We start from the raw sequence: 288358 nt of genomic DNA on the forward strand, positions 1-288358 counted from the left end.
ACAGAAAGGAATTCTACATACTCCACTAAATAAACAGGCCTGGAAACAAAAAAATGGGGAAACTTGTTGGAATTTCTGTCCAGTTAAAACGATGCCGCAATATTAAACAAATATCAGATCCTCAAATACTGTTGGAACATTGTGAGAAGTGGCGCTGAGCCAATCTGATACCTTCTTGCTTATAAACAGTAATTTGGCTGATGTGATTTTAACATTCTCTTACCTAGTCTATATGCACATTGTGTACTTGTGGGTTTACTTCCCAGATATACTGTCAGATTAACAGATTTAAGGAATTTGCCTTAGATGGTCTTCCAGTTTGTTGTTGTAACACTGCAATAGCTAAGGGAAAGGTTATGTTGTGGATAAACAGTCTCTACAGTGCCTGAAGCTTATTGTAGAACAAAAGGATCAGGCATGTTACAATCTACTTGCCTGATCCTTCTCTCACCTGACATCTGCTAGGGTAGAGTAGGGTGAAGGTCACCATATACATGGTCAGCGGCCCCACTTTGTTTGGCTGACACTGTGATGTGTATGGCCAACTTAAAAGGGGTACTCCCACCCTAGACATCTTATCCCCTATCCTTTGGGGACCCCCGCATTATTGCATGCGGCACCCACCTGTGTTCTCACCGGAACCGCTGGAGTGTCTGAGTCACGACAGTCCGTTACATCAGGACTCCGCCCCGTGTAATGTCATGCCCGTCCCCTCAATGCATGTCTATGGGAGGGGGCGGTTCCGGTGAGAACACAGGTGGGTGCCGCATGCAATAATGCGGGGGTCCCCAGCGGCGGGACCTTCGCGATCAGACATCTTATCCCCTATCCTTTGGATAGGGGATAAGATGTCTAGGGAGGGAGTACCCCTTTAAGGCTGCTAGAATACCACAGTTGACCTATACTTAGTGACGAGAGATCTTAAAAGAAGGGCAAATATATGGCACCTATTTGGAATCATGTCCAGTGTTTAATTTAACAATAATACAGTAAGCATGCAAATCTACTCAGGTCTTCACAGTGTTGCACCATGGCACTGAGAAGATGATTTTTTTTTTTCCAGTTTTATAAGTAGAGCACACACGATGACAGAGACGCATAAATAGCTTAATTTAACGGAACATTAGAACTATCATTGGATCCACATATATACGCACAGATATTATTTATGTAGACGTTTTCTCATATAACAACATATTCGCAAAAATGTGCAAGACTGAGCATTAATTCACTCTGGGAATTCTTGAGTATTAAATTGCAATGAAAATGATCTCTGTAGTAGTTTCAGAAATTTTTCCTGTAGGTGAAAAAAATCTCATTCAAGTTTTACATGCAATTTTTTTTTATCCTATTTGCTAAATTGCCAGGCCTTCAATGACCAGCTTAAAAGCTTAAAGGGGTACTCCACTGCTCAGCGTTTGGAACAAACTGTTCCGAACGTTGGAGCTGGGAGCTCGTGACTTCATAGCCCCGCCCCCTCATGATGACACGCCCCTCCCCCTCAATGCAAGTCTATGGGAGGGGCGTGACAGCTGTCACGCCCCCTCTCAGACTTGTATTGAGGGGGAGGGGCGTGACATCATGAGGGGGGCTATGACATCACAAGCTCCCGCCTCCAGCGTTCGGAACAGTTTGTTCCAAACGCTAAGCAATGGAGTACCCCTTTTAACTAAACAAAAACCCATAAATAAAGCACTTTGATCTTCATGCGCTAGTAATCATATTCTAAGAAAATTTGTACAATACACCAAATCAGCCATAACATTAAAACCACTGCTAGCTAAATATAGTAACATTTGATTTATTATTTTGTTATAATGGCTCTTGTCAAGGGCTGGAACATAAGAGGCAGCAGGTGAGAAGCTGGTTCCAGTAGTTGATCTTGTCTAGTGTTGAAAACAGAAACAATAGTCACGTGTAATGATTTGAGTGAGCTTGACAAGGGCCAAATTGTTATTTATGGTGTTTACAGTACAAAGTGGTTAATACCTACCAAAGAGAGTTCTATGGAAGGATAACTGGTAAACAGGCAACAAAATGGTGGGTGCCCAAGACTCACTGTACACAAGGAATGAAGCCTAGCACATGTCTTTTAATACAAATGGTGCACCTTGAACAGCTCTAAACATCTACACTAGCCACATGCGTGTCAGAATAAAAGCAATAAAAGAAGGTGGCCTTGTCTGATAAATAATATTTTCCTTTGCATAATGCGTACGGATGGCATCAGGATGAGAAGAAGTGAAGCTGGCAAAGGCTGTGTGATGCTCCAGGGCATGTTCTGCTTAGAAACCATGGGTCCTGGTATTCGTGTTAGTTTGACAGGTACCACCTACATTTCTGAAGACCAAGTACACCTCTAAATGGCAATGGTATTTCCTAATGGCAGTGAACTCTTCTGCCACATAGCAAAAATTGTTCAGATGTTAACATACCCTCCACATTTTCTAGATGTCAATCCTATTGAACATCTGTGGGACGGGTATGGAAAAAAATCTAATCCTCAGAGGCTCGAATTTGAAAAATGTAGGACTTAAGGACTTTTAGGTGCACACGTACGCAGATTCGATGCGCAGGTTTTGATGCACAGGATTTTCTGCTGCAGATTTCCATGTAAACTAAATGACTGAGCTTCTAATCTGCAGTTACAAATCCTGCGCATCAAATCTGCGCAGGATCCTGTATGTGTGAATGTACCCTTGTGGAGGTCTTGTGGAGTTTTTACCTTTAGACAGGTCAGAGCTGTTTGACGGTGAAATAGGGTAGTGTTAATGTTATAGCGGATTGATGTATATCCTAAAATCAAATTCCTTGTACTCTGTACAGTATAGTGTCAGCTATGACCTGGAAATGCCTGAAGTGTTTTTTTTTAGAAGTTAAAAAAATAGCAGCTCTCATAATCACTCAATATATATGCACCAGTGAATGCTCAATTCCAGGTTATGCATAAATTGGAATCTTTGCTATGAGTAGAAGGCAGTTATGGATGAAATAACCACATATTATAAGAGAAATCACATTGGGTGGAGAAGACTTATCAAATACAAGAGATAAATGTCTTCTGATGCTGAACAGAGATCAATAAGACAACAATGCATTCAAGAACATTACAAAGGAAGATAAATGCCTCACCCTAATTCCATCAAGACAGGCCAGCCCTAGAACTAGAGCACATTTAACTCATTCTTGGAATTCATTATGCAGCTGGCTTAAACATGTACAGTAGATTATATGATCTTTCCAATAAAGGAAAATGTAAAACATACATTAAATGTGGGTAAGGGGTATATATGGTCAGGCGCAGATTCCTTTTAACTCAATCAGCATCGGCAAACATTAAAAGGGAACTATTTTTTTCTGGTTAACCATCTTGGTCCACTTTTACAATGGGCAAGAAATTACCCATAGTTGGATAATAAAACTCATCTGCCATGCCGGTATTTCTATAACACAGCAATAAGGTGCAAACCTTAAATTTCACCGATATAAATCTAGAGGAACACTACTTTTAGTAATATTCCTACAAATAGTATCTAGAAAGTATTCTACAGTACAGAAGTGCATACAAATTATTATTTGAAGCCAACACAGGCTGATCAGATAAATAGCATGTTCAGTTCCTGGTTAATCATTGTACGCACAATAAAATTAAATATGCACATAAATAATGTGGCCAATCTAGCAGATGTCCACTAATGTAGTTTCATTTTATTAAAATACAGTCATCCCTCAAGTTATAATGGCATCAACATACAAGGTTGCTCCGGGACCATTGCAACTTGAAACCCCATTCAACATACAATGCAACAGACAGACTAGACCCACAAGGAACCAATCAAACCAGGCCTGGGCCCCTCTCTCCAATGGCCCCATAGCCACTGCATTGTCTGACTATGGGAATTCAGTAATAAAGAAGAGTCCATCAATTATCAGGAGCATAAGTCTGATGCTGGTAATTACAGATCTCTTTTTATAATTTGTGCAACATATTGTCCCTGATATATAACTTATCATTTAATACAGGAAACATACTCTCTGTATAAGTAAATAATTGTATTCCATAGATAAATCTTACTATTTTCTGTGATGTTCTTCTTATAAATTCTAGAAAATGTATGAAAAAATTGACAACTGGGTGTTACCTTTCCCTTTGTCAAAGGGGTGTTTCTCTACAGTCTGGGACATTTCAATCAGGACCATCAGTGTCACATTGTGGAGAAATATGCCCCCATTCGTAACACCCAGTTGTCAATTTAGTTATACATTTCCTGGAGAAACAGCTACAACACATAGGGATTTGGTCTTAAAGGGGTTATCCAGAAATCGAAAAGCAGAGACAATTTCTTTCAAAGACTGCACCCTGTCTGTCTCCAGGTTGGATGTGGTTCTGCTCAGCTCAGTTCCGTTGAAGTGAATATAACCACGTTGTAATACCACACCCAACCTGGAGACAGACAGGGAGCGGTCTTTGTAAGAAATTAGGTTTGTTTTTTGATTCCTGGATAATCCCTTTAAGTTCAACAATACCAGAATAACTTACACCAAATGTATTAAGAGGTGCAGGCAACTATTGTCTGCGATTATTTGCTTAAAATGAAGAATGCCCAAAATGTGCAACTTTTGTATAATAGAAATCTAGCGTACAAGCCTTATAATTTCTCCATAGAGTTTAAAAATAAAGATGACATTTTTTTATATTACAGGATGTTTTATATAAACAAGACATGTCTGGAGTGCCTACTGGAGTGGTCCTCTATAAAACAAAAAAAATAACGGAAGTTTGAAAACTTTTTATATAATAAAGCCCCCATATAAACTGTACATAAACTTCATTGTTCAAATGTAGCTGACAAACTTCTGACACACTGGTCATTATGAGAGAGAAAAAACAAGCAAACAAATCTAATCAAGCTCTAAAATCACACAGACTATTTCCGACTCTGCTCAACAAAAGAATAGAGCAGTTGAAATCCAAATCTAAATGTTGGAGGAAAGTTGGAACACCCCCACTCATATTAGATAGTCTGCAAGGTCTTCGGAGATTGACAATATACACGTCTCGGCACTCACTAGTGGTATGCAATGGATAGGTTTATTTATCCATTGCATTGCATTTATCTATTCCACATCATTACCGGTTAAAAAGGTACAGGACACGTTTCGACCTTCTAATATCAGATAGCCGAGGGTGGCATTTTTTTGCAAAATGGATCCTGTATCTTTACCTGTCAAGATGTGGCACTAAATAAACCTATCCATCGCATACCACTGGTGAGTGCCGAGACCTGTATAATGTCATTTAACAGATTTGCTCCTACCTATGTGCACCCCCTTTCACAGTGTTGACTACTAAAGTCACACGGAAACTGGTCAACTAATTTTTAATGTGTATGGGGGTCTTTTACCAGTCCCTTAGCACAGCCTGTTCATAATACAGCCATAAAAGGATGCCAGCAATTCCAGAATAGGCCAGCATATTTAAAACAACTTAAACTTTGCATTCTAGAAAATTTGTTTCTTTAAAATGGGGCCTATGAAAAACCTTTTTTTTTTTTTTTTTTTTTAAATAAACTGGTGCCAGAAAGTTACACAGATCTGTAAATTACTTCTTTAAAAAAAATCTTAACCCTTCGAGTACTTATCAGCTGCTGTATGCTCCAGAGGAAGTTGAGTTGTTCTTTTCTGTCTGACCACAGTGCTCTCTGCGGACACCTCTGTCCATGTCAGGAACTGATATGGGGATTTATGGGGATTTGCTTCTACTCTGGACAGTTCCTAACATGGACAAAGGTGGCAGCAGAGAGCATTATGGTCAGACAGAAAAAAAAACTCAACTTCCTCTGTATCATACAGCAGCTGATAAGTACTGGAAGAATAAAGTTTTTTAAAATAGAAGTCCATTTACAAATCTGTTTAACTTTCAGGAGCCAGTTAATATGAAAAAAAATGTTTTCCACTGGAATGCCCCTTTAAGGAAATTTAGTCACATAGTGGATGAACATTTTAACGTGAATAAAATGAATAGAGCGCTACCGGTATTGATGAAATGCTGCTTACTGTAATCTGTCAGATGAATTTAATTTATCTGGAGCCAAAGATATGTTTAGTGCAATATAAATCTAATGTGATTATGTAGCCCTGTCTAGGCTGGAAGCTAAACTTGGCTGCAGTGGTACTGTCGCGAATCGGTGAGCTTGATGGCACATTTCTTATGTCCTCTGAATGACTCGGATTTATCAGCTTGTACGTGAACATTAAATGGCTCTCTTTCTATACTGTGAATAGATGAGGATAGAAATTCACCAACCACAATCTTCAAACCTGATTTAGCATGCAGCATAAATAAACTCCTTAGGCACAAACAATAGGAGGATTGACTGAAAGTTCTTACATAATGCCGTTTGTTGGTGTTAAGGACTCGAACAACTGTTCTAAATATACAGGTTACAGGGGGGAAAATGCAAAACATCAGAACACTAAACACTACTAATACAGATACGATTCTTCTTTAGATATCATTTATAATCTATACACGTTTCACTAGGGACCATTAACTTAAACTGATGGCACATTATAATGGTCCTTAGTGTCATTTGTAACTAAAAATGTCAGAAGTTCTTTCCAATGACAAAAAACACCCTAGGTAGCATTTAATGGAGCCAGATAGTTGCAAAGTAGCAATTGTTCTGCAGTGCTTGTGTGCTACATCATCTGCTTCACATAAAACAGTTCCATCTGTACGCTAAAGAAAATAATAGATGTTAAAAAGAAAGACTTCATTTACATAGAGTTGTTAATTGTGATCCCTGGGGGCAGAATGATGGGTATGGTAGTCACATCCCCTTCCTCCATTTAAATGCATGCACATTTGGATTTAAGGAATGTAAGTACAAATGATCTTTGACTGAAAGACAGAGGATCTGGTTATACATTTTTTTGTCAGCTTTATCATTTGGTTCTGCATATTTTACGGACTGTCCAATGACTGGCCTGCATGTTTTGGATGAAGTGTAGGAAATTACACTCATCTCCCTAGGTTCTATGGTGCCGCTCATTCTGCAAGCCATAACAGATTTGCAGCACCGGTTGTGTGCAGCTAATGGAAACCTGGAGATGGAGAATCCATTTTATCATCTGGAACAATGCTATTGACAACTGGTATGCAAACTAGTTCTCCAGAAGAAAGAAAACAGTCTTTCTAAAAGCTACCTATAGGCAGCTATGTTGTATGTCAATGCCTGACCCGCTAAAGACAACAACTTAACAACGCATTTAACAACTTATCCCCTATACACAGGATAGGGCATAAGTGTCTGACCAAAGGGGTTCCAGCTCTGAGACCCCTGACATCTCTAGAACAGGACCCAGAATCTTCCAGCTGCATGGAGTGCAGGGTCATTGCATGCTCCGTGCATTCTCTATGGGGTGCTGAAGATACCGCAGTACAGGGCTCTTGTATGTCAGAATTGCTGTAAATACCCCCAAAATAGTATCAGTAAAACTCACTCTGCAACATAATAAGCTCTCAAATAGTTCAGCTTATGCAAAATTAAAATAGGACTACTTTTTAAGTAGTAAAACATAAACTATATGAACCTTCAGAATAAAGTTAGGAATGTAAAGTTTTTACCACAGAGTAAATACTGTAAAAATTAAACTTCGCCCAAAATCATGGAATGTAAAGTACTTATTATTTGGTAAAATTTGGTAATGTGTTGCCATACTTTTACTTTTTGTTTATATGAGCTGTATGACTTTTATTCAAGATCCGGGTTGAACAGTTTGACTTATAGGGTAGCTATCTTTAAGAGGCTTAAAAGTCTGTTTTCTTGCTTCTGGATGAGAGATCATTTTAATCCATTGCAGCATGCAACATGGACATCAGCCAGTAAATGCTGTTGGGTAGTCACCCTTTTTGTTTCTGCAAAAACTTTACAAACTGTGAACAGTGAACTCTTAAAGGGGTACTCCACCCCTAGACATCTTATCCCCTATCCAAAGGATAGGGGATAAGATGTCTGATCGTGTGGGTCCCGCCGCTGGGGACCCCCGCAAAATAGCATGGAGCACTGGAGTGTCTGGGTCCCGACCACCGGATCGGAAGTCCGTGACGTCACGACTCCGCCCCCGTGTGACGTCACGCCCCGTCCCCTCAATGCAAGTCTATGGGAGGGGGCGTGACATCACGCCCGCTCCCATAGACTTGCATTGAGGGGACGGGGCGTGACGTCACACGGGGGCGGAGTCGGCGGTCGGGACCCAGACCCTCCAGCGCTTCCGGAGCAGAAACAGGCGGGTGCCGCATGCTATTTTGAGGGGATCCCCAGTGGCGGGACCCACGCGATCAGACATCTTATCCCCTTTCCTTTGGATAGGGGATAAGATGTCTAGGGGTGGTGTACCCATTTAAAGTGTACCTGTCATTTGCAAAATCTTTTTTTTTTATATATAATTTAGATAATGACAATATATGAATATTTGTAATATACAATGGTTACAAAATATGTATATTTGTGGGTGATAAAATATTGGCTTGTCTCTGCTGCTTTTGCCTGTGTGTCTCTGTGCAGATACAAAATACAGGAAGTGTGGGCGGGACAAGCAGGACCCTGTGAATGCCTGTGGCATGTCAATCAGCCTGCTGTGTGAGCCAGAGATGTGTCACAGAGTCCTGCTTGTCCGCTCTCACTTCCTGTATTTTGTATTTGCACAGACACATAGGCAATAGCTGCTTGGACAAGCCAGGATTTTTTCACCCCAAAACATTTTTTTAACCAATGTTTATTACAAATGTACATATAATATCATTATCTACATTATATAAAACAATATAGCAAATTACATTCTTCATTTAGAGCTCCTCATGGATAGATCTATATTTTATATTTTAAACCCTAGCCAAAGGTCCCCTATTTTTAGCTGGTTAATGAACCTATGGAAACCTTGCTGGTATATCACACAGAAACAAATGATGAATAATAGCAATCTAACAGCATACTATGAATTCCGATTTATAACTGAAGGTAAACTTATTGGAGAGGTCTAGATCTGGAACTTCTGTGCAAATAAGCACTTTTTACTGACAGTACTTTAATCTTGACGACTACATGACAACATAATAAAAACAGGTTTCGGGTCTTCAGAGGACAACACAAGAAATCATATGACAGTAGCAGCATTTACATATGCTCTGAGGTCCCAAATGCACAACTAAGGGGATTGTGCTGCCTTATTTCAGTAGTGACATTTCTACATATGTTATTTATCCCAACATATTAACAGTACAAATTAAACATTCCCTGCACTTGAAGTTGCTTCCTTCATGTCAGTTTATTGCCATGTATTAATGGGATGACGTACACCGAGATGTCATCTCCTGACCCCAGCCTGTCATTGGATATTCTCCAACCTCTGTCTTTCAGGACACCTCTAGCACGCATCACCAGGTCCTGAGCAGCCAGCGTGTACCTGCCAAAAGAAAGGAACACAAAATTACATAACACTTACTTCCTTGGACATAAATACTACTTGTGTGACTTTCTAGGGACTTTGTCTTGTATTGATCATATAAGCACTTTGATGGATTAAAGGCAAGATTATTTATTGTTAAATAGTGTTTCTACAGTATGGTGGTGGATAACAAAATGGACTGTCTTCTGCTGACAGCACTCTCTGCCAATCCCCCATACATAGTCATTTAGACTTCTCTGGCTTCAGCTTATCTCCCTAAAAACAAAAGGACTGGGCAGATAAAATTGCCCGATCCTTCACTCCCCCAATATTTACTGTTTGAGAGTCTTGAGACTGCCGTAAACATTAGATGGTTGACCAGTATGGTTGAAATCAGCTGGTTCGGCTAACATGTCTAGGGTGTACGGGGGGCCTTACTAAACAAGACAAGAAATGGTCATTCAATGTTAGGCTTGTTGTAATATGTAGGTATGGGGGGGGGGGGGGGGGGGGGGGGGTGCAGCTTGCTTAATCTAAATATAACCGAGGTTACTAAGATAAACTCCCACACCCCAGGAGTATATAGACAAAGTGAGAAAACAAAAAGATATATATGAGTGAAATTTGTGGAGAAAAATAAGTGTAAAAATAAAAATATAAAAAAATAAATATGTGATATTAGGTAATGGTATATAGTAAGTAAATTGGATGTTATTCTATTTAAATAAGTAACATAAATGGATACAATATAAATACATTTATTAAGATATTGGTGAACTAGGCGTGTGTACTACTGCCAAGCTCTATACCTGCCTCCTGAAATAAAGACAATGAAAAATGGCTGTGTATCATAACTGCAGGGCCCAATAACAGCAGTAAATGAGCCCCAAAAAATGTAACTAATAAATAAAGTGCATTTAAAGAAGGTATTAATATAGAACCTACTATAATGACCTAGAATAAATTACTGTGTAAATAAAGTTATAGGGGTATTCTAGTGTCCTAAAAACTTGATCTAATGCTAGGGCTGTAGAAAAAAAAAATGTTCTCGCTAAAAAAAAAAAAAAGACCATCTAATGTAAATTTAATTTTTGAAAAAGAAAAAGTGGTTCATTATGATACATGTTTATAAATATGAAATCCATTGTTCTGCATTATAAATGGAAATTATACAGCAGAGCATCTAATTCACACCTGTGAGGGTCATCAGGATCACAGCATGCTAGGAAATTTGTAAGAGCTTCAGACACTTCTTCATTTAGTAAGACATCCCAAAGGCCATCTGTTGCCAAGACCAGCACATCATCTGCACCGTGTTCATATTGCAAAAGGTCATAAACTCGTACCTGAAAAAAAAATCCATTAATGTAATCTTGTGCGTTTCATACCCTACCTTCATGCTAGTGATATACCATAATGCCTTTAAAACGGCACTGGACAAACATTGCATAGATCAATAGTACAAGTGAATATAAGAAACTTTGTAATATATCTTGTTAGAAAAAATAATAAACTTATTAGCCAAACCAGAAACTCCCCCAGATAAGGAAGTTACATCTGTAAACAGCTGTTTTGAGGTTAAAGGTGTGTGGAGATGTAAAGGACATTCATGCTCCACTGAGAATTTTGGAAAGCTTTCTCTTATGCCACCTTTAGCTTTCCCTTCAGGTCAAAGTTTGATTTAAGTAACCTTAGAACATGACTAGGGATTTAATAAGCAGAGCCATACACCCCAAAAGGGTAAGCATTCTTTCTTTGGCAACATTACATTTGGTAATATACACTGCTCAAAAAAATAAAGGGAACACTTAAACAACACAATGTAACTCCAAGTCAATCACACTTCTGTGAAATCACACTGTCCACTCAGGAAGCAACACTGATTGACAATCAATTTCACATGCTGTTGTGCAAATGGAACAGACAACAGGTGGAAATTATAGGCAATTAGCAAGACACCCCAATAAAAGAGTGGTTCTTCAGGTGGTGACCACAGACCACTTCTCAGTTCCTATGCTTCCTGGCTGATGTTTTGGTCACTTTTGAATGCTGGTAGTGCTTTCACTCTAGTGGTAGCATGAGAAGGAGTCTACAAACCACACAAGTGGCTCAGGTAGTGAAGCTCATCCAGGATGGCACTAGGGATGTAAGAAAAAAATCGATTCCCGCGATTATCGCGATTTTTCACTTGCCGATACTGAAAATAAAAAATATTTTTTAATCGATTCTTTTAGGGATGTGGAATTTGTATCTCCTGATGCCCGGAACAGCATGTCCCGGGCATCAGGAGATACAAGTTCCACATTTTGTCAGCCGGATCTGACGCGGCGGCGCTCTGGGTGTACGGAGCGGGCTCCGACTCGTGCCCGCTCCATACTCTGTGGCCCCCGGCTGATTTCAGTATCCGGGGGCCACTGATGCATCACCGCCGCTAATATCCAGCATGCGGTGCTCTGCAGTGTGTATGGAGCGGGCTCCCGACTCGTAGCCGGGGGCCGCCGCTAATAGCCAGCATGCGGCAATCGCCGCGGCTGGCTATTAACCCTTTAGATCGCCGCTGTCAAAGCTGACAGCGGCGTCTAAAGGGACATGTGTATGCTCCCTAGTGGGCTAGATCACCTCCCAGAGCACCGCCATTCGGGGGCGGGCGATCCATTGTGGAGGTAGCTGGAGGGCTTACCTCTGCTTCCCTGCTCTCCGTGGCTCTGTCATTGATAGAGCCTGGCTGGACCAGGCTCTATCAATGGATCGCAGATAAATGGAGTTCAATAGAACTCTATTCATCTGTCTGAGGAATCTAATGATTCCTAAAAGACTAATAAAGTGTATAAAAAAATAAAATAAAAATAAAGTTTTAATAAAAGTGTAAGACATAGTTTTTTAGACAGAATCGGGATATATCGCGATGTATCGTCACCTAGACGGTATCGCGAAATATCGGGATATATCGAATCGCCACACTGGTATGGCGATTCGAATCGAATCGCCAAATTCTTGTCGATTCACACCCCTAGATGGCACATCAATGCGAGATGTGTCAAGAAGGTTTACTGTGTCTGTCAGCGTAGTGTCCATATCATGGAGGCGCTACTAGGAGACAGGTCAGTACATCAGGAGATGTGGAGGAGGCCGTAGGAGGGCAACAACACAGCAGCAGGACTGCTACCACCGCCTTTGTGCAAGGAGAAGCACTTCCAGAGCCCTGCAAAAATGACCTTCAGCAGGCCACAAATGTGCATGTGTCCACTCAAACGGTATGAAACAGACTGCATGAGGATGGTATGAGGGCCCGACGTCCACAGGTGGGGGTTGTGCTTACAGCCCAACACCGTGCAGGATGTTTGGCATTTGCCAGATCAAGATTGGCAAATTCGCCACTGGTGTCCTGTGCTCTTCACAGATGAAAGCAGGTTCACATTGTGCACGTGACAGAAGTGAGCACGTGAGTCTGGAGACAACGTGGAGAACGTTCTGCTGCCTGCAACATCCTCCAGCATGACCGGTTTGGCGGTGGGTCAGTAATGGTGTGGGGTGGCATTTCTTTGGGGGGCCACACAACCCTCCATGTGCTTGCCAGAGGTAGCCTGACTGCCATTAGGTACCGAGATGAGATCCTCAGACCCCTTGTGAGAGCACATGCTGGTGCAGTTGGCCCTGGGTTTCTCCTAATGCAAGACAATGCTAAACCTCATGTGGCTGGAGTGTGTCAGCAGTTCCTGCAAGAGGAAGGCATTGATGCTATGGACTGGCCCACCCGTTCCCCAGACCTGAATCAGACTGAGCACATCATGTCTTATGATGGGACATCATGTCTCGCTCCATCCACCAACGCCACGTTGCACCACAGACTGTCCAGGAGTTGGCAGATACTTTAGTCTAGGAGGACATCCCTCAGGAAACCATCTGCCACCTTATCAGGAGCATGCCCAGGCATTGTAGGGAGGTCATATGGGCACGTGGAGGCCACACACACTACTGAGCCTCATTTTGATTTGTTTTAAGGACATTACATCAAAGTCGGATCAGCCTGTAGTGTGGTTTTCCACTTTGATTTTGATTGTGACTCCATATCTAGACATCCATGGGTTGATAAATTTGATTTCCATTGATTATTTTTGTGTGATTTTGTTGTCAGCACATTCAACTATGTAAAGACGAAAAGTATTTAATACGATTAGTTCATTCAGATCTAGGATGTGTTATCTTAGTATTCCCTTTATTTTTTTTATCAGTGTATACATCTGGGCAGGAACCAATGCTGGTTGAAGGACATTTCTCAGGCATGAAATCCAAATACCTTTATACCATTTAGGATGGCGGTCAGTGAAGGTATGAAGCCATGATAGTATCTAAAAGGATGGTTCTGTCCTCATTGTTATTGTTACATTGTAGGTCTGTTTGCACATTTCATGCTTTTTTTTTTTTGGAAAGTGTACTAGAATTAGACAAAGAGCAAGCATGGTATGCTTTTAGTATAAAGAACTGACTAGTGGACTTTACACAATCCAGAGCTAGTCTCTGGCCTGTACTGTGGATCAAGCAACATTTCTAAATGAATCTTTTGTTGAACCACTGAGTATCCTCTAGGCTGGCATTCCAGCTGTCACTGCACACTACTTGAATTCCCTGCTAAACCTTACAGCCATCAGACAGTGCTTGCCGAGCACTTTAATTAACCTAAGGAACGGCAGTAATTTAAAAGAAGCATGACGGCTTTAGCAAAGGCAGCCAAGGGAAAATTATATTCAGTATTACAATTTGGAAATGGTACGCCTGGTCAGACATGCTGGGTAATCCTTTCAGTTAAGCAATACATCTGTGGTCCACAGACTGGTCTAAACATGTACTGGATTTTGCATAAGCGCATGGCTGGGATGTTTTAATATACTCTCCGCATTCTTCACTCTCTGTAAAAAGGAAATGATTATAAAACAAACCATGCTTTTTTTCTTGCAATTTTTAAATATTTGCCTGAAAAGCAGAATTCCTGGAATTATGGTATTTGCTTTTGGTTTAATGACATAATTTCACATGTAAGGAATATCGTAAAAGGCTTTCCCAGGGGCGTCACTTGAAGGCGCGCAAACATAGCAAAGGGGCCGTGGAACAAATTTTGCACTGGGGTCCAGGAGCATAAAATTATACCTCTGGACTTTCCACAATGTTTTCTACACTACTTAAACATGTCTGTGCCACTGTTAACATGCAGTTTGCAGATATATCATTGCTCGTCTGCAGAGGTTTGTAGAAAAACACCAGCCTTCTTCCCCTATAACTGCAATCCCTTAACTTTCTTGCTCCCGCAGCTTTTCAGGTCTCTGTGTGTCACTAACTGAAGCATCACTTGCTGATAGGACTGGTTGGCCTATCTCCGCCTCTGCAGGCATTAGTGTTCTATCTGCTCTACTATTGCTACCTGGATCCCTGATCCCGGCCTGTTCTCTGACTTCTTCCCTTGGATTATGTATATGGATTGACAGTACCAGCTTGTTTTTTGGTACAGTTTTGGATTCTGACTTGTTTCTGATGCAGATCTCTAGCCCTTGGCTTGTTTCTCTCTAAACTTTTTTCTTAGAAATTCTAGTGTATGGACTGTTGCCCAGTTGGGGGCCACCAGTTAGGGTGGACAATCCAAATAGGTAGGAACAGTGGTTTGGGTTCTCAGTACACAATCATGTGCCTGACCAAAGTTTTTTCTGATTACATTTGTTCCAAAAAAGCATGCTTTGGTGGATCAGATGCAAGAGTTAACCCAGCTAGTCTAGAATGTGGTGTAACAAGTGCAACATTAGGATACCTCACAGTCTCCGATGCCAGCGACTCTTCCCTCTAGAGCCCCATATTACACTCCCTGACTGCTTTTTGGGGGATAGAAAGGCCTTTATAATCTTTACAGAATCATTATTTTTGCCTCTGTCTGGGATAATGATGTGTCTAATTTAAGGAGATCCCCACCAGTCTCTCAAACTGACTTTGTTAGATGGTTTTTCTGCCTTAGGGTTAATATATGACAAACCTGACAAAGTTGATCACTTCCCTCTCTGTAATCTCTCTAGGGCTAGTTTCATATGGCAGTATTTGCCATGTATTTGGCAGTATTTAACATGGCTCTGTATTCTACATCAATATTTGCAGGCCAAACTCAGGAGTGGATATAAATAACGGAACAGGTACAAAACTTGGTGACATTTGCCCTGATTTATCAATTTGTTAGTGACAAATATATTTCAGATTTTTTTTCTTTTTATAAAACAAATATCAGCTTTGCTGTCACTTCTGTAGGTGTTCTTGTAAAACCTGTCCGCTATTGAGAGATGTCCCTTATTGGGAAAAAAGGCTCAAAAATCTTTTGAAATGACTGAATAGTCCAGAGTATAATTACCTATAAAACACAATAAAAAGCGATATTACAGTAGAATCTCTCAGTGCTGTTTAATCGCCCCTAATCACTCCCTGTACCATTTATTCCTCTTCTTATTCCCACTTCATTCCTACCCCCTTGAACCCCCTGTGGCACTTTATTCACCATGTGCCACTTCATTTGCTCTTAATCCTCCCAGTGTCATTTTATTCCCCCTTTATTATCCTCTGTGCAAATTCATTACCCCCTCTTTACCACCCTCTGTGCCATTTCATTCCCCCCCTTTATCCTCCTCTGTGCTATTTCAATCCCCCTTTTTCCCTTGTGCCAGATCATCCCTCCTCTTCCCTCCATCCCCTGTTGTTGTTCTTACCTGGCCAGCAGGCTCAGGTGCAGGGGCTCTCAGCAGGTTTGAAATTCTCCCGACATCCTCTGCACTGCATTTACTGAGAGAAGCAGCGGCTGTGAGAACTGACGAGCGACGCCAAGAGCGTCACTTGTCATTGTTGGCAGCTGGCGCTGCTTACAGCCTATCAGTGAGTGCAGAGCAGAGGACACCAGGAGAACGTCGGATCCGCTTAGAGCCCCTGCACCTGCTGGCCAGGTAACAACAACAACAGAGGAGGAGGATGTGGCACAAGAGGTAAGGTAGGGTGATTTAACACAGGGCACAGAGGGAATAAAGTGGCACACAGGGATAAAAGTAAAGAGGGGGTGATGAATTTTCACAGAGGGTAATAAAAGGGGAATAAAATGTCACAGGGGGGGGGGGGATCAAGCAGAAATGATATGTCCCCTATTCGGAGAGTGCAAATACATTAAGTCTTATGGGACTCTGCCGGAGAATAAAAAACTGTCCGCTATTGGGAGGTGTCCGCTAAGGGATATTTTACTGTACTAGAATGTTGATAATGAATAGGCCCACTCAGAGGGGTCTGGTGGGTTACGATGCTCTGTAAGCTTTAATTAGTGATGACTTTCAGAAAAGGAAAAATCTATTTACGTCATTTAAAGATAATGTAGGGTTACATTTCCAGCTATAGAAGGGGAAGGAGTTGCTGAAATCAATTAATAAGAGTAAATTGTTCTTCTTGTAGTTAGTCCCCCTGATGGAACAAATGGCCCCTGAACAGAAAGTTTATGATTATGTCACTGAAATTTAATACCATCCCCCAACCACTTCCTTTCCCCCACTTTCTCTCATTTTAGTCATTCTTCTCTACCTTCTCCTTCTCGTCTATTTTTTCTCATCAGGCCTCTGCCTATTTTTGTGCTCTTTTCTTTTACCCAATTTCCACAATCTTATTTAATTCTTTCACAGCAATGTGTTTCTCCTATGCCTTCCGGCACTACACCAATTTATTTGGTTTTCCCTCAATCACACATATTTCCTTCATCACATTAACCCTCTCCACAAACCACCATGCATACATCACATCTGTCCAGGGCCTACAGAAATAGCCAGTGTACAATTTGGCTTTCAGACACTGTCGGTTTCAGTTTACCCTTGATCTTAATCTACTTCCTCTTCTTTCTCTATTACCCATTGTGAATATCCTTCCTAAGTACCTGCTTCCACACCTGCTATAGAAAACCCTCCCCTGCCTCAAACCCCTTTCTCATCAACTTCCCATCCTCTTCTAGATTTTCTGGAGGCACAACCAAATCTTATAACCCTGTTGGGGGCAGATGATAGGGATATGCCTGATTATCGGGAAGTCTCAGAGAGAATACTGAAATGGGCACTGTCATTTGCAAAAATATTTTATACAAAGTGAATAATAACATTATATGTCTATTTATAATATATATTGGCTACAAAAGTGTATATTCTTGGGTGTAAAAAATACTGTCTTGTCTCTGCATTTATTGCCTGTGTCTCTCAGCTTGGTCCAAATACAGGAAGTGTGGGCGGGACAAGCAGGGCTCTGTGCAGGCTCCCAGCTTGTCAATCAGCCTGTTGTGTGAGCCGGGGGAATGTCACCCTTAGTGCACAGAGCCCTGCTAATCTCGCCCTCACATCCTTTATTTTGTTCCAGCCAAGACACAAAGGCAAAAGCTACAGGAACAAGACAGCATTTTTTCAACCAATAAAAAAGAAGTTTTTAACCAATGTACATTACAAATATACATTTTATGTTATTATCTACATTATATAAAAGTTTTTTGCAAATGACAGTGCCTATTTAACAACAGACCACCAACAATGTTGTTATTTTGTTAAAGGGGTACTCCGATACAGAACCTCTTATCCTCTAACCTCAGAATAGGGGATAAGTGTCTGATTGCAGGAAGTTCAACCGCTGAGACCCCCCAAAATCTACTGCCCGACACCCTCCACTCTATAGAAGGATTACTGTTTACCACAGCGATCGACACATATATTGTATTCTCTTCAAACTATATTGAATGAAAATACAGTAATGTTGTAAAACTTTGGCCTAGAGACAATTGGGTCTACATTAGTTTAGGCTTCTTGGAAAATTGTAGTCTTTCAATTGCTCTACGTTACAGCAATGTTGTAAAACTTTTGGCCTAGGGATAATTTGGTCTACATTGGTATAGGCTTCTTGGAAAATATTCTTGTTTCAATTGTCTACACTACACCACTTTTGTAAAACTTTTGACCTAGAGACCCTTTGGTGTTCATTAGTTATGAATTCTTGATCCTTTTAAATTTTCTATGATACATCAATGTTGTAAAACATTCGGCCTAGACACTTGTGTGGACATTAGTATAGGCTTCTCGGAAAATATCTTTGTATCTCGTTTACACCACTGTTGTAAAACCTTTTGCCTTCAGACGCTCGAGTCTACAAAACTATAGTCTTCATCTAAAACTTTTTGGCTATAAAATTTTATAAAAGTGCATATTTAACCTTTTTTGGCTTGATGCGTGGATATGTGTATTTAAAAAATATTTGTTAGCCAATGTATTTCTTAAAATTTTTTTTTTATAAAAATGTATTTGTACATAGATATACAATTTGTAAACTATAATAACATTTACATTTTAAATAAATGTTTTTAAATGAAAAGTTGTGGTGCATAATACTTTCTAATGTCAAAAGGCGATTTTACATAAATACATACCGTAGTTTGTAAGGCTGAAAAAAGGACTTACATCCATCTAGTTTAGCCTGTTACCATGTGGCGTTTAGCATATTACCCTAAAGTGTTTAAAGTATACAAAATGGCACTATGAACCAGCCTTATATGCATTTGTCCTGACTATGAATGTCTAAGCGATTTTTAATTATACCAATGCTTGTTTGGCTGATATGTACCTTGAGGGTCTATATGAGAGAACCCAGGATAAAACACATAACAGTGCAACTTTGCAGGAGATCTATGGTATATTAAGGGGCTCATATTTATACTCAAACATTTGAAGGCTATGCCCACCTTCACAACCAACATTTTCCAATGCCCCAAGGCAGCCTGCAAGAACATGTCACTGTTAAGTCATACTATACAGAGTTTTTTCACTGTCCATTACCAATGAGATGCATTGGTCTGCATAGGACCTGCAGATATAAACTGATTAGAATTTTCTAAATAAATATCTATTGAAAAGTTGCTTCAGTTTTCACCTTAGAGGCATCGAGACAATAAAAAATTGGTTGTGCAGGCACAATGGAAAAACTAACAAGATGTATTAGGGGGGCAGGGTCTTCAGCATGACCCACTTTCTTGAAGCACAGGCTCTTTATTTGTTACATAAAAATGATAGATACATCCAATGACCAAGCTAAATCACTTCTGGTGTTCCATACATATTAAAGTCCTGTATATTAAATTTTTTCTAGAAGCTACTAACTAAGAAGGGGTTGTGTGTTCCAGTCTATTAATATAGCTAGTCATACATAATAACTTATACATGTCATGGTAATATTTCCTATGTGTTCAATCATAGAGCATCAGCCAATATTCATCTACAGGGGGATCAGATTTACTGAACAAATAAAAAGCTCCAGGAATAACTACTTTGCGTGCATTTTGCTATCCAGTCCATGTGAATGGGCTCGCTGTTTAGCATAAGGATCAAATACCTTATTTCAAGCTTCATTTGCGCTCTGTACACTGTGGGGGAACAGAGAGGAGATCCGAGAATATACTGCAGCTGTACATGCGGCACATAAGTCCAGACCTATTCAAGTTACTTTTACAGTATACTACTTTAGTGTAATAGCTTTTAAAATAAATACCACAATATACTGCAGTAGGTTTTATATGGACAACAACTTAATGTAAGGGATTTAAGTAAGGGAGTTAAGATCATTTTTAGGTAACTGATGAAAAGCTTACAACAGGTAACCATGATCATATTGCTGAAGCGTTACACACACTAAAAACATACTTTCAGACAAAAACTTAAAGAAGATGTCCCGTGCTAAGCAATTTATTTAATAGAAATGTCTGTACAGGGCCCCCGGCTTGGCCCCCAGCTCTGTGCTGTTAGAGCACGTACCCAGCAGGTCAGCTGGTAAAAACACACCCCCTTTATTCATCTTCGTCGCGCCCCCTCCCATAGACTTACAAAGGGGATGGCGTGATGTCATGAGGGGGCAGGGCTATGATGTCACAAGCTCCCGGCACCGGTGCCAGCGTTCTGAAGTTTGTTCCAAATGCTGAGTGGCGGAGTACCCCTTTAACTTGTACCTGTCACTACAAAACATTTTGATCGGTGGAGGTCTGAGTGTTTAGACCACCACCAAATCAGGATAATGTGTCAGTTTGTTCTCCTGTTCGGAGGAGGTCTGGTCCCAGCTCTGCGCTGCTAGAGCACGTACCCAGCAGGTCAGCTGGTACAAACACACCCCCTTTATTCATCTCTATGGGAAGACACAGAGTTACCCATAAGGGAGGTCCTGCAGATAGGGGAAAAACTGCTTGGACATCTTCTTTAAAGGAGTACTCTGCTGCTCAGTGTTTGGAACAAACTGTTCAGAAAGCTGGAGCCGGCACCAGGAGCTCGTGACGTCATAGCCCCACCCCATCACAACGTCAAACCCTGCCGCCTCAATGCAAGTCTATGGGAGGAGGCGTGACATCCGTCACGCCCCTCCCATAGACTTACATTGAGGGGGTGGGGCATGACATGAGGGGGCGGGGCTAAGATGTCACGAGCTCCCGACATCGGCACCAGCATTCTGAAGTTTGTTCCAAATGCTGAGCAGCAGAGTACTCCTTTAACTTGTACCTGTCACTACAAAACATTTTGATCGGTGGAGGTCTGAATGTTTAGACCACCACCACTCAGGATAATGTGTTGGGAGATTGACATAGTGCTCAGTGAACGCGCCTAGTTCTCCTGATCGGAGGAGGTCTAAACACTCAGAAACCACTACCAATCAAATCTTTTGACAAGTTTTTCTAAGTGGCAATGCCCATTTAAGGTTAATCTAACATTTTGGCATGGTCCTGGACCTTATGTTCTTTTTGCAATTTAACCCTTATATAGTCAACAATTTGAAAGTTACAGAAACATCTCTTTAGCCATGTGTATATGCTTTATAGCCATATCCTTTGCATAAGATAACATTATTCGTATAGAAGACCGTTCACTCTTTCACTCTGGACTCATGCCTTAGTAATATCCTGGCTTGCTCTAAAGCAATGTTTTTAACCAGTGTGCCTCGAGCTGTTGCAAAACTAGAACTCCCAGCATTCCAGCAAGTTAGTAACACTGATTCAATCATTTGTAAAATAAGGTAATATACACAAAACAATATCCCCCCCCCCGGAAAAAAAATCTATTATTTCCATAAGAAAATATACATTGTGGGAAATATGTTGCATGTAGCTAAACTGCTAGTAGCTAGTGGATAATCACTTTACTGTATCTATGGACAGCCACCGACAACTCTTTCTTGCCAATGTCAATTTCTTTTCTGTGTTTTGTGCATTTCTACAGAAGGCTTTATTCTCATGCGTACCTATAAATGTAAAGAAAAGTGAACCTATTTTCTTGAAGTTACTCTGAGGTTTTACGTCTCGGGCTCTGACAGCAGAGTTCCCATAGGGAACAATTATAGTTGGATATAAACATTGTAATACTGGCTCGCTCGATGCAGCAGTTTACCTGGATTGAAGAATGTTCATGCAATTTGTAGAAGAATTAAGGAACGTGAGAACACTTAAGGCTACATTTCAGGCCCATTTAAGTGATAGGTTGTCCACAAAACAGATACAGGAACTTAGGAAAAGTGATTTGATTGCAAGCAGATCCCCTTTTCTTTTATTCTCCGCTCTAAGGTCTCCTGCCTTTCAATACCTTTTGTCTTTCAATTCCCATGCCATGTCTGCGCTCCATCTGTGCAGTGAATGCTGCTTTCAGTATTTTTCCAGGTGGGATCAACCATCTCCAACTTCAAACACAAACATCCTAAAGCGTATTCTGAGAATGTTAATCTTACATGTAAATAATAAGTACCTCATGTTATTATATCCCTGATGATAGTAGTTCATTTTTTCCAAAGAGATTTCAGAATGGAACAAAATGTGTTTGTTTTTTCCCCATTACTGATGGGACAGTTTTAATTGCTTTGAAATAGGATTATTTTAGCCGATTTCCTAGAATAGAATTGTTCAGTTTTATTATCACTAAGTCACTGTCCACCTATCTTTACTTTACCTGGATGAATTTCAGCAACAATACTTCACAGGCAGGGCCATATTTCCCCCTATATAATAAAGGCCAAATGCCTAGGGCGGCACTAAATTGGGGGTGGTGGAGGTGAATAAACATATGGTACTATTTTCCCTTCAAAGGTCAAAAAAGGCTGCAGAAGAAAGCATGGGCTGCAACCGTACTAGACAGTGGAGACATGGCAGGTGAGAGTCAATGCATGGTTTAGGAGGTGCACTTAAAGGGGTACTCCGGTGCTTAGACATCTTATCCCCTATCCAAAGGATAGGGGATAAGATGAGTGATCGCGGGAGACCCGCCACTGGGGACCCCCGTGATCTTGCACGCGGCACCCCGTTTGTAATCAGTCCCCGGCGACGGCGTGTGACGTCACGCCTCCGCCCCGTGTGACGTCACGCTCCACCCCTCAATGCAAGCCTACGGGAGGGGGCGTGACAGCTCCGGGGACTGATTACAAACGGGGTGCCGCGTGCAAGATCCTGGGGGTCCCCAGCGGCAGGACCCCCGCGGTCAGGCATCTTATCCCCTATCCTTTGGATAGGGGATAAGATGTGTAAGCAGGGCCGGATTAATGTAGGGGCTGATGGAGCGGCCCCCCTCCCTGCCACTACACTATGCTACATGCTGCAGCAACAGGCAGGGACCTCGGGTGCGGCCCGGGCCCACCGCTGCCAGCACTATTACCTGCAAACGGCGCGGGCTATTTAAAAATCATTTCCGGGTTGGATTGACGTAGACGTGCACCGCGTAGGCATGCACGTGTGTGCCAAGCCTCTGTATGAAGTGTCACAGCCTCTGACCCCTGCAACGCGAGACTGACAAGAGCAGCAGCCTTCCCCGCATCCTCACACTGCAGCAGCGCCGATCTCCAGGAAGGTAAGGAGACCGAGGATCGGGTGCTGGGGTGATGTAATATTAATGAGCAGAAGATTGAGGACAGGGAACGGGGGGGGGGATTGCATTGATAATGAGGTGGAGGGGTGTGCTGGGGGGGTTGCAATGATGAAGAGACTGAGGATGGGGCTGGGGGGCGGTTGCAATGATGAGGAGACTGAGGATGGGGTGGGGGGGAATGCGATGAGGAGGAGGAGGGGATGCTGTGGGGTGCAATGATGAGGAGGAGGGTGGAATGATGAGGAGGAGAAGGAGGGTGGAATGATGAGGAGACTGAGGATGGGGTTTTGGGGGGGATGGAATGATAATGAGGAGGAGGGGAAGCTGGGGGGCGTGCAATGATGAGGAGACTGAGGATGGGGTGTGTGGGGGGTGCAATGATGATGATGAGGAGGAGGGTGGAATGATGAGGAGACTGAGAATGGGGTGTGGGGGGGGGTGCAATGATGATGATGAGGGTGGAATGATGAGGAGACTGAGGATGGGGTGGGGGGGGTTCAATGATGATGATGAGGAGTCTGAGGATGAGGTGCGGGGGGGGGGGGGGGGTTTGCAATGATGAGACTGAGGACGGGGGGGGGGGGGGTTTGCAATGATGAGACTGAGGATGGGGGGGAATAATATGGAGTGCGGGAGTGAAGAGCCAAGGATGGGTGGGGTGTATGGAGTGATGAGAATAGCGAGGATGTGGCGGAGGGGAGGGGGCATTGGGGTGATAAGCTAACCAAGCATGGGGTGGGGGTGTTGATAAGACAGAGGATGGGATGAAGGGTATGCAGTGTATGGCAGTATTATATTCGAGGGGTAAAGTGTGTGGCAGTATTATATTCGGGGGTACAGTGTGTGGAAATAATATATTTAGAGGGTACAGTGTATGGCAGTATTATATTCAGGGGGTACAGTGTGTAGCAATAATATATTTAGAGGGTAGAGTGCGTGGCAGTATTATATTCAGGTGGTACAGTATTTGGCAGAATTATAATGTGTTATTATGAATATTGTCTTTATATAGAGGATGAGGATCTGCTGACAATGTGAGGAGCCTATGATGTCCGGGCATCAGACTCTGCAGAGAAGATGGAGCTGGAAGAATTCCTGGCGTCTGGACCAGATAAAGAAGGAAAGGAAAGACAACAGAGAAGACATCACTCAGGTCACTGAAATAATTGTGTGTTCTCCTGACTGTCCCATCAGCTCTGGAGTCACTTGCAAGTTCCTTAGTGATGGGTGACAATTTACCCCATTCTGTGGCTCTGCAGCTGTTTCAAAACGGCAACTTCCTTAATTCCTGAGTCTCTTCAGACATGATGGGAGTTGCAGCTTAGCAACAGCTGGAGAGCCACTTGAACCGAGGGGATTGGTGGGGGTCCCAGCAGCCTGACCCCCACCATAAAAATGGGCTGCTTATTTTAAAATGCCCGGGCCTATTTTTGGTCCCAGTCCAGCCCTGCCTGTCAGTCACTTAAATCACTGTGTATTCTCCTGACTGTCCCATCAGTGCTGTAGTCACTGATATCTTTGTGCGGCCGAGTAATAAAATTGCTTTGCGTTTTCATTTTATATATTACGTAAATATTTTCATAAAAAGGCCCAGAAAAATTCTCAGCACCAGGCCCATGATGCTCTTAATCCGGCCCTGTGTGTAAGCACCGGAGTACCCCTTTAAATACTATAGATTTGGAAGACATCATTATGCTATCTGTGCAGAGCAGAGAAGACAGGGAAAGCACATAACTACTATTAGCGAATACAAAATCAGTTCCCAGATTACATTATTGCCCATTCTACTTATGACTGCTCCTGCTCAAAGCTGTATGATCTGCAGTATCTGGCCTTTATATAGTCACAGTATGTGGCATTATTCAGTCGCTAAATGGCTGTAAGATTCAGTCATTATATAGTAGTATTTTTGAGACACACTATATATGCATAATTCAGTCACTTGATTGTAGTATCAATCACTCTGTGGTGGAAATATTTGATCGTGGTGGAGTTACTTAGTACTTGTATAGTAGTATTATTACGTCACTGTATCACTGTATTATTCTATACAGTCTATGAGTTTATACATTAGTGAGTGTGATGGGACTTATTTTTGGGATTGGACAAATGTAGGCATAACATCTATAAATGTATTCCCCAACACATTTTGAGGGAAACAGTCCACACTTGCTGAAAACCAAAATTTTACATCTTTTTTTAAAAATAAGGCTAAATATTTTTACTGAAATTTAAAACATTGTTTGCGTTGAAAAAAAAATGGCAGCAGATCCTTATATCAGCTTGGTGGCTAGAGCTTAAATAAACCTTAAAAGGGTACTCCGGTGGAAAACAATTTATTTTAAATCAACGCGTACCAGAAAGTTAAACAGATTTGTAAATTTCTTCTATTAAAAAAATCTTAATCCTTCTTGTACTTCTACAGCTGCTGTATGCTACAAAGGAAATTATTTTCTTTTTAAATTTCTTTTGTCTGTCTGTCCATGGTGCTCTCTGCTGACACCTCTGTCCATGTCAGGAACTGTCCAGAGCAGGAGCAAATCCCCATAGCAAACCTATCCTGTTCTGGACAGTTTCTGACATGGACAGAGGTGTCAGCAGAGAGCACCGTGGTCAGACAGAAAAGAAATTCAAAAAGAAAATAACTTTCTCTGTAGCATACAGCAGCAAGTACAGGAAGGATTAAGATTTTTTTATAGAAATAATTTACAAATCTGTTTAACTTTCTGGCACCAGTTGATTAAAAATAAATTGTTTTCCACTGCAGTACCCCTTTAATGAAGTAATAGGAAAAGGAATACAATACCTCTCTAAAATATATATATTGAGGAAAATTAAACCCACAGGCAACATAAAATCCTGGCAGCCTGTTTTATTACTAGCAACTAAATTATGCTATGACATGCTGCAGCCTTACAAAAAAGAACTTAGTTTAAAGCGCAGCTGTGACACCGGGAAGTGTCTAGGAGGTGGTCTCTCCAGATTTGTCCCAGCCTGTCTCTCTCAGCTTTTATTCAAGCAGAACCAGTTAGAGAGAAGCTAGGAAGACTGTCTCCCAGAAACTTCCCCAAGTCCACAGCTCGGTTTCAAGCCGCAGTGCTTTACAGTATAACTTGTTGTTGGTAATGAGGGAACCTGTGGGGATTTAATGCTGCCGGTGGTTTGGGTAGCCTAAATCTACAGATAGACTTTCTTTAATAATAAAAGTTCTTGCCTTTTAAGAAAGGGAGACTGAAGTTAAGCACTCTTCAGGCAGCAGTGAGGTCTTACTATTTTGAGCTCTGTGAGACTTCCTGCTTCCAAGTTGGGAAGGTCCACTCTGACTCAGGATAATGTGAATGTACAGTATATAACATAGGGAAGATAATGATTTTTTTTTTCTAAACAAATGTTTTATTTAACAGGTCTTTTGTATATAAAATAAATACAAAGGTTACCCAACAGGGAGAATAAACCCCCTCAACCATACAATCAGTACATAATTCATCAAAAGCGCAAAGATGACATGTACCTCCAGGTGCTGCTAGCTTACATCATTGTGTACGTTATTATAGTAGCAGTAATACTAAAAGACGTTTAGTATATAAGGGAGCTGCAGAAGTGGAAGCTAGAAGCAACCTTAACAGAAGTAAGGCTTATTACGGCTTTCTCCTCTGTGTGGTGTGCGGTGACTGCTGCTGGCTATGTATTTGTAGTGAGAAACTCTGAGTAACCCTATAACTGCAGCCATATCTGCCTCTAGCAGACTGAAGGGGTCTTCTGAAAAAAAAAAAATATATATAAATAATAATAATTATGTTGCTGGGGTATGGACTGGATGTTATCCAGTCCTCCGCAGCTCCGGATACTTCGTATTTCCAAGAAAAGCTCTACAGTAACAGCCCGCTCAGCCAGTCACTGACTGCAACAGCATCCTGCTAACGATGGGTAATGGAATAGTATCATAGCGGTCCCAGGAAGGGGGGCGGGACGTGGTAAATATATGTGTTCCTTTTAGGCCTCCTGTAGCAATATTTTTTGCACTTTTGTCAAACAATTCAGAAACATTCCAAATGTAATATTTTTTCCCTTCTCTCTTTCCTTTACACTTCCACCACCCCCTAATTTTTGTTCAATGCTCCCCAATTGCATCTGTGGCTAATACTGCCCCCCTGGATCATTCCAGCAATGCTGCCGACTTTGGGAGTCAATGGTATATAGTCTCCTGCCCTATAAAAACAGCTATAAGGAAAATAAACTTGAGATGAGGGTGAAAACACCATTTTTTACAATACCACTTTATTATAAATTTGCATTAGATCATTTAAGCTTCCATCAATGTCAATAATTTAATATTTGTTCTGGTATAAAAAAAAAACTGTGATCTGATGTTATAAAAACACTGAAAGTTTGTTACAACACTTTTTATGCATGAGGCCCTGCAGGTATCATAAATAAGCAGAGTTAGTATGGTTGTTTTCCAATTTACCTTTCCATTAACTTTTATGAATCTCCTCCAGCAAACATTATAGTATTATAGAGTATGGTTCACATCCGAAAAGCATTTTTTAGATTTTTAGATGAGCAGTTAAGACATTTAAAAGAGAAAAGGTGTTTTTATGCACATTGTCGAGTAAAAAACTGCTGTATTATTCAATAGTAATTCCAAGTATAAAGGATGTACTGCTGCTAATTCTAATCTTGCTTACTCCAAGACTTAAAGGGGTACTCCCATGGAAAACTTTTTTTTTGAATCAACTGGTGCCAGAAAGTTAAACAGATTTGTAAATCACTTCTATTAAAAAATCTTAATCCTTCCAGAACTTTTTAGGGGCTGTATCCAAAAAAGAAATGCATTTCCTGTGAGGTCCTGACCACAGTGCTTTCTGCTGACCTCTGCTGTCCATTTTGGGAACTGTCCAGAGAAGCATATGTTTGCTATGGGGATTTTCTCCTGCTCTGGACAGTTCCTAAAATGGACAGCAGAGGTCAGCAGAGAGCACTGTGGTCAGGACATCACAGAAAATGCATTTCTTTTTTGGATTTCTCTTTAGTATACAGCCCCTAAAAAGTACTGGAAGGGTTAAGATTTTTTAATAGAAGTAATTTACAAATCTGTTGAACTTTCTGGCACCAGTTGATTTAAAAAAAAAAAAAAAAAAAAAAAAAAAAAAAAGTTTTCCACGGGAGTACCCCTTTAACCCCTTAAGGACGCAGGACGTAAATGTACGTCCTGGTGAGGTGGTACTTAACGCACCAGGACGTACATTTACGTCCTAAGCATAACCGCGGGCATCGGAGCGATGCCCGTGTCATGCGCGGCTGATCCCGGCTGCTGATCGCAGCCAGGGACCCGCCGGCAATGGCCGACGCCCGCGATCTCGCGGGCGTCCGCCATTAACCCCTCAGGTGCCGGGATCAATACAGATCCCGGCATCTGCGGGAGTTCGCGATTAAAATGAACGATCGGATCGCCCGCAGCGCTGCTGCGGGGATCCGATCATTCATAACGCCGCACGGAGGTCCCCTCTCCTTCCTCCATGCGGCTCCCGGCGTCTCCTGCTCTGGTCTGTGATCGAGCAGACCAGAGCAGAAGATGACCGAAAACACTGATCTGTTCTATGTCCTATACATAGAACAGATCAGTATTAGCAATCATGGTATTGCTATGAATAGTCCCCTATGGGGACTATTCAAGTGTAAAAAAAAATGTAAAAGTAAAAAAAAAGTGAAAAATCCCCTCCCCCAATAAAAAAGTAAAACGTCCGTTTTTTCCTATTTTACCCCCAAAAAGCGTAAAAAACATTTTTTATAGACATATTTGGTATCGCCGCGTGCGTAAATGTCCGAACTATTAAAATAAAATGTTAATGATCCCGTACGGTGAACAGCGTGAACGAAAAAAAATTTTAAAAGTCCAAAATTCCTACTTTTTTAATACATTTTATTTAAAAAAAAATTATAAAAAATGTATTAAAAGTTTTTTATATGCAAATGTGGTATAAAAAAAAAGTACAGATCATGGCGCAAAAAATGAGCCCCCATACCGCCGCTTATACGGAAAAATAAAAAAGTTATAGGTCATCAAAATAAAGGGATTATAAACGTACTAATTTGGTTAAAAAGTTTGTGATTTTTTTTAAGCGCAACAATAATATAAAAGTATATAATAATGGGTATCATTTTAATCGTATTGACCCTCAGAATAAAGAACACACGTCATTTTTACCATAAATTGTACGGCGTGAAAACGAAACCTTCCAAAATTAGCAAAATTGCGTTTTTCGTTTTAATTTCCCCACAGAAATAGTGTTTTTTGGTTGCGCCATACATTTTATGATATAATGAGTGATGTCATTACAAAGGACAACTGGTCGCGCAAAAAACAAGCCCTCATACTAGTTTGTGGATGAAAATATAAAAGAGTTATGATTTTTAGAAGGCGAGGAGGAAAAAATGAAAACGTAAAAATTAAATTGTCTGAGTCCTTAAGGCCAAAATGGGCTGAGTCCTTAAGGGGTTAAGGGAGTGCCCCACCATTATGACTTATCCCCTACCCTGTTTACTGGATAGAAGTGTAATATTGTACGATCGTGGCAGGATCTGATGGCCGACACCCCAGAATTTTTAAGAATGGGAAGTCTCCCATCTAAATAGCATGGCACAATTCTATTCACTGTCTATGGCAGTTGCCATAAAGAGTACAGTACTCTTATCTATGGCAGCTTCTACAGACAATGAAAGGAGCAGTGGTGCACATGTGTGTCTATTATTCTGTTTGAAGGGGAGACTTAGGACCCCATTTTCAAGATCTCAAGGAGTTTTAGCAGTCAGACCCTCTGTTATAATACACTATTTTATGGTTAGGAGATAAAGGGCGTTTCAATGGTGGGAGCAAAGATCAAACTGCCTTTTAGAAAAATTCACAAAGTGACATTCCGTAGTAGAGAAGCTATAGGAATATTCTGGATTGAAGATTAATATTTAGAATTTTATTGTCTTAGACCAAAATACATAAAAATAACATTCCTTACCTCAGGAACTGAAGACAGAAATGGTTTAATATAAATATTCGAATCATGGACTTTCAAATCATGATCACCAAGTCCTCTGGTTACACCAATTGTTGCCATCACACGGGCCTACATCCAAAGTAAAGTTATATTGTATTAAAAAAGGAACTTTAAAATCAGCAAATTTGTTGTAAAATTATATGTAAAAAAAAAAAATCATATAACAATGTACAGTGCATGTAATCTACAGTGTTTTCAGGGTGTAATATTGTTCAGCAATGTTTAAATCAACAAAAAACATTTTGAGCAAATGTGCAACTTTTTATTTATTTATTTATTACATTTTTCATTTACATTGAGCCATTTAAGTTATTTTCCCCATTCCTGTTTACAGCTGCTTTTGAAACCATGGTGTCAGAACCCATGGGGTTAAACGATTCGGACAGCTCTCTCTGTTTTGTTTTGGGCTACACCCAGTGACTTATTGTGTGTATATTTAGTTATATTTATGTTAGTCTGAGTGATAACATTCTGTGCCCCGACCTCCGTCTGCATTATAGTTTTTTTATTTTGACTGGACTGCCCTCAATTATAAGTAGGGACCATCACCGTGGTTACGGACCCTCTACCTAGGGCGGGTACGCAAGTAAGCATGGATAGGGGGAGTGGGCAGGACTTGTGTGCACTCCTCCTCTGCCCAGACGATATTATAGCAGGCCCACATACCTACATTTGCCTCGTTCCTGCATAATGGAAGCTATGTCTGCTTTGGTGGAGCAAATGCAGGGCTTAACTAAGCTGGCCCATGATTTAGAAATATGAGTCTTGTCAGTCTCAGTCGGTATTAGTCCAGACCTTGACTTTGCAAGATCAGGAGCAGTTAGTTTAGAGCTTGCTAGCCAGAATTCAAGAGCTGGAGTCTGTCCAAACTCAGGTGTCATCTGTTCCTGCTTCTGTGGAGCCACAAGTTAGTCTCCCTGACTGATATTCTGGTAACCGCAAAAATGTTCAAAACCTTTTGTGAGAGCTGCAAATTTTACTTCAGGTTAAGGACTTACACATCTGGTACTGAGGCCCAAAGAGTGGGTATTATTATGTCTCTTTTGCAAGGTGGTCCCAGGAATGGATATTTTTTCTTGGTCCTGATGCTCTGGAGTTGTCCTCAGTAGACACTGCATTTGCGGGATTGGGTCTCTTGTACGCTGAACCGGACAGTGCTGCGTACGCTGAGAGTCAACTGGGAACATTAAAGCAAGTTCGCAGACCAGTAGAGAAGTACTGTGCGGATTTATAAAAAGTGGTGTGTGGCCACCAACTGGAATACTCCAGCCTTGATTTGTCAGTTCAGACTAGGGTTATCTGTCACCTTAAAAGGGCATGCTTGTAACTTAACCCTCTCCTGACACACAGCTAAAGTCATGGCTTGGTCAAGGGTGTTTGGATAGATGTTTGCGAGAACGCAAACAGAAGTGTTCTTCACCCTCTGTCTCACTTGCCCTGCTTGATTCTTCTTCCATCTTTAAATCTGTGCCAGAGGATGAACCTATGCAGATAGGGTCCATTCGTACCCCTGAAGAACGCAGGAAGTTTTATCAACCCTATGGCCTGTGTTTTTACTGTGGAGAAGACAGTCATTTCATTGGATCGTGTACCAAGCATCCGCGTCCAAGTGGTAATCGGGGAGGCCACTTGGGTGCACAGGTATGTCATGTCCCTCAGAGAACTACGCCTGGCAAAATTCTTCTGGGGGGCATGGTTTCATCTTCAGTGCAAACTGATGTTATACCTGAGACTGTCTTAGAACCAGTTTTACAGCAGCCTCTGACTAAATCTGTGTGTTGTGATATCTTAAGCAATAAATGTTTGGAAAATAATCATGTGGATTTGGAGTCTGAAAAAAATGAAGATGATTGTGAGGACCCCAATAAGTGGTGTGACAATGAGGATGAGGGCACTGATGTAGAAATTGATTATTCATCCGTACCTCTTTACCCTCAGGTTGTGAAGGGTCCAGTGGCCCCTCCTAAAAGGGCGGTACTGTGAGAACCCATGGGGTTAAAAGGTTCTGACAGCTCTCTTTTTTTTGTTTTGGGCTACGCCCAGCCGTCTGGACTGGTCAGCAGACCTTGATGTGAGCACCTAGTCTGGGCCTACATAAGCTGGAAGTCTACTCCCAATCCTTGCCTGCTATCGAGCTTTGTAAACTCCTAGCTTGCATTTATATTGTATCTGTTATTTTTGGCATTTTGCAACTTTGGCTCTGCTCTCTGACTCTTTTACTGGCTTTGCGAATTGGCTTATCTGTAACCTCTTGGCATCGACTTGGACTGTGGACAGCGACTTATTTTGTGTATGAACTGATTCACCATAAAGAACGATACCTGGAGCACTCAACTCGGACACCAATAGATGCAAACAAAATCTTCTTTATTGTCAGGGGCCTGACGAAGCGCAAGGCACGCGATACGGACAGTTGCCCACCGACTGAACGCACCCATCCTCGTGTCAACTATCCACCTCCCTGCTATGTTGCTTTACCTGCATTGCCAATAAAGAAGATTTTGTTTGCATCTATTGGTGTCTGAGGTGAGTGCTCCAGGTCTCGTTCTTTATGGTGAATCAGTTCATGCTATGACTTCGCTGTGAGCACCGTAGTCAGACCAGTTGCTCGGATACTACACCGGACAGAAGTATCCTAGGCTATTATAATCTAGACTGTGCCCGGCTATGCATCTCTGTTGGTGAAATACTTATTGTGTGTCTGTTTAGTAATTTTTCTGTTAGTCTGGGTGATTCCATTCTGCGTCCCAACCTCCGTCTGCATTATAGTTTATTATTTTGACTGGACTGCCCTCAATTATTGTAAGTAGGGACAGTTACTGTGGTTACGGACCTGCTACCTAGGGTGGGTACGCAAGTAGGCAGGAATATCTTAGCTTTGGCCCTGTCTCTTATGAGAGCTTCTATTATAAAATATGCAGACAGGTTTAAACTTTTCAACAGAAAAGTAAACATCATGTAAACTAAATTGTATTTTGCAGCATTTGCCAAGTTATGCCACATATAACACAATATAATCCTAAATCCATCCACATAACAAAAGCCAGAACTGGCTCAACTATAATAAGACTTCTGTCAGGAGACCAATTTGACTTTCATTTCAGTTTTACATTTGTTTCAAGATATTCAGAATGATTTTGAGCAATGTATATAACAAATGTATTGTACAATTGATATCCTGAACTATAAAAGTTAGTCGTTTCAGAGTTCTGTGTATTTGGTTCTTTAGATCATGGTTACATTACGCTATAAGGGTGGAGTTAAAGAAAAAAAAACAAAAAGCACACGAAAAACTGCATACACTTTTTTTTGCCACAATCTTACTAAACGTTGCTTTGGGAAAAAACGGCTCCTTTCACACTATGAGTATTCATCTGGTATCAAACATCCATTTTCTGTGCACAAACGGATGTATAATGACGGATAAAATAACGGGTGCGAAAGGCTGAATAACGTCCGTCAAAATAACGAGCATATTCATGCGTTAAGACCCGTTATAACATCCCTCATGTACGGCCGTTTTAACACCTCTGCCTACAGACTCCCACTGCCGGGACTACTACTACCATAATGGAACAGACTCTGTTCCATGATGGGGGTTGTAGTACAGGGGCTGAGGGATTGATCGCATCGGGTCTCACTTGAGACTCTATGCGATTAGAAGTTATTAAACAGGGGAGCGGGCAGCATGCTCCACTCCCCTGCGATGTACGGTGCATTTTACCTTCACTTTTAAATTCCCCGCTGGGAGCCCTGAATGGCCGGTATGGAGGGGCCATTCAAGGCTCCCGGCAAGGTTTTTAATCTTCAGTGCGTCCCCTTATTCCCTCTATGTGTATATGTATGATTACCCCCCTGTATATAGATGCACTGCGGGGGTTAGACATATATCCATATGTCTGGCCCCCACAGCGCTTCTATAATCATATGCATTCACAGCGCTATGAATGAAAAGTATTCTATCAGCAGCGCATTGGGCCGGCCAGATGCGCTGCTTTTAGAATATTTTTCATTCATAGCACTGTGGAGGCATATGATTATAGAAGGGGGCCAGATACATAGTGTTATTTGGCCCCCACAGTGCTTCTATGTACATATGCCACCACAGCGCTATGAAAGACAAATAGCCCGAAGAGCTGCTAATAGAATACTTTTCATTCATAGCGCTGTCGGGGGCTTATGATAGCGCTGCAAGGGGAAAATATATATCTATGCATTTCGCTGCGGGGGGGAAATATATATACATGCGCTGTGGGGGATAATACCTATATAAATGCGCAGCAGGGGGCAAGATATATAGAAGCGCTGCAGGGGCTAGACATATACACCCCCCCCCCCCCAGCAATTCTATATATCTTTCCCCGCCGCAGCGCTTCTATTTGAAAAACCTGCCAGGAGCCCTGAATGGCTCATCAGTACTGGCCATTCAGGGCTTCCAGCAGGGAATTTAAAAATGAAAGTAAGATACATTGTACATCGCAGGGGAGTGGAGCATGTTGCCCGCTCCCCTGTTTAATAACTTCTGATAAGTGAGACCCGCTGCGATCAATCCCTCAGCTCCTGTAATACAACCCCCATCATGGAACAGAGTCTGTTTCATGATGGGGGGTAGCAGTACAAACAATAATATAGCTTCCCAAGCCACTGGCAGACTCCCGCAGTCGGGGAATTATTACTCCCATCATGGAAACAAGTCTGTTCCATGATGGGAGTAGTAGTAGTCCCTCAGCATTGCAGGAGTCTCCTGATGTCACTGTAGTGAATATAGGCTGAGGATCATTTTTAGGAAAACTATGGTGGATAATCTCTGTCTCCTTACTGTCTGGGACCCTGTTTGAAATGTATATATCCTCTTGAACTTTGATTATTTTCCTTTGGTTGTATACACCCTGTTCTGTTTTATCTTATCCCCCTCCATATGTTGTCACTTCTGTATTCTTTTATCTCCCTGTTGGTGTTGTTGATTACTTTACATATCCCTTGGCCCCTAGCTGTGGGGAGCCTCAAGACAGCTAGTTTGCTGATAGGATATGCACAGTTAACCCAGCCAGTTTGGTGCCAACTCGAACAAAAGGTTTACCTTTTAAACAGTGAAAAATGTCCCAGTTGTAGAAATATGTTTTCCAGGGCTCCCCTTAGTAGCCATAGTTATATATCCCCCAGAATCATATATCCCCCAGAATCCCCGAATATTAGGCTTTATTTAGACCCCAAACATGACCCCATTGTACCCATAGATTAAGCTGTAGGTATCCCTAAGCTGTATGTATCCTATACCTATGTATAACCCTTTCATGTATCCTATCAAAATGTGCGTTATAATGTCACCATATCAATAAGTGTACTGCCATCTATGTCACATCTGTTGTGTACAATGGGAGTTATGATTTATGGACTATCAATCTGGGTTTGAGAGGAGGTTGGGACATTTGGGAGGTGGGATGATGTGGGCTAAGAAGAAACTGGAGACCTCCCTTCTAACCCAACCCTCCATAACCAACCCATAAAAGTGGTGGTCCAACACAAGCTATTTGTTACAAGTTTGGGGCCCATTCTGAATGGACTTGTGCCACTATTTTCTTCCTTGGCCCCAGGACGGATTAGGACTTTACTCAACGACGTTAAGTATGGAACTCTTCTGATTTTTATTCCCCTTTTATTTTGTATAACTGTTTTGCACATTTTGTATGTCTTTTTTTAAACTCCTTTTTGTAATTAAGTACTGTACCCTTTATGTACATTAAAGCCATAACTAATGCGTAGCCTTGTATGCTCTAACGAACCTATAGCCCTATAGCTTATATAGTTGTATTAGTGTATAAGTGTGGCTCGTGCCGTTACCATAGTTTTGGTGTCAAAGTGCAGAGTGCAAGAATCTGTGTATGAACGGAGGCGTTCTATCGGCCTACTGATAGATGGTGGCAGCGCATTGGTGTGTGGGCATGTGGACTGGTTTTGGGGTGTGTGTAGCTCATTTTTAGGGCCTATTGTGGCAAGTGTGTGTGAAAGTGAGCGTGGAAGCAGAGTACCCCTATACCTTCCCAGCCGAGGTCACATGTGCAGGAAAGACACGGGGACCTACAAACAGTGTGTATTTAAGTTGTGTCACTGGCTCATAAGGGAGCAGAGCGTGCACAAGGGAGCCGAGAGTGAACGTGCCACGGTGGCAGCTTAGAGTTAGAATATTAGAGTAAATATTCTGCTGGTTTTGTGGTTCTTTTGTCCGCTCACTCTTCTCTGAGAGGCGTGGACGTGTCCGTACGCCAGGTCGTGAGGGCTATACGTGACAGTCACCTCTTCTGAGCATGCTCAGAAGTAATAACGGATATTATAAACCAGGTGCAAACGGATGACATAAAGGCTCATCCGTTTGCCATAGACTTCTAGGTTAAAAATAACGGCCGTTAATTTACCCGTTTATGTGACAGGAAAAAAAATTTGTGCATGTGCAGTTTTTTATTCAGTCACAAATAATGTCTGTTATTCATGACGGGCTATAACGGGTCATAACGGATAATCAAAAATCCCATGGGATTTTGTAACTGCCGTTTAAAATAAGTTCTTAAGGCTTTTCTAACAGAGGTTTATAACGGGTCTTAACGGAGCAACTTTATAGTGTGAAAGGGGCCTAAGAAAGCTGATGTAAGGCAGATGCTGTGTATCTGTCAATAGCTTTATCGGATGCCGTACCTGCTGCTCTCTACCTTGTATCGCTATCTAGAGATAGGGAGCAGGGAGGGACAGTGCAGCTATGAGGCCCATAAACAGCTACTGTATACAAGTGCAGTATAGTAATGGCAGTTTAGAATTCTGTTACATGGGCACAGTCAATACAAAAACTTTTTAGATGTTTTACATCTTGGCAAAACATTAATCTTTACAATATACTTCATAAGAAAATCTTATTTCCTTTTTATTCAAATCATGGCTTATAAAATCATGGCTTTGTCCAAGCTGAAGCACAGGCATGGACAAAGTCCAGTAAGGGAGGGTGGGCTAGCAACTCCCCTGAGCTCTCTTCTCTCTGATAGGACTCATCTGTGCTCTCTTCTCTCTAATAGGACTACTCTCTGCTCTCTCCTGTCTTATAGCACTCTGTGCTTTTTCCTGTCTGATAGGATTCCCCTGTGCTCTCTCCTGTCTGATAGCAACATTCCACTGTGCCCTTTATTGTCTGCTAGCACTCCTCTGTGCTCTCTCCTGTCTGCTAGCACTCCTCTGTGCTCTCTCCTGTCAGAAGAAAACAGAGGAGTGCTATCAGAAAGGAGAGAGCACAGAGGAGTGCTATCAGACAGGAAAGAGCACAGAGGAGTGGTGCTATTAGACAGGAGAGAGCACAGAGAAGTACTATCAGACAGGAGAGAGCACAGAGGAGTACTATCAGACAGGAGAGAGCACAGAGGAGTACTATCAGACAGGAGAGAGCACAGAGGAGTACTATCAGACAGGAGAGAGCACAGAGGAGTACTATCAGACAGGAGAGAGCACAGAGGAGTACTATCAGACAGGAGAGAGCACAGAGGACTGCTATTAGACTGGGGAGAGCACAGAGGAGTGCTATCAGACTGGGGAGAGCACAGAGGAGTGCTATCAGACTGGGGAGAGCACAGAGGAGTGCTATCAGACAGGAGAGAGCACATAGGAGTGCTATCAGACAGGAGAGAGCACATAGGAGTGCTATCAGACCGGAGAGAGCACAGAGGGGTGCTATCAGACAGGAGAGAGCACAGAGGAGTGCTATCAGACAGGAGAGAGCACAAAGGAGTGCTGACAGGAGAGAGCACAGAGGAGTGCTATCAGACAGGAGAGAGCACAGAGGAGTGCTATCAGACAGGAGAGAGCACAGAGGAGTGCTAGCACAGAGGAGTGCTATCAGACAGGAGAGAGCACAGAGGAGTGCTATCAGACAGGAGAGAGCACAGAGGAGTGCTATCAGACAGAAGAGAGCACAGGAGTGCTATCAGACAGGAGAGAGCACAGAGGAGTGCTATCAGACAGGAGAGAGCACAGAGGAGTGCTATCAGACAGGAGAGAGTACAAAGGAGTGCTATCAGACAGGAGAGAGCACAGAGGAGTGCTATCAGACAGGAGAGAGCACAGAGGAGTGCTTTCAGACAGGAGAGAGCACAGAGGAGTGCTATCAGACAGGAGAGAGCACAGAGGAGTGCTAGCACAGAGGAGTGCTATCAGACAGGAGAGAGCACAGAGGAGTGCTATCAGACAGGAGAGAGCACAGAGGAGTGCTATCAGACAGGAGAGAGCACAGAGGAGTGCTATCAGACAGGAGAGAGCACAGAGGAGTGCTATCAGACAGGAGAGAGCACAGAGGAGTGCTATCAGACAGGAGAGAGCACAGAGGAGTCCTATCAGACAGAGGAATGCTAGCCCACCCTCACTTACTGGACTTTGTCATTGCCTGTGCTTCAGCTTGGACAAAGCCACAATTTTATAAGCCATGATTTCTCTAAAAAGGAAATAACATTTTCTTATGAAGTATATTGGAAAGATTAAAGGTTTTGTCAAGATGTACAACATATAAAAAGTTTTTGAATCTGACAGTGCTCATTTAAGCTACAGTTTTATAATAGAGAGGAACAGAATAGGTTAATCTTGCCTTTCCAGTATATTCCACAGACTCTAAATCAGGCTGACGTGGTGGATTTGAAGGCTAAATTAAAGGAAGTCTGACAGGATAATATTCTATTTAAACCACAAGCAGCATGAAATCCCAACAGGAACCTTTGTCAGTAACAATTACGTTTTAGTGTTTAATTGAAAAGTCTGCCCCTATGTGTTTATGGGGAGAGACCTGTAAATCAGGCTGGGCCAGGCAGGGAGAAGACAGGAGACCACCTCCCAGACAAATCACTTGGCATCACATCTCAATTTAAAATTGTCCCTGTCATTTGAAAAAAAAAACTTTTGACATGTCACAGAGATATGTCAAAAGTTTTGATCAGTCGGGGTCTCTGCTAGAAAGGAGAAGCTTGCAGCTGAACGCTCTTGTCCTGGTTTGCTGCTCTCATTCTCATTCCACCCGGTTACAAGGATACTCAATATATGTAGGTTTTATTTTATTTTACTACTTTAAAAAAATTATAACTACATGCACTCAATTAGTAAATTCAATCTTCTGACCCCTATAACTTTTTTATTTTTCCTGATAATGGGGCTATATTAGGGCAAATTTTTTTCTCCGTGGTCTGTAGTTTTTATTGGTATAATTTTTGTTGGAAAGGACTTTCTGTTTGCTATTTATTTTTTTTATGGTATACGAAGTCACCAAAAATGCACAGTTTTGGACTTTGGTATTTAATTTTTTATTTTTTTTACATTTATGCCATCGACCATTCGGTTTAACTAACCTCATTTTAATAGTTAGGACATTTACGCACACAGCGGTACCACAACTGATTATGTTTATTTTTTAATACATTATTTAATTTTAAAAAAATGGGAAAAGGGGTTTGATTTAGACTTTTATTAGAGAAGGGGTTAATTCACTTATTAACTTTTTTTTTATTAAACATTTTACTTTTTTTTTTGTCCCCATGGGATGCTATACCATGCAATCTTTTGATTGCATACACTGTTCAATGCTATGCAATAGCATCGTATTGATCAGTGTTATCGGCGCTCTGCTGCTCCAGCTTGCCATAGCTGGCCAGTGCCTCAGAGCACCGATCGAACGGTGATGAGGCAGGTAAGGGCCCTCCCGCCGTCCACTCAGCTGATCAGGACCCGTGAGCAAGCTTCAAACCCCAGTATTGGGACCAGGCAATTATGCTCTGCGCTCTTAAGTACAAGGATGCAAGGGCATACCTGTACACCCTTCGTCCTTGAGGGGTTAAAATTTGCGTTACAATTTTTGGGGGTCTTTTTTTTTTTCCCTTTCACTTCTTGCAAAAATAAATAAAAGTATGGGGCAACACCAGCATGTTAGTGTAAAAATTTTAATTTTTTTTTACACTAACAGGTTGGTGTACATGCCAACTTTTCCTTTTCATAAGGGGTAAAAGGAGAAAAAGCCCCCCAAAATTTTTAGTGCAATTGCTCCCGAGTACGGAAATACCCCATATGTGGCCCTAAACTGTTTCCTTGAAATACGACAGGGCTCCGAAGTGAGAGAGAGTGCCATGCGCATTTAAGGACTAAATTAGGGATTGCATATGGGTGGACATAGGGGTATTCCATGACAGTGATTCCCAAACAGGATGCTTCCAGATGTTGCTAAACTCCCAGAATGCCTGGACAGTCAGTGGCTGTCCGGAAATGCTGTGAGTTGTTGCTGGAGGCTCAGTTTTGGAAACACTGCCGTATGATACGTTTTCATTTTTATTGGGAGGGGACAGTGTAAGGGTATGTATATGTAGTATTTTACCCTTAGGGTACATTCACCCGGGCAGGTTTATGTTGAGTTTCCCGCTGCGGCAGAAAATTTGCTGCAGCTCAAACTTGAAGCAGGAAACTCACTGTAAAGCCGCCTGTGTGAATGTACGGGCAAATCTCCAGCTGTTGCAAAACTACAACTCCCAGCATGCACTGACAGACCGTGCATGCTGGGAGCTGTACTTTTGCAACAACTGGAGGCACACTGGTTGGAAAACCTTCAGTTAAGGTCTGTTACCTAACTCAGTGATTTCCAACCAGTGGGCCTCCAGCTGTTGCAAAACTACAGCTCCCAACAGCTACTTAACAGCTGGAGGTACGCAACTACAACTCCCAGCATGCAGTAACAGCTGTTTGGGCATGCTGGGAGCTGTAGTTTTGCAAGATCTGAAGGGCCACAGTTTAGAGACCAATGCACAGTGATCTCCAAACTGTGGCCCTCCAGATGTTGACAAAAATACAAATCCCAGCATGCCCAGACAGCAAACTGCTGTGTGGGCATGCTGGGAGTTGTAATTTTGCAAGATCTAGAGGGCCACCTTTTAGAGACCACTGTATAGTGGTCTCAAACTGTAGCCCTCCAGATGTTGCTAGGCAAATCACCAGCTTCCATAGTCTGCACCAGGGAGCCAGCCGCATGTCATCGCTGTCGGTTGCGGCCGCCGATGGTAAGTGACCTCCGAAGCCGGTCACCAACGGTTCCCCTGCTCTTCCCGGACTACAGTGGGTGGGCAGAGCAGGGGAACCGAACTTTAACCCCCCCCCCCTCCCCTATTGGTCGGTCGCCCGGAAATTCCCACGGGCGTACAGGTACGCCCTTGGTCCTTAAGTACCAGCGAGCAGGGGCGTACACATATGCCCATGGTCCCTAAGGGGTTAATAATATTTGTAATCAAGAAAAGCAGATTGGAGGTGAACTGTCAGAAGCAACAGAAAGGCTATGTTCACACATTGTAAAATGAATAGCAAAATAAGTCCATATAATATGTCCGTATTTTAATCTAATGAGGTGCACAATGAAAGTCTTTGGAAAAGTGGCTTCATGTGCACACACTATTAAAAAGCGGAAACATTCCAGTGTTGGAATTGCTTTTTTAAAACTATGTGCAGCCACTTTTTATTGTAAACTGTCTGTGCAGCCACTATTTTTGGTAAACTGTGTGTGCAGCCACAATTTTTGGTAAACTGTGTGCAGCCACTATTTTTGGTCAACTGTGTGTGCAGCCAATTTTTATTGTAAACTGTGTGTGCAGCCACTATTTTTGGTAAACTGTGTGTGCAGCCACTATTTTTGGTACTGTGTGTGCAGCCACTATTTTTGGTAAACTGTGTGTGCAGACACTATTTTTGGTAAACTGTGTGTGCAGTCACTATTTTGTAGACTTTCATAGGGCACATCTTTAGATTGAAAATGCGGATATATTTAATTCCTATTTTACGGACGCATTTTATGATGTGTGAACAGCCTTAGGTGTATGTTCTGAAGAAATTTTCACTGTATCTGTAATATTTCAATAATAAATGAATTCTAAGAACCCTTGAGACATCGCTAATAAGTGGAAAATAACTCATGGATTCAGAAGAAGTGGTGACTCAGAAGACGGACAGAGCCTGAATCATGTCAGATCCAGCAAGAAGGTTCATCACAGCTGATGCTTGCAGCAGACAATCTGCACCACTAACCCCAGTTAAACAACACTTAAACAGGGACTATTGCATGTGAAGGTGACCAATACTATTACACTACCAAGTGAACAGATAATGTCGCTGGTATTAAGCAGTGGTCACCAAACTGTGATCATCCAGATATTGCAAAACTACAACTCCCAGCATGCCTTAACAGCCAACAGCAAAAAAATAGGGGATTGATGCATTTTTTTTAAGCATGTAGATGGCAGATTTAGCTTCTGGATCTACTACATAAATGATAAAACAATTACCTTTTTTCCTTCTCCATATATTAAAGGAAACTTTAAATCTTCCTCTTGAATGGTCTTGTAAGCCCTAAGAAAAAAAAGAATTAAATATTAAGAAAAGAAACAGCTCACTTGAAATTTTCCTCTTGAAGTTTGTTGATGGCAAGAAATTAACAATGTCGTGACATCATAGCCCCGCCCTGCCATAGAATAGCATTGTTCAGTGTTATCTGTGCTCGACTGCTCCAGCCTGGCATGCCTGACTGGAGCATTGAGGGACAGATCGGACTGAGAGGGGGCAGGTAAGGGCCCTCCCGCCATCCTCTCAGCTGTTCGGGACGCCGCGATTTCACTGTGGCGGTCCCAAACAGCCTGCTGAGCTAGCCGGGATGACTTTTCTCCCGTTTTAGTCGCTGCAATCAACTTCGATCGCAGAGTCTAAAGGGTAAATACCGGACATCAGCCCGATGGGTGATGTCCAATATTAGCCGCGGGTTCTGGTTGCTGAAAGCAACCAGGACCCACTGGGTGTGACACTCGCTCAGCTCCTGAGCGCGCTTCATATAACTGGAGCAGGCAATGGATGTAAATATACGGTCATTGTCCTTAAGGGGTTAAAGTTCAGAAATGTACTATAAAACTAAATTTCTTGCAAGAAGCCCTGGGCATCCAGCGCAAGCTCAGTCTCCTGTTCAGTGACCAGATCTCAGGTCACCACTTCTTTCAACTGCATCTGTGTCCTGCTGGATGCAGATGTAGTGGTCTCTGAGATCACTCAGCTCTAGGCTCCTGACAATCAGTGTAAGACTATGTTCACATGGTGCGGACTTTCCACTGACAGTGGAGCACCAGCAGAATATGCAGGCGCTAGGACCACTCAGATATGTACATGTTCAATGTTTTTGCGGATGTCGGAATCAGGATTTCCGCAGCAGATGTTGCTCCCTCAGAAATTCTGCCGTGTGAACAGAGCAGGCCAGGGGGCGGGGTGAGGCAGGGCTAGGGGGTGGCAACAGCTGGAGGCACATTATGGGTTGGGTCAGTGGTGGATCTCCAGTGTACATTACGTTGCCGATCCGTTACGTTTGATCCTACCCTTAAGGTGTTTAAATAAAAAGATATTTCTGGCTTCCATGTTGACATTTTCCTTTTTCAAGGCCCAACAGGTAATACCATAGCAAGCTTGGCTGGTCATAAGTAACTAATCTAATATTTAAATGATCATCTATTTACTGAACATAAATACTTGTAATTCAATCAATAAGTGTTAGTGAGCGAAAAAAAAAGAATCAGCGAATGTCCTATGTGAGAAATATATGGTAATGCAAGATGCAGAAAGTATAATGATGGAAAATATTTTAACAGCAAAATATTGTGACTAAAAAGGCAAAAATCACTCCACTGACATCTGAAGAACATGACTGCTTTCTCCAAGAAACTGTTACACTGTTACCCCCAGGCAATGTTGGTACTGCCCCAACTGAAGTAAATCACGCGGACCAGCAATATCCAACACAACCTATGCATAGGAGCTGTGCTTTTTCTGAAAGAAAGCAACTATTTTCAGTATGGGGGAGATTTATCAATACCTGTGCAGAGGAAAAATTGCCTAGTTGCCCATAGCAACCAATCAGATTGTTTCTTTCATCTTGCAGAGGCCCTGTTAAACATTAAAGAAGAAATCTGATTGGTTGCCATTGGCAACTTTTCCTCTGCACAGGTTTTGATAAATCTTCCCCAATATTCCTAACGTCATACAACTTAGGGGACACATCATTATATCTACAGTATCTCACATAAGGAAGTACACCCCTCATATTTTTATTATTATATCTTTGTATGCAACAACACTGAAGAAATTACAAGCTGCAGCAATGTAAGTGCACAGCCTAAATAACAGTGTTTAATATTGTTGCCCTCTCAAAAAAACTCACCACATGGCCACTAACGTCTAAATCTTGGCAACAAAAGTCACCTGTACACCCGTAAGTGAAAATATTGGGCCCAAGTGTCAATATTTTGCGTCCACTATTATTTTACAGAACTGCCATAAGCCACTTTGGCAGGGAGTTCACCAGAGCTTCACAGGTTGCCACTAGAGTCCTCTTCCACTCCTCAATGATGACATCATGGAGATGGTGGATGTAAGAGACCTTACACTCCCCCACCTTAATATGGTTTAAGACTGTAAACATGCTTGGCCAGTCCATCACCTTTACCCTCAGTTTCTTTAGTAAGGCAGTGGTCATCTTGGAGATGTGTTTGGGGTCATTATCCTGTTGGAATACTGCCTTGTGGTCCAGTTTCAGAAGGGAGACGATCATGCTCTGCTTCAATATGTCACAGTACATGTTAATATTCAAGGTTCACTAATGAACTGTAGCTTCCCAGTATCAGCAGCACTCATGCAGCTCAAGACCATGACACTCCCATCACCATGCTTGACTGTAGACAAGACACACTTGTCTTTGTACACCTCAATTGCTTGCAGCCACACTTGCTTCACACCAAATAAACCGAATGAATTTATTTTGGTCTCACCAGGCCACAGGACATGGTTCCAGTAATCCATGTCCTTAATCTGCTTGTTTTTTAGTAAACTTCTTGTGGGCTTTCTTCTGCATCATCTTTAGAGTCTTCCTTCTGAGACAACAGACATGCAGAACAGTTTGATGCAGTGTGCAGTCTGAGCACTGATAGGCTGACCACTCCATCCCTTCAACCTCTGCAGCAATGCTGGCAGTACTCATACCTCTATTTACCAAACCTCTGGATATGACAATCAGCACGTGCACTCAACTTTGATGACGAGGACTGTTCTGAGTGGAACCAGTCCTGTGAAACCGCTGTATGGTCTTGCCCACTGTGCTGCAGATCAGTTTCAGTCTTGGCAATCTTCTTATAGCCTAGGCCATCTTTATGTAGAGCAACAATTCTATATTCTAACATAGTTCCCAGTAAAATTACTGTACATGAATTTTAACAATCAGGCTAAACAGTTAACCTCGGGATCTTTGCTCACTGAAATATCTGAGCAGCTTTTCAAGTGACAGCTAACAAATGCTGAGGAGCAAACATTAAAAAGCTCATAAATTACATAACCTTGAGCTGACTTTTAAGCATTGCCGTCTCCATTGAAGGTTACCAGTTTGCTCTGTTTGTCCTTGAGTAAAATTCATTCTGCCTCAATCAAAAATTCTTTGTTCTACAAAGCATTAAAGAGAAGTGAAGAGTAAAACAGGTAGATAGGAACGTTTAACTAAGCTCTAGGGATTTTTTTTTTTTTTTTTAAATATCTGAACAAAATTTCAAGAGAAAGTACAGAACTGCCACAGCATAGAGAAACAATGATAAATCCTGGTTGCTGGAACATGTATGTTAAATATCCCATAAGGCTACAACTTAATTTATTATTATTCATCCAATTAATATTATAATTTACATTAGCACGATAGTACACAAAATGAGTGATAATATAATCATCAATAATATAATCAGCAATAACAAGTTAAAGGGGTTATCAGGTGGAGTGGAGGATTACTGTGGTATGATCATGTTTGGGAGTGTGCTTTTTTTATTTATTTATTTTTTTACATGTAATCTGTACTTACCTAATGCCTACTGATTTTAGCACTTTATTTCTGTTCCTTTTTTGGAATTTATCGTGGCCAGGATGTTAATATAACTTCTTCTTATGTATATTGTTTGGTGGCTCAGTTTCTTTCTCTTGTTTTGCATACTATTAGTTATGTATAATGGAAAAGATTACTTTATTGTGACCGTGAAGTGTCAAAGACACTTGTGCCCTTGGGCTGAAACACCTCTCTGCTTTGAAGCCCCACCAGCATTCGGTCTGGGATGGACTTCACTTACCACACATGCACTAATTTTAGCAGGGCTCAGTGCAGGAAGCTGAACGCTACTTGTCTATTGACCAAACCTCTGAAACTTCAGGGCAACAATAAAGTTATTTTTTGCAAATTAAAGTGTAAATGTACATAACTGAAGGTATGACCAGTATTATTTATGTAAGCGCTGTGTCACTGTTTGTAAGTGATGGAATCACATGTTTTACCATTTCCACTAACTAAAAATGTATTAATGGATTTATGAATAAATTTGACTAAAATTACCCTGACAGTTCTCATGCTATATAGGACTCGTGCTGTAATCACTCAGAATCCAATTTTCAATCTTATAAAGGTCAACTTTATATGAATTATGTAGGTAAGTCTTGGAGTGTGGGAGGAAAGAGTCTCAAGCAGAAGAGACCTGGCCTTTCCCCGACTTCAAAGCAAAATTTAGCATTTGTAAGTTTTTCTAACCTTTTGGTTTATGTAGTAATTATTGGGGAAAAAAAATCCTATACATATTACGAATAAACTTGAATAGAGCAGTATGTTTTAAGAGGAGACCTATACATAAGATAGCTGCAGCAAAAGGCTTATTTGTCAAACCACCATTTCTCCTTATCCTCCATACAAAATTTTTGGCTTAGCCGTGTATTCATGTGTTCAAAATGTCGGGGGCGGAAGAGGGATAAGTCACTGTCATACTCCTCTGGTGGCTTGGGTCCCCAAGAATAAAAGGATCAGGCAGTGTAAATCTAACATGCCCAATCCTTCTCTTAACCAACATCAAGGATTTCAGTGGGACCAGTCAACCATGTATCATGTATTCATGTTAGAAGGCTGACCAATCCCACCTAAATCCTTGGGTTAAGCTGACATATGTTTAAATGTATATGGGAGCCTTGATGCTGTCAGATAACACTGATAAATCTCATTAACCCCTTTCAGTTCGTGATTTCTACTAATGATACTTATTGAATCCAGCCACCAGCATTACATAGGCAGAAATGGATACCAGTCCCAGAACTCGAACTGGAATACATTTTTTTAACAGCTTCTTAGCACAGAAACATCTCCACTCTATAATTCACCATTAAATGCAGAGGGACAACCATCTACTTTTGTTCCTAAGTAACTGATGCAGGAGACGTGCCGGCCTGAGGTGACTGCCTCCAAGGGGAACCAGAGAAGGAGGTCACTAGCCACAAAGGCTTGAATGGCTTTGGTAAAGGACGATGTGTACGATGACGAAGCACCCACCAAACTTTAGAGGCTTCCTCTTCGAGGTTGGAGCACAAGCCATCGGCTGTCCGGGCTTGCTGGGAGTTGTAGTTTTGAAACATCTGGAGGTCCGCAGGTTGAAGACCACTGCAGCCTTTGACATCATCCAGCCCCCCTCCCACCCTCTCCGCTCGGTGGGACGTTAGGGTGCGCTGGTCCGGGCAATCTGTGCTGTCCATCTTCACCGGGGGGGGGCCTCTTCTCCGCGCTTCGGGCCCGGCCCCGGAATAGTCACGTTCATGAGCAACGTCCCTGTGCGTCGTTGTCAAGGCAATGTCTCTATTCCGGGCCCGAAGCGCGGAGAAGAGGCCCCCCGGTGAAGATGGACAGCACAGGTGGCCCGGACCAGCACACCCTAACGTCCCACCGAGTGGAGGGGGTGAGAGGGTGGGGGGGGCTGGATGATGTCGAAGGCCGCAGTGTTCTGCAACTTGCGGACCTCCAGATGTTTCAGAACTACAACTCCCAGCAAGCCCGGACAGCCGATGGCTGCCAAGGCTTGCTGGGAGTTGTAGTTTTGAAACATCTGGAGGTCCGCAGGTTGAAAACCACTGTTAAATCAGACATTGACAAGCGGTGATGATGAAGGGGGGGGGGGGGGGATAATGACAAGGGGATGATGAAGGGGGGCTGTGTGGGATGATGACAGGCGGTGATGATGAAGGGGGGGGTGTGGGATGATGACAGGCAGTGATGATGGGGGGGTGGGATGATGACAGGCGGTGATGATGAAGGGGGGATGATGAAGGGGGGGATTATGACAGGCGGTGATGAAGGGGGGATGATGACAGGGTGATGATGAGGGTGTTAATGACGGGGGTCTGGATGATGACACGGTAATGATGACGGAGGTGTTAATGACGGGGGTCTAAATGATGACAGGGGGGATGATGTATTTCCCACCCTAGGCTTATAGTCGAGTCAATAACTTTTCCTGAGTCTTTGGGGTAAAATTAGGGGCCTCGGCTTATATTCGGGTCGGCTTATACTCGAGTATATACGGTATATGGGAAAACTCCTCCCTACACAAAGTATAACCTTTATTTTACAAAACCATAAAACCCCTTTAAAGAAGTTGAAGGAACATTTTTGGAAGTTACGTTATTCACGTATCCTATTAATTTGGATCAATTACTTGCGGACGAAGTGGGTCAATACAGAATGCAGTGCAATTCCTCTTTTTCATCTCAACTTTTCAGACTCTTTTATTAAAACATTAAAAGCATAATAAATCCTCAGTGAGACCGCCACCCTTCTCGCTTCATTACATATGATTTGGAAGTCACAAGTGAAATCCAGCTAATCATTTTTTGTCTCCTTGTTTTCTAATTCTGGCAGAGATTAATAAGCACTTTTTGTTTCTGTAAAGAAAAACCAGAGACTCTCACAAAGAAAAGGTCACTGCGAGGCATCTGAAATGCATTGAAAGTGAAGTTTCTTTTAATCAGATCCTTGGAGAGTGAAAGACCTTCTTAGCTGGAAGAGGGAAATAAAGCAATTCCCTAATGCTTATGCACTTGGCAGAACTCCAAAACTCAACAAAGCGCCAATGAAAGAAAAATATATTCTTGCATACTAATACATTTAATTAAATGCAATCAAATCAAACATGCTTCGAGGTATATCATCCTGACACATCTCTTCAGGGAAGGAAGTTAAGAGGAGCATTTTCACCCTATCGATAAAAGCTATTTATGAATATTCATTTCATATTTGAAATATTTAACAGCTTTGTATTAAAATGAGACTAAAATAATACAAACTAGTCAATCAAGTGGAACGAATACACAACATAACCATTACCTTAACAAATATCCAAATGATAACATTTTAAAAGGTATGTTAGAGAACAAATGCATCATTAACATAGTTATGCATTCTATAGGCAAACGTTTCTCCTATTGCACGCAATAAAAAGAAGCAATTTGGAGAAAACTTTTGTCCCTCCCGGCATAAGCATGGTAAAGGTTAATGGCTGCCAGCTATTTTTCTGCCAGTCTGCTATACTCCAAAGTAACTAGGTAATTCACGCCCTGCTTGCTGTGTGTGCCAGAAGTCACCTTCTACAAGTAGCTCCAATAAACTCACATTGAGCGTCTCATAAAGGAACATAAAGATTGCAACTTCCTTTGTGAATAGGCTAGTCACTTAGGGCTGAAACCGGCATCGTAATGGGGACGGAAGGAAGACATTTTTTTTTTTAATTTGCTGATTTTTCGTCTTCAGAAGCTGGGACCCCTACTGATCACAAGAATAGAGGTAAAATGTTCCCTGTAATGAATGCACCCATTCACTTTCTCTGAGAGCTTCCAAACACTGCCCAGCACTAAGCTTGGCCATGCTTAGAAGCCCCTTAGAGAATATATGGAGCACTAGTCGTGAATGCACAGTGCACTCTATTCATTTTAAAGCTGAATTTTCTCCCCCATTCTGGTGATCTGTAGGGGGCCCAGTGGTCGGAGGCATATTGAATTACAGTACAGAATGGGTCAACATCATTCTCTTGGTGCCATATTAAAGATTAGTGTTGCTCGCGAATATTCGCAATGCGAATTTTATTCGCGAATATCGCATATTCGCGAATATTCGCAAATGTATCACTATATATTCGTAATTACGAATATTCTTTTATATATATATATTTTTTTTCACAGTACACATCACAGTGATCATCCCTCTCTGCTTCCAGCTTGTGTGGTGTAAAGAAGGCTCTAATACTACTGTGTGAGACTGGTGTGCAAATTTTCGCATATGCTAATTTTCGTATATGCGAATTTTCGCTTATGCTAATTTTGTATATGCTAATTTTCGCATATGCAAATTTTCGCATATGCGAAAATAAAACGAGAATATTACGAATATGCGAATATTTGCGAATATATGACGAATATTCGTCCATATATTCGCGAATTCGAATATGGCCTATGCCGCTCAACACTATTAAAGATCCACACCACCTGGATGTAAGAATATGCACTTGGGCTAAAGCCAAAAACTGTATGTGCTAAATAGTGGGTAAAACACTGGGTTAGACTACTACTGAAAAGGACTTGGGGATAGTGCCAGGCAGCAGCTGCAAAAGCAAAAAGAGTGATGGGATTCATCAGACAAGGCATAGAGGCTTGTGACATCAACATAGTATTGCCTCTGTATAAAAACACTAGTAAGACCCCTGTTCGGATATTGTACTCAATTCTGGGCACATGCCTGAACTGGAGAGGGTGAAGAAGGGTGACAAAGATAATTGATGGTATGGGAGGATTAAAGGACCAAGACAGGTTATCAAGTTTGGGACTTTTTAGTATGGAGAAAAGACATCTTGGGGGGGGGGGGGGGGGGATTTAATCATACTGTACTATATGAATGGACAGTACAGAGATTTATCTATACCTCGGCCGATTATTATGACAAGGGGGCATCCTCTACATCTAGAGAAAAGGTTTCACCATCATCACAAACAGGGATTCTTTACTGTAAGAGCAGAGAGACTATGGAACTGCCACATGATCAGCCCCATGCAACTACATTTCCTGCAAAATACCTGACAGCGCTTCTTGCCAATCCAAATAGCCTTCATTTTGCAATAAACTAATCTCCTTTATTAAAAAAAAAAAAAGTCACAACATATGTCAATAAATTAGCATTGCTTTTGACAATAACTAAAATGATAAAGACATTTTAAAGTGTACTTGTCATTTCAAAAGGTTTTGAAAATCTAGGAATCCACAACTTCCTGCTGTTTGCTCTTTCTTAAAAGTGTACAATATAATATAAATATTATACAGTGATCCCTCAACTTACAATGGCCTCAACATACAATAGTTTCAACATACAATGGTCTTTTCTGGACCATTGTAACTTGAAACCAGACTCAACATACAATGTACAGACAGTCCAGATCTGGAGGAACTGACCAATTAGAATGGGCATTCACTGGTAAATCACCTTTATTACTGAAGTGCATGCACTGACTGGTGTCTGGTAGCGCCCCCTACAGTACAGGGAGGAACTACAAGTTCTGTACTACTCCTTACCTGTGGCAGGGTTAGCTGCTCGTTTTGGACACCAAGTAAGGGCGGCTCCATTTGGGACACTGGGTGTACTGTATAGGACCCTGAAGAAGCTCCTGTCCTCTATATAAACCATTGTTACCCAACCAGGGTGCCTCCAGCTGTTGCAAAACTACAACTCTCAGCATGCCCGGACAGCCAACGGCTGTCCGGGCATGCTGGGAGTTTAGTTTTGCAACAGCTGGATGCACCCTGGTTGGGAAACACTGACATAGACAGTGATTTACAGCTCCCAGCAGATCTTTCTTACTTTTATATGTAAGGATTTGCTTTATCTGTATTAGTTATCTACTTATTGTTCTTTAATCCTCACTTTTTTTTTTCCCTATTTTTGGATGATATTTTGGGGCTTCAGAACAAATTACCAGGTTTCCATAGAGTTATGGTCTCAACATACAATGGATTCAACATACAATGGTCGTCCTGGAACCAATTAATATTGTAACTTGAGGGACCACTGTATATATATATATATATATATATATATATATATATATATATCTATCTATCTATATCTATCTATCTATATCTATCTATCTATATCTATCTATCTATATCTATCTATCTACCGTATATACTCGAGTATAAGCCGAGGCCCCTAATTTTACCCCAAAAACCCAGGAAAAGTTATCGACTCGACTATAAGCCTAGGGTGGGAAATACATCATCACCCCATGTCATCATCCAGACCCCCATCATCATCCCCCCCCCTCATCATCACCCCCTGTCAATCCCTTCATCAGTGGTCTTCAACCTGCGGACCTCCAGATGTTGCAAAACTATAACTCCCAGCATGCCCGGTTGAAGACCACTGCGGCCTTCGTCATGATCCAGACCCCGTCATAATCCCCCCCTTCATTATCATCGCCTGTCAATCCCTTCATCGGTGGTCTTCAACCTGCGGACCTCCAGATGTTGCAAATCTACAACTCCCAGCATGCCCGGACAGCCGATGGCTGTCCGGGCATGCTGGGAGTTGTAGTTTTGCAACATCTGGAGGTCCGCAGGTTGAAGACCACTGAGAAGGGATCGACAGGCGGAGTTCACTCGAGTATAAGCCGAGGGGGGCGTTTTCAGCATGAAAAATCGTGCTGAAAAACTCTGCTTATACTCGAGTATATACGATTATATATATATATATATATATATATATATATATATATATATATATATACATACATACACACACACACACACACACATATATACACGTACTTATGAACAACATAGAAGTTTTTCTCTGTCCTAGCCAAATTATTAATTTATCCATCAACTTTGTACAATGTGACTTAGAGTTGAAATATAAAATATCTCACCAGCCAGTCATATTAAAATCCCTGTAAAGCATCATCTTGCCCAGTTCCTTACGTTGCACTCTTCTTGGAAATTCTAAGTGCGTGAACTCATTTCCGAGTAGATGTGGCTGCAGAAAAGCCTAAAACATAGCAAAAAAGAAGAAGAAGAGGGATCTTCACAGACTGAATTCCATGTAATGTACATTATAAAGATTAGTGAGACATTCGGTTCTGCATACCCAGCCGAGCATGAATAGCTTATATAATCAATCGTATGTGTTATTTTAGCTCCTGGAAATGATAGCAGGAAATCAGGACTTCGATATGAATCTTGACATAAACAGCAACATAGTAGATCCTGGATTGATTCACTGCATTCCCGATAGAGAAATGTGTTTACTAAATGTATTTAGTGTTTAACACAGTAATACACATATAAAACAGTAGAAAACTGTTCTGCCTCCTGGTGTGCAAAAAAGTAAAAAGAATAAAAATTAAAAAAAGCTACTATCAAACATGTCTCTATTTAGTAAAGAGGAACAGATCGTAGACTAATTCTGTATAAAAACGTTCCAACCGCATGTGCAACTCACATCACTTTCCCACTATGTATGTCAATGGCGTGCCCATGTGCCCATCCAGGATCATTTATACCACAGGGTAAGATTTAAGGAACCTCTCCACTTCTCTATAATAATGTCATAATGAAAAATATTTTTTATAACTTTTTAAAATGTGATTCCTTTACAATACGCTGTACAGAAAGTTCTTGTCTTAATTTCACTGGCGGGCAGACAAGGAAATGTTCATCATTCTTAGGGCTGAAACAATAACTGTCCCCGCCTTGTCTATCTTAGGGACCCTTTAGATGGGCAGACCCGTGCTTGATACGAGCACCAATCTAGTGGATTAGCACTTAATAAAAGAAGCCTTTTAAATGGCCCAATTATTGCATTTGTAGGACTGCATGAACTGGATCATTCATGTGGCCATTTACCTACATCACTGTCGGGCGGACATCTCCTGTTAACACAGGGACATCTGTGGCCAGCTTACAATGATTTTTAGGGCTGCGCCATCCCAGCGATCAGCCAATGAACAAGGGTTTTCTTGCTTGTCATCTTACAAAAATTGGTCTGTTTTACCAATAATTGCTTAGGCTGGGTTCACACCACGATTTTGACACACTGTTTTCAATCAGTTTTTCTAAATAAAACTGTATGGAAAAAACAAACAAAAAAAAAAACGGGTGAAACTGTATAGGAAAAAGTTAACAGTATATACATGTGCATTTCCAATTGACGTCCATGTTATAAAAAAACATGCGGTTGCAGTACGGTTTTCAAACGGGAGACAAAACCGTGGTCAACCACGGTTTTGACTCCGGTTTAAAAACTGTACTGCAACCGCACACTTTTTTTTTTTTTTTTTAACATGGACGTCAATGGGAAACGCACATGTATACGATTCCATACAGGAAAACGTATACGGTTTTTACTTTGCATCCTAAAGTTCCCACCCAACACCCCTCCTATTAAAAATGGACAACATTTTCAAAAACTTATGTTTAGTTTTTTCAAAATAAAAACGGACGGAACCGTATGCACGTTTAAAAACAGTATATGGTTTAAAAACGCATACTGTTTACTTTTTCCCCATACTGTTCCATCCATTTTTTTTTTCTTTTTGCCATACTTTTCTTTAGAAAAACTGATTGAAAACAGTATGGCAAAAATGTGGTGTGAACCCAGCCTTAGTGTAAGGCGGTCTTCACACATAAATGATATAGGTTTCTTTTTTATTGGGAAAATCGTGCTGCGTGTGACAGACAACTCAGTGAAACCTAAGAAACCCCATTATAACTTAAAAAAGGCCTGTTATCAACAAGGCGTGCACCAGATCCGACATTGCTAAGTTATTTGTTATTGAGTGTATGTGTAAGAAAGGTGCAGATGCGTACTGTCCGGCATGGCAAAGGTGTAACTCACTAGCCACAAATATAGCATGTTGCACCGAATATAGCGGAGACAACACATACTGCTGGGGTCCGGTGGTGCAAAGTGGAAGGGCACAAAATGCTTAGCATAAATCCATACAAAGAAAGCACCGCACTCACCGGGAAATCTATGCAGATTTTCTTTATTCCATATAAAAGAGAAAGTGGGTGAACACGGCCATACCAAGCAGGCGGCTGAGACGCCTCCGGCGTCTCAGCCGCCTGCTCGGTATGGCCGTGTTCACCCACCCTCTCTTTGTATGGAATAAAGAAAGTCTGCATGGATTTCCCGGTGAGTGCGGTGCTTTCTTTGTATGGATTGCTTCTTATTGAGACTTATGGATTTTATAATTTTTTTTTGCTCCTCTTCCCCTGAGCTCATTACACCATAACACGATTTACTGGAGGGAATGCAAATACAGTTAGCAGTTCCCTGTCAATATAAAGAGCAAACAAGAGAAAGACGAGATGAAAAAATGACAAATATGCAAATATCTCAGTGGGAGGTAAATTCCTACTTTCCAGGAGGTATTTCATATCGCCGGATGCAGCGTTTTTAATTCAAGCTCATACATGCACTAGGGGGGAAAAGCCCATTTATAACTTCTTTGTTGGCCATATGACATGTCGAAGCGTGTACAAGACCGAAATGTGTACAAGTCAGAAATGTGTCTGTACAGAAGGCATATTACAATGTAGAACATTAAGAAGAATATGCAGCATATGCTGATGGCAAAGGAATGATCCAAGGACATAGAAAGTGGCCCTTTGCTAATGCATGACATTTGCTGGCATTGTAAGATTACGTTTTGTGTTTTCTGTGCCTCAGGTGGCAGAATGAAATGAAAAGCTGTGTAATACTGCATTCAGCCCACATCTTTCCCAGAAAGTCATGCCCTACATACAGCTTTTTTAGAATTGGATTTAAAATGGTTAGGTTTCAATTATTCACAGATGCATCCTAGGAATCTATACAATGTCCCTTCAAAGACTTGAGATCTTCAAACTTTAACCCTTAACTGCCAGCATTATCAACCCAATTCCCCTGAGATACATTGATAATGGTTTTCTGTGATTGTAGTCTTCCGTGTTGTATTATGTATCCAGTAATAAATCAGAACCTTCTGCCACAAAGTAAAACTTGTGCAAATAAATCCTTATGTGCAAATAATGCATGGACAATATCTCTTGTAAAAGTGAATGGTTTGTGTGCCAGGATTCAGCCTCATTGGATGGGTTTAAATGTAGCATTTTAAGACAAAACCGGGAGTATTTCCAAAATACAGAAAATGTGCAAATCTTTGCATTATAGCTCTGTGTTGGTTCAACTCCTGGTTTTGGCTCAAAATAATAACCAAACTTAGCCTAAAAAGAAGAATAAGAAGAAGAAGCTATTTCCTGTCAGACAGAATAGTCCCCAGACCTGTCATCCATTGAGTAACATAGCCTACCCTACAACTTAACTTCCTTTGTCCATTACGTCCAAGATACACATCTACTGAATAGGTGCTCTATACTGTCTAGTGGTTAGCATTTAGCATCTTGTCTACCACAAGATCCATCATCAAGAATGTGTAGTGTGATGATAATAACCTTAATACCCACACTGTTCAGCCTAATAACTGTTGCATTTTTAACAAGATCCACAAGTTATAAAGGGGTGTAGTAGACTCATATACTTACATAATTTTTCATATAGGGCCGATTCTGAATGTGTAAGAATTAAAGGGGTTTTCCAATCTAAAAAAGTTATACCCTAGCCACAGGATCAAACCCCATCCCATGAACTTGAAAACAAGAAACCCAGTCTCCCGTAAGAAATGAGTGGAAAACTGCACATGTGCACCGCTGCTCATTTCTTTCTTTATGGGACCTGCCTGTAAAAATGTACTTGGGAGACTATTATAATAAGAGATGCATATCTGGCTAATCATAGGTCAGCACTTCTCTCGGTTATGCTTATGAAAGTACACTGCACTTAATGGGCTGGTGCTATGCTAGTATACGTCTAATAGATCACAAAGTACACAAACTGCAACAGTACAGCTTGAAAGGGGGTACAATAAACACTGAATTGCTGCTGAAGATAATTATAATGAGGAAAATGACAAATCTGCAGACTAAAGGTAGAGCGAAGGGAAAAATTACATTCAATTCAGGAGGCTGCACTGTGAACATACAGTAACAAAAGCCCTAATGTTTACATATAACTATAGGTTGTGACTTGTGAGAGATAAGTGGAAGCCAGACTGCAGCTACCCAACCTAGGCTCTCTTTCTCTCCTGTGCAAAGTACTGGCTCTGCACCATCCCCAGTACCTGGGTTAAGTCTTAAATAAAAGAACAAGAGGCGCTTCCTTGTGCAATATCCTCCAAAAGCTAATAGCAAATTGAAAAGGTGAGCCAAGAACGGACTCACCTCGGGTGGTTGTGCTAATGCCGGCACAACATGTACAAGGGCATTAATACAAGGCTGCAGCAGTACGTTTTTATAATCCTTTTCAAATAAATACTATTATTCAAGAAGTCGTGGGCAGCGCTCCATTATCCTCCTTGGTGGAACGATTGTGGATTTGGATTTTATGGGTTACGTCTTAGGTTAGGTTCACACTATGGAATTTCCAACCGGAATTCTGCTTAGGAATTTTGGTCAGATATTTCGGTGCAGCAGAGTTCCATTGCTGGCAATGGGTTTCCTCTGAACAGTGCACACTTTGCAATTTGAGCGTCCGCCGCTGAAATTCCACCACCAAAAGAATAAACTTGTTCATTCTTCAGACGGATTCCTCTCTGCAGGCATTGTTGTCAGTAACAGCAGGTTGTTGGGAAGCAAGACCTATTTACCTACACGTTAGTTTTTCTTTTCTGGGGTTAGGAGTCAAAAAATTGTGTTACAAATATGGTAAAAAACACAGAGGGAAGTAGTTTGAAACAATAGAGCTCATTTAAAGCTAGACAACCAACAACTGACACCACTTAACTGTGCTGACAAATTGCTGAAACAACCATGTAAGAATCCCTTCTATGGTTAGTAGAAAGTATAGTTACAATGCAAGGCTTGCTGGCTTTTTCATTATTTTGGATAAATATGCATTTTAAAACTAGATGATAGTCTCATATTCCTCAAAACTCTTCTTTTACCTTGAAAAACAATACTACAGTAGTTCATAGTAACATTTTGTCTGACTTACTAGGTACTGAAGTCTCTGACGCTCCGATTCTGGTGTAAACTCTGAAGACATAGGAATGATTTCTCCATTTCGGATAATTATGGCCCTTAACAAATAAACAAAAAAAAGATTTATTTGACAAAAAGTTTAATCTATATATATATATATATATATATATATATATATATATATATATATATATATATAAAACTTAATGTGTGTATGTATGTTTGCATGTTCCAGCATCACGTCCAAACAGCTAAAGATATTAACATGAAACTTGGCACACATGTTACTTATATGTCAACAACAAACATAGGATAGGTGATTTAACCCTTACTTACCCCCAATTGCCAGGGTCGGGGTTTTTGTTTAAAGTCCCATTCAAATCTATGGGAATTAAATGTTACTGCATAACTTCCAAACAGCTGGAGATATTTCGATAATACTTGGGTCACATGTTACTTATATGTCCATTTAAAATATAGGATAGTTAATTTAACCCTTAACTACCCCATTTGTGAGGGTCGAGATATGAGGATGGGATAGGAGGTCTGGATGTGGGGTTGGGATATGACAACAATATATGACGACAGGATATGAAGTCCAAAGCTTCCTCCTTTGTTTATTTTCCTCTCCAACAAGGATTAGGAAGGAAAAACCGGGCAACGTCGGGTACTCAGCTAGTATTACATAAACATCACTAAGTCATTAAGGTGAAAATCCAGCTTTAAAGAGACAATTGTACCTATGACAGATAAACCTGGCTCTTTTTACTGGGTACAATTTAGAAGCTCTGCAAACCATAACAGGACAGATAATATAATATCCTAAAGGAATTATTTCATTCATGCTCCACTATCTTCTCCATTTACCTATACTGTGTGTAGTCTACTTATTGTAGCAAAGATGCACAAAGTATGGCAAAATGCTCTAAAACACATTTGACCAATAAACTGAAAATCTGTTTAAGGAGTTATCCTGTAATTAAAAAGTATCCTATATCACGAGGATAGAGGATATTGAGCAGATCTCCAGGAAAGGACATGATTCTCCCTGCTAAAAACTCCTACCCCCACCTTCTGAGATGTACTCCTCTCAGAAATTATGGCCCATGGAGGCAGGACAAATAATTGGATAGGCCATCTCTTTCAGGACAAGTACGTCTCAGAAGAAGGGGCCGGAGCATTGAGATTTGAACTCTGTTCCTGAGATTGTAGGTGGTTCCAGAGGTCAGATAGGGGATTTGTTTTTAATAGCTGGATAACCCCTTTAGGGTCTATTCACACGTACAGTATCCTGCGCATATTTGATGCACAGGATATGAAGCCACTGATTTCAATGTAAACGAAATAACTGAACACTGCTTAAAATTATGTGGATTAAATATACTCCGGATACTGTACGTGTGAATACACCCTTAGGGTCTATTCACACATACAGTATTCTGCACAGATTTGATGCGCAGAATTTCAAGCGGTGTTCAGTTCACATTAAAATCTGCAGCAGAAAATCCTGCACGTCAAATCTGCGCATCAAATCTGTGCAGAATACTGTACGTGTGAATAGACCATTAAAGGGTAAACTATACAAAAACTTGTTTATTTAACAAGAAAATGCTTTCCATTATATTTCCACACCAATAAATGACTGATTATTTACAATAAAATATTTAAAAACCTATACAATCTTGGAGGAAGGACAACAATTGTTTTAAAAGGGGTATTTCAGAAGATCTATTTAACATTTATAAGTGTTCAGGGAGCTGTTCTAACTCATAGTCACCTGGCGCTAATCCCCTGCTGGTGCCATTCCAGTGATACCATTCTCTGATATCAGTTTCCTCTTGTGTGTCAGTGGGAACAGCACTGGAGGATCAGCAGCAGGTGACTACAAGCGTTTATGTTCCCAACAATACCCTGAGAACTTTTAAATGTAAAAATTTCTCTTGTAGAATACATGCGAAAAAAAGATGTAATATTTCACAAGCTAAAACTTTTATTAAAGGGGTACTCTGGCGCTAAGACATCTTATCCCCTATCCATAGGATAGGGGATAAGATGCCTGATCGCGGGGGTCCCGCCGCTGGGGACCCCCGTGATCTTCCACGCTCCACCCCGTTAGAATAAGCCCCCGGAGCGTGCTTGCTCCGGGTCTGATTACTGGCGATCACAGGGATGGAGCATAGTGACGTCACGGCTCCACCCCCGTGTGATGTCACGCTCCGCCCCTCAATGCAAGCCTATGGAGGGAGCGTAACAGCTGTCACGCGGGGCGGAGCTGTGACATCACTATGCTCCGTCCCCGTGATCGCCAGTAATCAGACCCGGAGTGAGCACGCTCCGGGGGCTGATACTAACGGGGTGCGGCGTGGAAGATCACGGGGGTCCCCAGCGGCGGGACCCCCGCGATCAGGCATCTTATCCCCTATCCAAAGATGTCTTAGCGCCGGAATACCCCTTTAAGGCTTATTATTTAATTAACACAACTTTATGTTTATAAATGAATGTGTACCTATTATTTAAAAAGAATAGTCAGGTATTTTGATTAGTCGGGGTCTCATGGCATCTTTAGAACGAGTAGGGAAAAGCACACAGCTGTGCAATTCACCTCCCTGCAGTCCAGTTTCACTAGAAGAGCTCTATAGAATTACGATGGAGCCCATCAAGTGAAACTGGACAGAGATCACAGCAACAGGGGAGTGAAGTGTACAGCCAGAGGAACATCTTCATGCCCACCACCAGTAATGGCAGTGAGGAAACAGGGCTTCACATCACACGACAAACCATTGGCCTTGTGAGTAGGATTAGAACAGATATCTTCACAATACAATTTCTACGTAACTCTTGCTACGGTTTGATGCTTACAACAAAGGATTTTGCCCTTGACAACATTATTTGTGGACCGATTTTTAGAATTTATATTTTTTTAGGAAAACAATCATGAAGTTGTAAAGGTCCTAAACAAAGCTATAAATGAAATGATCTTGAGATTTTCTAATTTTCTCCCAAAACAATATCTTAAGCTGCCTGTTTAGACAGCAGCAATCTTATGCTTTCCTCCTACACAGCATCTGTGTCTGCCTCATACCATATGTCTAAATTAATACTCAGAACATATATTTTTCAACATTAAAACTGCAACCTCAAGGAGGAAAAGCCATAAAGGGGTTGCTAATATCTGCAAACTATCAAATTTTCCAGAATCTGTTGCATGTGGGAGGGGCCTAAATGGTACAAAGGCCAGATTGAAAGCAAATTTTGCATTATGAATTGAACCCCTTGCTGCTATGATTTGGGGGGACCCGGACATCACTGGCATTGCCCTTCATGACAGAGAATGTAAGATTTGTCTGTTTGCAGGCAATGTTCTGCTTACCCTCTCTCGTCCTTTGCTTTCTCTTCCTTGCCTCTATAGGGTTCTCTATGATTATGGGGTGGTTTCTGGGTATAAGGTTAACCTGTCTAAAACTGAAGCTCTCCCACTTAACCTCCCCTTGCACCTTTGTACTCTCTTACGCGCTAATAATTCTTTTAAATGGTCTCATACTGCAATTAAATACCTGGGTGTTCTTCTTTCCCCTTCCTATTCCTCCCTTTATTCTACTAACTTCCTTCCTCGGTCGCAATATATTTAGTTTTTTGGGGGGGAATTGTGGAGGTCAAAATGACAATCCTCCCTAAATTGCTTTATTATTTTGAGATGCTGTTGGACCGTGTACCCCTCTATGCTCTTTCTAATCGGCTATCTTCCATTCCCCATTGCCTCTCGATGTCTGTAATGATGGGCTAGTCGGTCCCTGGGTAGTTTGACTGTTCCTGATGTTGCGAAATATTATTGGGCGGCCCACCTTAGACACCTGGCAACATGGTCTACGTATCATGCATATAGTCACTGGATGGAAGTGGAAAATGATGGTTGGCACCAATTCATCAAAATACTCTCCTCTGGTGTATTCCTCCCCCTGACCTGTCCTCTCCTTCTTTGTTGGGTCCTATGTCTTTCTCTATATATGTGTGGGGTTACTGCTGCAGGAAATTTGGTCTGTTCTTCCCCTTGTCACCTATGCGGTCTTTTCTGTACCACCCGGATTTCTCCTCTGGTCTGTCCTCGGGTATAGTGAGAAAGTGGGGTTCCCTGGGTCTTTTTTGTTTGGCTGATGTAGTGGATCCCCTCTCCTGATCTCTCTTGTCCTTGGATCAACTGGTTGCCTGCAGGGAGCTCCCCCTATCTGAACGGTTCCATTATTTGCAATTGAGGCATTATATATCTTCCTCACTTAACTCTGTGGTTGTTTCTCAGCCAACGGGTTTTGAATGGCTATGTCATAATGGACCTCAGGCACGGGGACTTCTCTCCGATATTTACTCACTCCTTCTTCATCCTTTGGATGGTGACTCTCCCTCCCATCGCTATATGAGTCGGTGGGAGGATGTTTTGAACACTACCATTTCTATCCAGCAGTGGCGGACTATTTGGGACCAGGCTTCTAAGGCCTCTATATGCATGTTCTACTGTATAAGGAAACTCAATATAAAATGTTAACGGGGTGGTATCACACCCCAGAACTCCTAAATAGACTGAATCCTACTATTCCCCCTGAGTGCTGGCGCTGTGGTGTTCGATTAAGGACGGTGTTTCATATCTTCTGGTCTTGCCACCACATATTGGGTTATTGGCACTTGGTACAATGATTGATTACTGATGTCTTGGGTGTTTCAATTCTCTTAGACCCCCTTCATTACCTTCTGCACCTGTCTTTCTGGGCTTTACCCAAGAAGTCATTTAAGCTTTTCATGCATATAGTGTTAGCTTCCAAGACCCTCATAGCTAAATGTTGTAAGCGAACCTTGCCTCCTTCTGAGCTTGACTTGCTGGCCCACATACGTGAGATCTCACTAGAATCTCTTACAGCCTCTTTGAATAACTCTACACCTGCATTTCTATCAGCATGGGAACCCTGGGACTGCTTTCACTTCAGTGAACTTGACAGCTTTGTTTCTTCCCTTCTCTTTTCTTTCTTCTTCTCTTTTTCCATACACCCCCCCGCCCTCTTTTCCTATTATTCCTTTTGGGTCTTGTGCTATGTTTTTTGTGTTGGTCTTGTGGTCCTCTGTATTCCCCTCCCCCCCTCCTTCCTGTGTTTGTGGGCAGTTGGCAGCTCTGTATGTATTGCATAGTGATTGGTTTCCTTATATGTGCCACCCTATGGGGGGCTCGATTGCCTATACTTGCTTCTTGCATATTGATTGGCTATTTTAGCTGGTTAAATCCTACATATATTGATATGTTGATGTCCTGTTCATATTCTTTGCCCATCATTTATATCTATCCAGGTCTACGGACCTTGTATGCTGTATTTGAGAACTGTTTTTGTTTGTTTTGTCTCTTATATGAACAGAGTAGTGCAGAACATGTAGTACCACCCTGTACTGTAGGGAGGCACTACTAGACAGCCAGTCAGTGCATGCACTTCAGTAATACAAGTGTTTTACTAGTAAAATGCCCATTGCGATTGGTCGGTTCCTCCAGCCATTGACCTGTTTCGCAGATCTGCACTGTCCGTAGCATTGTATGTAGTCAGGTTTCAAGTTACATTGGTCCAGAAAAGACCATTGTATGTTGAAACTATTGTATGTTGAGATGTAATGTAAGTTGAGGGACCACTGTAATTACATTATGCCTTCAGTTCATCTACCTGGCAGTTTGCACCAACTAAGAGGGGCAGAATCCTTGAAATGAGACTTTTGTTTATCACTCCAGCAGATCCCCACACTTGTAGGCTGAGATGTCAGTACTAGTCAATATTGTGTTTTATATGGTTGGGAGACCAACAATGGACTGGAATGACAGCAAGAGGTAAACCTCTGCAAGTATGAATGACGAGTAGTGAGCCATTCTGTACTGAGAGTAAAATTGGACATCACATTCCAAGTCTGGGGTGTCAAACCTACACAAACCATCAGAAGGCACTTGCATGACATTGGGCTATGAGGCAGATGTCCAGCTACTACAGGTGTTCCAGGTTTTAATTATTTATAGATGTAAAAAATAATCCCTGAATTGTTAATTATGGCTCCACACGTCAAGTGTGGAATGTGGGTTTAAGACCAGTTATTGACAGTTAACCCTTAATGGTAATGATGCTAATTGCTTATACAATAGCACCCCCTTGTGTATGGGTAGTTGACATTACACTGACAGGAAAGGCATTATGAATGATATGCTCAATGCATTCTGGGTATTATAGTGATGTCATTACATATTTACACAGGCAGCCTACATTCATTGGGGAATTCCAATTTAGGAGGGTGTGTCTAATTAAAAAGTCTGGTAAACCAGATGTTAGGGACTGTACTGGACTGTGCTCTAGAGAACACACAAAGACACAGGAAAGAGGCCCAACCAGGTGGAAAAGCCATGTGAGATTCCAGCAAGCGGACTGATCACATGGTACCAGACCAATGGCTATCCATGACGATGCGATGGACCGTTCAATTTTCCTAGGACCAGAAGTAAGGTTCTTACATAGACTTGGTAAGAGATACAAAAATGATATTCCATTTAATTAAGACCAATCTGGATAATGTGGATGGACTTATACCATTTAGATTGGCGAATAAATTAATTAAATAAAATAATTAATTATCTTCATATTTAGATTATAGTTTTAGGATATTGTGAGACTTCATTCTACCTGCAGAAGAATCAAGACTCAATCTATCAAAGCATGTTTTGAAAACCCAATAAAAAGATTGTAAAACTAAAATCTATCAAAGCATTAAATAATTGCTTAGACATATTGATAGAATTCCTACTCGTCAAACTAAGTGTTATAAGTATATTTACCACACAGGAAACTTGCTTCAAGTTCTTCATTCTAAAATATAGTCTAGCGAGATCATAAAACTCTGCTATTTGTCTTAATAATGTTACCAAAGTCATGTATAGAAAAATAGTCCAGAACAGGGTGGAAGTATTCTTCCATGTTTATATCCTTAGATGATTTGCCCATTCATGGATTCATGTGATTTGTAGTTGGTTAGAAGTGGGCGGGGATTGTATTTAGCATTCCATATTGATATGTCTATGAATAGATATTGCCCATTTTAATATCATGATGTAACCTTTTTCTTATATGATATTCCTAACCTAGTAGCTTTTGTTTCACTGTACCAAGTTACTTACTACTCACATGTATTATTCTACTATATGTAGTCAATTAACAAGCTTGCAATGTTTAATTAACCTTATAACCAATAAATTTGCATACTTTTATAATACCTGTGTATCATTGTATATTGCAAAACTACATCCATAAGCGTTAATATCATCCCACCATAAAAAGTACTTGTTGATTTCTGAGGAAATAGTCGGACTCAGATGTGAATTGCATTGATTCATAATATTTTTATGACCACAATTCATAATTGAGTTATTACCGCACAACACACAGCTCTCAAATGCTATCAAGGTGTAAAGCAAGATAGCAATGGAGGCTAGAATGGAGGTCTATCCTCTTCAGAGATTAGATTTATGGTGTGGGGTTGCATAATATATGGTAGCCGTACCCCTCTAAACTTCATTGTAGCTACATTGTAGCTTGGGGTCATGTTGATTTGATCAGGGAGCAGCTATTTCTTAGTGTCCCAGATGGCATGTGGTTCATGTTACTGGGACCTTGTTAGGGTGTAAGCTGTGTGAGACTTTTGTTGCATGCTGTAACATTGATACAGATGTAGTTTGGAACTCTGCTCGTAACAAAGAATACAAAATAACGCACTCTATAAATTGCTGTACTTAGGGGGGCAATTTATTTTGCCTACTGCCCTTGTAGCAATCTATATAGGGCAGACATCCAGAGAACTGAAGAGGAGAAGAGTTTGGGAGCACATTATTGGGATTATGGCAGTGACAAATGTAGAGGAATATCTTCAGAGACTAAAAACCATACCCCAGAATTTCAAATGGTTTCACAACTGTAATGCAAAACTGTTGAAGGTAAGAGGGATTGATAAAGTGTTGGTGAGCCCAAGGGGAGGCAACTGGGGTAAACTGGAGAGGCATGGTGGATTTACCAATTAAATGCAAATGTACTCCATGGGCTTAATGAGGAAAGAAGAGATTTCCAGCGCAGGATAAATGCAACAGGTTCTTTATTACGGATCACATGGAATGCACAGGTAACACCTCCGCTATACAGGATACTGCTTTAAGGATCGATAATATACATGGAAGTTACAACACAGATGTCGGGGTCTACGGAGGCACCAGGCGATGGGGTCGCTCAACCGCTTCACGATTTGGATCGAATCGACAAGGCACGGTTAGTGTTCAAAAAACTATCTGCCGCGTTCCCCCACAAGAATTAATCACACTTAGGTGTTACCGGTGCCTTCCATGTGATCCGTAATAAAGAACCTGTTGCATTTATCCTGCGCTGGAAATCTCTTCTTTCTGCATTGCTTGAACCGGGAACACTGCCGGCTAATCCAGGCGCAGGTGTAAGCATTCAGCCGAGGAGAGCCGTCATTTTGCTTTGCTTTGCCATGGGCTTAATGAGAACAATAGCTATGCTCCTTTATTATTTTCCCACTTTCTCTGTATTTGCCTTGTGACGATAGTATAGTTGTATACTTATTTGGTTCTTTTAATAGTAGTTATGACTTTGTTATGGTTTAGAGTTTTTATTATTTGTCATTATTTGTTCTTTATTGCTAACTTACTGTTATGTTTTTAATTTGGGACTGATCTATTATTAGGATGTTAATGTTATGATTTCTCATAATGTATTATAGTAAGAATTATCCAGGCGTCCTTTTTCTCTTGTCTATGGCTAACACTTCTAATTTGAATACTTACCTGACAGATCCTAAGGAATTTGCATCTTCTGCAATGTCAATCTAAATACTTACATTGGAAATTCAGCGTAACTTGGATTTTGGCACTTTTTTTTACTTCACATGCCGTATCATAGTGGTCATGTGACCTGGACATGCCACGTCATCCAGCGCATGTGAATCACAACGCTCACATTACACACAAACTATATAAATATAGTTAGGGTGTATTCAGAAGAAAAATCTGTTTCTTATTCCTCAACAGAAACCTGAAGTAGAACTACAATTCACAGAATGCAATAGTTCAATTAGCTTTTTATTACAGTCCTCACTCCCACAGCACTCCTGCCAGTTATTCACCCAGAGTTGCTGCAGAACCGAGCAGCCTCCCTCTCTACACAGATGAGATTGAAAAGTTGCACAGTTGCCCATAGCAACCAATCAGATCCCTTCTTTTAATAAAGCGATCGGATTGGTTGCAATGGGCAATTTGTCTGCATAAGTTTGATAAATCTCCCCAGCTAAGTCTGCAAAAACGGTAGTGTTTATTGTTTGAAGTCTGTAATGGCTGGTAGGAGGTAATTACGTTACCAGGGGGTGGGGTTTCGGAGGAGCTGAAGACAACACCACACCGACAATGAAAGGACTACACAACTTCCTGTCAGGAGAAAATGACGCAAAAGCATGCTGAAGTCACTCTTTTATATATCTTGTGGTCAGTTTTATTTGTATAAAATATTATGATACAAGATTACCCCTTTAAATTTGCATCAAGAAGTGATTTTCACTTTCTTGTCCTGCCATACAGATTTTAAATGCACATTGGAAAACACCACACTACAGTGCAGGTTCCATTTGAAAGTAATGGGAAGTGGATTTCAAGTGGATTTCCTGCAGATGAATGGAAAACTTTTCCCATATGAACATAGCTTTAGAGTGGGCCTGTCTGTCATCCCCTACAAAGTCTGTGCTACATGTCACATGCAGAAATCTTCTTAAATGGTATTCCAGTGTTTGATAAAATACAATATGCTGCTGGGGTATGGAAAAAATAGAAAAGGCATACTTGCCTTGCCCTTGTCCGCCTCTGTCTGGTCCATTTAGCTTCTCTCCTCTTCCTGTTTCCGAGACAAGCGCTTAGTGTAGGACCTGCCCACTCAGCCAATCACTAGACACAGAGGTGTCCCATCTCAGCCAGTGATTGGTAGGGTAGGTCTTTTGTCTTGAAATAAAGAAAAAAATCAGGGGACCGGACAGAGGCATATGGAGGCTGTGGGGGACAAGTGGGGAACAGGGGCTACATAAGTATGCCTTTTTGTTATGTTTCTTTTTTTTCCCCAGCAGCATATTGGAACACCCCTTTAAATCACCAACTCCAATGATGGCTCTGGCTGCAGGATATATGCTATAAGAACTTCTAAAGCGCAGGCAGAAGAAAAACTAGCTCAGTCAGTGAAAAAAGGGGATAAGACATTCTTCAGATATATAAATGAAAAAAGGAAATTAAAACAAGGAATAACTAAATTAAAGACAAAGGAAGGAAGGTATGTAGAAGAGAATAAGGGGCTAGCCGACTGCCTTAATGAATACTTCTGTTCAGTTTTTACAGAAGAAAAAGAAGGAAAAGGACCATTAGAGAGGAAAACTAAGGAGTCGTTTGATGCATGTGTCTTCACAGAGGAAGAGGTTCTACGTTTGCTGTCTAAAGTGAAGACAAATAAATCACAGGGGCCTGATGGGATACACCCGAAATTATTAAAAGAGCTTAGTGGTGAGCTAGCAAAACAGTTAACAGATTTATTTAACCAATCAATGGTAACAGGAGTCGTCCCGGAAGATTGGAAATTAGGAAATGTAGTGCCCATTCAGAAGAAAGGTAGTAGGGAGGAATCAATCAACTATAGGCCAGTAAGTCTGACATCAATAGTGGGGAAATTAATGGAAACCCTACTAAAGGATAGGATTGTGGAACATCTAAAATCCCATGGGATTGCAAGATGAAAAACAACATGGGTTTACTTCAGGGAGATCATGTCAAACAAATCTTATAGAATTTTTTGACTGGGTGACTAAAACAATAGATGGCGGAGGGGCAGTAGACATCGCATATCTAGATTTTAGTAAGGCTTTTGACACTGTCCCACATAGAAGACTTATCAATAAACTACAGTCATTGAGTTTGGACTCCCATATTGTTGAGTGGATTAGGCAGTGGCTGAGTAACAGACAACCGAGGGTTGTAGTCAATGTAGAATATTCAGAGCAAGGTCTTGTCACCAGTGGGGTACCTCAGGGATCTGTACTGGGACCAATTTTATTTAATATCTTCATTAGTGATATCTCAAAAGGTCTCGATGGTAAGGTATGTCTTTTTGCTGATGACACAAATATATGTAACAGGGTTGATGTTCCTGGAGGGATATGCCAAATGGAAAAGGATTTAGGAAAACTAGAAGAATGGCCAGAACTCTGGCAACTGAAATTTAATTTGGATAAGTGCAAGATAATGCACCTGGGGCGTAAAAACCCTCAGGCAGAATACAGTAACCCCCCGACATGCGATGGCCCCGACATATGATCAAATCGACATACGATGGCCTCTCAGAGGCCATCGCATGTCGATGTCAGCATCGATATACGATGCTTTTATATGTCGGGGCCATCGCATTAACTGCTATCCGACAGCGCAAAATGCTTAAGCTGCTGTCGGACAGCAGTTTAAGCATCCCGGACAGGTTCACTTACCTATCCACGCTGCTCCTGGTCCACTTCGGGATCCTCCTTCTGTATCTTCTCCAGGGTCCGGCGTCGTTATCACACCACTACGCACGCCGTGCCGGCACAGCAGTGTAATAACGTCACCAGAAAGCAAGGCCCGGACCCTGGAGAAGATGCGGAAGAAGCCGGAGGATCACGAAGAAGACGCCGGAGCAGCGGGACAGCATCGGGAGCCCCTGGGACAGCATCGGGAGCAGTGAGAACACGGTCCGGAGCGGCGGGGACAGGTGAGTAATAAATGCACTTTTTACATTGCACGAATAACTCAACATACGATGGATTCGACAAACAATGGGTCGTTTGGAACGAATTACCATCGTATGTTGAGGGACCACTGTATAGAATATTTGACACAGTCCTGACCTCAATATCTGAGGAAAGGGATTTAGGAGTAATTATTTCAGAAGACTAAAAGGTAGGAAGACAATGTAATAGAGCAGCAGGAAACGCTAGCAGAATGCTTGGGTGTATAGGGAGAGGTATAAGCAGTAGAAAGAGAGAAGTGCTCATGCCGCTGTACAGAACACTGGTGAGACCTCACTTGGAGTATTGTGCGCAGTACTGGAGGCCGTATCTATAGAAGGATATAGATACTCCAGAGAGAGTTCAGAGAAGAGCTACTAAACTAGTACATGGATTGCAGGACAAAACTTACCAAGAAAGGTTAAAAGGACCTTAACATGCATAGATTGGAAGAAAGAAGAGACAGAGGGGATATGATAGAGACTTTTGAATACATAAAGGGAATCAACATGGTAAAGGAGGAGAGCATATTTAAAAGAAGAAAAACTACCACAAGAGGACATAGTTTTAAATTAGAGGGGCAAAGGTTTATGCAGTAATATCAGGAAGTAATACTTTACTGAGAGAGTAGTGGATGCATGGAATAGCCTTCCTGCAGAAGTGGTCGCTGCAAATACAGTGAAGGAGTTTAAACATGCATGGGATAGGCATAAGGCTATCCTTCATATAAGATAGGGCCAGGGACTATTCATAGTATTCAGATTATTGGGCAGACTAGATGGGCCAAATGGTTCTTATCTGCCGACACATTCTATGTTTCTATTTATTCTTACTAAAGCAATGCATTTATTCTCATATAGGTCATTCAGAGTAACCTACCTTGCATTCATACTGCATAATATAGTTATAAATGTACTTCTCAGTAGATTGATGCTGCTGTGCACACAGCTAAGGTTTGAAAATGCTTTCGGAATCTATCCATCTATAATGCAATTGTTTAGGTGCACAGAATACAGACTGCAGAGGATGTCCTTGACACATAAAAGGACAGTAAACTAGCTCCTAACACCCCTTTTGTTGTTGGAAGGTCAATAAGGGCATACGATATCCTATGTATTATGAACACTTCTTGTGTTAACCAATGTGTAACTCCAAAATAAGAATATCGTAGATTATAATGCAAGAGTGGTTACGGAGTTAAGATAGTGGTGGATATAACAACAGAGCTTTCCTCATTGGAATGCAAGGAATAGGCAGCAGCAGATGTAAGACTAAATTAGTAGTCATCCAACACATTCATTTACATGACACACAGCCAAGATAGTTGTCAGCTTTACAGATATTTAGTTGCTACATCTTTCACAGTTTGTAAAGCTACCACGCTCAGCTTACAATTAAAAGACAAGGAATAAGTGACCTTCCTGGTGCATCATGGGAAATGACAATGTATAATTAAAAAAATATATTATGGAACTATAATGCTTCAATATCTTGTCCTTGTACAGCATGCAGAAATCTCTGCAGTTATACTTCATTGCTTTCGTTCTTAAGAATGGTGGCGAAAGTCTATTGGATTCTTTTCTTAGGATATTACAGTATAGATATAAAAATGTGTATATCTATGTAAATGTGTATATACACACCACACAAACACTTACAGTACATAGACAAATAAACACTATATAGGTCACCCAAAAGAAACCTCTATTATATGTGTGCTGAACACTGCACTTCAAAACCAAAAGTTAAAGTAGAACTACGGGATTGAAAAATGTATCCCCTATCCTAAGGATAGGGGATAAGTTTCAGATCGCGGGGGGTCCGACCGCTGGGGCCCCCCGCGATCTCCCGTAAGGGGCCCCGGCTCTCTGGGCATAGAGTGCGTGTTGACCACCGCACGAAGCAGCGGCCGACACGCCCCCTCCATACACTGCTATGGGAGAGCCGGAAATTGCCGAAGGCAGCGCTTCGGCTCTCCCATAGCAGTAAATGGAGGGTGCGTGTCAGCCGCCGCCTCGTGCGGTGGTCGACACACGCTCTCTATGCAGAGAGCCGCGGCCCCATACGGGAGATCGTGGGGGGGCCCAGCGGTCGGACCCCCCGCGATCTGAAACTTATCCCCTATCCTTAGGAAAGGGGGTTAAAATGTTCAATCCCGTAGTTCTCCTTTAAGAAAATAACCCCTGCCCATACGACCTATTAGGGCATATGGCTGTGGTAAATGAACTGCTCCTGCTTAGGACCCCCTTATATTAATGCAAATAGTGTGCCCTTCTGTTAGAGCAGCCCACAGATGGGCAGATTTTGAATGGACACCATGGAATACTACATTTTGCCTGCAGCGGCTGTTGCCAGGAATAGGTCTGGCTGGCTACAGCTTTTCCTGGGAAAATAACCCTTTATGAAAAGTCTACAGTGAGCTAAATTTCCTTATAGCTTCTCTAATAACAGGCTTTTCTAAAAAATCACTAATACAATTTGAGTGCCAAAAGTATATTATAAGGGAACTGCTGATAAGTTATGCGTTTACTTTAAAGTAGCCCTGTACATGTCCCACTATATCTATCAATACAGAAGGCATCTTCTTTAGACAAGCTTTGTTTCTTCTGCACATTGTTCTTCATCTCTACCATCCTTCTCCATTACGGATTTGCATTAGCATGCAGAACTACACAAGAATGTAAAACTACAGAATTCCACTCTATATTGAAGCACCAACTGCACAATGAAAACCAAGTTCTCACTGAAGACCTTAAAAACCCTTCACTCCGACCTTTTCCTAGTACCACTTTGTGACCTGGAGTAGGGTAGACTTTTCAACACAATGGTCCCAGGATTACAGAAAAGGGTCAGCTTAGTTGGCTAGTTTATTTGAATCATATCTTTTTGCCGATACTTTTCATGCAAGGATTGCGATAACCACTCTCCATCCAAGTAACTAAACAATATGATCTTAATTAAAATTTAACAAAATATAAAAAAAATATATATATATAAAAATAGATGACTGCTCCAAGAACTGGTCTGTATTGCCTGTAGCTCTAGATCAGTGTTTCCCAAACGTGGTCCTTAACCCCTTAAGGACGCAGGACGTAAATGTACGTCCTGGTGCGGTGGTACTTAACGCACCAGGACGTACATTTACGTCCTAAGCATAACCGCGGGCATCGGAGCGATGCCCGTGTCATGCGCGGCTGATCCCGGCTGCTGATCGCAGCCAGGGACCCGCCGGCAATGGCCGACGCCCGCGATCTCGCGGGCGTCCGCCATTAACCCCTCAGGTCCCGGGATCAATACAGATCCCGGCATCTGCGGCAGTGCGCGATTTGAATGAATGATCGGATCGCCCGCAGCGCTGCTGCGGGGATCCGATCATTCATAACGCCACACGGAGGTCCCCTCTCCTTCCTCCGTGCGGCTCCCGGCATCTCCTGCTCTGGTCTGTGATCGAGCAGACCAGAGCAGGAGATGACCGATAATACTGATCTGTTCTATGTCCTATACATAGAACAGATCAGTATTAGCAATCATGGTATTGCTATGAATAGTCCCCTATGGGGACTATTCAAGTGTAAAAAAAAATGTAAAAAAAATGTAAAAGTAAAAGTAAAAAATAAGTGAAAAATCCCCTCCCCCAATAAAAAAGTAAAACGTACGTTTTTTCCTATTTTACCCCCAAAAAGCTTAAATTTTTTTTTATAGACATATTTGGTATCGCCGCGTGCGTAAATGTCCGAACTATTAAAATAAAATGTTAATGATCCCGTACGGTTAACGGCGCGAACAAAAAAAAAAAAAAAAGTCCAAAATTCCTACTTTTTTAATACATTTTATTAAAAAAAAAATTATAAAAAATGTATTAAAAGTTTTTTATATGCAAATGTGGTATCAAAAAAAAGAACAGATCATGGCGCAAAAAATGAGCCCCCATACCGCCACTTATACGGAAAAATAAAAAAGTTATAGGTCATCAAAATAAAGGGATTATAAACGTACTAATTTGGTTAAAAAGTTTGTGATTTTTTTTAAGCGCAACAATAATATAAAAGTATGTAATAATGGGTATCATTTTAATCGTATTGACCCTCAGAATAAAGAACACACGTCATTTTTACCAGAAATTGTACGGCATGAAAACAAAACCTTCCAAAATTAGCAAAATTGCGTTTTTTGTTTTAATTTCCCCACAAAAATAGTGTTTTTTGGTTGCGCCATACATTTTATGATATAATGAGTTATGTCATTACAAAGGACAACTGGTCGCGCAAAAAACAAGCCCTCATACTAGTCTGTGGATGAAAATATAAAAGAGTTATGATTTTTAGAAGGCGAGGAGGAAAAAATGAAAACGTAAAAATTAAATTGTCTGAGTCCTTAAGGCCAAAATGGGCTGAGTCCTTAAGGGGTTAAGCATCCCCAACAGGTCATGTTTTCTGGATTTCCTTAGTCTTTCACAGGTGATATAACTGTGGTGATACCTGATTCCCTGACCATAATTATATAACCTGTGAAAGACTAAGGAAATCCCGAAAATAGATCTGTTGGGGGTACTTGAGGACCGCGTTTGGGAAAAACTGCTCTAGATCAATCAAAAGAGATCAACGATGAAGAAAACAAAAAAAAGGGGGTGATTAAATAGTACTAAATAGTACTAAATATAGCTGATGACTATTAAAACAGATGGTCTCAGCAGTAATTCTAACAAGGTAAAATAAAAAATAAAACAAAAAACACAACCCTCACAAACCCTTCAATTACACACATTTATATAACAAGTCCACCCACGACCAAGCACTCTAAATAGATACAGCTGCTAATGAAAATCTAGTTACCATTAGCCGTGACTATTAAAAAAAAAAAATGGTTATTTTACAATAATTGACAAACTGGCAGACTGACAACATGGTGGCGGGTGGGTGTGTACTTATTACTAAATGTAAATAGCTCAATAAATGTGAGATACTATTACCTGCTGTCCCCAGCATTGGCGACATAAATTTTCCCCAGTAAGTATACAACAATAAGTGCCGTGCAGCCTCCAGATATATTGTAAGTGCTCTTTTCTCGCTCAATTTGCAGATCCTAAGGATAGAATTAAAGTTAAAGTATAAGACAGTAATAATTATAAATATACACAGAGACAGGTTTAAAAAAAAATTATAAAAAAAACTTTAAATGTTTTCCCCATTATATAAGGCTTATAGCATATAAATTAGATATGTGTTACAGAATGGAATGGCCAACAGTAATGTCATCTCATACTTTGTGAAAGCCTTGACAGAGCTTGGGATGATGTTATACGGACATTGGCAATTCCACCCTGTAACCTGCATGAAGTAAAATAAATTATTAGATTAAAATAGTGGCGAGTGCTGTGTATTTCTAGCACTATGGACATAGTATGGAATGCTTAAAGGGGTACTCCACTGTAAAAAATGTTTTAACCTGTTGGGGACGAAGGGCGTACCTGTACGCTCTCCGCCCACTCCCTTTCTATAACACGGGGCTACGCCATGGCCCCGCGTCATAGCGGGTCGGGCCCGGACGTTGTTAGAACCGTGGCTAATAGTGTGCGGCACTGATCGCGGTGCCGCGCGCTATTAACCCTTTAGACGCGGCGTTTAAAGTTGAACACCGCGTCTAAAGTGAAAGTAAACTAATGCCAGTTAGCTCAGGGGGCTGCTGGGGATCGCCGCGGCGAAATCGTGGCATCCCGAATAGCTGCAGGACAGGGTCCCCTACCTTCCTCCTTGCTGTCCGATTGCCGAATGACTGCTCAGCGCCTGAGATCCAGGCATGAGCAGTCAAGCGGCAGAATCATTGATCAATGGTTTCCTATGAGAAACCAGTGATCAATGTAAAAGATCAGTGTATGCAGTGTTATAGCCCCCTATGGGAGCTATAACATTGCAAAAAAAAGTGGAAAAAAAAAGTGAATAAAGATCATTTAACCTCTTCCCTAATAAAAGTTTGAATCACCCCCCTTTTCCCATTTAAAAAAAAAAACTAAACTGTGTAAATAAAAATAAACATATGTGATATCGCCGTGTGCAGAAATGACCGAATTATAAAAAATATATCGTTAATTAAACCGCACGGTCAATTAAGTAAACGAAAATGCCAGAACTGTGTTTTTTTTTTTTTTTTTGTTACCTCCCACAAAACATGAAATAAAAAAGTAAATCAGAAAGTCCCATCTATATCAAAATAGAACAATAAAAAGTACAGCTTGCCATACAAAAGTCAGACATACAGAGAAAAATATAACATACTGTATTAGGCTACTTTCACACTATGGTTCATAAATCCGTTATAAAACATACGTTATATTCAATTCTATACTGATTTAACGTACGTTATATAATGGATGAATAAAACTATTATAACGGATGAATAGATTTCTAACGTCCGTTAATTAAATGGATAAATGTTTATCCGTTATTATCCGTTAATACCTTATTATTAACGTCCGTTATATTCATCTTTGTTTAACCTCTCCCTATTTGCACACCTTGCAACAGCTGAAGCTCCTCCTCCTACCTGAAGGGGAGGGTATAAAAGGATGCCACAATGATCCTGCCGCTTTGCTTGGGGGGGGGGGGGAGGGGGGTGCACTACTCTGCCTCCTGGAGAGGGGGTGCACTACTCTGCCTCCTGGAGGGGGGGGGGGGGTGCAGGAGGGTGCACTACTCTGCCTCCTGGAGGGGGGGGGGTGCAGGAGGGTGCACTACTCTGCCTCCTGGAGGGGGGGGGGTGCAGTACTCTGCCTCCTGGAGGGGGCCGGTGCAGGAGGGTGCACTACTCTGCCTCCTGGAAGGGGGGGGGGGTGTGCAGGTGGGTGCACTACTCTGCCTCCTGGAGGGGGGGGGGGGTGCAGGAGGGTGCACTACTCTGCCTCCTGGAGGGGGGGGGGGGTGCAGGAGGGTGCACTACTCTGCCTCCTGGAGGGGGGGGGGGGTGCACTACTCTGCCTCCTGGAGGGGGGGGGGGGGGTGCAGGAGGGTGCACTACTCTGCCTCCTGGAGGGGGGGTGCAGGAGGGTGCACTACTCTGCCTCCTGGAGGGGGGGGGGGTGCAGGAGGGTGCACTACTCTGCCTCCTGGAGGGGGGGGGGGGTGCAGGAGGGTGCACTACTCATCATCCCCTTGTCATCATCCCCACCCCCCTTCATCATCCCCTTGTCATCATCCCCACCCCCCTTCATCATCCCCTTGTAATCATCCCAAACCCCCCCCTTCATCATCCCCACCCCCCTTCATCATCCCACACCCCCCCTTCATCATCCTCTTGTCATCATCCACCCTCAGTGGTCTTCAACCTGCGGACCTCCAGAGGTTTCAAAACTACAACTCCCAGAAAGCCCGGGCAGCCATCGGCTGTCCGGGCTTGCTGGGAGTTGTAGTTTTGAAACCTCCGGAGGTCCGCAGGTTGAAGACCACTGCGGCCTTCGACATCATCCAGCCCCCTCTCACCCCCTTTAGTTCTGTACAGTACTCACCTCCGCTCGGCGCTGGTCTGGTGCTGCAGGACTGTCCGGTGCTGCAGGGCTGTCCGGTGAGGAGGTGGTCCGGTGGGATAGTGGTTCCGGGCTGCTATCTTCACTGGGGGCGCCTCTTCTCCGTGCTGCGGGCCCGGAATAGAGGCGTTGCCTGGACGATGACGCAGAAGTACGTTGGCAATGAACGTACCTCTACGTCGTTGTCAAGGCAACGTGACTATTCTGGGGCCGGGCCCGAAGCGCTTAGAAGAGGCCTCCCCGGTGAAGATAGCAGCCCGGAAACACTATCCTACCGGACCACCTCCTCTCCGGACAGTCCTGCAGCCCTGGACCAGCGCCGAGCGGAGGCGAGTACTGTACAGAACTAAAGGGGGTGAGAGGGGGCTGGATGATGTCGAAGGCCGCAGTGGTCTTCAACCTGCAGACCTCCGGAGGTTTCAAAACTACAACTCCCAACAGCCGATGGCTGCCCGGGCTTGCTGGGAGTTGTAGTTTTGAAACCTCTGGAGGTCCGCAGGTTGAAGACCACTGCGGGTGGAGAGTTCACTCGAGTATAAGCCGAGGGGGGTGTTTTCAGCACGAAAAATCGTGCTGAAAAACTCGGCTTATACTCGAGTATATACGGTATTTAAAAACCTTAATCCTTCCAGTACTTATCAGCTGCTGTATAATACAAAGAAAGTTCTTTTTTTTTTTTTATTTATTTTCTGTCTGCCCACAGTGCTCTCTGCTGACACCTCTGTTCATGTCAGGAACTGTCCAGAGCAGGATAGGTTTGCTATGGAGAATTGCTTCTGCTCTGGACAGTTCCTGAAATGGACAGAGGTGTCAGCAGAGAGCACTGTGGTCAGACTGAAAAGAAATTAAAAAAGAAAAGAACTTTCTTTGTTGTATACAGCAGCTGATAAGTACTGGAAGGATTAAGATTTTTAAATAGAAGTAATTTACAAATCTGTTTAACTTTCTGGCACCAGTTAATAAAAAAATTAATAAAAATAAATTCCACCGGAGTACCCCTTTAACTCTGCATGCAATCCAAAATGGGATACAATGGGTGAACACTACCAAAAACAAAAAAACTGTATAGTAAATGTCCAAAAAAAAAGAAGGTACACATCAGAGGTCATCACCCTCAGCCCTCAAAGGGGAACTCTGGTAGAATTTTTTTTTTAATTATGCCCATTGTGCGAGATCTAAAAAACAAATAAAACATCTACTTTTCTCCAGCGCTCCCGCAGTGCCTCCAGTGTCCGGCTCCAATCAGCCGCAGTGAGCACCTGGGTCCATTGTGTCCTACTGCAGTTCATCGAATCGCTGACCGAGACAGGACATTGATGTGGCCAGGGATTCAATGAGCTGAAGAATGACACACTGGGCCCAGATGCTTCCTCAGAAGACAGTAACGCTGCGGGGTACTGAAGCAGGAGTGCTAAAGGTAAGTAGATATTTACCGTAAATACTCGAGTATAAGCAGAGTTTTTCAGCATGATTTTTCGTGCTGAAAACACCCCCCTCGGCTTATACTCGAGTCAACTCTCCCCCTGTCAATCCCTTCATCAGTGGTCTTCAACCTGCGGACCTCCAGAGGTTGCAAAACTACAACTCCCAGCATGCCCGGACAGCCATCGGCTGTCCGGGCATGCTGGGTGTTGTAGTTTTGAAACCTCTGGAGGTCCGCAGGTTGAAGACCACTGATGAAGGGATTGACAGGGGGTGATGATGAAGGGGGGGGGGGGGATGATGACGAAGGCCGCAGTGGCCTTCATCCTGCGGACCTCCAGAGGTTTCAAAACTACAACTTCCAGCATTCCTGGACAGCCGATGGCTGTCCGGGCATGCTGGGAGTTGTAGTTTTGCAATTTCTGGAGGTCCGCAGGTAGAAGACCACTGATGAAGGGATTTATAGGCGGTGATGATAACAGGTGTCTGGATGATGACATGGGGGGATGATGTATTTCCCACCCTAGGCTTATAGTCGAGTCAATAACTTTTCCTGGGTTTTTAGGGTGAAATTAGGGGCCTCGGCTTATATTCGGGTCGGCTTATACTCGAAAAAAAAAAAAAAAAAAAAAATTATATATTATATATATATATATATATATATATATATATATATATATATATATATATATATTTAAAAAGAAAACATAAAAAAAACTTAAGTTCTCCTTTAGAGGGAACCTGTCTGCTATATAACAGTGACAGTCAAGCTAATTTCAGCAGTTTAGAAAATCACAGTGCGATACCAGTACTTTAAGGCAGGAGTACTATGTAATCACAAAATGCATACTTCCCCAAAAATGATTGTCAGCTTTTGCCTTAATAATGTGCATAGAAAAAAAAGCTTTCAAAAGGAAGAGCCTGCACCCCAGAATTATTTCAGACTTCTGCCTCAAAGTGCTGGTTTCCCGTGACTCCCGCATACTCACACCTCTGAAATCAGCGTGTCTGTCAATACCTTATGTGGCACTCTCAAAGGGCAGCATGAAGGGATTAACAGGTTCCCAGAGCTGGTACGCAGTGTCCCCTGCAGGCAAGGGTGCAGCTAGAAATCATAGGGTCCTCATTACTTAGTGACTGCAGACCAAAACAGCAGGATTGATAGTGATAATTAAAGGATTACATCATACACCATAAATCAGACCGACAAGCCACATAGTAAACCAAACCTCACTTACTTGTTATTTGCCTGAGTGGGCACCTAAACATCCAAGGTAATGGGACTTGCTATGGCTAAAGTACCACCCACGTCTGCAGGTCCACACTAGAGAATCCTAGATCGGATGTTCCAAACTATGAAGCTCCATAAGGTGCCATATTTCAAAATATTCTATATTCTTTAGTAGAAGCATTTAAAGGGGTATTCCGCGAAGAAAACTTTTTTTTTTTTTTCATATCAACTGGCTCCAGAAAGTTAAAACAGATTTGTAAATTACTTCTATTAAAACATCTTAATCCTTCCAGTACTTATCATCTGCTGAAGTTGAGTTGTTCTTTTCTGTCTGACAACAGTGCTCTCTGCTGACACCTCTGTCTGGCTCATGAACTGTCCAGAGAAGGAGCAAATCCCCATAGCAAACCTCTTATGCTCTTAACAGTTCCTGAGACAGACCGAGATGTCAGCAGAGAGCACTGTTGTCAGACAGAAAATAACTCAACTTCAGCAGCTGATAAGTACTGGTAGTATTTAGATTTTTTAATAGAAGTAATTTACAAATCTGTTTAATTTTCTGGAGCCAGTTGATATTAAATGCCCCTTTAACTCCTTAAGGACCCGGGGTTTTTCCGTTTTTTCCTTCTTACCGTTAAAAAATCAGAACTCTCAATTTTTCACCTAAAAATCCATATGGTGGCTTATTTTTTGCGCCACCAATTCTACTTTGTAATGACGTCAGTCATTTTACCCAAAAATCTACGGCGAAACAGAAAAAAAAAATCATTGTGCGACAAAATTGAAAAAAAAAAAACGCTTCCGTTTCTACACAGTACATTTTTCGGTAAAAATGACACATTGGGGGACATTTACTAATCTAGTCTATTCTGGGTATGCTTATAGACCAGCGTATGTGGTAGTCTCCTGTCTATTGTGCTCCTAATTTATCAAAGGTCTCACAGCCCTTGATAAATTCTGTGCTCAGACTTCAGGGTCTACAGCTTAAACTGCATTTAGACCTGCTCCAACATGGTCTGACATTTCAGCGTATTTTGGGCAGATGCGACTTGTCGCACAAAAGTCGCACTTGATAAATTCAGCACCAATGCATTTTCCAATGCATTTCCATCTAAAATAGACTAGAATGCATCATGTCCTAAAAATCCTCTATAGCAAAAGTCGCAGAAAAGTCGCACATATTTAGACTGCGACTTTCTGCGAGACAAATTTAGACAGGAAAAACCAGTCTAAATCCTTTGATAAATCTCCCCCATTGTCTTTATTCTGTAGATCCATACGATTAAAATGATACCCTACTTATATAGGTTTGATTTTGTCGTACTTCTGGAAAAAATCATATCTACATGCAGGAAAATGTATACGTTTAAAATTGTCATCTTCTGACCCCTATAACTTTTTTATTTTTCCGCGTATGGGGCGGTATGAGGGCTCATTTTTTGCGCCGTGATTTGAAGTTTTTAGCGGTACCATTTTTGCATTGATAGGACTTATTGATCATATTGATTCATTTTTTCAAGATATAAAAAGTGACCAAAAATGAACTATTTTGGACTTTGGAATTTTTTGCGCGCACGCCTTTGACCGTGCGGTTTAATTAATGATATATTTTTATAATTCGGATTTCCGCACGCGGTGATACCACATATGTTTATTTTTATTTACACTTTTTTTTTATGGGAAAAGGGGGGTGATTCAAACTTTTATTAGGGAAGGGGTTAAACTATCTTTATTAATTTTTTCCCACTTTTTTTGCAGTGTTATAGCTCCCATAGGGACCTATAACACTGCACACACTGATCTATTACATTGTTCAATGGTTTCTCATAAGAAACCAGTGATCGATGATTCTGCTGCTTGACTGCTCATGCCTGGATCTCAGGCACTGAGCAGTCATTCGGCAATAGGACAGCGAGGAGGCAGGTAGGGATCCTCCGGCTGTCCTGTAAGCTGTTCGGGATGCCGCGATTTTGCCGCGGCTATCCCGAACAGCTCCCTGAGCTAACCGGCATGTTTTCACTTTCATTTTAGACGCGGTGTTCAACTTTGAATGCCGCGTCTAAAGGGTTAATAGAGTGCGGCACCGCGATCAATGCCGCGTGCTATTAGCCACGCCATGGCCCCGCGTTATAGATCGGGAGCGGACTCAGGACGTACAGGTAGGCCCTGGGTCCTTAACAGGTTAAAGAGTACCTGTCACCAAACTAAACTTGTAATATATTGTTCCTTATGTTATTATACTTTGCCATTTACTTTCTGTTCAAATGCTCAACCTTTATATGTTTTTAATGTGATTGAAAAAAAAACAGCCACTAGGTGGCTCTGTTCTGTTCCCGAACAGTTAATTTGGTCTCCGCCCTCACTTGCAGAAGTCCAAACTTATGAAGTGTGTGCCAGGCATGGAGAGTCACAGCTCTTTCTCCTGCCAGGAGCTCACACAATGTGAGCAAGGGGAAAAGTATGATACAGAGATTTTTTTATGGTTGGAATTTTTTCTTTAGGGCAGTTAGGAGTAGTTAGTGAATATAATCTGAGTTAGATGACAGGTAGTCTTTAAATGTTGCTATAACATAGTCCATAAGTCATTTCCAGGATCTTACTATTGATATTCAGTAAGTTTCAGAATATGTGTAAAGCATCTAAGGATAGTCTAAGGATATTGCCTAAAATTACCTATAATACTGTTTATCAAGGCAGATTCCCTATGCGTCCCTTCTGTTTCACACACTGATTCAGCTATCTGCAGAACAGTACGGCCTTTACAATGTATCGAGTCATTGAAAACATGCCTTTGGAATATATTTAAATAGTCTTTAGAAACATGGTACCATCGTAAATGAACTTGATTCATATAAATTGTTTTTTTTATGGAACATTTTCCAGCCCTATTGGAAATTTCATACCACTTCTGTTTAATGGAGGTTTAATTGCACGCAATAAATTACCTTTATGATGGTTTTCATACTTTCACTGTTTATGCTTTCATTAAGCCCAGGATTACTTTTCCTTTATGTGCTTTGATTAAAAGTAAAAGATCAAACAAGGAAACAAAGAAAACAGCAGCGAACAAACAGAACTAATGGAGGCATTTGGGGAAACTTCGTAAAGAAAAAAATATATATTGTCCATTGCAACCAGATACTGCACCGGAAAACGTGGTTCTCAAGAGCAGCAGTTTTAAATGTTATACATTCTTTGCAGAGACATGGTATAACACAGCCAATTGTTTCAGCCTGTCAATTGATTTATTGACAATTGTTTAGTCTACCATTAATAACAATAATATATTGACTAAAGCAAAAGCTGTCACCTCTAATCTTACGCAACTCTTAAGTGCAATAAAAGTATAGTAAAATGGAATACAAAATCAGCTCGCAGGTGCCACCTAGTGTCCATTAATGGACAAATTAACAATAGGTACCAAACGTAGAGTAAGCACTAAACGATAAAAGGGTAATTTACTGTAAATAGGTAGAAAAAAAAGTTGCTATTTCTACATATATTACGCGTTTTATAACACTTATAATAACAGGGAATTTACATTTTTCCCTGTTATGGCTATATTATAGATTTTGAAACCTGGCTGTGGGGGATTTACACCTTTTCAGTCATAAGACCACTTGAGGAGATGTATGCTGTAGTATTAGGATTTCTTCTCACTGAAACTGAGAGGTTAAGCCCTAAACACTAAATGTACCTCTCTTATCATACACCCCATGCTACACTGACAACGAAATGTTATTTAAAAGGAGTACTCTTTTTTTTTTTTTTTTATGAACTGATGCAAGAAAGTTAAAGAGATTTGTAAATTACTTCTATTAAAAAATCTTTATTCTTCCAGTACTTATTAGCAGCTGTATGCTACAGAGGAAATTCTTTGCTTTTTGAATTTATTTTTTGTCTTGTCCACAGTGCTCTCTGCTGACACCCGATGCCCGTATCAGGAACTGTCCAGAGCAGCATAGGTTTGCTATGGGGATTTTCTCCTGCTCTGGACAGTTCCTGATTCGGACATCAGGTGTCACCAGAGGGCACTCTGGACAAGACAAAAAAAAAAAGAAATTCAAAAAGCAAAGAATTTCCTCTGTAGAATACTAGAAGGATAAAGTATTAGAAGGATAAAGTTTTTTAATAAAAGTAATTTACAAATCTGTTTAACTTTCTGGCACCAATTTGTTATGGGCAGGATTATACAGTCATTGGTTATACATGATTTACATTAAGGGGGCCTGTATGCCTAATACATACTTCCTGACTGTATAATCCTGCCCATCACATGATATTCATACCAATTACTGAAATTAAGTTCACGCCCATCTGACAGATTTCCGAATTGTCAGACAAACTTTAAACCCACACATCTCAGGAACAGAAGAGCATATCAAGAAACTGTAAAAAGGTGTGTGACCAGGGCATCCTACCATATTTAATAATAATGCAATCTAATGTTTGAGGGGTTGGCCATAAGTCCTCTTTAAATCACCCAGTATATTTCTGGGTTAAGGTGCCCATTGACATTAGGAAAAGGGTTAAAGGAGTACTCCACTGCCCCAGCGCTCGGAACATTTTGTTCCAAACACTGGGTGCGGGGGTTGTGATGTCACCGCCACGCCCCTCATGATGTCACTCCATTCCCTCTCAATGCAAGTCTCTGAGAGGGGGCATGGCGGCAACTACGCCACCTCCCATAGACTTGCATTGAGGGGGCGTGATGGGACGTCACAATCCCCGCAGCCCGCACCCAGCGTGCTGTACAAAATTCTCCAAATGCTGGGGCAGTTGAGTACCCCTTTAACACATTGCTTTTGACCAACCATTCTTGGCATCCTTGAGTAGTCCAAGTGCAGCACAGGATGCCATGCAAGGAAAATTAAAAATTAAAAAGCTCCATCCAAAACTAAAATGGTACAAATAAAAACTACGCATCACACTGCAAGAAAATATCCGGTCAAACAGAATAAAGATACTGGGCCTCATTTACTAAGGCTTTTCCGAGTCGATTTTCTGGGGTTTCTGTGGCGCACATGTCCTGTGCCAGATTTGGCAACAAAAAAATCAAAAAAACCCTACTAAAAGGAGCGTAACCACTGGGAAAAGGGTCGTGTCTCTGAAAAATCTACAAATTAACTTCTTGTTCCCACATAAAATTTGATGGATTTTAACTCTGGAAAAACCAACAGCTCAGAGCATGTGTTAAAAAAGCACATTCGTAAATACACAGAAAAATACCTGTCAGGGAAAAACCCCACAAAGAAAACTAAACTCCACTCTTAGTTAGTGTCATTTTATTGTAAAAGTGCAATGCTTGAAACAAACCCTCCCAAAAGTGGCAAAATTGTGTTTCCGCCCCCCCTTCTTGATGCCTTAAATTATTATTTTGGTTTTGCTGTACATTTTAAGGTAAAATGAAAGGAGTCTTTACAAAGTATAGTAAAAAACAAGGGTCTCTGGATGGAAAAATAAGAGTTGTGTCTCTTACAATGTGAAGAGTGAAAGATTTGCCTCATTCTCGCGCTGTGTTCTCAAGGGGTTAAATATATGGGCATCTTTAGATCTATAATGTTCACAATACCAATCTAGGACAGGTAGTCATTCATGTAATAAAAAACTAGACACCTGCTTTGTTTCTATTTCTTGCTCAGATAAAAGTCATCTTATCTTCTTAGATCTTAGCCACCTGAATTCCTGGCACAATAGTCAGACTTTAAGAACATTCTTTGTTGAAAGAGAGGTATAAAGGCAATAAACCGGCTGCTGACGGAAATCTGATGGGATCAGTCTCAATGGCTTTTCTCTGGAAGATGATTGCATGATTATTGGACAAAAAAAAAAAAAAATATCCCAAAAAACCAACGTAATGTCATTAACTGATAAAAGCCGATTTCCTCAATAAAAGGGAACGGCAAGATTAAAAGGTAGAAAGTGATATCAATTATATGGGGAGCACTCGAGATTTCTTTAAAAAAAAAAAATAAAATATGACATCTGGGAAAAAACAGGAATGAAAACAGTAACTAAAGTCCATGCAACGTTTTAGGGCCAGGGCTTTATTTTTTATAAACTGGCAACACCATTAAAGGGGTACTCCGGTGAAAAACTTTTTTCTTTTAAATCAACTGGTGGCAGAAAGTTAAACATATTTGTAAATTACTTCTATTAAAAAATCTTAATCCTTCCTGTACTTATTAGCTGCTGAATACTACAGAGGAAATTCTTTTCTTTTTGGAATGCTCTCTGATGACATCACGAGCACAGTGCTCTCTGCTGACGTTATCATACAGCTGTTATGCATGGTTGCTAAAATGGACAGAGATGTCAGCAGAGAGCACTGTGCTCGTGATGTCATCAGTGTTCCAAAAAGAAAGGAATTTCCTCTGTAGCATCCAGCAGCTAATAAGTACTGGAAGGATTAAGATTTTTTAATAGAAGTAATTTACAAATATGTTCAACTTTCTGCCACCAGTATATTTAAAAGAAAAAATGTTTTCACCGGAGTACGCCTTTAAAGAGTACCTATAAACTGTCTCTAATTCTTCCCCTCCCCCATGTGTCCCTGACTCTTCCTAACGCTAATTCATTTATTTATTTTTTTAAACAAAAAACCCTTTTCCTACCTTAATCTTTCGCTGTATAGCTGCTCATCTCTGTGAAGTCTGTGAGAGAGGAAGGGGGAGTGGCCCGGCAGGCTTGTAGTCAGCTGAAGCCTGCCCGGGCTGCTTCCGCCCTTCTATCCCTAAAGCACCTCTATCTATCTCTTTGCACTTACTTTGTTTAAGGAAGACCTCTATCAGGCTAGGGGAAAGGCAGACCCGATCCTTCTGTATAGCAGAGCTGTGCTACACTGACATCTGGCCAGCGCACGCCAGCTCTCCATCTCAGGGGGCAGAGCCTGATTACGCGGCCGGCCAGTAAGGAGCTGCTCTCTGCTGTGCAGCAGGCACAGCGCTTGCTCCCGCCTGTCTGATTGACAGGCAGGGAGCTGCGCTTGTCAGTGTCCCCGGTACTGAGATTTCGGGCTCGTGCCAGGCCAGCATGAGTCCGAAATCTGGGAGACGTGCATGTAGGGAGACCCCTAGTGGTCATATTTTAGATAAAAAAAAAAATAAAAAATTCTAATTACATGCGTTTTGAAAGTTGTTAAAGGAGAACTACGGGATTGAAAATTTTCAGATCCGACCGTACGGGGCCCCGGCTCTCTGCATAGAGAGCGCGTGTCGACCACCGCACGAGGCGGCGGCTGACACGCACCCTCCATTTACTGCTATGGGAGAGTCGAAGCGCTGCCTTCGGCAATTTCCGGCTCTCCCATAGCAGTGTATGGAGGGGGCGTGTCGGCCGCTGCTTCGTGCGGTGGTCGACACGCGCTCTCTAACCAGAGAGCCGGGGCCCCGTACGGGAGATCGCGGGGGGCCCCAGCGGTCAGACCCCCCGCGATCTGAAACTTATCCCCTATCCTTAGGATATGGGATACATTTTTCAATACCGTAGTTCTCCTTTAAAGGAGACATTCCTGAAGAACATATCAAAAAGATTTTTTGATGACAGGTACTCTTTAAACTAGGGCTAAAGAAATTATTAATTCTTCCTCTATATGATGGTTATCTATAGATATTATATGGTTGTAGACTTGTATGTATGGGTGAACTATTAAACGTGTGTGCAGGAACTTTTGTAGTTTGGTATGTAGTGCATCTGGTAAACTTCTATTTAAATTATCCATTGATGATAAAACTGAGTACATCTTATGGTACGAGAAGTAAGGAAGAGAGATGGAGTAATCGAGGAAGAAAGACAGAAGGAAAAGATTGTCCCCTCTATTACTATAAAAAGATGTACCCTTATAACTATGCCGAATCCTAGCACACAACCTGACATTTTAGAACAGAACCATGAAGGTACAAGGTAATATGATTTCCTGCACAACACTGCCACCTGCTGTCCACCAAGCAAATGATAAAAGCAACACACTTTTATTTTTAGGACTTTTTACAGAAGGCTCCATTCCAGGCTTTTCCAAACTGGGTGCTGTGACACACTAGTGCAACAGTTTCCAACCTGGGGTACAAGTACCCCAAGGGGTACTTAGCAGCTCACCTGGAGAATACTCATAAAAAAATCTATAATGGCGATTGCCTGCTGGTACTAGCTGATTTTGCTGCCCTGAGGAGCGTAGCAGGAGGACAGCAGAGAAGATGCGTTGGCACCAGGCTGCTGTGGACGGTCACTACAGTGTCCGCTTTGGTGCTCCACTGCTCCTTCAGACCGGAAACCTATTGCTATAGGCCATAGAAGTAGGTCCCCAGACCAGAGGTGCGTGGAGCACTGAAGCAGTATACAACTGTATGGGGCCCTACAAATATATGGCAGCACAGAGGATGCCTACAATAGTGTGGGGGCCTACAACTATATGGGGGCACAGAGGGGGCTTACAACAATATAGGGGCAGAGGGGCCTACTTCAGTATGGAAGCAGGATGGAATGCCGTCTGCTACTACATGGGTGCACAGAGGGGGAATTATTACTGTATGGGGCAATGTGTGGGGAGTTTATAAAGAGTTGGACATTGTACTGGGTAAAGGATCCTTATAATGTTTGTCTGGCAGGTTCTGGGGAGACAAGTAATGGGGGTCTAGGCTTAATAGCGAAGAAAAGGAAAAGTTAATAATGACTCTGATCAGAAAAGAAATCCCCTGTGAGTCAGGAGGCCTAGAGAGATAGAGCGACGCAGAGCCCCTGCACCTGAGCCTGCTGGAGCGCACCAGGGGACACAGGCAAGGTGAGAAATGCACAGCAGGGGATCAGAGGAGGGGGGGGGGTGCGTTTTTATGACACAGGGGGGGAAAAATGGCACAGGGGGTGATAAAGGGGAATACTGAAATGGCACAGGAGGGGATGAAGTTGGGTAATGATGTGGCACTGGGGTGATAAAGGGGGGGGGAACTGAAATGGCACAGGGGGTAAAATGGCACAGTGGATGATAAAGGGGGGAACTGAAATGGCACAGGGGAGATAAAGGGGGAAGTGGCTTGGTACAGGAGGTGATGAGGGTGGTTAAAATGGCACATGGGGGATCAAGGTGGGTAATGTGGCACAGGGGGTGATAAAGGGGAGTAATGATGTGGCACAGGGGTAATAAATGGGGGAAATTAAAATGGCACAGGGGGGATAAAGGGGGAATGGCACAAGGGGAATGGGGGGGTGATGTGGTACAGGAGGTGATAAGGGGGGTTAAAATGGCACAAGGGAATCAAGGGGGGTAATGTAGGACAGAAGGTGAAAAAGGGGGTAATAATATGGCACAAGGGTGGTCAAGAAAGGGGGATGACATAGCACAGGGGAGGAGCAAGGGAGGAAAGATGTGGCACAGGGAGTGATGAACGAGGGAGTGAAATTGCACGGGAGGGGATAGAGGGGGAAATGATGTGGTATAGGGGGGGCTCAAGGGGGTAGGAATTAAGTAATATTGGGGGGAATCAAGAGCGGTAAAGTAGTAGCACAAGGGGGGGTGATGGGTGGTTTGAAATGGCACATGAGGGTGGTGAAGGGGGAATTAAATGGCACAGGGGAGTAGCAGCCACAGTTCTGATGCTGATACTGGTATTATGTTTGTGCATCATGGGAAGTGCAATGTGAAAGGTGCAACTGGCGGCGCGGCAAGGATTTTTATTACCCAACTATGCACATCTAAAAAGGTTGTCATCTATAAGAAAAGTTTTGAAAGTTTTGCTTTATTCATACTACTGCTATATGTATGGAGGTATATGTCGGGTGTATTCCCAGACATACACCTCTGAGGTTTACCTCCTACTTCTACAAATGCATAGCCATACTGTGTTATATCTTATCTATTGATTAAGGTTATCATTAGGATCGGTTGGAAATATGAATGAGCAATTGATCCTAAAGAAATAAATATACCCTGGTGTTAGTATACAAATCAAAGTTACCTGACATGTAATAACACAAGACAAAACATACAGAATAGAGCCTCCACATAATAACAAAGTACATCCAGATGGCAAAACTGTAGTTCCAAGGATAATACAATGTACACAATACATAGGTATGGTAAATAGCAGTAAAAATAAAATATACTATACAGAACACAAAAAGTTACTGAGAACTCTGTATCTGTCCTTGCTGCTGAAAGGGAGTTTTCTCACTTAATAACTCTATATATCTGGGTAAAGTATATTTATTTTTCCTGCTATTTGACATACCTACATGTGTCTCTGTTACATTTACTTGTTTCATTGCATGCTGCATCCTGGGGATTGAGTAGACTATTTGCTTATGGATCTAGCGCTGACATTCCCTAATCTGTATATAATACTACCCATGATATCCCTTATCTATGACCCATGACTGATGTTGCATTATCCTTAGGACTACAGTTTTGTCCTACTGCTTTAGTTATCTGAATGTACATGTTAATTATATGGAGGCTCTGTCCTGTATTTTTTATCTTATGTGTTAATATAGGTCAGGAAACCTTGTTTTGTATATTAATAGTCTTGTATACCCAAATGTCCTGATGATAACATGTGTTAATAAAAACTTTAGTCCAGATTTATTAATCTGTCAGAGACAAAATCTGAAGACATTTTCCCATAGAAACCAATTACAGCTCAAAACTTTCAGGATTGGCCAGAAGATTGCAGTTTAAAGGGGTACTCCACCCCTAGACATCTTATCCCCTATACAAAGGATAGGGGATAAGATGTCAGATCGCCGGGGTCCCGTCGCTGGGGACCTCCGTAATATAGCAGGCAGCACCCTGATGCCCCCTTCCATACACTTGCATTGAGGGGTCAGGGCGTGACGTCACACGGGGGCGGAGTCGTAACATCACGAACTTCCTTCCCCGTGGTCGGGAGGAATTAGCCTGAGAGCCTCCAGCGTTTCCGGAAGCAGTTACAGGTGGGTGCTGCTTGCTATATTGCGGGGGTCCCCGGCGATCTGACATCTTATCCCATATCCTTTGGATAGGGGATAAGATGTCTAGGGGCGGAGTACCCCTTTAACTGGGTAGGCGTGACCACCTTAGTTGATGCTAGAAGGCGGTCATTCCCCAGGGAAACAGGGTAAAGCAAAGCAGGCACAGGCAACAGGGCAAAGCAAAGTAGGCATATGTGGGAGGAAGAGGTATATATTGCTTGTAAGTTAGAAATAAGTTTCATTTCATACAATGCATTAGACTGATATTAATAGGAAACCCCAAGTTTCATGATCATTTCGTACAATAGGATACACCAAAGTTTGGATAAAGTAATTACCAGAAAAGTTCAGTTTACTAGTATGTTTGTGCATTTCCCTTACCATTTCCTTAAATGCATTTTCAAGAGCTCCAATGACAAGACACTCGTGTGGAACTTTTTTCTCTGTAAAGAATCGGGTCTGGGGTGTGCTTGGCGAGCCTGGTGCCCCTGCAGCGCCACGTAATGATGCAGCCCTAGTCAGAGTCCTACTATTGGTGGATGTTGTTTCGGGATCCTCTCCCAGACAGGTGGGAGGTAAAACTGCTGAGTTCTTCAAGATATCTATAATGTCCTGTAGTTGTTCTACAATGTGGTGATGAAGAAGCTTAGATGCTACAACAGCAGCTCCAGCTCCTGCATGTCCATCAAACAGTGCCCAGTACTGAAATGTGATTCCATCAGCTTCCTAAGAACAAAAGAAATAGTCGGTTATAAACAATCATATTATAAAGCAACAATAAATGGGTCGGACAACTGAATATGCTATCCTACAAGTCCATACTGTGACATCTGCCATTTGGCTAATAGGAGCTTCGAAAAAGCTCTCGGTTATGTGTCTGGTGTATTCAGTAAGGAAGCTCTCCTACTTTCCATTTCGCCCCTCACGGCAGTGACAGACAAGCTGCTGAGGGTCTATTCACACGGCAGAATTTCCGACTTAAATTAAAGCCCATAGACTTCAATGGAAATCCACACTCCCATTCACATTTCTGAATTTCCCCTTGCGGAATTCCGCAAGCGGAAATTCAGAAGTGTGAATGGGAGTGTGGATTCACATAGAAGTCTATGGGCCTTAATTTAAGGCGGAATTCCGCAAGTGGAAATTCGGCCACGTGAAAAGACCCTGAGGGGTAGGTAAAAGCAGAAAGAGCGCTCACAATTACAGCAGATCCATAACTATAAGGCTACTTTCACACAGCCGTTGTGCCCCGTCCGAAAACGACCGTTACTCTCTTTTTTTAAATTTTTTTTTGGCCTTTAACGTCTGTTATTGGGATGGGGCACAACGGGCAACAACGGGTCCCGATGGATTTCATTGACTATAATGGGGTTCGTGGGGCACTGTTTTTGTAGCAGGAGTAAAACACGTTGCAAGCACTCATTTTTCTCCCGTTATTCTCCTCTCCTTTCTTGACGTCCGTTGCCTGCCGGGGTCACAACGGCAGTGTGAAAGGGGGCTCAGTCAAAGCTCGTGTTAGGCTGGGTTCACACCACGTTTTTAGCCATACAGGACCGCATACGGCTGGGGGGAACTAAAACCGGGCGCTCCCGTATCCCTGCCATATGCTGCCCGTATGTAATTCATTTCAATGAGCCGACCGGTGTGAAATGCTGACTCCGGTCGGCTCATTTTTGCCCTGTATGCGGTTTTCCCACCGGACCTAAAACCGTAGTGTGCCTTTTTGTGCCTATGTGGCTACTTGAAGTATGCTGTAATAGGCTTAAATGGTCTAACATTTCAAACAAATACTATTTGTGTGGGGTAATTAAAAAGAAAACCGCAATTTAGCAAATTTTGGAAGGTTTCGGTTTCACACCACACAATTTACGGTAAAAATTACGTGTTCTTTATTCTGTGGGTCAATACGATTAAAATGATACCCATGATTACGTACTTTTCTGCGCAAAAAAAAACCCAAAAAAACAAAAACTTTTTAACCAAATTAGTACGTTTAAAATCCCTCTATTTTGACGACCTATAAACTTTTTCCGTATAAGCGGCGTTATGAGGGCTAATTTTTTGTGCCGTGATCTGTTCTTTTTATTGATACTACATTTGTGTATATAAAATGTATACATTTTTTTATCAATGTATTTTTAAATAAAAAGTGATAAAAAAAAGCAGCAATTTTGGATTTTTTTTTTTACATTCATGCCGATCACCATACGGGACCATTAATATTATATTTTAATAGTTCGGACATTTACGCACGCGGCGATAGCAAATATTTTTTATTTATTTTTTACACTTTTTGGCGGTAAAATGGGAAAAAGGGACATTTTACATTTTTATTGGGGGAGGGGATTTTTCACATAGGGGACTATTTATAGCAAACAGCTGATTGCAAATACTGTTCAGTGTTATGCATAGATCAGTTTTATTGGCTATCTTCTGCTCTGGTCTGCTCGATCTCAGACCAGAGCAGGAGAAGCCAGGAAGGCGTCGGAGGCAGGTGAGGGGACCTCCATCCGCCATGTTAGCTGATCTGATCCCTGCGGCCGATCAGATCAACATAAAATGTAGCCGCTCTTCCGCAGATGCCATCATCTGTATTGATCTGAGGAGTTAATGGCTGACATCCGCGCGATCGCGGATGTCGGCCATTACCAGCGGGTCCCTGGCTGCAATCAGAAGCCGGGACCTGCCTCACATGACCCGATCATCGCTCCGATGCTCGCGGTCATGTATAGGACGTAAATGTACATCCTGGTGTGTGAAGTACCGCCGCACCAGGATGTACATTTATGTCCGTGGTCTTTAAGGGGTTAAAGTCTTGGCCACTAGGTATCTGAACTCTCTACAATCGGATGTTTACTAACAGTTAAAGGGAATCTGTCAGCTCTGTACCAGGTATGGAGTCACAGATCCCAGCAGATAGGTAGGTACCAGTGGGATAAAATTAACTGTGCTTTTAATTTTTCTAATCGCTGTTTGTAAGCTGCTGTGCTTTTGTTAGCAGTTTAAAAGGGGTAAACCAGCCCAAAGACATCTTATCCCTATCCACTGGGGACCCCCGCAATCTTTCATGCCTCACCCCGCTATCATCAGCCTCCGGAGCGAACACTGCTCTGGGTCTGATGAGTCACGATCACAGGGCCGGAGCTGTGACGCTCCCTCCCATAGGCTTGCATTGAGGGGGCGGAGCCGTGACGTCACTATACTCCAGCCCCGTGATCGTGATTCATCAGACACGGAGCGATGTTCTCTCCGGAGGCTGATGATAGGGGGGTGCTGCATGAAAATTGCGGGGGTCCCCAGAGGCGGAACCCTGCGATCAGGCATCTTATCCCCTATCCTTTGGATAGGGGATAAGATGTCTTAGGGCCGGAGTACCCCTTTAAGAGTCAAACTTGTGGTGCTGAGAAAAAGCAGCAAGCCTCCTCCCTCCCTCATGCATCGACTAATTGACATACAGGGTTCAAACAATCACAGATAAGCTTTCATTTTTTAAATGGTTCTGGATATATGAAAGCTGAGCACTGATTAGTTGCTATAGGAAAGAAAGACTGTTCTTCTTTTAGACCATTTTGTCCTGAAAAAAATAACTTACTTTTGATGGAAAAATAAGTGAATTTTGGAATATGGCAAAGAGGGAAAAAATAGCTTGGTCATTATGGCTCCACGTGTGGTCTCTATTTTTGTGTCTACTCAGTGTGGTCTGAATCTATGTGAATATTTTCTTCCATCTGTCCCCAACATATTTCTGGATATATGGAAGACAGTAAAGCAGAGTCCGTATGTAGTATTTTGGTCTGTACCAAGAGTTGAACAGACCGAGAAAACCTTTTCCTGTTTTTTTTGGGGCAAAAAATACTGATCTGACAAAAATACTGCTGACCAAAGTACTATGCTTGAACCCAGCCTTAGAGTTAAAGGGGTATTCCGGCCTAACTAACTTATAACTATCCTGCCAATTATGAAGAATTATGCTAGTTCTACATGTACTTGCTATACCGCTCTGCCGTGGATCGTCTTCTTCTTTTATGGTCCCCTCAGGTCTAGTGTTTCCGTTTAGGTATGGATGACGTTAGTCTCAAAATCCTTTGCGGCTCCAGGTGGCAGCTGGTATTAGGGGGCTTGGCTATTTCTTGTATTTCTTCTTGTATTTCCTCATAGTTAACCCCTTAAGGATCAGGGTTTTTTTTCCGCTTTTGCACTTTCATTTTTTTCCTCCTCACCTTTACAAAATCATAACCGCTTTCAATTTTGCACCTAAAAATCCATATTATGGCTTATTTTTTGTGCCCCCAATTCTACTTTGAAATTACATCAGTCATTTTACCCAAAAATGTACAGCGAAACGAAAAAAAAAAAATCATTGTGAGACAAAATTTAAGAAAAAAAACGCCATTTCGTAACTTTTGGTGGCTTCTGTTTCTACACCTTCTCTTTATTCTCTAGGTCCATACAATTAAAATAATACCTTACTTATATAGGTTTGATTTTGTCGTACTTCTGAAAAAAATCATAACTACATGCAGGAAAATGTATACGTTTAAAATTGTCATCTTCTGACCCCTATAGCTTTTTTATTTTTTCGTATATGGGGCGGTATGAGGGCTCATTTTTTGCGCCGTGGTCTGAAGTTTTTAGCGGTACCATTTTTGTATTGATCGGACTTGTTGATCGCTTTTTATTCATTTTTTCATGACATAAAAAGTGACCAAAAAGACACTATTTTGGACTTTGGAATTTTTTTGCGCGTACGCCATTGACTGTGCGGTAATTATATATTTTTATAATTCGGACATCTCCGCACGCGGCGATACCACATATGTTTATTTTTATTTACACTGGTTTTTTTTTTTTTTTTATGGGAAAATGGGGGTGATTCAAACTTTTATTAGGGAAGGGATTAAATGATCTTTATTCACTTTTTTTTTTTTTGCAGTGTTATAGCTCCCATAGGGACCTATAACACTGCACACACTGATCTTCTACATTGATCATTGGTTTCTCATAGGAAACCAGTGATCAATGATTCTGCCGCTTGACTGCTCATGCCTGGATCTCAGGCACTGAGCAGTCATTCGGCGATCGGACAGCGAGGAGGCAGGTAGGAGACCCTCCTCGTGTCCCACAGCTGTTCGGGATGCCACGATTTCGCCGCGGCGATCCCGAACAGCTCCCTGAGCTAGCTGGCAGTGATTTACTTTCACTTTAGATGCGGCGTTCAACTTTGAACGCCGCATCTAAAAGGTTAATAGGGCGCGGCAATGATGCTATTAGCCACGGGTCACGGCCGTTGTTAGAGGCCGGGCCCGACCCGCTACGCCGTGGCCCCGCATTATAGCAAGGGAAAGGACTCAGGACGTACCGGTACATCCTTGGTCCTTAAGAGGTTAAGCCCAGAATACCCCTTCAAGTTGAATGAGCGCAGAAATGCCAGGTTTCCATTATAACAAGGCTTAAAATATATAGCAATTGAACAGATAAAAATATTCAGCCCAATGTGACTACCGTGTTTTCCTTCAGTTGTAGGCCTTCTCCATTTGGTAGAGATGATCTTCGCTTGTTTGAGGATTTGTTGGGAGTGGACTGTACTCCAGTTTTCTTCTTCACAAACATAATTTCACAGCTTGCCTGATCTTCATTGTGTGTACTCTTGCCCGCATTTATCACCCTGTAGACCACAGATATAAGAAAAAAAAAAAAAGAGAAGAAAAATGATTTTATTAAAGAAATGCCATGTGTCTAAAAGACATTGATTCACAACAAATATGTATGACCTATTTATAGAATGTCTAAATTCTTGGGGCTCCAGTGATCACTAAAACAGTGAGGTGGTCACTGCATGGTCATAGTGAGGTGAAGTTTAGTGGCGGTCACGCATGTGCATTACAGCTATATTCACCTACATGGGACTGATGGAGACAGCTAGGTACAGCCATCAGCTGCACCCGTCAGCTCCACAGACACTAAATAGCATGGTAGCAGGTATGGTTAACTACTACTTTCCTCAAGCTTCTTTTCATTGCAGTCATGCAGTAAGGAGGAATGGGGTTAGGGACTGCCATTTTAGTGATTAGTGGGGGTCCCAGTGGTAAGGACCCAGCAGTCAGACACTTATGACCAATGTTTACAGTAAGACCAGACTAAAATAAAGTCACAGGTCACCGATGATGTTAAACTGTAAGCTCATGATGTAAGCTCATGCATACCGAACATTTCTAAGATACAAAAATATACATTAAATAATAATACCTGTCAACAAACTAAACTTTGAATATATTGTTCCTTATGTAATTATAAGAAACTTTTCTATTTACTTGCTATTAAAATTCTCAACCTTTATATGTTTTTAATGTGATTGACCAAACGCCCACTAGGTGGCTCTGTTCCCTGCAGCAAGTCAAACAGTTAGTTTGGTCTTCTCCTGGCCTGGCAGGAGACCAAACTCAGGAAGTGCGTGCGGGGCATGGTGAGGAACAGCTCTCACAGGCTTCAGTGATGTTGCATCTGCTTGGAAACGCCCACTTTCTCCTTCCGGGAGCTCAGACAATGTGAGCAAGGGGAAAGGTAGGATACAGAGCTTTTTAAAGCTCAGAATTTTTTTTTAAGGGCAGGAGGGGTGTTGGGAGTAGTTAGGGAATATAATCTGAGTCAGTTTAGAAAATATGGTTTGATGACAGGTACTCTTTAATAGCATACATGATAGTTATCTGCACACAATGATCGGCTTCTGTAGTCAGAACACTGTCTACTTCTCAGGGTGCTAATGGAGGATAGAGGTAGCCCCCTTCCTATTAACCTCTATTATGTGTCGCCACTTGTTATATAGGATAAAAAAAAAACTTTGGTGACAGGTTCTTTTTAAAGGATCTAACATCTTGGCGCCAGTGGTCTTGTTGAGTCTATGCCTCGAATGGTTGGAGCAGTTATGGCAGCACAATAGAAAACTATCATATTTGGCTTGGATTAATGGTATGGCTTATCAGTGTATGTACTATATAAAACATTTTTTTTTATAACTTTACATGCTGTATGAACTGTTTGTAATATGATGTTAGCTGACAACCCAAGTCTGTTAGAACTGTTATTGACCATAGAATAAATAGAGAGGCAGAAAAACAGATATTGAACAACTGAAAAGATAGAAATGTGGTCGTAAAGTCAGTAGTTGAGGATTTATAATTTTGGGTTCAAGACATGAAGACCAAGGTACAAACATACAATGTTAAGAACAAATATTACATAGTTAGGGTCCCTAGGGTCACAGATGAGGGATACCGACAGGGATCAGCACAGGTGAAGTAGGAGTAGAAGCCCTTTCCTTTCTCCAAGGCTCTGTTGACATCTTAATTCCATTAATGTTTATTTGTGGTACTTTTGATGGTAAGAATAGCTAAATCTGCAATGCTGTACCCGCCCTAAAAAAATATGAGAATGTCTATGCATCCCCCCCCCCACATGAATTCCAATGGGTTCATCAGGGGATCTATATTGAAAAAGCTCCATCTCAGCACAATGAATTCTGCTATATATAGAACAAATTATTCTAGTATGAACAGAGGCCAAGCCTGGAACTGCACAGTCGTATTTTTAACCAGATTATTGAGCAGTATACTTTCACATTTTAACTATGTGCAGTCAAGACATCATTTTTTTTTTTTTAAGGACAGTCCAGCACGAAAACATTTAACATGACACTGGTGTTACTATAGTACAAAGTAAGTACTAGTGGTGTGTAACTTGTCCATGTTACAGGCTACCAGGACATATAGAACTAGTGCGGTCGCTTCTAGTGGTGGGTCTGGTTGCTAGGTAACCACCAGACCAGTTTCATGCACGGCATTGTAAGCTGTCCTGGCAGAGATTGTTCATCAGGGAGTATGAAGGATTTGTGAAAACAGTATTGAACAAGATATAGCAATACCGCAAAACATACAAACAGTAGCCTGAAACAAAAATAGTGGAACGTGAGAATGACACACAGTACAGCCTTTTGGAGAAGCATTCATATACAAAAAGATAACATGAAGCCATTCTGTTATGCCATAAGGCAGGCCGAGCTGGTGGGAAAAGGTTGGCAAACATCACTCAAATGAGTCACACTGAGTTTTAACATATACCGTACACTTACAAGGATATGTAGGTAACGTGTCTGAAAATAGTATTATCACACAAAGGATTTTATGAGAATCTACTCATAAGGGCATCCATTACCAGTACAGTAAATAAATAATACAGATATCCCTGACCTACGCTACTATACAGCCATATGGTGGCATAGGTCACGAGTAGAAGCCCAATTTAGTAATAAAATAATGAAATCAGAAAGTCAGGAAGCAATATTAAAGTTTAACTTTTTCATTCAAGCTGGGTTCACATTACGATTTGACAGTATGTGGTAAGTATACATTAACATCAAGTCAATACGGGATGGGTGCCCCAACGTGCTTATACTGGCATAGGCCCCTTGGCTTCAATGGCCCAGAGTGTTGTCAACTATTAACTATGTTCAAGTCATTTCCTGAACTTACACATCGATCAGAGTTAAAAGGGCAGTGTGCTAGACTCCTGGAAAATACACGTATTCACTCAGAAAATGATCCCAACATGGTCACTAGTTGACTACATTCTGGGCCATTAGAGCCTATGGGGCCCATGCAAGTACAAGCACATATACATCAGCATCCCATTTTGACACGTTGCTGATGTCTAAGTGTGACATACTGTAAAACTGTAATGTTAACCCAGCCTCATACAGAGGTACCCACTAATAGTCATTTTTAGTTTCTAGTGATAGCTTTTTATCAACCTAGTGTTTTATGCCAGCCAGTATGTAAAGAACATATAGACCCAACATCAGGTTCATCTGCACTGGACAAAGGGGAAAAAAATACATGAGAACTTTCTAAAAACTGATAGTATATATTGTATTTATACTTTATTTTTATTATTAATTTTATTTACACAAAAGCGTAATGGAAAGAGTCAAACGGAGACAAATAGGCAGTGTGAACCGAGCCTTACAATCCTTGTAGGAAATCTTTCTCACTTTGAACTGCAGTTTTTCATTCAGTTTTTCTTTTTTTCGCCAAAGCCAAAATCGGATTTAAAAGGAATGGGAAATATAAAGGAAGGACTTCTATTTCTCCTTGCCACTGGATCTAGAGATGAGTGAAGTTACAGTGATTCGATTCGTCATGAACTTCGCGGCTCGGCAGTTGCTGACTTTGGCCTGCATAAATTAGTTCAGCTTTCAGGTGCTCCGGTGGGCTGGAAAAGGTGGATACAGTCCTAGGAGAGTTTCCAAGTCTGTATCCACCTTTTCCAGCCCACCGGCGCACCTGAACGCTGAACTTATTTATGCAGGGTAAGTCATCAACTGCCAAACCGCGAGGTTCGTGACAAATCGGATTACTGTAACTTCACTCATCTCTATCTGGATCCACTTCTGACTTTGGTTTGTTCACAATGACTGTACTTCAGGGGCTGTTAAGTTAATATAGTTCATAATATAGTGTCTGTACCTGTGTTTCATTGTTCTGTGATTTTTGCCCTGATGTTTATTTTTAGCAGCATACAAAATGGCTTTTGTCTCAGGTTTTCCCAGGTTGCAGTGCGGACCAAAACATTACAGCACTAGTCAGGTGTTTAGAAGGAGTCTGCCTTTGTTTCAATAGGTGGAGCAACCTGTGGGAGGGATCATTCTGCAAAAATGTTTGTTTTGCAACAGCTGGAGGCACCCTGGTTTAAAACATTGGTCTATTGCATGGAAAGGATCACAGGTGTGTTTCAATGGGTGGTGTGGCTGATGTGTAGGAGATGTGTGGGACTTGTAGTTTTTGCCGGTTTTCTGCGTATTTGAAAGGGTGTGGGCTCTACTCTGCTATCCGCAGCAGATTTTCCACAGAGGAATTTACGCTGTGGAAAATCCGCCGCAAGCCCCATTGAAGTCAGTAGGGACTGCGGCGGATTTTCCACAGCGTAAATTCCGCCACGGACAATCTGCTATGGACAGCCAAGAAGAGCCTGCCCCTTTCAAATACGCAGCGGAAAACCCACAAAAACAAAGAGCGTGTAAGGGCACAAACGCCAACAGGAAACAGTCAGTTCCCAGTCAGTTGCTTATTTAACGGGGTACTCCGGTGGAAAACTTTTTTTTTTTTTTTTTTTTTTTTAAATCAACTGGTGCAAGAAAGTTAAACAGATTTGTAAATTACTTCTATTAAAAAATCTTAATCCTTCCAGTACCTATTAGAGACTGTCCTTTGGATAGGGTATAAGATGTCTAGGGGTGGAGTACCCCTTTAACCCCTTAAAGACTGGGGGGGGTTTCTGTTTTTTGCACTTTCGTTTTTTGCTCCTTGCCTTTAAAAAATCATAACTCTTTCAATTTTGCACCTAAAAATCCATATGATTGCTTATTTTTTGCGCCACCAATTCTACTTTGTAATGACGTCAGCCATTTTGCCCAAAAATCTACGGTGAAACGGAAAAAAAATCATTGTGAGACAAAATTGGAAAAAAAAAAACCTGCCGTTGTGTAACTTTTGGGGGCTTCCGTTTCTACGTAGTAAATTTTTCGGTAAAAATGACACCTGATATTTATTCTGTAGGTCCATACGGTTAAAATGATACCCTACTTATATAGGTTTGATTTTGTCGTACTTCTGGAAAAAAGCATAACTTCATGCAGGAAAATTAATACGTTTAAAATTGTCATCTTCTGACCCCTATAACTTTTATTTTTCCGTGTATGGGGCGGTATGAGGGCTCATTTTTTTGTGCCGTGATCTGAAGTTTTTAACGGTACTATTTTTGCATTGATAGGACTTCTTGATTGCTTTTTATAGATTTTTTCATGATATAAAAAGTGACCAAAAATGCACTATTTTGGACTTTGGAATTTTATTGCGCGTACGCCATTGACCGTGCGGTTTAATTAATTATATATTTTTATAATTCGGACATTTCTGCACGCGGCGATACCATATGTGTTTATTTTTATTTTCATTGTGTTTTTTTTTTTATGGGAAAAGGGGGGCGATTCAAACTTTTAATAGGGGAGGGGTTAAATGATCTTTATTCCCTTTTTTCCCCCTTTTTTTTGCAGTGTTATAGCTCCCATAGGGACCTATAACACTGCACACACTGATCTTTATCATTGATCACTGGTTTCTCATAGGAAACCAGTGATCGATGATTCTGCCGCTTGACTGCTCATGCCTGGATCTCAGGCACTGAGCAGTCATTCGGCGATTGGACAGCGAGGAGGCAGGTAGGGACCCTCCGGCTGTCCTGTAAGCTGTTCGGGATGCCAGGATTTTTCGCCGCGGCTATCCCGAACAGCCCACTGAGCTAACCGGCACTTTTTACTTTCACTTTTAGCTGCATGGCTTAGCTTTGAGGCTAAAGGGTTAATAGCGCGCGGCACCGCGATCAGTGCCGCGCGCTATTAGCGGTGGGTCCCAACTTCACTATGACGCCAGGCCCGCCGTGATATGATGCAGGGTCACCGTGGGACCCCGCGTTATATCACGGGAGCGGGACCAAGGACGTACTCATACGTCCTTGGTCCTTGAGGGGTTAAACAAAATTTTCACCCTTTTTGTCTTTTCTTAGTGCATCCACAGAGTATTATAGGCTGCGGGAAATCTGCGGATTCTGCAATGAGCAGACACACAAGGCTACCCGACGGGATATGTCATAGTCACAGCCTCCAAACCTTAGTTGTCCTACCATTTACAATTATCTACAAGATAGGATCATAGGCATATGATCGCAATGGGTGCCCTCCATAATCATACACTGATCACAATCTTGGGATCATATGATTTCCTGAGTATCCAGTTGGGATGGAGGAGGAGGCTGTGATGTCAGCCGATCCCTGCAACTTAGATATGACATCAACAGGAAGTTCTTTAACCTCCTGAGCGGTAATCCCGAGCGTGACTCGGGGTTAAATTTTCCCTGCCAGGTAACCCCGAGTCACGCTCGGGGTAGAATTGCAAAGTTCCCGGCCGGGCTGCACGATATATCGCGAAAGCAATGCGATATAGCGATGCGGCCCCCCCGGGAAAACATGCGATTACCTGCTCTGGTCGGCTCCCGTTGCTGGGACCGGACAGAGCAGGTAAAGAAAAATACTAAAAGTCAGTGTTTCCCTACCAGGGGGCCTCCAGCTGTTGCAAAACTACAACGCTCAGCATGCCCGAACAGCCAAAGGCTGTCCGGGCATGCTGGGAGTAGTAGTTTCACAACAGCTGGAGGCACCCTGTTAGAAAAACACTGAGCTAAGCGTAAAAGGAAAAAGGAGTAAAATAAAAAAAAACTTTTGCTCACCTAATCCCGGTCCCTGCAGATGTCGTTCCCCTCCGTGCACTCTGGTCCCTGCTCTATTCATCTTACAGGACCTTTCACTTTTCAGCCAATCACAGGCCGCAGTGGTGTAAAGCCTGTGATTGGCTGAAGGGGAAAGGGCTTGTTCTGCAGCAAATACACTAGGTATGAAATCTGCCCGGCAAACCCAGTGTATTCTGCTGCAGGACAAGACAAGGTGAGAAGGGGGGATGAATGTGACAGAGGGGGGGGAATGTGACAGGGGGGGGGGGGGGGGGGAGGAATGTGACAGGGGGGGGGGGAGAATGTGACAGGGGGGGAATGGGGGGGGGGGGAGAATGTGACGGGGGGAATGTGACAGGGGGGGAATGTGACAGGGGAGGGGATGTGACAGAGGGGGGAATGTGACAGAGGGGGGGAATGTGACAGAGGGGGGGAATGTGACAAGGAGAGGGGAGAATGTGACAAGGAGGGGGGAGAATGTGCCGGGGGGGGGGGGGGGGGTGGGAGGAATGTGACAAGGGAGGGGGAATGTGATGGAGGAGATGTGGAATTCAGTGCAAAAAATTGTACCGCTTTTGGTACAAATTTCCAGACAGAATCATACCGCCAGGGAGGTTAAGTAAATAAACAAGCACACATCAGGAAAGCAGCAACAGAGGATGACCAGGGGCATGGAGGCAAAACAAGGGTGAAGGAAACAACTAAAGGAAAGAGTAGAATTACAAATGATGGTCTATTTCAATAAGAACAAAGGGTCGGACAACAGGGGTACTCTGGTGGAAAAACATTTTTTTTTTCTTTTTTAAATCAACTGGTGCCAGAAAGTTAAACATATTTGTAAATTACTTCTATTAAAAAATCTTAATCCTTCCAGTACTTATTAGCTGCTGAATGCTACAGAGGAAATTCCTTTCTTTTTGGAACACTGATGACATCACGAGCACATTGCTCTCTGCTGACATCTCTGTCCATTTTAGCAACCATGCATAGCAGATGTATGCTAAGGGCAGCATGGTGGCTTAGTGGTTAGCACTGCTGCCTTGCAGTGCTGGGGCCTTGGGTTCAAATCCCACTAAGGACAACAATAAATAAAGGAGAAAAAAAAATCACTGTAGCACGCTAATCATAGAAAATGCTAAGATATGAATACACTGACTATATGGAATATGTTAAACTGCATTATTGTTATATTTATAATACATTTAAAAACTAGGCTCTTGGCGCAGATTTTCATCTAATTGTGTCTCCCGACCGCCACTGCGAGGAGGCCTTGTATAAGATGGGACCTAACACTAAGACGTTGGGCCTTAGGCCTAATATTCTATATATCCAGTCCGCATATATCTTAGTGTTTGCTGAGTGATGCGGTCATTTTGTGAAAACATTTCCCTAGCAAATGAAGATGCTCTCTCATGACAGATCTTGTTTCATTTCCTCAGGATCGGGATATACAAATTTACTTCCCTGTCCACTCGCATAGTCGGAACATTGTCTCCTAACTCTAAGAATACAGAAAATAGAAACTGAACGCTGAATGTTTCAACAAAACAAACACTTGTCAGAGCACTTCATGGGTTTAAGATACAAGGACCTTCACAACAGCTTACAAAAGCTTCCCCCAGGCAAGCCATTATCTTATATACTTACAGACAACTATGGGGGAGATTTATCAAAACCTGTACAGTGGTCCCTCAAGTTACAATATTAAAGGGGTATTCCAGGCAAAAACTTTTTTTTATATATCAACTGGCTCCGGAAAGTTAAACAGATTTGTAAATTACTTCTATTAAAAAATCTTAATCCTTCCAATAGTTATTAGCTTCTGAAGATTTCTGTCTAACTGCTCAATGATGATGTCACGTCCCGGGAGCTATGCATGATGGGAAAATATCCCCATAGGAGCTGCACAGCTCCTGGGACGCGAGTCATCAGAAAGCAGTTAGACAGAAAACGGCAACTCAACTTCAGAAGCTAATAACTATTGGAAGGATTAAGATTTTTTTAATAGAAGTAATTTACAAATCTGTTTAACTTTCCGGAGCCAGTTGATATATATAAAAAAAGTTTTGGCCTGGAATACCCCTTTAATTGGTGCTGGGACGACCATTGTATGTTGAAACCATAGTAAATAAGTAGATAACTAGTAAAAAAAAAAAAAGTAGATAACTATTACAGATAAAGCAAATCCTTACATATAAAAGTAAGTAATATCTGCTGGGAGCTGTAAATCACTGTCTATTCAGTCTATTTCACTCTATTTCTGTCTATTTCAGTGTTTCCTAACCAGGGTGCCTACAGCTGTTGCAAAACTACAACACCCAGCATGCCCGGACAGCCAAAGGCTGTCCGGGCATGCTGGGAGTTGTAGTTTTGCAACAGCTGGAGGCACCCTCGTTGGGAAACACTAGTCTATGTAGAGGACAGGAGCTTCTTCAGGGTCCTGTACAGTACACAATGGGGGAGATTTATCAAAACCTGTCTAGAGTAAAAGTTGCCCAGTTGCCCATAGCAACCAATCAAATCGCTTCTTTCATTTTTAACAAGGCCTCTGCAAAATGAAAGACGCGATCTGATTGGTTGCTATGGGCAACTGGGCAACTTTTCCTCTGTACAGGTTTTGATAAATCTCCCCCAATGTCCTAAAAAGTCAAATGGAGCCGCCCCTTACTTGGTGTCCAAAGGAGCAGCTAACCCTGGCACAGATTAAAAGTAGTACAGAACATGTAGTACCTCCCTGTACTGTAGGGGGCACTACTAGACAGCCAGTCAGTGCATGCACTTCAGTAATACACGGTTTTTCAAGTAAAATGTCCATTCTAATTGGTCAGTTTTTCCGGCCATTGACACTGACATTGATCTGGACTGTCCATACATTGTATGTAGTCAGGTTTCAAGTTACAATTGTCCAGAAAAGACCATTGTATGTTGAAACTATGGTATGTTGAGGCTATTGTAAGTTGAAGGATCACTGTACAAAGGGAAAGTTAGGCTGGGTTCACACTACGTTTTGTAACTACGGTTCCCGTATACAGTTGGGGGGAGCTTAATCGAGGCGCCCGCACTCAGCCGTATACGGGAACCGTATTTAATGCATGTCTATGAGCCGACCGGAGTGAACCGCAGCCTCCGGTCGGCTGCTTTTTCGGCCGTATGCGGTTTCCCGACCATAGGCAAAAACGCGGTCGACCCCCCCCCCCTCCCAACCGTATGCGGGAACCATAGTTACCAAAAGTAGTGTGAACCCAGCCTTACCCAGTTGCTCATAGCAACCAATCAGATCACTTCTTTCATTTTGCACAGGCCTTGTTAAAAATGAAAGAAGTGATCTGATTGATTGCTATGGGCAACTGGGCAACTTTTCTTCTGGACAGGTTTTGATAAATCTCCCCCTATATGTTTTAAATTCTTTCAAGCTGCCATGCTTTAGTTTTAGGACACAGCCCTCTTAAGAGGCATAACTCTCAAATCACAAAGTCATATGAGGGCTTGTTTTTAGTGCAACCAACTGTACATTGTAATCACACCTTTTACCTTAAAATGTATGGCGCAACCCACAAAAAATTATTTAGTGGAGAAATTGAAATAAAATAAAAAATAAATCAAACACAATTTTCCAATCTTTCTGATTTTATATTTTTTTTTTCCCTTTTTTATTTGTAAAATAGGAAAAGGGGTGGTTTATTTTTGATTGGGGAAGGGACTTATTTACATTTATTAAACTTTTCTTTTTTATTACTTAAATCTCCACAGGAGGCCATTTATAGTAATGTATTGATTGCTATTAATGTTCAGTGCAATAGGCATAGCACTGATCAGTGATATCAGCGATTACCTTGTATAGTCTACCAAAAGGGCGGCCGTAGCTGTGGAGCAGGCAAGCAGAGCTCTGGCCGCCATCTTGACTCATTGGAACCCCACGATCGTGCTCCGGGTGGTCTGATGAGTTTCTGTAAGCCCCCTAATGCCTCAGATTCTGTAATCAGTAGTGACCATGGCATCTATGTATGTCATGGTGTGCCAAGTACCTGGTAGCAAGGGCGTACATGTATTTCCTCTGTCCTCTAGGGGTTAAGAACATCTAGTATCCCTTTTTTTAATCTGTCCATTTAAATCATTGTAAATAATAATATCTCCCTACTATTTTCTCACGAATTATAAAAAGAGACAATTCAAGCAGTTCTGCATGAATCTAAAATATTTCAAGCCAAATTTGTTTACAATTATAATTTAAACCCCTCCAATGTTTAAACTATCTAAAATGTAGATCAGTAAACCTCATATTGAAGATTAAAATAGCAAACTAATTTCTGGAACTGAAAATGTGTTATTAAATTGCACGCAGAGAAAAGACCTTCACGGTAGACAGAACCCTCACTGCTGTATAATTTCTTGTGAGGTAGGGTCACTCCGCATGAGCATGAATCTAACTGAGCTGACAGCTACACGGCCCAGACTATCCCAAGTTCTAGATTCCGTGGCCTTTCAGGACACGCAGATGCAATTATGCAAAAGAATTAAAATGACAAACAAACAAAATAATAGGCGCACCACCAAAATACAGTGGAAGGCTGTATGCATTCTTCCTTCAGGAACAGATGTGATTTCGCTATTGTGTTCCTAACACTATTTATGCACAATAGACTATGAGCCATTTGTTCTGATTTTCTGTATATGAAATGCCTTCATGAAATGTAGATATTTTTAAGAAATGTAAACAACTAGAGGGAGATTTGTAAAAAAAAAAAAAAAAAAAAAAAAAAAGGGAAAAGTGGAGTCGTTGCTCATAAAAAGATTAAGTTGCTGCTTTCAATTCAAAATGGCCTTTGCAAAGGAGAGCTGGAATCCCACACACAAGCAAGCAAAAACTAAACAGGGCGGCTATCATGTCACAGCCACTCCCTGATCTCTGGCCACCATCTGACAGCAGCTTTGCCTGCTTGCAACAGAGCCGAAACACTCAGATTTTTTTGCCCATATCATGCACACTCACAAACACTAGTCCTGCAATACTATTTGTTTCATTCCAGCACAGCTGTCCCAGTTTTCAATATCACAGAGGATCCCCGTGGTCAGACCCCCGCAATGTGACATTTATGCCTTATCTTGTGCTAGTCAGACATCGATAAATAGCATGTGTTCCAAAATCAGTGCACACCTGGGGATTAGGGCATCTGCTCCATTCAACGACTATAGGGTTTATGGAGACAGTAGAATACAGTTCTTGCCCCACAGATTTAGATTTATTTCCCGCCACACAAGTTGCCATTGCTTCGACTTGTTATGGGCAACTTTTCCTGGCATTTAGCACCTCTTGGTATAAAATTGTGCATATTACTTTTTCACTCTTTATTGATATCTTTTACTACAACATGAACATGAAAATCTCTATATCATTATATTTAAATGAAACGTAACACAATCCTATGGGCTGTGACTGCAGCACGTTCAGCTGTTCTACTGACACAGTACAATGTGTAGCCCCAGCCATGGTAAGGAAGGTTACCAACAGAACACTCTTCCCAGCACTGAAAAACCACAACAGAAATGACTGAATTATTCATAACAAGCAAGAAGTCAGAGACTTTAAATATGATGCAAATTGGAAAGCTGTAAAACTGATAAGAAAGACAGCTAATTATATACAGCAATAACAAAGAAACTAAAGAATTATCAATACAATACAGGAAAACCCCACAATTTATCTAAATAGAAAATTTAAGTTTGTCTCGTAATAAAATAGTTCAATTAGTTTTGGTGTAACACATACAACCCTCTAATATTGACAATGAGGAGATAATGGGTAACGGCCAAACTAGATTAAGGGAGAGATGTTAACTACCCATGGTTCTGCTTGAACTGCAAAAGGGGAGAAAGTTGATCAACCCAAGTATACAGAATGCAGTTTTAAATTGTGTTAGCAAAAATTAAGAAAGTCGAGAAAATCATGTGTTAAAAGGAAAACTGTCAGTCTGTTCACCAACACTGAACCCAATACACTGGGTTATAGTGTGGGTGAACAGGAGCCCAACGAGGGGTCACTTACTTAAAAGAAAACTGTCAGAATAGTCACCCGCACAAACCAGTGGTACTGCCTGGTAGTGCAAGTGACGCTGAGAAAAACAATGCTTACAATGCCTGGATTCATTGCTTCATAGAAGGTATCTCCTTCTATCTGAATATGCAAATTAGCAGTAAGTGGCACGGGCGGGGTTACGATTCAGCCTTCGGGCACTGCGAGGTCAGCGCTGTTTCTTTGGCTCTCGGCCCGGCCAATCATTATTCACTGCCTCCCTCCGCCTCTCCCCCTCCTCTCAGCTCTGTAATTACATTTACTGCGCATGTGCAGCTTCCTGCTACAACCGGAAGCAGCCTCAGATCGGCTTCATAACAGGCTCCATAACCGCGCTTAGGCCGCTTCTGGGTGTAGCCAGGATGCTACACTTGCGCAGTAAACACAATTACAGAGCGGGGAGGAGGGCGAGAGGCGGAGGGAGGAAGTGAATATTGATTAGCTGGGCCGAGAGCCGAAGAAACAGCGCTGATGTCACAGTGCCCGAAGGCTGAATCATAACCCCGCCCGTGCCACTTAATGCTAATTTACATATTCAGAAAGGAGGAGATATCAGATGAACAGAGCAACGGATCCAGGCAATGTAAGCATCGTTTTTCTTAGCGTCACCCGCACTACCAGGCAGTACCACTGGTTTGTGCAGGTGACTATTCTGACAGTTTTCCTTTAAATATGTCCAGTAGGTCCTGAGATATGTCCCGCAGAAGATCCTCTGCTTAAGTCTGTGAATTGTGCACAGGGGGCGGGGCTTTGCTGTCTCAATTTACATATTCATTGTCTGTGACTTTGCCATCCTAGTAAAGTAGAGCCCCGCCCCCTATGCGCAATTCCCAGACTTTAGCAGAGGATCTTCTAGGGGACATCTCAGGAGCTACTGGACATATTGAAGTAAGTGACTCCTGTTTACCCACACTATAACCCAGTGTGTTGGTTTTAGGGTGGGTGAACAGGCTGACAGTTTTCCCTTAAATTACTAGTCCCCAGCATTGTCCCCTTTTCATTCTTGGTCCCCAACATGGTACCCCTTTTTATTACTGGTATCTAGCACAGCTCTCAATTTCCTTCTCATACCTGGCCCTCACCATGGCTCCCCATGTCATGCCTAGTGGCCTGCATGTCTCCCAATGTCAAGTCCAGTGGCCAGCATTGCTAATCGTGCCATGCCTAGTGGCCAGTATGGCTTCTTATGTCATTCCTAGTGGCCTTCGTGGCTCCCTGTATCACGTCTAGTGGCCAGCATGGCTCCGTGTCTTGCCATCTCATGAATAGTTGCCAACATAGCTCCCCATATGCCTAGTCCTCAGCAAGGCTTCCCATCTCATGTCTAGTCCCCAGGATGGCTACCTAACTTATTCCTGGTTGGTTGCCTGTATCTGGCCCTCTTCGTCCTAGTGTCCAGTATGACATCATTTTAAGTCCCCTGCAGAATCCGCTCATATTCTTGGTCCCCATTTAATCCTAGTTCTAAACATGGCTATTCTCTATTTCCCCCTATTACTTCTAACCTAGACACCTCAATGACCCATGGTTGTTCAGTGTAGTGCAATAGCCAGGTAAAAGGCAAATGTCGTGCACATTTTCAAAAACAGGCTCTATATGTTCCCCAAGTAATGACATGAGTAAGCTTAAGGGTACATTCACACCCCGTTTAGCTAATACGGTCATCGGGTGCGGCGAGGAAATGTCAAAAATGCCAGCTACCGTATCCCCGCTGGACCCGGCCCGCATCTCACTGATTGAAATGAGCCGACCAGTCAGATAGTGCCTCCAATGGGCTAATTTTTGCACTGTATCTGGGTTTGTTACCAGACTTAAAACCACGGCATACCACGGTTTTCAGTCCGGCTACAAAACCAGATACAGGGCAAAAATTAGCCGACCAGAGTCACTATCTGACTCCGGTCAGCTCATTCAAATTAATGAGATGCGGGCAGTGTCCGGCAGGGATATGGTTGCAGCTGGTTGTTGCATTTCTTCACCGGTGACCACATTATCTACACATGGGGTGAATGCACCCAAATATCTACTGTTGGAAAGGGATTTAAAAGGAAACCCGTCATCAGATTTTATCCTATATATAAAAACAGTTTGCAACACGTTATATAGGGTAAAATAAGCTTTCCCACCATATCCTGATTTTCTCCAGGCCGTCAGCGATAGTGAAAATAATATGTTTTAAAAGTCTCCTGCACTCTATGGTAATGAGGTGCAAGTAGTCATTATGGCGTGTGGGATCATGGAAGTAGCCACGGACCTGCAGGCTGAAATCTCTGCTACTCCGATCTCATTGAATCAGCCGCTTCATCCCAGGAATAATTGCTGCTTCTGGGCCCGCACAAGATTCCAGTGAATAGCGCTGACGTCAGTGGTGCATGAGCGCCTTGACTACAAGATCCCACACATTACGATAACTACGTGTGCCTCATTACCAAATGGTGCGATAGACTTTTGAAACATATTTTGCTCACTACTGCTGCTGAGCTGGAGGACTTCAGGAAATGGTGAAAAAGCTTATTTTACCCTATATATTGTGTAGTCAACAGTTATAGAGGGAAAAATCTGATGCCAGGTTCCCTCTATGCAGAGGAACAGGTTATCAAACCAACCTGATTTGCTTTTATAAATATGTAAGTAGAAGCCTGGACAGAGGAGTGGCTGTGAATATAGATGACCATGACTTACAAGCTAACTTGTTTTGGCATCAACTGGGAAAATGAAGCTTAGTGTGGAAACATGTGAAGATGTGCATTTGGGTACCAACAATCTACATACAAACAAATAGCAGAAAGTCAAGCTCACCAACAGTGGTTACCAAGAGGGTGTTGACTCTCACCCCAGGTAAATAGCAAAAAATAAATTAAAAAAGTGCAGCGCCCTATAAAACTTTTTATTACATTCCTCTAAAATCCATCTACACAAATAGGACAGGTAGCAATTTATATTTTCAAGGCTTCAGTTAAGTCTTAATTTTAGAGGATTCAAATAAGTTTTATGTGATGCTGTACTTCGTACTTTCTGTACATGCATCATATATCAGGGAGGGGGGGGGGGGGGGGGCGGGAACTGGAAGACTTGCTGAGGAGGATTTGGGTGTTTTTTTTCCAGATCATAGACTACAGAACAACATGAAGCGTCAAGCAGCTGTTTCTTAGGCTAGCTGGGCACTGGGTTATACAAAACTTGCCTGGAGGTGGAAAAGGAACTTGCCTTGATTGGCATACAGGGCACTGAACCCTGCATGTCAATCAGTAAAGACAGGTAGGAGTGGCGGAGGTCTGCAACGGAGCACAACTCTTTTTTAACACATGAGCACGATTGATTTTTTAGGGCAGATACCGATAATCTGTGACCTTTGAGGCAGATAGCCGATAACTTATACCAATATTCTGGTATAAGTTATCGGCTATTTCTCCAACAACCCCCCCCCCCCCCCCCCCCCCCCGCAGAAGCTGCTGTAGATCAATGATATAAAGCGGGCACTTTAAATCAATGCACTGCAGTGGCTTTTGCGGGGCCAGAGACCGCCACCGCCACCCACATCTCTCCCCCTGTCTGTCCTGGGGTCCTCCTGAGTCCATCCACCACCACTGCTGCCCCCCCTGCCTGTCCTCTGGCCAGAGACCACTGCCACCCGCTTCTCTCCCCTTGCCGGCCCTGAGTCCAACCACCGCCGCTGCCCCATTGCCTCCCCCATCCCCGGTTCTATAAATACCTGTTCCTGGGGTCCGCGCTACTTCTGGCTCTGGCGGCGTCCTGAGCTGTCACTGTGCGCACTGACTGTGACGTCGCGTTAAGGACGTCACTCGTCATTGCGCAGTGCACAGCAACAGCGCAGCACACCACAGGAGCCAGAAGTAGCGCAGACCCCGGGAACAGGAAATCAGAAAACCGGGGATGGGGGAGGCAATGGGGTAGCGGTGGTGGTTGGACTCAGGACCGGCAGGGGGAGAGATGCTGGTTGTGGCGGTCTTTGGCCAGAGAACAGGCAGGGGGGGCAGCGGCGGTGGTGATTGGACTCAGGAGGACCCCAGGAGAGGCAGGGGGAGAGATGCGGGTGGTGGCGGCGGTCTCTGGCCCCGCAAAAGCCACTGTCCGGGGGGCGGGGCATTATCGGCATATCAGCAAGGTTATTGCCGATACTGATAATGTCCAAAATGGTGAATATCAGCCGATAATATCGGCCAAACAGACAATCGGTCGATCCTAATATCTACAGCAGCATCTCATCGAGTTTGTCAGTCACTGTAGAGACATCTCAAATTTATTATATTTATTTTTTAAACAGTTAAGGCTGCTTTGACAATACCGTTTGCATCCTGTAAAAACACACGTTACAATCTACTGTCACAAAGTCCTAAAAACTGCTGTCAAAAAACACAATTATGACTATGGGATTTTTTGATCATCTGCGGTTACCATTTATAGCCCATTATGACTAACGGATGTTATTTGTGACGGGAGAAATAACGTCCCATGCACACATTTTTTGGCCTTTCACAAATAACGGTGGAATAAGGGATGTTTTTATTTTAACATTGAAGTCTATGGGTGACGAATGTTCTCAAAAAACACTGTTATTCCATCCGTTATTTGCCGACCCGTTATTGAAGAATAACGGGTGGAACAACTGTAGTGTGAAAGTAGCCTGACTTTATGCCTAACTTTATTATAGGTCTGATGGTGGACTTTTATTTTTAAAAGTGCCAAGGTGTACAAATCTCTGCTCTACATTTCGACCACTCGTCAATCGCCGGCACTGTGGTGACCCGCCTCATCCAGTGATTGGCTAAGCTGCAACTTTCTACAGTACACCTTGCCACTTTTAAACATAAAAGTACATCACCAGACAAACACCAAATTAAACCTAACTATGTATAAAAAATACACACCATACACAGGAAACACACTGACAAAAATGCATTTGAGATGCATCTGCAGGGACTGAAAGGGACTGCTGCTGTCTGTATTAAAGAGTCTGTCGGCTGTAGATCATGCGCAGAGCTCAAGTATGAAAGAGTTTGTGCTGAGCCAAAGGATGCAAGCCTTCTCCCTCCCCATCCCTCCTGCATTTACATATTGACATGTAGCACAGGGCTGGAAGAAGAGTTCTGTACATCATTCACGTCAGAATGGCAGAGGAAGAGGTGTGCATCCTGCAGATGAGCACAACCTCTTTGACACTTGAGCAGGAGTTTAATACCACGGGCCACATTATGGCCCTCATTTACTTAGATAATCAGGTTGTAAGTCTATCTTGCTTTCTTACCCGACTGCTTTTTTCCCCTGGTATGTATTATTATGTCGCATCCTGTTTGTCGCACGTGGTTCTTGTTGGTTTTGGTTTCCAACTCCTCTGAGTTGTCGGGAAAAAATCCACAACAATTCAACAAATTTGGGTTGGAAACCTTTATAAATATGTGGGAAAGCTCGGAAATGTCGGGTTACGAACCTTTTTCGGGTTTGGGAGAATCCACATCAGGTCCGTCGGGAAAAAATGTCGCATCATGACGCAGACAAAATAATTCGGGTTTAGAATAGTAAATAAGGGCCTATGTCTCCAAAAAGACTATCTGTCTGATTCTGAGCTCTTTGTATGCAGTACAGAGGGCTAATCCAGGCACACTATTTTTTTTATAGACATGAACTAATGTGCTGACATAGTAAAGTTATGCAAGTACAGTTGTAAATATATGTATATTAAAAAAAAGTGTACGGTATTCTATTCTATAAAAACACATTAAAACATAAAAATCTGAATAAGTTTTAAATGTAGGTGAGAAGAAGAACAATACTTATGTAGAGAACACCTCAAATCGTATTGTAGATCCCACAGTCATATGGGCTATGTTTTTATAACCACAATTGCTTTCAAGTCAAACTGCTTTGCCATAACATAAATTATTTACTATCACGTCACAACTAAATAGCATGCACTCAAAATAAATGTGATCTGATGCGCCTTCGCTTTATATTAATACACTGTATATCAATCACACAGCTTAGAGAAATCTTCCATAGGACTAGAGGCAGCTCAAAAAATAGAAGTCAGCAATGACCCAGCCGTAAAATAAAATAAAAACTCATACAGAAGTATTAGGACAGTTCTCATTTGTAGTGAAGTTTTCCATTTGTGTTCAGATTTTTATGTTTTTTTTGTCAAAACCAGGAGAACAATCCAAAAAGGAGTATAAGCACCGCATTAAAATTCTAGCCGCTTTTGACTGAAAAATTGGTAAATACATAAAACTGTACTGCAAGAACATAGATGGGGAAATTTATCAAAACCTGTCCAGAGGCAAAGTTGACCAGCTGCCCATAGCAACCAATCAGCTCGCTTCTTTCATTTTTAACAAGGCCTCTGCAAAATGAAAGAAGCAATCTGATTGGTTGCTATGGACAACTTTTCCTTTGCACAAGTTTTGATAAATCTTCCCCAGACTTAGTATTTCTGATGACCCGAACTGACTTATTAGAAACGCAGTAAGGCCAGGGCTTGCGTCCATAATACAAATGCAAAAAGGCGTATGTGAAATGCTTGTGTGAAACGCTAAAACGGAGATAAGAGTTACAAGAAAACATAAGTAAAGCCTTGTGAATTACCTGGATTTCTGCATGCATGCTATTATAAAGACCACCAGACCACATTTTAAGCAAGTATTATAGACTAATGTAATCTAGCTAAACTAATATTTTATTGAGCACATTTAGTAAACATCCACAGTGTAAGGAGAAACATTTATGTTCAGAATGCCGGGTTCGGGTGGCTGTGGTTGTGACATCACGCCATGCCCCCTCCATTCATGTATAGGAGGGGCCATGACGAGCGACCGCAGCAGTCATGCCTTCTCCCACAGACATGAATGGAGGTGGCGTAGCATGACATCACGATACCGGCTGTGTGAACTCGGCATTCTGAACCTAAAAGTTCAGATAGCCGGGGAACCAGCCCTGAGATCACAGGGGGTGCCAGCGGACGGACCCCCCCATACCCCACGATTGGACATCTTATACCTGATCCTTTGGATAGGATATACAATATCTAGAGGCGGAGTACCTCTTTAATCCATGGTTAGACAAATTGTCTACAAATGGAGAAAGTTCAGGACTGTTCCTAACCTGCCCTTGTGCCAGTAACCAGCAAGTGGCCTCTTTCTTATCATACTTTGAGTAATTTTTGTCCCATTTTTGATTTTTTTTTTTTTATGTTACTGTAGGGACTCGCAAGAGACTGAGGATCCTTGACGTGTGTTTGAGCTTGCGTCGTTGGTTTGAGCTTGCGTATTTTGGCCAAAATATCAACTTATACTCTCAAAGAAGTGGGCATTCTGTTAAAAGGGTTTTCTCTACAAATCAAAGCTGGCAACATCAAAAGCACTAAAAACTCTGCCCGTGTGTCCACTATTAAAAAAGAGAAATCCTGTCTTCCATGAACCTTACTCCATGCTGTATTAACAATATGTGATGTGATAACAAATGTATAACTTTTTTATTGCCATTTGCAATGTATGCCTTTACATGTCTCAATAAACACTAACAAACATTAAATCAAACAGTGTTCACACCACAAAAGGTAGCTACTCCTGTCCAACAAGCTTGAAAACACTGCATACTGTCAAAACCTCCCCTAAACTGTACAGCTCGCTGCCTTGCTGCTGGGCTCTAATGTACTAATGGTTGTAATCATTGAGGTAATATTCAATTCAAAAGGTGTAGCAAACCATTTTACTGGGGAATAAATCCAAAGAAATAGACCTAGATGGATAGATTTTATTTTTTTTTTTTAAATAGTCCACTGCACCAGCAAGATATACTGTTTTTTTTTATTATGCCAACTGGGCTCAAGTGCCTAGGGGGCATTCCCCTACAAAGCATGGGTCTAGATACGTCCAGCTTTATCACTGGCCCCTGGCCCACTTGCATCTGCATACCTTGTTTTACTGACAGCTGTGGGCATGGAAATAAAAAAGAATGTCTTACCTGGACTCTTACCATGCAAAGGAATGCTTCTTGGGCACTTTAGCCTTCTTTGCATAATATAAAAATAGCTTCTATCTTGCCAACAGAGAGGAATATAAGAGTAAAATGACAAGCCCTACTACTTAGCCATGTGCTTAGGTGCACCACTGTTTTTCTGCTCACAGGTCCACTTTAAGATGCCGAATTTCAAAAAGGCTGCTTGATCACTTCTGTTTAGGGGGTGAATAATAGCCTGCAGGTCCCCTTTAAGTAAGCGTGTTAGAAAATTACCTATTGACCCCTCCCATAGACATGAATGGAGGGGATGTGACGTCACGACCATGGCCGCCTGAATCTGGGCTGGAGATCACGGGGGGTCCGGCCCCAGGGAAACCTATCCTTTGCATAGGGGATAAGATTACTGGGGGCGGAGTACCTCTTTAAGTGAGGTTTTCTCTAATTCTGAAATCTTACAATTTCTATCCTTGGCACTAAGCTGAGACTTCCTGTTCCATCGGTTGGAAAGTGATCTGTACAGCACTGCAGTGGAAGGTGACGCAAGTAGATAGAAGACAACAAGTGCTCAGCCTCCCCTTCCCTGTAGAATGATCTTTTCACAAAGCAGGCTTACAAATATGTCCCATACAAAGAACAGGGTCTGGAGATATAAAAGTGTCTACGTCAGGTCATGTGATCCAGACTGTCCAGTGATCTTATACAAGGGGGGGGGGGGGAAACCTGCAAACATAAATATAATATCTAGATAAAATAAAATTAATCAAATAGAATAACACAGTAATGTATTAAAAGCATATACACAGTGTTGCATAATCAATGCATCATTTCAAGTGTTAGTAAATTTGTGCTGGAATCCTGATGATTGTGCGGGCGGTATTAACATGGATTGATTCAGCATGGGGCCACATGGATTCCAGGCGGCTGAAAACAGCATCCGTGCTTTGAAGGTGCGGGAAGGCCGGCTGAGATTGTGGACGGGAGATCGCTATCTGATATCAGCAGCGATTTATTATGAGTGGACTGTAATGTGGCCATTTGTCCCTCCAGGAATACCGGGATGCATAGGACTAAAGTGGTAAACATTCTTTTTTAGGTAGAACGGTAGTGACTGCGTAGATGTCAGTAGAGCAGAGCAGGGCAAATATATGACAATATATATATAGAGTTTATGTGTGAAATGATGGATGGATAAATAGATAAATAATCTCAGTGTCAGAACAGAGCAATTATTCGTGGTTTTGGGGGTATAAAATTACATATATAAAAAAGGTATCAAGGATTGGTCACCTTTTTTTTAATGTAAAATACTAGTAAAACAATGTTATTTATTAAAAACAGCTCAGGCACGCCGACTCCCCCCTATGATAATGTATTACAAATAAAATAAAATAGAAACCTAATAAAAATGAAATAAAATAACAAATCTGGCTTTTATCAGTAAAAATAAATCTAAGCGATACATTCCCTTCAACTTGAGCTTGAAAGCAGAATGAGATGTTTGTCAGTACCTACTGTCTACAATATAATCCATATTTAGTCAGGCACACTGCAATCCTATGTAGAGTATTAGAAAGAAATAGTATAATAAATGTATACTACCAGCAGCAAATAGAATCAAAGACTAGAGACATGAGACATGCTGACACTAATATCGGAATTATGTAAAAAACAGTCCATCCTTCCTAATAAAAGAATTCCAAGGCCAAGAATACATTCCGGCTAAAGGAAAGTGGCTTCCCTGTGTATGTCACACACTGCTGAGCAGCGGCTAAAGATCATTGATGATCTGCGAGATAAGTTTAGCTCTCTAATCAGCTGTTATCAGATCATCAGATGCCGCAGGGGGGATTTGGAGGGATGTGCTTCCCCAGCACCAGCTCCAGGATCACAATGACTCTTCCTGCTTTTATACAATTTGCACCACAGTTAACCGAGCCGTAAAGAACAATACCGGAGGCAGTTGTGCTTATAGTGTGACTATGTATAAGTATTACCTCTTCTTTAACCACGTATTGTTACGTGATATCAAGAAAGACATTTCTGCATCATGTCATTTCTATTCATTGTGATTATTGAGAGGATTGGTAAATAAGGACTCATACGTTACTATGTGCATCCTGTTCGGTTTGTGAAAGTAGCTTCAGGGGAGCGGAAGAGAACAATGCCCAAGATTCTGGCATTTTGAGCATTAGAAGAAAAAAACAGTTTATTTGACAAAGTATAAGCACTGAATGCCGTGCGCTTGTGGCAGTTGTAATTTTGTAACAGCTGGAGGCCCACTGTTTGGAAAAACACTGGCTTACAGGAATGGAGGCGAGTGGCAGGATTTTAAATTAAAAAAAAAACATCTCATGGATAAAAACTTGTCCCCTATCCTGCAGATGGTGGATACGTTTTGGATCGTGGAGGGTCAGAGAGCTGGGGTCCCACATGATCTCCTGTATGGAGTCCGGCGCATATATATCTGTATGGGAGAGACGCTTTGGGCGGAGATCGTGATGCGTTGCTCCAGGGGAAGAGCTGGGGATCCATACTGGAGATTGCAGGGCCCCAGCGCTCAAACCCCTCGCAATCTAAAACTTATCCCCTATTCTGCGGATATGGGACAAGTTTTTATCCATGAGACTACTCCATTAAGGATTTCTTTTTAAAAACCTTTTAAGGGTCTATTCACATGTACAGTATCCTGTGCATATTTGATGCAGGATTTGAAGCGGTGTTCAGTCATTTATTTTACATTGAATGCTGCAGAATAAAATCTGATTGATAACTCTGGAAATGCTGGACCGACATACTTTCAGGATGCATTCACATGCACAGTATAGTATTTCCTGCAACCGATTTTGCTACCCACTGACTTCAATAAGTAGTAAAATCAGCTGCAGAAAATGCGCAGCAAGATCCTGCAGATCACCTGTACTACAAATATGTATATTCAGGTTAGTGCGGGTGATCAGCAGTCAGATTTCCAGTAAAGTGCCTGTCCCACCAATAAAGATCATATTCAGTGGACAGAACATAAAAGATTAACTATGTTTACCAAAATGAAGAACTATGACTTTTGGGTTCTGTTCACACATCCAAACATAGCCATGAGCCCCTTTTTTCTGTATATGAAAGCACATAATACAGTGATTATTATACCTTAGGATTGTGTTCTATTGCGGCCAATGACAAACAAATCCCAATGTATGGCTACATAATGGCATAGGTTGGATGTATACGTTTGGGAAAACTCCCAACATATGAACGAAACAGAACTTCTCTTACAGCACCAGCTGATATAGAAAGTGTCCAGCAATGTGCAGGTCCACCTAAGAAGGACCAGTGGCGTACCCGTACGCCTGGTCCCGTTACCGGTGTTTAAAGCATGCTCACATGCTGAGCGTGCTTCAAATCGGGAGGGTTTAGACTGCTATCAGCAGCCAGGAACCAGGGTTAATGCCGGGCATCATCGGTCCGGTCGATGCCCGGGATTAACCATTTAAACACTGCGATTAAACTTGATTGCAGTGTCTAAAATGAAACTAAAACGATCCCGGCAGCTCAGTGGAACTAATCGGGACCATTGCAATGAAATCTTGATGTCCCGATCAGCTGAGAGGATGGCGGGAGGGCCCTTACCTGCCTCCTCGCCATCCAGTCGGTAATCCTCTGCTGTCTTCTGCCTCCGCAGGCTGGAGCAGCAGAGCACCGATAACACTGCTTAATGCTGAGCCAAAGCTCAGCATTGGACAGTGTATGCAATCAAAAGATTGCAAGGTATTGCCTCCTGTACGCCATGGTCTTGTTTAACAGGTTTAAACCATTCTCACCAGCGAAGAAAGGGTTAAACCCGGTGGGTCCCGGTTGCTACGGGCAGCCAGGACCCACGGCTAATGCCGGGCATGGCTGAGCGGGCCAATGCCCGACATTAACCCTCTAGACGCCACAATCAAAGTTGATCACGGCATCTAAAGTGAAAGAATCCCAGCAGCACAGCAGAGCTGATCGGGACTATGGCGACAAAATCGCAATGTCCCGATCAGCTTACCGGACGATGGGAGGGTGCTTACCTGCCTCTCTGTTGTCCGATCAGCGATCTACTGCTCCATGCCTGCTCAGCAGACAGGAGCAGCAAAGCACCGGTAACACTGATCAATGCTATGGCAAAGCATTGATCATTGTAAGAAATCATAAGATTGCATGTTGTAAAAAATTGACTAAAAGTTAATTAACCCCCTTCCCTGTTAAAATTTTAAGTCACCCCCTTTTCCCATTTTTTAAATAAAATAATGTAATAAAAAATAAAAATAATCATATGTGGTATCGCCACGTGCGTACATGTCCAAACTATTAAAATATAAGGTTAGCTAAACCACACTGTCGATGGCGTACACGTAAGAAAATACCAAAGTCCAAAATTGTGCATTTTTGGTCACTTCATATACCATAAAAATATTAATAAAAAGTGATCAAAAAGTCCCATCAAAACAAAAATGGTATTGATAAAAACTACAGACGATGGAGCTAAATATTTTCCCTCATACCGCCCCATAGGTGGAAAAAAAAAAAAAAAGTTATAGGGGGTCAGAAGATGCCAATTTTAAACATACTAATTTTGGTGCATGTTGTTTATATATATTTTTTTAAGTATTAAAATAAAACCTACATAAATTGGGTATCCTCATAACCATATGGACCTACAGAACAAAGAAAAAGGTGTAATTTTTACCTAAAAGTGCACTGCATAGAAACAGGAGCCCCCAAAAGTTAAACATTTTTTTTTTATTTCACTCCACAAATAAAAATAAGTTTCGCCGCCGGTTATATTATAAAATAAGTGATGTCATTACAAAGTACAATTGGTGACACAAAAAACAAGCCCTTATATGGGTCTGTAGGTGCAAAATTGAAAGCGTTCTGATTTTTAGAATGAAAAAATGAAAATGCAAAAAAAAAACAGTCCTTAAGGTGAAAATGGGCTTAAGGGGTTAAAGGGGTACTCTGCTGGAAAACTTTTTTTTCTCTTTTTTTTTTTTTTTCCCCTTTTTTTTAAATCAACTGGTGCCAGAAAGTTAAACAGATTTGTAAATTACTTCTTTGAAAGAATCTTAATCCTTCCAGTACTTATCAGCTGCTGTATGCTCCACAGGAAGTTCTTGTCTTTTTGAATTTCCTTTCTTTCTGACAGTGCTCTCTGCTGACACCTCTGTCCATGTCAGGAACTAAAATGGACAGAGGTGTCAGCAGAGAGTACTGTGGTCAGACAGAAAGGAAATTCAAAAAGAAACTAACTTCCTGTGGAGCATACAGCAGCTGATAAGTACTGGAAGGATTAATATATATATCTTTTTTATAGTAAGTAATTTACCCATCTGCTTAACTTTCTCGCACCAGTTGATTTAAAAAAAAAAAATCTTGAATTTGTTTTCTAGCGGAGTACCCCTTTTAGGCAAAAATGGGCTGCGTCCTTAACCCCTTAAGGACCACGGGTTTTTCCATTTTTGCACTTTAGTTTTTTCCTCCTCACCTTTTAAAAATCATAACCGTTTCAATTATGCACCTAAAAATCCATATGATGGCTTATTTTTTGCGCCACCAATTCTACTTTGCAGTGACATCAGTCATTTTACCCAAAAATCTACTGCGAAACGGAAAAAAAATCATTGTGCGACGAAATTGAAGAAAAAACGCCATTTTGTAACTTTTGGGGGCTTCCGTTTCTACACAGTATATTTTTCGGTAAAAATGACACCTTATCATTATTCTGTAGGTCCATACGGTTAAAATGATACCCTACTTATATAGGTTTGATTTTGTCGTACTTCTGAAAAAAATCATAACTACATGCAGTTATACGTTTAAAATGGTCATCTTCTGACCCCTATAACTTTTTTATTTTTCCACGTACAGGGTGGTATGAGGACTCATTTTTTTGCGCCGTGATCTGAAGTTTTTAGAGGTACCATTTTTGTATTGATCGGACTTTTTGATCGCTTTTTATTCATTTTTTCATGATATAAAAAGTGACCAAAAATACGTTATTTTGGACTTTGGAATTTTTTTGCGCATACGCCATTGACCGTGCGGTTTAATTAATGATATATTTTTATAGTTCGGACATTTACACATGCGGCGATACCACATATGTTTATATTTATTTTTATTTACATGGTGTTTTTTTTTTTATGGGAAAAGGGGGGTGATTTGAACTTTTATTAAGAAAAGGGTTAAATCACATTAACTTTTTTTTTACACTTTTTTTTTTGCAGTGTTATAGCTTCCATAGGGACCTATAACACTGCACACACCGATTGCCAGCACTGTTCACTGCAAAGCCATAGCTTTGCAATGATCAGCGTTATCCGCGGTCGATTGCTCAAGCCTGCATCTCAGGCTTGTGCAATCAATCACCGAGGGGACACGCCGGAGGCAGGTAAGAGGACCTCTGCTCGTGACCCAGCTATCTGTTCTGTCCCACGATGCTCCAGTCAGCCTCAGCAGGCTGGAGCAGTTGAGCACCGATAACACTGATCAATGCTATGCTATGCTATGCTATGGCATAGCATTGTTTAGTTAATGCAATCTAAGGATGGGGACTAAAGAAAAGTGTAAAAAATAAATAAATAAATAAAAAAGTTAATAAATATGATTTAACCCCTTCCCTAATAAAACTTTGAAGCACCCCCCTTTTACCATAAAAACAATATGTAAACAAAAACACACATGTGATACCGCCAAATGCGTAAATGTCCAAAATATACAAATATAATGTTAATTAAACTGCATGGTCAATGGCGAAAAAAAATAAAAATAAAAAGGTATAAAAAGTGATCAAAAAGTCCCATCAAAGCAAAAATGGTAACGATAAAAACTTCCGATCACGGCACAAAAATATGAGCCTTCATACAGGCTCGTATACGGAAAAATAAAGTACCGTATATACTCGAGTATAAGCCGACCCGAGTATAAGCCGAGACCCCTAATTTCAGCCCAAAATCCCAGGAAAAGTTATTGACTCGAGTATAAGCCTAGGGTGGGAAATACCTCATCCCCCCCTGTCATCATCCAGACCCGTCATTAACATCCTCATCATCCCCTTGTCATCATCCCACACATCCCCCCTTCATCATCCCCTTGTCATCATCCCACACATCCCCTTATCATCCCACACATCCCCCCTTCATCATCCCCTTGTCATCATCCCACACATCCCCTTATCATCCCACACATCCCCCCTTCATCATCCCCTTGTCATCATTCCACACATCCCCCCTTCATCATCCCCTTGTCATCATCCCACACATCCCCTTATCCCACACATCCCCCTTCATCATCCCCTTGTCATCATCCCACACATCCCCTTATCCCACACATCCCCCCTTCATCATCCCCTTGTCATCATCCCACACATCCCCCCTTCATCATCCCCTTGTCATCATCCCACACATCCCCCCTTCATCATCCCCTTGTCATCATCCCACACATCCCCTTATCATCCCACACATCCCCCCTTCATCATCCCCTTGTAATCATCCCACACCCCCCCCTTCATCATCCCCACACCCCCCCCCCTTCATCATCCTCTTCTCATCATTCGCCCTCAGTGGTCTTCAACCTGCGGACCTCCAGAGGTTTCAAAACTACAACTCCCAGCAAGCCCGGGCAGCCATCGGCTGTCCGGGCTTGCTGGGAGTTGTAGTTTTGAAACCTCCGGAGGTCCGCAGGTTGAAGACCACTGCGGCCTTCAACCTGCGGACCTCCAGAGGTTTCAAAACTACAACTCCCAGCAAGCCCGGGCAGCCATCGGCTGTCCGGGCTTGCTGGGAGTTGTAGTTTTGAAACCTCCGGAGGTCCGCAGGTTGAAGACCACTGCGGCCTTCAACATCATCCAGCCCCCTCTCACCCCCTTTAGTTCTGAGTACTCACCTCCGCTCGGCGCTGGTCCGGTCCTGCAGGGCTGTCCGGTAAGGAGGTGGTCCGGTGAGGAGGTGGTCCGGGCTGCTATCTTCACCGGGGGCGCCTCTTCTCCGCGCTTCCGGCCCGGAATAGAGCCGTTGCCTTAACAACGACGTATCTGCGTCGTTGTCAAGGCAACGTGACTATTCTGAGGCCGGGCCCGAAGCGCTTAGAAGAGGCCTCCCCGGTGAAGATAGCAGCCCGGACCACCTCCTCACCGGACCACCTCCTCACCGGACAGCCCTGCAGGACCGGACCAGCGCCGAGCGGAGGTGAGTACTCAGAACTAAAGGGGGTGAGAGGGGGCTGGATGATGTTGAAGGCCGCAGTGGTCTTCAACCTGCGGACCTCCGGAGGTTTCAAAACTACAACTCCCAGCAAGCCCGGACAGCCGATGGCTGCCCGGGCTTGCTGGGAGTTGTAGTTTTGAAACCTCTGGAGGTCCGCAGGTTGAAGACCACTGCGGGTGGGGGAGTTCACTCGAGTATAAGCCGAGGGGGGTGTTTTCAGCACGAAAAATCGTGCTGAAAAACTCGGCCTATACTCGAGTATATACGGTAGTTATAGGGGTCAGAAGAGGACATTTTAAAACATACAAATTTTTGTACAAATAGTTATTTTGTGGTGAAATGATTGATGTAATTACAAAGTACAATTGGTGGCACACAAAAAAAAGCCCTCATATGGGTCTGTAGGTGGAAAATTAAAGTCGCTATGATTTTTAGAAGGTGAGGTGGAAAATACGAAAGCACAAAACTGAAAACCTGTGGTCCTTAAGGGGTAAAAGAGCCCTTTATTTAGATTCCTTGTCCGACGCTCTGAAATAGCTTTTATGGTTGTGGCATTTTAATGGCTTTTTCAATCGGTTGGCACCAACAAACTGAAAGGCAATGTAGAAGGAAAAGTCAGACTTCGAAGCACATCCAGGTGCAGTATGTAACCACTGCGCAGCCATCAAAGCTGGTAATTATGCAATCTGTTAGCTTGGAAAATGGCTTCAGTGTGAACACTAATCGACAATGCGCTAGATTACACATTTATCTGTAAAAATAAGGGAAGCTTTACAAGCTGTGGTATTTGTTAGTAGTCTAAATATTCTAAAAAATTATTTGTTCGGATTCATTTATAAAATAGAATTGTATGTGTTCCAAATCTACAAACCTGATAACCCCCAGGACTCTTCACACCACACTTATTGGTCGCTTCTAGAGATGAGCGAACTTACAGTAAATTCGATTCGTCACAAACTTCTCGGCTCGGCAGTTGATGACTTATCCTGCATAAATTAGTTCAGCTTTCAGGTGCTCCGGTGGGCTGGAAAAGGTGGATACAGTCCTAGGATAGAGTCTCCTAGGAATGTATCCACCTTTTCCAGGCCACGGGAGCACCGGAAAGCTGAACTCACTTATGCAGGATAAGTCATCAACTGCCGAGCCGAGAAGTTCGTGACAAATCAAATCCTAACTCCATTTTCTCAATACCATTTCCACTAGCTCCAGTGCCCGATATCATAATGATAACCTAGAGTGTCTCCACCATTTAAGCTAGGTTAATATCTGTGTTGGAGCTCCATCCAGAAAGTTCCCTTAAAAGAATCTGTTAAATTAGTGGGGCATAGCTGAGAAAGAAAATACTGCAAAAAAAAAAAAAAAAAACACCAGATAAACCCTATAAAATATCAAAGGAATCAGTCAGGATCCATTGGTTTCTATTGTGCAACTGTCTCAGATGTGAACCTAGGCTTAGGCTACTTTCACACTACCGCTGTGGCCCGGCAGTGCACCGGGCGTTGCAAAATGACGGGAGTATAGCGGGAGAAAAATAAGTGCATGCACAGTCTCTCTCTCCTGCTTTCAGGTTACGTTCACACATGCGGATTTACACAGTGTATTTTATGCTGAAGATCCGCCGCTGAAGGACCACTGTATGGTGCCCTTAAATATGCCTGCTCGGAGCGGCAAGATACAGCTCTGAGCAGACACACTGCGATGTGCGAGTCGCCCCGCTTCCCCTGCTCAATGAGCTAGGCCGAGAGCTGCTGCAATGTGCGAGTATACTGCGCATGCGTGCGGCGACTCGCACATCGCAGTGTGTCTGCTCGTAGCGGCGTATTGCCGCTCCGAGCAGGCACATATAAAGGCAGCATATATGAGGTCCTTCAGCAGCGGATCCGCAGCAAAATACGCTCTGAAAATCAACACGTGTGAACGTACCCTAAAGGGGTATTTCAGGAATTATTTTTAATTTGACTATGCTACAGGGGCTGTAAAGTTAGTGTAGTTCATAATATAGTGTCTGTACCTGTGTGTGTGACGGTTTTCACACAATTTTTATGCGATTTTTTATCCCAATATTTATTTTTAACAGCATACAAAATGACAGATTTTTCCCAGCTTGCAATGCGGCCGAGACCTGACTCACTAGTCAGCTGATGACAGGGAGCCTGTCTGCTTCAATGGGTGGAGGGTTCACTTGGTGGGAGAGAGATCAATCGGCAACTAATGCAACAGCTGTGGGCACCCTGATTGAAAACCACAGGTCTTTTGAATGGATGCAGCTCATTTATGTTTTAATGGGTGGGGTGGCTGATGTGTGTGAGGGGGCGAGGAGAAATGGAATTATGGGATTTGTAGGCAAAGAAGAAAACTCAAAAAGGAAATGCCAGTTCACAAAAAGCTAGCCACAGTATTATCGTAATCTCACAACATAGTCATTTAGCCCCAGGACATGAGCAGATCCTTCCCAAGAATGTCCATTACTGTCTGCCAGGTACGTACTGAAATCACCTTATGGTGGATAACCCCTTTAATCCTGTAAAACAACTGACCCCATTATAATCAATGAGATCCGTCTGTGTCGGACCCGATACAGGCGGGTCACAACAGCAGTGTGGAATAGCCTTAATAATGGACAATGGTGACTTTGACAGTCCAAAAGGTGGTCACCACTGTCAACAGGGTATAAACCTGAGCGCTCTCTCCCTCTCCCACTCTCTCTGTTGATAGTCTAGGCCAGCGGTACTCAACTGGTGGACCGCGGTCCAGATGCGGACCGCGGCCGCTAGTCATCCGGACCTCCGGCTGGTTAAGGGAACCGGCCAGAGGTGGCAGCCGCTGTCCTGGCATTCATATGCATTGGTATCTTTAAGACATCAATACAATTGAATAGCTGAGCGCTTCCGGGGCGAGGGACCACTGTTTTCCCTGCCCGGCTAGCGCTTCTCCTCTGTTGCAAGCAGCGCGATTAGCACTACCTGCATCATCTGCTCTGGCCAGACATGCCAAGAAGAAGCCAGAGCAGTGGAGCAGCACGGGACTGGGACAGAGAAGCAGCAGGACCGGGCCCGTCCGGGGTAGTTGTGTTAGGGCAGAAAGGGATAAAGGGGTCGGAGGGGGGCATAAAAGTGAAAGAAGTAAAAATGACACAGGAGTCTTCGGAAGTCGAATATGCCTGGGCCTATTTTTGCTCCCTAGAAGTATGTGTATTACAGGAATTTCCCAACCTTTATCTCTTGAAATTGTTTCAAAACTACGGCTCCCATCATGCTCTTCTGTCTGCATGATGGCAGTTTTAGTTTTGCAACAGCTGGAGAGTTCATATGGGGAGGTGCACCTCATTCATTGTTTTTAGGGACACAGAGGTATAATTCGATTCAGGGCACAGTGGCAATATAATATTTTGGGGGCCCTACATGTGGTAGTTTTATACTCAGGGGCACAATTTGCGGCAGTATTCTATCAAGGGCATAGTGTTTGACAGCATGCTATTTAGCATGTGACAGTATGATACCAGGGGCACAGTGTGTGACAGTATGATACCAGGGGCACAGTGTGTGACAGTATGATATTAGGGGCACAGTGTGTGACAGTATATTAGGGGCACAGTGTGTGACAGTATGATACCAGGGGCACAGTGTGTGACAGTATGATACCAGGGGCACAGTGTGTGACAGTATGATACCAGGGGCACAGTGTGTGGCAGTATTATACCAGGGGCACAGTGTGTGGCAGTATTATACCAGGGGCACAGTGTGTGGCAGTATTATAGCAGGGGCACAGTGTGTGGCAGTATTATAGCAGGGTTACAGTGTGTGGCAGTATTATAGCAGGGGCACAGTGTGTGGCAGTATTATAGCAGGGGCACAGTGTGTGGCAGTATTATAGCAGGGGCACAGTGTGTGGCAGTATTATAGCAGGGGCACAGTGTGTGGCAGTATTATAGCAGGGGCACAGTGTGTGGAAGTATTATAGCAGGGGCACAGTGTGCGGCAGTATTATAGCAGGGGCACAGTGTGCGGCAGTATTATACCAGGGGCACAGTGTGCGGCAGTATTATACCAGGGGCACAGTGTGCGACAGTATACCAGGGGCACAGTGTGCGACAGTATACCAGGGGCACAGTGTGCGGCAGTATTATACCAGGGGCACAGTGTGCGGCAGTATTATACCAGGGGCACAGTGTGCGACAGTATACCAGGGGCACAGTGTGCGGCAGTATTATACCAGGGGCACAGTGTGCGGCAGTATTATACCAGGGGCACAGTGTGCGACAGTATACCAGGGGCACAGTGTGCGACAGTATACCAGGGGCACAGTGTGCGACAGTATTATACCAGGGGCACAGTGTGCGACAGTATTATACCAGGGGCACAGTGTGCGACAGTATTATACCAGGGGCATAGTGTGCGACAGTATTATACCAGGGGCACAGTGTGCGACAGTATTATACCAGGGGCACAGTGTGTGACAGTATTATACCAGGGGCACAGTGTGTGACAGTATTATACCAGGGGCACAGTGTGTGACAGTATTATACCAGGGGCACAGTGTGTGGCAGTTGGAGAACGATTATGACTTAAGTTCTAATTATGTTTTACAACAGGCAGCTCCTAATTCTGGCACAGCACTGCGGCCGCTAGGTGTGAACCAGGTCTTAGCGTTTACCTCGGACCTTCAGCGGATGGCAGACCTGCAAAAGATGACCCCTGCTAAAAGTACCCCTGGATTAGGCCCTTATAAATATTGCAGACAATTAAACTAATGGCACTATGCTTTGGGGTCTCACACAGTAAATGTATATGTACAGAAAATAATCTGAATGTAGTCACCTCTGTCCGTGTTGTTGCTCCTACTCTGTACAGTTCCTGACATGGACAGAGGTGTCAGCAGAGAGCACTGTGGTCAGACAAATGAACTATACAACTTCCTCTGTAGTATACATCAGCAGATAAGTACTGGAAGGATTCAGATTTTTTTATAGAAATAATTTACAAATCTGTTTAACTTTCTGGAGCCATTTAATATGAAAAAAATTGTTTTCCACCCGAGTACCCCTTTAAAATCAACAGGGCTAAAACCAGCACACGCAGGTATATGTTGGCTTCCTATCTTGACAAGAATCTGATGGATAAGTGACAAAGAAAGGGCGAATGGTGTTGTGAATGAGCCGTAATGCTCTTTAATTCACACTTCAATACTGCAAAGATATTTGCATGATATCAGTTATTATACATCATATACAGTTGATAGCTTAGCAAAGGGTTAGGAACAGGTGGATGGGAGTATGATTTTAGGATTAGGCTATGCATGGTTTATTTGAGCTGTTACACAATTTCCATCTATATTAAAGTCCCAGAAAATCCCTTTAAACATCCAACTGTTGTTGTGCATTTATTCTTAACTGTTTACAGAGACTGAATCATTGTGTTCAGGCTGAGTCACAGAGACTGGGCAGAAGACATATCTGATAGAGAAGCAAGCTACCGGCAAAGAGTCTCTAAATAGCAAATGTTCTTTTAAATTACATTGCCCTATTTTTTAGTTCCGAACTGAATACGAAGCCCTCAGGTAATGTAAAGCATGTACCATTATAAGACAGATACTCTTTTAAAATGAGTATATAAAAGCAGCAAAGATCTGGTCCAAGTAATATCAAAGGACATGCAACTTATTCTAACAACACAGCCTTCAATACCAGCCCCTAGTCATACTGCACACTATCTTTAAAGGGGTATTCCAGGTTTATACAGTCACGGCCGAAAATGCTGGCACCCCTGAAATTTTTCAAGAAAATTAAGTATTTCTCACAGAAAAGGATTGCAGTAACACATGTTTTGCTATACACATGTTTATTCTCTTTGGGGGACATGTATCAAAGATTTTACCCCTGTTTTGTGTGTATTTTTTTGTGCAAAATTTTGCGCAAGCCCTTTTTTTTTGCGCATTTTTTTGCGCACGTTTTGGTAGAGCATGTCCTCCAGATGTGGCTGTATCAGGGTACCTTGGAGTGACATCTATAGTACACATGGATTTATTACCTGCGTACTTTTCCTTTACACCAAAAATTTTGCCGCAAGTGCTGTTTTTTTGGCGCAAATATAAGCCATCTTGGACTTAACGTAGCAAGATGCTCTAAATCATCGATTCTATTTTCCAAAGAGTGGATTGAGGAGATTACTATATTTACCCCAAATTTATGAAGCTCATTGTACTTGATTGATAAATTTAGCGCTTCTGCTCATAATTTAGAATTCGGGAAAAGGGGTAAACTGCTTCTACCAAACACAAATAATGATACATGTCCCCCTTTGTGTGTATTGGAATTAAACCAAAAAAGGGAAGGAAAAAAAGCAAATTGGACATAATGTCACGCCAAACTCCAAAAATGGTCTGGACAAAATTATTGGCACCCTTAACTTAATATTTGGTTGCACACCCTTTGGAAAAAATAACTGAAATAATTTGCTTCCTATAACCATCAATAAGCTTCTTACACCTCTCAGACGGAATGTTGGACCACTCTTCCTTTGCAAACTGCTCCAGGTCTCCCTTATTGGGAGGGTACCTTTTCCCAATAGAAATTTTAAGATCTCTCCACAGGTGTTCAATGGGATTTAGATCTGGACTCATTGCTGGCCACTTCAGAACTCTCCAGCGCTTTGTTGCCATCAATTTCTGGGTGCTTTTTGATGTATGTTTGGGGTCATTGTCCTGCTGGAAGACCCAAAAAACCCAGCTTTCTGAAACAGGCTGTACAGTGCGACCCAAAATCCGTTGGTAATCCTCAGATTTCATGATGCCTTGCGCACAATCAAGGCACCCAGTGCCAGAGGCAGCAAAACAACCCCAAAACATCATTGAACCTCCCCCATATTTCATTGTAGGCATTGTGTTCCTTTCTTTGTAGGCCTCATTCCGTTTTCAGTAAACAGTAGAATGATGTGCTTCACCAAAAAGCTCTATCTTGGTCTCATCTGTCCACAAGACGTTTTCCCAGAAGGATTTTGGCTTACTTACGTTCATTTTGGCAAAATGCAGTCTTGCTTTTTTATGTCTCTGTGTCAGCAGTGGGGTCCTCCTGGGTCTCCTGCCATAGCTTTTCATTTTATTTAAATGTCGACAGATAGTTCGCGCTGACACTGGTGCTCCCTGAGCCTGCAGGACAGCTTGAACATCATTGGAATTTGTTTGGGGCTGCTTATCCACCATCTGGACTATCCTGCGTTGACAAATCTAGATCTCTGAAGATAGACTTTTAACCTTGAGATTGTTGATATTTTTCCACAATCTTGGTTCTCAAGTCCTCACAGTTCTCTTCTCCTCTTTCTGTTGTCCATGCTTAGTGTGGCACACACAGACACACAATGCAAAGACTATGTGAACTTATCTCCTTTTTATCTGCTTTCAGGGTGCCAATAATTTTGTCCAGCCCATTTTTGGAGTTTGGTGTGACATTATGTCCAATTAGCTTTTTTTCCTCCTTTTTTTGGTTTAGTTCCAATACACACAAAGGGAATAAACAAGTGTATAGCAAAACATGTGTTACTGCAATCCTTTTCTGAGAGAAATACTTAATTTTCTTGAAAAATGTCAGAGGTGCCAACATTTATGGCCATGACTGTACATCTTATCCTCTATCCAAAGGATAGGGGATAAGATGTATGATTGCAGGGGTCCCGCCACTGGGGACCCCTGCAACCTCTGTGCAGCCCCCAGCATTCTGTGCCAGGCGCTGCTTCCGAGACAGGGACGGGACATCACGCCCCCTCGATTCATGTCTATGGGAGAGGATGTCACGAACTCTCCCATAGACATGAATGGACAGGGCGTGACCGTGACGTCACGTCCCCGTCTCGGAAGCAGCGCCTGGCACCGAATGTTGGGGGCTGCACAGAGATCGCGGGGGTCCCCAGTGGCGGGACCCCTGCAATCATACATCTTATCCCCTATCCAAAAGGATATCCAATGTATAAACCCGGAATACCCCTTTAATCGCTCACTAAAGGTATAAAGTAAACTAAGGTATTGATATGCAAGGATCTCTTATGGAAATTCTTCTGTAGCCTACTTGAATTTGTAATAATCGTTTGCCTTTCCAAGCACAATGTAGATACAATAAGTAATGAAGGAAACAAAAGGGAGAAAGTGAGCTATTTAAAAACATGAAAATGCAGATCTGAAAAGATGCTGCAAGCAATGGACGACTGTTTAGTAAATGGAAAAAAATAGGGGAAGTACAGTATGTTGTACAAAAGAGCTGTATAACACGAGCATAGATACATAATAAAGAATGAGAATGAAATATGTATTCCCTGAACACTTTATTAAGTACCTTTATTGGGTTATTGAACCCCACCCTTTGCCTTCATTCTTCATGGCATATGTTCTACAATGTGCTGGAAACATTCCCCAGAGATTTGGGGCCGTATGGATATGATGGTGTCACGCAGTACTTATCAGCTGCTGTATGCTCCAGAGGTAGTTGTATAGTTCTCTGTCTGACCACAGTGCTCTCTGCTGACACCTCTGTCTGTGTCAGGAATTGTATCAGGTTTGGAAGTTTGTTATGACAGTGTTTCCCAACCAGGGTGTCTCCAGGTGTTGCAAAACTACAACTCCCAGAATGCCTGGACAGCCAAAGGCTGTCCATGCATTCTGGGAGTTGTAGTTTTGCAACATCTGAAGGCACCCTGGTTAGGAAACACTGTGCTATGGGGATTTTCTCCTGCTCTGAACAGTTCCTGACATGGACAGAGGTGTCAGCAGAGAGCACTGTGGTCAGACAGAAAGGAAATTTAAAAAGAAAAGGACTTTCTCTGTAGTATACAGCAGCTTATAAGTACTGGAAGGATTAAGATTTTTAATGGTGCCAGAAAGTTAAACAAATCTGTTTAACTTTCTGGCACCAGTTGATTAGAAAACAATTGTTTTCCACTAAAGTACCCCTTTAAAGGGGTTATCCAGCACTAGAAATACAGGGCTGATCTCTTTAAAAACTGCACCACATTTGTCTTGGTTTTGCAGCTCAGTTCCAATGAAGTGAATGGAGCTAAACTGTAATACCACACACAACCTGCGGACAGGTGTGGTACTGTTTTTGGAAGAAATTAGTTTTGTATTGCTAGATAGCCTCTTTAAAAAAAAAATAATAATAAAAAAAAGACTTGAAAATGTAATATCCTATGAGAAAAAAAAAAATAAATAAAAAAAATAAGAAATGTCTGGAGAAATACGCACCACTGCTCTAACACTATCCAAGCAAAAACAGCCACTCGTGTTATTTTCACAATTATAAGGAACTGTCTGGCTCTTGATAACTACACATCCATACCTACATACTTACCAGAGCTCAGTTCCCAGGCGTTCCTCCACTGGTGAGAAGGCCGCCAGCAACTGAACTCTCTGACATCGCGGTAACTCCTCTGCTCCGTGCTAGGCAAAGAGTGGCCACGATGCCTGAGAGAAAACTGCGCATCCAGTTTACTAAAGTCGCGCAGACCCCTGTATGTGTGTGCTTAGAGCAGCGGATTGCTGCTACGAGCTGACACACGGGCACAGGCAGAGGGCTCCCTCTGGGGTCGGTCATCAGTGGATCCGTTACATGTGACCCTACCCTTAGACAGATTATTATTGTGCTGTGTGCTGCATGATAGTTAAAAATAAGACAAAAAACCGTAAGAGTTACCCTTAAATGCTTAAAGGGGTACTCCGCCCCTAGACATCTTATTTCCTATTCAAAGGATAGGGGATAAGATGTCTGATCGCGGGGGTCCCGCCGCTGGAGAACCCCGTAATCTCTCCTGCAGCACCCCATCATCTGCTGCATGGAGCGAGTTTCGCTCTGTGCCTGATGACGGGCGATATGGGGCCAGAGTATCGTGATGCCACAAACCGCCCCCTAATACCAGTCTAAGGGAGGGGGCGTGGCCATAGCGTAGACTTGTATTGGGGGGCGGGCCATAACAAAGACCCACCCCCTTTTGACATTAGCTCCGTGCAGCAGATGACAGGGGGTGCTGCAGGAGAGATCGCGGGGGTCCCAGCGGCAGGACCCCTGCGATCAGACATCTTATCCCCTTTGGATAGGAGATAAGGAAAAAAAAACTTTTTTCTTAATATCAACTAGCTCCAGAAAGTTAAACAAATTTGTAAATTAGAAGAAATGGAAAAAGTGCAAGTGCAGCTCACAATTAATATATAAAACACTAACTGAGGTCAACAGGGCATGCAACTATACCACAGTTGCAAAATAATGCAAAATATGTATAGAAAAATATTGCCCGGACCTTCCAAGGTAGTGTGATTAATTAAATAAAAAATGGATAACTGGGTCGTACTCCAATAATAATTCAAAATGATTATTTATTTAAAATGTATAGTGCATTACTCCGCACAGGGCCCTTGTGAGAAAAACACATATAGTAAATGTACAAGATAAACAATCTTAAAATGTAAAAATATGCAAATATTAAAATGACACTGGCATATGAAATAGCTCTATGTGGACAAATTAAACTGATATCTTTGTGGTATTAAAGAGATACGGTATAAGTGTCCTTTTGTATGACAATTGTATATCAAATTGGATACTTTGTTACCGGTCCTGGATGGTGTGGCTCTGACAGCTCTCGCTGGGGCAATATAGTTGTTCCTGTGCCTAGATATCACAGTCAGCGGTCTTAGATGGTGCTCTGGCCTGCCAGCGCTTGGTCTCCTGACAAGCATACCATCGGCGCCTGCCAGCGCACGGTCTCCCGGCGAATTTACCATCGGCGCCTGCCAGCGCCACCAGCCTGGGACGACCACCTCCGTGTAATATCTGGACCCTGAGAGTTAAAGCCACAGCACCATCTAAGACCGCTGACTGTGATATATCTAGGCACAGGAACAACTATATTGCCCCAGCGAGAGCTGTCAGAGCCACACCATCCAGGACCGGTAACAAAGTATCCAATTTGATATACAATTGTCATACAAAAGGACACTTATACCGTATCTCTTTAATACCACAAAGATATCAGATTAATTTGTCCACATAGAGCTATTTCATATGCCAGTGTCATTTTGATATTTGCATATTTTTACATTTTAAGATTGTTTAATCTTGTACATTTACTATATGTGTTTTTCTCACAAGGGCCCTGTGCGGAGTAATGCACTATACATTTTAAATAAATAATCATTTTGAATTATTATTGGAGTACGACCCAGTTATCCATTTTTTATTTAATTAATCACACTACCTTGGAAGGTCCGGGCAATATTTTTCTATACAAATTTGTAAATTACTTCTATTAAAAAAATCTTAATCCTTTCAATAATTATCAGCTGCTGAAGTTGTTGTTTTCTGTCTGGCAACAGTGCTCTCTGCTGACATCTCTGCTTGTCTCGGGAACTGCACAGAGTAGAAGAGGTTTGCTATGGGGATTTGCTTTTAAACTGGGCGGTTCCTGAGACACGTTTCATCAGAGAGTACTTAGACAGAAAAGAACAACTCAACTTCAGAAGCGCATAAGTACTGAAAGGATGAAGATTTTTTAATAGAAGTAATTTACAAATCTGTTTAACTTTTTGGAGCCAGTTGATATATATAAAAAAAAGTTTTTTTCCTGGATAACCCCTTTAAGCACCATGCAAAGCACATTCATGCCATGCAGGCTGTCTGAAATGAGTGCATGTGCACAATCCTTGGAGAAGAGTTGTACAATACATTAAAAGCAGCAATATTTAACTAGGCCAAAAAAAGAATCTTCTCTAGATATTATTTGTTTCCTTTATGAGACATTAACACTTTTTTTCCTTGTCATTTATCTGGATGTAAAATGTATCTATCACTTGTAATATAAGCTTAATATAACCCAACCAGAATGCAGAACACATTCAATTAGACTTAAACCAGTGAATGCAAGAATTTCATTGCCTACCTGATTCATTGCAAGCTGTCAGGACCAAGAAATACAGGGTATGCAAATAGACCAGAATACATGCCCCTAGGCGCAGAAGATTTATGTAGTACATTACAAAAGAAATATTGTGCTGCCTTACTGTGCTACTCTGACAAGAAGCATTCTCAATTTTGGACATGTCAATATAAAACAAAAACATAAAATAAGGCTATTGACAAGCATATAAATGTAACGGTCTTACAACAATCACGTACCTTGTTGATCTCAAAAACCTAACTAAAGGCGCTCTGCAGTATCGGCTTGACTGCTTTCTGAGGGTTATATAGCCTTACAACATGTGCTATTGACTTCTGTACAGCACTGCATGTTGCTGTTTTACAAAAAAAAAGGTTAGCAATAATTACTATAGGAAAAAACTATTTACCCAAATGTATTATTTTTTTTTGTACAATGTCTTTTTTTTAAGCTCAGTTTATAAAAAAATATAAAAAATTGCAAACCTTTCTAAACTTCCAACATGAGTAAACAGAGGTAGGCTACCTAATAAAAACAAATAAGGGTATACAGTGCCTTGCTTATTTACCTCCTTGGACTTTTCGCCATTTTGCTACGGTACTGGATTTCAAATAGATTTACATAGACCTTTACCATTTGATCAATAGTACTGTGAAATACCTAAACACCAAACACTATAGACCAGAGTACAAAAATAGGAACAAATAATAAATCTTTATTGAAACATGAGATATAAAACCAGATAAAATACATATATTGAGAGGTAAAACGGTAGTACACGCCCCCTGACAAAGCAGGTGCGAAAACGCGTTTGGGGCTGAGCTGAGGAGTTCTGCATTACCATCTACTAGGTATCATCTATCTGTACTATTGTATGCTTGTTTTATGCCATTTTCTTTCTCATGCTTAGCTATTTACTGTTGTACCGCTAATCTTATACTTAATCCAATATGCATGTCAGAGCGGCATCCTGAACCATTTGCTATATACACTTGTAATCATATCCTGCATATTCATATAATCTCCTACCTTGCTATCTTACTGTACTACCGTTTTACCTCTCAATATATGTATTTTATCTGGTTTTAGATCATGTTTCAATAAAGATTTACTATTCGCTACTATTTTTGTACTCTGGTCTATAGTGTTTGGTGTTTATGTATTTAAGGCCCACTGTATAGTATTTTCTCATATAGCGGAAGTATTTTGGTGACCATACTGTGAAATACCTGTAAGATATCTTTCATTGTGAAACAAACAATAAGAACAAAAAAGTTGACACCGGTATGACGCTTAAAGGGGTACTCCGCTGCTCACCGTTTGGAACAAACTGTTTCGAACGCTGGAGCCGAGAGCTCGTGAGGTCATAGCCCTGCCACCTCATGACATCATGCCCCGCCCCCTCAATGCAAGTCTAAGGGAGGGGCGTGACATCACAAGGGATTTTTTGATTACCCGTTATGGCCCGTTATGAATAACTGACGTTATTTGTGACGGGAGAAAAATTAGTGTTATGTAACATTTTTTCTCCCGACACAAATAACGTCCGTTATTTATAACAGGCTATAACGGGTGATAATGGATAATCAAAAAATCCCATAGACTTAAATGGGATTTTTTAATGGCCATTTTTAAAGGTTTTCTTAATGGGACATTGTAACGGGACTTTAAAACGGAGAAACATATAGTGTGAAAGGGAATTTTCAGTTTGATTTAACAGCCTGGCCATGATTCTTTTTATTAACTGATGATTGATTTTATGGTGCTCTGTGAGATATTCAAAACTTGAGATATATATGACAAAGACAGCAGCACTCCTCAGTGACTGTCCATAAAGTCTGGGTGCAAGCTTAGAGTTAGGGGTCTAGTTCCCAGTGGTCTCCCTCGGATACCAAAAAAAAAATTTAAAAAAATTTGAGATTCAATGCAGCACTCCACTCGCCGCACTTGTGCCACCAAAGATAGAGGAAAAGATCTTTCTTCCTGCTGTCTCTGGCCCCGCAAAAACCGCTGCAGTTCATTTATTTAAAGTGCCCGCATTATGGTTAGATGCCGATAACGATAACTTAGAAAATCGTGAATATCGGCCGATATCGGCCAATCCGATAATCGGTCAATCCCTAGTCTGCCTATAAACCCATATTCATCTGAACACAAGAAACCCCATTAAATAGTGCTAGAATACCAAACAATGGAAAAAAAAAAAGGGTATTCAAGTGAATAATAAAAAGGTGCAGGGATGTGGAAATCCTATCGCGCAACGCCTGGGATAAGTAGTTTTGGGCGCCGGGCAGGTGAATTTGTTTATAGATTTAGCCCTGTATCGGGCAAGCAGGGACAGACAGACTTCTCCCTTATTTTTCTTTAATGCCGGTGTGAGGTGCAGGAGCCGATGCAAGTCTGCACCTCACACCGGCGCTCAGAGTGTATGGAGGGGGCAGTGGCGGCCCCCAGCTGATTTCAGTAGCCGGGGGCCGCTGCTCAGTGCCCCCCAGCCGGTGTGAGGGGATCTCAGGAGCGAGGGCAGAGCCCGAGGTCTCACGTCTGCCGGAGATGATTAAGCCACGCCCCCTCATCCCCCCTCACGCGGGATGGAGAGCGCAGCTTTGCATAATACAAGACGACAGGGGGAGAATGAGGACGTCCACAGCTCCTCCCTCCCCCACACACAGTCTCTTCCTCCCCCCTGCTCTGTCTACACATGACCTTATTTATCACGGGAAGGTTTCAAGTATTCACAGGGAAAATACAGAGCGGGGAGAGGACATGTGTGAGGAGACTGCACTGCACGGGCTGGGGATTTCACCTCACACCGGCTCAGATGAGGAGGCCGAGCATGCAGGCAGCGGGAAGGGTGGTTGTATATGTATGTAATGTATGATTAGGGGGGTGTATCAGTGGCGAGTGTATGTATGATGTGTGCATATGTATGATGTATGTGTCATGTGTATATATGTGTGTATGTAATGTATGATATTGGGGGCAGAGGCAGGTGTATGTATGATGTGTGCATATGTATGGTGTATGTGTCATGTGTATATATGATATGTGTATGGTGTATGTGTGATGTGTGTATGTAATGTATGATATAGGGGGCAGAGGCAGGTGCATGTATGATGTGTGCATATGTATGGTGTATGTGTCATGTGTATATATGATATGTGTATGGTGTATGTGTGATGTGTGTATGATATAGGGGGCAGTGGCAGGTGTATGTATGATGTGTGCATATGTATGGTGTATATGGAGTGAGTGTATGTGTATTTATGATGTGTGTATAATATATGTGTGATGTGTGTATGTAATGGGGGGGGGGGGGGGGAAGCAGTGGCGGGTGTATGTATGTATGTAATGTATAATATAGGGGACAGTGACCCGGTATATGTGTATGTTTGATATGTGCATATGCATGTATGCTTTGTACAGGGGCGGACTGACAAGTGCTTCTGCCAGTTGTGCTAATTTTTAAAAAATTGATTTTTAGTGGATTCTGGCCACCCGCACTAAATTGCACCCCCAGAATCCCACCCCCTTCATACTCACCCGACGACCAAAAGCCCCACGGAGGCACGAAAACACGCCCGAACAAAAACTACAACTTCCAGCATGGTGCACCATAACCTAAACCGTAGAACTATAATGTGTAACATGCTGAGAGTTGTAGTTTTGGTTCGGGTCAGCTGCAGAGCTATAGGCTGCATCAGGGCATGCTGGGAGTTGTTGTTACTAACTGTAATTCCCAGTATTCCTTGACACAGCCTATGGCTCTGCAGCTGACACGAACCAAAACTACAACTCCCAGCATGTTACACAATAACCTTACTGTCCTACTATACAGTGCAACATGCTGTATCAGGGCATGCTGGGTGTTGTAGTTATCTAGTAACTAAATGCAACTTCCAGCATTTTCTGACACAAATTAGAGTAAATAAAATGAAGCAAATAAACTGGAGAAGCAGAACCCCCCCCCAGTAACACAGCGTTGTTCAGTGTTTTCCAAGCAAAAGACTCCATATATAAGTCCCTATTAAGACTGAAAAATAGCGATTAAAATATTTTAAGAAGTGCGTATATATGTGAATAAGCCCCTTTCCTAATAAAAGTTCCGATAATAACAACAGATCATGTCACACAAGATTACCCTCATCCCTGTATATGGAAAAATTGGCGTTATAGGGGTCAGATGGGGGGGGGGGCACAATTTTCTGTGGTTGCCTCAAGTGTAAAAGGAGCTACAGCTCTCCCGCCGCTAATAGTCTGGCATGCTGCGATCGCCGTGGCCGCTATTAAACCATTAGATCACCGCTGTCTAAGTTGACAGCAGTGTCTAAAGGGATCTTATAACCATCCCTGGTGGTCTAGTGGGGGGGAATAGTACTATTTTGGTTGAAATTATTTTATCTACCAGGACAAGTGGATTTTCTTGAGGGACAAGTAGATTGTGTTCCGCTTTAGTCCCTTGGACAAGTAGTTTTTTTTTTTTATTTCCACACCCCTGAGGTGTCACTTAAAGGGTACCTCTCATCAAAAAAACTTTTTGATATATTATAGATTAATGTATGCAGAATAACTTCACAATTGCATGTTATTAAAAAATATGCTTCTTTCTATTTAATTTTCCACTTTGAAGAAATGACCACTAGAGGTCTCCCTACCAGTCCTGGCAGCAAGCATTTCAGACTCATGCTGGAGTCCTAAACACTACGAGCTGCCAGTCTGCTTTGTTCACAAAGGAGAACACTCAGAGCTGCCAGCCTGCTTTGTTCACAGCCTGTTTGGCTGTGAACAAAGCAGGCTGGCAGCTCTGAGTGTTTAGGACTCCAGCATGAGTCAGAAATGCTTGCTGACAGGACTGATCGGGAAAAATACAATAGAAAGAAGCATATTTTTCATTAACATGCTATTGGAAAGTTATTCAACATTCATTAATCTAAAATATATCAAAAGTTTATTTGATGAGAGGTACCCTTTAATGGTAAAGGCAGTTAAATTATGTCTGGAGTATTTGAAAAGCAGGAAAGGCAATGACTGTAAAGTGTGTGGATAGAAGATATGTTATTGCGTAATCTACTGATATGTATTTTGGCTACTATAGTCTTGTATTAATGTACACCATTTGTTCCGTGGAATCTGATCGGGGGCATTTCATGGACTGTCTCAATATAGGTTTTACAGCATTGGTAGCATGTATAAGTTATTACAGTGAGCAGAACTTCAATGGAACCTGTCACCTTATAAACCAAATCAGATCTGTTAGAAATCAGAAGCCAAGCTGAGCATTTTGGAAAGAAAAGTTCCAGAACTTGTCCTTTAAATCTCTGCCCATTAGTCAGGTAGGTGGTCCTACTCATTGGAGGAGATTTATAAAAACCTGTCCAGAGGAAAAGTTTCCCAGTTGCCCATAGCAACCATTCAGATCGCTTCTTTCATTTTTAACAAGGCCTCTGCAAATTGAAAGAAACAATGGGGGGAGATTTATCAAAACCTGTGCAGAGGAAGAGTGGTGCAGTTGCCCATAGCAACCAATCAGATTGCTTCTTTCATTTTCCACAGGCCTCTTTAGAGGCCTGTGGAAAATGAAAGAAGCAATCTGATTGGTTGCTATGGGCAACTGCACCACTCTTCCTCTGCACAGGTTTTGATAAATCTCCCCCAATATGACTGGTTGCTATGGGCAACTGGGCAATTTTTCCTTTGCACAGGTTTTAATACTTCTCCCCCATTGACCGCCAGCAGATTAGACTGAATTTTCAATGTGACAGGTTCCCTTCAAGTATTACTAAAAAAAAAAAAAAAAAAAAAAGCTATTTAAAAAGGGGTAGTCCAGCGAAAAACAACTCATCCCCTATTCACAGGATAGGGGATAAGTGTCTGATCCCGGGGGTCTCAGCAGTCTGAGGACAGCACTCGGGTCTTTTATAAAGAATAAATGGAGCCCATACAATCTCTAGCATGTGCTCCCCTCAGAGAACCAGAGTTTGTTCAGGAGATCACGAGGGGGCCCTTGTGGATGGGAGAGAAGTTGCTTTTGACTGGACCACCACTTTAAAAAGTGCTGGAAAATGTTAAGGTGTTGCACAAAGTATCAGGGTGCACACAAAAATTGGCACCTACATGATAAAAATACTTATTCACTCAATGGCTAAGGGAGGTCACCACTGTTTCCAGTGAGCGGCTGAGCAGGCATTTTTAATGTGGAAGAATAAAGAATAGGAGACACAACCAGTGGGGTTGTTTACCAAAAGTCATGTATAAATGGATCTAAAAGGCGTTGTCAGAATAGTTTTTTTTAAAAGGGTGCATTTCACAAAAAACTTGGAAGAAGACTGCAGAGTAGAGATGAGCGAAGTTACAGTGATTCGATACGTCATGAACTTCTCGGCTCGGCGGTTGCTGACTTTAGTCTGCATAAATTAATTCAGCTTTCAGGTGCTCCGGTGGGCTGGAGACTCTCTCCAGGGACTGTATCTGTATCCACCTTTTCCAGCCCACCAGAGCACCTGAAAACTGAACTCATTTATGCAGGCTAAAGACAGCAACTGCCGAGCCGAGAAGTTCGTGATGAATTGAATCACTGTAACTTCACTCGTCTCTACTGCAGGGACAATGCACACAATGCAGTAGTATAACACTATTCCTAGAACCTAAACACATGTCTTCTTTCTGGTGCCATTGCTTAATATGTCACACTGCAGCTCAGCCTATTACTGTGGCCATCGATTAGCTGACGTGTCGACCACCAGCAACCAGGAAGAAGACTGCACCAGTCTACACTGGAAAAATCCATTAACAATGGCTTTGGCAGCAGACCTTATGGGAAGCAGGCTACAATTCCCATCATGCATTGCTGACATCTATTTCAGGTTGTTCTCCTCCACCTGTTCTCTCCTCTGCAGTTAATATTGTGCTCCCCGGATTTCTAACCATTACCATCCGATCCCGCAAGGTGTGCGCTCCACTGTCACCTGCTCCCGCAACGTGTGTCCCGCCCCCGCCCCCGCAAACAATTTGTTACAGCTTCTAGAGATAGTACCCTCTGTGCCATTTCATTACCCCCTTGTGCCATTTCAGACGTTTCCAGGACTACGTTGAATCACCAGCAGAATCCCGATTCCAATGCAGGGCTCCACTGTGGACCTCCATACCATGCCCGGACATGCCTGGAGTTGTAGTTTTTTGGTTACTTCAGGTCCAGTGTTTGAAGACCACTGTCCAGGCAATAAGCTATAAACATCACATTTAGGGAAGTGGTGCGGGATCATGTAGAAAACTACTAAAAAGATGTAATTACAATATATTGCTGATTTTTACTCCGTATTCTATACTTTTGAATAAAAGCCTAGGTGATGCACCTTTTACTTCACCAATTTCTATTCTGCAGGTTTTTCCTGCCAACCCTCCCAACTGTGCCTCCTGAAGTAGTTTGCATTGTGGAAGAAGGCCATCTTCTCAAGCGTGACTAAAGCCTCATTCAGACTTTGTGTATTTTGGCCCATAATACAGAAAGGTATTGTGACCTGCAGCGTTCTCTGTTGGGTGCTGAATCACAGACCAACATTTCCCCAGAAGCACTAAAAACAGTAATTCTGGAGGAAAACTCATTTCTAACATATAAACATCCAATAAATTCTCAATTAGAATCTTGTGAGAAAGGAGCTGTGAGCCCGACAGGGAGAGAACACCTATGGGTGGGGGTGCTTTCCCAGCTATGTATATACGATATGTGGTGTCCCGGTACCGCATCCTATACGGTACCTGTGTAGAAGCCCCCATAGCCAGAGTCCCTAGGACGTCGGGGTTCTTCGTAGCTAGTCCACCCCTTGTCACCTCTCATCTAGGTATTACTTATCTAGCAGTTATTTAGGATTTATATAAATATGATTGGTCAAATGTATATAAACGGTTAATTACCTGTACGGAGTGTAGCAGGACCTGCGGGTCACGTGATCAGGTAAACTCTATGGTTTTTAGGCTAAAGGACCTTTGGAGGTCCCTGTGACGTATTTCACCCATCACTCCAGTAGAAACGGCCCTGCCCCTGCCCATATAAGGGAGCAGCGGCCATTGCTGTCTCTCGCTCTCTTGTTCCCGGGCTGTCAAACTAGCAGGATCTGCGCAGCTGTCTTCCGCAGTGAGTTAGGCCCGAGCCTTGCGGCAACGGCTGATCTATTCAGAATCGTGAGTGTATCAATCCCTAAGCACTCTGCAGGATCACCGGACCTTATCTATCCCCTAAATCCAGACGGATCTTTGCAAATTACCCTAAATTCGCAGACTATATCAGAAGTCAAGGTCCGCAACAACTGTCAGTCATTGAACTATATAGAGACTGTATTTTGGAGACTGTTACTGTTCATTGGATGTACTGCAAGCATTTAAGTAAAGTTATCCAAGTTCAAGTTCAACTACCTTGTGGACCTTCAGTCATTTTATGCATGCACCCATTGTTACTGGGAAGGGCGGAGATAGACCGGAGAATTACCTCAGCATACTAGCCCTCAGCCTGGCGTCACGAACTATAGGGTTAACCTTAACCCCTCATCTACCGAAACACCCCCACGGGCTACCACAGATATAATGCTCCACCAGGCTTGAACTGATAACCACCTTGATGGGCCTTGAGTATCAGTGGACTGCCAAATTAGGATCTTACCTGTGGCCCCATAGCATCTGCAATGGGGGAGATTTATCAAAACCTGACCAATTGCCCATAGGAACCAATCAGATCGCTTCTTTCATTTTTAACAATGCCTCTGTAAAATGAAAGAAGTGATCTGATTGGTTGCTATGGGCAACTGTTCCTCTGGACAGGTTTTGATAAATCTCCCTCTATATTCCCAAGTGGGCCCAAGCCCCCTGGACCAGTACACAAATTTCTCATGACTGGTAGGATGTTGTGGGCTCAGTACTGAGGACTCTGGACCAAGGAGTGTTAAGATAAAGACAGCCTGGTCTGATTTTTTTTGTTCTTCTTTTGTTTTTGAATATAATGTGTATATTTTAAGGTGAAAACATTTTCTATACTTCTTACCACTAGGGGTCCCTCCACTGTCCAGAACACTGTCCTTATCCCTGGCTGGGACAAAATACAGGAAATGTGGGCAGGACAGGTAGGGCACTGTGCATGCTCCTATCTTATCAGTCTGCTATGTGAGCCTGGGGGCATGTCACAGAGCCTCAGTGCACAGAGCAGCCAGTTCTCAACTCTGAGGAGTGAGGAAGGAAGTTCCCACATGAGATGTGAGGGCAAGCAAGAGAACGCCCCCTCCTCCTCAGTAAACTGCATGCAGTGTGAGCAACAGAAACAAGGGAATTAGGAGCCATAAAAGGATGAAAACCAGGATTTAAGCACAAAGACAGGATCAACACCAGCGGAAGACATTTTGTAAACCGCTAAGAGAAAGTAAGGATTTTTTTTTTTTATGGGTTGCTGTGAATAACGGCTCATTCACCTCAGATGTACTAACAATCCCTGTGTTGCCCATAGAGATTGATTGCTATGGGATACTCAGTAACTTTCCTCTGGACAGGTTTTGACAAATCTCCCCCCCATGTCCTTATGCTATGATAGTCACTTGCGCCGGTCCCCAACAGCAGTATCTAGTCCAGTGGTCTTCAACCTGCGGACCTCCAGATGTTTCAAAACTACAACTCCCAGCAGGCTGGGAGTTGTAGTTTTGCAACATCTGGAGGTCCGCAGGTTGAAGACCACTGTTCTAGTCCCTGCTCAGCCAATCACTTCTCACTGTAGTATCCAGTCTCAGTAATTGGTTGGGCGGGCAGGTCCTGCTGAGATGACTTGCCACAAGAACAGCGGTCACAAGCTGGGAACCAGAAGGCGCTTAAGTGGGAGCCAGGGAAGGGGAGTATTTTTTTTTTTTTTTTTTTTTCTTTTAACCACAAATCCAACCATATATCCAAAATTTTTTAAAGCTGGATAAACCGATTTAAGTTCTATAGTGAAGCTTATAGAGAAAACATCGGATAAAAATGCCAAGCCTAGAACATGTGACATTTTGAAAATAAACACTACCCCAAAAAACAGAAACACCAAAAATTGTTATATAAAAAAAAAAAAAAAAAAAAAAAAAAAAAAACAGAATGGACAACAATATTAACATCCAGCTGGAGTGGTTTGGGGCCAAAAAGAATATCACAAGCTTTACAATCCATGCCATATGTACACACATAATACAACAAGCATACACCCGCAGCCTATCACAGCTGACAGGCCATGAGCCCAACAAGTGACGTCATCAGGAGCTGTGACGTCACCCAACCTGGGCTATGACCTTGACAGCTGCTCTCTTAGGGATATTACTCACTCCGCGTAGCCGGTGCTCCAAGGCAATCTCTTAGTCTCCTTCAGGATCAGGATCGGTCTTGCGATATGGTCGGCCGAACATTCCACCTCGTCCTGCGACAGCCCCAGGAACTCCGGTCTGACGTAAGGAAACCTCATAGGTAACTCCGAGCCGTTGGCATGATCGGAGCCGGAGCTGCCTGCCATGATTCCTCCCATGAAATTGGCCACGGCAGATTTCATCCGAGTGAGCATATTAGAGGCGGCACCCTGGCGGAGGCAGCATGAAGAAGTGGCAGGTGGGCACCGGGCTCCCTTCCTCCCGCATGGATCGGCCGCCACCTGCTACTACTACGGGAGAAGGAAATAAACGTGCGGACAGCTGCTCCAGGGCTGCGGGCTCCCAGCACTCCGCGATGTCACTGCTAAACCTTGGTCATGTGACCCGCTCCCCCGTCACGTGATCCACGAGCCGGTGCAGGGAGGACTCGGCTTATTTACGTGTATGTGGCGTGTCATCTGTAGTAACGGTGTCTCAGCGCTGTGCTGTCCATAGGCAGGTCCTGGAGGGTCACTACTGGAGTCTTATACAGGTGTGTGGGGATTCTGTCAGGGACATGTGCTTAGTTATACACATATTAAAATAACACCTGACAGGGAAACTCTCATCAGGTTGTGTTTCACAACCAGTGTGCCTCCAGCTGTTGCAGAACTACAACTCCCAGCATGCCCGGATAGATCTGCAATTGTGCACCCTTTGTGCACTGGGGGCCATACCTATGTCCACTGCCCGGGCCAGCTCTGCCTATAGGCAGCCGCCTAGAGCACCTTCTTGATAGGGGCGCCACTGTCTTCTACAAGAAAGTTAGACAGCCACTATCTGAACCTTTTGCTCAGCCAGCAGCACCACAATAACCCCCCACTAATGTGGGTCACCCCAGTAGGAAGGTAATTATATGAGGAGGAGGTTTGTTACAGTGTGTCACCCCAGTAGTAAGGAGATTACATGAGGAGGAGGTTTATTACAGTGTGTCACCCCAGTAGTAAGGAGATTACATGAGGAGGGGGTTTGTTACAGTGTGTCACCCCAGTAGTAAGGAGATTACATGAGGAGGAGGTTTGTTACAGTGTGTCACCCCAGTAGTAAGGAGATTACACGAGGAGGGGGTTTATTACAGTGTGTCACCCCAGTAGTAAGGAGATTACATGAGGAGGAGGTTTGTTACAGTGTGTCACCCCAGTAGTAAGGAGATTACACGAGGAGGGGGTTTATTACAGTGTGTCACCCCAGTAGTAAGGAGATTACATGAGGAGGGGGTTTAGTACAGTGTGTCACCCCAGTAGTAAGGAGATTACAAGAGGAGGAGGTTTATTACAGTGTGTCACCCCAGTAGTAAGGAGATTACATGAGGAGGAGGTTTATTACAGTGTCACCCCAGTAGTAAGGAGATTACAAGAGGAGGAGGTTTATTACAGTGTGTCACCCCAGTAGTAAGGAGATTACATGAGGAGGGGGTTTATTACAGTGTGTCACCCCAGTAGTAAGGAGATTACATGGGGAGGAGGTTTGTTACAGTGTGTCAACCCAGTAGTAAGGAGATTACATGAGGAGGAGGTTTATTACAGTGTGTCACCCCAGTAGTAAGGAGATTACACGAGGCGGAGGTTTATTACAGTGTGTCACCCCAGTAGTAAGGAGATTACATGAGGAGGAGGTTTATTACAGTGTGCCACCCCAGTAGTAAGTAGATTACATGAGAAGGAGGTTTGTTACAGTGTGTCACCCCAGTAGTAAGGAGATTACATGAGGAGGTTTATTACAGTGTGTCACCCCAGTAGTAAGGAGATTACATGAGGAGGAAGTATGTTACAGTGTGTCACCCCAGTAGTAAGGAGATTACATGAGTTGGAGGTTTATTACAGTGTGTCACCCCAGTAGTAAGGAGATTACATGAGGAGGAGGTTTATTACAGTGTGTCACCCCAGTAGTAAGGAGATTACATGAGGAGGGGGTTTGTTACAGTGTGTCACCCCAGTAGTAAGGAGATTACATGAGGAGGAGGTTTGTTACAGTGTGTCACCCCAGTAGTAAGGAGAATACACGATAAGGGGGTTTATTACAGTGTGTCACCCCAGTAGTAAGGAGATTACACGAGGAGGGGGTTTATTACAGTGTGTCACCCCAGTAGTAAGGAGATTACATGAGGAGGGGGTTTAGTACAGTGTGTCACCCCAGTAGTAAGGAGATTACATGAGGAGGAGGTTTATTACAGTGTGTCACCCCATTAGTAAGGAGATTACATGAGGAGGGGGTTTATTACAGTGTGTCACCCCAGTAGTAAGGAGATTACATGAGGAGGAGGTTTGTTACAGTGTGTCAACCCAGTAGTAAGGAGATTACATGAGGAGGAGGTTTATTACAGTGTGTCACCCCAGTAGTAAGGAGATTACATGAGGAGGAGGTTTGTTACAGTGTGTCACCCCAGTAGTAAGGAGATTACATGAGGAGGAGGTCTGTTACAGTGTGTCACCCCAGTAGTAAGGAGATTACATGAGAAGAAGGTTTATTACAGTGTGTCACCCCATTAGTAAAGAGATTACATGAGGAGGAGGTTTGTTACAGTGTGTCACCCCAGTAGTATGGAGATTACATGAGGAGGAGGTTTATTACAGTGTGTCACCCCAGTAGTAAGGAGATTACATGAGGAGGGGGTTTATTACAGTGTGCCACCCCAGTAGTAAGGAGATTACATGAGGAGGGGGTTTATTACAGTGTGTCACCCCAGTAGTAAGGAGATTACATGAGGAGGGGGTTTAGTACAGTGTCACCCCAGTAGTAAGGAGATTACAAGAGGAGGAGGTTTATTACAGTGTGTCACCCCAGTAGTAAGGAGATTACATGAGGAGGAGGTTTATTACAGTGTGTCATCCCAATAGTAAGGAGATTACAAGAGGAGGAGGTTTATTACAGTGTGTCACCCCAGTAGTAAGGAGATTACATGAGGAGGGGGTTTATTACAGTGTGTCACCCCAGTAGTAAGGAGATTACATGAGGAGGAGGTTTGTTACAGTGTGTCAACCCAGTAGTAAGGAGATTACATGAGGAGGAGGTTTATTACAGTGTGTCACCCCAGTAGTAAGGAGAGTACATGAGGAGGAGGTTTGTTACAGTGTGTCACCCCAGTAGTAAGGAGATTACATGAGGAGGAGGTTTATTACAGTGTGTCACCCCAGTAGTAAGGAGATTACATGAGGAGGAGGTCTGTTATAGTGTGTCACCCCAGTAGTAAGGAGATTACATGAGAAGAAGGTTTATTACAGTGTGTCACCCCAGTAGTAAGGAGATTACATAAGGAGGGGGTTTATTGCAGTGTGTCACCCCAGTAGTAAGGAGATTACATGAGGAGGAGGTTTGTTACAGTGTGTCACCCCAGTAGTAAGGAGATTACATGAGGAGGGGGTTTATTACAGTGTGTCACCCCAGTAGTAAGGAGATTACATGAGGAGGAGGTTTGTTACAGTGTGTCACCACAGTAGTAAGGAGATTACATAAGGAGGGGGTTTATTACAGTGTGTCACCCCAGTAGTAAGGAGATTACATGAGGAGGAGGTTTGTTACAGTGTGTCACCCCAGTAGTAAGGAGATTACATGAGGAGGGGGTTTATTACAGTGTGTCACCCCAGTAGTAAGGAGATTACATGAGGAGAAGGTTTGTTACAGTGTGTCACCCCAGTAGTAAGGAGATTACATGAGGAGGAGGTTTATTACAGTGTGTCACCCCAGTAGTAAGTAGATTACATGAGCAGGAGGTCTATTACAGTGTGTCACCCCAGTAGTAAGGAGATTACATGAGAAGGAGGTTTATTACAGTGTGTCACCCCAGTAGTAAGGAGATTACATGAGAAGGGGGTTTATTACAGTGTGTCACCCCATTAGTAAGGAGATTACATGAGGAGGTTTGTTACAGTGTGTCACCCCAGTAGTATGGAGATTACATGAGGAGGAGGTTTATTACAGTGTGTCACCCCAGTAGTAAGGAGATGACATGAGGAGGGGGTTTATTACAGTGTGCCACCCCAGTAGTAAGGAGATTACATGAGGAGGGGGTTTGTTACAGTGTGTCACCCCAGTAGTAAGGAGATTACATGAGGAGGAGGTTTGTTACAGTGTGTCACCCCAGTAGTAAGGAGATTACATGAGGAGGAGGTTTAGTACAGTGTGTCACCACAGTAGTAAGGAGATTACATAAGGAGGGGGTTTATTACAGTGTGTCACCCCAGTAGTAAGGAGATTACATGAGGAGGAGGTTTGTTACAGTGTGTCACCCCAGTAGTAAGGAGATTACATGAGGAGGGGGTTTATTACAGTGTGTCACCCCAGTAGTAAGGAGATTACATGAGGAGGAGGTTTGTTACAGTGTGTCACCCCAGTAGTAAGGAGATTACATGAGGAGGAGATTTGTTACAGTGTGTCACCCCAGTAGTAAGGAGATTACATGAGGAGGAGATTTGTTACAGTGTGTCACCCCAGTCGTAAGGAGATTACATGAGGAGGAGGTTTGTTACAGTGTGTCACCCCAGTAGTAAGGAGATTACATGAGGAGGGGGTTTATTACAGTGTGTCACCCCAGTAGTAAGGAGATTACATGAGGAGAAGGTTTGTTACAGTGTGTCATCCCAGTAGTAAGGAGATTACATGAGGAGGAGGTTTATTACAGTGTGTCACCCCAGTAGTAAATAGATTACATGAGCAGGAGGTCTATTACAGTGTGTCACCCCAGTAGTAAGGAGATTACATGAGAAGGAGGTTTATTACAGTGTGTCACCCCAGTAGTAAGGAGATTACATGAGAAGGGGGTTTATTACAGTGTGTCACCCCATTAGTAAGGAGATTACATGAGGAGGTTTGTTACAGTGTGTCACCCCAGTAGTATGGAGATTACATGAGGAGGAGGTTTATTACAGTGTGTCACCCCAGTAGTAAGGAGATGACATGAGGAGGGGGTTTATTACAGTGTGCCACCCCAGTAGTAAGGAGATTACATGAGGAGGGGGTTTGTTACAGTGTGTCACCCCAGTAGTAAGGAGATTACATGAGGAGGAGGTTTGTTACAGTGTGTCACCCCAGTAGTAAGGAGATTACATGAGGAGGAGGTTTAGTACAGTGTGTCACCACAGTAGTAAGGAGATTACATAAGGAGGGGGTTTATTACAGTGTGTCACCCCAGTAGTAAGGAGATTACATGAGGAGGAGGTTTGTTACAGTGTGTCACCCCAGTAGTAAGGAGATTACATGAGGAGGGGGTTTATTACAGTGTGTCACCCCAGTAGTAAGGAGATTACATGAGGAGGAGGTTTGTTACAGTGTGTCACCCTAGTAGTAAGGAGATTACATGAGGAGGAGATTTGTTACAGTGTGTCACCCCAGTAGTAAGGAGATTACATGAGGAGGAGATTTGTTACAGTGTTTCACCCCAGTCGTAAGGAGATTACATGAGGAATAGGTTTGTTACAGTGTGTCACCCCAGTAGTAAGGAGATTACATTAGGAGGAGGTTTATTACAGTGTGTCACCCCAGTAGTAAGGAGATGACATGAGGAGGAGGTTTATTACAGTGTGTCACCCCAGTAGTAAGGAGATTACATGAGGAGGGTTTTTTTTTTCCAGTGTGTCACCCCAGTAGTAAGGTGATTACATGAGGAGGAGGGTTGTTACAGTGTGTCACCCCAGTAGTAAGGAGATGACATGAGGAGGAAGTTTGTTACAGTGTGTCACCCCTGTAGTAAGGAGATTACATGAGGAGGAGGTTTATTACAGTGTGTCACCCCAGTAGTAAGGAGATTACATGAGGAGGAGGTCTGTTACAGTGTGTCACCCCAGTAGTAAGGAGATTACATGAGAAGGAGGTTTATTACAGTGTGTCACCCCAGTAGTAAGGAGATTACATGAGGAGGGGGTTTATTACAGTGTGTCACCCCAGTAGTAAGGAGATTACATGAGGAGGAGGTTTATTACAGTTTGTCACCCCAGTAGTAAGGAGATTACATGAGGAGGGGGTTTATTACAGTGTGTCACCCCAGTAATAAGGAGATTACATGAGGAGGAGGTTTGTTACAGTGTGTCACCCCAGTAGTAAGGAGATGACATGAGGAGGGGGTTCATTACAGTGTGTCACCCCAGTAGTAAGGAGATTACATGAGGAGGAGGTTTGTTACAGTGTGTCACCCCAGTAGCAAGGAGATTACACGAGGAGGAGATTTGTTACAGTGTGTCACCCCAGTAGTAAGGAGATTACATGAGGAGGAGATTTGTTACAGTGTGTCACCCCAGTCGTAAGGAGATTACATGAGGAGTAGGTTTGTTACAGTGTGTCACCCCAGTAGTAAGGAGATTACATGAGGAGGAGGTTTAGTACAGTGTGTCACCCCAGTAGTAAGGAGATTACATGAGGAGGAGGTTTATTACAGTGTGTCACCCCAGTAGTAAGGAGATTACATGAGGAGGGGGTTTATTACAGTGTATCACCCCAGTAGTAAGGAGATTACATGAGGAGGAGGTTTGTTACAGTGTGTCACCCCAGTAGTAAGGAGATTACATGAGGAGGGGGTTTATTACAGTGTGTCACCCCAGTAGTAAGGAGATTACATGAGGAGGAGGGTTGTTACAGTGTGTCACCCCAGTAGTTAAGAGATTACATGAGGAGGGGTTTATTACAGTGTGTCACCCCAGTTGTAAGGAGATTACATGAGGAGAAGGTTTTTTACAGTGTGTCACCCCAGTAGTAAGGAGATTACATGAGGAGGGGTTTATTACAGTGTGTCACCCCAGTTGTAAGGAGATTACATGAGGAGAAGGTTTTTTACAGTGTGTCACCCCAGTAGTAAGGAGATTACATGAGGAGGAGGTTTATTACAGTGTGTCACCCCAGTAGTAAGGAGATTACATGAGGAGGAGGTTTATTACAGTGTGTCACCCCAGTAGTAAGGAGATTACATTAGGAGGAGGTTTATTACAGTGTGTCACCCCAGTAGTAAGGAGATTACATGAGGAGGAGGTTTGTTACAGTGTGTCACCCCAGTAGTAAGGAGATTATATTAGGAGGAGGTTTATTACAGTGTGTCACCCCAGTAGTAAGGAGATTACATGAGGAGGAGGTTTGTTACAGTGTGTCACCCCAGTAGTAAGGAGATTACATGAGGAGGAGGTTTATTACAGTGTGTCACCCCAGTAGTAAGGAGATGACATGAGGAGGAGGTTTATTACAGTGTGTCACCCCAGTAGTAAGGAGATTACATGAGGAGGGGGTTTGTTCCAGTATGTCACCCCAGTAGTAAGGTGATTACATGAGGAGGAGGTTTATTACAGTGTGTCACCCCAGTAGCAAGGAGATTACATAAGGAGAGGTTTGTTACAGTGTGTCACCCCAGTAGTAAGGAGATTACATGAGGAGGAGGTTTATTACAGTGTGTCACCCCAGTAGCAAGGAGATTACATAAAGAGAGGTTTGTTACAGTGTGTCACCCCAGTAGTAAGGAGATTACACGAGGAGGGGGTTTAGTACAGTTTGTCACCCCAGTAGTAAGAAGATTACATGAGGAGGGGGTATGTTACAGTGTGTCACCCCAGTAGTAAGGAGATTACATGAGAAGGAGGTTTATTACAGTGTGTCACCCCAGTACTAAGGAGATTACATGAGGAGGAGGTTTATTACAGTGTGTCACCCCAGTAGTAAGGAGATTATATGAGGAGGGGGTTTATTACAGTGTGTCACCCCAGTAGTAAGGAGATTACATGGGGAGGAGGTTTATTACAGTGTGTCACCCCAGTAGTAAGGAGATTACATGAGGAGGAGGTTTATTACAGTGTGTCACCCCAGTAGTAAGGAAATTATATGAGGAGGAGGTTTATTACAGTGTGTCACCCCAGTAGTAAGGAAATTATATGAGGAGGAGGTTTATTACAGTGTGTCACCCCAGTAGTAAGGTAAGTAAAGTCTTAGACCAGTGTTATATTTTGTGTTCTGTTTCAATGTTTTATTATTATTAAGGTGATCAAAAATGAATAAGCATACAAAATGTATATCGTCAGCAGTACACATTATGCCAACTGTAAGGAATTGTAAACTTCAACAAGTAATTAGCAATATATTAAGCATAAGACCGAAAGGTTTGGATCGCAAATTGTGTAGACCCATTTAAATCAATGGGGCCTGAATTTCAGCGGCATTCTGTGTTCTGAGAACACAGAAATTACAACTGAACTCAGCCAAATTCCACTAAATTCTGCAATTATGATCAGCAAGCTCTTCTTAACGGAATTCCTGCAGAATTGCAGAAATTCCGCCATGTGAACATACCCTTAGACGAAATGTACCATTGATTTCTATGTATGTGCATACCCTTACTGGGGTCTTAAAGGGTTTATCCAGGAAAAAAGTTTCTTTTATATATCAACTGGCTCCATAAAGTTAAACAGATTTGTAAATAACTTCTATAAAAAAATCTTAATCCTTTCAGTACTTATGAGCTGCTGATGTTGAGTTGTTCTTTTCTGTCTAAGTGATCTCTGATGACACCTGTCTCGGGAATTGTCCGGAGTAGAAGGAAATCCCCATAGCAAACCTCTTCTACTCGTTGCAGTTCCCGAGACAAGCAGAGATGTCAGCAGAGAGCACTGTTGCCAGACAGAAAAGAACAACTCAACTTCAGCAGCTGATAATTATTGGAAGGATTAAGATTTTTTAATAGAAGTAATTTACAAATCTGTTTAACCTTCTGGAGCCAGTTGATGGTTTCAGCAGCACTTTCAAAAATGAAAGAAGTGATCTGATTGGTCATTATGGGCAACTGGTCAACTTCCTGTGCAGAGGTTTTCATTAATCTCCCCAATTGTACAGTTTGTGACTCTCTGTTTCTTGATATACTAGAGACCTGATTGTTCAAAATCTAGCAACAATAGGTTCTAGTATGTTTTAGTGTTGTTTGGTACGCATATAGGCCCTCATTTACTATTGCAAAGCCGACATGTTTTGTCGGGTTGTGCGCCAAATTTTGTCGCATTGCGCCAGAAATTCTGTCTGTGCCAGATTTTTCTCCAGAATTTGCGCCAGAATTGAAAAACCCCAACTAACTCTCCATTTTGTTAAGAAAACCAGAAAAAAGGGCGTGACCACCTGGGAAAGGGGGCGTGTTCCCGACATTTTCACAAAAACCCAACATAATTACCGTATATACTCGAGTATAAGCTGACCCGAATATAAGCCGAGGCCCCTAATTTCACACCAAAATCCCAGGAAAAAGTTATTGACTCGAGTATAAGCCTAGGGTGGGAAATACATCATCCAGACCCTCATCATCATCACCCTGTCATCATCCCCCTTTCATCATCCCCTTGTCATCATCCCACACCCCCCCCTTCATCATCCCCTTGTGATCATCCCCCTGTCATCATCCCCACCCCCCTTCATCATCCCCTTGTCATCATCCCCACCCCCCTTCATCATCCCCTTGTCATCATCCCCACCCCCCTTCATCATCCCCTTGTCATCATCCCCACCCCCCTTCATCATCCCCTTGTCATCATCCTCTTGCCATCATCCTCTTGTGAACTATCCGCCCTCAGTAGTCTTCAACCTGCGGACCTCCAGAGGTTTCAAAACTACAACTCCCAGCAAGCCCGGGCAGCCATCGGCTGTCCGGGCTTGCTGGGAGTTGTAGTTTTGAAACCTCTGGAGGTCCGCAGGTTGAAGACCACTGCGGCCTTCGACATCATCCAGCCCCCTCTCACCCCCTTTAGTTCTGTACAGTACTCGCCTCCGCTCGGCGCTGGTCTGGTGCTGCAGGACTGTCCGGTGGGGGGGTCGCCCGGTGGGATAGTGGTTCCGGGCTGCTATCTTCACCGGGGGCGCCTCTTCTCTGCGCTTCGGGCCTGGAATAGAGGCGTTGCCTTGACGATGACGCAGAAGGACGTTGGTAATGAACGTACCTCTGCATCGTCGTCAAGACAACGTGACTATTCTGGGGCCGGGCCCGAAGCGCGGAGAAGAGGCGCCCCCGCTGAAGATAGCAGCCCGGAACCACTATCCCACCCGACGACCCACTCACCGGACAGTCCTGCAGCACCGGACCAGCGCCGAGCGGAGGCGAGTACTGTACAGAACTAAAGGGGGTGAGAGGGGGCTGGATGATGTTGAAGGCCGCAGTGGTCTTCAACCTGCGGACCTCCAGAGGTTTCAAAACTACAACTCCCAGCAAGCCCGGACAGCCGATGGCTGCCCGGTCTTGCTGGGAGTTGTAGTTTTGAAACCTCTGGAGGTCCGCAGGTTGAAGACCACTGAGGGTGGAGAGTTCACTCGAGTATAAGCCGAGGGGGGTGTTTTCAGCACGAAAAATCGTGCTGAAAAACTCGGCTTATACTCGAGTATATACGGTACTAAGGTTTCCATATAAAATGTGGTGGATTTCAGCTGAGGAAAACCAGACAGATCAGAGCATGTGTAAAAAAGAAAAGTGTAGGGAAAGTGGAAAATGTAGGGAAACCTTAGTAAATACTGTGGAGAATAAATTGTAGGGAATAAAAACCCACAAAGAAACCTACACTCCACTCTTAGTAAATGAGGGCCATACTGTACGTCCATTTTCGTTGTTAAAACTTACAATGGAACTGTCATTTGAATTCACATTTTCTCAATACTCCCCTTAGTTATATAATGAAAGTTTTTAAATGCACATCTTCGGCTGACCGGGCATGCTGGGAGTTGTAGTTTTGCAACAGCTGGAGGCACCCTGGTTGGGAAACACTGGTCTACACAGATTTTTATGAGTCTCTACCAAAAAAGTGAAAGCTGCACTGTGACTGTTTGCTATCTTGGGAAGCAATGACACTTTTTCTGTTCTCCCCCAGTATTTGTGTTCATAATAAGTGGATCTTCCCTATTTTTTGCGGTCATGTTTTATTTTTACATCTGAGGTACATGATACAATTGTTTTTCACTCCATAGTTTAAATGGAAAAAGAAACATTTTCCTAACTTTTTATCCAAATAACCCTGTCTCATCCCATCACACTGTGTATATACATCATGGGGCCAGTAACAGTGTATGGAAAGAGATCCTGACAGGATCCTGCTCCATATCCAGCATCCCCTGGCTAATTTTTATTAGTCAGGGTCTTCAGTTTATAGCCTGCATGTGGCTATTAAAGGGCTACTCCAGTTGAAAACTATTTTTCTTAAAATCAACTGGTGCCAAAAAGTTAAACAGGCAGCTGTATAGTTCTTTTCTGTATGACCACAGTGCTCTCTGCTGACACCTCTGTCCGTGTCAGGAACTGTAAATTGCAGGAACAAATCCCCATAGCAAACCTATCCTGCTCTGGACACTTCCTGACATGGACAGAGGTGTCAGCAGAGAGCACTGTAGTCAGACAGAAGAGAACTATACAACTTCTTCTGTAGCATACAGCAGCTGATAAGTACTGGAAGGGTTAAGGGTTTTTATAAAGAAGTAATTTACAAATCTGTTACTCTGGCACCAGTTGATATGAATAAAATAGTTTTCCACCAGATTACCTCTTTAACCCTTGAGATGCCCTCGGTCAAAGTTGACTGTGGCATCTAAATGGCCTTTACAGTGATTGTTGGTGGTGAAGTTGTACAGATTGCCTTTCCTGGTGGTGGTGGTGGTGTTTCTTAGGCTTCCAAGGCTACTGGGGATCTTCTATTGCTGTAGAGCACAGATGTGAAGATGTGATGGATCAGTGCAGGACATATGTCCCCTGGGGGGGGACTAATAGAGTGTTGAAAAAATACAATAAACATTTTACACATATAAGCTACCCCCTTCCAAATGGCAAGTTTAAATCACCCACCTTTTCCCATATGTAAAAAAGAAATATATTTTCTATTGCCGCATGTCGAATTGTTTAAGGTATAAAATATTACATTCTTGATCCCACACAGTGAATGGCTTAAATGAAAAAATTAAAAATATCAAAGCCAGATTAGTTTTTTTTGGTCACATCACATAATAAAAAGGCCATCAAAACTCCCCAATTAATCCAACATGGGACCAATACAAATAAAAGATCACAGCATAAAAAGGAGCCCTCATACAGCCGCATATAACTGAAAAATAAAAAAAGTTATTGGGGTCAAAATAGACCAATTTTAGACAAAAGTTAAAATTCTGAAAAAGTAGTAAAATAAAACATAAATCGTATCGTATTGATCTACAAAATAAGAATATCATGTTATTCTTATTGTAAAACCTCAAAAGTTGTTAAGTTGCGTTTTTGTTTTCTTTCTGTTTCACCCCACAAATTTTCTGGTTTCACCATAGATGTTGTGGTAAAATGAGTGATGTCTTTGCAAAGAATAATTGGCCCCGCAAACAACAAGCCCTCATATGGCCATGTAGATGGAAAATTCAAAGAGTTATGGATTTTAAAAGGTAAGGAGGAAAAAAAAAACGCAAAAATGTAAAATTTGCTGCTTCATTAAAGGGGTAATCCAGGAATAGAAAAACAGAGGTAATTTCTTTCAAAAACTGCTCCCCGTCGGTCTCCTGGTTGTGTGTGGTATTACAACTTGGCTCTATTCACTTCAATGGAACTGAGCTGCAGAACCACACCCAATCTGGAGACAGACTGGGAGCTGCATTTGAAAGAAGTTAGCTCTGTTTTTTAACTTTCTGGATAACCCATTTAAAGGGGTACTCCAGTGCTCCAGAGTGCTGAACATTTTGTTCAGAACGCTCAGAGCCGTAGGCCATAATCATGACATCACAGACACACCCCGTCGTGATGTCACGCCACGCCCCCTCCATTCATGTCTATGGGAGGGAGCGTGTCGGCAGACACACCCCCTCCCATAGACATGAATGGAGGGTTCATGGCATGACGTCACATGGGGGTGTGGTCATGACATCAAGACCACTGCCGCAGGAACCCGGCGTTTGTTTGGAACGCCGGGTGCTCTGGGAGATTGTGGGGGGCCCCAGCAGTGGGACCCTCGCAATCAGACATCTTATACCCTATCCTTTGGATAGGGGATGAGATGTTTAGCAGCAAGTACCCCTTTAGGGGGTTAAAGGAAAAATAGAAAACAGATTTTTATGTAAATATTAATATAAATTTACATACAGTAGTTATTGGTAATTTAAATGTACATATTTATTGGCATATAGCATGCACTTTTAAAACGTAAATTTAGGACAAAAACCCTGCCTGCGTGTTATTCCCCGATAAATGTGCTGGTCACTGATTTAAAGTGGCCGCAGCGCCGACTGCTTATCAAAGATCAGCAGCCCATCCACGGCCACTTTAGAACAGTTGCCAGTGGCGGCTGCAGGGAATGAGGAGTGACATCCCTGATGCCGCACAGAGGAGCCGGCAGGGGACGTCATTCGTCATACTTTACTATCTGCACAGCCCACAAGAGCCGCCACCTAACCTAAGCCTGCCGGAGCGCGGGCAGGTAAGGGATTATAAAAAAATATTAAAAGCAATTTGCTAATTTGCTTTTATGAAGAGGTGAGTAGAAGCCTTGACAGAGGAATGGCTGTGGATATAGTGTTTCTGGATTTTGCTAAAGCATTTGATACTGTCCCTCATAGACGTCTGACAGGTAAGTTAAGGTCTTTGGGTTTGGAAATTTTAGTTTGTAACTGGATTGAACACTGGCTCATGGATCGTACCCAGAGAGTGGTGGTCAATGATTCGTACTCTGATTGGTCCCCGGTTATTAGTGGTGTACCCCAAGGTTCAGTACTGGGACCGCTGTTGTTTAATTTATTTATCAATGATATAGAGGATGGTATTAACAGCTCTGTTTCTATCTTTGCAGATGACACCAAGCTTTGTAGCACGGTACAGTCTATAGAGGATGTGCATAAGTTACAAGATGACTTGGATAGACTAAGTGTCTGGGCATCCACTTGGCAAATGAGGTTCAATGTGGATAAATGTAAAGTTATGCATCTGGGTACTAATAACCTGCATGCATCGTATGTCTTAGGGGGGATTAAACTGGCAGAGTCACTGGTAGAGAAGGATCTGGGTGTACTTGTAGATCAAAGACTACAGAATAGCATGCAATGTCAGGCTGCTGCTTCCAAAGCCGGCAGGATATTGTCATGTATCAAAAGAGGCATGGACTCAAGGGACAGGGACATAATACTCCCCCTTTATAAAGCATTGGTACGGCCTCACCTGGAATATGCTGTTCAGTTTTGGTCACCTGTCCATAAAAGGGACACTGCGGAGTTGGAAAGGGTGCAGAGACGCGCGACTAAACTAATATGGGGCTTGGAACATCTTAGCTATGAGGAGCGATTAAAGGAGTTACAATTGTTTAGTCTTGAGAAGAGACGTTTAAGGGGTGATATGATAAACGTATATAAGTATATTAATGGCCCATACAAAAAATATGGAGAAAAACTGTTCCAGGTTAAACCCCCCCAAAGGACGAGGGGGCACTCCCTCCGTCTGGAGAAAAAAAAGTTTAGTCTCAAGGGGCGACACGCCTTCTTTACCGTGAGGACTGTGAATTTATGGAACGGTCTACCTCAGGAACTGGTCACAGCAGGAACAATTAACAGCTTTAAAACAGGATTAGATACATTCCTGGAACAAAATAAGATTAATGCTTATGAAGAAATATAAAATCTCATCCCTTCCCCAATATCGCGCCACACCCCTACCCCTTAATTCCCTGGTTGAACTTGATGGACATATGTCTTTTTTCGACCGTACTAACTAACTAACTATGTAAGGGAGGGTGGGGGGGATTATGAGCAAGGGGGGAAATAATGAGCAGGGGGATGATGAGGCAGAGGGGGGATGATGAGGCAGAGGGGGGATGATGGATGAGGCAGAAGGGGGTAATGATGAGCAGGGGGATGATGAGGCAAAGGGGGGATGATGGATGAGGCAGAAGGGGGTAATTATGAGCAGGGGGATGATGAGGCAGAGGGGGGATGATGAGGCAGAGGGGGGATGATGGATGAGGCAGTAGGGGGTAATGATGAGCAGGGGGGATGATGAGGCAGAGGGGGGTAATGATGAGCAGGGGAGAAATGAAGAGAGGGGGGGAGTGATGAGGCAGAGGGGGGTATTGATGAGCAGGGGGGATGATGAGGCAGAGGGGGGTAATGATGAGCAGGGGGGATGATGAGGCAGAGGGGGGTAATGATGAGCAGGGGGATGATGAGGCAAAGGGGGGTAATGATGAGCGGGGGGATGATGATCAGGGGGTAAAGATGAGCAGGGGGAAAGATGAGCAGGGGGGGATGATGAGGCAGGGGGAATCACAGGAGAAAGGAGGCACACAGGGGATCGGGGGGGGGGGGGGGGATAAATGTGGCACAGGGGCTGATAAAAGGGGAGGAATGATGTGGCACAGGGGGGACACCAAACTAAGGAGCAGGGGGAATTAAAGTTGGGGGGGATGATGAGGCTTTTAGTTCAGAGCTTCCAAGTCAATTATTTTACATTTATTTTTCTGTGAAAATGAGGTTGCGTGTTATACGCCAGTTCGTGTTATACGCTGATAAATACGGTATTTATTGGTAATTTAAATGTACATACAGTATTCATTTTGTATTAAATCTCATATAAATGGAAACAATTAATGGCTATGTTCCTTTATGTATGTATCAAACAAGATTTGTAATGTGAACATGGTCTGCCAAATGCCTGCCAAAATGTAGCCTCCTAGTTGTGACTATAGTATTTCTATGATGGGCTCAGTGTGAAGCAAGAAAGCAGAGGAAAGTATCACTGCATCTGAAAATAATACTTTAAAATATTAAAGAGTCTGAGACATCTGAGACTTAGAGGAACTAGAAACTAATCTGCAAATCAGGGTCAAATATCAAATGAAAATCATTTTAATAAAGATTCCAGACAATGAAAACCCCAATTACCTCAATGTCCTTTTCTATTCAGAAGTCTAAATGAAAAATAATTCCCCTACTAACCTCATGGATTCTGTAAACTGTATAATTTGCTGGAATGATTATTCAATGCCAAAGGTTGTGGGTCATCTTAATGCGGTGGTGATGTTCCGTTAGTGTAGCATCGATGAAAATGTGGTGCCAAGGGCTCTGTTTCAAATTTACACAATATTAACCCCCTTACGACTGATGATTGATATATCCATTATGATGATCTCACTCTCAGTGTATCTGCAAAATTGCAGCAGGAGCTGTCATACACACTCAGGCTCCTGCCAAAACTGCTAGGATAGTAGTAAACTTTGTTCCCAGCATTTTTTAACCCCTTACTTGCTGCTGTTAATAACCGGACAAAGGCACATCCTCACATACTGCCTGGGGGTTGTGTGAGAGTGTGTGGTTTGCACGTTTACCCATTTACCTGGGGCTGAGCTGTGATGAAGAGATTGGCCCTCATTTATCATTGGAAACCCGACAGTTTTTGTCGGGTTTTTTTTTTTTGGCGCAAGATGTCTGTGACAAGGCGCAGAGACCGTGCGACAAACTGCGACAAGCCTTTCCTACGAACCCGACTCGGGGATTTTTCAAGCCGAAAAAGGGGCGTTTCCCGACCAAAACCAAGGTTTCCAACTGATTTATTAAGAAACCCGACCATACTTTTAGGGTTTCAGTGTCCTTTTTTTCCCACTGCTTCAAGCAGTGGGGAAAAAAAGTACACTGAAACCCTAAAAGTCTGGTCGGTTTCTTAATAAATCAGTTGGAAACCTTGGTTTTGGTTGGGAAACGCCCCTTTTTAGGCTTCTAAACTCTCCGATACATGCTCTTATGTCAATAGTCATTATGCATTGTTTTCTAAACTAAAAAAAAATATTAGTTATTTCTTCTGACAGGAAATTTGCTAATAACGCGAGAATTAGAAAGCTGAGACAAAAAAAAACCTGCCTGCGACAAAAAAAAAACCCGATGGCGACAAAACGTGTTTCACAATAATCAATTGATAGGGAAAAAGATGGTCGGGTTGAAACAAAAAACAAACAAACCCAACCCTACATTTTTGATAAATCAGGGCCATTGTGGTTGAAGGGCCTTGAACCGAAACAAAAAAGGATGTGGCTTGCAGAGGTGCATGGCTTTGCAAGCTGAACTGACACCAGGAGCTTGTAGAGTAAGGTACCGGAAGTCCCATAGACTTGCATGGGACTTTAGACAAAAACTTTAACCCTCACAAATGGGGGTGGGTTAGGGTTAATTAAACCATCCTATATTTTTTGTTGATATACTGTATAAGTAGCATACATGTGTACCAAGTTTCGTCAGAATATCTCCAGCCGTTTGAAAGTTATGTTAGAACATACATTCATACACACACACACACACATTCTATATATATATATATATATATATATATATATATATGTGTGTATATATATATATATATATATATATATATATGTATGTTACAGTTAAAACTAGTTTTTAGTTGAATGCCTTTGTGAAAGGGAACACTTAGGGAACACTAAGATAACACATCGTAGATCTGAATGAATGAACTGCTCGTATGAAATACTTTCGTCTTTACATAGTTGAATGTGCTGACACAAAAATTATCAATGGAAATCAAATTTATCAACCCATGGAGGTCTGAATATGGAGTCACACTCAAAATCAAAGTGGAAAACCACACTACAGGCTGATCCAACTTTGATGTAATGTCCTTAAAACAAGTCAAAATGAGACTCATTAGTGTGGCCTCCACGTGCCCGTATGACCTCCCTACAACACCTGGGCATGCTGCTGATGAGGTGGCAGATGGTCTCCTGGGGATGTCCTCCCAGACCTAGACTAAAGCATCCGCCAACTCCTGGACAGTCTGTGGTGCAACGTGGCGTTGGTGGATGGGGCGAGACATGATGTCCCAGATGTGCTCAATCGGATTCAGGTCTGGGGAACGGGTGGGCCAGTCCATAGCATCAATGCCTTCCTCTTGCAGGAACTGTTGACACACTCCAGCGACATGAGGTCTAGAATTGTATTGCATTTGGAGGAACCCAGGGCCAACCTCACCAACAGTTGGTCTCACAAGGGGTCTGAGGATCTTATCTCGGTACCTAATGGCAGTCGGGCTACCTCTCGCAAGCACATGGAGGGCTGTGTGCCCCCCCCCCCCAAAGAAATGCCACCCCACACCATTACTGACCCACCGCCGAACCAGTCATGCTGGAGGATGTTGCAGGCAGCAGAACGTTCTCCACGGCGTCTCCAGACTCTGTCACGTCTGTCACATGTGCTTAGTGTGAACTGATCGGATGTGGGATATTACGGAGCTACATTACGGTGCAGGACTTTACAAGATATGTGGCTTTGACTTCTGTAATATGCTGACCGCCAGGAGCGCCACTAGATTTAAACATTCGGGACCTGTTCCCCAAATAAAAAGACAAGTGGGCCAAACGTCAGCTGCTGAGTGAGTCCATATATCAGTGTTTGCAAAACTACAACTCCTAGCATTCTCAGATAGCCAAAGGGTGTCCAGGCATGCTGGGAGTTGTAGTTTTGAAACATCTGCTTGGGAAACACTGCCATACACTCAGCAATCTTGACCTGTCATGTACGTCATGGAAGGTTTTCCCGACCTCTGATGTACATGTAAGTCATGCAGATAATAACCACCACTGAACGTGTAGCGTTGCCTGCTAAAATGGTGGCCAGCCATCTTGCCTCAGTACCAGTGCCCCACCACCACAATCACTGCACCACGCTGGAGCTGACAAGGGGCAAGGGAAAAAGAAAGAAGAACCACAGGAGGTATGTATGCCAGAGGGGAGGGGGGGGGGGGGGAATTGAGATTGCTGCCTGCTATGGAGGAACTGTTGCCTACAATGGGGGAACTGCTGCCTCCTATTGGATAACTGCTAGTAGTTTATATGAGGGTTTTCATTTATGAGACAGCTGTCTGGGGGATTTACTTTTACATTCATTATGTTTTGTTTTTATATAAAAAAAAATAAAATAAAAAAAAGCCCTTCCCTAATAAAAACTGAAAACACCCCCTTTTTCCCATTTAAAAAATAAAAACTGTCAGATGACATTTAAAACAGTGTCGTAATTGGTATCGGCGAGTACTTAAAAAATGTATCGGTGCTCGTACTCGGTCTTGAAAAAATGGTATCGGGACATCCCTAATAACTAGATTTATTTGGCATGACTATCTCTCTTACAAGAAGAGAATTCCAAATCTAGAAAAATGAAAAAGCTCTGCATGTATCAACAAAATGTGCTACTAATATAAAGTACAATATGTCACAAAAAACAACCTCAAGCAAAGAAAAAAAAAACCTGTAAATTCTAGTTTTCAGAAAGGCAAAATTCTAGTTTGTACAATGGCGTTCAGTAAGTATTCTAGTTTATACGAAGGCTTTCAGTAAAAACTGGTGTTTCAACAAAGGCATTCAGTAAGAACTGGTTTTAACTAGGAAACGCAATCAATACTAGTTTTCACAAAGGCATTTAGTCTAAAAACTAGTTTTAACTGTAACATATATATAAGGGCTGCACGATATATCGCAAAAGCATTCGAATAGTGATTTTTGCTTTTGCGATATAGCGATACGGCCCCCCGGGAAAACATGCGATTATCTGCTCGGGCTCCCATGGCGGGGCCAGCCAGAGCAGGTAAAAACAAATATAAATACCCGTATTTATCGGTGTACCCCTGCCTGCATGTTATATGCCGATAAATCTTCTGGTCACTGATATAAAGCGGCTGCAGTAGTTGCTGCTTGTGAAGTATTAGCCACTTTAAATCAGTGACCAGCAGCGGCTCCACTCCGCTGTGCTTATTTTTTTTTTATTTTCCTTACCTGGCTGCGCTTCGGCAGGTCAGACGGCGGGTCTTGCGGGCTGTGTGGTCATGAAGCAGGTGAATGATGTCCTGTCCTGACTCCTCTGCGCGGCATCAGTGGCATCACTTTTCATTTCCTGCAGCCGCCGCGAGTCAGAGTTCGGAGTGCGGCGACTGCAGGAAATGAAAAGTGACGTCACTGATGCCGCGCAGAGAAGCCGGCAGAGGACGTCACTCATCTGTTTCACTGACCACACAGCCCGCAAGACCCGCCGCCTGACCTGACCTGCCGAAGCGCAGCCAAGTAAGGAAAGTTAAAAAAAAAAGCTATCTAAAAAGCAGGAGAAAAGGGGAAAGTGATGAGGGAGGGGGGAGGTAGGGGAAAAAAATAAATAAATATATATATATATATATATATAGCAGGGGGAGAATTGATGAGGGAGGGGGAGATAGGGAAAATAATAAATATAAAAAGCAGGGCAAAAGGGGGAAGTGATGAGGGAGGCGGGAGGTAGGAAAAATAAAAAAAATAAATAAAAAGCGGGGGGGGGGGGGAGTGATGAGAGAGGGGGGGAAGTGATGAAGGAGGGGGGAGGTAGGGAAAAATAAACAAATAAATAAATATATATATATATATATATATATATATAAAGCAGGGGGAAAGGGGGAATGATGAAGCATGGGGTGGGAATGATGAGGCATGGGAAGAATGGCATAGGAGGAACATGATGGGGGGATGATGACACAGGGGGAAATGATGAGGGGGGGATTATAAGACATGTGGGGGAGGCGATGAGAGGGGTAAATGTGGCACAGGGACTGATAAAAGGGGAGGAATGATGTGACACTGGAGGGGACGGGACCAAACTGAGGTGCAGAAGAAATCAAAGTTGGGGGGATGATGTGGCATTTAGTCCAAGTAATTTATATTACATTTATTTTTTTTAACTTAAATTTCACTGTTAAAATGTGTGTGTGTTATACGCCAGTGTGTGTCATACACCGATAAATACAGCACTAAAAGTCAGTGTTTCCAAACCAGGGTGCCTCCTGTTGTTGCAAAACTACAATTCTCAGCATGCCCAGACCGGCAAAGGCTGTCCGGGCATGCTGGGAGTAGTAGTTTCACAACAGCTGGAGGCACCCTGATAGAAAAACACTGAGCTAAGTAAAAGGGTGCAGGGAGAAAAAAATAAACCTTCTGCTCACCTACTCCCAGTCCCTGCAGATGCCGTTCCCCTCCGTGCGGTCCGGGGTGTCCTCTCTTCACCATTCAACTAGTAGGACCTTTCCCTTTTCAGCCAATCACTGGCCGCAGTGGTGTCTCGTGTCAAGCCAGTGATTGGCTGATGGAGAAAGGTTTTTCTCGGCAACAAGCACACTAGGTTTCCCGCAGAAGATTTGAAAACCGCCCGGGAAACCTAGTGTATTTCTGCAGTACAAGAATGTGACAAGGGGGAGGAGAATGTGATGGGGGGAGGAGAATGTGACAGGGGGGAAGAATGTGACAGGGGGGGACGAATGTGACAGGGGGGAGGAGAATGTGACGGGGGAGGAGAATGTGACGGGGAGGAGAATGTGACGGGGAGGAGAATGTGACAGGGGGGGGAAGAATGTGACAGGGGGGAGGAGAATGTGACGGGGGAGGAGAATGTGACAGGAGGGAAGAATGTGACAGGGGGGAGGAGAATGTGACGGGGGAAGAATGTGACAAGGGGGGAAGAATGTGACAGGGGGGAGGAGAATGTGACGGGGAGGAGAATGTGACAGGGGGAAGAATGTGACGGGGGAAGAATGTGACAGGGGGAGGAGAATGTGACGGGGGAAGAATGTGACAGGGGGAAGAATGTGACAGGGGGAGGGGAATGTGACGGGGGGAGGAGAATGTGACAGGGGGGGAGAATGGGACAGGGGAGGAGAATGTGACAGGGGGGAAGAATGTGACAGGGGGGAGGAGAATGTGATGGGGGAGGAGAATGTGACAGGGGGGAAGAATGTGCCACGGGGGAAGAATGTGACAGGGGGGAGGAGAATGTGACGGGGGGGGGGAGAATGTGACAGGGGGGAAGAATGTGACAGGGGGAGGAGAATGTGACAGGGGGGAAGAATGTGACAGGAGGAGGAGAATGTGACGGGGGAAGAATGTGACAGGGGGAAGAATGTGACAGGGGGGAGGGGAATGGGACGGGGAGGAGAATATGACAGGGGGGAAGAATGGGACAGGGGGGAGGAGAATGTGACAGGGGGGAAGAATGTGACAAGGGGGAGGAGAATGTGACAAGGGGGAGGAGAATGTGACAGGGGGAGGAGAATGTGACAGGGGGGAAGAATGTGACTGGGGGGAGGAGAATGTGACTGGGGGAGGAGAATGTGACGGGGGAAGAATGTGACGGGGGAGGAGAATGTGACGGGGGGGAGAATGTGACAGGGGGGAGGAGAATGTGACGGGGAAGAATGTGACATGGGGAGGAGAATGACAGGGGGAGGAGAATGTGAAGGGGGAGGAGAATGTGACAGGGGTAAGAATGTGACAGGGGGGAGGAGAATGTGACGGGGGAAGAATGTGACAAGGGGGGAATGTGATGGGGGGATGTGACAGGGGGGGAATGTGACAAGAGGGGAATGTGACAAGGGGGAGGGAATGTGACAAGGGGGATACGTGAAATGGGCGGTGGGCATAAAATGGGTAGGTTGGTGTGAAATGGGGGCGATTGGACATGAAATGGGGGGATTTCACAATTTTTTTTATATCGCATCGCATATCGAAATCGCAATTTTTAGGACCAAAATCGCAATCGCACATTTTTCCCATATCGTGCAGCCCTAATATATATATATATATATATATATATATATATATATATATATATAGCAACAGAAGAATACAGCAGCACACTATTAGCACAAAGATATAGATAAAACATGAGTATATAGATACAACATGAGAAGCTATTCAGCTATAGTGCAGTAAATGAAAGTATAAAATTGTGAAGTAATGAAATAGTGAGGTACTTAGCTTGCAGTTTGGCGGCCAAATAGCTTGGACCGTCCCACCACGGTAAGGTGACCTCATTTTGGGACGGACCTTACACTATGAATATGCCTCTGTATAAATAGATCAGCAGGCATTGCAGGGTCTGAAACATCCAAGACACCTTATATACACCTGATAGAGGTGGGTGGGGTGCAAGAGCCAACATGGAGGTAGCCACTCCCCCATATGTGTAATACAAACAAAAGATGAGTTGGCCAGCACTATAGATTCCAAACTATTATATGGACCTGGCTTACAGGTGCAGGCTGCTGGGCTAAATATACAGCAATAATATATATATATATATATATATATATATATATATATACACTAGCTGAGTACCCAGCGTTGCCCGGTTTGTCCTACCTAATCCTTGTGGAGGAGGAAAAGAAACATATCCTCGTATCCCGTCCTATACCCTGACCCCAAATCCCCTCCTCATATCCTGATCCTAAATCTCCTCTTCTTATGCCTACCCCAAATCCCGTTCTCATAGTCCAACCTCATATCCTGTTCTCGTAGGAAGCTTTTGACTTCATATCCCGTCCTCATATATTTTTGTCATATCCCGACCTCCTATCCCGACCTCCTATCCCATCCTCCTATCCCGTCCTCCTATCCCGTCCTGCTATCCCGTCCTCATATCTCGACCTCCTTTCCCGTCCTCCTTTCCCGTCCTCCTATCTCGACCTCCTTTCCCATCCTCCTATCTCGACCTCCTTTCCCATCCTCCTTTCCCGTCCTCCTTTCCCATCCTCCTATCCCGTCCATCTATCTCGTCCTCCTTTCCCATCCTCCTATCCCGTCTTCCTATCCCGTCCTCCTATCCTGTCCTCCTTTCCCGTCCTCCTATCCCGTCCTCCTTTCCCGTCCTCATATCTCAACCTCCTTTCCCGTCCTCCTTTTCCGTCCTCCTATCCCGTCCTCCTATCCAGTCCATCTATCCCGTCCTCCTAGCCCGACCTCCTATCCCGACCTCCTATCCCGTCCTCCTATCCCGTCCTCCTATCACAACCTCCTATCCCGTCCTCCTATCTCGACCTCCTATCTCGACCTCCTATCTCGACCTCCTATCACGACCTCCTATCACGACCTCCTATCACGACCTCCTATCCCGTCCTCCTATCACGACCTCCTATCCCGTCCTTCTATCCCGTCCTCCTATCCCGTCCTCCTATCCCGTCCTCCTATCCCGTCCTCCTATCCCGATCTCCTATCCTGACCTCCTATGTCGACCTCCTATCCAGACCCGTAGTATGTGTACCAGTTATTGAAATATCTCCAGCCGTACGTAAGTTATGTGGGAACATACATTTCCCATTGATTTGCATTGGACTTTAAACAAAAACCCTGACCCTCACAAATGGGGGTAGTTAAGGGTTAAATTAGCTATCCTATATTTTAAGTGGACATATAAGTAACATGTGACCAAGTATTATCGAAATATCTCCAGCCGTTTGGAAGTTATGCAGTAACATATATTTCCCATTGACTTGAATGGGACTTTAAACATAAACCCCGCCCCTGGCAAATGGGCGTGAGTAAGGGTTAAATCACCTATCCTATGTTTGTTGTTGACATATATGTATAAGTACATGTGTGCCAAGTTTCATGTTAATATCTTTAGCCGTTTGGATGTGAGGCTGGAACATACACACATACACACATACATACACACACACACACACGTTGAGTTTTATATATATAGACTAGCTGAGTACCCGGCGTTGCCCGTTTTTTCCTTCCTAATCCTTGTTGGGGAGGAAAATAAATAAAGGAGGAAGCTTTTGACTTCAAATCCCGTCCTCATATATTGTTGTCATATCCCAACCCCACATCCAGACCTCCTATCCCGTCCTCCTATCTCGACCTCCTGTCCCGACCTCCTATACCGTCCTCCTATCCCGTACTCCTATCCCGACCTCCTATCCCAACCTCCTATCCCGTCCTCCTATCCCATCCTCCTATCCCGACCTCCTTTCTCGACCTCCTATCTCGACCTCCTATCCCGACCTCCTATCCCGACCTCCTATCCCATCCTCCTATCCCGTCCTCCAATCCCGTCCTCATATCTCGACCTCCTTTCCCGTCCTCCTATCTCGACCTCCTTTCCCATCCTCCTATCTCGACCTCCTTTCCCATCCTCCTTTCCCGTCCTCCTTTCCCATCCTCCTATCCCGTCCATCTATCTCGTCCTCCTTTCCCATCCTCCTATCCCGTCTTCCTATCCCGTCCTCCTATCCTGTCCTCCTTTCCCGTCCTCCTATCCCATCCTCCTATCCCGTCCTCCTTTCCCGTCCTCATATCTCAACCTCCTTTCCCGTCCTCCTTTTCCGTCCTCCTATCCCGTCCTCCTATCCAGTCCATCTATCCCGTCCTCCTAGCCCGACCTCCTATCCCGACCTCCTATCCCGTCCTCCTATCCCGTCCTCCTATCACAACCTCCTATCCCGTCCTCCTATCTCGACCTCCTATCTCGACCTCCTCTCTCGACCTCCTATCTCGACCTCCTATCTCGACCTCCTATCTCGACCTCCTATCACGACCTCCTATCATGACCTCCTATCACGACCTCCTATCCCGTCCTCCTATCACGACCTCCTATCCCGTCCTTCTATCCCGTCCTCCTATCCCAACCTCCTATCCTGACCTCCTATGTCGACCTCCTATCCAGACCCGTAGTATGTGTACCAGTTATTGAAATATCTCCAGCCGTACGTAAGTTATGTGGGAACATACATTTCCCATTGATTTGCATTGGACTTTAAACAAAAACCCCGACCCTCACAAATGGGGGTAGTTAAGGGTTAAATTAGCTATCCTATATTTTAAGTGGACATATAAGTAACATGTGACCAAGTATTATCGAAATATCTCCAGCCGTTTGGAAGTTATGCAGTAACATATATTTCCCATTGACTTGTATGGGACTTTAAACATAAACCCCGCCCCTGGCAAATGGGCGTGAGTAAGGGTTAAATCACCTATCCTATGTTTGTTGTTGACATATATGTATAAGTACATGTGTGCCACGTTTCATGTTAATATCTTTAGCCGTTTGGATGTGAGGCTGGAACATACACACATACATACATACACACACACACACACACGTTGAGTTTTATATATATAGACTAGCTAAGTACCCGGCGTTGCCCGTTTTTTCCTTCCTAATCCTTGTTGGGGAGGAAAATAAACAAAGGAGGAAGCTTTTGACTTCAAATCCCGTCCTCATATATTGTTGTCATATCCCAACCCCACATCCAGACCTCCTATCCCGTCCTCCTATCTCGACCTCCTGCCCTGACGTCCTATACCGTCCTCCTATCCCGTACTCCTATCCCGACCTCCTATCCCGACCTCCTATCCCGTCCTCCTATCCCATCCTCCTATCCCGACCTCCTTTCTCGACCTCCTATCTCGACCTCCTATCCCGTCCTCCTATCCCCGTCCTCCTATCTCTTCCTCCTATCCTGTCCTCCTATCCCGTCCTCAAATCCCGACCCGTAATATGTGTACCAGGTATTGAAATAGCTCCAGCCATACAGAAATTATATGGGAACATACATTTCCCATTGATTTGCATGGGACCCTGACCCTCACAAAAACCTTGACCCTCACAAATGGGGGTAGTTAAGGGTTAAATTAACTATCCTATATTTTAAGTGGACATATAAGTAACATGTGACCAAGAATTATCGAAATATCTCCAGCCGTTTGGAAGTTATGCAGTAACATATATTTCCCATAGACTTGTATGGGACTTTAAACATAAGCCCCGCCCCTGGCAAATGGGGGTGAGTAAGGGTTAAATTACCTATCCTATGTTTGTTGTTGACATATAAGTAACATGTGTGCCTAGTTTCATGTTAATATCTTTAGCCGTTTTAAAGTTTTTGTGGAACATACACACATACATACACACATACACACACGTTGAGTTTTATAGATATAGAGCTTTTTTTGTCAAATTTTTAACGCAAAAATTTGGGCAAGTTTTTTTTGCGTTTGTTTTTTGCGCAAAATCTGATAGAATTCTTCATAGCCATGTCTATGGTTAAGTTTACCATAAAGCACTTTCTACTGTAGAATCGAATTTATTAACTGCATTTCTTTTTAATGCAAAAAAAAAATGTGCAAATGCACTTTTCTTGCGCAAATATACACCACCTCGGAGGACACATACCAAAGTGTTCTAAAGCATCTGAGAATTATATTACTACTACTATTTTGGGACAGTTAGGGCTACTACTCCCATCATGGACATACTCTGCCCATGATGGGAGTAGTAGTCCAGGGGCTGAGGGGCAGATCGCAAAGGGTCATTCTCCAGAGACCCGCTGTGATCTGCATTTATCAGCTGTAAAAACCGGTGGCACATGCGACTTCACTGCGCTGCCCGTCGGCTCCTGTACACAGCTGTCACATTTCATAATCCCCGCCCGAGAGACGGGAGCTCTGATTGGTGAATAGCTATTCACCAATCAGAGCTCCTGCCTCCCGGCGGCGGGGATTATGAATTATGAGCGGTGTATACAGGAGCTGGCGGCCAGCGCAGTGGAGCCGCATGTGCCGCTGTCTTTTACAGTTAATAAATGCAGATCGCAGCTGGTCTCTGGAGAATCTCCGGTGCAATCTGAACCTCAGCCCCTGGACTATAACTCCCATCATGGGCAGAGTCTGTCCCATGATGGGAGTAGTTGTAGTACCGCAGCGCTGAGGGATGGCACTTGCACATCCCCCAGCTGCAGGACTTTTAGGACTACTACTCCCATCATGGACAGACTCCGTCCATGATGGGAGTTATAGTCCAGGGGCTGAGGTGCAGATCACAGCCGGTCATTCTCCAGAGACCTGCGATCCACATTTATTAAGTTAGTTAGCCGGCGGTACATGCGGCTACACTTCGCTGCCCGCTGGCTCCAGGCTCCTGTATACATCTCTCATAATTCATAATCGTTGGCGACGGGAGCTCTGATTGGCGCATAGCTTTTCACCAATCAGAGCTCCCATCTCCTGGCGGCGTTAAATGTTCTGGTCACTGATTTAAAGTGGCCGCAGTGCCGGCTGCTTGTTAAAGATCAGCAGCCCGGCCGCGGCCACTTTAAAACAGTGAACAGCAGCGGCTCTTGAGGGCCCGGACACTTCTCCTCCTGATTTTAGTATTTAATTGGCTGATACCGAAAATAAGGTAAAAACGTTTGTGGTTCCCCCTATGTTCAGTATTAGCTAGATACCAACATCCTGACATTACCAAGGTGATAGAGAAGAGAACCATTGTTACTGGCCCTCCCCAGCCTAAATAACACCAGCCTGTTACCGCCAAGCCCCAAGAGCACCATATTTGATGCTCCGGGCCTGTTGGTAGGGGCTCTTCCCGGCACCCCTGGGGCGGTGGGTACTGGGGTAATAATTGAAGGTTAGCGCTAGCTGGTTAACGCTAAGCCCCGGCTTAGTAATGAATTCCGTCTATTAGACAGCCTCCACTACTAAGCCTAATAATTCAATTATAAAAAACACGACACATTGAAAAAAATGTTTTATTTAAAAAAAACGCTCCCTGACAGCCTATGTTAACCCTTTTTAGTGAAATTAACAAAATGCTGGTCATCGTCGCAATCCACCAAATCTGACATAGTCCTCTGCAATCACATATCTGAACTGAGAAGAAATGAAAAAATCACCCAAAAATTAAGTTTATTACATTTTTGGCGCTCTCCCCTGGGGAGTGCTCCCATATTGCAGTGTGTTCCTAAACAGGGAGCCTGCAATTGTTGACGTCTGCCTACTGTATCTTGTATATCTATAGATGGTTGTATATACAGGATAGCGCACAAAGACTTAACCCAGAACTGCTCAGCAGTGTGGGTTAACTCTTTACTTGCTGGGCTCCTGTATAGTATACATGGATACACTATGCACCCCTGTATACTATACAGCCGGCGGAGGTAAGTAGTGATGCTCTGCACCCTATATATGTATATGCTATACATCACTCCTTACCTCCTTACACTCCGTGGGCCGTGCGCTTTACATCCAACCCATGGCGTGGTATCCTGAAAGCAGTGAAAAAATGGCCACAGGGTACAAAAATGAACAAAAAAGCAAGAAAAACTGCCAAAACGCAGGAAAAAGCTGTGACAGTTTTTCTAGCGTTTTTGCTGGTGGACAAAAAAACTCAATGGAGTCCGAGCCTCAAAGCAATAGAACAAAATCCCTGTTTCCACTTTTCCTGTGAGGTGCAGCTCAGGTGTACAAATAGAACTGTGTGGAGATTTAGAACTTTGCACAAAATTTATCATGTGGCTTGCACATGTATGGTATATTTGGTGCAATTGCACCAAATTTAGACCAACCAAAACGATCTATAAAAAACATCTACTTACACCAACATTGATAAATATCCCCCATTGGCCCTGATTTTCTAAGAGTGGAGTTTTCTTTGTGGGTTTTAATTCCCTGCAATTTTTTTCATTGGTATTTGCAAAGGTTTCCCTACATTTTGCTTTTTTACAATTGCTCTGATCGGTCGGGTTTTCCTCAGCTCAAATCCACCACATTTTCTGTGGAAACCTCAGTAAATATGTAGTTTTTTCATGTTTTCTAAGTGAAATGGAGAGTAGGTCAGGTTTTTTAAATTTTGGCGCAAATTCTGGTCAGAATCAGACGCACAACCCAACAATACATTTTGGGTTTACAATAGTAAATCAGGGCCATTGAGATTTATAGTTATATACTAGTGTTCACATAAGAAGAAATCTTTTTTTTTCTTCTTTTCTTCCAAAAACGTCATACATTTTTGCATTTTAAGTAATGTCTTGGCAAAACATTAGCAGAGTTATTCTTTAATACAGTTACACATTCCAGATTTAAAAACACAGAATTGGTCTTTACATGACATACAGACCTAGTTAGCCTGGTTGTAAAGGGGTTAACACGATGGGCATGTTTATTCATTGCAAATAAAATTTCACCAAAGCTTTTGTCTTCTTGTGAAATAACCTTGTTAAGAATTTTGCAATAGCGCGGAAAAACCCCCCAGAAATATGAATCCTTCAATTATCCTCTTTCAAGATTTTGAAATTCCAATAATCTCTGTATTGAGTGTTTCTGAGAAGCCTGAATAAGACATAATATTAATATTACTGTATGTTTACTGAAGAACGGGACCTTTTATACAGGCAGGTTTCACAGTTCAGTAGTCAGTAGTCTTGGGTTTATTGTAATAGTTCATAGCAGTAAGTTCCACTTGCAGCATGTGGTATAACCAAAACCTAAAATGTCTTTCACATCACGTTCTTTACAGTAAAGACCTCACCCATGCAAAAAGAACATACCCAAAAAAATATAAATACAAATCTTTATTTAACACATAATAGATGACAAAAATCAGTAACCCCACATGAATCCCATAAAAAACACAAATACACAAGAAATTTAAAATACATAGGAGGGGAAACAGGTGTGACCAGTCATCAGTAGGGGCCTCTTATGGAGATGTCCATAATATTGCACTATTTCCGAATATACAAGTATCACAATCAAAAAAATATCAAGTATAAGGATGTTGTTTATGTAAACTTGCCAACTGTATATGGGGAAGGTGCAGTACCTGTATGAACTGGCAGACTATATGTAAGGAATATGCAGTAGAATTGCCAGCCTACAGTAGGATCTATTATGTCATTACCCCAAACAAAAAGCTGCCCTGTAGAAAAATTGCACACATCCTAAACAGTAACTTACACGTGTTATGAATCCAGCTGGTCACTCGCATTCCCCTGCCTCACCCTCTAATGTGTTTCGCTGACCTGCTTTGTCCAGGAGAGGTGAGGGTGTGGAAGTGACCTTTTATAACCCCCAAGATTTGTTACTTACACGTGTGGTGTAGATTACCGGGTGCTCCGTGCGCATCCACCGGAAGCGACCGCCAGGCAGAAGTGCGCAGCCGCCAGGTCAGAGAGGCCGCATTACTGCGGCGTCTCTGAAACGGCATAGACACACCCCCCAGGTGCGTCATCCCCGAGGATGAGCACGGAGCACACCACCATATGGCAGACATCTTTAGTTTGGGCATTAGTGCTGGCATGCCTCAAGAAGGTAATAGATTACAATTAACCATGCATACAAATAATGCATTAGCTAGCAGCATAGGTCTATTCAGAAATTGGGAGGATATATCATTAGTTTGCCTCTCACAATAATAGATAATAAATAATATAAATTTTTCCATATAACAATAAATAACTGTACATATAATTAAAGATAATAATAAATATATTACATCTCCCTCACAAAAAAAAATGTGCAAATACAGTTGAAAAAAATATAATTATATACAATATATGTTAAGAGTAAAAAAATTAAATATAAAAAGTCATATCAATATAACATTCACAGTGTGAAAGTGTATCATGATGACCAATGTGATCCCCCAGAGCCTCCAGTAACCTGTTCTGGTCTCCGCCACGATCCTCTTCCTGGTTGCCGGTGGTCGACAATTCATACTGCGCTCAGCCAATCACCGGCCGCAGTGAAGTCCCGACTCGGCTGGCGATAGGCTGAGCGGCAGTATGACTCGCCGACCACTGACAAACAGGAAGAGGATCGCGGCGGAGACCAGAGACGGTTACCGGAGGCCCTGGTATAGCTAAGGAAGGTATGTACATCTTTATTTTTTTTCTGCCGGCAGTATAGAGGACAATTTTTATATTCTGGAGTTCTCCTTTAATAATTTCACTACAAAATCTACTACGAAGCCAGAAAAAAAATATTTGTGAGGCAAAATTTAAACAAAAAGCCATTTTGTGATTTTGTGTCAACTGCTCCTGGCTGGATCTCAGGCACAGAGCAGTCATTCGCTGACCGGACAGCGAGGAGGCAGGTAGGGATCCTCCTCGCATCCTGCAAGCTGTTCGGGATGCCGCGATTTCACCGTGGCAGTCCCGAACAGCACCAATGAGCTAACCGGCAATTTATACTTTTGTTTTAGATGCGGCGATCAAGTTTGATTGCCACGTCTAAAGGCTTAATACCGGACATCGGCCCCATCGGAGATAATCGGCATTAGCCATGAGTTCTGGATGCTTATGGCAACCGGGACCCACCGGATATGATGCACGCTCACCTGCTCAGCGCGCATCATACCTCGGGAGCCACAAATGAACGTGAATGTATATCCATTTGCGGCAAGGGGTTAAATAAGGTGTGCAAAGTGTGAAATACAAGAATAAAAAAATAAATAAATAAATAGAGATTAAAAGAAAAATTTGTATATGAACTGATATTTTACCTATGTAAACCTCTGAGCTTTTCACCCAGAACTTGACACTTTTATTTTTATTTTTTGTGTGTGTGTAGTGTATCAGTATCCAACACAACACAGACAAGCTGACCTGCTTCAGAGCAACTCCTCTGTGCTGCTCTCTGGCACAGCTCACACACCTGTGTCAGGTTCAGGGTCCCAACACACACACCAGAACTGGAGTATGGGAGTGACTTTATCTCCAGAATCTTCAGTCAGGCCTTCAGTCAGAACACAGACCCAATGATAACACAGCCTCAATGATACATACCTCCCAACCACCATTTTACCAGCTGCTTGCTTACAATACTTGTCATCTAACGATGTCAGATCCCTTAGGCTGAAATCAACGAGTGGAGATTTCGTCTGGCTGCGGCCGTGGAAAATACTTCGGTGCTAGGGCCGCGGGGCACTGAGCCGTCACCATTGACGGCTATGCAGTAGTGCTCACGGAATCCGCGCAAAGAATGAACATGTTCTTTCTTTGCGTGGAACAATTTCAGCGGCGGAATTGTCCGCAGTGTGAACGGGTCTCGCGGAGACCCATTCACACTAATGTTAAGTTCACAATGCGGAATTCCACTTGCGGAATTCCGTCCGTGGAATTCCGCGGGAATTCTGTAGTGTGAACGTACCCTAAAAGGGAACCTATCACTAGTTTTACACTATATGATGAGTGGCAACACATAATAGAGGTTAATATCACCTGCCATGTCTAAATGTCTGCTGCCACATCTATAAATGTGGAGAAAACAACTTTTATAAAATGTTACACACAGTCAGTTGGGCGTGCGGCTGCTAATGTAGTCATGGCTACTGGAGCAGTAATCACGCCTATTCAGGCTCAAATAATGCTTATCTAGGTATCATTGAGCAGCTCAGTCAGGGTTGTTGTCATTGTTCACAGGTAGGCAGTCAATCATGTCTGGATAGGCATGATAAGAGCCTGAATAGGCGTGATTACAGCCCGGAAGCCGTGACTTCTTCAGCATGCCACATGCCTGGTGACTACTTGAGCATGCCTGGTGACTATTTATGTCTCATTTACATACTGCGTGTAACAGCTTTTAAAGTTGTTTTCTCCACATTTACAAATTTGCCAGCAGACATCCAGACATGGTATGACACATGATATTAACCTCTGTTACGTGTTGCCACTCTATATATGAAGGGTAAAACTTAGAGAAGGGTTCCCTTTAAGGATATGACCACATTAAAGGGGTACTCTGCCCCTAGACATCTTATCCCCTATCCCAGCGGTGGGACCCCTGCGATCTCTGCAGAGCCCGGCATTCTAAACTTCACAATGGGGCTTGGCGTGATGTCACAACCCCTGCTGCGGGAACCCAGCATTCTAAACATACTGCTGGGACCCCCCGTGATCAGATATCTTATCCCCTATCCTGCTGCAGATTTTGACTTTTCTTTTGAAGTCAATATGCAGTAAACCTGCAGTGTTTCCAACTCAAAAATGGAGATGCTGTGGATTTGTTATTCGTACCATCTATCAATTTCTTAATGGGTTTTCTGTTAATGTTTTCCATGAGATGTTAAATATGAAGAGGTAGAGAAAAAAGGACCAAAGATTTCCAGGCGCTGCTAGCTCAAAGACACCGGAGGCACAAGTTATAGATGAAAGATCCTTGCAGGGATCATATTTATTTAAAAAAACAAAAGTATAGATGACGCGTTTCGAGGGTAACCCCCTCTTCCTCAGATCACTGGTTAGTGTTGATCTGAGGAAGAGGGGGTTACCCTCGAAACGCGTCATCTATCCCTGCAAGGATCTTTCATCTATAATTAGTGCCTCCGGTGTCTTTGAGCTAGCAGCGCCTGGAAATCTTTGGTCCTTTTTTCTCTACCTCTTCGCATGCTTCAACAGGTTAGGTTTACCTGACCCCTGCGGACCCTGAGCAGCCTGCTCCACCAATATACCTCTTATTGAGATGATATGCATTATTTCTTCTTCGCCAAGGTGAGCAGCCACTTTTAAGGGGCTTTACTACTCCACACCTACTCTAAGGGTAATGCACGAGGCGCCGTTTGCGGTCTTCTTCTTTTTTCTATATTACTACATGAGATGTTAATGAGATTCTTTTTTGCTCTACTCGAAATACTGCGGCCCAGATTTATCAAGCTGTGTGAGAGAAAGAATGGAGTGATTTTCCCACAGCAACCAATCACAGCTCAGGTTTCACTTTATCAGAGCTTGTTAGCTGAGCTGTGATTGGTTGTTATGGGAAAATCACTCAACTAAACTAAGAAATGGTGCCCTCTTTAATTATTCAACAAGAAGGCATCATTACCCCATGAGTAATGCACACATCTTGCATCATTGCCATTGGTAGTGTACTATGCAGAAGCAGTAAAGCAGACTGAGATGATCTTGTGTCAACACAGGAGGACCCATCTTTTCCCCTCTGTGGCCCCATCTCCTCAGCATCACCCTGGTCCTCTACAATATATTATTGACAGTTACTTGCTGCTTCGTGAACTTAAGACATTGTGCATGCAGCATATCTCCATCTTTTCATTCTAGACTATAATTGCACTTTAAGTGCACAGCAGAGAGGTCAGGAACAGTGACAGCACTGTCCAACAGGGACAGCACAGTGACCCTATGGCATTTCCTATAGGCCTACAGCTGTCAGTATATGCTGGGAGTTCTAGTTCTCCAACAACTGGGCAGCTAACCTCTGAGTACCGGTTGCACATCTTTTGATCCACAGATTGCATGCCACGAAGAATCCGAGTTCACCTTTTTTACTGTGCTGCCACAACGTCCTCAACTGTCAACTGCTTTGGTTTGCATGTAGCTGTTTGCTGGGCCCCCAAGAATTAGTTCCATTGATAGGTTCCAAGCAGCCCAGTCTGACACTGAATTTCCTTTAAACCACAGCAATTACCACAGCATGCATTTTATGATGTCAGTTCTTTGTTACAGTTTTAAAGCCAAAGCTAGAAACGGATCATGAACCAAGAACATGTATAAAGGAAAGATTAAGAGGGAGATTTATTAAAACCTGTCCATAGGAAAAGTTGCTGCGTTGCCCATAGCAACCAATCAGATTGCTTCTTTAATTTTGCAGAGGCCTTTTCAAAAATGAAAGAAGCCATCTCATTGGTTACTATGGACAACTCAGCAACTTTTTCTCTGGACAAGTCTTTTTAAATCCATTCCTATATATATATGGCATAAAAAGCTATATTTGGTCATGGTGGCCCAGTACCAATGGTTTAGCTACTGTTACACCCCAAAGGGTGAGGACCCGCTGTGCCACTTCATGGTTTGACTTTGTACCCAACTTGGTAGCATAATCTAATTTTTCCCCTTTGTTTTAACCCTTCATCCTGCTCCAGGATGCGGAAGCTGGTCTTAGCTGCAGGGGAGACATCAGGTCACTACCACAAGAGTGGTCACAGCTAAGTGGCAGCTGACCAAGCAGGCCAGAACACCCCGGTGCTGAGCACCAGGGATAAAGGCAGGTGGGGTGAGCTGTCGCTGGAAGGATTAAGCACAACAGCAGAAGCAGAGCTGACTTAGTGATTAAGAAGAGCTGGCGCTGTTAAAACAGCAGAGCTGAATATCTCAGGTGCAGCTAGAGCTTGCTAGCAGAAAGAGACATGGTTGACAATCATACACTTGAGAAGCAGGCAGGTACCGTGGCATCAGGCTCAATGCAGATTTAGGAAACAGACTTAGGTCTGGAACACAGCAGATCAGAACAGCAGTAGACGGAAAGGGGGAAGCACTTTCCATGTTGCCTGGCTGGGATTTCAGGAAAAGCAGAATCATAGACACTCACAGATTTATGCATTAATATTTGCCTTGGTCACATGATCCTACCAACGAATTGTTGTGGAAAAAGTCCCTAGTCCAACCTCACTCGCCCAGTAGTGGGCCCTAATCAGATAGTGCCATTTCTAGCCCTGCTATTTCTAGGCATAGATACACTTAGGCAACGTGTTATTTCTTGGTAAAAATCCTGTCTACAATCAAATCACTGTTCTATACCTGTTAACACTGGGAGGATAAAGTGCTTGAGTTCTTCATCTCCAAGAAGGAGTTGTCATCTTTGTTAGAGAGAATAATGATGGAACGGGTCTCTCTGCAAACCCTAATCTCTTCAGTGGCCTACAGTTGGAGTTAGTGCTTGGTGACCGTCATGTCATCAAAAGCTTTCCTGCAGACGCCTCTACGAATATCGTGTCACAAACCAGTCATGTGAGTTAAAAATTCTACATGTTGCACCATAGTAAGCCTAAGATCCTCATCAGTAGTTTCAGTAAATTAGACTGCGAAGACTGTCTACATTTGCCAAATAGCTAGAGAAATTCACAATGCGGCACAGCCATGTAGCAAGTAATAGCTGAAAGGAGACTAATCTGTCCAGTTGCAGGAGACAGGTTTCCAGGTGAGGATCCGGGATACACTCCAACTTCCTCTGGGTGTTCAGCCATAGTAAAAGGTAATCAAACAGACTTTAAGAAGCCAGGGCCAGTAAGAAGCACATTGATTGTGCGAAACACTGTTGCTCTTTCTGCTCATCTGCTGTGTAACTGTTCTCTCCTGCCATTACTATACAGCACTGATTAAAGCCTACGTTTGTTTTCCATGTATCCTTGGTGTACCGCTTATCCTCTACATACAAGTCTATCTACATTTGCATTTACATTACATGTACATGTGCTACAAAGCACCTCAGAGGACCCTAAATTCAGTAAATCTGCTGTAAAAGCATAATTTTAAGGGACAGTGACCAAATAACCATTCATATGGCTAAAATGCTGTAACATTCCAAGCTGTGCCAAAGTTATTGTGTTATGCTATATGTACACAAAATAAATCGGTAGTTGTTAACCCCTTAATGACGCAGGACGTATATTTACAGCCTGCACTGGCTCCCGTTATGTGGAGTGCGCCCAGAAGCTGAGCGCGCTTCTTACCTGGCAGGTCCCGGTTGCTATCAGCAACCAGGACCCACGGCTAATACCGGACATCGCCGATCAGGCTGATGTACGGTATTAACCCTTTAGACGCCGCAATCAAAGTTGCGTCTAAACCCTGAGAAAATACTGCCGGTTAGCTCAACGGAGCTGTTTGGGACTGCAGCAGTGAAATTGCTGCTTCCCGAACAGCTGAGAGGACAGCGGAAGGCACCATACCTTGCTCCTCACTGTCCGATTGGCGTTTGATTGCTCCAAGCCTGAGATCCAGGCTGGAGCAATTGAGCATAGATTACACTGATCAATGCTATGCTATGGCATAGCAATGTTCAGTGTATGCAATCAAAGGATTACATGTAATAGTCCCCTATGGGGCAAAAAAAAAGTGTAATAAAAAGTTATTGGGATTTAACCCCTTCAGTAATAAAAGTTTGAATCAACCCCCTTTTCCCATTTAAAAATAAAAAAATATGTAAACAACAATAAAAATAAACATGTGGAATCGCCGCATGTGTAAATGTCCAAACTATAAAAATATAATGTTAATTAAACCGCATTGTCAATGGCATACACCTAAAAAAAAAATCTTAAGTCCAAAATTTTGTATTTTTGGTCACTTTGTATACCCTAAAAAAATGTATAAAAAGCGATCAAAAAGTCCCATCAATACAAAAATGGTACCGATAAAAACATCAGATCATGGTGCAAAAAACGAGCCCACATACATCCCTGCATATAGAAAAATAAAAAAGTTATAGAGGTTAGAAGATGACAATTTTACACATACAAATTTTGGTGCATGTAGTTATAATTTTTTTAAGTAGTAAAATAAAATACAACCTATATAAATGAGGTATTATTGTAACAGTATGGACCTATAGAATAACAATATGGTGTCATTTTTACAGAAAAGTGCACTGTGTAGAATCGGTAGCCCCCAAAAGTTACAAAATAGTGTTTTTTGTTCCAATTTTACCCCACAAATATTTATTTTCTGGTCTCGCCTTAAATTTTGTGTTGAAATTGTCATTACAAAGTACAATTGGTGGCGCAAAAAATAAGCCCTCATATGGATCTGTAGGTGCAAAATTGAAAGCATCATGATATTTAGAAGGTGATGAGGAAAGAACGAAAGGGCAAAAATGGAAAAACCCTGAGTCCTTAAGGGGTTAAAGGTGTTTCACAAAATCCTAGTGTCAAAAGGCCTTATTCCTGCTCTTTGGACTAACTCCATTGACAAAAAGATAGTTGGGTTAACAGGGGAGGTGGTGGTAACATCATGATGTTACTTCACTGCAGGAGATATTGCTGCATTTCACAAAATAGCAATATGAGGAAGGAAATTATGTAAGAGATATTAAAGCAACATCAAAAAATATTAGCCAGAAAGGTGAAGCATGGATCCCAATAGGCCTCCAAAATTTACAATGACCCCCAAGCTTACTTTCAAAGTTGTGACAAAATGGCTTAAAGACAACAGTGCTACCAAATACTTACTGCATATATGTAAACATCTGAGCCACTGGAAATAACAATATAGGCTAGTATTATTCTGACGTTTAGCTTTTGTGAAATCTAGTAGTGACCCTAAAAGACCTAAGAATGGGAACGTGTACTGGGATTAAATGTCAAGAATTGTGAAACATTGAGTTTTACTGAATGAGGCTAGGGCATGTGGAAATTTATGACTTTAACTGCATGTTTATTCTGACACAAAAGATTTAGCACTTAAATATGTTAAAAATAAAGAAGTGTTTGAAGAAATACCTACTTATTATTAACTGCTATAAAAAGCAATAAAAACTACCTATAGTCATAAGCATCTGCTTGGCAGATTAAGAGTTTGGCTATTCATATGTAGGGCTATATATTAAAGGAACAAATGGAAACCATGCTGCATCCCTCTATATAAGAGTACTTGTTATATTGTACAGCCATGGTCTGAAGTTATAGTTCCACTGTAGCTGGATAGCTCTAGGTAGGAGTTCTTTGGTATATGAGGTTTACAAGGAGGCAAGTTACAGCAGCTGTCCTAGTGAGTCAGCAACCAAGCACATTTTCAAGGATTAAACTGTGACAGAATGAAATAAGTATATATTTCTTTTTGTATGACTATTGTTTGTTTCCATTCTTGAAACATAAAAGAAAGCTAATAATATTGTTTTATAGACTGCTTTACGTTTAGGAACTAGGTGTTGACTTAGGATGCAGCTTGGTGTGGGTGGTTGGGTTATTGCAGTTCACATCTGCCACTTGTCTCCTTTATTCTAGGATTGGCTTCAAATGAATCATGTTAAAGTGTAGGCTTGTCTTAAATCCATCCTTTAATTGTAAATCAGGTAACTACACATATAGCAATTCACTTTTATACTATTTCAGGATTTCCCCCCCAAAGAGTAGGGTATAGACTGACAAAACAGCAGTCCTGCTTATGTCTCTGGATATTAATCTGAGCTAAACTTTAATCAGATCTCTTAAAGGGGCATATATCATGAAATCACTGCGTAAGATGTAAATGTTTCCTAAAGATAGAATATCTGGGTTTTACCTTATTAAAAAATGATGTATTACTATCTTGTGTTAATGGGGATGTCTGGAGATTACAAAAGAATTACAAATAGCTGGGGGCACTATTAAAATAAAAAAGGATGGAATATTTAACCTTTCCACCACTGCTGCCGCAAGGACTCAGAGCGTTGTCATACAGGAGAGGAATACTGAGACAGTTCCAGTGCCCGGCATATGTGAACCCAGCCTAAATCTTGACCCAACTGATGCCACAACTGATGACAACATGCATCAGTTGTCATCAGTTGTGTAGCATCCTGCGTCCATTGTTTCTGAACACAGCAAGATGCGCTCCCCTGTCTGGTGCCAGTCAGCGTAATCCAATCATCCAGCATCTCAGTTTGGACGCCGGATGGTTTGATTCCCCTAATCGGCACCAGACGGGAGCGCATCTTGTTGTGTTCCCCTGTGCGGCGTTCAAATGTATGGGATCAGCTCTAGCAACCATTTCCCTCAGGTGGATTTTCTACAGCGCCGGAGGGAAAAGATGCTGGATACCAGACATATGTAATCCTAGCCTCAGTGACATTGACTATTAGGCACTTTCATCAGCTATTAGGGGTAAAACCCTCATTGGTGTACTGTATGCTTAAAAGGTACCTGTCAGATCATCCTCTGTCAGATCTACGACCTATATTTCTCTCAGAATTGCCTTTATTTACTTGCCATCATTTGCTCAGTGAGGAATCTGTTCATGCAAAGGCATGGGGCGTGTCCCTCTCTTCTCCACACTGTATTGACTCCTCCCCCCTCACTCTGCTTTGACTCACAGAGGGCTCTGGACCTGCCTGCAGCCCTGTCAATCACTCATGGTGTCCATGACATATCGATGACCACTGGACAATGCATGACTGGTATGTGTCCCTGGAGGCAGGGGGACCCCAAGTGGCCAGTTTTGTGACTGGCTTTTTCAGTATGAAATACTGAAAATTTTCTGATGAAAGCAATTGTTAAAATATTGTTTTTGCATGCTTTGTAACATATCAAAAGTTATTGTATCTGGCATTGCCTATTTTAAAGCTCATGTGTCAGTAAGGTGCTACCTTCTCCAAATATAAGCAGCAAGAGGAGCTCACTCAGAGCTTATGACAGTGGTACAGAAACTTTGCTCATGTGGGAAGGTACTACCTGGGATTAATGAATAATCTTTTATTTCATTAAAATAAATATTTTTTAGACTAAAGTTTCTTAAAGTTTGTAATTTTTTGTATTAACATCTTTTTATCAAGGTTTTTTCGAATAGCCATCTGTCTTTAATGACCAAATGTCTCTGAACCAACCCTGAGTGGTTGTTTAATATCATTTTCATTGGCTTACAGATGCAAGCTTTCAAGACCGTTTAGGACTCTACTCAAAAGGAAGACATCTAAGCTGTCTCAAAAGCATTTATCTATGGTCTACATAGTTGACCACAAAGGTATTTTATGTTAACGTATAGGCTACAAAATACACCTATTTGTTGGAAGAAAATTTTCTATTTCAGTTTTTGGCCAGATTCTTTGGGGAAAACATTATCAAAATCTGTGTAAAGGAAAAGTTGACCAGTTGACCATAGCAACAAATCAGATCGCTTCTTTCATTTCTCAGAGGCCCTTTTCCAAATGAAAGAAGCGATCTGATTAGTTGCTATGGGCAACTGGTCAACGTTTCCTCTACACAGGTTTTAATGAATCTCCCTCTTTGTGTTGAAAAGAAAAGGGAGCACAAGTTTAATCTGTTCTCAATAGCGTATTTGTTAATGAAGCATTGTACTGTTTGTTTAACATGTAAAGTGGAAATACAGGTTTCTTACAATGTAGTTGGATTATGTAACAGCACTAGACTCAAAGCTTCTCAAGTGCAGTTGGAGGGGGTAGATCAAGATGCTTCAAAGGCTAAAACTAGCAAAATTTTATCACAGCTAAATATATACATACATATATATATATATATATATATATATATATATATATATATATAGTAAATTTGAGTAGCCGTATTAGTCCAGTGATGCAGATGCAAAATCAAAAAATTCTTGCAGTTTCTTGTAATACCATTATTGGACTAACAGAATTTTGTAGAGACAAGCTTTCAGGATTCCTCCCTTAGATTTGCTTTGGACTTGATGAAGGAAGGAATCCTGAAAGCTTCTCTCTACAAAATTCTGTTAGTCCAATAAAAAAAGGTATTACAAGATAATGCAAAATTTTTTGATTTTCCATCTATATATAGAATTTATTATTTGTGTTTTTACCCCGATCCCCTTATATAAAAAATAAATAAAAATTATGCAATAAATTATACAGACTGCAAAATGGAACAAAAAAAGCAAAAAACAAAACTTATCACCCTAGCCGTTATGTGGCTATGTTCCTGAAAAAAAAGGCAAAACAAAAAAACTTGGGGCAGCAACACAAAACACAAAAATTTATTTTTTCCCCATAAAATGTATTTTATCATGCAAAATTACTAAACCTAAAAAAATTGTATTTTTACAACATTACAAATGTAGACCCAAGAAAAGTAGAAGACTGTGGCATCATTGCTGTTTTTTGCATTCCCTCCTAAATACTAAATACTAAACACATACTAGCTGAGTACTCGGCGTTGCCTGTTTTTTCCTACCTAATCCTTGTGTGGGAGGAAAAGCAACAAATGAGGAAGCTTTTGTCCTCATATCCCATCCTTAAATCCTGACCCCATATCCCCTCCTCATATCCCGACCCCAAATCCCCTCCTCATATTCCGACCTCATAGCCTGTCCTCATATTTTGTCCTCCTATCTTGACCTCATATCCCGTCCTCATATCATGTCCCCATATCCCGACCTCATATCCCGTCCCCTATATCTCATCCCCATATCCCATCCCCATATCACCTCCTCATATCATGTCCCCATATCCTTGCCGACTTTCACGTCCTCATATCCTATCCTCATATCCCATCCCCATATCTGACCTCATATCTCGTCTCCATATCCCGTTCTAATATCCTATCCCCATATCCTGACCTCATATCCAGTCCTCATATTCCGACCTCATATCCCAACCTCATATTCTGTCCACATATCCCTTTCCCATATGCTGTTCTCATATCTAATCCTCATATCTCGTCCTGAGGTGGGGCTGCATTGTGGTAAAGATATTGTAAGCTGAAAATAAACGGGGTGTGGCTTAAAGAGTGGGCATGTCTTTGCAAGATGGGGCATGGAATGCTGGGGATTGCCTACTGGACTGACGCATTCACCAGGAGATATGGAGCGGAGATTGTGGAGTATGGTACCAGAAGTCCTATATACTTGCATGGGACTTGAAACAAAAACCTCATCCTTCACATATAAGTAACATGTAGCCAAGTATTATCAAAATATCTCCAGCCGTACAGAAGTTATGCTGGAACATACATTTCCCATAGATTTGCTTTGGACTTTAATCCCTTAAGGACATAGCCCATTTTCACCTTAAGGACCAGAGTATTTGTTGCACATATGTTGTATTTGTTGCACATAACACTCTGTCACTTTAAGTATTAATAACTCTGAGAGGCTTTTATTTATGAATTTGTTCCCAAGATTGTTTTCTCGTAACATATTCTACTTTAACATAGTGAAAAATTTTCATTGATACTTGTATAATTTCTTGAAAAATTAGAAAATTTTGCATTTTTTTTTACTTTTACTGCTTGTAAGGAATATAGACATACCAAATAAATTATATATTGATTCACATATATAGTCATGGCCGTAAATGTTGGCACCCCTTACATTTTTCAAGAAAAGGAAGTATTTTTCACAGAAAAGGATTGCAGTAACACATGTTTTGCTATACACATGTTTATTCCCTTTGTGTGTTTTGGAACTAATACAAAGAAGGGAGGAAAAAAAATTTGACACCAGACTCCAAAAATGGGCTGGACAAAATTATTGGCACCCTTTCAAAATTGTTGAAAAATAAGATTGTTTCAAGCATGTGATGCTCCTTTAAACTCACCTGGGGCAAGTAACAGGTGTGGGCAATATAAAAATTGCACCTGAAGGCAGATAAAATGGAGAGAAGTTCACTTAATCTTTGCATTGTGTGTCTGTGTGTTCCACACTAAACATGGACAACAGAAAGAGGAGAAGAGAACTGTCTGTTTCCAAAATTGTGGAAAAAATATCAACAATCTCAAGGTTACAAGTCCATCTGCAGAGATCTAGATTTGCGCGACATTTTCAAGAAGTTTGCAACCCATGTCACTGTAGATAACCTCCCTGGCAATGGACGGAAGAGAAAAATTGATGAAAGGTGTCAATGCAGGATGACCCGATTGACCCAGAATCACTCAAATCGCCAGTCTGAATTGACCAGCGATTTGCGGCGATCGCTAACATGGGGGCGGGGGGGGGGGGGGAGTGTCTAAGGGAGTGTCTAATTTCAGCAGGCATCCCGGTTTGGTCCCCGCCCTGCGAGCATCGGGGACTGGAATTCCCACAGGCGTACAGGTACACCCTTGGTCCTTAAAGGGGTACTCCGCTGGTTATGCAGTGTTACGATTATATAGGCTCTAGTATACTTTTTGTATGTTCCCTGGAGTTTGGTTTCTGTATTCTATTGTGTTGTGTTGCAATCTTACCTTTTTGGTATGATCAGAAGTTCTCTAGTTTCATTGCGATCCTTTTGCTGGCGACCACTGGTTTGCTGGGTCCGGCGGCCATGTTGTGTGCGTGACGTACTCTTCCTGGGTGTAGACGTCCTTTTCGTTCCCGTCTTTTTTTTTTTGCTAACAACCCGTGTCTTGAAAATTAATTTCTTGTCCCGGCGCTCCTCCTTTCTAATTTGTTTTGCCGTTCCCCTTCACTTTTCCATTGGTTGTTTATTCTCCAATTAGCCGGTGATGGCGATGCAGGCGCACTTTTGCCTATTTTCCTTTCTGGATTCAGTTACCTGTGCATGTGCGACAACGTGACCCTGCCTAGCTGAAAGGTGATTGGCCCAAGCAGCGATGACGAATGCAAGCAAGTTAAACCAATCAGCAGGAGAAAGATAAAAGAAAAAAAAAGGGCGTATTAGGGACAGAATAAATTATACAAATTGTGGTCGGATTCTTATATGTACTGTAAGTAGGGTACCACTTGCATGAATAATTAGGCCTGGGGTGTGCCTGGGTGGCCGTGAAGGGTATCCTAGAGAAGGGGGATACCCTGAGAGTGACTGTAGAAAAAAAAAAGGGGAAGGGAGGGTGGGGACATCTTGCATGCTGGCGACAGCACCTGTGTGGATCAGGTGGGTATATAAAGACCAGACTCCTCCCACAAATTAGGTTAACTGTTTCAGCTAACCTCCACTTGTGGTCGGATTCTTATATGTACCATAAGTAGGGTACCACTTGCATGAATAATTAGGCCTGGGGTGTGCCTGGGTGGCCGTGAAGGGTATTCTAGAAAAGGGGGCAAAAAATACCTCAGTTAGGTAATACATGAATTAAGGATTAAGCATAACCTACGTCATATGAACCCAAGATAACAGACAAAATACTCCAGTTAACAGCCGGAGGTTGGAACGTGTCAATGGAACAGAGCGATAACAGTGCCCTTAACTTACTTAACATCTAAGTGATAACTGACAAAGAGAAACCCCTACCACTTGGCACTACTAGACCCATAGCACCTACCAGGATGGTACTACCAGGGTGTGCATGGATAGAGGTAACCCAAGTTACCCAAATGTTGAAGTGCTAGATAGACAGAAGGTACAATGAATCGGTTAGAAAAGTGGCCAAAACACAAACGTCAGTAGGTATTTAGATAGGTAGTGCCAGAAGAGGAAGATTTGAAAAGTGTCCCGAGCTACACATATAAGTAATCCTATTGAACCATGTCATACATAAAGTGACAACAACAGACCCGCATAGAAAAAACATAAAAGTATATAACATACTTAACCTGAGGTTTCGTGTACCAGTAAGGTAGTCTCCACATACTTGCAGGTGTAAAGAAGATTATTACTGCTACACCCTGAGGCTTATTGCAAAAGAAAATATACATGACCAGCAGGTTACAAAGACCGATAAGGGCAAATTTCCCAACAGGTACACACGACAAGACATGAACAAGCTGAACCCACATCAAAGAACTTAACACTAAGACATCTACAACTAAGACCACAATCAGACACATAGTAACAAACATAAGAGAAAGATAGAGATGGCAGCAACATGAGGCTCGTGGACTGAATCTGCCTCGGACAGAATCGTATGAAACGCAGAAACGGAAACAACATGAGGCTCGTGGACTGAGTGCAATCTGCCTCGGACAGAATTGTATGAAACGCAGAAATGGAAAAAACATGAGGCTCGTGGACTGACAGTGCAATCTGCCTCGGACAAAATCGCATGAAAACATAGAAACGGAAACAACATGAGGCTCGTTGAATGTCAAGCAATCTGCCTTTAACAGGGGCGTAAGTAACGTACAAAAACAAATGACAAGAGGCTCGTGGATTGATGATACAATCTTCCCCAAACAAGAACGTTTGTAATGTACAAAGGAATGACAACAATACGAAGGCTCGAGGATTGTCGGGCAGTCTCTCTCTCCGCTAACAACCCGTGTCTTGAATATTAATTTCTTGTCCCGGCGCTCCTCCTTTCTAATTTGTTTTGCCGTTCCCCTTCACTTTTCCATTGGTTGTTTATTCTCCAATCAGCTGGTGATGGTGATGCATGCGCACTTTTAACTATTTTCCTTTCTGGATTCAGTTACCTGCGCATGTGCGACAACGTGACCCTGCATAGCAGAAAGGTGATTGGCCCAAGCAGCGATGATGATCGCAAGCAAGTCAAACCAATCAGCAGGAGAAAGATAAAAGAAAAAAAAAAAAAGGGCGTATTAGGGACAGAATAAATTATTCAAATTATAACTGCGGGCAATGAATAATTCATAAGGATAGGTGTGGGTTTGTAGAATAGACAGGCCCACGTGGGCGGAAGAACATAGCAACAGGGTTGGACATGCAGACGCCCGGGCGCCAGGGAATCATAGTCTTCATACCACAAACAACAGGAAACGGAAAAAACATGAGAAACTAGCACAAAACCATGAGAGAGAAAAATAAAAAACGAGGAGAGCACAATGCATGGGAGCAGAGGAATGAACACCAAACAGCCAATGCATGATGGTGAGGTAAAAACCTATATGCCACCGGTGTACCGCTCCAAGACGTCAGGGATTACCTGTACGCCCTTGGTCCTTAGGGGTTAAACAAAAACCATGACCCTCGCAAATGAGGGTAGGTTAGGGTTAAGTTAACTATCTTATATTATTAGTGGACAAATAAGTAACGTGTGACCGAGTATTCCTGAGATATCTCTAAATATAGCTGTTTGGAGCTATATTTCTCATAGACCTGTATGGGACTTTAAACAAAAGCCCCAACCCTCACAAATGGGGGTGGGTAAGGGTTAAATTACCTATCCTATGTTTGTTGTTGACATATAAGCAACATGTGTACCAAGTTTCATGTTAATATCTTAATATCTTTAGCTGTTTGGGAGTGATGCTGGAACATACACACATACATACATACACACAAACATACACACTTACATACACACGTTGAGTTATATATATATATATATATATATATATGTATAAATATATATATATATTGTCACGATGCCGGCTGGCAGGTAGTGGATCCTCTGTGCCAGAGAGGGATTGGCGTGGACCGTGCTAGTGGATCGGTTCTAAGTCACTACTGGTTTTCACCAGAGCCCGCCGCAAAGCGGGATGGTCTTGCTGCGGCGGTAGTGACCAGGTCGTATCCACTAGCAACGGCTCAACCTCTCTGACTGCTGAAGATAGGCGCGGTACAAGGGAGTAGACAGAAGCAAGGTCGGACGTAGCAGAAGGTCGGGGCAGGCAGCAAGGATCGTAGTCAGGGGCAACGGCAGGAGGTCTGGAACACAGGCTAGGAACATACAAGGAAACGCTTTCACTGGCACAATGGCAACAAGATCCGGCAAGGGAGTGCAAGGGAAGTGAGGTATAAGTAGGGAGTGCACAGGTGGAAACTATTCAAGGTAATTGGGAAGATTGGGCCAGGCACCATCATTGGTGCACTGGCCCTTTAAATCGCAGAGACCCGGCGCGCGCGCGCCCTAGGGAGCGGGGCCGCGCGCGCCGGGACAGGACCGACGGAGAGCGAGTCAGGTACGGGAGCCGGGGTGCGCATCGCGAGCGGGCGCATCCCGCATCGCGAATCGCATCCCGGCTGGAGGCAGTATCGCAGCGCACCCGGTCAGTGGATCTGACCGGGGCGCTGCGGGAGCGAGAGTGTAGTGAGCGCTCCGGGGAGGAGCGGGGACCCGGAGCGCTCGGCGTAACAGTACCCCCCCCCTTGGGTCTCCCCCTCTTCTTGGAGCCTGAGAACCTGAGGACCAGACTTTTATCCAGGATATTGTCCTCAGGTTCCCAGGATCTCTCTTCAGGACCACAGCCCTCCCAGTCAACCAAAAAGAAGGTTTTTCCTCTGACCTTTTTGGAGGCCAGTATCTCCTTTACAGGAAAGATGTCAGAAGAACCGGAGACAGGAGTGGGAGAGATAAGTTTAGGAGAGAAACGGTTGATGATGAGTGGTTTAAGAAGAGAAACGTGAAAGGCATTAGGAATACGAAGAGAAGGAGGGAGAAGAAGTTTATAAGAGACAGGATTGATCTGGCGCAAAATTTTGAAAGGACCAAGATAGCGTGGTCCCAATTTGTAGCTGGGAACACGGAAGCGGACATATTTAGCGGAGAGCCATACCTTGTCTCCAGGAGAAAAAATGGGGGGAGCTCTTCTTTTCTTATCAGCAAACTTCTTCATGCGTGATGAAGCCTGTAAGAGAGAATTTTGGGTCTCTTTCCATATGGTGGAAAGATCACGAGAAATTTCATCCACAGCGGGCAGACCAGAGGGCAAGGGGGTAGGGAGGGGAGGAAGAGGGTGGCGGCCGTACACCACGAAAAATGGGGATTTGGAGGAAGATTCAGAGACTCTGAAGTTATACGAGAATTCGGCCCATGGTAGAAGATCTGCCCAATCATCCTGGCGGGAGGAAACAAAATGTCGTAAATAATCACCCAAGACCTGGTTAATTCTTTCTACTTGTCCATTGGATTGAGGATGATATGCAGAAGAAAAGTTTAATTTAATCTTGAGTTGTTTACAGAGAGCCCTCCAGAATTTTGACACGAATTGGACGCCTCTATCCGAGACGATCTGCGTGGGCAACCCGTGAAGACGAAAAATGTGTACAAAAAATTGTTTAGCCAACTGAGGCGCTGAAGGAAGACCAGGAAGAGGGATGAAATGTGCCATTTTGGAGAATCGATCAACGACCACCCAAACAACAGTGTTGCCACGGGATGGGGGTAAGTCTGTAATAAAATCCATACCAATCAGAGACCAAGGCTGTTCGGGGACAGGCAGGGGATGAAGAAAACCAGCGGGCTTCTGGCGAGGAGTCTTATCCCGGGCACAGACAGTGCAGGCTCGCACAAAGTCCACGACATCCGTCTCCAGAGTCTGCCACCAATAGAAGCGAGAGATGAGTTGCACAGATTTCTTGATGCCCGCATGACCTGCGAGATGGGAGGAGTGACCCCATTTGAGGATTCCGAGGCGTTGGCGTGGAGAGACGAAGGTCTTTCCTGGAGGAGTTTGCCTGATGGAGGCTGGAGAAGTGGAAATCAGGCAGTCAGGAGGAATGATGTGTTGCGGAGAGAGTTCAACTTCCGAGGCATCCGAGGAACGGGAAAGAGCATCGGCCCTAATGTTCTTATCGGCAGGCCGAAAGTGAATTTCAAAATTAAATCGGGCAAAGAACAGAGACCACCTGGCCTGGCGAGGATTCAGCCGTTGGGCAGACTGGAGATAGGAGAGGTTCTTGTGATCGGTGTAAATAATAACTGGAAATCTTGATCCCTCCAGCAGATGCCTCCATTCCTCAAGTGCTAATTTAATGGCTAGAAGCTCTCGATCCCCGATGGAGTAGTTCCTCTCCGCCGGAGAGAAGGTCCTAGAAAAAAAACCACAAGTAACAGCATGCCCGGAAGAATTTTTTTGTAGAAGGACCGCTCCAGCTCCTACTGAGGAGGCATCAACCTCCAATAGGAAGGGTTTAGATGGGTCAGGTCTGGAGAGCACGGAAGCAGAAGAAAAGGCAGACTTGAGCCGTTTAAAGGCGTCTTCCGCTTGAGGAGGCCATGACTTGGGATTGGCATTTTTTTTGGTTAAAGCCACGATAGGAGCCACAACGGTAGAAAAATGTGGAATAAATTGCCTGTAATAATTGGCGAACCCCAAAAAACCTTGGATAGCACGGAGTCCGGAGGGGCGTGGCCAATCTAAGACGGCAGAGAGTTTGTCTGGATCCATTTGTAGTCCCTGGCCAGAGACCAAGTATCCTAGGAAAGGAAGAGATTGGCATTCAAACAGACATTTCTCTATCTTGGCATAAAGTTGATTGTCACGAAGTCTCTGAAGAACCATACGGACATGCTGGCGGTGTTCTTCTAGATTGGCAGAAAAAATCAGGATATCGTCCAGATATACAACAACACAGGAGTATAAGAGATCACAAAAAATTTCATTAACAAAGTCTTGGAAGACGGCAGGGGCGTTGCACAGGCCAAAGGGCATGACCAGATACTCAAAGTGTCCATCTCTAGTGTTAAATGCCGTTTTCCATTCGTCCCCCTCTCTGATGCGGATGAGATTATAAGCACCTCTTAAGTCCAGTTTGGTAAAGATGTGAGCACCTTGGAGGCGATCAAAGAGTTCAGAGATGAGAGGTAGGGGGTAGCGGTTCTTTACCGTGATTTTATTAAGACCGCGGTAGTCGATGCAAGGACGTAGAGAGCCATCTTTTTTGGACACAAAGAAAAATCCGGCTCCGGCAGGAGAGGAGGATTTACGGATAAAGCCCTTTTTTAAATTTTCCTGGATGTACTCAGACATAGCAAGAGTCTCTGGGGCGGACAGAGGATAAATTCTGCCCCGGGGTGGAGTAGTGCCCGGGAGGAGGTCAATAGGACAATCATAAGGCCTGTGAGGAGGTAGAGTCTCAGCTTGTTTTTTGCAAAAAACATCCGCAAAGTCCATATAGGCCTTAGGGAGACCGGTTACAGGGGGAACCACAGAGTCACGGCAAGGGGTACTGGGAACCGGTTTTAGGCAGTCCTTGAAACAAGAGGGCCCCCAACTCTTGATCTCCCCAGTGGACCAATCCAGGGTTGGGGAATGGAGTTGAAGCCAGGGTAGTCCAAGGAGAATTTCGGAAGTGCAATTGGGGAGGACCAAAAATTCAATTTTCTCGTGATGAGGTCCGATGCACATTAGAAGGGGCTCCGTGCGGAAACGTATGGTACAGTCCAATCTTTCATTGTTTACACAATTGATGTAGAGGGGTCTGGCGAGACTGGTCACCGGGATGTTGAACCTGTTGACAAGAGAGGCCAAAATAAAATTTCCTGCAGATCCGGAATCCAAGAAGGCCATAGTAGAGAAGGAGAAGGCAGAGGCAGATATCCGCACAGGCACAGTAAGACGTGGAGAAGCAGAGTTGACATCAAGGCCTGTTTCACCTTTGTGCGGAGTCAGCGTACGTCTTTCCAGGCGGGGAGGACGGATAGGACAATCCTTCAGGAAGTGTTCGGTACTGGCACAGTACAGGCAGAGATTCTCCATGCGGCGTCGTGTCCTCTCTTGAGGTGTCAGGCGAGACCGGTCGACCTGCATAGCCTCCACGGCGGGAGGCACAGGAACGGATTGCAGGGGACCAGAGGAGAGAGGAGCCGGGGAGAAAAAACGCCTCGTGCGAACAAAGTCCATATCCTGGCGGAGCTCCTGACGCCTTTCGGAAAAACGCATGTCAATGCGAGTGGCTAGATGAATGAGTTCATGTAGGTTAGCAGGGATTTCTCGTGCGGCCAGAACATCTTTAATGTTGCTGGATAGGCCTTTTTTAAAGGTCGCGCAGAGGGCCTCATTATTCCAGGATAGTTCTGAAGCAAGAGTACGGAATTGTACGGCGTACTCGCCAACGGAAGAATTACCCTGGACCAGGTTCAACAGGGCAGTCTCAGCAGAAGAGGCTCGGGCAGGTTCCTCAAAGACACTTCGAATTTCCGAGAAGAAGGAGTGTATAGAGGCAGTGACGGGGTCATTGCGGTCCCAGAGCGGTGTGGCCCATGACAGAGCTTTTCCAGACAGAAGGCTGACTAAGAAAGCCACCTTAGACCTTTCAGTAGGAAACTGGTCCGACATCATCTCCAAGTGCAGGGAACATTGGGAAAGAAAGCCACGGCAGAATTTAGAGTCCCCATCAAATTTATCCGGCAAGGATAGTCGTAGACCAGAAGCGGCCACTCGCTGCGGAGGAGGTGCAGGAGCTGGCGGAGGAGATGATTGCTGAAGCTGTGGTAGTAGCTGCTGTAGCATCACGGTCAGTTGAGACAGCTGTTGGCCTTGTTGCGCTATCTGATGTGACTGCTGGGCGACCACCGTGGTGAGGTCGGCGACAACTGGCAGAGGAACTTCAGCGGGATCCATGGCCGGATCTACTGTCACGATGCCGGCTGGTAGGTAGTGGATCCTCTGTGCCAGAGAGGGATTGGCGTGGACCGTGCTAGTGGATCGGTTCTAAGTCACTACTGGTTTTCACCAGAGCCCGCCGCAAAGCGGGATGGTCTTGCTGCGGCGGTAGTGACCAGGTCGTATCCACTAGCAACGGCTCAACCTCTCTGACTGCTGAAGATAGGCGCGGTACAAGGGAGTAGACAGAAGCAAGGTCGGACGTAGCAGAAGGTCGGGGCAGGCAGCAAGGATCGTAGTCAGGGGCAACGGCAGGAGGTCTGGAACACAGGCTAGGAACATACAAGGAAACGCTTTCACTGGCACAATGGCAACAAGATCCGGCAAGGGAGTGCAAGGGAAGTGAGGTATAAGTAGGGAGTGCACAGGTGGAAACTAATCAAGGTAATTGGGAAGATTGGGCCAGGCACCATCATTGGTGCACTGGCCCTTTAAATCGCAGAGACCCGGCGCGCGCGCGCCCTAGGGAGCGGGGCCGCGCGCGCCGGGACAGGACCGACGGAGAGCGAGTCAGGTACGGGAGCCGGGGTGCGCATCGCGAGCGGGCGCAACCCGCATCGCGAATCGCATCCCGGCTGGAGGCAGTATCGCAGCGCACCCGGTCAGTGGATCTGACCGGGGCGCTGCGGGAGCGAGAGTGTAGTGAGCGCTCCGGGGAGGAGCGGGGACCCGGAGCGCTCGGCGTAACATATATATATATATATATATGTATATATATATATATATATATATTTATTTATACACACATTATAAATTCTATTGGGAATAAACAACTGTCCCTGCAACAAGCATATAGCTACATTAATAAAAACTAAAGTTATAGTTATTTAAATACTGTAATGAAAAAAGGTAAAAAGTTACTTGGGTATTAAATGATGTGAGATCTAATTGGCTAGCTTCTTCCTACTTCTGAGATGAAGTCCTGAGGAAAGGTCAACACTTGACAACGTCCTGTGCTATGCAAGCAACTAGCCAGCATGCCAAGGCTGGAGCAGCACTACAAAAAAGTCACAGCACAACTCTAAGTGTCCAATCAGGGGTGAAGATTTATTGCTTCCGAGATGATGCGGTAGAGCAGGACTTGCTGGCTTAGTCAATCACTTCCTGAGACGAGACACTGCTGCGGCCAGTAATTGGCTGCACAGGCAGGTCCTGCTCCAACATGTTGTCTTGAAAGTAGTAGGAAGAGACAAGCAGTAGGGGATTGGAAGGAGTAGCAAGAGCACTTGTGGAGGACTAGAGCATGACTTTTTTTTTAATCTTTTCTCCAGCTGCCCTTGCATTATATAAAAAATGTTTAAATTAAATTAAAATCCTAAATACTTTTTTAGAGTCTATTCACATGTACAGTGTCCTTTGCATATTTGATGTGCAGGATTTGAAGCTGCAGATTTTAATCTTAACTAATTGACTGAACACAGCATCAAATCTGCAGCTTCAACTCCATCAAAACATGCACAGGATACTGTACGTGGAGAATATATCATTAAAGTGCATCTGTTACTTTATGTGGCAGGGTCCAAATGCAAGGCATATGTTTCTCCATGCATTTGGTGGCTTTATTGTTCTTTAGAGCATCCCCGAGTGTCAGAGAAGCATGGCCTGGGGGTCCGCAATATCCCAGGGCTACAACACCTTTACCTATTGGCTGATGAGCCTTATGTGCCAATAACCATAATAATCCTCTAGATCACCAACAGGTGATCCACTAAAACCCTACGTTCCCATATACCTAATAAATTGTGATTAGAAAGTGCAATCTTTCTTAACACCACACACTAAATTATTTAAAATTATTATACCTTATGTCCCAGAGGTTATTAGATAATCACATAGACCAGCTGGTCTATACAAATTGGTTCAAAGTGATTCCCTACTGAGGTGTCTGCAGTACACCATCTGCTATAGATTAGCACATTTAAAAGTTTTTACTCTGCTTCCCTCGACATGTTTTGCTACAGGATGTAGCTTTATAAAGAGGCAAGCAGGCACTGAGTGGAAAATTGCCAGAGCAGGGGTTTTAACACCTCCTATTGTGATTTCACAGGAAAAGGAAATGAGCGAATTCAAGTAGAATATCAATCTAACCAATCATTGTGGCCAACTACCAGTTGACACATGTATAAGCCAATTAAACAGGGTGGAAATTCAGCCAATAACCAGAAGGTGGAAAGTGTCATCAAACATATTGAACCAATAAAATGGCTCCCAATGTGTGGCCATTAAGTCCTGAGTGACACAAATTCTCACCAATCAAAATCATCCTGGTTCCCCTGATGTACTGCGCAGATCCATATGCTCTAGCACATAAACTACTGTCTGGACCTCGGGAGGGTATGTACATGCGCCATAGCCCCAACAGTCCAGTGGGCATGTCCGTATGTGTGATGACCACTGCGCCAGGAATTGGAATCAAAGCTGGGATGCGCCATAGAACCTGCACAAGAACTTAGACACCAGTACATCTAAACTTCAAGTCGGAGATGCGCAGTGAAGGCTGCGCAAGAACTTGGACTTCTCTACGCCAGAATTACTGAATCAGAACGTTGATTCGCAGTAAGGGCTGCGCAAGGACTTAGACACTACAGTGTCCTAACCCTTCATTTCTAAATGTAATTCTTTTTTATGTACTCTCCCAAATTACAGTATAAGAACACAAGTAAGCATTATAATAAAGCTTAAAAAGGTTAAACTATACAAATGTTCATGGTTGTACACCAACTCACATCAGAAAGACGTGGAATTTATGCAGGGGTGGCAACAATTACTAACACAAAATTCCCTATGTCTGCTTGAATTTCTTCTGGCACACAAAAGTGTCTTCACAAACATCAGTACACAACTGGAGGGATAGATAGAGAATGTAAGAGTCATCAGGAGTTTACCAATCTAGAAGAAAGGTTACAGAAACACATCGAAAATGTTCACTCCGACATAAAAGAAAGAAAACATAAAAAATATATGAGAAAGAAGGGATTTTTATACAGGTCAGATATATATCAAACGACCTCAAGCAAATTATTACAATCAGTACACAGATATATCTGAGTCTGAAGTGTCTGAATCTGACGAAACACCAAGTACTTAAGGACAGCATATTAATCAATCGGTTAAATTGCCGTATAAAAACAAATGCAAGAACAATAATAGACAACCATGTCAGAACAATACCCAAGCACGTCCTCAAACATCCATTGCTCCACCTATTTATCCATGAACATTGTCACAGCCCAGATGTCATCCCAATGTGATTCTACAACATGCAGATGAAAATATATCCTTGGAGACACCCTTACCTACTTCATCTTACTCTTCCTTAGCCCAGTTTACACCTCTGGTGCAACAACAAATAAATACTACAGCAGCCCCAATTTTAACCACTGAACAGACAGTTGCCCACACACAAGCTACTCCCTTTTTAGTGGGAGGGGTACAACTACGAGATCGAGACAAGTGGGGTTATCTCCCACAACCGAGGTAAATAGGGATCATTTTACTAATTTACATCAATGCAATTAATGATTTTGAAAAAGGGTTTAACCTTTCTCCCTACACCATCCTATGCTCCTTTTGTTTGGATCAAGGACATAAATGTATTTGTCAGGAAACTGGCATTTCATAAGATGCATAAATTGAGGGAATGTAATCCCCACTTTTTGGCTGAGCATGAGGAACAAGCTATTACAGATCTGCAAAATCATTTGGATGAAAATATTATGGGAATGAGAAATATGGATCCACCTTTTTCCAATCTAAAACCCAAATCCAAATTGACACCTCCCTTCAGTCAATACAACAATATCGAGACCTTTGTCAAGATGGGAACATATGAACTGACTCACTTGAAGAATAACAGAGTACAGGGCAATCTCACACAAGATGAAGTAAAAGCATTGAAAGAATTAGAACAAAACAAATAAATAAACATAAAGCCCTCTGATAAAGGGAAACGTGATTATGAATAACGATAAGTATAGAGTTATGGCCCTAAGATTACTAAAAGATCCTCAAACATATGAAAGACTAGACCGCAATCCACTGAAAATTATGTATCCCAGCAGAAAGCAATTCTAACAGAGGCCAGAGAAAATGTGTTAATCACGGAGGATGAGTTTAATTTGATATTTAATCCAAAACCCATCCTAGCAACGTTTTATGCATTGCCTAAAATTCATAAACGCAAGACATCTATTCCTGGCCTACTGATCGTTTCAGAGAATGAGAATCTCACGGAGGGCATCAGTTTGTACGTTGATCAGATCTTAGCCCCATTTGTTCATGCTTTACCTTCGCTTATTAAGGATACTCGGGATGCTGTCTCTCAATTGCTAGCCTTGATGTGCAGGCATTGTATACGAATATTCAATATTGTAACGCCGAGCGCTCCGGTCCCCACTCCGTGTGTGCCCCCGCTCTCTAGGGCCCGGGACTCTTAGATCTAAAGGGCCAGTACACCGGTGATTGGTGCCTGGTCCAATGTGGTTAATTAAGGGTTAAGGTTTGTGAGAGGCAGTGCTGCTTGGACTTAATTAGGCCTCACCTGTGCACTGCCTATAAGTACCATCTCCTCGTACAGCCTCCGGCCGGATCTTTGTTGCCTTGTGCCTTAGATAAAGCGTTCTTTGTTCCTGTGTTCCCTGCCTGTTGCCGTACCCGTTGCTACTGACTACCGCCTGTGAACCGTTGCTGCTTGCCCTGACCATTTGCTTCGTCCGACTACGCCTTTGCCTGATCCTCTTGTACCTTGCTTTATCTCAGCAGCCAGAGAGGTTGAGTCGCTACTGGGAGGAACGACCAGGGGGTTACCTGCCGCAGCAAGTCCATCCCGCTTTGCGGCAGGCTCTGGTGAAAACCAGTAACTCCTTAGACTCCGTTCCCCTGGTACGGCCCACGTCATTACCTCTCTGGCACAGCGGATCCACCACCAGCCTCCGCTACCTGCTACCAGCCCAGATCCTGACATATATGATTTCTGTTTGGAGGCAGTTCTAGATTTTTTATCCACCAGATGTACACAGTACATGGATCACAACAATTTTGTAATATCTATTTTACACTTTAATTATTTTATTTTTGACAGTCACTATTATTTGCAATGGAAAGGCACAGCAATGGTCACGGCATGCACACCTAATTTCGCAAATCTATTCTTAGGGTGGTGGGAAGACATGATTGTTTTTCCAGACACCTTACAAAATTACACATGCCACATTTTATTTTGGGGTAGATTTATTGACAATGTTTTGTTATTTTGGGATGGCACCTTTGCACAATTTCAGGAATTTGTTTCTATTCCTAACACCAACGACATAGGAATGCACTTAACACAAGAAATACACAAATCCACTTTAAACTTTCTTGATTTAGAAATTACCTTGGACCCGAGGGGCAGCATTCAAACGAGAATTTATCGTAAACCAACGTCAACAAACAGTTTCCTGGAATGGAGAAGTTTTCATCCGGCCCCCCTCAAGAATGATATTCCCATTGGGCAACACCTGAGGGCCAAAAGGAATTGTTCCTCCAATGATGCTTTTCTAGAAGAAATTAAGCTGCTTTACCAGAGATTCTTATCTAGAGGATACCCGAAAAAGGTTCTGCATAGGGCCTTCGCCAGGACCAGAGATACTCCCAGGAGTGAATTATTGAAGAACAAAATATCGACCTCATCCTCCCCAATTAAAACAGTCAGATGTATAGGGACCTATGACAGAAATAACCATCAAGTTATGAATATTTTACAGAAATACTGGCCATTCTTGTTGGCTGACACGGATCTGAGAAACATTCTTATGCCCTATCCTTCGGTTACATAAAGGCGGGGTATGAATTTTAGAGGGCACCTTCTGAAAAGCCATTTTTCTAATACTTCAAATGGAACATGGTTACAAACATTGATGACTGGATCCTATCCATGTGGAAATTTTTCATTTTGTCAGTTTGTACCCAAAACGAAAGAATTTGTTAATCCCAGTGATGGACGCTTAAATACAATCAGAGACTTCATCAACTCTCAGACTACAGGAATTATATATATTGCATAGTATGGCTGTTCACAAATCTATGTAGGGAGAACAATGCAACAGTTCAGAAGACAGATATCCAAACATATTAGTACTATTCGAACTAGAGCTAACACACCTCTAGCACAACATTTTGTCTCTGTCCATGAAGGGGATATCTCCACCCTTCAATTCTATGGATTAGCGAAACCCAGGTTGAGCCCAAGACGAGCCAATTTACATAAGAAGCTGCTTAGTGAGGAAGCAAAATGGATTCATAGTCTTAACCTCTTAACGTCCACGGACGTAAATGTACGTCCTGGTGTGGAGGTACTTAGTGCACCAGGACATACATTTACGTCCTGTGAATGACCGCGAGCATTGGAGCGGTGTTTGCATCATACACTGCAGGTCACGGCTGCTTGACCCACCGCTAATGGCTGACATCCGTGCGGATGTCTGCCAATAACCCCTCAGATGCCGTGATCAATACAGATCACGGCATCTGCAGCAATGCGCATGTTAAAATAGATGATTGGATCGCCCGCAGTGCTGCCGCGGGGATCCGATCATCTGTAATGGCGGCCAGAGGTCCCCTCACCTGCCTCCGGCTGTCTCCTCGGGTCTTCTGCTCTGGTCTGAAATCGAGCCGACCAGAGCGGAAGATAGCCGATGTTACGCCGAGCGCTCCGGGTCCCCGCTCCTCCCCGGAGCGCTCGCTACACTCTCCTCACTGCAGCGCTCCGGTCAGATCCACTGACCCGGGGCGCTGCGATACTGCCTCCGGCCGGGATGCGATTCGCGATGCGGGTAGCGCCCGCTCGCGATGCGCACCCCGGCTCCCGTACCTGACTCGCTCTCCGTCGGTCCTGTCCCGGCGCGCGTGGCCCCGCTCCTTAGGGCGCGCGCGCGCCGGGTCTTTGCGATTTAAAGGGCCACTGCGCCGCTGATTGGCGCAGTGGTTCCAATTAGTCTGATCACCTGTGCACTTCCCTATATCACCTCACTTCCCTTGCACTTCCCTGCCGGATCTTGTTGCCATCGTGCCAGTGAAAGCGTTTCCTTGTGTGTTCCTAGCCCGTGTTCCAGACCTCCTGCCGTTGCCCCTGACTACGATCCTTGCTGCCTGCCCCGACCTTCTGCTACGTCCGACCTTGCTTCTGTCTACTCCCTTGTACCGCGCCTATCTTCAGCAGCCAGAGAGGTGAGCCGTTGCTAGTGGATACGACCTGGTCACTACCGCCGCAGCAAGACCATCCCGCTTTGCGGCGGGCTCTGGTGAAAACCAGTAGTGACTTAGAACCGATCCACTAGCACGGTCCACGCCAATCCCTCTCTGGCACAGAGGATCCACTACCTGCCAGCCGGCATCGTGACAGCCGATAATACTGATCAGTGCTATGCCCTATGCATAGCACTGAACAGTATTATCGGCTATCTTCCGCTGATTGCTATTGATAGTCCCCTATGGGGACACCAAAAGTGTAAAATAAAAAAGCTGAAAAATTTAAAAATAAAAAAGTGAAAAATCCCCTCCCCCAATAAAAACAAAAAATTTTGTCCAAAAATGGCGCTTTTTGGTCACATTTTATTCCCCAAATTTTTTTTTATAAAAAGTGATCTAAAAGTTTTATATATGCAAATGGTGTATCAATAAAAAGTACAGATGACGGCGCAAAAATGGAGCTTAACCCCTTAAGGACCAAGCCCATTTTCACTTTAAGGACCAGAGCGTTTTTTGCACATCTGACCACTGTCACTTTAAGCATTAATAACTCTGGGATGCTTTTACTCATGAATTTGATTCCGAGATTGTTTTTTTGTGACATATTCTACTTTAACATAGCGGTAACATTTCGTTGATACTTGCATCCTTTCTTGGTGAAAAATTCCAAAATTTCATGAAAAATTTGAAAATTTAGCAATTTTTTAACTTTGAAGCTCTCTGCTTGTAAGGAAAATAGGCATTCCAAATAAATTATGAGGACGGAACCGGATGCAAGAATTACACTTGCCTCCGATACCAAAAATACTCTATGGCAGGGTTTCCCAAACAGGGTGCCTCCAGCTGTTGCAAAACTTCCAGCATGCCTGGAAAGTCAATCGCTGTCCGACAATACTGCGAGTTGTCTTGCAACACCTGGATTCTCCGTTTTGGAAACAGTGTGATACAAGAATTTTTTATTCTTATTTGGTGGGGGGGCTGTGTAGGGGTATGTGTATATGTAGTGTTTTACTTTTTATTTTGTGTAATGTAGTATAGTGTAGTGTTTTTAGGGTACACTCACACAACCGGGGTCTACAGCGAGCTTTCCGCTGAGAGTTTGAGCTGCGGCGGAAAACTTGCTGCATCTCAAACTTGTATCATGAAGTTCGCTGTGGACCCCCGCCCGTGTGAATGTACCCCGTACATTCACATGGGGGGGGTGTCAAACCTCCAGCTGCTGCAAAACTACCACAACCAGCATGCCCTTTGGCTGTCCGTGCATGCTGTGGGTTGAAGTTATGCAACAGCTAAAGGCACACTGGTTGCAAAACACAGTTTGTTACTTAACTCAGTGTTTCGCAACCAGTGTGCCTCCAGCTGTTGCAAAACTACAACTCCCTGCATGTACAGTCTATCAGTGCATGCTGGGAGTTGTAGTTTGAAACAGCTGGAGACACACTGGTTGCGAAACACCGAGTTAGGTAACAAACTTCGCAACCAGTGATCCTTCAGCCGTTGCAAAAACTACAACTCTCAGCATGCAGTGACAACTGAGGGCATGCTGGGACTTGTAGTTATGCAACAGCTGGAGGCATACTACTAACACTCCCAGCATGCCCTCTGGCTGTCCGTGCATGCTGGGGGTTGTAGTTATGCAACAGCTGGAGGCACACTGGTTGCAAAACACTGAGTTTGTTACTTAACTCAGTGTTTCCCAAAAAGGGTGCCTCCAGCTGGTGCAAAACTACAACTCCCAGCATGCCCAGACCGCCGAAAGACATGTTGGGAGTTAGTTTTGCAACATCTGGAGGGTCACAGTTTGGTGACCACTGTGCAGTGGTGTCCAAGCTGTAGCCCTCCAAATGTTGCAAAACTTCAACTCCAAGCATGCCCAGACTGTCCAGGCATGCTGGGAGTTGTAGTGCTGCAAAATCTGAAGGGCCACATGTTACAGAACTACAACTCCCAGCATGCCTGGATTGTCTGGGCATGCTGGGAGTTGTAGTTTTGCAACATCTGTAAGAGCACAGTTTGGACACCACTGCACCACTGCCTCCGCTGATCCCGCGCTGTCTGTCCGGTACCGCCGCGGCTCCTGCTGCGATCGCTGGCCCCGGGACATGATCGCTGGTCCCGGGACCTTCCGCCATCTTCCCCCCGTTCTGCCCCGACATCCAGGGACGGGGCAGAGCGGGGATTTCACCTTTAAACTCCCGCCCCCTCCTGCCATTGGTCGCTAGTCCTAACGACCAATGGCAGGGGTTTAGGAGCGAGGTGGCAGCTGCCACCTCTGTCCTATCCCTTCAGGATGATCGGAGCAGTCTCTGACTGCTCCGATCATAGTTATTTTCCGGGCGATCGGGTCACCAGAGACCTGATCAGCCCGAAACCCCGCAAGCCCTTGTCATTAGTCAGTCACTAACTGACTGACTAATGACAATGATCTGCAGCAGGGGACCAGTCTGATTGGTCCCCAGCTGCATAGTGTCATTGGTCAGCTGTCCAGGACAGCTGAGATGACGTTTCTATCACCATGCCAACGGACATGGTGATAGAAAATGTATTGGACGTGTATACATGTCCATTTGCGTTAAGTCACAGAAAAAATGGACGTGTATACACGTCCATTTGCGGGAAGGGGTTAAAGATCATTTAAAGCATACCCGTCAGATCCAACTAAATTCTTTTTTTTAAATATATCACTCAGTTCCTAATCCTGACCATGTGCATCTAATTTATGTGTCTAGCGCCTTTATTTATTTTTTTATTACACTTTTAATTTAGCTCACTAGTCTGAATTCCTTTCAAAGGGAGGGGCGTGGCCTCACTGTTCAGGTCTCCGCCCCCTCCCTCAGTATGCTGTCTGTACACATCTCCCCTAGCATTAGCAAAACTACAACTCCCAGCCTGTCCTCACTGACAGTAGCGGGACACAAGTTGACAGTGGGAGGATTTTTCCTCCAGCTGTGAGCCCTGCGCTCACAGCTGTCAATCAAGGAAGTGTGTCCATGACATAGGTGATGATGCATGGACACAGCAGGACTAGTATGTGTCCAAGCAGGCAGGGGGGGGCAGTTGTTTGACTGGCTTTTTCAATATGAAATACTGAAAATTTTCTAATGAAAGCAATTGTAAAACCTATTGGTTTTTCATGCTTTACAACATATCAAAAGGTTTTGTATCTGACAGTGCCCATTTAACACCTTCCCTAATAAAAGTAAGAATCACCCCCCTTTAAAAAAAAAAAAAAAACGGTGTAAATAAAAATAAACATGTGGTAAAGCTGTGTGTGGAAATGTCCGAACTATAAAAATATATAGTTGATTAAACCGCACGGTCAATGGCGTACGCGCAAAAAAGTCCAAAATAGCGTATTTTTGGTAACTTTTTATATAATGAAAAAATTAATAAAAAGCGATCAAAAAGTCTAATCAATTTAAAAGTGGTACCGATAAAAACTTCAGATCACGGGGCAAAAAAGGAGCCCTCATACCTCCCCGTACGCGGAAAAATAAAAAAGTTATAGGGGTCAGAAGATGACAATTTTAAACGTATAAATTTTCCTGTATGTAGTTATGATTTTTTTTAGAAGTACGACAAAATCAAAGCTATATAAGTAGGGTATCATTTTAACCGTATGGACCTACAGAATAAAGGTAAGATGTAATTTTTTCCGAAAAATGCACTGCATAGAAACGGAAGCCCCCAAAAATTACTAAATGGAATTTTTTCTTCAATTTTGTCGCACAATGAATTTTTTTCCCGCTTCACTGTGAATTTTTTGGTAAAATGATTAATGTCACTGCAAAGTAGAATTAGTGGCTCAAAAAAAAAAGCCATAATATGGAATTTTAGGTGCAAAATTGAAAGTGTAATGATTTTTAGAAGGGGATGAGGAAAAAATAAAAATGCCAAAGCAGAAAAACCCTGCATCCTTAAGGGGTTAAGGAATCATTCTGTACAACTGTCACGATGCCGGCTGGCAGGAGGTGGATCCTCTGTGCCAGAGAGGGATGGCGAGGACCGTGCTAGTGGACCGGTTCTAAGTCACTACTGGTTTTCACCAGAGCCCGCCGCAAAGCGGGATGGTCTTGCTGCGGCGGTAGTGACCAGGTCGTATCCACTAGCAACGGCTCACCTCTCTGGCTGCTGAAGATAGGCGCGGTACAAGGGAGTAGACAGAAGCAAGGTCGGACGTAGCAGAAGGTCGGGGCAGGCAGCAAGGATCGTAGTCAGGGGCAACGGCAGGAGGTCTGGAACACAGGCTAGGAACACACAAGGAAACGCTTTCACTGGCACGATGGCAACAAGATCCGGCAAGGAAGTGCAGGGGAAGTGAGGTGATATAGGGAAGTGCACAGGTGATCAGACTAATTGGAACCACTGCGCCAATCAGCGGCGCAGTGGCCCTTTAAATCGCAAAGACCCGGCGCGCGCGCGCCCTAAGGAGCGGGGCCGCGCGCGCCGGGACAGGACCGACGGGGAGCGAGTCAGGTACGGGAGCCGGGGTGCGCATCGCGAGCGGGCGCTACCCGCATCGCGAATCGCATCCCGGCTGGAGGCGGTATCGCAGCGCCTCGGGTCAGTGGATCTGACCGGAGCGCTGCAGTGAGGAGAGTGTAGCGAGCGCTCCGGGGAGGAGCGGGGACCCGGAGCGCTCGGCGTAACAACAACCATGGCCATTTGTATAGTTTAACTTTTTTAAGCTTTATTATAATACTTACCTGTGTTCTTATACTGTAATTTGGGAGTGTACATAAACAAGAATTACATTTAGAAATGAAGGGATAGGACACTGTGTTGTCTAAGTCCTTGCGTTGCCCTTACTGCGCATCTTTGTCCCGATGTGTAGAGAAGTCCAGGTTCTTGCGCACCCTTCACTGCTCTTCCCCTTCTTGAAGTTTAGACATACTGGTGTCTAAGTTGTTGCGCAGCTTCTACAGCGCATCTCTGCTTTGATTCTAAGTCCCGGCGCAGAGATAATCACGCATACGGACATACGCACTGGACTGTTAGCGCAATGACGCATGCACATACCCTCCCAAGGTCAGGAAAGTAGTTTATGTGCTAGCGCATATGGACCTGCGCAGCACATCAGGGGAACCAGGACAATTTTGTTTGGTGAGAATTTGTGTAATTCAGAACTTAATGGCCGCCCATTGGGTGCTCTGCAGGGAGACATTTTATTGGTCCAATATGTTTGATGACACTTTCCACCAAAAATGTATGCCCTGCATAGAGACACTAACCCTGCAACACTGTGTCTGCAGTTTAACCTCTATAAATGAAGTGACAGAGGCACTGTGACTTTTTACTACCCCACAACATGTGTAATATTGCAATAAAGCAAGTGGGTGTGAGCTTAAAACATTATTACCAGCAATGGATGTTTGTTATGTGTGACAAGCTTATCTGCTGGTTTTGCTGAGCTTTACTGACGAATGCTAGATCCAGATTCCACAAACATTCACTATGTCAAATTGTGTAAAATATCTATTCGGGTGCATTCACACAACGTTTGCGAGATTTGGCTGCCGGATCTAGTTGGGAAATTTTAAAACCGTGCGCTCCTGTATCCTAGCCGGACTGGCACTGAATCTAGTTGATTTAAATGTGCCCAATGGAGTCGGATAGTGACTCGTTCTGCTCATTTTTGCCCCGTATCCGGTTTTGTGGCCAGAAAGAAAACCGTAGCATACCACGGTTTTCAGTCCGGCCACAATACCGCATACGAGGCAAAAAGGAGCTGACCGGAGTCACTCTCCGATTCCTGTCGCCGCATATAAATGAATGAGATTCACAAACGTAATGTGAATGCACCCTTAGTCTGTCTGTATGTTCCTTTGTTCATCTATCCATCTATCTATCTACCAGCTATCCTAAAGGCATAATTTATTGTGCTAAATAGTAAAGGTAGTAAAAATGAACTTAAGGTAGAACTGGAAAGTATTCTGTACATCCGTGAGAAGACAAATACCATGTTTAAAACTGGGCACTAGGTGTCAGTACAGCCATTGTATTGTCTATTTATCTATCTATCTTAAATATAGATATTCATGATGTTTATAAGTGCATTTATAAAAAAAAAAAAAAAAATTGTTACATCATTTCTAGATTTATAAGATTGCATCCAGCAATTGTATCCAGGTTGATGGACAAGGATAGTGCCAGTTTGTCTTTGTGGGCTATTTTCTGGGTAACATTGCTTGAAGTGGGGCTATGTTTACATCATGTTTGGTCATCATGTCTGACCTTTCAATGTCATTACAATTATACCACCACAAACTCATAATTTTCTATAGAGAAATCTTATGCCAAATCATATGAGTAACCTTTACTTAGGTTTCTAAGATATATATTTTGTTCTCCCAATCACAAAAAAATTTACATCCCCAGCAAAAAAAAAAAAAGACTGCTTAACCCCTTAAGGATGAGCGCCACATATGTACGGCTCTACTTAGCACACAATGCTGTATATTTACAGCACTGCGTTCCTTGATCACCGCGTCTCCGGACGTGGTAATCGGAACGGGATGACTGCTGATATCTATCAGCAGCCATCCCGGCATATCGCCCAGGGGAGTCGTGAGACCCCTCTTGTCGGCGATCGCCGTGATTCGCCGGTCAATTCTGACCGGCAAATCACGTTTTTTCCAGGCTGATCGAGTCTCTGGTGACCCGATCGCCCGGAAAAATAGGGATGATCGGGGCTGTCCGAGACAGCCCCGATAATTCTAAAGTTTAGGAGCGAGATGGCAGGGGTGCCACCTCCTCCTAGCCTCTACGATTTGCCAGGACTGACCGGCCAATCGCAGGGCAGGGTGGGGGGAAGGGGGTTAAAGGTGAGATCCCCCACTCTGCCCACCCCTGGAAGTCCGGGCAGAGTGGGGGAAGATGGTGGCGACGGCTGCCTTCTGTTGAGGCAGGGAGGACCGGCGGCAGGCGGTGGGGAGGATCGGCGGTGAGGACGGGCGGCATCAGCGGCGGAGACAGTGGCAGCTGTGAAGATCTGGTAAGGGATCTTCACTGCTGCCTTGTAGTTTCACAACTACAACTCCCAGCATGCCCAGACAGCCAAAGGCTCGAGGATTACACTTTGGTGACCACTGTTTAGTGGTCTCTAAACTGTGCACTTCCAGATGTTGCAAAACTACAACTCCCAGCATGCCAAGACTGTCCAGTGTATGCTAGGAGTTGTAGTTTTGCAACAGTTGAAGGTTAGCCCCCTCCCCCATGTGAATGTACAGGGTACATTCACATGGGCGGGGGTTTACAGCAAGTTTCCTGCCTTAAGTTTGAGCTGCAGCAAATTTTCCGCCGCAGGGCAAACTCCCAGCGAGAAACTTGCTGTAAACCCCCGCCCGTGTGACTGTACCCTAAAAACACTACACTACACTACACTACACAGTATAAAGGGTATAGCACTACATATACACACCATGGGTCCACCCCTATGCAAATCCCTAATTTAGGCCTCAAATGTGCAGGGCCCTCTCTCACTTCGGAGCCCTGTCGTTTTTCAAGGCAACAGTTTAGGGCCACATATGAGGTATTTCCATACTTGGGAGAAATTGTGTTACAAATTTTGGCAGGCTTTTTCTCCTTTTACCCTTTATGAAAAGGTAAAGTTGGGGTGTACAATTACAAAAATTACATTTTTGTACACTAACATGCTGGTGTTTCACCACACTTTTCATTTTTACAAGAGGTAAAAGGAAAAAAAGACACCCAAAATTTTTAACACAATTCCTTCTGAGTATGGAAATGCCCCATATTTGGACGTAAAGTGCTCTGTGGGCGCACAACAGGGCTTAGGAGTGAGAGCGCACCATGTACATTTGAGGCCTAAATTGGTGATTTGTACAGGGGTGGCTGAAAAATCAAATTTTTTCTCTAAAATGCTGGTGTTATTTTTTTCACAAGGGGTAATAGGAGAAAAAACCACCCACAATTGTAAATGTAACACCATTTCTTCTGAGCATGGAAATACCCCATACATGGATGTAAAGTGCTCTGCGGGTGCACCACAGGACTCAGAAGAGAAGGAGCACCATTGAGCTTTTGGAGAGAGAATTTGGCTAGAATTGAAGGCCATGTGCATTTACAAAGCCCCCATGCTGCCAGAACAGTGTACTCCCCCCCCCCCCCCCCACATGTAACCCCATTTTGGAAACTACACCCCTCGCGGAATGTATTAAGGGTTGCAGTGAGCATTTACACTCCACAGGTGTCTGACAGATTTTATTTTTCAATTGCACAGCCCACTGTTCCAAAGATCTGTCAGACAACATTGGGGTGTAAATACTCACTGCACCCCTTATTACATTACGTGAGGGGTGTAGGTTCCAAAATGGGGTCACATGTGGGGGGGTCCAATGTTCTGGCAGCATGGGGGCTTTGTAAATGCACATGGCCTTCAATTCTAGCCAAATTCTCACTCTGGCAGCATGGGGGCTTTGTAAATGCACATGGCCCTCGACTTCTATTGCAACCAAATTCTCTCTCCAAAAGCCCAATGGCGCTCCTTCTCTTCAGAGCCCTGTAGTGCGCTTGCAGAGCACTTTACACCCACATATAGGGTATTTCCATACTCACTCAGGCTGGAAGAAGCGCTTAGTGTGCAAAATTGCCGGTAATAGCCTCTGAACGCTGTGCATCCTCCATCTCCGCGATCCGCTGGCACCTCTATTTAGGAACATTGAGTCATTTACCTTGCGGTGATTTTTGCTGTTTACTTCGTGTATATATATATATATATATATATATATATATATATAAGAAGTTCGAGGTAGATTGAAGTCCTCCTGAACCTTTAAATTTACCTTTAAATGTCTTAAACACCCCTCTCATAAAAAATGTATCCAAATGAAAAATACCCCTGTGTTACCAAAATGAAGAATCTGGAAAGGTGAAAAAATTGTGAAGCCCTTGTTTACGCCATAACCCAGGCCAATACATTTGACATAATCAGAAATTAAGAACTCCAGTGTCACCAGTGACTGATATAGCTATGTTATATCACTGTATTTTCTATCACTTGGGCTCCTGGCTTATAGATATAGGTAAATGTGTTTTGCTCCTCAGAGCTTAATAAATGGCCATGAGACCAGACCTCTGATGAAGCTATGAGGAGCAAAACATGTTAGGGGGCTATTTGTCTGAGCTTTTAATATTCCTGTGTTGTGCGTCCAATTTTATCATCTGTTGTTTAGACTGCAGCAAAAAGTGGTAATATATATTGTAAAAACATGTTTTCTATGTCTATGGGTTGTGAGCTCAAATGATAGCAAATACAGTGATATAACAAAGCTATCAGTGACTGGCAACACTGGTGTTTTTCATTTTTGATTATACTGGTACTGTTTCTAAAACACAAATAAAAGGTAAGTTTTAGTTTGGGGATATAGAGATAGCGTAGGGATCCTGGTTAGGGATTTTGTGTTGTTTATAGTTCGAAACTTACCCATTTCTCCACTGGGGTATTTTTTGTCGGACCAAAAGTTGGTAGGCCTGTCCAACCTTTAACTTGCTGAATTTAAACATTTGTATGTTCTCTCCATGTTTTCTCTGGGTAGTCTAGTTTAGTTTCCTTCTACAGTCTCCCCCCCCCAAAAAAAAAAAAAAAATATATATATATATATATATATATATATATATATATTGATCTATATGATCTAGGATTTAAATTATCTACCCCCATGGGGACAGGAACTGATGCAGACATACAAGCGCTTGCTAAACGCCAAGCAACTGCAAGTGAAGACTAGAAATATTCATAAATCTTGATAAAGCAAGTCATTTCTTGCCAAAGCAATATACAAAATAACCACTAGGGGAAGTGAAAGCTTTAAAAACTGAGGAGCAAAGACCTGAGCAGAACAGCCAGCACCACAGGAAGATAAAGAAGTGTTTATACCCTACGCTTTTTCAAAGTTATTCTCTATCCACAGGATTGGCAATAACAAGCTGATTGAAGGGGGTTTTAATTGTTAAAACCCCCACCGATCAAAAAAAGGAAGAACATTTCCCCTGAATAAATAAATAAATAAAATCCTAGATAGAAATGAGAGGATTTTTTTTAGTATATATGCATGTGACATATATATTTATTTATGTTTATATTTATGTATAGTATCTTACATAAGTGAGTACAACCTTCACGTTTTTGTAAATATTTTATTATATATTTTCATGTGCCAACATGAAAATGCAGCCTGCCAGGGCTCAGACCATACACCCCACACTGCATCAAGGAAGCCTCTTCTAAAGATGAAGCACAAAAAAGCCTGCAAACAGTCTGCTAAAGTGAAGCAGACTAAGGTCATAGGTTACTGGAACCATGTCCTGTAGTCCAATGAGACCAAGATAAACGTATTTGGTTTAGATGGTGTCAAGCCATGTACTGTTACATACTGAAGCACAGCATGAACCCCTCCTATCGGAGATTGGGCCACACTGCCTTGCTAAAGAATCTGAGGATAAAGGTGACGGACTGGCCAAGCATGTCTGCAGAACTAAACGTTATTGAGCACCTGTTGGGCATCCTTGAACAGAAGAATACTTTAGTGGCAACCTTTGAAGCTCTGGTAAACTCCATGCCCAAGAGGCTTAAGGCAGTGCTGAAGAATAATTGGTGGCCACTCAAAATATTTACACTTTGGGCCCAATTTGGTTATTTTTTTTTTGCCAAGGTTTAGACTTTAACCCCTTAATGCCCAAGCCCATTTTCACCTTAAGGACCAGGCCAATTTTATTTTTGTGTTTTCGTTTTTTCCTCCTCGTCTTCTAAAATCCATAACTCTTTTATATTTCCATCTACAGACCCATATAAGGGCTTGTTTTTTGCGTGACCAATTTTACTTTGTAATGAAACCTCTCATTTTACCATAAAATGAACGGCGAACCCCCCCAAAAAATTTTTAGGGAGGAAATTTAAATGAAAACCAAAATTTTACACATTTTGGAGGGTTTTGTTTTCACACTGTACACTTTACGGTAATAATGACGTGTTCTTTATTCTGTGGGTCAATACGATTAAAATGATACCCATGGCTAGCTACTTTTATATTTTTGTACCGCTTAAAAAAAATCTAAAACTTTTTGTACAAAATCAGTAATCTAAAATCGCCCTATTTTGACCACCTATAACTTTTTCATTTTTCCGTATATAGGGCGGTATGAGGGCTCATTTTTTGCGCCGTCATCTGTACTTTTTTTAGATACCACATTTGCATATATAAAACTTAGATCATTTTTTATAAATTTTTTTAAAAATAAAATGTGACAAAAAAGCAGCATTTTTGAACTTTTTAAATTTTTTACGTTTAGGCCATTCACCGAACGGGATCATAAACATTATATTTTGATAGTTTGGACATTTACGCACGCGGCGATACCCAATATGTTTATTAAAAAAAAAATTACGCTTTTTGGGGGTAAAATGGGAAAAACGGACAATTTTCATTTTTATTGGGGGAGGGGATTTTTCACTTTTTTTTACTTTTTATTTTTACATTTTTCAACTTTTTTTTTACACTTTTTATGTCCCCATAGGGGACTATCTATAGCAATCCTTTGGTTGCTAATACTGTACAGTGCTATGCATAGGACACAGCACTGCTCAGTATTATCGGTGATCTTCTGCTCTGGTCTGCTCGATCGCAGACCAGAGCAGAAGACCCCGGGAGACGGCCGGAGCTAGGTAAGGGGACCTCCGGCTGTCCTGCTGGATGATCGGATCGCCGCGGCAGCGCTGCGGGCGATCCGATCATCCAATCAAAGTGCCGCAAAGCCGCAGATGCCGTAATCTGTATTGATCACGGCATCGGAGGGGTTAATGGCGGACATCCGCGCTATCGCGGATGTCGGCCATTACGGGCGGGTCCCCGGCTGCTGTTAGCAGCCGGAACCTGCCGTGTATGACGCGAGCACCCTTCCGATGCTCGCGGTCATACACATGACGGAAATGTACGTCCTGGTGCGGGAAGTCCCGCCAAACCAGGACGTACATTTACGTCCGTGGTCGTTAAGGGGTTAATGACTGTGTGTTGAGTTATTTTGAGGGGACACAACATTAAACACTGTTATACAGGCTGTGCATTCACTACTTTACTTTGTAGAAGAAGAGTGTTATTTCTTCAGTGTTGTTATAATAAAATATTTACAAAAATGTGGACTCACTTATGGGAGATACTGTATATATTATTAGTGTTATTATTATTATTTTAATACAGTTACAAATCTAGTGTAAGTGCATTGGTACTTAAACAAGTTGTCCTGCAATCTATAAAAAAAAAATAAAAAATAAAAACATGCTCCCCATGAGGTTTTATTGAAAAAAAAAATAATTTCTTTAGAATCCCTTCTGCTGTCTCTTCCAGATACAGAATGCAATCCACATCCTTATCTGTGCCTACTCAATGACTACAATTACTATGATGCATTTCTCTCTCAGAGGCTCCCAGACCTGTTTTTAAGTTCCCTCCTACTGTTTCCTTCCCCATCCATGTCATCCTCTGCACAGTACTTCAGAGCAGTCTGTTTATCTCTTTACTTTCCTCCTGCACCTCCATCTAGTAGCTGCATCTTGTGTTAGGCTGTCAGAGTGATATAGCTCCTAGTAAGACTGAGGCAGCTAACGTCAGCGCAGCTCATAGTCAAGCCAAGCCCACAGAGAATGGCGAAATGTCATTTCCTGGTGAAGAGTCAAGGCCGATCCTGGAGATCCGATGATAGGGGATAAATGTCTGATGGTGGTGGGTAATGCTGGGTGGTATACAGGTTCATACCGAAATTTTTGTGCTGCACGAGATGAATTTTTCCCATTCTGCAATATCGGTTGGGCCCCTCCCCCTCAGGAATGAATGAATTATCAACCCAGCGCTGCGCTGTCCCCACATCATGGAACTTATCATAAGTGACCCGCGAGCGCTGTTCCTCCCCCCCCAATTAATTATCAGCCCAGCGCTGCGCTGTCCCCATCGGGAAATTAATCACATGTCACCCGCAAGCGCTGCCCTCCTCATCCGCCGGTTTGTTGTGGGGCACCAGTGCTGACACTCTATACCAGTGTTTCCCAACCTTTTTCGGGTCGGGGCACACCTCAAAGAAAAAAAAATCCGTGGGGCACCGCTACTGAGGTTGATGAGCAAAAAAAGGGGGAAAGAACGCACTGCACTATATCTATTTATCAGTGGGTATGTAGTTTAAAAAGCTGCTTTATACAGCAACTCACCAATGACGTCTTCTCTAATTTGCATCGTTGCCTTCTCATCTCCATCTGGTCCGGGCCATCATCACGATTTCTTCCACACACAATTCTTCACCGTTAAACCTGCCAGAAGAGTGTAGAAGAGTGTACATGGGTGACAGAGGGGTGTAGAGGAGTGTACATGGGCGACAGAGGGGTGTAGAGGAGTGTAAATGGGTGACAGAGGGGTGTAGAGGAGTGTACATGGGTGACAGATGGATGTAGAGGAGTGTACATGAGTGACAGAGGGGTGTAGAGGAGTGTACATGGGTGACAGAGGGGTGTAGAGGAGTGTACATGGGTGACAGAGGGGTTTAGAGGAGTGTACATGGGTGACAGAGGGGTGTAGAGGAGTGTACATGGGTGACAGAGGGGTGTAGCGGAGTGTACATAGGTGACAGAGGGGTGTAGAGAAGTGTACATGGGTGACAGATGGGTGTAGATGGGTGACAGAGGGGTGTAGCGGAGTGTACATAGGTGACAGAGGGGTGTAGAGGAGTGTACATGGGTGACAGATGGGTGTACATGGGTGACAGAGGGGTGTAGAGGAGTGTACAGAGGGGTGCAGAGGAGTGGACATGGGTGACAGAGGGGTGTAGAGGAGTGGACATGGGTGACAGAGGGGTGTAGAGGAGTGAACATGGGTGACAGAGGAGTGTAGAGGAGTGAACATGGGTGACAGAGGGGTGTAGAGGAGTGAACATGGGTGACAGAGGGGTGTAGAGGAGTGAACATGGGTGACAGAGGGGTGTAGAGGAGTGTACATGGGTGACAGATGGGTGTACATGGGTGACAGAGGGGTGTAGAGGAGTGAACATAGGTGACAGGGGTGTAGAGGAGTGTACATGGGTGACAGATGGATGTAGATGAGTGTACATGGGTGACAGTGGGGGGTAGAGGAGTGTACATGGGTGATAGAGGGGTGTAGAGGAGTGAACATGGGTGACAGGGATGTAGAGGAGTGAACATGGGTGACAGAGGGGTGTAGAGGAGTGAACATGGGTGACAGAGGGGTATAGAGGAGTGAACATGGGTGACAGAGGGGTGTAGATGAGTGAACATGGGTGACAGAGGGGTGTAGAGCAGTGAACATGGGTGACAGAGGGGTGTAGAGGAGTGTACATGGGTGACAGATGGGTGTACATGGGTGACAGAGGGGTGTAGAGGAGTGTACATGGGTGACAGAGGGGTGTAGAGGAGTGTACATGGGTGACAGAGGGGTGTAGAGGAGTGTACATGGGTGACAGATGAGTGTAGAGGAGTGTACATGGGTGACAGAGGGGTGTAGAGGAGTGTACATGGGTGACAGATGGGTGTACATGGGTGACAGAGGGGTGTAAAGGAGTGTACATGGGTGACAGAGGGATGTAGAGGAGTGTACATGGGTGACAGATGGGTGTACATGGGTGACAGAGGGGTGTAAAGGAGTGTACATGGGTGACAGAGGGGTGTAGAGGAGTGTACATGGGTGACAGAGGGGTGTAGATGAGTGTACATGGGTGACAAAGGGGTGTACATGGGTGACAGAGGAGTGTAGATGAGTGTACATGGGTTACAGAGGGGTGTAGAGGAGTGTACATGGTTGACAGAGGGGTGTAGAGGAGTGTACATGGGTGATAGATGGGTGTACATGGGTGACAACAGGGGTGACAGGGGGGTGGACATGGATGACAGGATGGTGAACATTGGTGTGGACAGGGGTGACAGCTAGGTGGACGGGTGACAGGAGGGTGAACATGGGTGACAGGAGGGTGGATGGGAGTGACAGGAGGGTGGACGGGAGTGAAAGGGATGACAGGAGGGTGAACATGGGTGACAGGAGGGTGGACAGGGGTGTGAACATGGGTGACAGGAGGGTGAACATGGTTGACAGGAGGGTGAACATGGGTGTGAACATTGGTGACAGGAGGGTGAACGGGAGAGTGAACATGGGTGACAGGGGTGACAGGAGGGTGGACAGGGGTGACAGGAAGGTGGACAGGGGTGACAGGAGGGTGGACAGGGGTGACAGGGGGGGTGAACATGGGTGGCAGGGGGGGTGGACATAGGTGACGGGGGGGGTGGACATGGGTGACAGGGGGGGTGGACATGGGTGAGAGGGTGGGGGTGGACATGGATGACAGGGGGGGTGGACATGGGTGACAGGGGGGGTGGACATGGGTGACAGGGATGGACAAGGCGGACATGGATGACAGGGGGGGTGGACATGAGTGACGGGGGGGAATGGTACCTTAAGCAAGCTGGCCTGCGCAACTTGCAGGTCCACCGCAGGCAAAGTAGAAGGGGGAGGGGGACACAGGGGGAGGGGGACGCAGTGGGATGCAGGGGGGAGGGGGATGCTGTGTGCGCAGTGTGCCGCCAGTCATAAGCGTGCAGGCCGGGGCAGGATATTTAAAAAAAAAGTAAAAAGATCACAGCAAAATCACGCGGTACCAAGTGCAGTGGTGAACGGCACACAAGTATGCTGCGGCACCGCGGTTGGGAATCACTGCTCTATACTGTACGCTGTATCCCTATGCCCGGGCTGCAAAAGATAAACAAAATAAACTTTAACGCACCTTCCTATGTCCCCCCGTCGGTCCGGACCTGCTACCTGGGGACGGGAACATCGGAGAGCCGTCAGCCTATCACCGGCCACAGCGATATTCTGCCTCGGCGGGTGATAGGCTGAGCCCCCTGCCATGTAAGAAGCCGGCCGGAACATCGCTGTGGCCGGTGATAGGCTGACGGCTCTCCAGCGTTTCAGTCTCCAGGAAGAGCGTGAGGCCGACGTAGGAATGTGCGTTAAAGTTGATTTTGTTTATCTTTTGCAGCCTGGGCATAGGGATACAGCGTACAGTATAGAGTGTCAGCGTCGGCGGCCCGCAACAAACAGGAGGACGAGGAGGGCAGTGCTTGCGGGTGACGTGAGTACCCCGATGGGGACAGCACAGCACTGGGCTGATAATTAGAGAAGCAGAACAGCGCTCGCGTGTCACATGATTTGGTGGGGGGGGGGGAGAAATAACGTTATTTACCGTGGAACCGCCATAAGTTGCAAAAATACCGTGATACACATATTTGTGTATCAGCTCTAGTGGTGGGTCCAACCGATGAGACCTCACGCGATTAGACATTTATCCCCTATCCTGAGGGTAGAGGATTCATTTCTTACAGCTGCACATCTTTAAACAAGACCGTGCTCAGAGAAGAGCTGTAACCTTTCTTCTTTGTTTCCCTCTTGATTGTTTCATTCTTAAATTCAGCTTCCTCTTCAGAGTTCTGTTTCCAGTAGTTAACTTCACAATTCCAGATGGCACAGCACATGATGTACTCAGTGGGCAGGTAATGCTCATCTATTTAGCCGGGTACAATCAATAAAATAGACATTATGCACAAAGTTTAATGTGTGAGGAAAACCTGCTTGTAAAAACAGTTACAACAGTGCACTGGCACAAGCTGCTTTTCTATTGTATTTCCTTGATAAAGCTGTCCACTATGTTTCCACAAAAATGGTATCCACTTATTTGTGTTCATTTGCCACTAGGCCAACAAATATTTATACCTGGAAATATTATTTGTGAATATGCCATATACAGTGGGTGAAATAAATATTGAACACGTACAATAGTACTTGATAATTCCAGGATTTTTTTTTAACCACTTAAAGCTCACTGTACCCCTTGTTATGTTCCTTGAGGGGTGTAGTTTCCAAAATAGTATGCCATGTGTTTTTTTTTTTTCTGTTCTGGCACCATAGGGGCTCACTAAATGCGACATGCCCCCCCAAAAAACATTTCAGCAAAATTTGCTTTCCAAAAGCCAAATGTGACTCCTTCTCTTCTGAGCATTGTAGTATGTCAGCAGTGCACTTGATGTCCACACATGGGGTATTTCCATACTCAGAAGAGATGGGGTTAAAAATTTTGGGGGACATTTTCTCCTATTACCCCTTGTGATAATGTAAAATTTGGGGAAAAAACTGCATTTTAGTGAAAATAAATACATTTTCATTTACACATCCAACTTTAACGAAAAGTCGTCAAACACCTGTGGGGTGTTAAGGCTCACTCTACCCCTTGTTATGTTCCTTGAGGGGTGTAGTTTCCAAAATAGTGTACCATGTTGTTTTTTTTTCTGTTCTGGCACCATAGGAGCTTCCTAAATGTGACATGCCCCCAAAAACCATTTCAGAAAAACTCACTCTTCAAAATCCCACTGTCGCTCCTTTTCTTCTGAGCCCTCTAGTGCACCCACAAAGCACTTTACGTACACATATGAAATATTTCCTTACTCGAGAGAAATTGGGTTACAAATTTTAGGGTGATTTCTCTCCTTTTACCTCTTGTTAAAATTCAAAAACTGGGTCTACAAAAAAATGAAGATTTTGAATTTTCTCCTTCACTTTGCTGCTATTCCTGTGAAACACCTAAAGGGTTAACACACTTCCTGAATGTCATTTTGAATACTTTGAGGGGTGCAGTTTTTATAATTGGGTAATTTATGGGGTATTTCTAATATGAAGGCCCTTCAAATCCACTTCAAAACTGAACCAGTCCCTGAAAAATTGTGATTTTGAAATTTTTTTGAAAAATTGGGAAATTGCTGCTGAACTTTGAAGGCCTCTGATATCTTCCAAAAGTAAAAAAACATGTGAACTTTATGATGCATACATAAAGTAGACATATTGTATATGTGAATCAATATATAATTTATTTGGGATGTCCATTTTCCTTATAAGCAGAGAGTTTCAAAGTAAAAAAAAAAAATGCTAAATTTTTCATCAAATTTTGGATTTTTTTTTTTTTTACCAAGAAATGATGCAAGTATCAACAAAAAATTACCACTAACATGAAGAAGAATATGTTATGAAAAAAACTGTCTTGGAATCAGAATGAAAAGTAAAAACATCCCAGAGTTATTAATGCTTAAAGTGACAGTGGTCAGATGTGCAAAACATGCTCCAATCCTTAAGGTGAAAATGGGCTGAGTCCTTAAGGGGTTAAGCTTTCCATAAGTGGTCCTTGGCTCAGGGAAATGATTGTCTTTCCACTTCTGTATTAAGGCCTCAACAGTACTCACTGGAACATTCAGAAGCTTAGAAATGCGACCGTAACCAACATTATGTTTTGCAACAATCAGGTTGCGAAGGTCTTGAGACAGCTCTTTGTTTTTACCCATCATGAGATGTTTCTTTTTTGACATCTAGGCAATGAGACCTTTTTGTAGGCCATCTGCTGGGATTAAACCAGCTTTTATAAATTAGCACTGACAAGGGGCCGGATTGCTTTTTATTTAGTTCTAGATCTTAGCTATCGTCTTGGCTTTCCATGCCTTTTTGGATCTCTTTTTCTTATGCGTTCAATATTTTTTCCCTGTGTCATTTTACATTATTACACATAACTTCCTTTCTGAGCATTTTTGTTTGTTTGGGTTCTTTGTCTGTATGGATTGCTTGGGTTACCAACATGTCAATAGCACCTTTGAAAATATATATATAGTAAGAGAAATGGTGACATGTTCAATACTTATTTCACTTGCTGTATGTATTTGTCATTGGTAGACTAATCCCATTTCAAGGAAAATCTGTAGCAAATCCATTTTAAATTAAAAAGATAACAGGCAGGTTTTCATGTGAATTTAGCAGTGTTTTTTATTATTTCAATGCAGCAGGTAGATTCTGCAGAACTAGAAAGGATTAGAAAGCTGATACAAGAAGAAACACAACATTATTTGACCATATACCTTTGAAACAAAGTGTATGTATACAGTACAGTTTCCTTATGCTTCTATACATCAAAGGTATTCTAGAGAAAACAAAGTACAAAGAACAAAAGTAATCGGCAAATCGCCGCTTCTTCTCAATCTTCTTTATTGCAGAAAATACTCACATTAACACAGATAGTGGAGAGGGACAAAAGTGGGGGGGGGGTATGTGGAAGGCGACAGCAGCCGTTGTTTCACACGGGTTACGTGCTTCGTCTGGCCTTAACATTTCAGGATTACACAAGGGTAAAAATACAGGTGTGCGCACATAGCTCAACCAATCACCTTACAGACAAGGGACACCATATGATTAAAAATGTAATCTGTGGGAGGAACCAGGTAGGTCATATCCAATAGGTAAAATCTCAAAAGTTAAAAGCATACTGACAGGTCCACTCTGTCATTAAGACCAAGTACACCTGTGGCCTGTGCTTTTAGTATCCACTGTGTTTCTCTCTGCAGTAAATGCTTATCTGCTTGTATACCTGGTATAGCTTCCACCCTTTCTATTCCGGCAAAACGCAACACATTAGGATTGCAATGAGACGTGGGGCACCTTTACCAGAACGAAAGGAGTAGAAGTGTTCCCTGATACGAACAGAATGAGTTTATATCACAGATGATGCACTAAACAGGAGCGGGTAAGAGGTACATAGTACCAGCCCCACACAGTATCCCACTTGTGACTTGTTTATAACATCGGCCCTGTGCCATCAGGGCAAATCAAGTAAATGGGACAGGATTAAGGGACCTACAGCACTGCCGAGCGCTTTTAAAATCACAGGCGCCGCTGCCCCGTTGCCTCCCCCATCCCTGGTTGTATAATTACCTGTTGTCGGGGTCGGGTCCGTGCTGCTTCAGGCCTCTGGTGTGCGTCCCCTGCGTCGTTGCTATGCGCTGCGAGACGCAATGACGTCACTCGTCATTGCGCCGCGCCGTGCAGTGCATAGCAACGACGCATGGGACGCACACAGGCAACAGGTAATTATACAACCGGGGATGGGGGAGGCAACGGGGCAGCGGCGCCGGCAATGGGTGCCGCTGCCCCTTCTCTTCCCCTGCCTGTCGGCACCGGCACTGGGGCAGCAGCACCGATAGCCAGGGGGTGAGAACGGGCAGCGGCACCGATAGCCAGGGGGAAAGAAGGGCCGGCAGCAGGGCTCTAGACCCCAGGACAGGCAGGGGCAGAGAAGCCGGCAGCGACGGCAGGTCTCTGCACCTACAAAGCCGCTGCAGTTCATTGATTTAAAGCGCCTGCTTTAAATCATTGAACTTCAGCGGCTTATCGGCATATAACACGCAGATAGACTTTAGGCTAAAAATTTTAGCCTAAAAAGTGCGTGTTATACGCCGATAAATACGGTATTATATCGGCCCCATGCCATCTGGGCTATATAGGTGAAATAGAATAAGACACTGGTATCTACAGCGCTGTCGAGCTCTTTCCCAATTCACCGCTCTCCCTCTCTATGTAACAGAGAGTGTGATCTTTGTGACACATAGTGTCCCAACGTCCCGGCGCTGCCAGAGCCACAAAGTACTTGCAGTGGTACAAATTATCTGTACCTACAGCGTTATCCATCTCACCTGACTGCATAGAACACCCCCTTTCCCATCAACATACCCATATATCCTCCCTTTTTCTATCTCAATAAAGACATAACACGTTTCCATTTTAACTGGGCTGGGTGGTGGTCACAGCTCATTTATTATAAATAACATTTTATATATATATATATATATATATATATATATACTGTATATATATATATATATATATATATATATATATATATATATATATATATTTAACCAGATAACAACTGCATTGCAGTTAAAGGGGTACTCCCGTGGAAAACTTTTTTTTTAAATCAATTGGTGCCAGAAAGTTAAACAGATTTTTGAATTAGGTTAAAAAGAGGATTTGGAGTGGCTCTTTGTCCTCACCATAACCAATAGCAACCCGGGCTACCCAAAAAATATCACCTATACCCAAGGTGAATGAAAATGGTAATATTTTACAAGAAAGAATTGGGGCTCAGGGTAAATGATGTATGGACACAACTGGCTAAATATGTTAAATGATGATATTTATTATTTATAGTAATCAAATTAATTGTAAGACGTGGTAAGTACCGTGACTTACAGGGCCCTTGTGGAGCCATGGCACTCCCTACAAAAATATAGTATAGTATAACATAGATAAAATTGCAAATAAAAATAAATCAATAATATAAAATATTGTTTAAAACATAATAGTACTATTGAGACCACTCAAAAAATTATGGATATCCAACAAAGGTCCTCTTTGGAGTTTGGACCTCTTTAGATGTTAGTAACTAATAGCAACCCATGGGGCTATTTATAGCAATATAACCACAGTCTATTGAGTCTTTTGATAAATAGTTAAATAGGTCTGTATCCAGTTCGTTAAAGCATATCAGTGTAGCGCTATTATGTCCCTTGGTAACAGAGTTAATATATCACTTGGTAGCAGAGTTGTAATAATTGCCGGCAATTGTAACAGTTAGTAGAATGATACAGTTATGCTCACCGCCCCAGGACCGGTACTTGTCAGGATGCTGTTGCTCTTTGGGGATCCTGCGATCCCTCCTGCGGCTTTTATGGATAGTTGGAGATACTGCGATGTCTCCTGCACTTTCTCCTTTGCGCTTTACTGGAACAAACTCTGTTATCTCTCTCACTGCGGGAGAGGATACTGTTGGGGGACTCTGCCGTCTCCTATGGTGAAAGTGCCGTGACTGGCGGTGGGCTCTGAATATTGTAGCTCCAGCGCTTCTATTCAGAGTAGCGGTCGCGTTCTCGTGGCTACAAGGCGAGCGTACGTGGCTGGCAACTGACCGGGTGAGACACCTATCGATGCGGGACTCACAAAGGTTTATGTAAGTGGTCTCAATAGTCGTATTGGGGGGGCTGGACGCGTTTCAAGACTATACCAGTCTTTTCCTTAGCAGCAATATAAATTATGTGATCATAATTTATATTGCTGCTGAGGAAAAGACTGAGTATAGTCTTGAAACGCGTCCAGACCCCCCCAATACGACTATTGAGACCACTTACATAAACCTTTGTGAGTCCCGCATCGATAGGTGTCTCACCCGGTCAGTTGCCAGCCACGTACGCGCGCCTTGTAGCCACGAGGACGCGACCACTACTCTGAATAGAAGTGCTGGAGCTACAATATTCGGAGCCCACCGCCAGTCACGGCACCTTCACCGTAGGAGACGGCAGAGTCCCCCAACAGTATCCTCTCCCGCAGTGAGAGAGATAACAGAATTTGTTCCAGTAAAGCGCAAAGGAGAATGTGCAGGAGAGATCGCAGTATCTCCAACTATCCATAAAAGCCGCAGAAGGGATTGCAGCATCCCCAAAGAGCAACAGCATCCTGACAAGTACCGGTCCCGGGGCGGTGAGCATAACTGTATCATTCTACTAACTGTTACAATTGCCGGCAATTATTACAACTCTGCTACCAAGTGATATATTAACTCTGTTACCAAGGGACATAACAGCGCTACACTGATATGCTTTAACGAACTGGATACAGACCTATTTAACTATTTATCAAAAGACTCAATAGACTGTGGTTATATTGCTATAAATAGCCCCATGGGTTGCTATTAGTTACTAACATCTAAAGAGGTCCAAACTCCAAAGAGGACCTTTTGTTGGATATCCATAATTTTTTGAGTGGTCTCAATAGTACTATTATGTTTTAAATAATATTTTATATTATTGATTTATTTTTATTTGCAATTTTATCTATATTATACTATACTATATTTTTGTAGGGAGTGCCGTGGCTCCACAAGGGCCCTGTAAGTCACGGTACTTACCACGTCTTACAATTAATTTGATTACTATAAATAATAAATATCATCATTTAACATATTTAGCCAGTTGTGTCCATACATCATTTACCCTGAGCCCCAATTTTTTCTTGTAAAAGATTTTTGAATTACTTCTATTAAAAAATCTTAATCCTTCCAGTACTTATTAACTGCTGAATACTACAGAGGAAATGGTTTTCTTTTTGGAACACAGAGCTCTCTGCTGACATCATGACCACAGTGCTCTCTGCTGACATCTCTGTCCATTTTAAGAACTGTCCAGAATAGGAGAAAATTCCCATAGCAAACATATGCTGCTCTGGACAGTTTCTAAAATGGACAGAGTTGTCAGCAGAGAGCACTGTGGTCATGATGTCAGCAGAGAGCTCTGTGTTCCAAAAAGAAAACCATTTCCTCTGTAGTATACAGACCCTAAAAGTACTTTTTACTTTTTTACTTAAGATTTTTTTAATAGAAGTAATTTACTAATCTGTTTAACTTTCTGGCACCAGTTCATTTAAAAAAGAAAAGTTTTCCACGGTAGTACCCCTTTAACGTGAGCATAATATCAATACAAGTTGACCTACTACTTTAGCCGAATCGGTATGCCAGCTGCTGGGTCCCCGATGGGCATGGGTGCCATCGGCCCTTTTTCTTACAGGTCATTACTCTCCACGCCACCGAGGAGCCCGTTTACCCCTACACGGTGCCCTGACTGCCACCGAGGAGGAATAACGCCTGCTCCAAACCATGTTGTATGCCCGACAAAAAGATATCCAGCCCAATCTCATTGAGGTGGACCCCGTCTGGTATCATAAACCTCCTGTTGTCACCCTCCAGCTCCCAGTGACGGACCACCACCCCATCCTTGGATCTCAATAACCTGGCCATCCGGGAATTCACCAAGCGGCGAGACCGCTCAATGGCCTCAGCATCACGGGCCCCTTGCCATGTGACACGTGGCACTATCTCTGACTACATCAATAAAAAAGCCAGAAAGCCTCTCCACATCAGCCTTTATACTTGCGATCAACTCCGGTACTCTCATAAAACAAAGGTTGTTCCCACCGGCATGAACGACCACAATCACTGCAGAGCGGACCGCCCTGGCGATATCGACCACCTCCGTCAGCACACGTGGCCATCGCATATCTGGAACGCCACGCCAATGCGCAGCGACGTTGCCAAAACCCAGGGATCTACCACCGGGATGACAGTTCGCCCTCTGCGCTGCCCGGTAGATATATGAATGTCTCTGAAAGAACAACATAGCCACCGGAGGATCTAGAAAAGATAAGGGGTTAGAGCAACAATTCAGGCCGGACATATCCCACATAGCAAGCAGAATGCCATAGCCCAATGCGCTGAATCTAAGACACCGAAAGGCCCGCACGCGAAGCCTCAGTCACTGCGCCAATCCGAAACGAGTGGGTACTGAACGCGGACACCGGGGCACCAACCAGCCCCAAACAGCACTTAAACGCCACCAGAAATTGGTATTGAGTTAGAGGAGACCCGTCTACATGCGCGAAAAAAATTAACGCCCAACTCCCAGACCTTCAAAAATTCAGAAACCACCCAGACGGAGCACACCTCCCTGTCCACAGCCTGCAAACAAATTCAGGCACCTTGACCCACCTGATCAGTCTTGGACCGCCGTATGTGCAGCTGCAAAACCCCTGTCACGATGCCGGCTGGCAGGAGGTGGATCCTCTGTGCCAGAGAGGGATTGGCGTGGACCGTGCTAGTGGACCGGTTCTAAGTCACTACTGGTATTCACCAGAGCCCGCCGCAAAGCGGGATGGTCTTGCTGCGGCGGTAGTGACCAGGTCGTATCCACTAGCAACGGCTCAACCTCTCTGACTGCTGAAGATAGGCGCGGTACAAGGGAGTAGACAGAAGCAAGGTCGGACGTAGCAGAAGGTCGGGGCAGGCAGCAAGGATCGTAGTCAGGGGCAACGGCAGGAGGTCTGGAACACAGGCTAGGAACACACAAGGAAACGCTTTCACTGGCACAATGGCAACAAGATCCGGCGAGGGAGTGCAGGGGAAGTGAGGTATACATAGGGAGTGCACAGGTGAACACACTAATTAGAACCACTTGCGCCAATCAGCGGCGCAGTGGCCCTTTAAATCGCAGAGACCCGGCGCGCGCGCGCCCTAGGGAGCGGGGCCGCGCGCGCCGGGACAGGGCCGACGGAGAGCGAGTCAGGTACGGGAGCCGGGGTGCGCATCGCGAGCGGGCGCCACCCGCATCGCGAATCGCATCCCGGCTGGAGGCGGAATCGCAGCGCACCGGGTCAGTGGATCTGACCGGAGCGCTGCAGTAGCGAGAGTGTAGCGAGCGCTCCGGGGAGGAGCGGGGACCCGGAGCGCTCGGCGTAACAGTACCCCCCCCCCCTTGGGTCTCCCCCTCTTCTTAGAGCCTGAGAACCTGAGGAGCAGACTTTTGTCTAGGATATTGTCCTCAGGTTCCCAGGATCTCTCTTCAGGACCACAGCCCTCCCAATCGACCAAAAAAAAGGTTTTCCCTCTGACGTTCTTGGAGGCCAGTATCTCCTTTACTGAGAAGATGTCCGAGGAGCCGGAAACAGGAGTGGGAGAAACAAGTTTGGGAGAGAAACGGTTGATGATGAGTGGTTTAAGAAGAGAAACGTGAAAGGCATTAGGAATACGAAGAGAAGGAGGAAGAAGAAGTTTGTAAGAGACAGGATTAATCTGGCACAAAATTTTGAAAGGACCAAGATAGCGTGGTCCCAATTTGTAGCTAGGAACACGGAAGCGGACATATTTAGCGGAGAACCATACCTTGTCTCCTGGAGAAAAAATGGGGGGAGCTCTTCTTTTCTTATCAGCAAACTTCTTCATGCGTGATGAAGCCTGTAAGAGAGAATTTTGGGTCTCTTTCCATATGGTGGAAAGATCACGAGTTATTTCATCCACAGCGGGCAAACCAGAGGGCAAGGGAGTAGGGAGGGGGGGAAGAGGGTGACGGCCGTACACCACGAAAAATGGGGATTTGGAAGAAGATTCAGAAACTCTGAAGTTATACGAGAATTCGGCCCATGGTAGAAGATCTGCCCAGTCATCCTGGCGGGAGGAAACAAAATGCCGTAAATAATCACCCAGGACCTGGTTAATTCTTTCTACTTGCCCATTGGATTGAGGATGATAAGCAGAAGAAAAGTTTAATTTAATCTTGAGTTGTTTACAGAGAGCCCTCCAGAATTTTGACACGAATTGGACGCCTCTATCCGAGACGATCTGCGTGGGCAACCCGTGAAGACGAAAAATGTGTACAAAAAATTGTTTTGCCAACTGAGGCGCAGAAGGAAGACCAGGAAGAGGGATGAAATGTGCCATCTTGGAGAATCGATCAACGACCACCCAAACAACAGTGTTGCCACGGGATGGGGGTAAGTCTGTAATAAAGTCCATACCAATCAGAGACCAAGGCTGTTCGGGGACAGGCAGAGGATGAAGAAGACCAGCGGGCTTCTGGCGAGGAGTCTTATCCCGGGCACAGACAGTGCAGGCCCGCACAAAATCAACAACATCCGTCTCCAGAGTCGGCCACCAATAGAAACGAGAGATGAGTTGCACGGATTTCTTGATGCCCGCATGGCCTGCGAGATGGGAGGAGTGACCCCATTTGAGGATTCCGAGGCGTTGGCGTGGAGTGATGAAGGTCTTCCCTGGAGGAGTCTGCCTGATGGAGGCTGGAGAAGTGGAGATCAGGCAGTCAGGAGGAATGATGTGTTGCGGAGAGAGCTCTACTTCCGAGGCATCCGAGGAACGAGAGAGAGCATCGGCCCTAATGTTCTTATCGGCAGGCCGAAAGTGAATTTCAAAATTAAATCGGGCAAAGAACAGAGACCACCTGGCCTGGCGAGGATTCAGCCGTTGGGCAGACTGGAGATAGGAGAGATTCTTGTGATCGGTGTAAATAATAACTGGAAATCTTGATCCCTCCAGCAGATGCCTCCATTCCTCAAGTGCTAATTTAATGGCTAGTAGCTCTCGATCCCCGATGGAGTAGTTCCTCTCCGCTGGAGAGAAGGTCCTAGAAAAAAAACCACAAGTAACAGCATGCCCGGAAGAATTTTTTTGTAGAAGGACCGCTCCCGCTCCTACTGAGGAGGCATCTACCTCCAATAGGAAGGGTTTAGATGGGTCAGGTCTGGAGAGCACGGAAGCAGAAGAAAAGGCAGACTTGAGCTGTTTAAAGGCGTCTTCCGCTTGAGGAGGCCATGACTTAGGATTGGCATTCTTTTTGGTTAAAGCCACGATAGGAGCCACAATGGTGGAAAAATGTGGAATAAATTGTCTGTAATAATTGGCGAACCCCAAAAAACGTTGGATAGCACGGAGTCCGGAGGGGCGTGGCCAATCTAAGACGGCAGAGAGTTTGTCTGGATCCATTTGTAGTCCCTGGCCAGAGACCAAGTATCCTAGGAAAGGAAGAGATTGACATTCAAATAGACATTTCTCCATCTTGGCATAAAGTTGATTGTCACGAAGTCTCTGAAGAACCATGCGGACATGCTGGCGGTGTTCTTCTAGGTTGGCAGAAAAAATCAGGATATCGTCCAGATACACAACAACACAGGAATATAAGAGATCACGAAAAATTTCATTAACAAAGTCTTGGAAGATGGCAGGGGCGTTGCACAGGCCAAAGGGCATGACCAGATACTCAAAGTGTCCATCTCTAGTGTTAAATGCCGTTTTCCATTCATCCCCCTCTCTGATGCGGATGAGATTATAAGCACCTCTTAAGTCCAGTTTGGTAAAGATGTGGGCACCTTGGAGGCGATCAAAGAGTTCAGAGATCAGAGGTAGAGGGTAGCGGTTCTTTACCGTGATTTTATTAAGACCGCGGTAGTCAATGCAAGGACGTAGGGAGCCATCTTTTTTGGACACAAAGAAAAATCCGGCTCCCGCAGGAGAGGAGGATTTGCGGATAAAGCCCTTTTTTAAATTTTCCTGGATGTACTCAGACATAGCAAGAGTCTCTGGGGCGGAGAGAGGATAAATTCTGCCCCGGGGTGGAGTAGTGCCCGGGAGGAGGTCAATAGGACAGTCATAAGGCCTGTGAGGAGGTAGAGTCTCAGCTTGTTTTTTGCAAAATACATCCGCAAAGTCCATATAGGCCTTAGGGAGACCGGTTACAGGGGGAACCACAGGGTCACGGCAAGGAGTACTGGGAACCGGTTTAAGGCAGTCCTTGAAACAAGAGGTACCCCAACTCTTGATCTTCCCAGTGGACCAATCCAGGGTTGGGGAATGGTGTTGAAGCCAGGGTAGTCCAAGGAGAATTTCGGAAGTACAATTGGGGAGGACCAAAAACTCAATTTTTTCGTGATGAGGTCCGATGCACATTAGGAGGGGCTCCGTGCGGAAACGTATGGTACAGTCCAATCTTTGATTGTTAACACAATTGATGTAGAGGGGTCTGGCGAGACTGGTCACCGGGATGTTGAACCTGTTGATGAGAGAGGCCAAAATAAAATTTCCTGCAGATCCGGAATCCAAGAAGGCCATAGTAGAGAAGGAGAAGGTAGAGGCAGATATCCGCACAGGCACAGTAAGACGTGGAGAAGCAGAGTTGACATCAAGGACTGTCTCACTTTTGTGCGGAGTCAGCGTACGTCTTTCCAGGCGGGGAGGACGGATAGGACAATCCTTCAGGAAGTGTTCGGTACCGGCACAGTACAGGCAGAGATTCTCCATGCGGCGTCGTGTCCTCTCTTGAGGTGTCAGGCGAGACCGGTCGACCTGCATAGCCTCCACGGCGGGAGGCACAGGAACGGATTGCAGGGGACCAGAGGAGAGAGGAGCCGGGGAGAAAAAACGCCTCGTGCGAACAAAGTCCATATCCTGGCGGAGCTCCTGACGCCTTTCGGAAAAACGCATGTCAATGCGAGTGGCTAGATGAATGAGTTCATGTAGGTTAGCAGGGATTTCTCGTGCGGCCAGAACATCTTTAATGTTGCTGGATAGGCCTTTTTTAAAGGTCGCGCAGAGGGCCTCATTATTCCAGGATAGTTCTGAAGCAAGAGTACGGAATTGTACGGCGTACTCGCCAACGGAAGAATTACCCTGGACCAGGTTCAACAGGGCAGTCTCAGCAGAAGAGGCTCGGGCAGGTTCCTCAAAGACACTTCGAATTTCCGAGAAGAAGGAGTGTACAGAGGCAGTGACGGGGTCATTGCGGTCCCAGAGCGGTGTGGCCCATGACAGAGCTTTTCCAGACAGAAGGCTGACTACGAAAGCCACCTTAGACCTTTCAGTAGGAAACTGGTCCGACATCATCTCCAAGTGCAGGGAACATTGAGAAAGAAAGCCACGGCAAAATTTAGAGTCCCCATCAAATTTATCCGGCAAGGATAGTCGTAGGCCTGAAGCGGCCACTCGCTGCGGAGGAGGTGCAGGAGCTGGCGGAGGAGATGATTGCTGAAGCTGTGGTAGTAGCTGCTGTAGCATCACGGTCAGTTGAGACAGCTGGTGGCCTTGTTGCGCTATCTGTTGTGACTGCTGGGCGACCACCGTGGTGAGGTCGGCGACAACTGGCAGAGGAACTTCAGCGGGATCCATGGCCGGATCTACTGTCACGATGCCGGCTGGCAGGAGGTGGATCCTCTGTGCCAGAGAGGGATTGGCGTGGACCGTGCTAGTGGACCGGTTCTAAGTCACTACTGGTATTCACCAGAGCCCGCCGCAAAGCGGGATGGTCTTGCTGCGGCGGTAGTGACCAGGACGTATCCACTAGCAACGGCTCAACCTCTCTGACTGCTGAAGATAGGCGCGGTACAAGGGAGTAGACAGAAGCAAGGTCGGACGTAGCAGAAGGTCGGGGCAGGCAGCAAGGATCGTAGTCAGGGGCAACGGCAGGAGGTCTGGAACACAGGCTAGGAACACACAAGGAAACGCTTTCACTGGCACAATGGCAACAAGATCCGGCGAGGGAGTGCAGGGGAAGTGAGGTATACATAGGGAGTGCACAGGTGAACACACTAATTAGAACCACTTGCGCCAATCAGCGGCGCAGTGGCCCTTTAAATCGCAGAGACCCGGCGCGCGCGCCCCCTAGGGAGCGGGGCAGCGCGCCGGGACAGGACCGACGGAGAGCGAGTCAGGTACGGGAGCCGGGGTGCGCATCGCGAGCGGGCGCCACCCGCATCGCGAATCGCATCCCGGCTGGAGGCGGAATCGCAGCGCACCGGGTCAGTGGATCTGACCGGAGCGCTGCAGTAGCGAGAGTGTAGCGAGCGCTCCGGGGAGGAGCGGGGACCCGGAGCGCTCGGCGTAACAACCCCATTAGAACAAACCATATCCTCCCACAACAAACCTCCAGTAACTGACTTAGACACCAGAACCAGTTCACCAATTTGTAATGCTCCAAAAAACGTCACGCAAAAGGCTGTGGAATAAAGAAAAGATTCAAAAGGCGAGGAACAACAATGCCCCATAGCATCTAACAGCGACACCAACAGTGAGTAGGACACAGGTCTCCGATATTCCTGCTGCATGTGCATGCGATGCCAACCCTTCAAAGCCTGCTGAATCAAAAAGCGCTTAGTCACATCCCCCCAACAACTTAAAATGAAAGCTGACCCCCGCCAAGCGCCGTCGCGCAACCAAGGCGGAGACATTCGCAGCGCGCAAAGACAGCAAATAATCAATGGTGACAGACAAATGGACCTCATCACTCACGCCCAGCAACCACCGACCACCATTAATTCCTCGCCTTACCGTGTCTGGACCAAGTGGCAGCCGCTACAGAGGACTCAATCAAGGGCATCAAGTGTCGGTCACCAGGTCCCACACCAGTGGGCGGCAGGGGAGGCCCTCCAAGGCCACTTCCGGACACAGCCACCGAAATTCCTGAAACTGAAAAGGGGAAAGAGTCAACAATAACAACCCCAGGAACATGCCGAGATCTAAACAAAATATTCAGCTCCAAGCAATGAAGGACCAAGTGCCGGAGAAGAGACAAAACAGGGAGGGAAGATGAGGGAAAAACCATTAATGCAGTGCACCACACTCACATTATCTGTCCAGAAACACACCCGTTGATTACTAAAACGCACTCCCCAAAGCTCCACAGCAACGATAGGAAATAGTTCCAAAAGAGTGAGATTGCGGCACAAACCATGGTCTTGCCACTCCTGAGGCCACGCCTCCGCACACCATTCACCACCAAAAAAAAACAACAAAACCACAAGACCCGGCCGCATCGGTAAACAATTGAATTTCAACATTACACACCTCCGCCGCCTGCCAACAAGTGCGGCCATTATAGATCCTCATCAGCACTCATTTTCTTTGAAATGTGAATGTGGTGGCCAGAGCGAGAAACGCCCTTCGTGGCCAAAGACAGCCATCTAGAAAAAAAACAGACCCATAGGCTTCACCCGACATGCAAGAACCAAGTGACCCAACAAAACCTACATCTGCCGGAGCGTGACCTTGCACACCTCACAGAAACTCTCCACCAACTGGAGCAAACAATCCAGCTTCTCAACCGGTAGCCTGAAAACCATATTCACCGAATCAATCTCTACTCCTAAGAAAGAGATAACCGTAGCTGGGCCCTCCGTCTTATAGGAAGACAAAGGAACACCAAACCGCTGCTTGAGAAAACGGAAAGAATCTAACAAGAAACGGCATCTGGAAGACCCTGCAGGAGCAACAAACAGAAAGTCATCTAAATAGTATATAATAGAACTACTACCCATCTCGAATCGCACCACCCACTCCAAATAGGTACTGAACTCCTTAGGGATACCATCATTCACCGAGGAACCTTTCGGATACGAAAGGTGGTGAATAAGGCAAAACCTTCCCACCTCTTTCTTTGGGACCACACCAAGCCAAGAAACCTGCAAGTTAGAAAAAGGAGGGGAAACAAAAGGACCCATAAACCGCCCCATGGCAACTTCCTTACCAATCTTGTCACGCAGCACCTCAAGGTGCTCCCGGGCAGACACCGTAGCTCCTAACACAAATGGAATGAAAAAAACAAATGCAAAACCATCAGACAAATCCGCAACATCCATCCTATTGGGGTACTGATCTAACCACGGGCCCATCACGGCCACGTTCACCAGGGTCCTTTCCCTACACAGAGGCCGGCGGCCGGACGGACTGTTTCGTAGCCCATGGGCAACGCACCGCACTCATGCTTGTACTTACACAAGTTGAGGAACCTGCAATGCCCTTTGTTGTAAAACAAAAAGACGCCGAGCCTATGCACGACAACTGGCCCGGCAACCCCGGATTGACCAGTGGCCCCTGACTGAAAGGATGGCACCCTGTACGCCATCATCAAGCTCAACCACACATCAGTTGCCTTGACACCCCAATCCACCTTGGGCTGCAACGCCAAATGGCAATGAAATTCTTCATTGTAACGTCACCAGGCAGTACCCCCATGCGCCTTGTAGACATTGTACACAAAAAGCTCCGAACAGCATTCCGGATGCTTCTCACCCATAATACAGCCCAACATCGCAAACTCCTGCAACTAATTGCCCATCGTCTCGGCAACCCGGGGTCTCATGGGAACCAACTTCTCAGTATGGGGCCTACGCTCATTAGTCCTCTATAGTATGCGGATCAACAGAGACCAGCGACCACAAATCCACATACTGATTTCCCCGAATCTTTTCCTTAACTGCTTCCTCAACATGCACACCCAGAGGACTGATCCCACAAAAGAAGGCCTCCTTATGGACGCCTGCCCTGGTGGGAGATACCCGCTTAACTGGAGCCCCAACCACAATCTTTTGCTGACCTCCCAACCTAGCTAGCAAAGCCTGAAGAATAGGTAACAAATCCGCTGAGCCACCCCCAGCTCCCCAGACCACTGCAAAGTTAAACTCACCAGTGGGTGCAGGAGCACCAGCAGAAGATGAGGGTCCAGCCAAAGATGTAGAAGGAACAGGCTCCGGAACCGCTACTGGTACCGGATCCGAAACCGCGCAGGGCTGACTGTCCCCGCCGGAAGACCTCCTGGCTGAACTGGAATGGTACCGTCTCCTTTCACGTCCCCTGGCTCGCCGAGCTCCAGGAACTCTCACTTGAGGATGAGGGCAACCGCCAGCAGGATGACAAGGATCTACGGGATCGCTCCCTGCTCCTGGAAGTCTGGCAGTAACGTCTGAGATACCTTCTAGATGACCCAGCTGTCTTGCTCCGCCTAGAGCAGCCAGAACCCCTGGAAGACAACCACGAGTGGCGCCCACGGACACGCCCCTTGCAACTATGGTTAACACGGTCTTGTGGTGGCTGACTGACTGGCTGTACGCTGTCCCCAAGTAGCAAGGGGGACTGAGGTGGCACAGGCTGAGGGGGCAGTGGAGGAGGGAGCTGACGCCTATCCCCTTGGTATTCGGGCGCATCCTCAAAAGAAGGTTCAGCACTATGCACCTCCACATGAACAGGGGAGGCTGCTGGGGCAGAGGGGGACACCCCTGTGGCACATACAGGGGCAGGAGGGGTCTCGGGAACCTCATCCGCAGATTAGGAACCCTGAGAAAGCACAGAGGCTTTGACACCCATACTAACAGCAGCGCTGACACTAACAGATCAGCAGGGAACAGCCGCAGCAGGAAGGGAGACACACGAAAAGGCCAGAAGCATGTGGGCCGGAAGGGGAGGGGCCGCAACCGCACCAAGCCTGGAACTACCACTAGCCGGTACTGAGCGCACAGCTGTGTGTCCCCGCCAGAAGTAACACGTGGGGGGGCTCAGGCTCAGATGGGCATGAGTACGAGACCGCCGGGTGATTCGGGGACCACCTGCAGAGACAGAGGAACCAGCCTGCTCCGTACCTGTAGGGGGAAGGGGAGCAACAGGGCCACCAAACTCGCCCAGCAGCTGAGAAGGGAGACCCGAATCAGACAGCACCCGCTCCCGGAGTGCAGACCACAGAAGCCTTAACCCCTTAGGTCCCTGCAGTCAGGGTTACCTACTCCTATGCGGCCAGGTAACCTACAGTCACTGCAAAACGGATATATAATTTGTGCTTGTTAGGGATCATCTTGTATTTTTTATATGTTTATAATATAAATTTTATAACTTTGAGGTGAGGATGACGGAAAAATCTTACGTAATCGAGTGGGGACATAGTATTGCAACATAAATGGTAGTTTGACATCCGATGGAGGGGGCATTCAAATGACCATAAATCACAGAGAGCAAGGCCTTTTGGGTAGGTGAGTACAGCATTAAACACTCAAATCTATAAAGGGCTACATCAAAAAGAGGAGTAGAAAGAGAACGAAGAAATTAAAAGACCTGAGTGACTCGCAAGCATTCCGAAGCTGGAGGTCGGAAACAATCTCTAAATTCCTCCAAAGTCAGAAGGTGCCCCCGAACCAGACAAGTATCCCAGAATAGTACCAATAACAAATTCAACTTGTCTCCCAAAAATATTTTGGCTCCCCAAATCCTCTGCATCTTGATATAATGGCACAAAATATGTTCCTCTGAGCCATGTAGTGTTTGAGTCATGTGGCGCACAAAGGTCACATATAGGATATTTCTAAATATGTCAGAATTAGGGGAGTAAATATTCAGTTGCATTTCTCTGTCAACAACTGCTGTGTTACAGAAAATCATAGATTAAAATGGAATATTTGGAAAAAAAATTATAATTATATTTCACTTTGCTTTCATTTCTGTAAAACTTCTAAAACTTTTAAAGGGTTAATACATTTTCATTCTGAATACGTTGAGGGGTCCATTTTTTTTTAAATGGGGAATTCTAAAATACAGGCTCCTCGAATCCACTTCAGATATGGACTGGTACCTAAAAAAAAATCTGCTAATCTTTTGAACCTTCTAGCATCCTAAAAAACTTAAAAGACTATTTAACAAATGATGCCAACATAAAAAAGGCATATTGTAGATGTGAACTGTGTATATTGCAAATGTGCCTTGACTTACTGTAATTAACAGGTTGATATATATAAATGAAGTCTAGCAGTATTCTGTGATGTACATTGGGAATTTTATTTATACCTCTTGCCCGCCCAGGTCCTACTGGAGCTCTTGTTCATCTCCTTTCAGTCCCCCAATGTTTGTCTTTTCTGCCTGCTTCTAAGATGACATTTCAGGGCAGGACACCACAGTGGTCAGGGATTGGCTAAGCAGCCATATCGGAAGCAGACAGAAAAGACGAGCATCCTGGGGTAGCAAAACACTAAACAGGAGTAGGGGACCAAGGGTTAGAAAAGTATAGCTTTTTTTCTTTTGTCCATAGCCACAGAAATATAAAAGTTTTTTTTGGCTGAATGGAATACCCCTTTAATTAAAAAAGAGCAATTGTTGCTGATCTGTTTAATGCATGTGCATGTGCAGTGTTCACATTTATATTATGCTTAGATCTATTCTGGAAATAAGGAAGTAGTTTTAGTTCAAGTACAAGATGTTTTCTTTTATGTTGAAAAATCCAAAATGTGAATATGTCATCTTGTTTTTCATCAGCATCCTGTGTATGTATGATAATATCATTAGAGCCAAATAAATCGTTATTTGTAGAAATTAAATGAAGACAATTCTCCAAAACAAACATTGATATTAACATTGTTTACCAGTAAGTATGTACTGTATTAGTAGTGGAAAATTACCAAATTACACAAAATCCACAGCTGCATATATTCAAGTGATGAAAAGCATCCCCCGACTTTAATATGACAGCTCCATTTCTCTTTTCATGTATTAAATGCCAGTAGTTTGCCCCTACAGTGAATTGTTAAATCTATTTTTGCTTTCTATAAATCTACTAAGGTGGTCCTATGTATGGGTTGTATGCTGTTCAGTTGTGCTGCTAATAAAAATTGCTCAGGTTTTAACTTTATCTTTTTTTGCACTCTAATCTTTGTTCTTTCCAGGTGTAAATAAAGATAATTTTTTATAAGAAAATAAGGAATTGTAAGAATCAGTATGCAACAAGAGGGAGCTTATGGAAAGGAAAAAAACACTGGCATGGAGAGTGTAGATATAACTCTTATAAAGTGCCCAAAGATAACAGAAAACCCTAACAATATTATATACCTGGGCAATAGTGCCACGTTTGAAAACTGGAAGAAACATTTGCACATGAGGATGAGACTGGTACAAAGTTAGCAGAAAGTTTATTTCATTAAGCATAAAGTCATTTCCATTGTGATGCATTTTGATGCAAGGCTTAGCCACAGCCTTTTTAAACATAGAAACATAGAATGTGTCTGCAGATAAGAACCATTTGGCCCATCTAGTCTGCCCAATAATCTGAATCCTATCAATAGTCCCTGGCCCTATCTTATATGAAGGATAGTTTTATGCCTATTCCATGCATGTTTAAACTCCTTCACTGTATTTGCAGCGACCACTTCTGCAGGAAGGACATTCCATGCATCCACTACTCTCTCTAGTTTTTCTTCTTATAAATATGCTCTCCTCCTGTACCGTTTTGATTTCCTTTATGTATTTAAAAGTCTCTATTATATCCCCTCTGTCTCTTCTTTCTCCCAAGCTATACATGTTAAGGTCCTTTAAACTTTCCTGGTAAGTTTTATCCTGCAATCCATGTACTAGTTTAGTAGCTCTTCTCTGAACTCTTTCTAGAGTATCTATATCTTTCTGGAGATACGGTCTCCAGTACTGCGCACAATACGCCTCACCAGTGTTCTCTACAGCGGCATGAGCACTTCTCTCTTTCTAAGTGCTGCGGAATCTGTAGGCGCTATATAAATAAAATTATTATTAATTATTATTCTACTGCTTATACCTCTCCCTATACATCCAAGCATTCTGCTAGCGTTTCCTGTTGCTTTATTACATTGTCTTCTTACCTTAAGTCTTCTGAAATAATTACTCCAAAATCCCTTTTCTCAGATGCTGAGGTCAGGACTGTGTCAAATATTCTATATTCTGCCCGACGGTTTTTACGCCCCAGGTGTATTATCTTGCAATTATCCACATTAAATTTCAGTTGCCAGAGTTCTGACCATTCTTCTAGTTTTCCTAAATCATTTTTCATTTGGCATATCCCTCCATGAACATCAACCCTGTTACATATCTTAGTGTCATCAGCAAAAAGACATACCTTACCATCGAGACCTTTTGCAATCACTAATGAAGATATTAAACAAAATTGGTCCCAGTACAGATCCCTGAGGTACCCCACTGGTAACAAGACCTTGCTCTGAATATACTACATTGACTACAACCCTCTGTCACTGCCTAATCCACTCAACAATATGGGAGTCCAAGCTCAATGACTGCAGTTTATTGATAAGACTTCTATGTGGGACAGTGTCAAAAGCCTTACTAATATTATTTTAGTCACCCAGTCAAAAAAATCTATAAGATTTGTTTGACATGATCTCCCTGAAGAAAACCCATGTTGTGCTTCATTTTGCAATCCATTGGATTTTAGGTGTTCCACATTCCTATCCTTTAGTAGGGTTTCCATTAATTTCCCCACTATTGATGTCAGACTTACTGGCCTATAGTTGCTTGATTCCTCCCTACTATCTTCCTTGTGAATGCGCACAACATTTGCTAATTTCCAATCTTCCGGGACGACTCCTGTTACCAGTAATTGGTTAAATAAATCTGTTAACGATTTTGCTACTAAGCTCTTTTAATAATTTTGGGTGTATCCCATCAGGCCACTGTGACTTATTTGTCTTCACTTTAGACAGCAAACGTAGAACCTCTTACTCTGTAAAGACACATGCATCAAATGATTCATTAGTTTTCCTCTCTAATTGAGGTCCTTTTGCATCTTTTTCTTCTGTAAAAACTGAACAGAAGTATTCATTAAGGCAGTCGGCTAGCCCTTTATTCTCTTCTACATAACTTCATTGCTTTATTTTTAATTTAATTTAGTTATTCCTTGTTTTAATTTCCTTTTTTCATTTATATATCTGAAGAATGTCGTATCCCCTAATTTCACAGACTGAGAGAGTTTTTTTTTTTCTGCCTGTGCTTTAAAAGTTCTTATACTTCCGACTCCGGCGCGGCTGATGTAGAAGCCTGGAAGAGCCTGCTCCCGCTCTCAGAAAACCGGCCACATTCCTGCCAGTGACGCCGCTCCGGGTTCCCCAGCCTGCTCCCGTGACCCCCGAAGTGTCGGAACATGGACTGGTATGTTCAGCGGAGCGGGCAGCCTGCCTCGCCGCCACCCGCGAATCCAGCATGCAGCGCTGATGACCGGGGGAAGATGGCCGCTGAGCCTGCTTCTGCAGCACAGCAGTCGCAGCGCATACCGCCGCAGCAGCAAGCAGCCCACGTCCCCGGGACACAGCCGCAATGCACCTGGACTCTGCCTCAGGTATCTCAGCCCCCTGCACATCAGCCCACAGCTAAGGACCCCAGCTGCGCTCAGCATCATGCTGCTCAGGTTCCGGCAGCTCAGCTACCGCCGTCCAGGCAGCAGCAGGCTCTATCACAGCAGCCCCCTGGCATCCAGGTCCCACAGCCAGCTGCATCCCCGCATACCCTGACACTGCCACCACTGTCCCCTGCACAGCCAGAGATAGAGATGGATGTACAAGTTGATATCACCAACTCGCCTTTACTGATCAGTCAATCACAGGGGGGATGGCCTCAGGGCTCTAATACCCATCGGCCTCCTCTGGGCTTGGCGTTTCAGGAAAATGTACTACATATTGATTACCAACAATTGGCAACTGAAATGGCTCTCCGTATTACCCCCACTGTACGACAAATAGTGGAAGAGGTCCTGAAAGGGACATTGCAAAATTTACAACTGGAGGTGAATGACCATACCGCTCGCCTTAAGGAAGTGGAACAGAGGGTATCTGGTGTGGAGGATAGGGATGCTCTCACTGGTAATCGCTTGAGAAGTGTCGAATTGGAACTGTCCAGAATGATAAACTTGAAGACTTAGAAAATAGGTCGAGATGCAATAATCTGAGGATTGTAGGGGTTAAAGAATCTGTGGCATCCCCTGACATACAACGCTTCGGTGAGCGAGACCTACCAAAATCCCTCGGACTATCCCACCCCTGCCGGGTGGAAAGGGCTCGTAGGATTGGTCCTCCCCTCACAACTTTGTCTCGCATGGGGCCTAATACCCAGCCCGCCAAGCCCCGCCAAGTTATCCTAAAGCTCCTGGACTTTAATGATAAGGTGGCCATTCTTAGAGCTTATAGGAGACTGACACAACCGTTGGTGATTCAGGGCATGCGCCTGCTTCTTTTCGAAGATTTTTCAGTGGATGTCGCAAAGCGCAGGAGGGCTTTCAGCACGGTATGCACTGCACTCTTCAAGGCCAAACAGAGGTTCCAGCTTCAATTCCCCGTGACCCTAAGGGTCTTTCATCCTGATGACTCCGTCTCTGTTTACAACATTCCTGAGGCAGCTACCGCCACTGTGGATCAGCTACTGTCTGCAGACCAGAAACGCCGTGTCAGGACGACTCCATGATGTCGTTCTCGCTCGCCTAGGGGGACTTGCCGTTCTAGGTCTCCTCCAAGAGGCCCCAATCACTCTACGGAACAGAGGGACCGCAGACGCCGACAGCGCTCCCCACGCCGGGGATATGATGGCGACCATCACTCGTCTCCGAACTGAGGGTGTTCCGGACTGCTCGGCAATTAACTTTGCTCATGGAATGCGGCTGCTTATGGAGAGACTGTCACCGAGACTCTTCACCCACGTTCCCTACTTATATTACTATTACTCTCCCTGACCCTGGTTCTAAGACATTCCTGGTTTACCTGTGGGACTTTGTTCTCCAGACCCTTAAAGGGATGGTTTGTCTCCCATAACGCTCAGGTTTGGGATCCCCGGGGTAGGATGATTTGAGTGGGAGCGGGGGGGCGTACCCCTTCTGGGTGATACAGGGCATTGTGTTTACTGTCCTTATGTCGGACAAAAAAAGGGAGTCCCTACTCCAAACATGGGTTACCTCTGCACCATAGTCTCCCAGGAGATTCTCATATAGGATTTCTTTTTGGTCTTGGTTGTTATGTTGTGTTTTTTTTTATCTTCCTCTGATACATGTTACATGATGCATTTATATTTGAGCTTCCACAGGTGTCAGTCATGAGTGTCCGCTGGGTTCTATGTCTCTGAGATCTGCCGCACTGCTGCTGCATCCGCCCCCCCTCCCAACTGGACTGTTGAGCGACCAGTTTACAGACCACAGCTTTTATTCTGGTTAGTACCTCTCTATTGGCCCTTTAATGGTTAACATCCTTTCTTGGAATGTAAAGGGCCTGCGCTCACCCCATAAACGCAGGTTATTTCTACGCCACATTAAAAGATTTCACCCGGATATTGTTTTATTACAGGAAACCCATTTAGCCTATAATGATTTTTTCAGGATGCAGAAGCAGTGGGTAGGGCAGGTATTTGGCTCCCCGGCTAAGGAGGGGAAAGCGGGTGTTCTAACGCTAATTCACAAGTCCTTTAATTATACCTTATCTCACACTACTGATGATGGAAGAATCTCACATCTCCAATTGTCTCATAATGGGGAGTGTTTCAGTATCTATAACATTTACGCCCCAAACGGGGAAAATAAAGGTTTTTTTTAGGGATCTTACACGCAGGGTACAGTCGGACTCTACTCCAGGGATATTGATTGGGGGTGACTTCAATACTGTTTTGGATGCGACGGTAGATAGGAAACACACCAATTCTACCACACTTCCTGTAAGAGCCAGAGACTGTGTTCTCCCACATTTTCTGGAACAATTAAACTTACAGGATGCGTGGAGAATGACGCACCCAGATGACCGAGAATTTACCTATTTCTCCGGTGCCCATGGTTCGTGGTCCAGAATTGACTACTTTCTTGTTACTACTTCTTTGAGCTCTCGGGTACGGACCGTGGACATTGGGGCACTAGCTCACTCTCCGATAGTTCTGAAGCTCTACTCATCCTGCCCTAGGGGAACGGATATATTGTGGAGGTTCCCTTCCTTTTTAGCGTTGTCTGACGATTTCTTACAGCTTTTAAGGGCATGGTGGGTAGAGTTTGCCGCAGATAATGATCCACATTGCTCTGACCTGTTTCTATATTGGGAGACTGGCAAAGCGGTTCTTAGAGGATGGTTGATAGCGCATGTCTCTGGTTTGAAACGTACTTCACTGATACAATACATGGAGGCAAGTGTACCCCTGTGTGATGCATACGCTCTTTTCTTGTCATCCCCCAGAGTGGAGCACAGGGAGAGTTGGAAGGCTGCTAGATCCAACTTTGAGCTGTAGCTAGACTGAAAAGAACGACTCAGGCGTTCGGACTCTGAAAATACACTCTTCCACCATGGGAAAAAGGCCGGTCGCTTGATGGCCCACCTGGCGAAAGGGAGGAATCCGCCGTCCCACATAGCAGCTTTAAAAGACCATTCAGGCGTATTGCACACCAACCCTCATAACATCAATAAGATTTTGGAGAAATTCTACTCTGACCTTTATGCGGGTTCCCCCTCTGATCTTTCAGCAGGAGAGACATTTCTTAATATCTTGAATCTTCTTTCCCTGACGGAGGATCAGAGGATGGAACTCAATGCCCCAGTGTCACTGGAGGAGGTACAATGTGTTGTTAAAAACCTGCATAGATCTAAGGCCCCTGGCCCAGACGGGTATACCAGCAAATTTTTTAAAGCATTACTCCCCCAGGTGGCTCCGATTTTGGTTGATGTATTCCGGGAATGCATGACCACGGGATCTATCCCGAAGGGGGCGTCCCTGGCGTACATCAAGGTTCTGCCAAAACCGGGTAAAGACCTGACGGATCCGGGCTCATACCGCCCGATCTCGTTGATTAACCAGGACATAAAAATATTATCAAAAATTCTGGCGGATCACCTAGCGAGATTTATGCCAGGACTTATCGGAGCCCATCAAGTAGGATTTATTAGGAACAGATCTGCAACCTTGAACCTCAGAACTGTATTAGCTGTTTTGGATCGACTACAGCACCAGCCCCAGCCAGGGGAACGTCCAGCTCTTTTAACGTTGGACAATTTGACAATGTGACAATTTGACAATGTGCAGTGGAACTGGCTGGGTATGGTTCTGGATCGAATGGGCGTGCACGGTGCCTTCCGTGATTATCTGGCAGGGGTATATAATTCACCGATGGCCAGGGTTTATACTCCAGGGATCCTCTCTGCACCTCTCCCGCTATTCAAGGGTACAAGGCAGGGATGCCCCCTTTCCCCTCTCCTCTTTAACCTTGCTATAGAACCATTGGCTAGATCCCTCTTGTCACCCGATTTATACTCAGGTATTAGAGTGGGCGTGAGTACGGTTAAATTAACAATGTTTGCTGATGACGTACTGCTCTTTGTGGATGACCCGGGTTCCTTGTTGCAAGGGATTCTGGATCATTTACGTCAGTTTGGGGAATTCTCTGGCTACAAAGTCAATGTTTCTAAATCAGAACTACTGCCATTGGGGGCCTCTCCGCCCCGGTGGATATCTATGATTGAGGGTCTAGAGTTGTGCATTGCTTCCTCCTATATAACTTACCTGGAAATTAAAATAGGGCGTACCCCTAACACTATTTATAACTTAAATTATCCCCCTTTATTTTCTAAAATTAAAACAGAATTACTAAAATGGAGCAACATTCATCTCACCTTTATGGGCAGGTGCCAGCTGATTAAAATGATCAGCTTTGCTAGGCTTCTTTATCCTATGCAAACATTGCCTCTCCTGCTGAAACATGATGATGTTAGATCCATAACCTCAGCCTTCACAACCTTTATATGGACGGGTAGGAGGCCAAGAATTACTCTCTCTAAATTAATGTTAGGTAAACAGGAGGGCGGACTTAACTTCCCGAATATCCGAGGATATAACTTAGCATGCCTTTTCAGGTTTGTGATAGACAGGTTGCATGGCACCTCCTTTCATGCCGTCCATGGTTTGGAATCGTCTCTAGCTCACCCCTGGAGTTTGTCAGCTCTTCTACACACCTCCTTCTCCTCTGGTGAAGAGATCGATCCTGCTGAAAGACACGGTAGCGTCATGGAAGGAGGTCCGTAAATAGTTTCAACTCCCTTTTTGATCTCTAAATATCATCCGTTACAACATCATCCTGAACTAAAAATTAATGTACCTGCCCAAATATATTCCCTTTGGGAAGCTAACGGTCTATCCGCAGCTCGCCATTTTATTGATAGAACTAATCAGTGCTGGTTTTCTCCGGTTTCCCTGTGCTCCATGTATCATCTACCGCCCTCCCATTTATTTCACTTAAACCGCTTATACTCCTTTTTCAGCTCTAGGTTAAGGAACGTGATGGTCGAATCAACAGACCATGGGCTAGACTTTCTTATAGGCTCAAGTCCCCGTAATCTATCTATCTCCACAATCTATTCCTCTATACGTACAGTCCTGCTGAAGGTAGATCCTACAACCATATTTGCTTCTTGGTCCTCTTGGGTCCCAGGAGAGGACATCTCTGAATGTATATTAGGGGGGATGGAATATTGTTCGTAAATGCATTATAAATGAACGCTGGAGAGAAACCTATTTTAAGCTGGCTCACAAAGCCTTGTATGGATTTAATATTCTCCCGTCCCAGCACTTCCCCGACAGGATAACTGAATGTCCTAAATGTTCTACCCCCTTGACTAATTTATGGCATGGTGTCTGGACGTGTCAACATATTGAGATATATTGGCGGATGGTTCTGACCTACATTAGGGATGTATGGGGGGGGTCTCCTTACCATTTACCCCTAGAGCACTATTGTTTCACCAATTGCGCCCTCCAGACCAGGCCACCCTGCCCCCCAGAGAATCCCCACTATGGTCCACATAGTCTTATTGGTAGCTTCACGGTGTGTTTTTTTTTCTTGGCTGTCTTCCTCCACTCCTTCTAGGACCGAGTTAGTAGCACAACTTAAAAACTCTGTAGCCTAGACAGACTAGACTCAGAAAGTCAGAAAATCACTCACACTGAAAAATATTTTGATAATTGGAAAGTCTTCATTGTCTCTCATTACACCGGCAGTGAAATAGTGGATATAGTTAGTCCATTTGCTTCCAAGTAATGGTATTGCCTCGGGGTGGTGGGGAATACGCTGGGGGCTCTCCAGCTGGCCTCGTGACTACACCCTATCATACCGTATGAATGTCCATTTTGTTTTGCCTAGTTGTTCATACTCTGCTTCCCAAACTGCTTGATCTATGATCTCCTTAACTTATGGACCAAATTGACACTGTGAATGTTCCTCTTACATTCTCCGCCCTGCGGAACATGTATATGTCTTCATTTATGGTTTGATATTGTTTTGTCTTATTTGTTTATTTTGAAAATTCTATAAAATTTGTTTAAAAAAAAAAAAAAAAAAGTTCTTATAACTTGCTTGGCCTCTTTCTGCCTAGTCTTGTAGATTTCCCTATCTTCATTGCTCTGGGTTGTTTAATTGAGTTGTATAATTACTAAATGCCAGCTTTTAGTTTTTTATGATTATGGCCATATCTGCTAAGTACCACAGTGGTCTTTTCCTTTTTCTGTTTTTACTGACAAGTCTAATGCAATTTTCTGTTGCCTTCAATAATGCATCTTTTAAGTAGTCCCATTTCTCCTTGACTCCCTGTAATCCGTTCCAGTTTTACAGGGACTCATTTATGCCTAATCTCATTTTTGAAAAATCAGTTTTTCTAAAATCTAAAACTTTTGTTTTTTTGTGGTGTGACTCCTTCACTGTTCTTATATTAAACCAAAAATTTTAACCAAAAATGATAGGGGTGTCGCTTAAAACACAATATTTTTTTATAGTTCTCTTAAAGCGCAACTGTCATGGAAATTATACCCCCCAGACTAATAACATGATAGTATAGATGATGATACGTGTAATGCAGCTGTACTTTTGGCTGCTGTTTATCCCTCATTATCAGCAGGAAAATAGTTTTATTGAGCGGTCAGCAACAGACGGATAGTGATGCCCCACCTCCGCCACGCCTATCCCCTGTAAGTGAGCCCTGGACCACTGTGTGATTGACACACAGTTCCCCACCCCCCGATGTCCATGATGTGCGGGTCCACTGAGCCTATACATATAATGTGCACATTTATGATATATAAAATACAGTGCCCATACTCCTCTTCTTTCTTCTCATGGTGCCGGAGACGCACTGCTTCTGCTTTCACTATAGGCAGAGAGCTCGCTCCCTGCCTCTAGCACTGCGCAGGCGCACTGAGCTGGCGGCAGACAACGGGAGCGAGCTCACTGCCTGTAGTGAAAGCAGAAGCAGCGCGTCTCCGGCACCATGAGAAGAAAGAAGAGGAGTAAGGGCACTGTATTTCATATAACATAATATGTATACATTATATGTATAGGCTCAGTGGAGTCACGCCGGCCGGCACATCATGGACATCGGGGGGTGGGGAACTGTGTGTCAATCACACAGTGGTCCAGCGCTCACTTTCAGGGGATAGGCGTGGCAGAGGTGGGGCATTACGATCCCCAGCCACGCCTATCCAACTATTGCTGACCGCTCAATAAAACTATTTTCCTGCTGATAAAGAGTGATAAACAGCAGCCAAAAGTACAGCTGCATTACACGTATCATCATCTATACTATCATGTTATTAGTCTGGGGGGTATAATTTCCATGACAGTTGCACTTTAAAATCCACCAGCAATAGAAAAATGTGGAACCCAAAGAAAATAAAGTAGGGATATAGAATTCTCAAACAACAGAGTTTACATGGGTATTAGACAGATACACACTCATATTGCTAATAAGACCAGACGGATACCTTATGGATATGCGGGATCCTATAGAAAACATAGGGCTCAATGTACATAGGTGAGGGTACAAAAAACTCCTCCCATATGTCAATCATATATTGTAAAGGGCACAAATAAGATGATATATGTATGCCCTTTAATTCAAGCAATACTGATAATGATACATTCCTTCCTGTGTCTTTAAGAAAGTGCCTCTACTGAAGGAATATGTCCTGCACTCTAAGACACCACAGATTCCTTTTTCTTTGGAGTACAGAGACCCCTGATGTTAAAGGACAGAATCGTTGAATGGAAGGGGTTAAGTGATTAGATGAAGAAGGACAGAGCAGGAGGAGAAAATGAGGAAAGGGGATCACTGTATAACTGATAGAGTAGATTATATATATATATATATATATATATATATATATATATATATATATGTAAATCACTTCCTTAACCAAAAATAATCCCAGAAAAAATCACTTTAAAATCTTGAACACTAGGTGTCTCACTACTCTGCAATCTGCTGTCCACTGTCTGTTGTTAGGAGACCATTTTCTGTAAACCCTAGAAATGGTTGTGTGTGAAAATCCCAGTAGACCAGCAGTTTTTTAAATACTTAGACAAACCCTTTTGGCACCAACAACCGTACCATTCAAAGTCACTTATATCCCCTCCTTTCCCCATTCTGATGCAAATTTTGAGCTTGTCTTGAAAGTTGTCTTAACCACGTACACATGCCTAAATGCATAGAGTTGCTGCTGATTAGCTATTTGTGTTAAAAAGCAATCAAACTGGTATAGCCAATAAAGTGGCCAGTAAGTGTATATGAAGCCTACAAAAATTGTGCGTAGCCCAGCTAAACAAGATCTAGACACAAGAACACAGCAGATACACAATAGTGAGATAAGTAAAGTAATAATATTTAAATTAGTAATATAAAAATCTATGTAAAAATGTAGCTTTTATATGATGAACCATAGCTGTCCATTTTTAGCTGTCTAGGAAAAGTTGGTAGGTATGCAGTTGTGTAGTTGTGGAATTTTTGGGGCCCCCCAACCCTACCTCTTCAGCATAAAATCACATACCATCCCAACACTCCTTCCTGATCCCATTGGAAAAAAGGGGAAGAAAAGAGAAAACACATACTCATTTGTTGTACTTTTCATTATATATTTTACATATGCTTCATTCTTTTTGGTGACCGTCTAACTGCCAGGTAAAAAAAAAAAAGCCTCAGATCCTGATTGCTTAAACCCTTTGATTCTATGGTCTAATCATGACCGTAGCATCTAAGTGGTTTGTGATGTATCTGTCACCCCATCAGCACTTCCACAACATGCTGTGTGCCGATGGGTTTCCATGACAGCTGAGAGTCTAATAAAGACTCCCAGTTATGCCATGTATGTTACCTATCTGGCTGTGCCACTGGATTTATGCTGACAGGCATAATACACTACACTAGTTGTGCAGTGTATTATATGAACAATTGGAAGATCAACCTGAACTACATTATTATTTATTCTGCGTGGTAAAAGCTGTAGAAACAAATGCCAGAATGGCTGAATTGTATTAATCTGCCTCTCAAAAAAAGCTGAAAACAATAAAAAAATTGTATGAACTCCAAAATGGTACCGATAAAAAATAAGTTTTCCCACAAAACAACACTGCTCCGTAAAAAGAAGCAAGCAAGCTATTTTTATTATTAGGGAAAAGGATTTCTATGTTTTTTACATGCAACGTAGTAAAACTTATATATAAATTTGGTATCGCTGTAATCGAACTGACCCAGAGAATAAATCAATAGAACAGCGAGCCAGCACTGAAGACCCACCACGCTGCACATAACAAACTGGAATGTCACTTCAGATAATGAAATCTGTAACAAAAAGTCACAGCATAGTTAGAGGTCAGGAATATAAATACACTGCTCCTTTATTGAATCCACCACAAAATGCACTTTCTGGTGGGTTAAATAAAGAAGCTGCCTATTTATATTGTAGACCTCTGGCGATGCTGTGACTTTTTGCTAGAGACCCAGAGAATTAAGTTATAATGTTATTTTTACCACACAGTAAATAATGTAAACTTAAAATGCAAAACAAACAAATAAAGAATGAAAGAAAAATAAATAGCATTTTTTCATTACACCCTAAAAAAGAGTTGCTTAAAGTCAGGTGAGCCAAATATGGTACCAATTTGCCCTGAAAAAAGTACGATTTGTTATAAAAAATAAAGGGCACATATGACTATGTTAGGGTTATTGGCACGCAATGATGAAAAACTTTTATCTCCTTCCAAGAACCATAACTTTTTTTCACCATTGACATAGCTTTATCATAGCTTATGATGAATACTTGTAGTTTTGTGTTTTGGGTAAATAAGACTATTGATTATCGTAAAATGGACTAAACATAGTCACTTGTTGATTATATCAGTTTATGAAACTTAATGGGCCCATCTGGCGTACACTGTGGTAAGAAATCCATGTATATGAAATCTACAGTTGCAGATTTTGTGGTGGATCAGCAACATCTGAAACAACTGAGTTTGCTATAACTACTTAAAGGGGTAGTCTGGCGAAAAACAACGTATCCCTTATCTACTGAACTCGAACTGGTGATTGCGATCAGTTGTTTTTTGCTGATGGCTCAGGCGACAGAATATATATTTGTGAATTTTTTGTGCTGCTGCCCGAGTTACCTGAGTCTGAGACTTGCACAAGACTATAGTGATCAATTGACTAAGATTGACTGGCGCAGTCTTACACAAGTCTTGGACTCGGACGGCTCGGGCGGTGAAGCAAGTATTTTAATATTTATCCTGCCCATCACTAAGCCATCACTGGAGTTGCGTTGGTTAACAAATTTCAAATAAGCCCCTTTAAACTCACCCACCATAATTAATTGATGATGTCATTGTTGGCACAGCATGCTCCTGCATACAGTACAACCTACAGCATGAGACCGTCAGGCTAAGTTTCCACTTTTTTATTTTTTTTCAAAAACGCTAAGAAAAACGCCAAATCTGCCCCATGGTATTTTTTTCACATCACTGATTCATATTTCCCGCTGATAGTGGTGATTGGCTAGAACACCCAGCCAATCACCACTCTGGGCGGCAAATATGAATTAGCGATGTGAATTTCTATTCACATTACTGGCCGGCCCAGAGTTCAGAGCAGAGATGCGAGTGATGTAGAGAGCCGCTCTGCATCTCTGCAATATAAAGGACAATCGCATTGGATGACACCCGGGGCGATTTATCTATTAGTACAGGTACTACTACTCCCAGCCTACTCCCAGTCATTACAATTATGTCACAATCCTACGGCCCCTGTGTCGTGAGTCATCAGGCACGGATTGAACTCTGCTCCATGCAGCAGATGACTGGGGGGGGGGTTGCAGGAGAGATCGCGGGGGTTTCCAGCAGTGGGACCACCGCAATCAGACATCTTGTCCCCTATACTTTTGGATAGAGGATAAGATGTCTAAGGGTGGATGTTGGTAAAATTATATTTTGATATCTATGTTCCCTGTATTCCTATATATCTATATATTGTCTAACTAAAGATGGCATCGGCTGGTTTTTATACCTAGCTTCAATTAACTTTCATCTTAGTTCTGGCCAGCACCCAGTGTGCTTGAAACTATGCAAACTGACCTTGGATAGTAGAATAATGACATGTAACTACTTTTATTAGTTTTAAGTTTCTATTTTCTCACTGCGTAGTTATAAATCACAATATGGTGCTTGCTTCTTGTGACACGCCCTATTAAAATCACAGCCAGCTTGTGGCCCTGAAGGTACTGAAGCCTGAATGTACTGGGCTGCTGGGCAGACAATAAAGTTCTTGACCAATGAGCTGATGGCATTACCAACTTATCTGTTATGATGTAACTGCTTACTTGCTTTGATAAAAGCTGTTGAATGCCTTAGCTCGGGGGATTCTTTACTTGATTTCTCTATGTAAGGATCACCCATACATCGATGTATGTAATAAACCTATTACCTTGACAATATCAGGAGATGACTGATCTCTGGAAAAGAGTGTTCCTGACATTAATGGCCCTTCGATACCGAAACCAAGCCATTGGATTCAGGGACAGACAATGCCGACTGTATAAGGTGGTGAGTAACCGGCGAAGTCTCTCCACTCCCAAAATCCTCCCAATAGGCATATAAAAATCCCCATACCATGAAGAGGTCAGTTGGAGTCAAACCTCCCTGCCCAGGATCTGGTTGCGAACCAGTGAGATCCAGTCCTCCCAACATCTGATAAGGTAAAGTAAATTCTTATCCTTAACTGTCCTTTGTCTGTCCTGTTGGTTGTTGATATTGTTTCAAACTCTTTTCTTGTTGTGTTACAATCTTATTGAAGTACTGATACTCAAACGGTCGTATTAAACCTAGGGGTTTCAGTAGTCAAAGACACGCACTGTTGTTGACCATGTATTATCTGGGCAACACAGTGGCCCGAAGAGGCATTCTTGGGGCATTGCCTACTGGAAATAGATGCTACCTGCTGTCCAGGACAGATAAAAAAAAGATTTGTGAAAAGGTATATCGAACACCAGGGGAGGGTTGTCTGGTGCAGGGATGGTTTTAGACTAAGTGTGGCCCTGGGCAAAGGATAGGGGATAAGATGTATGATCGCAGGGGGTCCCGCCGCTGGGGACCCCCACAATCTGTCATTCCGCACCCACCTTTGTGAGCTCTCCACAGTGCTGGAGGCTCCGAGTGTGAAGCGTGATTACCACGGGGCCGGAGTACCGTTACATCATGACTCCGCCCTCCGTGTGATGTCATGCCCCGCCCCCTCAATGCAAGTCTATGGTAGGGGGCGTGAAATTAAGTGGCAGCAGGGTTTGAGTCTCTCTTCTTTTGGTGGAGTACAGTAAACTAAAATGTTGACTGGATAAATTACATCTACTATAACCAACAGAGGTTTGTAAACTATACAAGGGATGCAGTCAAAGGCTTAGCAGAACAATTGGCCCCCAGCTCATTGATGACCTGGCAAATAGGATGGCCCTACATATGATACTAGCAGAAAAAGGAGGGGTCTGCAAGATGTTAAACAGTAAGTGTACCTTTATTCCAAACAATACAGCCCCAGGAAGAATCGTGACCAGAGCAAACGAAGGAAGGACTGCATTATCAAACGAGATGGACGAGAACTCAGGAATAAGTGACCCATTCACCAAATGGCTTGAGGGATGGTTTGGAAGACGGTTTGGATTGGTGATGTCAGCTCTCATCTCCATCGCAATTGTGTTGGCCATCTTGGGGACCTGTGGATGTTGTTGCATTCCCTGCATCCGAGGACTATCTCAAAATTGATTGAGACTGCAATGACAATGGCAATGACTATGTATCAAACTATTCTTCTGGATGAAGATATCTATGATGATACCCCCTCTCTATGAAGTGAAATCCAAGAAACCAACTGAGAGAGGGACTAATGCTGAACAATGAGGGAGTGAACAAATATATATCAGAGGAGGGAATGTTGGTAAAATTATATTTTGATATTTATGTTCCCTGTATTCTTATATATCTATATATTGTCTAACTAAAGATGCCATTGGCTGGTTTTTATTCCTAGCGTCAATTAACTTTCATCTTAGTTCTGGCCAGCGCCCAGTGATGATTGAAACTATGCAAACTGACCTTGCATAGTAGAATAATGAGATGTACCTACTTTTATAAGTTTTAAGTTTCTATTTTCTCACTGTATAGTTATAAATCACAATATAGCGCTTGCTTCTTGTGACACGCCCCATTAAAACCAGCTAGTGGCCTTGAAGGTACTGAAGCCTGAATGTACTGAGCTGCTGAGCAGACAATAAAGTTCTTGACCAATGAGCTGATGTAACTGCTTACTTGCTTTGATAAAAGCTGTTGAATGCCTTAGCTCGGGGGATTCTTTACTCGACTTTCTCTGTGTAAGGATCACCTATACATCGATGTATGTAATAAACCTATTACTTTGACGATATCGGGAGTTGACTGATCTCTGCAGAAGAGTTTTCCTGGCAGCGGAGTACCCCTTTAAGGTCAAAATGGGCTGTGTCCTTAAGGGTTTAAACAAAAAAGCATGCTAAAAATGCACATATGAACAGAGCCTGACTCTTGTTCCTGCTCTGTCATCTTCCTCTGGTGCCGTCATCAATCGAGATGGAAATTGAAGAGACAGAAAAGCTGGCTACTAACCAAGATGCACACCAAAAATAGAAAAACTTTATTGGACAAAAAGTAGTTCACCGACAATTAAAATCACTTAAAATCCACAAACATCACAGGGAGGACTGTAATCCAACAACCCCCATCCCCATGCCGCATATGAATAATCTCTGGCGAAGACTCCCAGCTAACATAATGCAGTACAATTGTTGCATACACAATATAGGAAAAAAAAAAAAAAAAAAAAAAATATATATATATATATATGTATTTATATATATATATATGTATTATAAAATATGAATATATAACAAATAATATAACAAAGAAAATGAGGAAAAATAATATAACAATAACACACCTAATAATGTGACACAGCCCTTTTTTTGTAAATTGTGGACAAAAATAGGTGTGCGCAAAATCAAATGTGTGTGACTTTGCATTAGAATGCAACATTACAAAAGGTGAAATGTTACTCTGATCATGAAGGCTGAAGCTGCCTTTGGGTATAAAAGCTTGGATATTTGACTGTAACTAACTAATTAAAACTTCTTCTGTAACAATATCTGCTTTCTATCTATTCCTCGGTAGATTGGATGTATTGATTTTTGACACTAAGGATTTTCTGTGTCCTAATGTTAAACTATTACCAAATTGTCCATACACTCTAAGGAGGTGAAAATGAAACTACTGTACGAGTATGCACAAAAACAGCAGCAACGGATATCATCATAAAACACATTACAAATTACCCGAAGCCCTGCTGATACAACCACGACCTACCATTAGAGGAAAGCAGTTTGTCAGGAAACTAATATTACCATGGTCGGAAAGTCATAAAGCATCTCATACAGATACAACTACATTTTAAAGATACAGATACAAAAGATGTGGAAATAAAATATGGTGTACTGCAAAAACAATGCATATAAAAAGCATATTGAGGCTATGTTCACACAATGGAATGTCCACAATGTAGCTACTGTGTATATATCCTGATCCCATATACAGTAAATAGCAGCAGCAGTATACAGATTGAGCTGGGAAATACCAAGATGGATCTAATAGGCGATGATGTCAACCTGTCATCCTCAGGAAGTCAGATGACCCAGGATAGATCACTTCTACATGAAACCTTCTACATTAAACACTGTCATTTTATGAAATGCATGGATTCAGCTTTACTGGAAATAAAAAGAGGTGCTGTAGAATTAGTGAACGTCAGTGTGCATGATATGAGGAAAAAATCCTGCAGTGCTTCTTTAAATACAAATTACTTTTCATTCATTCCTATCACAACTGCTTTCAGCATTATTAGGAATAATATTTTCCAAATATTAATTTCACACGTTTATCATTTATTTGATTTGTACTTTTTATTTGTTAAAGCTGCTCATTAAAGGGGTATTCCAGGAAAAAACTGGCTCCAGAAAGTTAAACAGATTTGTAAATAACTTGTATTAAAAAAATCTTAATCCTTCAATAATTATCAGCTGCTGAAGTTGAGTTGTTTTTTCTGTCTGGCAACAGTGCTCTCTGCTGACATTTCTGCTTGTCTCGGGAACTGCACAGAGTAGAATAGGTTTGCTATGGGGATTTGCTTCTAAACTGGGCAGTTCCCAAGACATGTGTTATCACAGAGCACTTAGACAGAAAAGAACAACTCAACTTCAGCAGCTCATAAGTACTGAAAGGATTAAGATTTTTTAATAGAAGTAATTTACAAATCTGTTTAACTTTCTGGAGCCAGTTGATATATATATATATATATATATATATATATAAAAAGTTTTTTCCTGGATAACCCCTTTAAAGCACAAATGTCACTAAGAATATGCTTGTGAAGCTGTACACCATGCACTAGGGCTTCAAAAGTATATTCTAGGCATATATTTATAGTTATTCTTGGTTTCTTTATACTTACGAATTTTAGCTTTATCACCCCTGGGGAGTCAGGCCGACACCCTGTGTCCACTCTGCTCCGGGCCACACCTCCTCTTTCTGCTACGTCGCGTAGTTGATTGACAGGCAGGGCGCGGGTGCAGCAGGGCTACACAGGGCAGCTGCAGGCAGGCCAGTTATGACTGGCCATTCAGCCCTGGACACATCCTGTAAAAATACTCAAGGAGATATGTCAAACTGTGGCACTTGAGAAACTCAGCCCTGCCTCCTTGACACTAGTGTTGCTCGCGAATATTCGCAATTCGAATATTATTCGCGAATATCGCATATTCGCGAATTCGCGAATTTCGCGAATATAGCGCTAAATATTCGTAATGACGAATATTCGTTTTTTTTTTTTTTTTTCTTCACAGTACACATCACAGTGATCACCCCTCTCTGCTTCCAGCTTGTGTGGTGTAAAGAAGGCTGTAATACTACTGTGTGGGACTGGCGTGCGAAACTTCGCATATGCGAATATTTGCATATGCTAATTTTCACATATGCGAATTTTCGCGTATGTTAATTTTGTATATGCTAATTTTCACATATGTTAATTTTCGCATACGCAAATATTCGCATATGCGAAAATAAACGAGGTTACAACGAATATGCGAATATCCGCGAATATATGACGAATATTCATCCATATATTCGCGAATATTCGCGAATTCGAATATGGCCTATGCCGCTCAACACTACTTGACACTTGACTGAAAAACAAAAAGGTATTTTTTAAGTTTGGCAGCCACCATGAGCTTTTATACATAACAGCTATTTAGGTTTATTTTTAGTGTAATTTTGCCAGTTTTCTTGAAATGAAATGTAGCAACGTATAAAGTTATAAAGCCTAAAATAAATGTAATCTATGCAATAAAACGAGGATATGACCTAAGGTTTTCGTATGCCCATTAAACCTATCACGCTCTGCAGTTTTACTCTTCTGTACATGATTTTAGATGAAAAGTAAGGTCCAATGGTGGCACGCGCCACTTGGAAAATAACATCTCCATTGCAGAACTCAATTACACCTTAAAAAAAAAAAATAATAATAATAATAAAGATTTGACAGTGTTCACATTAATTTGAATGTTTGAAAAGTCAATGTTGTTTAAAACAACTTCAATACATTTTATAGTCTATGTGGCCAGTTACATATTTGTAAATCACTTTATTTACTGAAAATTACCTTTTATTATAGCAGTTGAGGTGACTATAGTCATATGCCTTAAGTCAAAAGGATGTATACTATATTTAGATTTCTATAATATTTTATATCCTTCAAAGTGTCTCATATTCTTTAATTTAGTATTTGGGTATCCATATAGGCTGCATCCCCAATTTTATTTACATTCAAAATTATGTTCCTCTGTTCAGAAATATTTTGGTGGAGTTGCAAAGATGGACTAACCTTCCTCTACCGTTCTTAGCCCTTTGCCACCTATTTAAAATGATGAGTTTCTCTTAATTATTGTATCCCATGCAAACCATCCCACTACTTTTGAAGCACCTGGATGTTACCAAACTCAACTCTGCTTTCACCAAATGTATTTGGTCCTCTAAACATCTCAGAATAGCTCTTTGGAAACTGAAGCTGTCAAGAGATAAGGGAGGTATCAACTTTCCAGATGTTCACCACTATAATTTGGTGTGCTTACTACGTTATAGGGTAGATTGGATTAAGGGCTCTTATGCTTATTCTAACTTTACTTTGGAATCAGATATGGTGGGCCCATGGTCTTTGGCGGCATTGCTCCACACCTTGTACTCCGCTCTCCCAAAATAAGATAAGGGTAGTCTATTTATCCGTGATACTGTTGCGGCTGGGAAAGCCTGTAGGAAAGATATGAGTCTTCCCTTTCTTCTCAGTAAGGAAATGCCTTTGTGGGCCCATCCAGAATTTCTTTCGGGAGACAGATTGCGTTGTGCCGGATGGGGAGTGAGGCCGGAATCTAAAAGGTCCGTCATCTGTTCCACCCAAGGAAACCTCGCTATTGCACTCTGGAGGAGCTAGGTCTCTCTCACTTCTTGCAATAAACACAGCTACTCTTTTTTCTGCTCCCGAAACTAGTTGCAACAGGGTGCTCCTCGAATTCATTTTATGGCTTTCTTAGCTGTACCAGTTCAGTTTCTTCTTTATCTGATCTTTACTGGAGAGTGATGAGAAAGGGCAGCGAAGTATTGGGGGACTGCCTCTTTAGATATTGGGAAGCAAAATTAGATACGCCTGATTTGGTCAAAACCTATTTTAGAAGGTTTTGTGAAAGTGAGGAAGGCAGGGAGGATCCACAGCAGCAGAATGCAGGCGGTGGCGGAGACAGAGGCAGCAGTGAAGATCTGGTAAGTGATCATCACTGCTGCCTTGTAGTTTCACAACTACAACTCCCAGCATGCCCAGACAGCCAAATGGCCAGATTTTGTAGAACTACATTGCTCAGCATGCCTGGACTGTCTGGGCATGCTGGGAGTTGTAGTTTTGCAACATCTGGAGGGCTACAGTTTGGACACCACTGTATAGTGGTCTCCAAACTGTGCACTTCCAGATGTTTTAAAACTACAACTCCCAGCATGCCCAGATAGTCCAGGCATGCTGAGCATTGTAGTTCAGCAACATCTGATAGGCCAGATGTTGCAGAACTACAACTCCAAGCATGCCTGGACAGTTTGGGCATGCTTGGAGTTAAAGTTTTGCAATATATGGAGGACCACATTTAAGACCACTACACAGTGAACTTCAAACTGTTCTCCTCCACTTGTCACAAAACTACAACTCCCAGCATGCCATTCGGCTGTCCAGGCATGCTGGGAGTTGTAGTTTTGCTACAACTGGAGGCACACTGGTTGGGAAACACTGTCTGTTTCCTAACTCAGTGTTTCCCATTCTGTGTGCCTCCAGCTGTTGCAAAACTACAACTCCCAGCATGCACTGACAGACCATGCATGCTGGGAGTTGAAGTTTTACAACAGCTGGAGGTACACTGGTGCGGAAACACCGTGGTAGTCTGTTACCTAACTTAGTGTTTCCCAACCAGTGTGCCTCCAGCTGTTGCATAACTACAACTCCCAGCATGTACGGTCTGTCAGTGCATGTTGGGAGTTGTAGTTTTGCAACAGCTGAAGGTTTGCACCCCCCCAAAAGTGAATGTACAGGGTACACTCTCACGAACAGGGGTTTACAGCGGGTATCCCGGGATAAGTTTGAGCTGTGCCAGCTGAAACTCCCAGCGGGAAACCCCCGCTCTAAAAACACTACAATACACTACATTAACACAAAATAAAGGGTAAAAAAAACACTACATATACACACCCTAACACTGCCCCCCCAACCCAAATAAGAATTAAAAACGTCTCGTACGACACAGTTTCCAAAACGGAGCCTCCAGCTGTTGCAAAATAAATCCCATGTCAGGATTCGGCAGGCTGGATGTGGATCGTCTGTGTCAGAGAGGGATTGGCGTGGACCGTGCCGGCGGACCGGTTCTAGGTTGCTACTGGTTTTCACCAGAGCCCGCCGCAAAGCGGGATGGTCTTGCAGCGGCGGTAGCAACCAGGTCGTATCCACCGGCAACGGCTCAACCTCTCTGACTGCTGAGATAGGCGCGGTACAAGGGATTAGGCAACAGCAAGGTCGGACGTAGCAGAAGGTCAGGGCAGGCAGCAAGGATCGTAGTCAGGGGCAACGGCAAGAGGTCTGGAACACTGGATTGGGATACACAAGGAACGCTTTCACTGGCACAATGGCAACAAGATCCGGCAAGGAAGTGAAGGGGAAGTGAGGTAATATAGGGAAGTGCACAGGTGAACACACTAATTAAAACCATGCGCCAATCAATGGCGCACTGGCCCTTTAAATTGCAGAGAACCGACGCGCGCGTCCTAGGGAGCGGGGCCGCATGCGCCGGGACAGCACAGACGGGGAACGAGTCTCGTAAGCGGGTCGGGATGCGCACCGCGAGCGGGCATGTCCCGCATCGCGAATCGCATCCCGGCTAGGGACATTATCGCAGCGCTCCCGGTCAGCGGGTCTGACCGGGGCGATGTGAACAGGAGAACGCTGCGAGCGCTCCGGGGAGGAGCGGGGACCCGGAGCGCTCGGCGTAACAGTACCCCCCCCCCCCTTGGGTCTCCCCCTCTTTTTTGAACCTGAAAATTTGTGAATAAGGTCCTTGTCGAGAATGTTATCCTCGGGTTCCCATGACCTCTCCTCAGGACCGCAATTCTCCCAATCTACAAGAATTTTTTTTTTACCTCTGACCGTCTTAGATGCGAGAATTTCTTTAACCGAGAAGACATCTGAGGACCCGGAGACAGGAGTAGGAGCAACAACCTTGGGAGAGAAGCGGTTAAGGATAAGCGGTTTAAGGAGAGAGACATGAAAAGCATTGGGAATACGGAGAGAAGGGGGAAGAAGGAGTTTGTAGGAGACAGGATTGATTTGGCACTTGATTTTAAAGGGTCCAAGATAACGTGGTCCCAGTTTATAACTGGGGACACGGAAGCGGATATACTTGGCGTAGAGCCACACTTTGTCTCCAGGAGCTAAGACAGGAGGAGTTCTTCTTTTTCTGCCGGCATGCTTCTTCATCCGGGATGAGGCCTGTATGAGGGATTTTTGAGTCTCTTTCCAGATGGTGGAGAAGTCCCGGGTAACCTCATCAACAGCAGGCAAACCAGAAGGCGTGGGAGTGGGGAGGGGGGGAAGAGGGTGACGGCCGTACACCACAAAGAACGGGGATTTAGCGGAGGACTCAGAGACTTTGAAATTGTACGAGAATTCGGCCCATGGTAGAAGATCGGCCCAATCCTCTTGGCGGGAGGAAACAAAATGTCGCAAATAGTCACCGAGAACCTGGTTAACTCTCTCCACTTGCCCATTGGATTGGGGATGATAGGAAGACGAGAAGTTTAATTTGATTTTAAGCTGATTACAGAGGGCCCTCCAGAATTTCGACACAAATTGAACGCCTCTATCCGAGACGATATGTGTGGGAAGCCCGTGAAGGCGAAAAATGTGCACAAAAAATTGTTTCGCCAACTGTGGCGCAGAAGGAAGACCTGGAAGTGGAATAAAATGTGCCATCTTGGAGAAACGATTAACGACCACCCAAATGACTGTGTTGCCATGGGATAAAGGCAGGTCTGTTATAAAGTCCATAGCAATCTGAGACCATGGTAGCTCAGGAACAGGCAAAGGATGAAGGAGGCCGGCAGGCTTCTGACGAGGAGTTTTGTCCCGGGCACAGACTGTACAAGCCCGAACAAAATCAGCAACATCTGCTTCCAGGGTAGGCCACCAATAAAAACGAGAGATGAGCTGGATGGACTTTTTGACGCCAGCATGGCCGGCGAGGTGTGAGGAGTGTCCCCACCTGAGGATCCTGAGGCGCTGGCGTGGAGGGACGAAGGTCTTTCCAGCAGGAGTTTGTCTGATGGAAGCTGGGGAAGCGGAGATCAGACACTCAGAAGGAACAATGTGTTGCAGGGAGGCTTCCATTTCAGAGGCCTCCGAGGAACGAGAGAGGGCGTCAGCCCTGATGTTCTTATCAGCAGGGCGAAAATGAATCTCAAAGTTAAAACGGCCAAAAAACAACGACCACCTAGCCTGGCGTGGGTTCAGCCGTTGGGCAGACTGGTGATAAGAGAGATTCTTGTGATCAGTGTTTATAATAATTGGGTATTTGGACCCCTCCATTCCTCGAGGGCAAGTTTTATGGCCAGTAGTTCTCCATCACCAATGGAGTCATTTTTCTCCGCCGGAGAGAAGGTCCTAGAAAAGAAACCACAAGTAACGTTATGTCCAGAAGAGTTTTTTTTGTAGGAGTACAGCTCTGGCTCCCACCGAGGAGGCGTCTACCTCCAATGAGAAGGGTTTCGATGGATCAGGTCTGGAGAGTACGGGAGCAGAAGAAAAGGCAGTTTTGAGACGGTTGAACGCCTCGTCCGCTTGAGGAGGCCAGGACTTAGGGTTGGCGTTTTTCTTGGTTAGGGCCACAATTGGGGCCACAATGGTGGAAAAATGTGGAATAAATTGTCTGTAGTAATTGGCAAACCCCAATAAACGTTGAATAGCTCGGAGTCAGGAGGGGCGTGGCCAATCCAACACGGCCGACAGTTTGTCCGGGTCCATTTGAAGTCCCTGGCCAGAGACTAAATATCCTAGGAAGGGAAGAGATTGGCATTCAAAGAGACATTTCTCCATCTTGGCATATAATTGATTGTCCCGGAGTCTCTGAAGAACCAGGCGGACATGACGGCGGTGTTCTTCGAGGTTAGAAGAGAAAATCAAAATGTCGTCCAAGTAGACCACAACACAGGTATATAATAAATTACGAAAAATTTCATTTACAAAGTCCTGGAAGACAGCAGGGGCGTTGCAAAGCCCAAAGGGCATAACCAGATATTCAAAGTGTCCGTCTCTGGTGTTAAATGCGGTCTTCCACTCGTCCCCTTCCCTGATGCGGATGAGATTATATGCACCTCTTAAATCCAATTTGGTAAAGATGTTGGCCCACGTAGGCGGTCAAAGAGTTCCGAGATAAGAGGCAGGGGATAGCGTTTTTTTATAGTGATTTTATTAAGACCGCGGTAATCAATGCATGGTCGTAAGGAACCGTCTTTTTTGGAGACAAAGAAGAAACCTGCTCCGGCAGGGGAGGAAGACTTGCGGATAAATCCCCTTTTTAAATTTTCTTGGATGTACTCCGTCATGGCTTGTGTTTCAGGAGCTGACAGGGGATAAATTCTGCCCCGGGGTGGAGTAGTACCAGGAAGGAGATCAATAGGACAGTCATAAGGCCTGTGAGGAGGCAAAGTCTCTGCTTGTTTTTTGCAAAAAACATCGGCATAGTCCAGATAGGCCTTGGGGAGACCTGGTATCGGAGGAGCCATAGGGTTTTGACTGGCAGGACTGGGAGCAGACATAAGGCATTTTTTGAAGCAAGAAGTACTCCAGTTCTTGATTTCCCCGGTGGTCCAGTCAAGGGTAGGGGAATGGCGTTGAAGCCAAGGCAGTCCGAGAAGAATTTCAGAAGTGCAGTTAGAAAGTGCCAGAAATTCTATCTTTTCGTGATGGGGTCCAATGGCACAATGGCAACAAGATCCGGCAAGGAAGTGAAGGGGAAGTGAGGTAAAATAGGGAAGTGCACAGGTGAACATACTAATTAAAACCATGCGCCAATCAGTGGTGCACTGGCCCTTTAAATCGCAGAGGGCCGGCGCGCGCGCCTTAAGGAGCGGGGCCGCACGCGCCGGGACAGCACAGACGGGTAACGAGTCTGGTAAGCGGGTCGGGATGCGCACCGCGAGCGGGCGCGTCCCGCATCGCGAATCGCATCCCGGCTAGGGACATTATCGCAGCGCTCCCGGTCAGCGGGTCTGACCAGGGCGCTGCGAACAGGAGAATGCTGTGAGCGCTCCATGGAGGAGCGGGGACCCGGAGCGCTCGGCGTAACATCCCAGTATTGCCGGACAGCCATTGACTGTTCAGGCATGCTGGGAGTTGTGCAACAGCTGGGGGCCCCCTGTTTGGGAAACACTGCCGTACAGTATTTTTGGTCGAGGAGGCAAGCGCCATGCTTGCATCCAGGTCCGTCCCTATGCAAATCTCTAATTTAGGCCTCAAATGCTCATGGCGCTCTCTCACTCCGGAGCCTTGACGTATTTCAAGGTAACACTTTAGGGCCACATATGGGGTATTTCCGTACTCAGGAGAAATTGCGCTACACATTTTGGGGGTCTTTTTCTCCTTTTACCCCTAATGAAAAGGTAAAGTTGGTGTCTACACCAGTTGGTGTCTACATGTAATTGTAATTTTATTTTTATTTTTTTTACACTAACATGTTGGTGTTGCCCCATACTTTTCATTTTCACAAGAGGTAAAAGGAAAAAAAGACCCCCAAAATTTGTAACGCAATTTCTCCAGAGTACGGAAATACCCCATATGTGGACGTAAAATGCTCTGCGGGCGCACAACAGGGCTCAGGAGTGAGAGTGCACTATGTACATTTTAGGCCTAAATTGGTGATATGCACAGGGGTAGCTGATTTTACAGCAGTTCCGACATAAACGCAAACAAATAAATACCCACATGTGATCCTATTTTGGTAACTACACCCCTCACGGAACGTAACAAGGGGTATAGTGAGCCTTAACACCCCACAGGTGTTTGACAAATTTTCGTTAAAGTTGGATGTAAAAATGAGAAACAAATAATTCACTAAAATGCTGGTGTTACCCAACATTTTTCATTTTCACAAGGGAAAATAGGAAGAAAAAAAAACAAAAATGTGTAACCTCATTTCTTCTGAGTATGGAAATACCCAATATGTGGATGTCAAGTGCTCTGCGAGCGCACTACAATGTTCAGAAGAGAAGGAGCGCCATCAGGCTTTTGGAGAGAGAGAATGTGTCCGAAATTGTGTGTTTCCAACATGTGTGTTTACAAAGCCCCCATAGTGCCAGAACAGTGGATCCCCCCCCCCATGTGTGACCCCATTTTGGAAACTACATCCCTCACGGAATGTGATAAGGGGTGCAGTGAGCATTTACACCCCACAGGTGTCTGACAGATTTTTGGAATAGCGGTCGGTGAAAATGAAAAATTTAATTTTTCATTTGCACAACCTACTGTTCCAAAGATCTGTCAAACGCCAGTGGGGTGTAAATACTCACTGCACCCCTTATTAAATTCTGTGAGGGGTGTAGTTTCCAAAATGGGGTCACATGTGTGGGTGTGGGGGGGGGGGGTCTCCGACTTCCATTCCAAACAAATTCTCTCTCCAAAAGCTCAATGTCGCCTCTTCTGAGCATTGTAGTTCACCTGCAGAGCACTTTACATCCAAAAATGGGGTTACAAATTTTGGGAGGCCTTTTTTCCTATTACCCCTAGTGAAACACCAGAATTTTTGTGAAAAAAATCAAATTTTTCATTTTCACGGCCAACTGTAGCGGAAATTTGTCAAACACCTGTGGGGTGTAAAGGCTCACTGTACCCCTTGTTACATTCCTTAAAGGGGTACTCCGGCGTTATTCTCGTTTTTTTTTACTTTTTAAACTGTACAGCATGCTTACCTGACTTCTAATGTATGTTGCGTCCACTGCCATGTTTGGTGCTCTCATGGTCTGTGGTTTGCGTTTCACACACGTTTGATTTTCTCCCTGACTTCCGGTCATTTTGCCTTGTGGTACTTAATTTCCCATGAGCTTTAGCAAGGTCCGTGTTTTTTTTTCTTTTATAAATAAAGTGTTGTTGAAACTTTTGTGGGCTGCTCTTTTCTAATGTCTTCTCCCCTTTCCCCTGTAAAGTTCCTGCCTTTTCAGTGACGTAATAGTTTAGTTCGTCCGCAGAGCACTTCACGTCCACACATGAGGTATTTACATACTCAGTAGAAATGGGGTTACAAATTTTAGGGGACATTTTCTCTTATTACCTCTTGTAAAAATGGTAAATTTGGGAAAAAAACTGCATTTTAGTGAAAAATATATAAATTTGTTTACACATCTGATTTTAACGAAAAGTCGTCAAACACCTGTGAGGTGCTTAGGCTCACTGTACCCCTTGTTACGTTCCTTAAGGGGTATAGTTTCCAAAATAGTATGCCATGTGTTTTTTTTTCTTTTGCTGTTCTGGCACCATAGGGGCTTCATAAAAGCGATATGTCCACACATGGGGTATTTCCATACTCAGAAGAAGTGGGGTTACACATTTTGGGGGGCATTTTCTCCTATTACCTCTTGTAATTATGCTAAATTTGGGGGGGAAAACTGCACCCACAGTGCACTTTACATCCACATATGAGGTATTTCCTTACTCCAGAGAAATTGGGTTACACATTTTGGGGGGCTTTTTCTCCTTTTACCCCTTGTAAAAATTCAAAAACTGGGTCTACAAGAACATGCTAGTGTAAAAAATGAAGATTTTGAATTTTCTCCACTTTGCTGCTATTCCTGTGAAACACATAAAGGGTTAGCAAACTTTCTGAATGTCATTTTGAATACTTTGAGGGGTGCAGTGCAGTTTATAATGGGGTCATTTATGGGGTATTTGTAATATGAAGGCCCCTCAAATCCACTTAAAAACTGAACTGGTCCCTGATAAATTAAGATTTAGAAAATTTTGCAAAAAATTGGAAAATTGCTGCTGAACTTTGAAGCCCTCTCATGTCTTCCAAAAGTAACAACATGTCAACTTTATGATGCAAAAGTAGACATATTGGGGGAGATTTATCAAAACCTGTCCACAGGAAAAGTTGCTGAGTTGCCCATAGCAACCAATCAGATCACTACTTTCATTTTTCACAGGCCTTTTCAAAAATGAAAGAAGCGATCTGATTGGTTGCTATGGGCAACTTCACAACTTTTACTTTGCACAGGTTTTGAGAAATCTCCCCCATTGTGTATGTGAATCAATATATCATTTATTTGTTATGTCTATTTTCCTTACAAGCAGGGAGCTTCAAAGTTAGAAAAATTCTAAATGTTTAAATTTTTCATGACATTTTAAATTTTATAAAAAGACAAAACGCTCCTATTATGCTTTTAAAACTTCATTTACTGATCAGCAGCAAAAGAATATTAAAGTGATTACAGAAGAAAAACTTTGAATATAATAAATGATGTAGCCAAACATGCTAGCATCTAATACCAGCCAATCAGAATATAGTGCTGGATATAACATTGGCAGTTATCAGGAACACTTCCTTCTTCTTTTGCTGCTCAGCAGTACATACAGATGAGTAAAAATTTTTCTCCTTTAATATTATTATTTTACCCTTGTTTCAATTAATTCTGTATATTTATATATAGAATTGTATTACCTTTATTTATTTTAATTGTATACTGTTTATTTCCTTTAATAAATTGTATTTCATTCATTTATTATTATTTTTTCTTTCTCTTTTATTCCCCATATATCCCTTTTTAGGTATTTAGTTTTATCCATATATATTTTCTTTCAATATTACTAGTCTATTACTCCTTGCTTATCCGTGCCTCCGTTGTCCCTTACATCCTTTTTCCTTTAATTGCGCCTTTCGCCATTCCGTTCATCCTCCCAGGTTATTAACATACGCTTATATTCATACCCTACTTATTTTGATTACCTTCTCTTCCGATCCACCTCCGATCCACCTCCGATCCTCTCCCCACGGTCAGCTCCAGTCTCCTGCGCGCGGACGCCTTATTTCAACTGCGCCACAGCCGACATCTTGTCTCTTCCGGGATTTCGGCTACGAGTCTCGCGAGATCTGCAGCAGAGTGGTCCTCACCTGTTGCCTCTGGCGGGAATCCTGTCACTCGTTTGAGGCGACAGTCGGATTCCCGTCAGGCAATTGTACTCTCCGCATACCCCGGTCTTTTAATACATGAAAACATATATTTAGTTATTCTTTTCACAACATATTTAGTTACTATATCATCTACTGCCATTTTCTGGTCAGTTTATATATTTTACACATAATTTCACCTCAGTGTTTCCAATTCTAGTGGGTATTAAGATATAACTATCTGTATATATATATATAGATATAGATAAATATATAATTTTCCACTACCTGTTTCCCTCAGGTTATATATATTTTTAACCTCCTGTCTTAAAAACTTGCATTTTTACCACTATTATCTCATAATGGATGTTTCTGAAGGAAACACTGTTAGAGAAGTTCGTCCACCATCTTTACTCTCTGAAAATGTTAACCATGATATTTTTCAATCCATGGTGGATAATTCTGTATCCCGCTCGGTACAATCAGCGGTCCAATCTGCTGTTGCGGTCCTTCAGGATAGTTTTTCTAAATCACTAGCCATGGTCCTGTCTCAAGCCGGTCTTTCCACAAATCCGGGACCTACTACTCCGTCAGAGGTATATTGGTCCCCTGTCACCTCTGTTTCTATATTGGCCAAAGGCACCAAAGAAAGCGATATCTAAACGCCATCATGTTTCAGACGGCAAAGCTCCTTATAAAAAATCGTCTAAAGGAGCCCGCCAAGACACTCACCAGACTAGACCTAAGAAAGGTCATCATGACAGTGTTCCTAGCAAACACAACATACCCTCTGCCCAAGAGGAAGTTTCTTATAAAAGGGCTAAAAAATCCGCTAAGCGGACAAAACCAGACTCTTTTGTCGAATCCCATTCAGATGACTCAGATGAGTCTCAAGAAGTTATTAATATTATTGAAGAATCAGATTCTTCCTCGGCAGAAAGTGGGGAAATTGCCGATGACCCTGATAATCAGGATGATTTTATTGCCATCGACTCAGACCCGACTTATTTTGACCCCTCTTTGATTCACCATCCAAGATCGGGAGAATGGCTTCCTTTGCCTAAGGTAGCTAAATTTCTCTCGGGCAGGGTTAATAAAGGTCTGGACAAATCCAACAGAAATAAATTGAAATCAGAATGCCCAAGGCCAACTCTTCCCCATAATTCATCCCTCACTCCGGAACTTGACCCAATCCTAACAAAATTCCTGATGAAATCGGGAAAGAACCCCAAAAAGGGGGTAGACCGGAGTTTTCGTTCATGCCAAGACAAACTTATGGACCTCCTTGGCCCTCTTACCAAAATATTGGACCTGGCAGACGAAGCCTCTGCTTCTAATATACCCGTTAATACGGAGGTGTTATTGGGATGGGCACAACGTGCCATTTGTTTCTTCGGAAACGCAAATTCTTCTTTAACCACGGAGCGAAAACGCTCAATTCTATTAAAAATCGACCCCCAACTTACAAATCTTGCCTCAAATGACCCTGAAAAACCCACTGAAGGCATGCTATTTGGGGAAGATTTTATACACCACATGGGGAAATATGTGGGCCTTTTCTCCTCCATTACCAAGGCCCAAAGTTCTCTTAAAAAAGTTTTTTCCCAACGGGTTTTCAATAGGGCCAGGAAAGGAAGGAGCCGCTTCCCCGGCCGTTCTCACCCATCCAGGACTATGTCCAGAGGCTCCTATCAATTCAACCAATATAACCAACCGTATACAAACACACCATCCATCCCTACCCCCTTCTTCCCCTATCGTGCAAGACCATGGCGTGCTAGAGGACAGCGTGGAGTACCCCGTGCGAAGACATCTTCAGGTAAGCCCTCCTGTTTCTTTCCCAGACATTCCATTAGGCGGAAGAATCATCCATTTTTTTAAAAATTGGACTATGATTACTTCCGACTGATGGATCCTAAATACTGTCTCGGGTTTTCTAATAGAATTTGTGTATCCACCTGTACAAATTGCACTTCCACATCCCATCACGTTTTCAACCTCAGATCAAATTCTGATCGATTCAGAGGTAAAAGATCTTATTGCAAAAAAGGCTATTATGTCTGTTCCGGTACATGCCCCAGGTTTCCTCAGCAATTTATTTCTTGTAAAAAAGAAAGACGGAGGTCACAGACCTGTAATCAATCTGAGACTACTCAACAATTTTGTTGTGTACAGACATTTCAAAATGGAAGGCATTCATCTCTTAAGAGACATGCTGTTAAAAGACGATTGGTTAATCAAGATAGACCTGAAAGACGCTTATTTAACAGTTCCAATTCACCCTTCCTCTCAAGTCTTTCTTCAATTTCTTTGGAACAATCAGAAGTGGCAATTCACTTGCCTTCCGTTCGGCCTATCCTCGGCCCCATGGTGTTTCACCAAACTTCTGAAACCTATTGTCGCTCTGCTCAGAAGTCGAGGTGTCCGTCTCATCATCTATCTAGACGACATTCTCCTCATGGCGCAATCCAAATCCCTTCTTCTTTCTCACAGGGATTGGACTCTGTCTCTCCTCACCAACCTGGGTTTTCTTATCAACCATACGAAATCCATTCTTCAACCTTCTCAAGAAATAGAATTCCTGGGATTTCTGGTCGACACTCAGTCAACCACGTTGAGTCTTCCTCCCAAGAGATTGAAGACTATAAGGAAAGAAATTCGTCAACTTCTTCAGAAGGACCTGATTTCTTTGAGAGCTATTGCTCGGATAGTAGGTCTTCTTTCAGCTTCAATCCAGGCGGTTTTTCCGGCTCCTCTACATTATCGAGCCCTTCAACGCCTAAAAATTCAGCACCTGAGAGAAGGCCTAGGATATTCAGACGAGATTCGTCTATCCCCGGATGCCAGAGAAGAACTTCTTTGGTGGCTCTCTCACATCCAGATATGGAATGGGAAAACAATATTCAACCCCAATCCAGACATCATTATAGAATCAGATGCGAGTCTGTCAGGATGGGGAGCTCGATGCGACTCCCTCTCTACTGGAGGGAAATGGTCTCCTTCCGAAGCCACTCTACACATCAACTGCTTAGAACTTTTAGCTGGGTCCTTCGCTCTAAAGAGCTTTGCGAAGAATTTATCTCATTGCTGTGTTTTACTTCGCATGGACAATATATCAGCGGTCCAATATATAAATCGGTTAGGTGGTACAACTTCCAAAGCCCTTGCCGACATTGCCAAAGATTTCTGGCATTTTTGTCTCGACAGACACATTACTTTGAAGGCGGAATACCTTCCGGGAATCTCCAATTCCATCGCAGACTGGAACTCCCGGTACCTTACGGACTTCAGCGATTGGAAACTTCATCCAGAAGTTTTCAAACATGTCAACCTACTATGGGGCCCTCTCTTCCTCGACATGTTCGCTTCACGTCTGAATTACCAAATACCACAATATTTCAGTTGGAAACCAGATCCAGAGGCTCTGGGGGTAGATGCTTTCCTCCAATTTTGGCCTCCACAAATACTCTATGCCTTTCCTCCTTTCAATCTTATTCCTCAAGTTCTTCTTCAAACTTCGCTACGGAAGTCAACTATGGTCCTCATCACACCTTGGTGGCCGACTCAATCATGGTTCCCTCAACTTCTACGTCTCTTAATAGATTACCCCCGGATTCTTCCGTCCTTTCCAGATCTTCTCCAAGATCCTCTTGGCAATTCCCACCCTCTGATCTTGTCAGATCAACTCATCCTTATTGCTTGGCTAATATCGGGAATTCCGGAACGACCTCTTTATTTTCTTTCACAACTAGGGAACTCCTATCAGACGCTTGGGCTCCAGGTACCAGATCTGCTTACAGATCAGCCTGGAAAGTTTGGGTTCGTTGGTGCTCTCAACGGGATCTGGATCCCTTACAAGCATCTGTATCTGACATCTTAAATTTTCTTTCTGCTTCCTTTGATACGGGAAAGGCGTATAGAACGATTAATCTTTATCGTTCAGCTATTTCTGCCACACATCCTCTCATTGACTTCGTCCCAGTAGGTAAACTTCCTCTTGTGTGTAGACTTTTGAAGGGCATACGTTTCCGTCGCCCTCCTTTACCCAAATACAATTCCACCTGGGATGTCAATCTCATACTTGATCTATTTTTATCCTGGGAAGATAATGATTCCCTATCCTTAAAATTTCTCTCCTTCAAACTCACTGTTCTTCTTTGTCTTATATCTATCAAACGCATTTCCGATGTTAGGGCTTTAGATATATCTAGGATGCAATATTCACCCGAAGGTGTAATATTCACTGTTTATCGTCGCACCAAGACTAATCTTCATTCGGTCTTCTATCCTGCCTTTCCTCATCAACACAAACTCTGTGTGGTCCGTTGTCTACGTTCTTATGAATTAAGGACTCAATCCTTAAGATCTTCTTCGTCTTCTCAGCTTCTTATTTCCTTTTGCAGACCTCACAGACCTGTCTCCTCCACTACTTTAGCCCGCTGGGTTAAATTAACTATGGAAATGGCCGACATTGATATATCTACTTTTGGCGCTCATTCTACCAGAGGAGCCGTATCCACTAAGTTATTTCAATCGGGTGCTACTCTCTCGGATATTCTTAAAGCGGCTAATTGGTCGTCTGACTCTACGTTTAAAACTTTCTATTTTAAACCCCAATCTCATGTCTCTATGACACTTCTGTAATGCATGTTTTATATCTCCATGGTAATGCATTTTGATGTTAACTTATACCATATGTTACGCTTAGCTTTAAACTAGCATAATAGGAGCGTTTTGTCTTTTTATAAAATTGGAGATTTTCCTATCCTTGGTGAAGGAAAATATAGATTTTATTAAAGACAAAACGCGAGTATTATCCCACCCTAAGATCCCATCCCTATAATTATTATTTTTCTTGCTTATATTTTCAGCCTCCTGATAAAGTTTCACGCCTGGTGGTCTTTACGATGTTCCAGAAGATCTTCCTCTGTTAAGAAGTTAATCCTGAGTTTTCCGGTCTACTATTTCCTCAAGTTGTGAACTGTTTTACCTTCGCTGCAAAGAAGAAGGAAGTGTTCCTGATAACTGCCAATGTTATATCCAGCACTATATTCTGATTGGCTGGTATTAGATGCTAGCATGTTTGGCTACATCATTTATTATATTTAAAGTTTTTCTTCTGTAATCACTTTAATATTCTTTTGCTGCTGATCAGTAAATGAAGTTTTAAAAGCATAATACTCGCGTTTTGTCTTTAATAAAATCTATATTTTCCTTCACCAAGGATAGGAAAATCTCCAATTTTTCACCAACAAATGATGCAAGTATTGACGGAAATTTACCACTATGTTAAAGTAGAATATGTAATGAAAAAACAATCTTGGAATCAGAATGATAAGGAAAAGCATCCCAGAGTTATTAATGCATTCCAGTCCTGCTGTGTCACTGATTGACAGCAAGCTGCTCTGCTCTCAGCAACATCCCTGCCTGTGGTAACTTGTCTGCTGTGAGAAGAGAAGGGGAGGGGTAGGGGCAGGAACACACTGCAGCTGGGCTCTCACTGACTGTCTGCTTGTGTGAAGAGAAGGGGGAGAGGGGCAGAAACACACTGCAGCCGGTGAATAGAGGATGTATTTGTTTAGAAAGTAAGTATCCCTGCATGTATGTGTGTGTGGATATATATATATATGTATATATATATATATATATATATGTGTGTATATCAGTGAATATATGAAGTGAATGTGTGTGTGTGTGTGTGTGTGTGTGTGTGATACAGAGGGACTACAATCATATGCCTCCAGCTGTTGCAAAACTACAACTCAAAAGGGTGGGCATGCTGGGAGCTGTAGTTTTACAAAAGTTTGTGAACAGCATAAAACCAGAAAGGAAAGGGTTACTGCTCCCAGAGCAAAGAGAGGGAGGGGGAGTGGTTATCACAGAAAGGGACCTGCCCCCTGCCTGTAAATGAAAAGTACTTTCACTTTGCAATCACTCCAAGTAAATAAAGTGAATTCTAAGAGAAGTATTGGGCATAGGCACATATAAACTATATGTACATGATAAGGATGAGATGCTGAGCAACATATAACTGTTTTTTTTATTTTTCTGACAGGTATGCTTTAAGGTGAAGATGGGCTTGTTCCTTAAGGGGTTAACCCTTTAGATGTCACAATCAAAGTTGATCGCGGCATCTAAAACTGGAGAAAACTGTTGCCGGTTAGCTCAGTGGGCTGTTCACCACCGCGGTGAAATTGCTGCGTCCTGAACAGCCGAGATGACAGCTGGAGGCTTCTTACCTTGCTTCCTACCGTCCGAACGTCGCTCTGCTGCTCCATACCTGAGATCCAGGCTGGAGCAGCAGAACACAGATAACACTGATCAATGCTATGCTATGGCATAGCATTGATCAGTGTCTGCAATCAAGGTATTACGTGTTATAGTCCCCTATGGGGGCTATAACATTGCAAAAAAAAATTGGTTAAAAAAATTGTTAAAGGGGTACTCTGGCCCTAATATATCTTATGCCCCATTCCAAAGGATAGGGAATAAGATGTCTGATTGCGGGGGTCCCACTGCTGGGGACCCCTGCAATCTGTCATTCAGCATCCACCTTGGCGACCTCTCCGCAGCGCTGGAGGCTCCGAGTGTGCAGCATGATGACCACGGGGCCGGAGTATCGTGACGTCACAACTCCGCCCAGTGTGATGTCATGCCCCACCCCCTCAATGCAAGTCTATGGGAGGAGGCGTGACGGCTCCATGGGAGGAGGCGTGACGGCCGTCACACCCCCTCCCATAGACATTCATTGAGGGGGCGGGGCATGACATCACATAGGGGCGGAGTTGCGACATCATGATACTCCGGCCCCGTGGTCATCGTGCTGCACACTCTGAGCCTCCAGCGATGTGGAGAGCTTGCAAAGGTGGTTGCTGAATAACAGATTGCGTGGGTCCCCAGCGGCGTGACCCCCACAATCAGACATCTTATCCCCTATCCTTTGAATAGGGGATGAGATGTATTATGGCCGGAGTAGCCCTTTAATAAATGTGATTTAACCCCTTCCCTAATAAAAGTTTGAATCACCCCCCTTTTGCCATAAAAAAAAAAAAAATAATGTAAGTAAAAATAAACATGTGGCATCATCGCATGCGTAAATGTCCGAACTATAAAAATATTTATGTTTCCTGAACCGCATGGTCAATGGCGTACACGTAAAAAAAAAATGGTGTTTTTTTGGTCACTTTGTATACCCTAAAAAAATGTATAAAAAGCAATCAAAAAGTCCCATCAAAACAAAAATGGTACTGATAAAAACTTCCGATCACTGCGCAAAAAATGAATATAGAAAAAAAAAAAAATTATAGGGGTCAGAAGGTGACAATTTTATACATACTAATTTTGGTGCATGTAGTTATACATTTTTTTAAGTAGTAAAATAAAATAAAACCTATATAAATTAGATATCTTTGTATCCATATGGACCTACAGAATAAATGTATGGTTTCATTTTTACCGAAAAGTGCACTGCATAGAATCGGAAGCCACTAAAACTTACAAAATGCCGTTTTTTCCCCCAATTTTGACCCCCAATTTTTTTTCTGGTTTCGCGGTGAATTTTGTGGTGAAATAATTGATGTCATTATAAAGTACAATTGGTGGCACAAAAAATAAGCCCTTATATGGGTCTGTAGGACAAAATTTAAAGCGTTATGATTTTTAGAAGGTGATGAGGAAAAAATGAAAATGCAAAAACGGAAAAACCCTGAGTCCTTAAGGGGTTAAACATTCCATTACTGTTTAATTGGAAACATGACATCTTTCTTTTGTGACTTGTGTTACAAGAAGCCATCTAGACACTGAGTGCGATACTGTCATTATATTTTTGTGCTCAGGAGAATATTCTTTTGGGACTAAGCATTTTTCTGCAGGTTGTCTGCTTCTGAATTTCATGCAAAAGTTTAAAACATTTTTACTTCATCTCTTTTTGGGAATTCAAATGTTTTAACCACATCCAATGGTTTTTACTCCATGATTGATTTAACAATTGTTTAGCTCAGAGTGCAACAGTTGCTGGATATTTATCATTTGCCTCTGACACTTTGCTGCTATTTAATTTATTTTTATTATTTATGACCTCAAATATTTAAAATATTGGATCATAGCCTAAGGAAATCATGAGAAAGCTGGGATGTTCTGTACTTTCAGTACATTCAGCACTGCTAAACTTGGATGTTACTTCCAAACTTTTTGAGATCATTCATATGATTGGTGTACAAGTTTGTCCATAAAAGTATTGCAAAAGAATTTTGGCGCTACATTTTCAAGAGTTTTTTTACACCAAAAAATTTGATTTTTACACCATACAATTCTTTTTAGGCCATGGTCTAGATTTGTGCACTTAAGCTACATTATGTTTACACAGTGTAAAATGTGTGTAACACTCACGTTTCTGAAGACAAGAACTCCGGTGTATGTGGATCCGCTAGACCTGTGTGGCAGATGACTTGGACTGTACCAGGGAGCGGAGTCTAAGGTGCCGCTGGTTTTCACCAGAGCCTGCCGCAAAGCGGGATGGGCTTGCAGCTGCAGACGACACCCAGGTCACTACCCCTGGCACGGCTCGACCACACAGGCGGCTGAGGAGATGCGAGGCACAGGAGGGATGAGGCAACTCGTAGTCTGGATAGCAGAAGGTCAGGGCAGGCGGCACAGTAGCGTAGTCAGGATGTAGCAGGAGTTCAGTAGGCAGGCAGCAGAGGAGCAAGGTCAAGTCAAAAGAGCAGGAGATCTGGTACACGGCAAGGCAAAACAATGGAACGCTTTCTCTAGGGCACAAGGCAACAAAGATCCAGCAGAGAACTGAGGAGGGTGGAGGAATTTATAAAAAAGCCACAGGTGGATTACACTAATGAGCTTACTGGCCCTTTAAATCTTAAAGCTCCAGTGCACGCACGCCCTAAGGGATGTGCAAACGTGCGCCGGAGCAGAGAGGCAGAGGCAGAGGAAGGAGAAACACCCGGTGAGTGACCAGCCCCGTCGACAGCAGAAGGTAAGGGGACCAGGCGCTCACGGCCATGGCTGTGAGGCCAGAGCGCATAGCGTAACGATGTGTAGCTAACTAATTCTTTATATGTCAGATTTTCAATATTTATTATTTTTTACAGACAAAGTAAAATAGAACATAGGTAGTATCCAAGAGATTTGGGTGCAAACAGTGATACTAGCCCAAAAAAGCTCAACAGCATACAGGGAAGACATGGTAAAATAAGCCTCCCATAGCTAGGCTTCATGTAATAACAAGGCATTAAAATCCATAGGAAGGAGACCAGGGTCTCCTATCAACAGTAAAGAATAAGAGCCAGTAGAGATTAAAAGAGGGATGAAAGAAAAAAGAAACATACATAAAGAATAAAAATGGGTGAGGTGGGGATAGAGGGATTTAAGGAAGGGAGGAATGGAAATGCATGTAAAAAAAAAGGGAAAGATGGAGGAAATGGGAAATAGGTGCATTAGAATCTTTGAATCAAAACGATGGGGCCCCTGCCTTGAGGAAATAGTCATAGGAGTAGCCTTCCCAACTGGTGATTTTCTCTAAATTACATACTTGTCCCACTTTGTGCAGCCATTGTTGCGCTGTTGGAGGAGTATGTTTCTGCCAATGTAGCAGTATTAGCATTTTAGTTGCCGAAAGGAGAAGGGCAGCTAATAAATTGCTATTAAAAGGATAGCTGGCATGTGGTAGTCTAAGTAGTACTAAGTAGTTTGATTATCCAAAATGATAAGCCAAGAAAACGGGGAAATTATTGAGTACAAAAACCTACATGTATCACTGGTACAACAAACCTAACCCCTGTATAGTAGTTTAGGCACTATATAGTGTGAACTCCGAATCTAACATATAACCCAAAAAGAAACACTAAAGGAGTCACTTGAATGACTCCTTTAGTGGTTTTCTTTTGTGTTATATGGAGTATCATTTGAGAAGACAGAACCATGGCTGACCCACATCTTTGATTGATTAGTTTGCCTACTTTCCACCTGTAGAGAGCAACAATGGTCAATGTCACCAAAAATATGCGATGGAGAGCCTACTGCTGTCTGGCATCTCTAACTAGCCAAGTCAGACAGTCCCCAGTGATGGAGGAGCTCAGATGTCTTGTACCAATGAGAGAGGAGTTTAAAATGGCTTTCCTGTAATTTGACACACTTAGAGAAGCCAAGCGCATTCCGAATTATCATGTTATGTTCAGGTGCAGACAGTCAAAGTCCCAGCCCTGACTCTTAAGACAACAAAAACAATGGAGAAGCCAAGTCTCTTGCCAAGTTTCAGCAGAACACAGAAAGTTTCAGTTTAAGGGTATGTTCACATGGCAGAATTTCCGTGCAGAATTCCACCAGAATATTCCGCACGGACATTCCGCTGCAGCCGACTGGATTCTACTGCACTGTTCACATGGTGGAATTTTTGCGGTAAATTTTCTGCTGCCCCCTCCCATAGACTTAAGTTAAGGGGGTGAGGCATGATGTCAGGAGGGGCCAGAACCGTGACATCACGGTGCTCCAGCCCCTATATCGCCCCGTCATCACGCACAGAGATTTTCCTCTGTGCCTTGATGTCAGTGGGATGCTGCTTGTGAGAAAGCGGGGGTCCCCGGCAGTGGGACCCCCGCGATCAGACATCTTATCCCCTATCCTTTGGATAGGGAATAAGATGTCTAGGGGTGGAGTACCCCTTAAAGATTTTTGCAAGATTGGAGAATCCTCCCCAGCCAGGTAAGGTTATTTCCAATGGTATACACATTCAGCAATTAGGAGCATGCTCTCCTAATTAAGTAGGTCTGTAAAAAATAAAGACTAACTGCAATTTCTGCAGTGCTCCAGGGTGTTACCTTGAAAAAGATTATTCCCTGTAACAACCTTTGTCCACCTCTAAAGCTTTGTATAATTGTTCTGTGTCAGGCTAGGTTACCACTTGTTTTTTTTTTTTACTTGTTTTTTTTTGTGAAAAAACGCTGCGGCCAGATGTTAGCTGCAAGTCAATAGTAAACTGCAAAATGCCAAATCCACTTGGCATTTTTCAGTTTGGCATTTTTTTCATCCTTTTGGCGTTTTTGGGCTCCTTGGCAGTTTTTAAAAAACGACCTCTTGTCGAGACTTTGGTGTTTTTTCAGGAAAATCTTGGCGTTTTTCTCCCATAGAAGTCTATGGGAGTGAAAAAACGCTAAGAAAAACACCATGTGGGTTTTAAATTTAGCGATTTTTCAGGCGTTTTTTATTCTCTTTTGGACTTTAGCAATCCAAAAAAGTGTTGGAGATACTTTTTTATTAAAATTTCGTAGGGTACCATTAAAAAATAATAATAAAAAAAGATACAGTAGTGATGGAAAAAATTGTATTTAACGAAATGTATCTTTTTTTTATAACAAAATGTTATTTAATGTTTAAACAGGGATCAATTTATGTGCGCGGGTAGGGCACTAAAAATGTAGCCGATAATAATAAAAATGTAGTGTGTGTGTGTTTCACTTTTTATTTTTTTTTACATTTTTAGGTAGTACTACTACTCCCAGCATGGAGCACACTGTTCCATGATAGGAGTAGTAGTTACCTGTACTAATTGACAGATGGCCGAGGCTCGTTGCAATCCTCATGTATAATGTATAGATGCGGCGGCCGCTCTTCTATGGTCCCTGCACTGCCGTATATATAGACATATTCATATTTCCCACAGAGAGCTGTGATTGGTCAGATGGTTCCAGCCAATCACAACTCTGTGGGAAATAGGAATATGTGTATATATACGGCAGTGCAGGGGACCATAGAAGAGCAGCCGCCCATATCTATACATTATATCGGAGGATCACAGCGGGTGTCAGGAGGAGTGACACTCGCTGCAATCTGTCTATTAATGCAGATACTACAGCTCCCAGAAGAGTGTGCTCCATGTTGGGAGTAGTAGTACCTGCAGTAAGGTACAGATCACAGCGGATGTCACTTCTCCTGACACCCGCTGCGATCCTCCTGAAGTGACTGTCGGGATCAGCTGTTCTCAAGGCTACAGAGCTGGGAGATAAGCTGATCCTTAGCAGTAAGATATACATCGTATACCTACTGCCCAGCAAGAACTTACAGTGAGCCTGCAATGTGTATATAGTATTCACATTGCTGGCTCACTTAACCCCTTGCTGAGCTGTGCGCTAAGCCAGCCCGACAAGGAAAGAGTTATCTTACACTGCTTGTCAGTGTAGGTTAACCCTTTGGGCGGTATACACTATATACAGCTATCTATAGATAGCTGTATATAGTGTATACAGAAGATGGAGAAGTCCCCTAGTGATGACTTCATTAGGGGCGGAGCTACAGACACGATCCAGGCTAGTAAGTCTGAAGCTCTGTTCACATTGTCCGTTTTGGATAATGGGAATAGAACCTTCTGCCAGTGTCTACCCAGACAGCGAGACTCCAGCTGTTGCTAAACTACAACTCCCTGCATGCCCAGACAGCCAAAGGCTGTCTGGGCATGCTGGGAGCTGTAGTTTTGCACCAATTGGACGCTCACTGTTTAGGTAGACATTGCATTATGGGCGCTCTCCCCTGCAGAGAGTGCAGAAAATGTCCTAACCCATTTTTTTTTGTGTTTTTTTTCTTCTCATTTCAGATCCGTGCATGCAGAGGATTACGACGGATTCGATGGATTACCACGGATTAACTGGATTTTTTATATTGTAATAAAATGGTTAACGAGGGCTAAGGGGGAGTGTTTTTTAAAATAAAATAATTTTTCCAATGTGTTGTGTTTTCTTTTTTATTGAATATTCAGGCTTAGTTATGGAGGTTGTCTAATAGACGAAATCCATTACTAAGTTGGGGCTTAGTTTTAGCCCCAAAAACAGCTAGCGCTAACCCCCAATTATTACCCTGGTACCCACCGCCACAGGGGTGCTGGGACGAGCCGGTACCAACAGGCCCAGAGCATCAAAAATGGCGCTCCTGGGCCTAGGCGGTAACAGGCTGGCGTTATTTAGGCTGGGGAGGGCCAGTAGCAATGGTCCTCGCCCACCCTGGTAACGTCAGGCTGTTGCTGCTTGGTTGGTATCTGGCTGATACTGAAAATAGGGGGAACCCTATGCCTTTGTTTTTTTTTTTTTAATTTATGAAAAAAAACAACACATAGGGTTCCCTGTATATTCAGTATCAGCCAGATACCAACAAAGCAGCCTGACGTTATCAGGGTGGGCGAGAACCATTGTTACTGGCCCTCCCCAGCCTAAATAACGGCAGTCTGTTACCGCCTAGGCCCAGGAGCACCATTTTTGACGCTCCATGCCTGTTGGTATCGGCTCTTCCCGACACCCCTGTGGCGGTGGGTACCGGGGTAAAAATTGGGGGTTAGCACCAGCTGTTTTTGGGGCTAACCCTAAGCCCCGGCTTAGTAATGGATTCGGTCTATTAGACAGCCTCCATTACTAAGCCTGAATATTGAATTAAAAAAAGACCAACACATTGGAAAAATTATTTTACTTTAAAAAACACTCCCCCCCCCCACTGCCCTCGTTAACCATTTTATTAAAATGTAAAAAGTAAAGTTCATCCGTCGTAATCCATTGAATCCGCCGTAATCCTCTGCATACACGGATCTGAAACGAGAAGAAAAAAAACACAGAAAAATGGGTTAGGACATTTTTTGCGCTCTATGCAGGGGAGAGCGCCCATACTGCAATGTCTACCTAAACAGGTAGCCTCCAATTGGGGCAAAACTACAACTGCCAGCATGCCCAGACAGCCTTTGGCTGTCTGGGCATGCTGGGAGCTTTAGTTTAGCAACAGCTGGAGTCTCCCTGTCTGGGTAAACACTGGCAGAAGGGTCTGTTCCCATTATCCAAAACGGACAATGTGAAAAGAGCTTCAGACTAGCCTGAATCACGTCTGTAGCTCCGCCCCCTAATGATGTCATCACTAGGAGGCGGAGCTACATGGACCGGGGTGACAGAAACGAGTGAGATAAGGGAACCTCCTGTTCTGTATATACTATATACAGCTATCTATAGATAGCTGTATATTCTGTATACCGCCCAAAGGGGCTATAGGAGCAGGGAGTCCTGTCAGTCTGGTGACAGGATTACCGGCTCCTGTATAGTATACAAGGGTACACTATGCGGCCGGGGGAGGTGAGTAGTGATACTGTACATCACTCCTCACCTCCTTACACTCTGTGAACCGGGCGCTCAGCATCCGACACACAGAGTGGTACCCAGAAGGCAGTGAGAAAACTGCCACAGGGGACAAAACTGTCTGTTTCCACACACCAGGGAAAATGCCAGGAAAACAGCCAAAACTCAGGAAAAACCTGTGCCAGTTTTTCTGGCGTTTTTGCTGGCGTTTTTTTAGGTGTACAAAAAAAAAAAAAAAAACAAGTGGAAACCTAGCCTCAGAGAGACTAATGCTGCCCTGATGTTTGTCTCAACAGCATGCCATAAGTTGTTCATACTAAAGAAGGTATGCAGCTGGTAACACTATGGGAACATCCTAAGGAGATAGAGGACTGAGCGGACTAAACAGGTTTGTAAATGAAGGCATATTTTTTATGTAATAATGCACACAATTAAAGTCTACGGAAAAATAGCTGTCAGTACACTGTTTAAAAAAAAAAGTATGAAATTCCAATTGTTAGTATTATGAAAGCTTTTTTAAACAGTGTACACTCTGACAGCCAAATTAACTGGTGCCAGAAATAAGTATTTATTGGATATTTAAAGGGTGCTCCGGTGGAAAACATATTTTTAATTCAACTGGTTGCCAGAAAGTTAAACAGATATTTAAAAATCTTAATCCTTCAAGTACTTATCAGCTGCTGTATACTCCACAGGAAGCTGTATAGTTCTTTTCTGTCTGACCACAGTGCTCTCTGCTGACACCTTTGTCCATGTCAGGGACTATCCAGAGCAGGAGAGGTTTGCTATGGGGATTTGCTTGTACTCTGGACAGTTCCTGACATGGACAGAGGTGTCAGCAGAGAGCACTGTGGTCAGACGGAAAAGAACTACACAACTTCCTCTGGAGCATACAGCAGCTGATAAGTACTGGAAGAATAAAGATTTTAAAATAGAAGTCATTTAAAAATCTGTTTAACTTTCTGGCACCAGTTGAATTAAAAATATGTTTTCTACCAGAGCCCCCCTTTAACCCCTTAAAGACAAAGGACGTATATTTACATCCATTGCCGACTCCTGTTATGTGAAGCGCTATCAGCAACCAGGACCGCAGCTAATACTGGACATCGCCGATCGGGCTGATATCTGGTATTAACCCTTTAGACGCCGCAATCAAAGTTGATTGCGGCGTCTAACCCGGGAAGAAACACTTGCCGGTTAACTCAGCGGGCTGTTTGGGACCGCCGCGGTTAAATCACCGTGTCCCGACCAGCTGAGAGGACGGCAGGAGGGTCCTTACCTGCTTCCTTGCCGTCCGATCGGTGTTCTGTTGCTCAAAGCCTGCCATGCAGGCTGGAGCTGCAGAGCACCGATAACACTGATCATTGCAGTGCTATGGCATAGCATTGATCAGTGTATGCAATCTAAGGATTGCATGTAATAGTTCCCTATGGGGACAAAAAAAAGTGTTAAAAAAAAAAAGTTAATAAATGTGATTTAACCCTTTCAGTAATAAAAGTTTGAATCCCCCCCCCAACCCCCCCCTAAAAATAAAATAAAAATAAAAATAAATATATATATATATGTTAATAAAAATAAATATGTGTAGTACCTTCACGTGCGTAAATGTACATAATGTTAATTAATCCGCATGGTCAATGGCGTACATGTAAATAAATTCCAAATCTAAAA

The 288358-nt window shown here is 43.3% G+C and overlaps 1 protein-coding gene across 2 annotated transcripts; it reads right to left on the reverse strand.

Moving 5' to 3' along the window:
* Nucleotides 1-8397: 8397 nt before the first annotated feature.
* On the reverse strand, nucleotides 8398-148576 carry PPM1H (protein phosphatase, Mg2+/Mn2+ dependent 1H). 2 transcript variants are annotated; one of them, XM_056574466.1, is made up of 11 exons: nucleotides 148187-148323; nucleotides 138101-138216; nucleotides 96847-97009; nucleotides 91726-92070; nucleotides 75207-75319; nucleotides 58398-58482; nucleotides 53233-53351; nucleotides 42739-42802; nucleotides 30371-30478; nucleotides 10645-10796; nucleotides 8398-9468 (listed from the first exon to the last, which is right to left on the reverse strand). In XM_056574466.1, exons 3-11 carry the CDS (start codon nucleotides 96952-96954, stop codon nucleotides 9321-9323), a joined length of 1242 nt encoding a protein of 413 aa, XP_056430441.1. In that variant the 5' UTR covers nucleotides 96955-97009; nucleotides 138101-138216; nucleotides 148187-148323; the 3' UTR covers nucleotides 8398-9320. The 2 variants fall into 2 exon arrangements, with proteins under 2 accessions (XP_056430441.1, XP_056430440.1); XM_056574465.1 differs by lacking the exon at nucleotides 138101-138216 and having other exon boundaries at nucleotides 148187-148576.
* Nucleotides 148577-288358: the final 139782 nt, after the last annotated feature.

This window comes from Hyla sarda, chromosome 4 (assembly GCF_029499605.1).
Source record: "Hyla sarda isolate aHylSar1 chromosome 4, aHylSar1.hap1, whole genome shotgun sequence".
NCBI classification, from domain to species: Eukaryota; Metazoa; Chordata; class Amphibia; order Anura; family Hylidae; genus Hyla; species Hyla sarda.

Bases quoted from the DNA above. Each gene is read 5' to 3' on its own strand.
- PPM1H (XM_056574465.1), bottom strand. From the start codon at position 148,419: ATGCTCACTCGGATGAAATCTGCCGTGGCCAATTTCATGGGAGGAATC. The intron at 97,010-148,186 runs GTGAGTAATATC...TGTGGTCTACAG, and splicing joins TGGAGCACCGGCTACGCGGA to GGTGATAAATGCGGGCAAGA. The intron at 53,352-58,397 runs GTAAGTCAGACA...GCTATGTTTTAG, and splicing joins GTCAGAGACTTCAGTACCTA to GCTTTTCTGCAGCCACATCT.